Source organism: Stenella coeruleoalba, assembly GCF_951394435.1.
Source record: "Stenella coeruleoalba genome assembly, chromosome: 11".
NCBI classification, from domain to species: Eukaryota; Metazoa; Chordata; class Mammalia; order Artiodactyla; family Delphinidae; genus Stenella; species Stenella coeruleoalba.
This window is the reverse complement of record NC_137157.1, coordinates 56,198,480-56,486,837: the sequence shown is the minus strand read 5'-3', so window position 1 is coordinate 56,486,837 and position 288,358 is coordinate 56,198,480. Positions and strand designations below refer to the sequence as shown.

The 288,358-nt window shown below is 38.9% G+C and overlaps 2 protein-coding genes and 1 long non-coding RNA gene across 8 annotated transcripts; 1 reads left to right on the top strand and 2 right to left on the bottom strand.

The window, feature by feature from the left end:
- Positions 1 to 63,994: 63,994 nt before the first annotated feature.
- On the bottom strand, positions 63,995 to 110,798 carry LRIG3 (leucine rich repeats and immunoglobulin like domains 3). Of its 4 annotated transcripts, none has more exons than XM_079936342.1 (19): positions 110,318 to 110,798; positions 104,533 to 104,604; positions 104,247 to 104,321; positions 83,207 to 83,338; positions 82,524 to 82,667; positions 81,131 to 81,274; positions 80,677 to 80,820; positions 80,123 to 80,266; positions 79,091 to 79,171; positions 77,996 to 78,067; positions 75,750 to 75,821; positions 75,070 to 75,233; positions 72,617 to 72,937; positions 70,525 to 70,806; positions 69,088 to 69,540; positions 68,160 to 68,318; positions 66,163 to 66,306; positions 65,797 to 66,072; positions 63,995 to 64,531 (listed from the first exon to the last, which is right to left on the bottom strand). In XM_079936342.1, the coding sequence occupies exons 1-19, from the start codon at positions 110,551 to 110,553 to the stop codon at positions 64,287 to 64,289; spliced, it is 3,360 nt and encodes a 1,119-aa protein (XP_079792468.1). In that variant the 5' UTR covers positions 110,554 to 110,798; the 3' UTR covers positions 63,995 to 64,286. The 4 variants fall into 4 exon arrangements, with proteins under 4 accessions (XP_079792468.1, XP_079792469.1, XP_079792470.1 ...); XM_079936343.1 differs by having other exon boundaries at positions 72,752 to 72,937; XM_079936344.1 differs by lacking the exon at positions 66,163 to 66,306.
- Positions 110,511 to 233,540, top strand: LOC307193811. Of its 3 annotated transcripts, none has more exons than XR_013830432.1 (6): positions 110,511 to 110,644; positions 111,686 to 111,750; positions 130,650 to 130,743; positions 210,639 to 210,748; positions 231,214 to 231,299; positions 233,186 to 233,540. It is a non-coding gene; the product is annotated as an uncharacterized lncRNA (long non-coding RNA). The 3 variants fall into 3 exon arrangements; XR_013830433.1 differs by lacking the exon at positions 110,511 to 110,644 and adding an exon at positions 110,969 to 111,078; XR_013830434.1 differs by lacking the exon at positions 110,511 to 110,644 and adding an exon at positions 110,987 to 111,113.
- LOC307194854 (germ cell-less protein-like 1) lies at positions 226,088 to 227,886 on the bottom strand (the record flags this gene model as incomplete). Its single annotated transcript, XM_079938224.1, is given in 5 exon segments — positions 226,088 to 226,321; positions 226,325 to 226,765; positions 226,769 to 226,806; positions 227,013 to 227,844; positions 227,848 to 227,886. Coding segments are annotated over 5 exon segments (1,584 nt in total).
- Positions 233,541 to 288,358: the final 54,818 nt, after the last annotated feature.

The window sequence follows — 288,358 nt, the reverse complement described above, 5'->3', positions numbered from 1 at the left end:
TGATTGTTCATTCATTCATTCACTCATTCATTCGTACATCAAATATTTGAGTGCCTGCTACATGCCAAGTGCTATTCTAGGCTCTTGCAATAGGGTAGTGAGTGAAACAGATAAACTATCTCTATCCACTTGCATTTTATGTTCTTGTAGAAGATAGTAAAGATAAATAAATAAAAATAAGCGAAACAGAGACTGTCAGAACATGACATATGCCATAGAGAAAAATTTATCAGGAAAGGAAAGATAGGGATTGGGGAATTGTGGGAAAAGGGAAGATACTATGATTTTTAATGGGCAGGTTTGGAAGGGCTTCCCTGAGAAGATTTATTTAAGCAAAATCTGAATCAGGTGAGAGTGAGAGTTAAGGCTGTCTGGGGAAGAAATGCTGGCAGAGGAAGAAGCTCTTTTTTATGCAATAAGATTTGACTTCAGTATTTTATTTAACATATTGAAGAAAAGCCAATGTTCCTTAGAAATATACATGGTGAGGATTCTCAAGGGTAAACTTTGAGCAGTAACAGAAATTTTGAACAGTTGGTATGAAACATCTTACAATGAGGAAATAACTGGTTGTCAAAGACTAGTGTGAACTCAAAAGAACATAGGTTATGCAGGCAGGTTCTTAGAAAATAAGTTGTGGAATGAATTCCTTTAGTTGCATCTGGCTCAGAACTTCATCAAGCTCTGCATAGGTTAATACCAAAACCACATGGTGGAGAATTAGTAGTTTATTGTGATTAACATGTATTGAAATCTCGTTATGTGTCACCCCATGTACCAAGTGCTTTCCAAGCACCATCTCATATAATCCTCACAATAATCTTAAAAGATAGTAGGACTATTGTCTTCATTTTATAAAGAATAAAATTAAGGCATGGGGAGGTTAGGTTATTTGCCCAGGAAACTAGTAAGTTGTGGACTTGAACAGGCCAGGACTTGAACTTAGGCAGTTTAGTTTCTAAGTTACAGGTTAAGAAAGAATATATTCATGTTCAACTGTATAGAAAGGTAACATAACATTCTCATTCCTTCTGTTGTTTTTAATTAAATATGTTGAAAAGAAACACAACAAGAATAAGAATATAGGTAACTTCAGACTTCATTATACACATATAAATAAGGTGGAAGCCCCAACTGTCAATTGCTATCAAGATAAACATCCTCCCCTGTAAGAAGCTGCCCTTCAGCACAGTGTATTCCTGATGGGCTGTTATTCTGCACGCTTGACTGTGGACGTTTAACACTGGCTGTGGAAACTAAATCGGGAAGAGGAAACCAAGGGAAACCCCTTCCTTATTCCTGTATGCAGGAGGCCAGCATACAGGGCAATTAGGTATAAAACACAAATAAGAACGGTGGTCTCTGAGGAGGGGGGCAGTAGGTTTTTGTCTACTAATCACCGTGAGCTTGCAGACAGTAAATTGCAAACACCTGGTATTTATTAGTGCCACACCCCTTGAGCAAGCTTCATCTAATTTTTCTTCCCACCATGATTCCCTTTTATGTACTGTTATTTCCTGAAAATCATTTGAATAAAATCTGGGAACAATGCAAAGACTTTGGAAATAAAAACACCATTTTCTCATATCAGGTGTTTCAAACCTGATAAAAGCTCTCTCTTTTTAAAAGAGAAATGTTAACAATCAAAGGTAATTTTTTTCCCAAGAACTATTTTCAAGTATTAATAAAAGAGCATTAGAATATTTTCTAGGAAAATATTCACATAAGGATCCCTTTGTCATTGACAAAACAAATAACAAAATTAATGTCATTCTGCGTCTACTTGGATTTCTTCCGAAGCCATTGTACCGAACTGCTTAAGTAATCCACCTTAGGTGTATCTTCTGAATTATCTAGCCAATTGCCTCTATTTTCTACCTTACTCTGTAAGATAAAGGCTTGGTACTTTAGTTACTTCAAAATGTACACATTTTGAAAGCTATGAGTTGCAAGATTTTGTCTGTTGTTTCCCTACTTTTCTTAACGAGTGAATCTTAGTGATTTTAGGTCAACAAACTGGGTAGATCCGCATAGACATAATAACCCTGTTTATGTCTGTATATATGAATAATACCTGCCAGTTATCTCAGTGAAAATCAGTTTCAAAATGGTGTTAACACACACAGCATCCCTTACCATTTCCAGGAAATCTAGGCCTCTGAGTAATGGGAATATCACAAAGAAAATGATCCATCATTTTTAGGCTAAAGCTACCTCTTTCTGGTGACAGAATGAAATCACTAAATTATAGGACCTTAACTTACCCAAACCGACCCTTTCTAATGACTTAATTGACTGTCTCAGTCTCAGGTTCTTCAGAGCCATCACTGACTTTGTGGAAAATCGCATGCAATGAGGCATGATGGGGCTTAAAAAGTTGTCACCTCATAGAGCGATTTCTCAGTCTTCCTTCCACCTGAGAAACCACGCCTACTTGCTGTTCTTTACACACTACACTTCTGGGCTTTGTTTTGTGTGCCATCATTCTTTATGTAATCTAGGCTGGAGTCTCACCAGACTACAGATTATCCCTGTGATGGCCTCATTTTAAAGGTCTAAGTTTTGATGCTCCTGTTGCATCAATATTGCTACTTAGGCTGTGATATTTGAGCTTCTCTCTGTTTTCACGCCCAAGACACAGAGACGCTTCAAGAATATTTGTCTTTGTATCTACTGGAATATTGAATGGTGGCCTAGAGTTCAATTTATTTCTCAGTATATCCACTTGTATAGAGATTTCCCCCTATAATATTCAGCAACTCAAATTTTCTAAATTTGCTATTGCAATTACATTGTTAATGCTCTTTTCTCTTAGGATGAAAAAAGCACTCGACTGATTGACAATGGAACTTCGTTTTTCTCACGAGTGAGCTTTGCATTCCTATTAGAAGGCTTAAAATCCTGGCTCTTTCAAATTGCTTGCCAGTCATCATCGTATTTAGGCTTATTTTGGGCATTGGATATGGTATGCTTCATTACAAACTGCAGCCCCAATGTCTAGCGCTTAACTTTAAGAGAATTTCAACAATATTTCCAACATTTAAGCCCAAATTTATCATTTTGCTTTCTTTTTGTTTTAACCTTATTGTCCAGGTCAATATTTGCTTAAGTTGGTAGAAATTCCCTTCAACTCATTTTCCTTGGCCAAACATGTCAGCAGGTCTTCATCTTGTTCTGCAATTGCTCCGCATCCTTGAAAGTCTTGTAGATAATGCCAGCTGCCAGCGCCGTCTAGTTATTGTTCCCCCAGAGGCTCAGGAGTCTCTCAAACAAATGGAAGCCCAGACATTTAGCCACTCTTTACAGCTCATTCATGGATCAATATGGAAACTCTGTGTTTTACATCAAACTCCCAGAGAGCAGCTACTAGAGCTATATTTACAAATACAACACTCACGCAGCAAGTTGATTTTTGAAGATTTGATCAACTAACCAGTTGTTTTATTCATAGCCTTCAAACAATCGTTGCAAATATTTACTCCAAATTGATGACATAGACAGTTTTTTTCATAATGTATAACCAGAATTTTAAATTAAACTGACTATAAAATCCTATGATAGTGCATTGGTAAAGATAGGTTAACTGATGTAACAATCCCCAAATCTCGGTAACTTAGCACAATGAAAAGGAGAGAACCCAGGCTCCTGTCCTTTTGAGCTTTCCCTTTTTCTAGGTCCCTGCACTCCTCTCTATTTACCTGGAAGATAGGGAAAGAGTACAAGAGTCATGCATGGGAGCATTTTAAAGTCCAGTCCTGGGAATATATTACATCACTTCTGCACACATGCTCTTGTCCAGAATTTTGCCACATGAATCTCCTAATTGCAGGGCAGCTGAGAAATGTGGTCCCAAGAGGAAAGGAAACTATTCTGTTAAATGCTTATCACTGTCTGTCACAAATGGCACCTTGTAACTGTGGGCCTTTCTTATGTATTCTTTGTTCACACAGTTGGGATGATAGTGGAAATAATGAGAGTGGAAATGACTATTGTCAAAGAAATCTACGAAAATCTCAGGTTGGAATATGAAGAAATTGGTGCCCACACTACAGATTCACTTCCAATATATTTAGAGAGATGTACTAAACAAGTTTGTTTCCTTGTTTCTTATTCTCAGCCTTTAACAAAATTTAAAATTTTGTTCATTTCTCTCCTTTAAAATACAAATATCTCCAATAATATTTCATGTGTGTGTAGCACTTTGATCTTCAGATTTTCCAATATATCTCTGAAATTTGAGGGATAATTTTTATTATCCTTATTTAAAGGAACTATTCATCATTTAGATCATAGAATCTATTAAAATAGAAATACAAGTCTGTAACTTCAGCTTTCTGACATTCAGTTTAGGTCTTTTTTTCTTAAATATTACTCCTCTGTTCAGCATTTATGCCATAAGAACAAGAGGTGTAAAAGGAAGTAAACATCAAGTTCACTAGTTCATTTTGCCTCTATTTTCTAGATCTTACAGGTAAACATGAGGAATTTTTATTGGCTACATTAAGATCGGAAACATTTGTAATTTTGTTCCTCTCTAAACAGCTTAATCATGGTGACTATAGGACTATAGGACTGTTCTGTTTCCCTCAAAACTTTCTTACTTACAACAAGGATAAATTCCAGTATCAACAACAACGAAAAAACATTTTTAATGTTTTGTTCTATTCAGTCTTAAGGACCCAAAGAATCTAAATAGGTTGGACCAGCCGTCAGATGTAACATTTCACCTTACTCCTTTGAGGATTGCCCATTTATGATTTGGAAGAGAACACACAAGTAGTATTCAAACCTAATACTGCCTAAAATGTTTTTGAAAGAATTAAAGTTAAGTCTATCCACTAGATCTCTCACTGAAATGTAAAATTTTTCTCTAGATATAAAAGTATTTATTTAAAAAATATTTTGTGGGCCAAATAATCATCTTGCAATAAAAGTCAGAAAGCAAACAGATTTTTAGTTGGGTGAAAATAAAGATGCTTACCACAAATGGGGGAATAGGATTAAAAAGGATATGAGGAGAAAATATTTCCAGGCCCACCCACTGTGAGAAGAGGTTCAGCTGGATCCAATAGCAGTAGTCTAAAGCCAACATGACAAGAAACAGAAAAAGGAATGAAAACTTGGACTTCATTCCTGCCCACACACATGCAACTGCAGTGGAAAGAATCAACAAACTAATTGGCATCTGATAGTTTGCATATTAAGGGAATCAGCAAATGCTTTCTTGCTTATGTTTGGTTTGAAAACTGTTTTCTAAGCCCACAATATAAAATTATGAACATATTAGCCAAAAGAATTTGTGTTATTTGTATTCATGAAGAAATGCAAGAAAGTACAGAAATAAATAAAAACAGTAAATAAACATCAATGGAAAGGTTACATTTCTTCTGCCATTGTTGTAAAAATTATGTATACTATATTAGAAAATGAAAGCTATAATGCAGAAAATCTTAACCATGAAGACTTGTCATATATATTTTTTATGACTTTAAGCAAAAAAAGGCACCAGATATATTGACTTATCTGTAGTAATAAATCTCTCCTGTTTAAACACTGGTAACCGATGACCATAATGATTAATAATGTAATGAAGTTTGTTGTATTAAATCATAAATATAGTCTTATTTGCTTTGTAATTCTCCCCAAATGGGCATTTCATATAGCAAAACTCAATATATAGTTGCTATAATCAATAGTAATAATCATAAGAATAATAATGGTTACTGTGGCTCAGATCATCATTTTCTTTTTGACCTAATGGTTTTCAAGCCAATCTATCATTTGGAGACCTCTGTGTACCAAGGTGTTGTATCTAAAACTTACTAAACTCATTTGAATTCCATTAACATATCAAAAGTTTTGTTTTTGAAAAAGTTTCCAATTTCGGGACTTCTCTGGTGGTGCAGTGGATAAAACTCCGCGCTCCCAATGCAGGTGGCCTGGGTTTGATCTCTGGTCAGGGAACTAGATCCCACATGCATGCCGCAACTAAGGAGCCCGCCTGCCGCAACTAAGACCTGGTGCAACCAAATAAATGAATAAATATGAAAAAAAAAGTTTCCAATTTCAACAAATATTTCTTAGGAACAAAGAAGCAGATACATATACAAGTTTGCTATAAAAATATTTGGTATGTTAATATATCCACTGACTATAACTTGCTTCAGTAAAAATCCTCTGGAAAAGAAAAAGAATAATGTCATCTTAAGAACTGATGCTGAGTGGCAATGAGAATAGCTAAGTAAAAACCACCAAAAACCCTCTCTTTCATAAAAGCAATAAGTTCACTGGCAAAAAGATACCCAAATCAACTTTTTTAAAACTCTGGGGACTTCCCTGGTGGTCCAGTGGGTGAGACTTCACCTTCCAATGCAGGGGGGGCAGGTTCGATCCCTGGTCAGGAGTTAAGATCCCACTTGCCTCGTGGCCAAAAAACCAAAACATAAAACAGAAGCAATATTGTAACAAATTCAATAAAGACTTCAAATAGTCCACATCAAAAAAAAAATCTTAAAAAAAACTTTGGAAATTAACCAAAGGCTTGCAACAGTCTGGGGGTCATTTATTTAGGAAAAATGACTAAATCTCAGTAAGAACAGCAAGCTTTGTGGCATTTACCTTGTCCCAGTCCCACTCAACTTCCCCTGTTCTGTGAGTCTTAAAAACCAACAGCCTTGCAATCATGGTGAAAGCCAGCAGCCTAGCAGACTCTGGAGGCCAAAGAAGGGGTTTGAGTTCCTCCAAGGCCTCCTTCCCAGATAACTGTTATTATCTGGCCTCTCTGGCATTTCCCTAGAAAAACCCTTTCGTGAAGCTTGTCTTTATTTGACCTGAATGAGAGCTCTGTCAGTGTAAACAGCCTTTTCTCTGTGGTGTTTGTCAGAAACAATCAATGGCAGCTGTTTAGCATGACAGCTGCTTGAAGCAGTGATAAAGGTTGGGGTAAACCACAAGTGGAACAAACACGTAAATAAATACCTGGAGGATGAAATGTCCAGGGGAGGTTTTAAAAAGTTCTGACAGGGCTTCCTTGGTGGTGCAGTGGTTGAGAGTCCGCCTGCTGATGCAGGGGACATGGGTTCGTGCCCCGGTCCGGGAGGATCCCACGTGCCACGGAGCGGCTAGGCCCGTGAGCCATGGCCGCTGAGCCTGCGTGTCCGGAGCCTGTGCTCCGCAACGGGAGAGGCCACAACAGTGAGAGGCCCGTGTACCACAAAAAAAAAAAAAAAAAAAAAAAGTTCTGACATATTCCTGAGAAGCTAAAAAACAACTTACATGAGTTGGGCTCTGTACATGCCCAGGAAAAACCTGAGAGGGCCCTACCATCTCACCTCTGGCTGACTTTGAGGCTCTGTGTAATCAGGAAGTGAAGAATAAGACAAAGTTGTAAACTGCCTGCCTGAGCATTTAAGGCATATCCCAAAACATACATGGAGCCTTAAAGCAAAGGCTGGGAGACTCACTGGTTTCAGGTATTTAAAAATATCTCTGTCCAGTCATTATCTGACCACTTATCTAATTGAGCAAAGATTTCAGTGACCACACACCACAAAGAATACAGATTTTACAGAATTAGTTCTGGAAACAATTTTTTTTAAAGCCATATTAAAACAAAATAGCAACAACAATGAACACTGGGGAGGAGGAGGAATTTGATTTCCAGTGTTGCCACATTATATCACTAAAATGTCCAGTTTTCAAAAATAATTATAGGACATGCAAGGTAATAAGAAAGTATGGCCTATACACAGGGAGGAGAAAAGTACCCAAAGAAATTGCACTTGGAAAAACCCAGATATTGGACTTACTAGACAAAGACCCTTTGTCTAGTCTAAAATCTGCTAGTTTAAATATATTCAAAGAATTATATAAAAGAAAAATATCTCATCAAATAGAGAATATCCATATAGAGATGGGAATGATGAAAAAGAACAAAAGAGAAATTCGGAGCTGTAAAGGACAATAACCTAACTGAAAAATTCTGTAGAGAAGCTCAGTAGAAGATTCAACTGGCAGAAGAATCAGTAGACTTGAAAATAGGTTAGTTGAGATTATCTAATCTGAAAAACAGAAAGACAAAGGAATAAAGAAAAACGAATAGAACCTCAGAGTTCTGTGAGATACCATCAAATGTATCAACATACATAAAATGAGAATCCCAGAAAGAAAGGGGCAGAAATAATATTCAAAAAATTAATGGATAAGAGATATGAGAACATATGTATATGTATAACTGATTCACTTTGTTATAAAGCAGAAACTAACACACCATTGTAAAGCAATTATACTCCAATAAAGATGTAAAAAAAAAAAATTAATGGATGAACTTTCCAAATTTGATGCTAAACATTAGTCTACACATCCAACAAGCTCAATGAAATCCAAGTAGGAGAAATTCAAAGATATCCACATCTAGACACATCATAATCAAACTGTCAAAAGCCAAAGCCAGAGAGAGAACCATGAGAGCAACAAGAGAGAAATGACTATCACATACAAAAGATCCTCAAAAAGATGAATAGCTAATTCTCATCAGAAAATGTGGAGGCTTAAAGGGAATTACATTTTAAAATGCATAAAGGAAAAAACTCTGCCAACAAAGAATTCTATATCTAGCATACTATTCTTCAAAAAAGAAAAATAAATTAAGACATTCCCATGTAATCAAACACTGAGAGAATTTATCATTAAAAGACCTGCCCTATAAGAAATACTAAAGGGTGTTCTTCGGGCTAAAATGAAATGGCTCTAGATAGTAACTCAAATCCATCTAAAGATATAAAGAGAAGCAGTAAAAATATTTACATAGGTAAATATAAAAGACAGTATAAATTGTTTTTGTTGTTTCTAACACTTTTCCCTCTCTGACTTAAAAGACAGCTGTATAAAGCAATAATGTTAAATTTGTACTGATGGGTATACAGTGTATAAATATGTAATTTATACAACAATAAAAGGACAAAAGAGAGAGAAGAGAATGGGATCATATAGGATGTTCAATAATAAAAGGGTCAATCCATCAAGAAGATAAGACTAATATTAATATATTAATTGTTATATTAATTAATATATTGTTAGTATATTAATATATTAATTATATATATAAACCATAATCAGAGTCTCAAAATCGAGAACTAAACTGACAAAACGGAGAGGAGAAATATACAATTCAACAGTAAGTGGAGACTTCAAAACCCTACGTTCAATAATGAATAGAACAACTAGACAAATGACTATCAAGGAAGTAGAAGACTTGAACAACATTATAAATCAACTGGACCTAACAGACATTTTAAAAACACTCCACAGAACAACAGCAGAATATACAGTCTTCTCAAGTACACAAGGAACATTCTCCAAGATAGACCATATGTTAGCCTATAAAACAAATCTCAGTAAATGTAAAAGGATTGAAATCATACAAAGTACGCTTTCAGCATTACTAGTCCAGATGCCTTCATTCAAAGACCTCTTCATCTGGAGCCTTCATTAGAGGCCTTCCTCAGTTACCTCAGCAGAGTCCACCTTACCAGGGAAAGGATTCACGGAACCCTGATGACAGTTTTCTTCACTGTGAGTCAGTACTTTCCCACACTCTGCCTTTGCCCTTGTCCGGGTAGATAAAACTTTAGGAGACTTTTGTTGAGGGCTCCCTCTACAGTGAGATGATTCCCACATCTGTGCTAATTAACCTGGCCCTTGACCAGTGTCATTCCATAGGAAAAACGGAACAGAGGAGAATCAGCATTTTCTCCAGTTTAGCTTCTTACTATCTCAGTAAGTGATTAAAGGCTCGACTGTTACTTTGGCTTGTCATTTTAATTGGCTACTCCAACAGAAGAGCAAATTATAGACTAATATCTTTTATAAATATAAATGCAAAAATCCTCAACAAAATACTAGAAAGGTAATCCACAGTGCATGAAAAGCATTATAAAAAATGACCAAGTGGGATTTTTCCCAGAAAAGCAAGTTTGGCTCCAAAGTCAATCAATGTAATACACCAATGAATATAATGAAGGTCAAAACCCACATGATCACCTCAACATATGCTTTAAAAGCATTTGACGAAACATTCAATACACTAAGAGAGAAAGGAATTTCCTCAGACTGTTAAAGGACTTGCATAAAAACCCCAAAGCTAACATCATACTTAATGGTGAAAGACTGAATGTTTTCCCCTAAGATTAGGAACAAGGCAAGGAAGTCCATTCTATTCAACATTTTACTAGACGTCCTAGTCAGGAAAATTAGGCAAGAACAGGAAATGAACATCTTCTATATTTGAAAGGAAGAAGTAAAAGTCTCTCTATTTACAGATGCCATGATCTTACATATAGAAAATCCTAAGAATTCCTCTGCCCCCAAAACCAAAACTATTACAGTTTATAAGTGAGTTTAACAGGGTTACAGGGTAAAATAATAAAAATTTAAAAGTGGGCAAAGAATTTGAAAAAACATTCTGCACAGAAGATTATCAAATGCCCAATAAGTACATGAAAAGTTGCTCCACATCACTGGTCCTTAGGGAAATGCAAATCAAAACCACAGTGGGACCACTCATTACTGGCTAGGATAGCTATTTAAAGACAACAACAAACAGAAAATAACAGATATTAGGGGAGGATGTGGAGAAATTGGAACACTCATATATTGCTGGTGGGAATGTAAAATGCTACAGCCACTGTGGAAAACAGTTTGGTGGTTCCTCAATATGATAAACATAGAATTAACATACAACCCAGAAGTTCCACTCCTAGGTATATACCCAAAAGAACTGAAAACATATGTTCCCACAAAAACTTGTACATGAATGTTCACAGCAACATTCTTCATCATAGCCAAAATGTGGAAATGGCCCAAATGTTTGTCAAATGATAAATGGATGAAAAAAACGTACATTCACGCAACAGAATATTATTCAGCCATAAAAAGGAACGATGTTCTGAAATATGCTACAACATGTATGAGCCTCAAAACATTACACTAAGTGAAAGAAGCTGGTCACAAAGGTTAAATACTGTATGATTCCATTTATCTGAAATGTCCAGAATAGGCAAATAGAGACAAATAGTAGATACCAGAGGCTGGAGGAAGGAAGGAATGGGAATGATGGCTAATAGACATAGGGCTTTTTCGTGGGTGATGAAAATGTTCTGGAATTACCAAATGGTGATGGCTGCAAAAGTTTGTGAGTATACTAAAATCCACTGAGTTGTATACTTCAAAAGGGTGAATTTTATTGTGTTAAATTATATCTTAATAAAAGAGAATTATTACTGGTTTTCATCAAACTTTATGTCACCATGATATAGTTGAGATATAGCTAATGAAATTTTATTTTATATGATTAGCATAGTAGGCATCTTTCTGGTGCTTGATCTTTTGCTTTTTATTTAAAAAAATATTCAATGTAATTATTGGCATTATTACTGTATGGTTTTCCACATAGAGGAGGTATAAGAAAACCTTTATAGATGAAGACATAATTGACAAAGCAAAACAATGTAGCTAACTGGAAATTATGGAAGATTTAAGGCAAAAATATTTGTAGATGTTAGTGACGTTTTGGGGTAGGACTGTGTGTGTTTGTGTGTGTGTGTAGAAATGGCACTGAATAAAATGTGGCTTTCTCATTAATTTGAAGGATGTATGCAAACTGAGATCTATCAGCAGCGTGGTAACTGGTGGATTAATTCCAAAGCACAAGAATCTTTGGTGCCATTTAAAAAAAACATCTACTGTGATCAGTTTCCCATCATGTGCCACATTTATAGGGGTCCATGAGCTCACGAAAAAATGTATGGTGAAGAGTAGCAACTGCTAAAATTTTACATTGAATGACCTAGTTGTATTAGAAAAGGTTTTTTTTCGTTTTGCTTTAATGATTTTTCCTAAAATAATACTTTCTCCAGCAATGCTTGATTAATATATTCATAGCAGTTATTTCTATACCTTTTCCAGTCACACAATGCCAATGAAAACAATTAGATAAGTTAACAGAAGATTCTTTTAAAATAATTAGTCTTTTATTTTCAGCATTAAATTTAAATAAATAAATATGACATTCTTATAGCCATTTCAGTTCTAAAAAAAGATGCTAACTAATTTAATGCAAAATTTAAATGTTATTTCTCAATAATTTACTATATAGTAAATTTACTATATAGTAAATTACTATTTACTATAATTTACTATTGAATATTTAAAAAACATTTTTCTTATTAGATACAATTATATATCATGCTCCATTCTTAATTAAATTATTCTTATTCATGTTAAAATTTTGGTACTATATTGTTTGGGTTTCTAATACTTATTGTGAAGAAATTTTTTATTCTTATATCAAGTTTAACCATGTGTTTATTACTAACTGTTGTCTGTTTTGAAAGATATGTTATTCTATGTCAATGCTCTGGGGTGCCTGCATTTGTTCTTCTTAGAAAGTTGTCTGGTTATTATAAAGGGCTAAAACTATTATAGTGTGTTATTCTTCTCAGAGAAGAAATGAACTAAAACTTGCATCTTTATTTTTACTTAGGCTATAACGTTTGACTTTAGTCATTGCCCATGTTACTACTTTTTATTATATGTACTTGCCTTTGGTTCCTGCATCCTTTGTGATTGTGTATAAAATTAATGAGAAATAAATGACCGTTATCTTTGGGCAGAAAAGTAGAAAAAAAGAAACAGCAGATAAGAAGTGAATTAAGGAGGGAGAAAGGGGAAGAGGGAGATTGAGAGTCAAACAAGGATTGGTTTACAGTCAGTTAAAAGGTAAAATTGAAAATACTTAACAATTTTAGCTTTGAATTAAAAATAAAAAACTGTACACAGGAAATGGGACATATTAACGTGTGTTGAACTTGTAAGGTGATTCTCACAAGTCTTTGGACAGCTAATAGAAATTTTGCCACTCAATATTTCAGCAGAATGTGTGAAGGTGAGAATAGATCAATAATGGGTTGCCTAAGCTTTGTCAGTTTACTTGTTGATGCCTAGAGGTCATAAATCATAGATATTTAGCATCATTTTTTTAATATTTGTGTAGCAGTTGAAGTTTTTCAGAAGTAAGAGACAGTCTAGGAAGTGAGGAGAGGAGCGATGAATAGACAAACCACAGAAGAGTTTTAGGACAGTAAAACTATTCTATGATACCATAATGATGACTATATGTCAGTATACTTTTGTTCAAACCCATAGAATATACAACATCAAGAGTAAGCACTAATATAAACTATGGACTTTGGGTGATTGTGATGTGTCAACGTAGGTTCATCAATTGTAATAAATATACCACTTTGGCGGGGGATATTGGTAATGGGGGAAACTGCATGTGTGGGGCTAGCGGGTATGTGGAAAATCTCTATACCTTTTTTTCAGTTATATGGTGAACTTAAAACTGCTCTAAAAATATAAAGTTTTTAAAAAAGACAACTCACACTAAAAACAAACTTTTGCTGTTATTTTTATGGGAAAACATGTAAATTAATTGTGCTGTTAATTGGATGAGTATCTATGCAATATTCTATATGTCTGTTTTGCAATCTCTACAAAATAATAAAGTTATAAAGAGCCATCTGGTTTCTCTAAGTACACAAGAGTATGTCTTCAAATGCTTATTGGTTATCTTCTGCTGTATTAAAAATTACCCCAAACTTAGCAATTAAAAAAAATTTTATTGGAGTATAGTTGATTTACAATGTTGTGTTAATTTCTGTTGTACAGCAAAGTGAATCAGTTATATGTACACATATATCCACTCTTATTTTAGATTCTTTTCCCATATAGGTCATTACAGAGTATTGAGTAGAGTCCCCTGTTCTATACAATAGGTTCTTATTAGTTATCTATTTATAAAATATAGTAGTGTGTATATGTCAATCCCAATCTCCCAATTTATCCCTCCCACTGCTTTCCTCCCTGGTAACCACAAGTTTGATTTTTACATCTGTGATTCTATTTCTGTTTTGTAAATAAGTTCATTTGTACCATTTGTTTGATTACACATATAAGTGATATCATATGATATTTGTCTTTCTCTGATTTACTTCACTCAGTATGGCAATCTCTAGGTCTACCATGTTGCTGCAAATGGCATTATTTTCTTCTTTTTTATGGCTAATAGTCCATTGTATATATGTACCACATCTTCTTTATCCATTCCTCTGTCGATGGACATTTAGGTTGTTTTCATGTCCTGGCTATTGTAAGAAGTGCTGCTGTAAACATTGGGGTGCATGCATCTTTTTGAATTACGGTTTTCTCCAAATATGTGCCCAGAAGTGGGATCGCTGGATCATATGGTAGCTCTCCAAACTTAGCAATTTAAAACAGCAAATGGTTTAGCTGGTTCAGAGCCCCTCATGTGGTTGTAGTCAAGCCACCAGCTAAGGCTGAAGACATCTCAATGCTTAATTAGGGCTGAAAAATTGACTTCCAACCTTACCATTATGGTTATTGGCAGGGCTCTGAGAAAGGGCAATGTTTTTGTGAAAGATCTGTCAAGAGAATGAAAAGACAAGAAACAGATTGGGAGAATATATTTGCAAAAGATATATCTGATAAAGGACTGATGTCCAAAATATAAAAAGAACTCTTAAAACTCAACAATAAGAAAACAAAAAACCTGGTGAAAAAAGTGGACCAAACACCTTAACAGACACCTCACCAAAGGAGATACACAGGTGGATAATAAGCGTATGAAAAGATGCTCCACGTCACGTCATGAGGGAAATGCAAAATAAAACAATAATGAGATGTTTTTCACTCCTCAAATGGCATTTGCAACCTTTAGTTCCTTGATGTGTGAGCCTTTTCATAGTGTTACTGAGAGACCTCATGATATGGGAGCTAGTTTTATCCAGTACAAGTAGAAAGAGAGGGAGAGAGAGAGAGGCAAGATATAAGCCAGTCCTTTTGTAATTTAATCTTGGAAGTACCATCCCATTACTTCTGCCATATTCCTTCTATTAGAAGTGAATCATCAAGTCCAACCACGCTCAAGGGGAGCGTATTCATAAGAATGAATACCAGGGTGCAGGATCACTGATGGTCATCTTAGAGACTGCCTACAACAATACGCCAAAGTCACCTGAGATTGATAGGAAATCAGGCCACACAGAACTATCTCTCAGGTTTCTGCTGGGAGCAACTAGATAGATAGAAATGTCCGTTATTAAGCAATAGAACACTGGTGGAAGGCTGAGTTTGAGGAAGGAGACCATGAGCTTGGTTACAGATATGGTTAAGCTGGTGGTGAATTTGAGACTTCCAATTGGAGACGCTGAGTCAGCAATTTGCTAGATGTGTCTGTAGCTCAGAGGGAAAGTTTGGAATGAAGATAATTACTTGAAAGTATTCATCATATAGATGATGATTAACAATATGGGCATGGAATAAATTATGAGAGAGAGAATATAAAGTAAGAAGAAGAAGAGACCAAGTTCAAAGCCTTGAATAACTTAAGATTAAAAGTCGATAAAGGATAGTGATCTAGCCAAGGACGCTGAGATGAATTAATCCCGGAGCTAAAAGAAAACAGGGAAAGTTAGATCATGCTGAAGCCCAGACTGGAGTGTTTCAAGAAAGACAGAGTAGTCTACAATCTCAAATGTGCTGAGGGGTCCAATAACAGGAAGACAGAAAAATGCCCATTGGCTTAGCTAATAGAGAACTCACTGGTGACCATTGCAGGAGGCCATGTGGATGAAGGAGAGGGAGAGGAGCCCTGGAGAGAGCTGAGGCATAAATGGCAGAGAAGTGAATCAGTGAGTACAGGCAACGTTTTCAAGGCTTTGTACAGGAGAGGAGAAAACACCGGAACAATCAAAAGGCAAGTAGAGGCCCAAAATGGTGTTTCTTTCTAATATGAAAGTGAATGTTTCTTCACTTTGTAAATATGTGCATATATTTAAATAATAATGAGAAGGGTGCCATAGAAAGAAGTGAAAGAAACAAGAACAAAAAAAGACTGGTGTGAGGTTCTGGGGAAAGCGTGGGGATGTGGGATCTCTATCACAGATGGAGGGTTATCTCCTGCACCCTCATAAGAGGGAATGAAAGCAGATGAGATGAGAGATAGGGATGCAGGAAGGTTTATGCATCTGATGGCAGAAAAGTGAAGGCTTTTTCAGTCTGCTGGTTTTATTTTCTCTGTGAAGTCGAAGAGGTCTCATGTGTATGTGCTTGCGTGCGTGTGCATGGAATGACACTGAAGAGATACACAAGTAAAGCACTTGTTGGGAAATCTTCAAGTAAGCTGGGACAGGAGGAAATACAATGTTTCACCGATACGGCCTAATCGTTTGGAGAAAGCCAATGCTCGGCTAGACTGTGGTGGTGAATCTGGGCCAGTCTCCCCTCATTTCTAACCTTGTCTCCTCCTTCAGGGCTTTTGTGCATCTCCTGCTGCTTCTGTCTTAACGTCAGGGATCTAATGAAGGAAGCCCTAAGTGTGAGGGACCTGAGGGACAGTGCCTCTCAGAGAGTTTGCATTTAAAACAAAAACATCTGAAGAGGGTAGTGATCTCCGCTTAATCCAAGAGAGTGAAGTGCTAATTAAGAAATTCGATTCACAGCAGAGTTTGGGGTCAACAGCTCCACCACCTGCAGGCTATGCAATCTATCTGGGCCTCAACTGTCTCAGCTGTAAAGTACGGATAATAACACTTAATTTTAAAGGTTTTAAAGAGATCTGACACGTTATATATATCAAGTTGCTGACACTCAGACACTCTTATTATACTCAAGAAAAATAGTAGTAGCTGCCACAGCCACCAGCGCCGCTATTATCCACATGGTTATTATGATTCATGTTGTATTTCCATTAATTACAGGAACTTTCTCTGACATAGCGGCCCTGTGTATCAATATCTATTTGGAAGAGGAGTCAACTTGTTCATTCATTAAACAAATATTTCTGAAAGCCTGTGTGCTTCCGTAAATTCACCGTCAACTTGAGAGAGCAGGAAGGCCAGTAGTCACAATCCAACGTGCCAGGTGTGACACCAGAGACAGAACCAATGTACTGTGGGAGCCAAGAGGGAGGCAGAGTCAAAGGTGCCTAGGAGAACTGGAGGAGCTTCACTAAGATGAAAAGTTTAAGATGGATTTTGAAGAGCAAGAGTTTGCTAGATAGAGAAAAGGTACTTACAGCAATGGGAACAGTGTGGACAGAGGGCCACTGATCAAGAAAAAAGGCAGTTTTAAGTCCTCCTGAGTTTCTTGGACTTGAATTTACAACACCTCACAAATACTGCTTCTGCTATAGAAATTGGACTTTTAGGCTGAGAAATAGTTCCACAAAGAGAGAAGTTCATTTTGGTCAGAAATAACTATTTCCTTAACACAAAGTTCAAGGATAGGGAGAAACACATGAAAGTCTGATTTTAACTTAATGAGTTACTAACAGGCAAACACATTCCCTTCCTACAAATGCTTTCATCACAGCAATTATGAGACTAACCCCAGTCCACGGGGAGCACATGCAAACCAGCTCTGGCAAAGGCGGTTAGTAGCCCGCAATATCTCCTCTTCTTCTACAGTAATAAAATCCCTGATTTGAGGTTGAGTATATCATCACCTGAACACCGATTTTATCTCTCAGTCTTTTCTGCTACTAGTTGTGGTAAAATGACTAAGTTCTGGCCTATAACAAGTGTAGGGAAGTGATTTGGAGATTTTTGAGACGTATTCTTAAATAAAAGTGCATTCTTTTCTTCCTCCTTTTTTTTTTGCGGCAGGCGGGCCTCTCACTGCTGTGGCCTCTCCCGTTGCGGAGCACAGGCTCCGGACGCGCAGGCTCAGCGGCCATGGCTCACGGGCCCAGTCGCTCCGTGGCATGTGGGATCTTCCCAGACCGGGGCACGAACCCGTGTCCCCTGCATCGGCAGGCGGACTCTCAACCACTGCGCCACCAGGGAAACCCTCTTCCTCCTTTTTGATCCTTAGAATGCACATGTGATGACTGGAGTTCTTAGGACCATGATCTTGAAGTCAAAGGACCATGATAGCTCACTTTTGGGATGGCGGGACAGAAAACTGGAAGTCCAGAGCCTGCGCAACAATGGGGCCAATCCTTTATGGCCTATGCATAAAATTAAATTATATTTCATATTGCTATATTATTTAAGCAACTGCTTAAAAAGCTGTAACCAAACCGTTATTTGAACTAACACATCGATTAGCAATTAAAATTCTACTTCTTTTGTAAAGTTTTAGCTAGGTTATATATTTATATGTTCTTATTTCTGCTCAAAGGGATATCTCTTTTAGTTGGTATATATTTTCTTCTAAAGGACATTGTGATAATTATTTAATAGAAGCAAATAAATAGAAAGAGAACAACTTTTAGTTCGACGTGAGAAATTAAATATGTGGGTTTTACCCTGAATTTCTCTAAAAGTATAATTAACTGCCTGGCTACTTGCTCTGAATCTTATAGTCTCTGGGATAAGTTCTTCCAGTGGATTAACTCATTCAATCTTCCCAACACTTCTATGAAGTCAGTGCTATTTTCAGCCCCATTTTACAGCTCACAGAGCTTAAGTAATTGACTAATGCCTCACAGCTGGAAAGCAATGGATTGAGGCTTTTAGTCCAGGCAGTCTGACTCCACATTTTATCTATTACACACTGGTTTCACTGCTCCACAGGTATGGATAGTCCTTTAAATTCTAGGACCAGGGCTTGTCCTTGGCAGAAAAAATATAAGTAGAAACACACACGTAAATGACTTGGCCTGAGGCACTCTTGTTGATCTATTTCTTAGTTCTTCTTAGATTTTCTTCCTTGTTCCTGAGACATTTACAGAGTGGATTCCTATTTTGCCCTCGGTGACTGAATTTTCTGTTGCTGAACCCAAACTAAGTTTCCTGTAACCCTGGTTCTGTGTAGTCAGACATCTGGGACGGTAACATGATTTTGACCATTTGAAGTCCACAGCTGTCTTCTTCCTGTTCTCCTTGGGCCACTCTATGGTTTTCAGTCCTAACTTCAGATTTGTGACCCTGTCTCTTTTTCGCTTTCTTTACGGAAAAGTCAGTCACTGACTCGGAACCTTTGTTCCAATTCCATATGTAGCCTGGCTTTTGGATCTGTCTAAATTTCATTGTCTCTTGACCTTATTTCCAAACCCAAATTTTAGACACCGAGGACTGACAGCACCGATTTTGGTTTATAGTTAGATTCTACAATAAAAGTACGATTATCTATAGCATTGTTTGGCCACAATCTAGACATCCATTGGCTGGACCCGTTCACTCATTTACTCATCAAATATTCATTAAGCACTAGGCATGTGCCAGGTATTGTGCTCTGTGCTGAGATAAGACCATGCTTGGGTTGATTCCTACCCCTACAGAATAGTTACAAAGTAGTAAACAATTGTTTCAACATAAGCAGTAGTTACAATGGTAGTTACAATAGTAAACAGAAGTCACAATAATAAACAATGGTTACAAAATGGTAAACAAAAAGTTACAAAAACTGTGTGATGACGATGGAACCTAGGAAGTAATCAACCATAAGTGGAGCTTGAGCTGGGTTTTTTTTTTTTTAATTAATTAATTTGTCTGTTTCTGGTTATGTTGGGTATTTATTGCTGGGTGCGGGCTTCTCACTGTGGTGGCTTCTCTTGCCGTGGAGCACGGGCTCTAGGCACAGGCTCAGTAGTTGTGGCTCACGGGCTTAGTTGCTCCGAGGCATGCGGGATCTTCCCGGACCAGGGCTCAAACCCGTGCCCCCTGCATTGACAGGCAGATTCTTAACCACTGTACCACCAGGGAAGTCCCTTGATCTGGGTTTTGAAAGCTGTATGGTTCACCAGGTTGACAAGGGGAGGAAGGGGATTACAACCAAGGGAGAAGAATTTACAAAGGCATGGAAGCAAAACTGAAAGCTTAGGACAGGACAGAGGGAATAGACAGAGATGATATGGAAGAGGAGTGTAGGGTTACATCAGGAAATGCCTCACATGCCATGCAAAGGAGTTTGGGTTTTGAAGGGATTTCGGCAAGCCAATAAAATGATGAGATTTGCCAGGTTTACCCACTCCTTAAAGGCTTCTACACATCAACCTGCCACCAGGCTAGTGAACACAGAGCAGTGATTAATGAGCTCTGTGACCACCCAGAAAACATTCCTGGCAGCTGCAGGCCCCAAGATACATCTAGGAATCTGCTTCTCTGGCAACATTTAGGTCAGAAATAATCTGTGTTTGAGAGTTTGGCTGTTGCCTTAGTCACATCTCTGTCTGTCTGCCCTTTTGCTGTTACCAGAGCTGACTGCTTCTTCCCACTATGGGTTATTTTCAGGGGTGGATGCATAGATTAACTGATACAAAGAAGGTTTTCATCTCCTTCGTTTTGAGGTGAGGTGAGATGGATTGTGGAAATGTAAAAATAATTTGATAGTACACACAAATTCCTATTAGTAAGAAGTAAGAAATTCCTATTAGTAAGAATTGCACTTGTTATTCCCCTGTGAAATAATAGTTTATTGAAATGGAAAGTGGTAATACCTTCGTGAGAACGGCATGCTGACAGGCTTTCTGATCCCTTTAGCCTACTCCTCACTTTCCCATGATGCCAGAAAGGGACATTTGTAGAGAGGTCCTGGAGTTACTCTTCCTGACTCCAAAATTTAAGGTTGATGGATAAAGATAGTCACACTTGATAGACCCATCATCTCTAGCTCCATTACAATTTAACTTCATGTGTCATTTTGCATCTTCTGACAGCATTGAAATATGTAGTGGATTAGTACCAGGGACTTATCAAGACAGTGTTGTTTATTGATATAAGAACCTTTGGAGAAAATAAGAAGTACCCAAGTCTAATTTTTGGAAGATGGAGAAATTGTGTGGTCCTGAAATCATCAGATAACTGTACAGTATTCTGCTCATTTGGGGCTTTCCAAACTAGCCTAGGGGAGCTGCTTCATGTTTCCATCTTTTAAAACATGAGAAAGTGTTTCCCTCAAGTTTTACAGTGATTAGAATTCCCAATATCTCAACTCAGTCCAAAGAAAAAGAGTACAAGCGAGAGGGGAATGTTCCAGGGACAGGATACACATCTTTGCTCAATGCAGCAATACCAAGAACAGAGTATCAAGATAAGGATTATCTCCCTGGATTAAAAATAAATAAATGCAGGGGTGGTTACAAGAAGAAATGAAATGTTGGCTAGCAGAAGCAGCAGGGAAGACTTCATATTGGATAGTAACTATTTCTGAGGCATTTTGGATGTCTTCCTGCAGACAAGTAATTGGAAATTAAATATCCCCCATATAAAGGAGAGGTTCCTGCTTGCAGCTGGCTCTTCTTCCTGCCTTCCCTCTTTGATGCCTGATTTCCATGTGCTTGGAATAATTCATGAGAATTACTTTAAAATTTCAGGAAAAAAGCAATGGGTGAAAGCTTGCTATCTAGAAAAATATTACACAGCTGATTTCTGAGATTAAAAAGGAATGTGGCAATCTTTTCCCCTGCACTCTCTTCAGGGGGAAAGATCAACCTGGCATCATGAAAAGGAATGATTTTAAGAGTCAGGAGTCCTGGGTACAAGACCTCACTTCAGTGCTAAGTAACTGCATATCCTTGGACAAATTCATTCACCTCTCTGAAACTCAGTCATGTGGTCTGTAAAATGATGAGGGCTGTCTGATAATCAGTAAGGGCCCTGTTAGCTTTAATGTTCTATGATCATTTATGATATTTTAGAATAAACCTAAATGAACTGAGAAATGATGGGCACTGCCATTAATGCACTTAGAGGGATGGGAATCACACATGAAAAAAATGGAGTTGCTCTTTCCCCACACCCAAAGCTGGAATTAGCAACCACGTATTTCAAAAGGAAACTTTAGAATACAGTGAAACTAATATGTAGGACTAGAGAAGAAACCAAGCCACAGCTCTGGGGGCGGTGGAGGTCCCAATACAAACTATACCCTGTGGTTCTCGTGTATCTGGCACTTGGAGAGTGAGATTATAATTCACAAGGGGGAGCCTTTCCCCTCTCCTGCAGACTTCAGTTCCCACTAATATTCCACATCAGTGGGAGTCCACTGTGTCTGCCTTGGAGAGAGCCAAGTCATTTCCGGGCTGGGAAGGAATAGGTATCAACACCGAATGTTGGAGTAATGAAAGAAAAATACATCCTCTAAGATCCTGGAACACGGGCCTCCAAGGCGGTCCAAGGATAGGATTCAGGGTTGTTCAAATCCTGAATTTGTTTCTTTCGTTTTTGTTCTATTGCATTGAAAATTATACTTTGGACAAACTGTTGTCAAATTAATAAGGTTGAATTATTAAAGTATTCCTTAAGGCAACTGTACAGTGGCTTGAGGCACTATTGTAGACAGCAAAATGGCACGTGCTTGTTGTGTTGCCATGTTATGATGTCTAGAATAATTTTTCTCTGATAAACATTAGGAAAAAAATGTATCCTTGCTCTTATTAGGTAGTTCTGAAATCCGTTTCTTAAATGTATTCTTTTCTTAAATTCTTTCATTTTAGATCCAAATTCCTCAGATAAAAGATGTATTTGTCCAGTCTGGGTTAGGTGTCCATCTCTTAGTTCAATGGCTGTGGCCACTGAATTGGGTCATGTTAGAGAATCATGGTAGCTCCTGTGAGCTACCACGTTTAGAGGAAAGAAGAATTTTTAGAAAGGTATGATAGACAATCCTGTAAATACTCGAAGTCCCAATGCAAAAGCCAAAGTTCTCTGTGAGTTTTTTATTGTACTGCCAAGTAGAGATGTCACATAAATTGGAGAGCCTTCAAGGAATCTATGCTTTGGAAACAGGAGAAGTGGGTTCTGCCTTGGTTTGTGGTTTGTGCCTGTCTATATCATCCACTTCAGAAATGTGAATATTTCACTTAATATTTTGAGGGAGGTTTTAGAGAATCTGGCAGATGTGCCATTTTTCTTCAGCATAAGCTAGATGGAATTACTGTCTCCAAGTGCAGATAGTTTCTAGTTTTCTTCCCTCGCAGATCACTAGAGGGCATGGGACCAGGTCTAGATTGTTTACTGCTGCATCCACAGTGAATGGCATACAGTAGGTACTCAGTATGTTTGTTGAATATGTAAATTATGATGCCATCAAAAATATTTTTTATTTTGTGTCTGTTCTGGAAACTTCAAGGAAACGGATGTCTCTGGATTGTAAAAAAGAAAAATACAGTGTCTTTGACTGCAAGAAAATGTTGGGGCATCATGGTTAGGTGGAGCATTTGAAAGGTTTGGCAGTACATCTGCCTCTTTTTTGTTGGCTAAATATAGAAGTGCTACACATCATTAGGGCTCATTGCAGTAATTATCTTTCCTATTTCTTGTTATATCCTTATAGCCTAAGAGAAGTCTTGATACATAATTGGTACCTAATAAATATTTGCTAAATTAATTATTACAAATACATCAGAATGTAATGACATCAAAGATTTTTGCCAATTATCTTGAAATAAGCCATGTCTATTGCTATGAGGTCATCACCTCCATGAAAAATAAAATTTCTTCAAGAAGTGTATAAGAAATGGAAACAGAGCATACATTTATTTTTCACTATGTACAAAAATCTATGATTTTCCAGAAGACAAGTCTCAAAAAACTTGATTGAACCTGAGGAAGAAGTTTCACTTTTACTGAGGATTAAAGAAAGCCTGTTCTAAGCAATTTGACAAGGAGAGGCTCATTACTGACCTGGTTGGTTTGGTGGATAATTTTAGCCAGGCTAATCGGGTAGCTTTCTGTTTCAATGCCCTGCAATAACTAACATGCTTTTACTGAAGGCCTATAATCTCTTTTGACCAAAGTGATTCAACAGAAAAGAAAATGGAGGCTGAGTGAGATATCTAATACCAAAATAAATGCTTCCATAAAGTGCAGTTTCTAAAGCAACAAAATAAACTGCAGCAAAATTTTCTGTATATAAGTCTTATACATTTCAGGGGAGGCTATCGATAGCTTTCAAAGGATTCTCAATGAGCCTTTGACTCACTGAGAATGTTAAGAACCACTGTTATCCCAATATTCAATTCACAGATGAAACTATTACATACAAAGGTTAAAAAGTACTCTGTTACAGCTTCTATGGATAATGTTCATTTTCCTCTCTTATGAGAGCCTTTAAATGAGGGTGAAGGACCCAGAAAACTGGGCTTTGACCTTCACATACATTATCTCATTTATTTACTCATCTAGATATATTTCCATACTGTCAGGACCCAGTTTTGAGGCCCTGGCTAGAAGCTGGTCCATTTCCTCTCTTGAACAGCTGATCAAGTCCGCATCCCACACACTTCCCTCAAGTTCCCACACCCCAGACCACGATACATCAGCCCTAACTGCCCCTGGGGGCAGATACCAGACAACAAGGGACAGACCCTATACTCTGGAGCCTGAAAATCATTCAAATTGGGCAATCCACTGAAAGACTGTGAAAGCGACCCCTCTCACCTGGCTCCTCATGCCAAAGGTGCCCGGCACCCTCACTGCCACCCCACCCCTTCACCCAGCCCAGCTTGCTGTCACCTTGTCTTGGAACAACTCCTGTGCTATCTTATGGAGTTGTAAGTAACTTAGAGTTTCCCCTGTCCCAGTGTCGTCATGTTGTGTCCTACCACTAAGAGCCTTTAAATCTTATAGAACGCTCTCACAATAATCCTGTGAAATGAACATCTTGGTTTCTGTATTGCCGATGAAGAAACAGCCTCAGAGAGGTTAGTACATAGCCCGAATTTAACAGTCTGTTAGTTGGTAGAACTGATATCACAATTCACATCTGTCTATGATACTACTGCATCTGGTCCTGAGAATAAGTTTTAAATTTGCAAATTCAAGTAATCTCAAAATATTGTATATTTCAATGATCATCCTAGATTTAAACACAAATGAGAAACAGAGACAGAGGGACAAAAACTACCAATATGTGGATAAGAAAAAGTGACTGAAAAAAATATGTAAGAATCAATAATCATCACAAGTGATAATGAATCTTTAACAATGAAATGTTTACATACATCACTCTACTACTTATCATTAAATAATTTTACGTATTCTTTCTTTGTGAAATCAAAACTAAAAGATATGAGAAAGGTTCGGCTACAAGGGTATGCATCCTGGCTATGCAGAGGTGTGCAACCTATTTTTAGGAAATTTTCAAGCCAATTGTTACACAGTTGGAAACAAAATCAGTCATGGTGAAAGTACTTACACCATGGAATTTCGCAAACATTACAGATAAGGGCTTTTTTTCCCCAGGAAACATATCAACGTATCACTGTCACCATATACATATTATGAAAAAAATGATACCTGACAACTGAAGATCAGTTAAATAAATTAATAAATTAAGGTGCATTCTTACAAAAGAAATATTACAGCCTCAAAATCTGCAATAGGGCTTCCCTGGTGGCACAGTGGTTGAGAGTCCGCCTGCAGATGCAGGGGACACGGGTTCGTGCCCCGGTCTGGGAAGATCCCACATGACGCGGAGCGGCTGGGCCCGTGAGCCATGGCCGCTGAGCCTGTGCGTCCAGAGCCTGTGCTCCGCAACGGGAGAGGCCACAGCAGTGAGAGGCCCGCGTACCGCAAAAAAAAAAAAGAAAAAATAAAAAGAATAGTACCCTTTAGAGAGTGCTAAAGGAAACTAGGAGAAGGGTAGGAAAAAGGAGCAGCTATTAAAAAAGGTAAAATGCTGCCAATGAATCTAACTGATGAAAGCAATTAATTAAGCATTAAATGTAGAGTAGGGAATATATGGCATGGCATAAATTATAGCCACAGTTCATGGTTTTTTGTTTCTTTTTTTTTTTTTTTGGTCCCTAGAAGTTAACACACAAAACCCTGTGGCCTTCCAAAACAATAAATTCAGCTGTTTAAGATGCTTGTTTCCTTGTGAATTTAGCAGATGTCTCTCCAAGTGACTCAATTGCTTGGATATTATTAAAGTTATGTCACAGACAGCTGAGGCAAACTGAAGCTGTAAGTGGAAGGAATGAGGGGCAAGGGTGTGGAGGAATAGGATTTGGGCAATTAGGAGGAAAGAAAAGGAGGTTATAGAGTTAAAGCTACTCTGACTTTCTTTTCTAAAGCACCTTAACTTTTATCAGCAAAAACGATCTCTCTGCCAGCTCTTTCACATAGCAATTATAGCAACTTCTTAATCTCCGGAGAATGCTAGTATCTTCTAAGGCAATAAAACCTGTTCTAGAATGATGTTATGGGCTTGCAAAATACTTTTTCTAAGCCTTCCTAACAATGCCATCTCAAGAAATTTCCACTTTAGAGATGACATCATACCCAACATATTTGACATATCTAAGAAGAACGGGGATTTAAAGTACAATTTATTTCTGGTGAAGACAAAACAGAAAGTGTGTTCTATATTGATTGAAAGGCAACCACGAAAATAGGTTTGTTTCAGTACTTTCTGTTGTTATTATTAGAAGCCATCAAGCTCTGATAAAAGATATATGATCTTAAATCTGAGTAGGGCCAAATAAATCTGATGGCTTTCTCTAAGCAAAAGGTGAGGACATGGCCTAGAAGCCTGTTTTGTGTGACGGTGGTGAGGTTGATCATACCAATTTAATTGGTATAAAGATTGAAACGGGTTTGCAAAGTTATTCCTCTGGGGCTATTTTATTGCCAAGATACTGTAGATTTACACCTATCTAGGTAAAACTTCTTGAAAAGGGTAATTTCCATCCTGAACCCAAAGTCTAAAAAGAGTTAAGAACAAATGCATGCAAACTTACAGTTGACAGCTGAAAAAACTGCATCTACAGAGTAGAAAGTGGCCCTTCCTAACTGGATATAAATTCTGAATACCTCTCATGCATGTATCCCATCTCAGTCAGCTACTAAAATGCATGAGTATATAAAAATAAAACAGAAAAGGGATCTTAAAGGAATTGCATTCCCTCGGGTAGTTTGATAAGTCTCTGAGAGTAATCCAGGTCCATTCGCTTTGCATAAGATCAGCTGAATCTACAGAAGGAATGTGAAAGATTAATGACATTATAATTCAACATTACAGGGTTTGCTAACAATATTTCATTCATTATCCACTAAATTAATGATGCAAGGCACTGCCAACAAGCAGCAAGACAATGCAAAGGGAGAGAAAATCTGAGACATGTTAGGTGCTCGCTAATCACTCTAAAAAGAAACCTGTTACTGCACAGTTCCATACAAACAACATCGGAGCGAGACACTTTGCCAAAGAACCCTAAAATGAATGAAGACAAAATACATTTTTACAAAGTACTATTTCCCAGAGAAATGGCAGAGATTCTTTCTTTGATCGCGCATAGAACAATGATGGCTATCTGGTCCATCTGGAATTGTTTCCTCTATATAGGGAACCAATCAATTTCCAGCCAGTTATTTCATTTCACCTCCACAGCAGCTCTCTGAGGTATGAATGATCGCCCTTATGTGAAAGATGAAGACATTAAGTCTTAGAGAAGTTCAAGGGCTTCCCCCAGGTCTTTGGCCGGCAGGTTGGGAGCTAGAACCCAAGTCTTCTCAAGACCAGATCTCTCTGTACCTAGTGGGTGCTCTAAAGCGGTGCTTCTCAAATTATGCACGATAAAAGAATTTTTTAAATTCCAATTTGTCACTTTTGTGATGATGCATGGGTTAAAAGAAAAGATTTTCCTAAACTAGTTTTCTAAAAGTACTCCAAAAACACTTGTGAAGAGTTTATAACTAAAAGATGCTATTCTAAGCCCTTTGTACATGTTGACTTATTTAGTCTTTGTAATGACCTTATGAACTAGCAGGTAATTAGTATGATATTATGATCATTTTAGGGTGGAAGAAATTGAAGCTTCTATTGAAACCTTTTTCCTTTTTTCTTGCTCCTGTCTAGACTGAGATTATCTAGACCTGCCAAACAGCTTTCATCTTTGGCGTTCCCTTTACTGCTCTCTGGTGTGGGATCTACTTGAAACTGGTGTTATCCCCTTTCTTGATTTTCTATCTCCTTTAACTCTTAAGAAAGGGTACATGGGAAATAAAAATTTATGACTCATTGCATATTTGAAAATATCTTTATTCTGCCTATATAGTTAAGGGATAATTTGGCTAGAAATATAATTTTGTCTTGAAAAAATACTCCCTTAGAAGTTTGAAAGAATTGTTTTATTACCTTTAAAAGCTGTTATTTATTTTTGTTTTTATTTTCATTACTCTAGGAAGTGGGTCAAAAAAGGATTTCCTGCGGTTTATGTCAAAGAGTGCTCTGCTTCTGTTTTCCTCTAAGAGTTTTATAGTGTCTGGCCTTACATAGGCCTTTCATCCATTTTGAGTTTATTTTGGTGTATGGTGTTAGGGAGTGTTCTAATTTCATTCTTTTACATGTAGCTGTCCAGTTTTCCCAGCACCACTTATTGAAGAGGCTGTCTTTTCTCCACTGTATGTTCTTACCTCTTTTGTCATAGATTAGGTGATCGTAGGTGCATGGATTTATCTCTGGGCTTTCTATCCTGTTCCATTGATCTATATTTCTGTCTTTGTGCCAGTACCATACTGTCTTGATTACTGTAGCTTTGTAGTATAGTCTGAAGTCCGCAAGCCTGATTCCTCCAGCTCCGTTTTTCTTTCTCAAGATTGCTTTGGCTATTTGGGGTCTTTTGTGTTTCATACAAATTGTAAAAATTTTTTGTTCTTGTTCTGTGAAAAATGCCATTGGTAATTTGATAGGGGTTGCACTGAATCTGTAGATTGCTTTGGGTAGTGTAGTCATTTTCACAATATTGATCTTTCCAGTCCAGGAACATGGTATATCTCTCCATCTGTTTGTGTCGTCTTTGATTTCTTTCATCAGTGTCTTATAGCTTTCTGTATACAGGTCTTTTGCCTCCTTTGGTAGATTTATTCCTAGGTATTTTATTCTTTTTGTTACAATGGTGAGTGAGATTGTTTCCTTAATTTCTCTTTCTGAGCTTTCATTGTTAATTAAACTTAAAAGCTTTTGTACAGCAAAGGAAACCATAAACAAGATGAAAAGACAACCCTCAGAATGGGAGAAAATATTTGCAAACAAAGCAACTGACAAAGGATTAATCTCTAAAATATACAAACAGCCCATGCAGCTCAATATCAAAAAACTGAACAACCCAATCAAAAAATGGGCAGAAGACCTAAATAGACCTTTCTCCAGAGAAGACATACAGGTGGCCAGGAGGCACAGGGAAAGCTGCTCAACATCACTAATTATTAGAGAAATGCAAATCAAAACTACAATGAGGTATCACCTCACACCAGTCAGAATGGCCATCATCAAAAAATCTACAAACAATAAATGCTGGAGAGGGTGTCGAGAAAAGGGAACCCTCTTGCACTGTTGGTGGGAATGTAAATTGATACAAACACTATGGAGAACAGTATGGAGGTGCCTTAAAAAACTAAAAGTAGAACTACCATATGACCCAGCAATCCCACTACTGGACATATACCTAGAGAAAACTATAATTAAAAAAGACACATGCACCCCAGTGTTCATTGCAACACAATAGCCAGGACATGGAAGCAACCTAAATGTCCATCAACAGAGGAACGGATAAAGAAGATGTGGTACATATATACAATGGAACATTACGCAGCCTTAAAAAGGAATGAAATTGGGTCATTTGTAGAGACATGAATGGACCTAGAGACTGTCATACAGAGTGAAATAAGTCAGAAAGAGAAAAACAAATATTGTATATTAATGCATATATGTGGAATCTAAAAAAAATGGTATAGATGATCTTATTTGCAAAGCAGAAAAAGAGATACAGATGTGTAGAACAAATGTATGGATACCAAGGGGGAAGGAGGATGGGATGAAATGGGAGATGGTTATTGACATATATACACTATTGATACTATGTATAAAATAGATGACTAATGGGAACCTACTGTAAAGCACAGGGAACTCTACTCAGTGCTCTGCAGTAACCTAAAAGAGGAGAAAATCCAAAAAAGAGGGGATATATGTATACGTATAGCTGATTCACTCTGCTGTACAGCAGAAACTAACACAACATTGTAAAGAAACTATACTCCAATAAATTTTTTTTTAAAAAAGCTGTTATTGCTGAGAAGTGTGATAATGGTCTGTTTCTTATTCCATGGTATGTGATATACTTTTTCTACTCTAGAATCTTTTAATCACTTTGGGGTTTTAAAATTTTGTATAATAGGTCTAGTGTAGGGCTGTGCTACGAAGAATTCTAAGATTCTCTCAAGGTTTTCCACCAACCTGATCTACATGCCCTACACAATCCCAGGGTCTGTGAATGACACAGGCTTTACTTCCATTGAGTAGCTTATGTTTATGACACAGTTGAACGTAAGATAAGGAGATTACTGGGGGCTTGAATTAATTACATGAGCCCCTTAAAAACAGAGAGTTTGGGGCTTTTGTTTTTTTTCTTTTTTTGCTGGACACAGAAAAGAAAGCCAGAGATTGGAAGCACAAAAATGATTCAATGCACCATTGCTAGCCTGAAGATGGAGGGGGTCACTTGGTAAAGAATACAGGTGGCCTCTAGATTCTGGGAACTGTACTACCATGATCTCAGTCCTACAAGGAACTGAATTCTGCCAACAAGAATAAGACTGGAAGCAGATTTTTCTCAAGAGCTTCCAGACAAGGACTCAACCTGGCCAACACCTTGTTTCCAAGTCTTGGGATACCCTGGTCAGAGTGCATTTTACTTTAGATTATTAAAAAATTTTGGTTTTACTTTTTCATGTTACAATTTTTCTCATAGTCTGATAATCCTTTTAGTATTGTAAATTGCATGATAACAGAGTTTGTTTTTTCCCACTGCCTATTAAACCCTCAGCAAATATTTGTTGAATTGAGTGAATGAATGAATGAGGTTATAGAACTTTGTACACAGGAGCAAGAGCTCTGGTGAAAACGCTCGACTTTATGGTGAACAGTCTAGGGGAAGTCTTCTCTTTTAGAGATTGAATCCTCCAATATTTTCTTGGGATACATGTTTAGTCATGATGAACATAGAGATGATTAAAGGGAATCAGGAAGAGTCAAGTTTCTGCCTACATCTTTATTTTGTCTCCTGTTCTCAACCCCTCTTATTGCTTCTAGTCTTCATTGTAACCACCACCCCACCATACCTAACTACAAAACTTCTCCAAGGTTGTGCTGGCCACATAGGCACCCTCCTTGCCTACATTCCCTTTTCTTCACATGTTGAGCTAATTCTAGCTTTCTCTTCTGTGCTTCCTCAGTAAATGCTTTTCAAATCTACTTTCCAGAAATTTATTCACTTCCTTATCTGCCAGAGTCTCTCCATTCTCTTCATTATTGAGGATTTGTGACATTTTATGCCATTGTTTTCATTTTAATATAGCATCCAGATGGGGAGAGGAAGTGAGGACATAAACACATGCTCAGTTCATAATCTTGAATCAGAAATCTACTCTCTATTTTTCACTACTTGCCTTTATTTCTATGACACAACATATGTCTTATCAGAATTTGAAGAAAAGAACAACAAAATTAAATTGAAATATATTAAGCTGTGAGTAAATGATATTACTCAATTCAAAAAATGGTGTTTGATTGTTCACCCAGATGGCTCTAATTGGTGGACTTATAGATTATTTTGAGGAAAAGCTTTTCCTTAAAAGAACTCTCAAATATACATTCTTACAAAAGTCTTGGGAAAGAAAAATGGGCCAACGAGTATTAGGATTCTACAGTGCCTGTTTCTAGTGGAAAAAGGCAGGAGAAAAATAAAAGGTTAAGAAAGAAGCTCAGAACTCACAGAAGATCTCTAAATTCTTGGTCATGACTCTGGAGCAAAAGAACAAAAGAGAACTATTTGTACAATAGAAGTCCACAAATGGACTTCTCTGTTTCAGACACTGTCAGAAGTGCCAATTGCTCTAAGGCAGGGGTCAGCAAACTATGGCCTATGGGCCAAATCTGTACTGCCACCTGTTTTTATACATAAAGTATTGTTGGAACACAGCTATGCCCACTTGTTTATGTATCATATATGCCTACTTTTGCACTATAGCAGTAAAGGTGAATAGTGCAACAGATATTGTATGGCCCACAGAGCCTAAAATATTTACCATCTAGCCCCTTCCAGAGGAAGATTATTTACCTTGGTTTAAGGCCAAGAGAATATTCCCATTCCCCTTTCTAGTAATTGGTTTAGGAAAGGGCATATGACCAAAAATTGCCAGTGAGATGTGAAGGAAAGACAGCTTTGGGACTTTGGGGAAAGGTTTCCACCCTTTTAAAGGGACATTCTTTTTTCTCCTGCTAGGTGTTGTGTCTGGAAATGTGGAAAGGGCTTGGTTCCTGGATGATGTATTTGAATCATTAAATTAATTAATTTAGGAGCTGTTCTCCCTCAGGACTTCTTGTTTTGTGAGATAATAAATGTTCCTTGTTTAAATCATTGTGAGTTGCCGTTACGTGCAGCTTTTACACGCAGCTGAAAGTCTCCTGACTGTAACACCACCCTGCTTCCTGTACCAAGGCTGGCAGAAGGAGAGGTAAGAAAAACTAAGCCTCTGTTTACATTTTCTCTCCCATACTGTTTTGAGGACGGTGCTGCCCTGGCTACATCTCTACTTTTTAAGGAAGGGAGACCATTTCTGTGAATCAAGCCTCCTCAGAACTGCAGCATTGTGTCTGCCCCAGCTCCTATTTGGATCCTTTGTCTGTTGGAAGCTTCTAGAACATTAGTTCCACTCAGGGAAACTCTTGTTTTAGAAGTAAGGAATTATGTCTATCTGGATTCTTTAAGATGTCTCTAAGTTACTTTCTTTACTTGAGATTTAAAAAAAGAAAAGATGGCATTTAATGCAAACATCAAATGTATCAGGTTTTCTAGTTTCTATAAATTTTTAACACAGTTGCAGATTTCAATTCATTTTACGTGTATATATATGTTTTAAATATTTCATTTTTTCCTCCAGGTAATGGTATAAAATCATGATAGTTTCTAGAAGCATAAAGTGATTATTTCATTTTGTCTTACTAATGAATACTTAGTGAGTGAAGTGTTTTATGTGTTATCCCAAAGTAGTACCTTAAATTGAATTTAGTAAATCCAGTAACTTAAATTCCTTTGATTCATCAGCTGATCTACATAACTCAAAGTTCCTCAGAGAACTAATTGAAGCTATTTTCCCATTTGTAGCTGAAACAAGTATTTTTTCAGTGCAACCCCGTTTCATAATAAAATTCTTTCTGGCAAATTCTCTTCTAGTATGTAACTGTGATAGTCCTGAAGGCACTTATAATTTTGTTAGGGGCAAACTGTTCATGCTACTAGGTGCAAAAATCATAAAATAACGGTGAAATTCCCAAGCAATAGAGAACAATTTGGATCCCTTTATTTATATTGCTGTATTTTGTCTATTTAATCTTTTATAAAGTTTCTCTTTGCTTCAAGGGGAAAAATAGACACTGACACTGAGGGGATTTTGAAGCACAAAGCAAATGCAAGTTAAAGAAATATGGTATATTCTTATATAAAAATATTCCTTTCTTTTCTTTTTTTTTTTTGCATCATTCCCTGTAAGTACAAATTTTATCTATTCCTCACTCTGATTTGGGCAGAAAAAGTTGTAATATTACATTCTTTTTTATTTTTATAAATTTATTTATTTATTTTATTTTTGGCTGCTTTGGGTCTTCGGTGCTGTGTGCGGGCTTTACTCTGGTTGCGGCGAGCGGGGGCTACCCTTTGTTGGGGTGCGCGGGCTTCTCATTGTGGTGGCTTCTCTTGTTGCGGAGCATGGGCTCTAGATGTGTGGGCTTCAGTAGCTGTGGTGCGTGGGCTCAGTAGTTGTGGCTCACGGGCTCTAGAGCGCAGGCTCAGTAGTTGTGACACACAGGCTTAGTTGCTCCACAGCATGTGGGATCTTCCTGGACCAGGGCTCGAACCTGTGTCTCCTACACTGTCAGGCAGATTCTTAACCACTGCGCTATCAGGGAAGCCCCTGCAATATTACATTCTTAACCTCTACTTAAAATTAAACACATAAATTCATTTAAACTTGATAATAATCCTACTACTGTTATTATCATATTATTTTGCAGAAAAAGAAACAAACAGGTTTTTTTAGGCTAAGTAAGGTAGCCAAGGCCACACAACTCGTAAGTGATAGTCACCTACAAAGCGGGTTCTGTCTTGGCAGAGAGCCACTCTGCAATATTCATAAGACATTCAAGATCAGCAAAAAGAAATGAGTCATTGATAAGAATTAAGTTAATAAGAATTTATTATGATAAGCAATAATTTTATCATGAACATATCATAATATGTTTGGATGAGTCAGCATTGGAAGGGGAAAGTTAATTATCAGTTAACAGATTTTCCATTCAATCCTCTTGTTTTTCTAATGAAAAATAATAACAATGGTGAAATAACACCTATTTATTCAGAAAAATCAAAGTATATAAAGCTTTTTCACCTCCATGGAACTCAACTTCTCTAAGACTCATAGAAACTCATACAACTCAATAGCAAAAAAAAAAAAACACACCAAAACCAAATATTCTGATTAAAAAGTGGGCAAAGGACCTGAATAGACATTTTTCCAAAGAAGACATTGATCATACACATGATCAATAGGTACATGAAAAGGTGCTCAACCTCACTAATCATCAGGGAAATGTAAAGTAAAACCACAACGAGATATCACCTCATGCCTGTTAGAATGGCTATCATCAAAAAGAAAAAAATAAAAGGCAAAAGATAGTAAGTGTTGGGGCTTCCCTGATGGCGCAGTGGTTGAGAGTCCGCCTGCTGATGCAGGGGACACGGGTTCGTGCCCCGGTCCGGGAAGATCCCACATGCCGCAGAGCGGCTGGGCCCGTGAGCCATGGCCGCTGAGCCTGCGCGCCCGGAGCCTGTGCTCCGCGACGGGAGAGGCCACAATAGTGAGAGGCCCACAAACCGAAAAAAAAAAAAAAAAAAAGATAGTAAGTGTTGGTGAGGGTGCAGAAAAGAGAATCCTTGTGCACTACCTGTGGGAATGTAAACTGGTGCAGCCACTATGGAAAACAGTATAGACGATCCTCAAAAAATTAAAAATAGAATTACCACGTGATCCAGCAATCCCACTTTTGGGTATATATGCAAAGAAATTCCAATCGCTATCTCAAAGCAATATCTGCATCCCCTTGTTCAGTGCAGCATTATTTACAATAGCCAAGACATGGAAACAACCTAAATGGCTATCACCAGATGAGTGGATAAAGAAAATGTGGTGTATATATACAATATATAAAAAGAAGGAAATCAGTCATAAAAAGAAAGAAATCCAGCCATTTGCGAAAAGGTGGATGGGCATTGAGGGCATTATGCTAAATGAAATGTCAGACACAGAAAGACAGATACTGTATGATCTCACTTATATGTGGAATCTAAAAAAAAATTGAACTCCTAGAAGCAGAGAGTGTATTGGAGGTTGGTAGTTGAGGTTGGGGGGGCGGGGTCAGGAATGGAGGAAATGGGTAAAGGTGGTTAAAGGGTACCAACTACCAGTTATAAGATGAATAAGTTCAGGGAATGTAATGTACAGCATGATAACTATAGTTAACAATACTGAATGATGTACTGTATACTTGAAAGTTGCTAAATGGTAGATCTTAAAAATTCTTACCCCCCCCCCCACACAAACGGTAACTGTGTGAAGTGATGAATGTGTTAGCGAACCATTATGGTAATCATTTTACAATAGATATGTATATCAAGTCATCACGTTGTACACCTTAAACTTACATAATGTTGTATGTCAATTATATCTCAATAAAGCTGGAAAAAAAATAAAATTAGACATTGCACAAGAAACCTGAAATGTTGTGATTCTTATAGCTCACAGATGAAGGAAACTAGATAGAGCTTACCATAAATCTGACAAAACTCTAAATATTTTACGTGACATTATAATGAGTTGGAAGTAAAAAAAAAATTTCTAAATCACCAATAATAAAAAAGCCCCACAAATTTCTAGCAGACTGAATTATCTTTCTCATTGCACTATAGACAGATTATAGAAAAAGATTTTATCATATAAAGAGATAGCTAAAAATTTTGAATTTATAGAGGTGTGGTAGGCAGTTCACTAGTAAACATGTTCTGTCAAATTTTTTTCTGGATTTTGTTATGTTTGTGGTATTTTTCAGCTTTTAGAATTTAGTATTTTATTATGATTTGTTACTTCATTTAAAATAAGTATTCAATTCATACTAAAAATAATAAAGCACAGGTTGTAGGTAAATATAAAGTTACATGAAAAATTTAAAAAAGGACCCATTTTATTCACCCCAGGCTATCAGTACATATTTCCCATTGCCTCTTCAGATGTCTGTCATATGCGAAGAATGAGTCAAAGTGAGCCAGCTAGGGTTATGTTTTGTTTTTTTTTTTTTGCGGTACGCGGGCCTCTCACTGCCGTGGCCTCTCCCGTTGCGGAGCACAGGCTCCGGACGTGCAGGCCCAGCGGCCATGGCTCACGGGCCCAGCTGCTCTGCGGCATGTGGGATCTTCCCGGACCGGGGCACGAACCCACGTCCCCTGCATCGGCAGGCGGACTCTCAACCACTGCGCCACCAGGGAAGCCCTATGTATATTTTTTAAAACAGTTTTAAAAGGCTGGAATTAAACTGAGTCAAGTACAAAAGAGAAATAAATCAGGTATAAGATATTAAATAAAGTTATTATACACTATAGATATCTTTTATCACTTAGTTTAACTTCACTGGGATTTAAAGATGACACAGTCCTTAATCTTGTCCTATGAATGTAGTATATGCAGTTTAAGTAGATATGCTTTACTTACCTCTCATCCTTTTATATTTCCTGGGGGAAAAATAAGTGAGGGTATTATTTGGTTACCTCCTCCTTGCTAAACTACTATGATTAAAACAAAACAAAACAAAACCCAAAACTGTGTCAGCATTCTTGATCAGTAATCCAGAAATAAAGGATGCTTCTGATGGGCAAATTTTAGGAAAATATCTTAGCTCTTCAAACCTTTTTTTTGTTGTTGTTGAAGTGTTACCTAAAGGCATATATATGCTAAATGCAGAGCTCAATGAAATTTCACAGGCTGAATGCCTCTGTAATCAGTACCTTCTATGCTATTCAATATAGCCACGTGTGATCATCTAACTTTAAGTTAATTAAAATTAAGTACAATTTAAAATTAGTTTCCTTTTAATTTCCCGACAAAATAGAGTAACAGGGGCCAGATTCACTTTGTTAACTGCCAACTGAAAGCCTGAGAAGTGTATGAAATAGTTTTCATGATATTGAACTTCAGGCAACAAAAGGAAATTATCCCCGAGAGATGAAAACTATCAAGGTAAGCCCTGCCATTGCCTCTGCTTACTGCCTGAAGGTTTCCAGGAAGCAGCACAGTGCAGGGAAACCCAGCAGAAGCTGATGAGGAGGTACACCTGGGACTCCTCAGGGTCCAGGATGACTACAGTTCATAGGACAGGGTACCACGGAGAAGAAAGCTGCCCAGAGAGAGAATCCTGGGAATTTGCAGACATTCCTTTTTGAATGTTTAGTTGAGGACTTATCAGTACGTGTATGTGAGGAAATCACCTAAGGCTGGAAAAAAAACAGCTGGAAGAATTAGAGGAAACAGTGCTCTCAACACTGTTTCAGGAATAGTGTTTGTCTCCCACAGTCAGGGCAGAAACTTCATAACTAACAGGGCATGGGTTAGAGTACTAGAAGGTTATTGGATAAGTAGTGGAAAAAAGTTAACCTTAGACTGAAAGAGATCATCACCAACAGACCTCCACAACCAGAAATGTTACAGGAAATCCTTCAAGCAGAAGGAGAATGATACCAGATGGAAACACAGACCAACACAAAGGAATAAATAGCACCATAAATGGTAACTGCATAGATAAAGTTTTTTTCTTATTATTTACATCTCTATAAACACGGTCAACTATTTAAAACAAAAATAATAACAATGTATTGTGGGGTTATAACATATGTATTGATAGTAATAAAGCAAATTAATAACACAATGACTGGGAAGGGAGAAATGGAAACACTGTTGTATACTACATATGGAGTGATGTACTGTTATCTGAAGGGAGAATGTGATAAGTGAAAAATATATATTATAGACTCCAAAGCAACCACTGAAATGATATAACAAAGAGTTATAGCTAGTAAACCAATGGCAAAGATAAAATGGAATCATAAAAAAAGAATAAATAGGAAACAGATGTGACAACTAGAAAACAAATACAAAGATGGCAGATTTAAACCTAATCATATCAATATTCACATTAAATGTTAATGGTTTAAATGTCTAAAAGGCAGATGTAGGATTTAATTAGAAAGGAAGACCCAACTATAAGCCACTTACGAGAAACTCACTTAAAGTGTAAAGACAAAATTGGTTAAAAGTAAAAGTAAATGGATGAGAAAAAAATATACTGTTAACACTAAACAAATAAAAGCTGGAATGGGCTTATTGATATTAGACAAAGTAAATAGCAGACAAGTAAATCATCCAAGAAAAAGAGGGCAATTTCCTAATGATAAAGGGGTAATTCATCAAGAGGAGATAAGATTCTTAAATGTTTATGCACCTAATAACCGAGCTCAAAATAAATGCAGCAAACCAATAGAACTACAAAGAGAAATAGACAATCAAAAATGTATTTGAGAGTTCAACACTGTCTCTCCATTACTAGTAGAACAGATAGACCCCAAAACAAACAAACAAACAAAGGTAAGAGTTCGGAAGCTCTGAACAATACTAGTAACCATCTTGGCTTAATTGACGATTATAAAACATTCCTTATTCTCTGTGCCTTGACACATGCTCTTTCCTTGCCTAGAATTCCTTTCTTTGTCCCTTCACCTTGCCCCTTCCATTTTCACATTATTGACACATAAACATCCTATGTTCTCAGTACCTCTGAGAATCTTACCATTATATCTTTCGCAAATTTGGGCCTAAAAACTCCTTTTTTAACTTTCCAAGTTGCTTGTCCCATATTGCTTTAAAATCAGCTCATTTTGAGACTCTCTGGAGGGTATGGACTTTGTGCCACTACTCATACTACACTGAGAATGTAGCAAATATTTTGTGTTAAATGTGAATGACATAGCCTTGTAATTTATAAAACATATATAAATGAGAGTCTTTGTTTAGAATGCTGATTGCGAGCCATTTATAGAACTTTAGATAATCTTTGGGGCAAACTGTTCTGAACAACTCCAAAAATGCAGCTATATTCTATAGAAATACCAATCTCCAGCAGAGTTTGCAATATATATTGTGTAGTATTTAAAGGCATAATAACATTTTAGGGACTTCCCTAGTGGCGCAGTGGTTAAGAATCCGTCTGCCAATGCTTGGGACATGGGTTCGAGCTCTGGTCCGGGAAGATTCCACATGCCGCGGAGCAACTAAGCCCATGCACCACAACTACTGAGCCTGCGCTCTAGGGCCCACGAGCCACAACTAGTGAAGCCCCCGTGCCTAGAGCCCGTGCTCTGCAATGAAGAGTAGCCCCCGGTCACCGCAACTAGAGAAAGCCCGCGCGCTGCAACGAAGACCCAAAGTAGCCAAAAATAAATAAATAAAATTTTAAAAAGGGATAATAACATTTTAAAAGTTATGTTATGCAGATTAACTAATACCTTTAAAATTCTGGATAGACGTGGCTTTCATTATATTCATTAGGCCTTGTAGGAGTACTACAAACATTTCAAAATACATTTACCATTTCATATACATTTTACCATTGGATCTGCTCAACAGCACTATGACAAGGCTAAGGCAGGTATTGCCATGTCATATTGTTGTATCTGCCTCAAGGAATAGTGAAATTCCTGCCACTACAGATGTTGAAGTTGAGGCTGGATGTCAGACTATCCCCAGTAGGCCTTTCTCCAGCTTCAAAAACAAAAAAACAATAAAACAAAAAAACTCCAAATTGACCACATAAAAGTCAGTGTCCTCTTGGCTGTTGACAATGAACTTTTAGGAGAAGTTTTTTTTTATATAGGTCACATGTAACATAAAACTTAAAGGCTTTCATTTTTGTCTTTAAAATTACAGAGCTATAATTTTATCCAACGAAGTCATATTTCACCAGGCACCCTTAGTGGAATCATTCATGGTTTTCTTTAGTAATTTAAAAAAGTGCCTTCTTTGTATTTTTCACAAAGCTCTTCTCCCATCTTTAATGACTTGCTGTTTAAATGGGCACGGATTAAAATATGTCTACTGCCAAATGTGTGAACCATCAATAAACATGACAAACCAAATGCTTCTGGTATCAGATGTCCAGTGCCACAAAGGGCTGGCAATACCACTTTACATTAGACATGGTATTATTTATAGCTCCTATTGTTGACACAGGCAAGGATCAATACAGGAGGTAACAATGGGAAGCACCAATGATCATCTCCTAAACCATAGGTGTCACTCTTCCTCCTGAATCTGGACCCTATTTGCTTAGGAAGAGCTAAGGAGTTTAGCCATTCACTGTTTATAGATACTGTCTTCATAAGTCAAGACTTTTATTAGCGTGAATAGAAAATAGTGTCTCCCTTGTTGCTTATAGACAATAATCACCCACTTTACAAATTGCTGATTGAAAAGATCATGGACATTAACATTTGTTGAGCCGCCCCTGGGTACAGTGGGGCTATAACAGGAAGAAGAGAGAGGAGAAATGAATGTAAAGTGAAGGGCAGGTTCCAGAGAGTTTTTAAGCTGCCTGTCAAGACTCTTAGACATACTATGTGTGCTAAGAAATCAATTTAATTAAGTAAATATTTATTTAGTATTAACTGAAGCACTGGTATAGTATTTTTTTTTGTATAGTTTTAAAAGGTGATTTAAAAAGGCTCAGACATAGTACGCTCCCTCAAAGAATTAATGGTCCAGCTATACAGATAGGACATAAACATGTAAAAGGTAACTGATAATACCATTCAGTAAATTAGGTTCAAATGAATGATGAAGACCTATGGATGTGGACAGCTGTATAAGGAAGAATATTTGACTTCTCAAAAGAAGTTGACTTTGAGATGCATCTTTAAAACTGGGCAATATTTGCTACATGGAGGAGAAAGAGAGTCAGTGATAGGCTTGCACAACTGCTGTTCATGAGGGCTATGCTGAAGAGGGTGTAGAAGTTGTTGCAGAACAAATCAAAACTACCATGAGGTATCACCTCCCTTCAGTCAGAATGGCCATCGTTAAAAAGTCTACAAGTAATAAGTGCTGGAGAGGGTGTGGAGAAAAAGAACCCTCCTAAACTATAGGTGGGAATGTAAATTGGTGCAGCCACTATGGAGAACAGTATGGATGTTCCTTAAAAAACTAAAAAGAGAATTACCATAGGATCAGGCGAGCCTACTGGGCATATATCTGGTGAAGACCATAATTCAAAAAGATACATCCACCCCCAATGTTCATAGCAGCAATATTTATAATAGCCAAGACATGGAAACAACCTAAATGTCCATCAACAGATGCATGGATAAAGAAGATGTTGTATATATACAATGGGATATTACTCAGCCATAAAAAAGAATGAAATAATGCCATTTGCAGTAACATGGGCGGACCTAGAGATTATCATATTAAGTGAAGTAAGTCAGAGAAAGACAAATAGCATATGATATCACTTATATGTGGAATCTAAAAAAGTGATACAAATGAACTTATTTAAAAAACAGAGATAGACTCACAGACATAGAAAACAAACTTATGGTTACCAAAGGGGAAAGGGGATGGGGCAGGGATAAATTAGGAGTTTAGGATTAACATATACACACTACTATATATGAAATAGATAACCAAAAAGGCCATACTGTATAGCACAGGGAACTAAACTTAATATCTTATAATAACCTATAATGGAAAGAATCTATAAAAGAATATATATATATATATGTATATCTGAATCACTTTGCTGTACACATAAAACTAGGACAACATTGTAAATTAACTATACTTCAGTTACAAAAAAAGAAAATGTTGCAGAATAATGGGAGGCAACCACAGGAAGAGGGTTTGGGGTACGACTGTGGCAAACTTGGAGTAATAATAAATATATTTTTCTTTAATGGATGCTGCATGCCAAAACCATGAGGGAGATAAAATCTTTTTAAATGTTCCTTTTTGTGCTTGGAAAATTTGTTTTCCTATAGTTTTAAATAACTTCCCCCCCACACTGACTTTTATTTCAACCAACTCACATATATTGGGTAACTGCTCTGGGAATGGCTCTGGGCTAAGGTAACAAAACTATGTTCAAGAGCTTATTTTGGGAAAACAGAGACCTGGAACACAAATGACTCTAATATAGCGCAGCATGTACTTATCTGTTTAAGGGAGGTTTCAGGTGAGACAGAGTTCAGATAAGGAAGAATTTGCATCCAGCTGAAGGCATCAGCACAAAAATATCCTAAATTTTTTGGTCATAGAGCCTGAGATGGCATTTGGGCTTGAGGGCTTTTCCAAAGTTTCTTTGCACAACCAGGAAAGAGCTGTGAAAACCCAAGAAGTGGTGCGGTTTCAGGGTCTATGACCCAAAATTGGGATATTTAAGTGAGGGCCAGCGCCAGGATATTTGACATCTTTCTCATCAGGTGATTGCCTCTCTGTCTGACGAGACTCACTGGAGCACAAGGAATCCTTAACTCTATGCACTGTAAAGAGTGGATTGCAGATAAGTAAGCAAACCTGTGGGCCTCTGAGCCACGCATGTGGGTAAGACCATGGGGTCTCCAGCTCAAGAGGAGGGAGAGTCTGCACAGGCACCTCTCAGAGCTGGTTGTGATCTTCTGGCATTAATATATAACCACTTGGAGAAAATGTCTACATCTGCTTTCATATTCAGAGGAAAAGTACACGCCTGACTTTTCAAAGAAAACTATTATGAAAGAGAGGAAATGGGGAAAACTGGCTGTCAAATGGACACGAGGGAAGACTTGCCCCTGTGTGTTAAAAGGGTCTTCCTTTCTTACAAAGAATGAAATTATTGACCTGGTTGAGAAATAACACTACAAACTAAATGTGAATTGACAAAATAATTTCTTTTATTCAAGTTAATTTTAGTAAGGAGTTGTTTTCTACCTTTAACTTTTTTAAAATGATGATTCAATGACTATCACATACTATGGCAACTAAAAAATATCTGTGTAGTGGTTTTTGGTTAACTAAATATGTTTTCCTTAAAAATTTGTTTCTGCTGCACAGTAAACTTAGCTGTAGGTTGAGCAGATATTATGCTTCCTCCTTATTTTACATTAAAAAAAAAGAGGACCAAAGAAATTCCTCATCTGGAATATCTAGGAAGTCCAAATTCCATGTTCTTTCCAAATTGCAACACTAAAAACCCCATAAGAGGGCACTTTGAAATATACCTTTCTAAAATTAAGGGAGGTTAAAAATCTAGAAATGGATCTGAGTAGACATAAGAATTTAGTATACAAAATGGAATACATGAAGAGAGAATATTCTCTATTCAAGTAGAGAATACATGAAGATGATATACACACAGATTTATCACCAGAGGAATGACAGATCATTTGAATTTTATTTTCTTCTTAACTAATATCTCTAAAGCTTTACAGGGAATACTTTTGTAATAAGAACAACAATAATAAAAGTATATTTTTGTTGTTTTCTTTAAAAAAAATGGCAAAGAAGGAGCGGGGCATGGGGAAACACTGCAACAGGCATTTAGGGAAAGTTGGTTTTAGATACTCATATGGTTGAATTCTAACATGGTAAGAGTAATTCAGATCTTATATGGCCTTGCAGACAAATATAAAGGTCTTTGTCTTTTACTCTGAAGTCAGTGCATGTTTTCAGCATAGGAGGCGCATGACCTATATGCTATAATAGGATCACCCTGGTAGTTTTCCTAATAATAGATTGAAGGATAGCAAATACTAAAGCAAGTATACCCATTATGAATATAGAGCACTAATTCAGGTGAGGATGGAGGTAGCTTGGAACAGGTTGGTGGCAAGGGATTAGGTGAGAAGTTGCTGGATTCTGAATATATTTTGAAAGCAGAGTCAACAGAATTTGCTCATGGACTGGAAATAGGGTAGCATAGGAAGAGAGAAGTTAAAAGTGACTATTGTTTTAGCATGAGCAAGGGAAGAATGGAGTTGCCATTGAATACAATGAGAAAGACTAGAGGAGGAAAAGCTTTTCAGAGGGAAGGATAAAGAGTCCATGGCTTGACATGTGAAGCTTGAGATGTCTAATAGACGTCTACATGAAGATGTCAAGGAGACAGAGGCATAGAAGGAGTTTAGGGAAGAGATTGAGGCTGGAGATAGAGACATGAACATCATCAGCATTTAGATGGTGTTTAAAGTCATGGGATAAGACAATGCTCATAGAGACTGAGTATAGATAGAGAAGAGAAGACGTTTGGGGACTCCAATGTTAAGAGACTGGGAGAATGAGGTGGAACCACCCATGGAAGAAGGAACAGTCTCTGGAGTAAAAGGAAGATTAGAAAAATATCCTGGAAGCCAAGAGGAGGAGATGTTATAAGGCGGCAGGATTGATGAACTGTCAAATGCTGTTGGTAGGTCAGGCAGAAGTAGGACTGAGAAGTGACCGCTAGATTTGGAAACATGAAAATCAGAGATGTCCATAGCAAAAGAAATTTTAGAAAAGAGGTGGGATCAGAAGCCTGAAGGGAATGGGTTCATGAAAGGATAGGAGGTGAGGAATTAGATACAACTGTTCCAAGAGTGTTGTGGTTTGAAAAATAGAAAAAAGGAAAATAAAAAAGAGGAAGAAAGTGGAGCAGATGGAGAAAGACGTGGCATCCAGATTTTTATTTTTAATATGAGAGAAATAACACTGGTCTGTATCCTTATTTTAAAAATCCAGAATAGAGAGAAAAATTGATGATGACAAAGGGGAAATTACTGGGTCAGTGGCCTTGAGAAGGCAAGGGAGTATCTAGTGCACAACAAAAATTGTCTTCGTGAAGTTCCCTAGAAAAGCAAAGCTTCACATGGTATCATTTCATTGGGAGGGCGAAGTCTCAAGGAAGCAGAAATGTGGATAAAGAGAGTGTGGTGGGAAAGGAGGAAAAACAAGAGAATCTTACAGATCTGACTACACCTTTGTGACAAACTGATCACTCTGTCTTGAGGGACATCTTCAGAGATGCCATATCAGAGACATTAAGTCCTTAAAGAGTCCAGAATTTATTCAACAGTTCATGCCTCCCATCTGTCAAAGTTGTCTTGCTTAGGGGGAGAGCCGGGGTAGCAGGCGAGAGGTGTGCATGCATAGCAAAGGAGTAAAAGAAGTTGCCATTGGGTTGTGCTCACGGCAACTCTGGAGACTGACAGCAGAGCCCAGAATGGGCCCCTTGTCCTGTAACAGCAGTGGTGGCAGCAGCATACACCTGGCTCTTTGATGGTGGAAACTGGTGTTAGGGTGCTCCAGGCAGAGGACAGGACAGTGCACCGGTCTGGGTGAGGCATAAAGTAGAAATAGTACAGAAGGATCAAGCCTTTGGTTGAAGAATTGATAGTTCATCTAAAATAAGAGAGATGGCAACTTATTTGGACATTGATGCAGATAGGTGGGTAGTGGTGGAGTTTGTGAAAATTCTATTCTGTTTGCTTCTATTTTCTGAGTAAAGTTTGCTGAGTGAGGACAGGAGATGAGGAGGTATGGGAGGCTCATGGAGAGAGGAGGCTAAAATGATCATCTAGGAGAATGGGAAGACTTGCCTTATCTAGGGAGTCTGTAAACTCTTCCTGGGGAAGGGGATCTTGAAGCTGAGACATTAAGAATGAGCTGGAGTCAACAGAATGGACAGGGGACTTAACCTTCTGAAAAAGGGAATATAGTATATGTGCTAAGACCTGGAGACCAGGAAAAGCATAACACAATTGAATATAAATATTGCTGAGTATAGTACACAATGAGCGGAAAGCAGGAATTGAGTTTGTAGAAATAGATAGGTGGAAGGTTTACTCTTCCTGCCTTATATTTCATGGGACTATATAGATAATATCTGTAATAAGAAAGAAAGATTAAAATATATTAACAAAGAGATAATTATTCTTAACTACTTAATTACTTTTGACTAGGTAGGGATTTGGTCTTCTCTGACATTGATAATAAAAATACTTGGTGAATTAGGATTCTTCAAGTGCAAGTCAAGAGTTAAGGAATTTATAAATACTTAGGAAATTCAGATACACTGGGACTTATTGATATCCACAATTAAAGTCACACTTAGTCCCATGAATGGAAAAGTAAGCATAACTGTGAAATTCAAATATGAAAAGTATTAATCATTTCACAGACAATAGACTATATTATCTTTAGCTCTGTAATATCTTTATAGCTATTATATCAGATAGGAATTTAATGACATATAATCCTTCATATCTTTAGTAGTATCCTAAGAGCATACTCAGAATTACACAAACACACATCTATGCACATACATAGATATTCATAACTTTGGCAGGGAAGCTAGATAAACTGTGAAATGGAAGAGCGTAAAAATAAAACCAATTACTATCTTGGCAATAAGAGTTCTTTCGCTCTACTTAGGCATCTCCCTGAAAATAAGAGTATGCATTAACATCAATTCAGATAGTAATAGGTTTTGATACTTATATCTCTAAAAGGTTTTTATTCCTCTCATAAATAATGGAAATATACTTGGACATAATGACATCTAAAACTTTAAAGAATTAAAAGCAAATTTGACAGAGTAATGAGACTCCAGTTTAAGAACAAGTCATGCTTGCAGTATATTCAAATTTTAGGTGTTCAGCTAAACTTGCTAATACTGCCCTACTTATCTTGTGTCCTGATATAATGCATATTTGAGGACACCCCTTTGATTTTATTCATTCTTCACTGCAGTATTTTCGTGTCTACTACGTACTCAGAGTTATGCTAAAAGCAGTGGAGAATACTAAGAGAAGTACCTACTCTGGGGAAGGTTCACAGAGAAAATTTGTGAGAACTACCATTCTCCCTCCATCCTCCACTCAGATAAGATGATTGGCTTAAATCCATTAGGCTTCTCAAAGTGGAAGAGGGGTCAGGTAGAATCACATGAATCATGTATGTGTCCATCATTAGTCATTAAAACACAGTGGAAAATTCAAGTCTCCGAATGCATGGCATGCTGTGGTCCACAGAAGGGGAGAAGTAGTGTGCCTCCTTTAATTACTCCCATGGAACAGAGCATACGTCTAGCCATGGTCTTTTCTTTTACTGTTTTCCAAATAATGAGTCCTCTCATTATTGTTTCGGCCGGTGCAGCCTCCCTCATTTTAGTACTTGGCGGGCAGTGTTCTCTTCCTTTCTTCCTCCCCTCTATTCTCTACACCACATTCTCCTCCCCGCCTCCCTTTCCGCCCCACCCTGCCTTTTTTGGTCTGAATTTGATGAAGTTTAAGTGGTTGAATTAAATCACAACTTGCTTTGGTTAATCATCTAGGGAGCTCTTTAGGAATTGGGGAAACATTTTATTTACGACTCAGCTTTCCACCTGTGCTGACATGGCATGGAATTTACAGCTATATTGAAAGTGTTATAACCAGCACATCAGAAATTCCACATTCTCTTGAGCTGTATTATTATGGAACATTTGTCAGGCAGCCAATTGCTGTGTCAGCCCCTAATTGATTTATATTAGCATCTGTAGGAATGAGGTGGAGTGAGGGTTGGGGGGAGGCTGGGTCCACTTCAGACTACCCAGTTCCCAAGTCTCCCGTGGACAGGAGAGGTTTGCGCACAAAACTGAACATAGACACCATGTTTTTCTGACTGTTTTATTTTTACGCGAAATGTTTAAAATTACAGATGTTAACAAAACCAGTATAAACTTTTATGACGTTGTGAACAGTTGATTGAGCTTAGCCTCTCCCTGCCATGCTATCACTTAACTGAAAGGAACACCTGGCCCTAAAAGGTGGGCTTCATTTTTCCCTGAGGGGTGAGGATAAAGAAACCAAGAAATTCCTTCAGAACATTTTCCTCTGACAGCCTTCATTTACAAAAAAAAAAAAAGAGTAGTTAGCTTTAATAGCTCTTTTTTTATACTTAGATTCCACTCTTCCTGGATTAGAAACATAAATCTACATTACTCATTTAGAAACACCTGGTCTGAGGTTAGGTCCAAGTTAAGAGAAACTGGAGAAATCAGCCAAAGGGGATGGCAGTGAGAATGCCAACGGCATTCCGTTCACTGCAGCATTTGGTCCTTGGGCACAAATGGTTTATACAAGAGCTCCCAAACAGTGGAGCCCGCAGAGTGTCTTGGGCAACATGATTTTAGCTGTTGGCACCCTTAATGGATGCCACAGTCCCTGCCACTCCCTAATGTATCCTATCTGGCTCCATCACACATTTAGGTTATGTGCCTAGACTCTGTTGGTATGTGAGTTTGCAACGATTTACACAGTGCCATCCTGAAGCTTCTGCAAGATGTGTGTGGCAGGGGTGGGGGATGAGAGGAGATAGGCATGGTGTGAGCGTGGAGACTATGAGCTCTATGATGAAGGAAAGGAGTTACTTAGGTTTACCTGCGCCTCTGGCTGTGGGGTGGCCACAGCTGACAGTAACTCTAGGGAAGGGGTGTCTTTCTGCTGCTCCCAGAGAACTACTGGCTGGTCAACAGGGTCCTGGTGTCAGGCCAGGGGCACAGTGTGCCTGGGTCTTAGAACTCCTGGGCCACAGCAGACCTGGGTTACAGTGTTCCTTGGTCCCCGTGTGCCTGGGTTACACTGGGGACACTTTGTTCATAGCATGCCTCAGTCACAGGGCTCCTTGGGTACCATTTACTTTGATCACAACTTGCTTCAGTTACAAACTCCTTAGACCTGGCACATCTTGGTCAGAATGTACCTGGGTCACTCCATGATTGCGTCACAGTGCTCCTTGGTCCCCATACGACTTGGTCTCAGCATGTTGGCACAGAGCTCCTCTGACATTGTATATCTTTTTTTTTTTTTTTTGCGGTACGTGGGCCTCTCACTGTTGTGGCCTCTTCCGTTGCGGAGCACAGGCTCCGGACGCGCAGGCTCAGCGGCCATGGCTCACGGGCCCAGCCGCTCCGCGGCATGTGGGATCTTCCCGGACCGGGGCACGAACCCGTGTCTCCTGCATCGGCAGGCGGACTCTCAACCACTGCGCCACCAGGGAAGCCTGACATGGTATATCTTTGTAATGGCACCAATGTGCTTTGGTCGTACGATATCTTGGCCACAGCTTGCTTTCTCATGCAGGTATCTATGTGGGTGGGGCTCAGCAGCCCTTGGTTATCGTGAGCCTCTGTCTCCATGTACTTGAGTCAGAGTATCTAGCATGCCTCGGTCAGTAGTTACACGATGGTTACTGTGTACCTGGGTCACTGTGTGCCGGAATCATAGCTCATCTGGGTCACAGCACGATGTGGCTACAAGATGACTTCTGTTTGCAAAGTAATGGTAATTAGAAATAATCTCTTAGAGTATGGTGGTGGAGGGCAAGGGTGGGATTCCAGAAGCGAAGCAACAGAGACATAAATATAGCCGGGAAGATAGGTACTCAAAATCAGATTGATACACACAGTAAAAGATACACAGTATTTAAGTTGATACATAGTAATTTGTGCCCCATAATGTTGAAGTGGGCATTCTGGAAATATGTATGCATACACGCAGAAGACAGCTACAGGATTTACACCCAAATGATAACAAGTAGTTCTCTGGGGAGTGTATTACAGTCCACTTTTATTCTTTGTAAACTTCTATATTGTTTTTCAAAGTTCTAATTCATTTACTTTAGGGAAAATAAAGCGCTTTATTCTTCAAGACGCACCTCTGATGTGACCACCACTGGGAAATCTTGCCAGATGGTTGCCAGTGAGAATCAGTCACTTCTCCCTTTGGCTTACGGTCACTGTCTCTGCCATTGTCAGGGACCACACTGAGGTAGTGGTGGCGACGGACAGGAATCTGTCCCTTCATCTTATTCATCACTGTCTCTTTAAAAACATGCCTTTCCTTCACCAACAGAATATAACAGCGCATTTCTATTCACAAACTACTCAGTGAGGCTTTGTTGAATTAGCTGCAGCGCACTCCACTCTCCCCATCACTGTATAAATTCTGTAGAGCTTAAGGAAAAATGTATAGAGATCATTTTCTCATATTTCTTCCTTCATGTTGAAACGGGGCTGAAACCTTCTAGAGAGCAGGTCACTTTGCTATTCTGAAGAACAGAAGACAGGTGATTCTGCAACATCCTTTAGACCACTGCAGCTGAAGAAAGCTTTCATAGTCAAATCTGCGTCCTCTTCTTCAGTGGAGGCTTACGGCTGATCCCAAGAGCAATGAAAAGACCTGCCTCAACATCCTTCAAAAACTATCAGCTCAAACGCAGTAAGAACATGGAATCCATTTTCAACTGTGGGGTCCTGGGCCGTTTACACTCAGCTGTGTCTAGGACACCGTAGTCTGAGTGCTTTCAGCTATGTCATTTTCCTGATCTCCACAACATTCCTGTGACAAATACTATACTCATTTTATGAACCATATTTTAAAAGTGAGGAAATAAAAAATAGTTCCCAGAAACACTCAAAGTATAGTTTCAGGTCAAATGGAGAACCCAAATCTCTGTCCTCAAAGATATAGCTTTTCATTTACATCTACAATTTCAGAGTGAGATAAGTATATGAGAAGGTGTTTTTTTTCCCCCATTACAAAGAAGTTGTCCAAGATTTTCCCTGGCAGAAATGAAACCAGGTCTCCTATTCGCTCTATGTTATTCAATAACAAAGTAAGAGTAAAATAAATAATAATAGTAGCTATCTTTATTTAACCCAGGTGCTTGGAACCATATTCTTTTGTATAACATAATCTTCATAGAAACTCTAGAAAGTAGGTGTTATCGCCCAATGGCATATAGGGAAACTGAGGTTTGGAGATATTAAATAATTCACATCTTAGGTAATTGGAGTTAGAGCAGGGATGTCTGACTCCTGAATCTGGGACTTCACCACTAAACTGATGTGTCTCATTCAATTATAAACACTTGTTTTATTTGTAATATAATAGTCTCAATGCTTGTTCCAAAAATAAATACGAAGCACTGATGAGGTTTGATCTAATTTGTTTGTATAGGAAGTTTCTTTCTTATTTTCACCTCCTTCACACACTTATCTCTCATTCAATAGTGAATGCTCCCCCAAAATTCCAAAAATATGGCCTCCCTGAAAATAAATTGAATTGTGCATCCTAAAAAGTTAGGTAGGTTTCATTCATACATTTCTTTCCAACTTGCCCCTCAGAAAGTTGTTGAGACTTCTTGATTACGGAAAGGTAGACACATAATTTGACCATGGTTACCAATATGTATTAAACTGGTCAGAAATTAGTAATTTAATCATACAACAATTACATCATTAAAGAGTTAGCTTATCCTGTCATTCATGGAGCTTTAAAATGTGGCCAAGAGGAATCCAGAGTTTATGAGCCATCTCTTCAGGTTCTTAGAAAGCGTTGTGTTGGTGGAAGTGCATTGTCTGAGTTACATCACTCTCTTACTCTGCTGAGATCAAATCAATCTCTAACATTCCTCCTTTATTTCAATCTCAGCCAACTCCTTGTTCACTGAGAAGTTAGAAGATAGTATTGACAGAAGAGAACTCCCACTATCTCCCATCACCACATGTACCCACCCTCCAGTATCAGTGTCCATATGGTCCACTTTCTCTCCTGACACCAGGGTGGATGTCACCCATGCTCATGGTTTCATGATTAAGGTGGCCCACTGGTACACTAAACTCTGGTCCTAAAATTCTGTCTCTCTCTCTCTCCCTCTCTTTCTCATGCATTAGCAATTTTTAATTCTCCACTAGATTTTTCTCATTAGCCTAAAAACATACTGGGATTTTATTGACCGTCTTATAAAACAAAATCAAACAAACAAACAAAAAAACCTCTCTTTGCCTGGCTTTTCTCTTGCAGTGGCTGCCCTATTTCTCTTTTCTGTTACAGTAGAACACCTTGAAATAATCATTTATGCTTTCTGTACCTAAATTCTTTCTTTCCACTCTCCCTTGAACACACTCTAATCAAGTTTTCACACCCATGACTCCACCAAAACAGGTTACTGTCAAGGTCACAAACGATCTCCACATTGCTAAATCCAATGATAAATTCTCGGTCCTGCTCTTTCTTGATCTGAATTAGCAGATTTGACATGGTCAACTATTCCCTTCTCCTTGACACATTTTTTTTTTTCTGCTTGGCTTCCAAAGACACTGTCTTTGCTTGTTTCTCTCCTACTTAACTACTGGCTTCTCAGTCAGTGTAGATGGATTTTCCTCATCTCCCAGTCCACATTGTTGGAAAAACCCAGAGCTCAGCCTTGGACTCCTTCTCTGGCTATGCTCATTCCCTAGGTGAGCTGACTTGGTCCAAAGACTTTAAATACCATCTTTATGCTAATGATTCCTGAATTTGTAAAGCCATCCAAGACTCATTTTCAACTACCAACTTGACATTTCCACTTGGATGTCACTAAGAATTCATGGATCTGTCCAAACCCAAGCTGATATTCTCTAACCTGATCTTCCCACAGTCTTCCGCATCTGAGATAAGACAACTCCATCCCTCAGTTGCTCAGACTAGAGCCCTTCTGGTGATCCTTGATTTCACTTTTTCTTTCACACCTCACATCCAACCCATCGGTAATCCTGTTAACTGTATATTCAAAATATATAAACAATATAATCCTCACTACCTTCACAACTATAACTTTAGCCCAAAGGACTATCACATCTTGCCTGGATTAATAAAATGGTCACATCATTAGTCTCTTTACTTCCAATGTGCCCTCTTTAGTTTACTGTCAACACAGCCATGAGATGAACCTGTTAACATAGAAGTCTTTCCTCAGATCAAAGCCCTTCAAGGTCTATGCCTGCTGCACTGAGAAAAGGCCAAAATCCTTGCAATGGCCCCTACGGCCACATGATCTGACCCCTGTGTTACCTCTCCAGCAGCATCACCTACTCTTCTCACTTGTCCCCTCCACCCCTACCCCAGTTGAATGCTCCTGCTTCAACACCCTTGCACTTGTTTTTCCACTCTGTGTGGACTGCTCTGCCCCCAGATATCAACGTGGCTGGATCCCTCACTTTTTTTTAAATTGGAGTATAGTTGCTTTACAATGTTGTGTTAGTTTCTACTGTACAGCAAAGTGAATCAGTTATGTATAAAATAGATAACTAGTGAGAACATACTATAGAGCACAGGGAACTCTACTCAGTGCTCTGCGGTGACCTAAATGGATGGATCCCTCACTTTTTTAAGACCACTCAAATGATAGTGAATTTTCTTTGGCCACCCCGTATAAAATTTTTAGACCCATCCCTGATACCTCTAAACCCATTTCTTTGTTTCATTTTTCTTTTTAGCATTTGTCACTAGGTAACATACTATGTATTTAACTCATTTTGCTTATTGTCTATCCTCCACATTAAGTTCAGTGAAGACAGCAACTCCAGTTATTTTGTTTGTCCTTGTATTTCCTGCAAGTGGAATAATGCTTGACATATAAAAAGTGCTCAATACATGTTTGTTAAATAAATGAATGAATACTAGGCAATTAATACATTTTAAGTCTCCTTTTTATTCTTTATTTTTCTTTTACCTTTCTGAAAACTCTTTCCAGGCTGCATGGCTAATTCCACTTCATTGATTTGTCCCCTATACTTTTGGCTCTTATCTACTCACCCTACAAAATTTCTTGGTCTCATAACTTCTCAGGGCTTAGACTAACTTACGTGATAATGATTCACATCTCTCCATCAGGAGCATTTTTCACTCTCCTGAGCTGTATGCTCTCTTCCTAACAGCCTCCTGAAGTTTTCACTTGCTTTGCTAATAAGTTCTTCAAATTGTGTAAAATAAAATTCATTCCCCCCTCTCTCCAACCTTACCATGTTCTGTATCTTGGTTAACAGTGCTACCATCCATCTAATCACAGAAGGTAGAACTTTGGTATCTTCTTCAGTTAAATATTCATATATATATATTTGTGTGTGTGTGCATGCACACATATATGACATAGTGACTCTCAAAAATGACATGAAAATAGCTATGGACCAACTCAAGTAACAAAAAAAAAGCAACACGCAGCAGTTACCAGAGGCTAAAGTCATGGTTCTATTAAGCTTTAAGTCAGAAAACTAGCAGATAAAACCAGAAGTTTGACCAAGAGTCAAAAGTTTCCCAGGTGTCAAAGGGAATGAAGCCAGGCTCACTGCATGAAACTGGACACAGGGACAGGGTTTCTACCTGTGAAATGTTGTAGGAAAATCAGTGACCATTGACCAGGTCTAAGGCATTTGTCAATCTGTTCACTTGCAGTGTTTGAAGGAGACAGGCTGGACTTACCCCAAGCTGCCAGACAGCTCTTGTGACTGAATCTGAAAAGTGCCCCAGATCATGTTTAGCTGCCAATATAAAACTTCCTTCTGGACTAGGGGTCCAGCAGTGCCCCAAGGCAATTGTAAGATGACTACAGAGGGAAAGCGGTCCTTAAATAAGCAAAGAAGAATTATAAACCTGCAAACAAAAAAATCCCAAAGCACATAATTAAAACTAACACTAACAGAGATAGCCAACAAGATCTACAAGTGGAAGACTGTGTCAGTCTTGAAAAAATAAAAATAATGGAACAATCTATACATGATTCCGAAATCATTTTAAGATTCTCAGAAACACAAAAATGTAAGACCCAGAAAAAAAATTGTGAAACACAAACTAGCAGATATAACTCAAGAAGGAATGACTAAAAACAGAAACAACCAGCAATCAAGTATAGAGTCCTTGACTTTAAAAAAGAGAACCTTCTAGAATGTCATTAAAGAATTAGAGGATTCAGATACTACTGAGCTTGTTCCTAGAAAGAACACAGAGGAGAGTAAATGAAAAATGCGAAAGATTGCTTGAGGCTTCAAAACACATCTTAAAGAAATTTGAGAATTCAAAAAAAAAACAGAAAGATAAGCAGTTTTCTTGAAATTAATTTTTCAGAATTGAGGACATGCATTTTCAGATTAAAAGTACATCCTTAGTGTCAGCCATGTTAAATAAAAATAAACCCACATTTAGACCCATGCCTGTGAAATTGAAAAGCATGAAAGATAAAGTGAAAAGTATTAAAAGCTACAAGAGAGAAAAGATGAATTAGCAGTAAAAAGAAAGACAATTACACTTAGAACTGATTTCAACAAATGATACTGGAAGACAATGGAGTAATATTTTTGAAATATTAAGGGACAACGACCATCAATTTAACAATTTACACTAAGCTAAACCATAATTCAAGAGTGAGGACAATATGAAGATATCTTTAGACCCACAAAGGCCATGAAAATGTAGCTTTCAGCAGGCTAAAAGAATTCCCAAATAATATAGTTCATCATAAAAAAAGTGAACCAAACTTAATGAAATTAAATATGAAAACAAAAATGATTAAAGGGGTGGTAAAATGTGTTGGGCAACCTATACTTTATGCAAAAAAATTCCAGAAACGTCAGTAGTGATGGTGGGGGTAGTAGGACGTGGTGGGAACTCAGTGTGTAGAAAAATGTGTTTAAGTTATTACCTGGTTTGAGAGAAGGACAGAAAAGTTTCACCTTTTGTTAGGAAAAAAGAAGGAAGAGACAGAAAAACACAGAGAGAGAGAGAGAGAAATACATGTCAAAATTTTAGTGGTAACTTCCTAAAGAATAAAAAGAAAAAATAGAGGAAATAAAAGTATACAAGGAAAATTTCAGTAATGTAATAGAAGTCAGGAAGGGGAGAAATGAAGAAAGCAAAGAAAAAGGATGGGAAACAGAACAAAATAAAATGGCAGAAATAATTCCAAATAAAGTAGTGATCCGAAATGATAACAGCTTGAACGCCTCTATTAAAAACTAAAGAACACCACAGTGACTGGAGTCTGTCATACAGAGTGAAGTAAGCCAGAAAGAGAAAAACAAATATCATATATTAACGCATATGCGTGGAATCTAGAAAAATGGTACAGATGAACCTATTTGCAGGGCAGGAAAAGAGACACAGACGTAGAGAATGGACATGTGGACACAGGGGTGGAAGGGGAGGGTGGGACGAATTGGGAGATCAGGATTGACATATATACACTACCATGTATAAAATAGATAGCTAGTGGGAACCTGCTGTATTGCACAGGAAGCTCAGCTTGGTGCTCTGTGATGACCTAGATGGCTGGGGTAGGGGGTGGGTGGGAGGGAGGTCCAAGAGGGAGGGGATATAGGTATACATAGAGCTGATTCACTTCATTGTACAGCAGAAACTGACACAACATTGTAAAGCAATTATACTCCAATAAAAAAACAAAAACAACAACAACAACAACAACAAAAAACTAAAGAACACCATGTAGGGAAAAATTTCAGGTACATGTTCAGTAGTGTTAAGTGTATTCACATTGTTGTGAAACGGATCTCCAGAATTTTTCCATTTTGTAAATCTGAAACTCTATACCTATTAAACAACGACTCCCATTTTCCCCCTCCCCCCGCCCATGGTAATCACTATTCTACTTACTCCTTCTATGAACTTGATTACTTTAGGTACCTCAAATAAGTAAAATTGTACTTTAAAAATTGCACAGAAAGATTGAAAATGACAGTATTGGAGAAGATTACACCAAGCAAATAAAAATTAAGTGGGTATAGAATAAATAGATGGACGTTAGGCACTCCAATCAGGTTAAGCCCTGAGCAGCATTGCTTTTGAAGGAGTGGCTCATGGAAGAAGCTTCAGTAAAGGAGAACAAGAAAAAAATGATCGGCAAAACACCAGCAGAACTAGAAGAATGTAGAGATTCAGAAAGGAAGGAGCCTGCAGCAATGTATTAGTCCAGTCAATAAGGAATATTGATGAGCTCTTTTGGTGATCTTGGCAAAAGCAAATTCAGTTAAATTCGAGCAAATTCCTAACTCCCAAGTTGAAGAGGAATTATGCTTTTGAGAAGTTTGAGGAAAAATAAGAGAGAGGATTACCTAGAGGTGAGGTTAAGGAAAGATGAATATTGCTTTATAGGACTCATATAACCATAGGTTGAGGACAAAGAGATTAAGATGGAGGGGTGGCAACTTCTCTTTTCAGTTACATCTCATTAGTCCCCCCCCCCCCCGCACCCGACATAAATCACATTCTCTTTAACCCAAGGCCACTCACTGGTCCCTGAATAGCCTTATACCTTCACCTCTCTTTGATACTGATTACAGTTTCCAGAGCTTGGAATTCCATTCCCTTTTTTGCCACTTCTTTGGACTCAGCTCAAATATGCCCTCCTCTGGAAAATCTCTGACCTCTCCTAGGAGAAACAAACCCTCCTTCTATTGTATCCACTGAGTAAAAAGTCTTCTCTTCTATAACAAGGTTAAATATGTTATTTATATGTGGAATATAGTTACAATGAGTTTTTAAACATCCTATCTACTAATTTTATTATCTGTGTCATTTCTAGATGTGTTTCTAGCCATGGATTTTCCCCCTTTATTACGAGTCAGGTTTTCCTGCTTCTTTCCATGCCTGGTGATGTTTTATTGTATATCAAATAGTGTGAATCTGACCACGTTGAGGGCTGGATATTTCTGAATTCCTATAAATATTCTTGAGCTTTGTTCTGAAAGACAGCTAAGTTACTTGAAAACAGGTTGATCCTTTCAAGGCTTGTTTTTGAAGCTTTTCTAGGTCGAACAAGAGCAGTCTTCAGACCAGGCTTAATTTTGCCCCACTGCTGAGGCAATGTCTTTAGTACTCTCCCTGTTGCCAGTTTGAACCATGAGGTTTTCCACTCTGGTTGGTGGGCCCCTCTGGGAGCGTCGAGAATTGTTCGTTCTAATCCTTTTACAGGTTCCTCTTTCCCTGGTCTTTGATAGTTGCCTTACACGCAGATTCTGATTGGTACTCAGCCAAAGACTCGAGGGGGACCCTCTGCAGATCTCTGGGATTCTCTATCTGTGCAGTTCTCTTTTGTAGTGCCCTAGTGGCCTTGGCCTTCCCAGACTCCCAGCTCCGCCCCCAGATAGATGGCTGGCTCCATTTTCTTCCTGTGCTAACGCCTAGTACATGGGTCTCACCTGGTATCGTAGGGCTCACCTCATTTGTTTCCCTTTTCTTAGGTATCACACTGCCCTGTGATGCCTAATGCATAATGCCTGAAAACTATTGCTTCAATTATAATTATGGTTCAATGAGGAAAATAAGGGGAGGTCTAGGGGCTAGTCATTTTCAGATTAAAAAAAATAAATGTCAATAATAAAGTTTTTATGTTATAAATGTATAACTATACATTTTAAATATTATGCAGAAAATTCTAACTTTTGATCACAAGGAGTTTTTGCACAGATTTAATGGCTTTTCTTTTCCTACACTGCTGTTATTATTATTAGCGTAGTTTCTTAGATATTAGCATCCATGTAACATATGTGAATTATAAGGCCACTCAAAAGAACTATGCTGCGTGGGCAACAGCACTTTTTATTTTTATTGTTTTTTTGAGCAGTGATCAGCTGTGTCATAAGAAAGGCAAATCACATCCACTAATTAACTGATCATATTAATATCTTTTATTATGACACACCTAGCCACCTGTTTACCTTTAGTAGACCTTTAATAGACTGAATGTGAGTTGATTTTCCTGATGAGTGATAGACCAAAACATCTGGTGATTTTTAAAAAAAAATCCACTGATCTTTTAACTTACTTTATTTCTTCCTAGAAAATGTCCTATTGACATACAAGTTAACTGTTCTTAGTATTTCTTGTACAATGACATCACAGCTGGCTCTGTAATTAACAGCTTCCCTGTGGTTTTTCTCACCATGGTTCATAGAAAGTCCTAAGGGAAGAAGTTTCTGTGCTCGGGGTAAAAGGAAAGGCTTGGTTTTGAAAAAGGAGCTGGATTCTGCCAGATAAGAGAAAAAACATTTCAGGGTAGTATTTCTGTCATCTGTCCAGGAGCTTTTGGGGGGAAGAATATTTGTTTTAATGGTATTACAGCTCAAGCATCTAAGACAGCGCCTAGTGTAGTAGTCCCTCAAAAACTGTTGAACCAAAGATAAAATATGCACAGGGACAACTGACAGTGTTGTTACCAAATTCCAACTCTGAGCTGTATATATGTCAAAATAAAGCCACAGAGGGGCATAGGGGCTGGTCACAGGTACTGTGTGTACAAATGTTGGGAGTTGGGGGGTGGGGAGGGGACATGGCTTGAAGGGTGGGCTGGGATCAGTGTGTAAAAGGTCTTATACACTGTAACTAGGATTGAAAGTTTAGCCATCGGAGGTTTTAAACAGAAAAGTGACCCATTTAGATCTATTTTAGAAACATAATTCTGGTAACAGTGAAACAGAGAGAGAGACAAGGGACAAGAAGACACCATGGCAAGAGACAGATAAGGGTCTGAAGTTGGCTATGGCAATGGGATAAGGGGGAAGATATAAACAGCTTTGAGAAAATTCAGGTGGAAAACAACAGGAATGGTGATGACTGATGATTAAACAAAAAAGGGAGTGCCCCATCTGGAATCGTTTTGGGATGCAGGTGGAAAAACCAGGTAATCAGCTTGTTCTAGGACATGCTGAGTGAGCGCATGTAACACATCGAGGTAGTTCAGTTAGAATTAGACGAAATCGGTGCCAGTGACAGGCTCCCTACTAACCCATAGCATTTAACACATTGCATGATAAGAATTTATTTATGAACCCGTTTCCTGTCCCACTGGTAATTGGGACAAGTATCATTTTAATCACTTCACATCACCTATGCAAAATAAATACATAAAAAAGTTTGACAACTGACGGTGTGTTGTTACCAAATTCCAACTCTGAGCTGTAGATAGGTCAAAATAAAGCCATATGCGGGGGGCTGGGGGGGAGAAATTAGGCATTTAGGATTAACGTATACACAACTATTATATATAAAATAGATAACAAAGACCTACTGTATAGCACAGGGAACTATACTCAACATTTTGTAATAATCTATATGGGAAAAGAATCTGAAAAAGAATATATATATGTGTACATAAATACATATATGTGTAACCGAATCACTTTGCTGTACACCTGAAACTAACACAACATTGTGAATCAACTATACTTCAATTAAAAAAAATTTTTTTTAAAGAGATAGCTCTAGGGCTTCCCTGGTGGCGCAGTGGTTGAGAGTCCGCCTGCCAATGCAGGGGACGCGGGTTCGTGCCCCGGTCCAGGAAGATCCCACATGCCGCGGAGCGGCTGGGCCCGTGAGCCATGGCCGCTGAGCCTGCGCGTCTGGAGCCTGTGCTCCACAAAGGGAGAGGCCACGACAGTGAGAGGCCCGCATACTGCCAAAAAAAAAAAAAAAAAAAAGATAGCTCTAGATGATACGTTAAAAAGTGTGGATGTATATCTGTTATATGTAGTTTTACTCTGTACTATTATTTTTCTCCCACTCTGTAATGAGTGGGGGAAAAGAGCCATATGCAGAGATACCACAATAACCACCAAAACAGTGACAGTACTCTCAATGTATTGCCAAACAATGAAGGCACTAGGTGTTATATTCAAACGTGATTTAAGAAAAAAGTTAAACTTGTTCTTTAAAGGCCAAATCAACCATGAAACCCAATAAAGACAGGAGAAAAAAGTAGTTTTAGAAGAAATCCAAGAATGAAATTGTAACAGTCGTGAATTGCTTTGCCTTATGCTTTAAAATGTACTCTTAAAAATTCTTTAACTAAAAAAATAATTCTAATAAAAAGCTACAGGTGAATAGTAGATATAATTTCTGTGTTCATAGGTATCAATCATTGTATGGTAGGATATGGAATTCAGGATATAGAATTCAGATCCTTGATACTAAATAGAATACAAATGGGAAAAGAACTTGAAATTTTTGCAATGGTAAGAATGTATTCAATAAACTGTATACCTTTCAATCTATAATAGACTGTTATGTATGTTTTATTTTGATTGTATGCCTCAGGTAAAATCGAACATCTTTATTAAAAGACACCCTACCGGGCTTCCCTGGTGGCGCAGTGGTTGAGAGTCCGCCTGCCGATGCAGGGGACACGGGTTCGTGTCCTGGTCCGGGAAGATCCCACATGCCGTGGAGCGGCTGGGCCCGTGAGCCATGGCCGCTGAGCCTGCGCGTCCGGAGCCTGTGCTCCGCACCAGGAGAGGCCACAACAGTGAGAGGCCCGCGTACAGCAAAAAAAAAAAGAAAAAAAAAAGAAAAAAAAAAGACACCCTACCAGTATCACATTTCTCAAAACAAAACAAAAACCAAATGGCCCCAAATATTGTGATAATTCAGTATAAATATTGTGGGCAAATCCTCTTCTCTTTTAAAAGAAAATACCTACTAAAGTACCTCTGAGCCATTTTAGGTCAAATCTGAAACCTCTCGAGACTGTTCAGTACTCTCTATACGTTAGTTTAAGAAATGCCCCACAGAAATGATAAGTTCCAGAAATGGGATATTTCTGGAATATTGAAGCTATTCAATTCATGAAGAAACCGTACCCCTCTCTGAAGACTTTAATAGCTTCTTTGGCAGGACATTGTGTTATTCAATGTGTTAAAAGAATGCTGTCTTTAAAAATAGTGAGTTCTAAATTATCCCATTACACAGTTCCAATCACTGCAGATTCCAAGAGCAGGAGAGACAGAGCAGGCATTTTGCAATGACATTTGGTTCTCACTCTCTTTGAAAAATACCAGGGTAGCACATCTATTGTAATATTGGTTGTAAAGTACTCCTTATCACATTAAATCAAGAGGACTAAAACTCCTCAAGTGTGTACAAATACCAAATCAGCCCTTCTTTTTTCTATCAAGTTTTTAAAATGGTAACTACCATTGGCTTTACTCTGAGAAATAACTTTTGGTTTCTTTCTTTTTTTGGTTTTCTTTCTTTCTTGGTTATTTTCTAACTGAAAATAAATGGTGATGTTTCATAGAAATTGAATTTTTATAAAACGTTGCCTACCACAATTAAGGAATATTTATTCCCCAATATCTTAAAAAAAACAGGTAAGATTATACACAATAACTATCCCATCATTTAGTGTCAATAGTGGAATTGAGAGAAAATATATAAAAGTTGTGTGAACATCTATTAAGATACACTGTAAAAGAAGTCTTGTACCACAAAGCACAGAAAGATCAAACTGAAAATTGTAAGCATTCTTTCTCATAAATAAGTCAAGTGATTTGATATTTATCTACATTTTTAATTAAGTCTATGTTATTTTAGGATATCTTATACTAGATTCACTTTGTTAATTCAATATGGAGTCTCAAAATTATAGATATTCTTTTCCTGCAAATTCTTTTCCTGCAAAGCTCCCACTGTTTCTCCAGACAGCTAAGATTATATGTCATCCATAAGTTTCAGCACACAAGAAAAGTAAAAGAAAAATCACGTTAATGTAGAGTGAATCTAACATTTGAATTTCAGGTGTTAATGATTTAAACCTTTGCGCTTAAGTCCGGAAAAATTAAATCCTTTAAAAGAAGTTCCTAATCCTTGCGTAGACCCCTTATCGATGCCTGGATCACATCTGGCAATAATGAAGACAAATTAACACGATTTGGAAGATCTAGCAATATGATAAAGTCAAACCATACAAAATCACTTCTCTGCTCTTAGTCACTGGTGGTCCCAGGAAGGATCAACTTCCTGTCTTGGACTCTGGTGTCTAAATTAAAGGAGGAAAATCTTACTGCAATCTGGGTTCCAGGCTTCTGGCTCACAAACAACAAAGCTCTAAACTCACTAAATAGGAAAACTTTACCCCCAACAAACCCTCCGAGAAGAATCTGCTTTTCTAATACATGCTTGTAATTTAGTTCAAAGAACTGACAATGACATAAATTCACACCTTCAACAGGTTAGTAGATTTTAAAGTTTAATGTACTATATGAACTTCTTCAGTGCTAATAAGGGAAAAAAAAGTTTCACCGTCTGAATTAGTAAACTTAATGTTTGTTTCATTCAATTACTTCAAACTATGTCACTTAATTTTGGAAATGACTATATTCTTTTTTGTATGTGTATATAGGCCAGTCATGTAATGATATTTTCACCTAAATACTGCTTAAAACAAGTATTTTAAATAACTGTATACGTTTAAGTAACAGATTGGATACTCAGTTTTTAACAAGTAGAATTGTGGTGACCAAATTAGGAAAATATTTTAATTCTTCAAGAATGTTGCAGAATAGCTTAAGCGTACCTTTTCTGTAAGAACTGCTCATTCAGGAGAAAGCCAAGCACAGCAAAGAATTCCACCAGCATCCCATTATAACCTGGAACAGAGGATGAACACCACATCTGCTCTAGACATTTTAACTATAGAAATGCGAAATAAACCACTCTTGTTATAATCAAAGTGATGGTGGATGTGAAACTATTTGGAAAAGCACAAAGCATTAGACGACATAAAGCATTATTATAATTAAGGAAACGTGGCGTGAGCAGTGATTTCAGCAATGGTGGTTGTACGACAGTACACTGGACGACAACACATCTTTTCATGTGTAGAGTTAGAAATAAATTAGTGTACCTCAGATCTCTGGAGCTCCCTGGTTTGAGTCTATATTACAACCACCCTGGGAGGTACGAAGAACAATCATGTGTTCATATTTTAACGTGCTGAATGCAATTTTCACCAACGTGAGACGTCATAATATGAAATCACTAAGCCTACAATGTGTTGAAAATAATGAAGATTGTTCTCGTATAGATGGGGCTTGGGGTCAAAATGACACATTTATTAAATGTAATGTGCAAACTAAAATGAAGTGACCTCTATTCAAAAAACGTACAAGACAGTTATTGTTTAAAATGCTTTAGTACTCATTTTCAATAAAAAGGAATCTGGCATTATAAAAATACATAAAATAGTCATGGATTTATACCATTAATTTACATAAGATATTTTCTGCATAAAGCAAAGTTATAAAATAGTAAAATAGTTTTAAAAGGTATTCTTATATGAAAGTTACTCCCAGTATAAAATTTTTATAACTTTTTGTAATTTTGGTCCATTGGTATAAATAAGACATTTTATCCTTTTAAAATTCATAGCTCCACTTAAAAACATAGGATTCTCTCTCTTTTAAATAAAAGTCCACTTGAGGTAGTATGTTAGAACTCTTCCTTGGTCCCGTTCAGTCTATGTGTCCAAGTCATAAGACTGAAAATTTGAAGTCCTGTGGTTTTCTAAGGTCTGTTTATAGGTACATGCGTGATTTTCTTGCTGAAAATCTGTCCTTTCTTTCCCATCTTCCTCTGACTCACAGTCCAAGTTCGGGGAAGAACGAGCTTTCAAGTGAAAGGTTCTTGGCTGACAATCTGATGACTGTCCAGAGCTTGAAAAGGCATCCAGGTGAGGTCTTCTCAGAGGCTTTCCAAACGTTCCTGAAAGAAAGAATCCCCTTGAGCACATGGGGCCTTTCGGAGCAATCAACAAAATGCATTTCAAATGAAGGAGCATCTTCCCCCATGAATGTGAATACCCCACGGACGTTCTACAAGTCCACATTATGGGACTCAGGTGTATGGTTGTATATCTGTGCTATGGAGAAAGACCTTACAGAATGGAGCTGAGGGCATGTGTGCTCCTCTTATACACACATCCACTGAATACAAGCAGCCCTTCTTTACCACGTCTCAGGACTTACAGTAACATTCATCACTGAGCAATGAAGTTCCCCAACAGAAGTTCTCCCGAGTCCTAGCTGTATTAATTGAGAGCCCCCAATTCTCCACAAAGCGCATTTGGATAGTAACGTACAAGTCAACTGTTCCTGAGTATAGCACATTTCTCTCAAAACAACCCGTATGTCTTGCCCTTTCTTCCTTAGTAGCAAATTATTATTCCATTGACTCAAATTATTGCCTCAGTCATGTAAAAGATATTATTTTCATTTTTTCAAAAAGGAATATGAATAATGATACCATGACAAAACATGAAATTTCTTAAAAGCTGGGTAAAGTATTTTAAAATTCTATTAAAAAAAAAAAAGTTGTGGTTAATGTTTCCGTATTTCCATGCAGTGAAAAGATGATCTCAGTTCTTCCATCTCATCGTCCCCCTGCACTAGACTAAAAAATCCACAGATGAACCTCAGCGCCTGCCAGTGTCCACCAGCACCACCGAGGGCTTTAGGGCTCTGACAGTCTCCTTCGCGGGAAGTAGTCCAGCTTGGTTAATGAGCAGCTGCTGCCAGGTAGGACGCCGTCTGCCCTTTGACTGTGAGTTCAGTTATAAGCCACCAGACATCCCAAACCACAGTCATGCTGTGCACACAACTCCACCCCAAAGGCTGTTGTAGCCCAAAACCACTTTTTCCACATGACTGACAAACTGCACTCCTAAGTCACTTCCAAAACTCTTGTCTTCTAGATGATGCCACACACAGAGTTGCCCAGAAAGTTCCTAAGGCCTAGCGCTGGATTAAATACATAATCAAGTAAAATCCGCACATCTGCCTTTGCTTTTAGAAACAAAGATACTCACTAACACAATGTCACGACAGCATCGTTAAAAAGGAAAACAAACAAAAAAACGACACCAAAAACTACTTTTCACCAGTCTGGCATTCAAAGCTCTCATAGCTCTCCTGCATGCAACTTGGAATGTGGGTCCTGAGTCAAGGTGTCTAATAATTTAATAAACTTACCCATGAAAGATTTACTCAAAGTAACCGATGCTGGCTCTGGACTTGGACTAAAATCTGCCGAAGACTTGTTCAGACATAAGTTGTTCATTCCAGGTCCTTCGTGTTGAGAGTAAGAAGAGCTGAGTAACTTCCTCACATGGGAAGGCCATCCTGTATCACTGACACTCTGCTCGCAGGATTCTTCTGAAGGATGAGGACACGGGTAGCCCTCCTTCTTCTTTATGTAACTGGACTCAAAGTGTTCCATTAAAGCTGTTCTTGGGTCAGGACCACAACCTTTTAAATTTGGGGACAATATCCGGAGACAGAGTTAATGCTTTTGGAGGTCTCTCCAGGAAACGGAACTCAGATAAGAAAACCACATACCTGTATGATAGGCTTCAAAAGGGTCTGAGCCATACACACTCCCCTTCAAATACACAGGGCCTGAGGGTCCCAAAAAGGGACAAAGGAACGGGTCTGTGGCAGCTTCCACGTCGGCTTCACTGCTGTTGTCAATGTGGCATGTCCCTTTAAAAACCACATCTTAGTCACTGAATCAATTTTGTTCAAGTACCATTCAACAGTCTCTCTCCACTTCTGACAGTTTCCATATTTATAGATGAAAAGTTTAGATAGACTATTATACAAAGGAAACACTGTAGAAATTTATGGTAGAGTTTTTCAAAATTTATTGATGCCTACGGATTAGTAACTGCGTAAATGTGTGGTATCTTACTAAAGGAGGACTTGATTAACCATTGAACTGGAGCTAACCTCGTTGCTGGCCCCACCTAGTTTCCAAGAGACACTGATCTGTGTAAGGACACTGCAGCTGAAGCAGCCATGGTCTGAACCACATGATGCCGCCAGCACTGCCTGCTTCCTCCAGAAAGTCACTGATGACCAGTATAAGGCATTGGCATTTAACCAATGACCTCTTAATGGCCAGCTCAAAGATGAGCCCGGCCAAACAAACAAAAACATATCCATGAGTATCTCAGCTAAATGACCCAGAAATGATATGCTGGTTAGTAGCGGACACAGCAGCTGAAGGACAAGAGACATCATGAGGGTGAGAGATGCCACGATGGACCATGTACCTGGGCAGCAAGAACTGGGCACTCAGAGGGTGGGTGGTGGTCTCAGCGAGAAGCAAGTGTGCAGAATGTGACTCAGTAATGCCAGTGGCCTCTAGGGCTGCTCTGAGGGGGGGCCAATCTCCAGCCCCAGCATCCAGGCAACATGGCACTACTATGCTCCAGTTCTGTCCCTTTAGACTTTTGTAAGCATCTTTTCAGTAAACCCTGCTCCAGCTGAATAAGCTTGGGCCTCTGCTCTTTGCAGCCAAATGAGTCTAACAGGGACTACAGCTTTTTTTTTTTTTTTTTTTTGCGGTACGCGAGCCTCTCACTGTTGTGGCCTCTCCCGTTGCGGAGCACAGGCTCCGGACGCGCAGGCTCAGCGGCCATGGCTCACGGGCCCAGCCGCTCCGCGGCATGTGGGATCTTCCCGGACCGGGGCACAAACCCGTGTCCCCTGCATCAGCAGGCAGACTCTCAACCACTGCGCCACCAGGGAAGCCCGGGACTACAGTTTTTTTGCTCAAATCTTCTATCTCTATACCCTCTATCACTGCCTTGCCAAACACTTTGCAATTATTTGTGGAATTTTTTGTCTCACCACTGACTAAACTGTGAAACTGAAAACAAATATTCTTCCCTCCCAACTACAGAGTCCATCACAGAGCAGATATTCAATCAACACTTGTGGGAAAAGATAGTAAGATGTTTGAGAATAATGTCACTAGCTGCTAGTTACTGAGCCCTTAATATGTGTCATTTTCTGTTATCATTGTATTTAATGTTCACAACAACTTAATAGGGAAGGATCATAGCTGCCCAAGGTTACGCAGGGAATGTCAGAAGTGGGTCTTGAACCAAGCTGATGCCCTTGTATTATGCTGACTCCTTATTATTCTTTAAACAATACAGTTCTTAAAGTGAGAGTCAGTATTAGATGTCTCTAACAGAACGATTTTAAATCCTTTGACTTTTTAAGACCACACATGAAACCAGTTAATGTCATTTAAGTAAGAAGAACACCCAGGGCCAAAGAACATTTACAACGTAAAGGAAGTATTACATCGCCTGGTGGAATTAAATTTTATTTAACCTACTTGTCTTCTGTTATTGCTAGAAACAAAGGTTTGTCTAGTATTTAAGAGAAGGGCATAACTATTTAATTTCAGCTTTGCTAGTGATTTTGGGCCAGGGCCCTCCATATATGCGGGTATCAATTTCTTGTGAAAATTAATATTATATCTGAATTTCCACTGGGTTATTTCAAAACAACTACAGCCCACGTTCATTTTAAGCACGTACCATTACTGCCGTGTTGTGGTAAGAAAAATCCGCCTCCTGAAGAAGTGACGAACTGGTGGTGGCTTCCACTTTCTGAGGAGACGTACCCATCCTGTCTGTCAGCTAATGTTCCCTGAGATGACAAATAACTCGGGGTGTCAGCCGGCAAGTTGGTCTCATCTGGAATCAAACAACAGCATTCCATTAACCAAGAATGATCGTAAATGCCACAGGGGCTTCCCTGATGAACGGTACGTTCTGCTTGGTTTTCGGTTCAAATCACATCAGTCGACTCTTGCAAAACCTTGATGTAAGGCAAACCAGGGCTCTGCTGCTCTGGGGCACCTGAGCTGACTTTCTACTTTATGGCCTGTGGGATATTCCTCCCAAATTTCAAAAACAACAAATGCTGACAAAGGTAAAGGTAATTTTCATGGGAGCGTATCTAAGGTTTTGAATTAAGCTTGAATTCTGCCATATTCCCAACTTAGTATTATTCACTGATGTAGAAGTTTTGCACATATAAGTCAAAGCCCCTCTCCCACCAATAACTAGAATCTTCCCTAGATGCCTGTACACACACATGCACACATGACAAAACGAAAAACGACGGCACGGTGTGAGCCTCATGACTGAAGGGCTCTTCCTGGTCCTCCATCACCAGCTTGTGACAGGGTCAGACTGGTTTACACTGTGATTTGGATCGTCTCTCATAGCCAACAGGATATTCTGATGAGGTTTTGACAGAAAGCACTCATCTTTAACCATCAGCTTTATTCTGGGCCAGGGTGTTATTTTTAGCTAACCGTAGTTCTGCAGCTTTGAAACAAATGAGTCACCCTTGTGACACGGCCTGAGACTGTGAGACACACACTCAGAAGGAAATCACGGTGGGACCATAAGCACAGACACGACTCCTGCACCCTGTGCCAGGCTTCTGCTGACACACCTGTGTTGGTGATGCTGCAATCTTCGTTCCTCCGCCGTGTGTGGTATATGATGACCACCCACACGAGTGACGTGCCCACCACGCAGCAAACCACCGCGATGATCACGATGCCCACGGTGGCCCATCCATCATCGTCCAGTGACGAGGCGGTCATCTGAGGGGAGTCGCAGGTGGGGGTAGGGATCACGCTGAGGCGCACGTGGCCTCTCTCGGTGCCCAGAGTATTAGACATTTCACATGTGTACTTCCCGGCGTCCCTGACATCAGAGTCCACAATGATTAGCAGCTGGTTGCCTGCTGCAAAAAAGTGCCTTTCAGTGACCACCAAAGGGCTGTCATCCTTGGTCCAGTTCAATCTGGGAGGAGGGCTCCCTCCCGCGATGCACTGCAGGACGGCCGTTTCCCCCTTGGTTACAGTTCGATCTAACAGGGGCCGCAAAAATGATGGCGTCTCTGAAATGACAAGTTATGTTTTTAATCTCCGACATGAAATTAGGGTTCGCACAGCATAAGACCTCGTGCTTAAATTTATTCAAGTGGGAGCTGAAAACTGTATTCTCCCACAACCTCACGCCCATGCTTCTTTAAGACCCTACACACGTATACAGCATCTGGGATTTCATTTTATCATTTGGCTGTCATTTACTTATAACATCAGTTAAGGATAATATTTACTATTTCCTTTCTCTCAGTCTGTCTCACTCTTGGCAAGGCTGGGGAATGGTGGAAGTGGGGCAAAGCAAAACATTTTAGACATTTTTTAGAATTAGAAAATGTATAAAAATAAATTCAAGCACAACTGTGTGTTGATGGATGAAAAAAATCAGAATGTTTACATTTTTAAAGGGAAACTTCCTAGTGCTAGATGTCCCAGCCTATATTAAAATTCTGAAAATAATTTACTTTTATTATTTGGTGTTCATAGGTTACTCTGATTTACTCTTTCAAAGATACACAAATGATTAACATGCTCACATTTTTAAAAAGCATCTGTTTAGGTAAATGATAAAAGATGAACTCAGATTTCCACAGTGGTTATGGGAGGCTGAGAAAAAAGTTAGGGCCCTTTCTATCTATTTATACACTTATTTTCTTATATTCTTTACATTGTTAAGACTTCTGGTAGAGACTGCATGACGGAAAGAGCAGAGAAAGGTGACTCCTGCAAAAGGGAAAGCATCAAAGCATTTACTTTTCCCCCTCCTCACATGGGAGGGAGCAGATTCATTTCACTGGCCACAGGCCTGAAGATGTAACACACTCGCGACTTCAAAGCTTCTGAGAAGCCATTGTCCCCTCCAGGAAAGGGCAGTGTCCTATGATCGTCTCTCACCCTCTCAACTTCGGACACAACTTCTCACAGCTTCTTAGGGCCTTTGGGTGAGCTGGTATATTTAAGACTAACGTATATCACAAAATCTGAAAATATCCACTTACCGAGGACAGTCAGAGTTGCATTTGCAGAAATGCTTCCTGCACTGTTTTGAGCGGTGCAGCTATACACCCCGATGTCCTCTATCTTCACGTCCACGATAAAGAACACGTCATCCTCGGGCATCACATGCATGCGTCTCTCCCTCGCGGCCGGGAAGTCTGTGCCCCCGTCCTTCTGCCAGGCTATCTGTGGGGCCGGGTGTCCCAGGGCAGCGCACTCCAAGCGTGCCATGGCCCCAGCGCGGATGGTGAGGTCCATGGGGGTCTTGGTGAACGAAGGAAGCACTGAAATCAGAGACACAACATGGGCAATTAGCATTCTGGAGTTTGAGAGGTTCATTTTCATTCCCTTTTTTTTTTTTTTTTTGATACTTATGAATGTCCCTGACATAGTAAGGCAGGGGTTATTTCCAACTGCAAGATGAGATGGAGTGATTAAGGTACTCCCTCAAGGTTACACAGGTACAGAAATGATGGAGTCAGGATGAAACAGGTCACCTGAGCTTCAGACTGATGGTCTTTCTGCTATTTTCCAGTTGCTTTTTAGTTTCCTCAATAATTACCTGTGAGACTTTAGGCGAATGAGTTTATCTCTTTGTTACCCTGACCACACCATCTTTTCTTTTTTTTTTAAGTCCCTCCTGGCTCTAACATTCTATGACTTTAGACATGTGTTTTGTCTCACAATTTTTTGTTCGATGTGTCAGGCCTCAGCAACCATTTATTGAATGAATGCATTAATGAATCATATTTTCTACCATGAAAGATACAAACAATTAAATGCTAAACTGTACAACTGTCTACCTGCCACACAAAGCACAGGATGAGACACTTTTATGAACAGCAGCTAAAGCTTACTGCATTTACTGAGCACTTACTCTATTCCAGGCATTCTGCTAAGTTCTTTACACAAATTATTTTATTTAACAATTATCATACCTCTATAAGGTAGGTACTATTACTCCTAACTGAAAGATGTGGAAAAGGAGGCACAGAGAGGTTAGGTAACTTGCTGAGAGTTCCACAGCTGTAAGTAGGAGTGGTAGGGTTCAAACCCAGATCTCTGAGCTAAGGGTGGTGTGCTCTCTATTGGTAGGAATGTAAATTGGTGCAGTCACTATAGAAAACAGTATGGAGGTTTCCTAAAAAACTAAAAATAGAGCTACCATATGACCCAGCAATTCCACTCCTGGGCATATATCTGGAAAAGATGAAAACTCTAATTCAAAAAGATATATGCACCCCCATGTTCATAGCAGCACTATTTACAATAGCCAGGACATGGAAGCAACCTAAGTGCCCATCAACAGATAACTGGTTTAAGAAGATGTGGTACATATACACAATGGAATATTTACTCTGCCATAGAAAAGAATGAAATATTACCATTTGCAGCAACATGGGTGGACCTAGAGAATTTCATACTAAGTGAAGTCAGACAGAGAAAGACAAATATTATCACTTATATCTGGAATCTAAAAAATAAACTAATATGTATATAAAAAACAAACAGACTCAGACACAGAAAACAAACTTACGGTTACCAAAGGGGAAAGGGAGAGATAAACTAGGAGTATGGGATTAACAGATACAAACTACTTTACATAAAATAGATAAGCAACAAGAATTCACTGTATAACACAGGGAACTATATTCAATATCTTATAATAACCTATAATGGAAAATTATCTGAAAAAAATACATATAACTGAATCATTTTGCTGTACAACTGAAACTAACACAGTATTGTAAGTCAACTATACTTCATTTTTTTTTTTCTATACTTCATTTAAAAAAAAAAGGTGATATCCTTTAACTCTACACTTCATGGCCTCCCACATCAGACCAGTACATTGTGAACTCTCACAGAGCAAAAAGTGTCTGGTTCATCTTGGTTACCCACCATGCTAAGTATGGGGTCTTCAACACAAAAACTGCTTGCTTAACCAAGACTATTAATCTTGTGGAGTGAGAAGGGTTAGGTGGAGAACTGTAAGAGCAGAGGATAGGGTTAGCAGTAAGAAAAAGAGAGGAAATGAGAAATATGTTTCTAAAACATATCTTTAAACGCAAAAGGAAAAGTCAGATCACATACTATTTACTGTGAGCTTGGCTTTGACAGAGTAGGATGAACCAAAGTGATTGGAGATGACACACTGATATCTCCCTTCACTGGTAAATTCCACACTGCGGAGCCGAAGAATGGTGGTGTACTCCATCACCTCCCCACCTTGGGCCCGGAGGTGTGCATAATTTTCCATTTCAGCATCATGCAGTAGTTCATTGTCTTTTTTCCAAGCAAAAGTCATTGGGGAATCACTGCTGCTGGCAGCTGAGCAGATAAAACTCAAATTGGAACCTTTTATTGCCGACTGTGTTTCTGGCTGAACTGTGATCTGGGGTTTAGGAAAATCATCTGTTCAAAATGGAGAGGAGGAAACAAAACAGTTTTAAGCTTGAGTCCAAATGCTACTCAGATCTGAACACCAAGAAACTCAAAACAAACAGTGGCTTAGGTTTTTACCCTCTGTGTATGTTTCACAGATGGACCAGCAGTCCCAGTGTTGAAAATAACAGACTGGGAGAGAGTTTATAAAGTAATTCATTCATTTCAACTAGAGACTGAGCCCTATTTATCCATCATTAACTGGGAGGAGACTGATATATTGGAATACAGTTTATTGCAGACCTCTTGGCTTTTTTTTTTTTTTTTTTTAACATAAATACAAGAAGAAATCGGTTAAGACACTTCCAGGCTCATGGATCATCTTGAAATGCTATTAGGAACTGCATTTTTTCCCCATGTTCTTCATAAATAAGCAGAAAAATTAAGAAATCGAACATCAATAATGATAATCAATACCACTAAAGGCAGCAAATTAACACCACTTACCAAAAATAGAACTCATTAAAAAGACCAGTCATTTTTAGGTAGAGCAGGAAAAAACAATCCTGTAGTGAAAGGAAAAGCATTTCTCAAGCTCCCTGTGAGCCCCTGGCTCCAGCCTGGAGTTTAGAGTGGACAGTCCATCAGGTCGCGGTGCCACATTGTCAGAGCTACATTATAATTACAGCTAAGCAACTCTTTCATTTCAAACAGTTATTTTTAGTTCTCTGTTACTTTTTGGAAAAGTTACCTTTTTGAACTTCAGTTTCTCAGAGATGGTCTAAACCTAGAAGGAAGCATCTTAAAGCAACCAAAATGTATTACTTGGGTGCTCTGAAAAAAATTACGTGTGTGTGTGTGTGTGTGTGTGTGTGTGTGTGTGTGTGTGTGTGTGTGTTTATGAATGGGGTATGGGGGACCCTCTGACAACTGCAATGCAGGTAATTTCCAATGCCACGCCTGCATGCTGTAATCAAGATAGTTTCTTCTTCTGTGTGATAATTCTAAAATTCTCATCTGGTAAAAAATCTATGGGTACTATATAGATATGGGAAAGTGTGTGTGTGTGTGTGTGTGCATGCGTGCGTGCGTGCGTGTGTGTGTGTGTGTGTGTCTCAAAGTAATAGAGAGTTCATATCTCGAAGACTACAGAACTGAGAAATCAAGACCATGGAAAAGGAATAGCTCAGGCCCTTACAGATGAATGCCAAATGCTTACTTAGATCCAAAAGCTACATCAGATGTTTTATTTCCAGAAACTGTTGGGACCACTTAATGCTGCAACCTAAAAAAAATATGGTTTTCTTGCACTTAGCTAAACAATCCTAGGCAAAGCAGTTTTAAATAAAATTTTAAAGGCCAACGTAGAATTAGGTTCTGCAGTATCTTAACACACATACTAAAATTCAAACAAGTTTTGATTTCACGTTCTGTACGCACATTCAGTTTTCCAAAGGTCTCCATGGCAGCAAATAGTAAACGGCAGTGCAGTGCAGCAGACGGAAGACGGCACCAGAGAGAGGAAAACTTGGGTTTTTGATCCAGATCTGCTATCTGAAGTTGGGTAAGCAAATTTCTAACGCTGAGATGCTTAGATGCTAAGACAATGGACCTTACATTTATTTACAATAAACTCAAACTTTCTGTTACTTGTAATGTTTTACCCACTAATAGTAAAATTTCTGGCAGACTATAAATCACTAGCTAATAATTTTCTCTTTCTACTCACCATAAACAGCATCTGCACAGGATTTAAGTCAGTCTCTTCACTGAGCTCACAAGAGCCTCTCAACAACCCCCGGAACTGGGGAGAGCAGAGAGCAGAGAGCAGCGCTCCCATTTCATAGATGTGAAGACTGAGATTCAGGGAATCACAGTTAAGTAGCAGGGCTGTGACTATCCTTCAGTTCTCCCAAGATCCAACATCATTCTCTTTCTACCCAACCACTCTGATGCCAATTTTATAAATTACAGAAAAAATTTTTCTTTCCATCAGTAAAACTGTGGTCCTCAGCAAGCTACAGATCCATTCTCATCTACCTCAGCAGAAATAAGAGCTTTATTAAGGGAACATACATTTATTGAAGTCCATTATTTGGACAACTGGGAGAAAAAAAAAAAGAAGAATGAATAAAAAAGTCAAAGGCCATAGTTCCACTCACCACACACAAAGCCATCTGGGCTAACAGCAAAAATACTTCTTCCCTTCAGCAGCTGAGGATGGGCACAACTGGCATTTACAAAGCTCTGAAAGTTGTTTTCCGCCACCCACTGTGGGAGCCATTTTAGTTGGCAATCGCACAAAAGGCTTGATGTATTTAAGTGCCTGAGGAGAGTAATTACATTCAATTTGTTTTGTACGAAATGCAGATTTCTACAAGTATAAACTAAACTCAAGTAAATATTAACAAAGCAATGAATGGGGAAACCAAATACACACATCCCATGGACTAAATATTCTATAGTCCATCTTAAAATGCAAGACATGGAACTCGCACTGTTTTTTTGTTGGTGGTGGTGTTCTTACTGACCAGCAGAGACAGAAGTGCTGATACACCAAAAATACCTTACTACTGAAAACTGGTTACTGTGATGAGGCACTGTACTGTACTAGGTCCCACAAATTTCAACCGCCAATTTGTAACAGAAAGAAAAAGAAATTCCTCTTTTCAACAAAGGGAACAAAAAACCAACTCCTCTTGCTTTCTGGTAACAAAAGTTAAGTGATGTGATGAATGTGCCAAACACTTTCTATAGATACATAATCCAGGATAATCCACCCCACGTCAGTTTCCCCCTCCATGCTTTATGTGAAACTCTTGGAAGGAAAAGAAAAGCTTACAGTTGCTGAAGTTTCTTCATTTGTGAGAATGCATTGCCTTGTAATGACATGATTGCGTTGTCGCTCAGGTCTCTGAAAAAGCAAGCAAATCACATACATTCGAGGGAATTATGGTCACTATGTGCCTTCAGGCAAAGGGTGGGCCCACGCTGCCCACGCCATTCGCCACAAAAATACTCTCTGTGCTGAGATGCACAGATGGGGGTGACTAGAACTCATTAGGAAGCCTGGATTCAAGAACAAGGATATCTGCATCAGAGGCAGGTTCTGTTACGGTGAGAGAGATTTCATATCACCACATACAGGTTTTTTGACTCTTAAGGGCCTAAGCTGTTCTGCCATGTGATTTTATTACACTTCTTATTATTCAAATTAGTAACCATTAGTAACTTTTAAATGCACAAATAAAATTCCTCGTAATTATGCTTTTAAAAAACCATCCTGTATAGAATACCTTCTGTGATACGCAACCATGTTAAGTGATTTACGTTTACATATTATTACATTTAATTCTCACATCGACCCAAAAGCAGATGGTATAACTACCTTGGCTTGGCGTGAAAGGGGCAGATAAGATTTGCACTCAATTATTTTCAATTTCCAAACCTATGCTCTCAGTCACTAGCCTATTCTGTCACACACAACTCACTCATGGGGAGACAGGTAGGTGTTCAGACAAGAGGTTCTCACTAAAACAAACAAACCAACAAACACTTCAGGCAGGACATTTATAAAATGAGACAATATTCTGGGCTGGCTTTATTTTTAACTGGTGCTTATGAGCGCTCTGGATTAAAGTCCTCTCCACAGTGATTACTACTCTGTCTTCCTTTAAAAGGGTGGAGAAAAGGGATTTTGAATGAGACAAGTGGCAACAGAAGACAGAATCGAGGTCCCAAACGTGGGCAGAGAAAGAGGCTGAGAGAGTCACGAAGGTTTAGGAAACTGAAGCAGAGGCTCATGGTCCACGGATCCACTAACTCCACTTTCCCAGAAATGAAATGGGTCAGATGACAAACCCTTTTGGCTAGTTTCCCTTTGAAAATAATTTGTTTCAGTGAGCCCAGCAATACTGGCCCGCCTTTCCAGATGACGCTTTGCAGAGTTATCCCCTACAACCTGCCCTGCTACACCGTCGGCGTGGCTGGCGATCCAGAGCTCCCTGCAACCAATGAGTCATTGCGAAGACGGCAAGATGGTGGTGCACAGATTAACAGCTAAACACACGGCACCAGTGACGGTACCAAGCAAATGTGTATCTTACATGATAACTTCTTTTGTCCAGGTTAACAGATAATACAACTTTTGGCTATAAGCATTCCTTAATAGTCAGGGTGGACACACTCTGCTGCTTCAGACTCCCACTGAACACATACACGTGCACCCACGGTTATCAGAAGCTGGTTGGCTCTGTGCTCCTGCAGGCTTTGACTCCTATCAAGGCTGTGCTCCTAGTGCCTGAAAATATTCGAGTGCCTAAGTGTCATTTCAGACATGTGTGCCAGGAGTTACTGGGGGCAGAAGAGGTGAAGGCAAGAGCTGCTATGAGAGCAGGGGCTGCCCTCGTTTGAGCCCTGCTTCTGTCAGCTGCTAACTTACAGGTTAGTTGCAAAAGACAGTGAGAAAAAGAATAAAGGAGGAAAAACGGGTTGTATGCTTTATAATTAAACAACAGTAACAATAAACAAAATTCTCAAAGTAGTGTTCAGACTCTCCTGTCACTCTCCAGGACTGGAGGGATTGTCTTTTTTGAGCGTTAAGATGTGCGTTGCCTCCTTAACTGTCCGATGGAATCAATGAACCCTCAGAGCCACTGCATCTTAACTTAAAAATTAAGATAACAGTAGCTATTAAATAGTTTTCTCGTGAGGATTAAATGAGAAAATATAAATAAGTACCTAGCATAATGCCTGATGTGCAGTAGGTGTGTGATAAATGGTAGTTTTTTAAAAAAATTAAATATACCACTGCTTGAGAGAAATAACTAAGAGAAAACCCCGAAGTGATGTATAGCAATGCCCTTAAAGGCAAAAGAAATATGCACCTGTACACTTATACTTTCATATAGATACACAGACAGACAAGTAGGTAGGTAGGTAGACAAAGGACAAAGGATAGATGTGTATATTTTATTGTACTGAGAGGATACCAACAAAATTATGTACTAGTTTGTGTTACCTTTCATGACATATAAGTAGATAACCATTTCAGACTGCCTTTAGGGTAACTAAATTCCTGCTACTCACAGATGTTCTAATGCATCCAAACCAGTGAAGGCTTTTTTGGTAATGGATCGAATCCGGTTTCCCTGGAGTATCCTTAAAAAAAAAAAATTATAATGGAACAGTTAGTAAAAGCCATTGTGGAGTGCAACTCTCCTGAAAAGAATTGCTTTTTAAATCATTTGTGAATATTCTATTTTCTTCAATTAAACAAGATATCCTTAAATAAATGTATCCGTGCCATCTATTTCAGTAATATGGTTCAGCATGGTTGCAAAGCATTCGTCAGAGAACCCAGCAAAAATAGGTATTCGAGAAGTTACTCTGATGGTTAAATCAAAGCAGTGATTTTTCAAAGAGGTAGAAACTCTATTCCAAGTAAAATGTCTCAGAACACTAATAAATAAAGCAGGTAATACTGGAGACTTTCTCCTTACCCACCCACCCCATGGATATCTTCATCACCCACAGAAGTTTAGGACTAAATGGAAGTCAATTTGAAGACTGCTTGCTTAAAACACAGAACTTTGCCATCTTCAAGGCCATTTTGTGGCTAAATAGAAACATGTTTTTATCCTGAATTGCTTGGAACCCACTGCAGTGTTATCATTGGTCACTGGATCGCTTCATTTAAACATTCCTGTGAGGGAAGGGCAACACTGCACGTTTCAAAATGCTGAACTTAGTGCACTAACCTTTACACAGTAGTAATCCCAAGGGTCTAAGCACTCAAAACAACTGAAAATTCTTATCTGGATACTAAAGTCAGCGGCACTAACCCAAGTGTTGAGTAAAACCACTATACCCAAGGAAGAAGATCTAATCAATACACATCTCGTATAACAGGAGTCATTTGGGGAGATGACAAAGGGTAGCAACCAGATTGAGCACCTGTTTTAAAACTTTTTAAAGATGTCAACTTGTGTGTGGAACTGAGCTCAATTAAGACAAAGTGTTTAGGGAGTTCCCTGGCGGTCCAGTGGTCAGGACTCGGCGTGGCCCTGGGGTTCAATCACTGGTTGGGGAACTAAGATCCCGAAAGCTGCGCGGTGTAGCCAAAAAAATCCCAAAATGTTTAGGTCAGAAAGCAACGCCAATTATGAGGCAAATCATACTCACAGCCGCCTCAGTTTGTCAAGCCCAGAGAAGGCACCATTCATGTCCTCAATGGTCCAAGAAATTTCATTATTCTTCAGATCCCTGGTTCAAAAAAAGGGAGAGTTACAGAAAGTGGTACCAGGTACTTAATAAAAGATACAGGCATTCTTGTTAGACATATGCTTAGAAAGCGAAGATTCCCCCCCCAGGTGGCATGTGATTTGGAATAATTCCTCATAACTGCCTATATCATCTCTCTCTGCCCCTTTCAAAACAATAGAAAACTGTTTCTCTCCCTAACATAGATCTTACCTCCTGCCCTCCTCCCTCAGCAGCATTTTATACTTTTGTCCGAGATGAGGAGAGCTGATTCCGGCCCTATTAACTCCTCTATCAAGATGACTAAATTCTGAAAGACTTGAATAGTCTGAAAAATACATTAAACTTTAAAACCTCTGCTCCAACCACACAAGGAGCAGCTCGCCAAAGCACAGGGCATGTCTTTCAGTCATGTAATGCTTCAAACAGTGAACACAGCAAAACTTTCTGACAGTGCAAAAATCGAAAGCCCGTTGCACAACGTTAAAATTCACATTTGAAAGATTTTTCAAAGGCCATTTAATCCAACTCCCTCTTCTTCCTCTTGGGACAGCGATCAAGTCTGGATGTAACTGGTCTGATAAACAGGCGTCTTCCTTTGCTGCACTTTGTATATCTTTTTTGCTCTGGGTAATTTTTAATCTGCATTTTTAGGAAGAAAAATTAGTGGATTTGAAATTGTTTTCCTCTTGAGCGGTTACCAACTTCCTGGAGATCCTGAGAAGGCTGACTGTAATCACCAAACCAATCTGATCACTGTCCTTTTTAATCCCTTTAAGAAGCACACATGGATGAAATGGACCGATCTTAATCAAACTGATCTGGGAAAGATTAAGACACTACTTCTGAGGCTGTACACATTTCCTTCATAACAAAGGAAATCTGCTTGGAGAAAAGTGGGCACATTTAGGAACCAATTAGGTTCATGGACAAACAGCAAAATGTGTAACTTACAAAGTCTTTAAACTGGAAAGCCCCCGGAAGGCACAATCAGCAATGTAGCTGACTTTGTTATTCCCAATGTGCAGTGTATTTAGCAAGCTTAGGCCCAGGAAGCTTGAATCATCCAACCTTGATAAGTGATTGAAAGTTAAGTCCCTGTAAAGGAAAAAGGAACCAAAAAACAAACGATAGCTTTTATTTTCCAGTTCAATGCAATGATTTGTTTAAAAAAAAGAACAGAAACAGGTAATATATATTGCCACAGTTACCCTTATTTTAAAACTCTGCCTTCTTAATAATACTCAGGTAAACATTATTTCTAATCCCAGTAATTAAAAAAAAATTCTCTTTATTTGAGAATCACCACCATGGCTTTAGCCCATGCGCCACAGAACTGAAACGGCAGAGCTGGCTTCAACTTATCACAAAACTATGACTAGGTTGCCTGTGCAAAAGGCTGTCACCTTGGAAACTTTGTTATGAAAATTTCACAGATCAGTGGTAAGAAGCTCATGCTCTGGCATGATTCCTGCTCTCAAACCTGAGGAGAATAAAAGGCAACTCACAGCTCACTGAGTTTCTGGCAGAACTCCCAGGCATCAGGGCTGATCCTGGTGATGGCATTTTGGCTGAGATGAAGTTCCTGCAGCATCAGCAGGCCGTAAAGCCAGCCTTTGGTAATCTCTGTTAGGTTGTTATGGTCCAGCTGCCTACATTTACAATAAGAGTGAAAAGCAGGATCCCAAGTTCATTATCTAGACTCTTCAAAGGGGACATATTACAACCTATTACATATTCCTATTGTTATGAGATGTGTAGCTTTTGTTACACAAAGACATCAGCAGAAAAGACTATGCTTATTAAATTCTCAGTCACATTACGTGAAACAAAACTTAATATTAAATTATAAGATTGTAAACGATGAGATTTTAACATAGGATTTCAAATAAGAGCTGCTGAATGCTCACTGAGCATTCCAAGATCATACCGCCTGAGTAGGAATTGATCACCCGCACTTACAAGATTTCCATGTTGCTCAGCCCCCAGAAAGCCCCATCCATAAGTTTTGTCACTCCATTTCTTTGCATTTTCAGAGACTTCAGAGCACCAAGCCCTTGGAACGTGAGCCCATCGACGTTTTTGATCTTGTTTCGGTTCAGTTCACTACATTGGATGTTACAGTTAGACAGTTAGCTTATATGACAAACTCTGGAAGCAGTAATAAAATGTGACATTACTGCAATATAGTTAAACCAGCCTGTGTTAAATTACATAGAATGCTTTAAATTTCTAAGCATTTTTATTGAGAAGAATTTTGATTTACTAGCAGTGAGTAAATTTCCTTCCGAAACATGTGATGTATTTTTGCGATCATCAAATTCTGACACCAGATTGCACTTCAATTTCTAAGCTGTTGTCCATTCAGGATGGAAGTAAACACATTAATATTGGTCTTTAAAGTATCCAGAATGGGAGTACTGAATATTACATTAGAACACAAGGTCTATTCAGGAGCAGGGCCGTCAAGTTTATCCTGTTCAACTGCTTACAAAAGTTGACTCCTCTGTGTCACAATTTGTACTGTGTTGAATGCTTCCTCTTTCAGGCAGTCATTCTCAACCTTGGTTGCACCCTGGAATCACCTGGGGAGTTTTAAAAAATTACTGAAGCCTGGATCTTACCCCAGAGGTTCTAATGTAATTGGTCTAGGGTGTGGCCTGGGCACTGGGATTTTGAAAAGCTCCCCAAGTATCTGTAATGTGCAGCCAAGGCTGAAAACCACTATACTGCAGGAGCCTGTTCACAGATTATTCCACCGTTATTAAGGAGACAGCGCTTTACAGCTCCTTAATGAGGGGCCCTGCAGTCATTGGTACGGTTCTCACGATCCACAGCTGTGGAGAGTCACCATGATGTCTTCAGTGCCATCATGATGGCTTTGTATGGAGGTTGTTCAATGATTACACTGCTCACTCTTTCAGGAACAATCCAACTTGCCTTGTCAGGCAGAAGCCTGTACCGGGTGACTTTTTTTTTTTTTCTTTTCGGTACGTGGGCCTCTCACTGTTGTGGCCTCTCCCATTGCGGAGCACAGGCTCCGGACGCGCAGGCCCAGTGGCCATGGCTCACGGGCCCAGCTGCTCCGCGGCATGTGGGATCTTCCCGGACTGGGGCACGAACCCGCGTCCCCTGCATCGGCAGGCAGACTCTCAACCACTGCGCCACCAGGGAAGCCCCCGGGTGACTTTTAAGGCTCTTTCTGATTCAGTGGTTCTACAACTCCAGCTCTCAGAGGAAAGGTGGCTACATCCTTGCTTCTAAACTCCTTCTGCCACATTGTGGATTTTAGGGGGGAGGTGCCAAGGGTTTAGAGGAGGTGAGGAAACAGAATCTAAGAGGACATTTTACTTACAGGTGTTGCAGTTGAGGCAGTCTAAACATCTTGGGTGGGAGAGCTGAGATTCGGTTCCTGTTCAGCTTCAGCACCAGGAGTGTGTTGGCCAGACTGTCAAAATACCCAGGTTCCATGGATGTCACTCGGTTGCTGTTGATATACCTGTTGAAAGTCTGAAGATGAGCTTCTCTTTCTGGTTCTTTGGGAAGTTAAAGTGCATGTATTCTCTGTATATGAAAGACTCTCCAGAGAACCTACCCATCACTTGTAACAATGGACACTTAAAATAATTAACTCTTTACGCCCTTGCAGGCCAATATCGACTATGATTCACACATATCTCTGGGGGAAAAAGTGACTAAAATATTTGAAGATAACAAACATTACCCAATTTTTGTGAAATTCATTTATTAATGAAATACACTGGGGGTTTAATTTTGATTATTTTTTTACAGAATCACTTGGCTTTTCTATAACAGTCAAAGGATGTCTCAATTTTTGTAATCCAGTAGTGTAAGAAGAAAATGAAGACTGGTTATTCGGGCTTACAGAAAATTACCAGTCAGTAAGAAGTGACATTTTTGATCCATCAGCAGTAAGAAATGGTCAGCGTTCTGGTTCCTATCTTAAAGTTGTTTCCTTTTTTAATATAGCACAATATTTTCATCACGGTGAAAACTGTTAAAAACAACTTGACTTACAGATATTTGAGTTGTAGGGGTGGAAGTGCAGTTTTAAACTCTGAAATATTATTGCCACTCAGGTCCAAAGTTTCGAGGGACTGAAACCGTCTCAGATGTTCAGGTAATATTTCCACAATCTTGTTTCCAGCTCTGGATTTAAAGAATAGCACAGATAACAGGGTTAATGGTACAACAATCTGAAAGGTGAAAAATATGTTCTATTTCTAACTCGTTCTTTAGAAATTTGGAAAACTGATTGTTCTACACAGCACGTTAAAAAGTTAAACAGCAACTCTTCAGTCACTTTAATGTTGCATTAGATAGTAAATCATAATTTTAGAATTTTGAAAAGCTTTCCGATATAAATCTGGGTGCGTTTAACAGCTGTGGTCATCTAAATGCGATGCACTTAAACTGATTTTTCTTTCTCTTATTTTGTTAACAGTCTTTCTTCCTCATCATTTCATGAAATGGGATATGAAATGACTAGCACCAAGTTGGCATATTCCAGGCACTGGTGTGTTAGTTCCCTATTCTTTCTTCTTGAGTCCTAATGCATTTCTAATTTTTCCCTTGGAAAGCACACACACTACGGGTGCCAATGAACTTAAGATACCCATCAGATTGGGCTTTTTAAAAGCCATCCTAGAGAAATCTCTTTTTCTTTGGAAATAGCAAGTTTCAATGCATTGCCATCGTCTTCAAAACCAGTGGATATGCTCCAAGGCTTTGACTATTATAAAAATAAGAGCACACCAGTCTAAATAACCTCTGGGAGCAATTAGATTTTTTAAAAGTTTGACATTAACTATCTTAAACCCCAGACCATGATGTCCAACATTGTAGTCACATGTGGCTCTTTACATTTAAATTAAAATTAAATGTTAAAGTTCCGTTCCTTAGTCATAGTAGCCACATGTCAGATCCTGAATAGGTGCCTGGTATCTGTCAAATGGGCCAGTACACATACAGAACATCCGCACTATCGTGGAAAGCTCTACTGGTGAGCACTAGACCACAAAGGAGAAAAGATAAACAAAATAAAACAAAAAGAGGCCAAGGCAAAGCTTTTAGAAGGTCATCAATACAACAGTTTCCAAGGGGGAGATTCAGCATTCAACAACAATCTTGCTAGAAAACAGGAACCAAAATGATGCGCAAGCCATCTTAACTGTCATATTAGACCAGGTAGCTTGGACTTTTTAGACATTAGGCAGGGGAAAAATGACATGTCAAGGGAGAAGGGCTGGGATGATGGCAGAGTCCAGGGCCTTCGCTTTACAGCTCAAGGAACAATGAAACAACGGAGGGCTCTAAGTAGAACTCTGTATGTCATATAAGTCACGTGCTGCCATTTTTAGGTAAACCCTCACTTAAGGGGAAAACTTAGAAAGAGATTTCATATGTGTATCTTTCTTACCAATAACTGCATTAGTATAGCGTTTTGAGTTCATTAAGTTCTTCTGCATTATTGTAACTCTCAGGCCTCTCACCGTCACAGAAGGTTCCTGAGTTAGGAGCACCTCTTACGTGTTTTCACAAGATCCTCTGCTGTGTGTGACACAGCACTTTTTACGCTGTTGGTCTTTTCTGCCATACTGTGAGCTCCTTTAAAGCAGGGCTATAGATCTATCCCCGTCTTGGAATGTATATGGAATCTAATAACGCTGACGGCATTGGATGCCAAGCCCTATGCTACGCATTCTTCATATATCATGCCATTTAATCATAATAACATTTCTCTGCTGTTGAAATTAGGAAACTAGAGCTTTTAACCTAACAAGTCCAAGTACTCCCCCCAGGCCACCTCACAGAGTAAGTCCCTATTGGTCCCAAAGCAATCCCTGAAGGCTGTTTCATAGAACACAGTTTCCAACATTCAAACAACTTAATTTTGGCAATTAAGTTCTTACTTTCTGGAGGTGAAGATGCACCTCCAGAAAGTCTCGCCACTTCCCACTCTTGCAAAAATGCTGAGCTACTGGTTCCAAACTGCTGTGGGAATCCACACCAGCTCACTGAGCCCTCATCGTGCCAACACTAAGGATGCCCTGGAAACTGGGGTCCCCCCAGTCTGTGCTTGCACCTCAGGAGGAAAAGAGGGTCACCAAGAGTTTGCATATGTTTGGCAGCCAACAGAGTAGAAGACCAGCTTCCTGAACGTGTGCAAATGCCAGGTGCTGCTCTCCCCAGTAAGTGGAGAAACCAGGTTGTACATTTTAAATCTATTTAAATAACAATGAATTAACAAAACTTCTCAAAATATTGTGAAAAATCTTCCCTGTGTTACTTCTAAGGACTGTCGGGGAGTCGTCTTTTTTGACCCAAGTCATCCAAAAATCTAACCCCATTTTTAAAGTAATCCTATACAAGGTAACAGGCAGGGGTGATGTATACCCTAACAGCTGAACTCTGTGATAATAGTAAGGTTAAAAAAAGCAGGGGGGGGGGGGCGCGGTTAGCAGTCCCATGTACAAGTCACAACTATCAAGCCCCTCAGATTCCCATGAAGTCTTACAGATTCTGTTTAGAGTCAAGTCAGCCATGACCTCTGATTCTGACCATTTCCCACATCTGGATTCCTCAGTGTGTAAACCCCTTGATCTAGCTGTGAGGTACAGGGTAATGCAAGTGAGACAATTAGTCAATTTCTACATCCTGGAGATGGATTCAGTCCAAGAGACAAGCCACAGGGCCTCAGGGTCAGGGTGTGTGGGTTAAAGGAAACCACACTTTAGGGGACAAAAATGTTCTCTTAAAAACACAACCCAAATGTTTGCATTACCAGGAAGCCCCCCCCCCCCCACAAACAGCAGAGTAACCCTGAAACACCCCCCTCTCATCTCCTTCCCTCTCCCTCCCGTCCGCAGCCACTGCCGCCCATCAAATTCTGCATCTGGTTTTGGTCCCCAGGTTGTCTGGGGCTAGCTAGTACAGCTACGCTTACATTTAACAACAAGAAGAAACAGCCATAGGTTTTCGCAATAAATGGAGCAAACTGGTTTCTGGTGGGAGGGAGAGGGAGACCCACAGGTGTCTATCACGTTGCTCAAATAAGGCTACAAGTTAGATAACAGGCCATACAATCTTTGGTTTGTGTATTCGTTTGTTTATAAGGTAATTATGAACAAGGTATTAAAACTGCCAATTACTTGAGTGACGAATAAAATTTTCCTTGCAGTTCAAGTATGTTCCAGCCAAAGCCAGCCATTTCCTGAGCTGCACACCTCCTAAATTGCAGTGTGAAAGTGCTCAGTTATAAACGGAGCCTGTACAGTGCGTCTTTGTCAGCACTGCTTCCTAGCACAAAAATCCCTTACAACTGCCAGGATAATGGTCCCTGTATCACAAAATTTTAACTCTGTTCTAATGGAACTGAATTAAATCCAAATACCAGTTTCATATTAGCTCTCAGACTAACTGGCAAATAACCACCTAATAGGTACGAGTTTAAAATAAAAGAAAAAAAAACTTCCTTTATGTCAAACAAGAAGGGTTTAAAAAAAAGACAACTACCTTAAAAAACCAGATTAAAAAATCTTTTTAATCACCTAAAACCCTCAAAATAAACATACTTCATAATAGAGTGGGTCACAAGTAACCACTTCTAGGAGCCAAAGATTCAATTCAACTCCAGCTTCAATTTTTCTCCAAATATGGATAAATGCCAACATTGATGAACATATTAAAGCACTGCAGTTGATTAATAGTTTTGGCAGGAAATGTGCAATGCTTCAACAAAAAACAAAACAAAACAAACTATCTTTTTCCATTACTTAAGTTAATGTGGAAATGTCATCTTTCCATTGTTCAAAAATCTGTACTCTGAGCATAGGAAGGCGTTTCAGCCTTGTGCAAATCCATCTTAACAACCACGAATATTTTGGTCATCTATGTTTGTTGATAGTACAAGGCGTTCCATGGTCAAATCACTGCTGAGGTCAAGTATAACCAGTCCCTTATAGACAAACACAGACTTGGGGGCCTGGTCAGCTGGAATGCAGATGGTTCCCTCAGGGTTCTCAGAGGCCATGGAAATAACGGGAGGCCCAGGTATGTCAGCCTCGGCTTCTCAGGCCCAACAATCATGGTTTCACTTCGTTGCTAATTTCACCTTTCAGCCTTTGCCAAATACCTTTAAGCAGAAGCAAACCCAACTTATGATATTTACATGATGATATTTGCTCTGAGAGTCCTGAAGATCTGACAACGAACAAGACGGATATGGTCCCTGACCTCACAGCACTGAAATTCTAGTGGGGGAGAACAGGCAGGCAAAAGGGAGTGGACACCAGAGGGATAAGTGGAAGAAGAAAGGACAGTCTCCTAAAAAGTGATGGGAGGGGTGTGGGCATCAGCAAAACTTCCCGTGGCAAGGAGGAGTCTAGAGTTCCAGGCAGAAGCAAGTGAGACCAGGACAAGGCTTCTTTCCCTTGAGGAAATGAGTGGAAACGGGAGAAAGAGGAAGTTGACGAGTGAGGTGCTGGGAGAAGAGAGTAGGTCAAGTGGGACCCTGTAAACCATGTTAGGCATTTGGCCTTTGTCTCAAGATCAAGTAGAGGGAGGAGGACAGAGGATTTCGAACGGCGGGGTGACAATATTCGATGTGCATTTTGAAAAGACTTCTCTGGCAGCAGTGGGTTGAAAGACTGGGTGGGGGACAGGCAAGAGGAAGTACAGAGGACAGAGGAGGGATGGAGGGGCAATGGCGACCGTCTGCCTGGACACCCGTTTTGGGGGCGAAGCACCGTTCTTCCTCTGGTTTCCAGGGCACAGGCCGTGCTTTCCCCCTCCCCTGACATACAGGCTCAGGTTTCCAGCTCTGCAGCCTCTGGACACTGGGACCCAGTTCAGCACTACTGGAGTTCCCATCCACACTCCTCACTACCCCTGTGTTCTGTCTGCTTGTACGAGAGGCCCCCTAAAGCAGGGGGTCCCCTTTTGCTCAGGTGTGAGATGCGACTGACCAGAATAGCCCAGTTCTGGCATTCTCATGTCTGTAATCACTAGGAACATGGACAAATGTGTTATTCTTATATATAAGAAATGTGTGCATTTGTTCTGATAGTCGGAACACCTGCAATTAATGTAAACCCGGACTAGATTAGTAACAGTAAAATACAATCTATGAGGTTATTGACCACTTGGTACGATGACGATTGGTTCTTTTTGACTCACGGTGATCTCCAGAAAGCATGAGCGTCTCAAAAGAACTTTATGCACACCTAAGTGGATATAAATGGTATGAGCTTATTTCTGGAGTCAGAGAAGAGAGTCCCAGAGTGGAATATTCTTTGTGAGGAACCAGAATATCAGGTTTTTTCACACTGGAATTCCTGAAACCAATTAAAGTGTAGCTTCTTGGTGCATAAGAAATATCTGTCAATAGTTTCAGGTGTCTCCTACATACTGCACAACATAAAGGCAGCTGAAGGCTTTGCAGCTTGATGTGTAAAGACGTGCAAACTTGGCTATTTAGAGAAGGTATGCACGTGTGGCATTTTCCTTTTAGAGAGGGTATGTGCAGTGAAATTTAATCTGAAACCATTTTTTTTAACATGTTGCAATGCCCCCCTTTCTTAGAATGCATTACCCTGACCACATCCCTGAAATCCAATTCAGTTACTGCAGCCAAAAAATTGCTGAATCCGTGGTCACTGCACACAACCATAGAGCAAGCACGTTAACCATACTGACTGGGACAGTTGGCCTGGCCCCAAGGAAATACTGATTGCTATATGTAACTTGTAAGCAACTGGTTTAACACCATTTATAAAGGTATTACAAGCTGTTAAAGAAAACACGAAATTTGCAAACATATTAAAGATCACTTATATTTCCAACAATAACTCCTCTCCCCTCCCAACACCCCCTCCCCACCAAAAAAAAGCCTCCTTGAAAATTACCTTGGCTGGAATAACTAACACCCTATAATATTAGGCTTCTTTTAGCAGAGAGACTTAGCAAGCAAAGAACCTCTTCCATGCAGATAAAAATAAACTGTCTCTGCTCATCTTTTTTTTTTTTTCTAAAAAGATAATTAAGAAGTTTCATTAAAAGAACACATGTTTAGACTGGTCCACTGGTCCTGTGGCATCTAAGGATAAAGCCAACTGAGGAAGCTTTTGCAAGGAGAAAGATTCTTGATGAAGAAGCAGAGATATTGGGCAGCAAAGGAGCCACCGTAGGAGCAAAGAATCCGTTCTTTCTGCTAAAAGTCAGGTCAACATAAAATATAATTATCTTTTGGATTGTGAACATGATAAAGTTGCCCACAATGTTTTAAAATACAGAGATCCTTCAATAATCAGGGCCCTAGTTATGTGCCAATTATAATACATGTAAGCTTGAAAGAAGAACTATAAGTTGGAAACTCATTTACGCCACATAAAAAACCTTTTTTGATCCCCAAATATAAATTCTATTTAGTCCTTTTATGTAAACAGAAATTTAAGGGCAGGTCCTAGAAGACAACAGGATCCTAAACAAGATACTTACTCAATCATTATTTTAATCTGAAATAATTGAAGTATATACAGTAAAAATTAACTCTACTTTTATTTAGTAAAATTAAAAAAATTTTCCCTACCTCTCTTTTGAGGCAGGGTCTTCCACAGCCATTTTCACAGGTCAAACCACTGCTATGGTTAACCTGTGAGTTTGAGTCTCCCCATAAGTTTGTGATTTACTTGTGATTGAAGAAAATCTCTGATTCATATTTGGTTCCAAAAACTCAGGATTAAGTGAATGGATTCAAGATGCTGAAGTGACCAAATAGTCTTAATTAGTCTTGAAACTCTAGATCAAGCTTTAGATTGGCCCATAAGGATGTACCTCAACGGTGGTTCAAGATGCATACATCCATCAGAAAGTGGTATGACCACCACAGCTGCCAGCCAGAAAAAGTAAACATAAAACTGGGATTCCATTCATCAATCAATCTGTCACAAGTAGGATCTCTTTGAAGCAGCAGTTCATACCACAGCTCCCCAGCAAGTAGATTTTGAGTCTGTTCCCAGTTGTATGTCTTGATCTACCATACTTTGTAAACCTTGATTTTCTCACTGTCAATGGGAGGAAATGGAAGGAAATGTCCTCTTCCAGCTCTAAGGAGTTGTGGATTTGGATGACAATTCGGCAAATGACCAGATTTGCTGCAGAGGCTTCACAAAATCATCATATAAAACTGTAGCCTCTTACAGATCCTGGCCTCACTTTTGGGGGATTTCTTTCCTAGGGGAGTCCCAATTCCTGGCTGCCCAGTCTTCCTTGGTTTACTACCTCATTTTCCTGGGGCATATCCTCCATGAGCTTTCTAAGAAACCATCTGTAGAGGTACGTTGTTTTTTTTTTTCATACTTGGAAATGTCTTTATGGGATTGACAGTTGGGCGTGTACCGAGCTGAGATTAGAAACCATGTTCCTTTGGGTTTTGAAGACTGTTTTACCCTATCACAACACTCAAGGATGTAAGTTTGAGGAGCCAGAGGCCATTCTGCTTCTCAACTCCAGTGTTTCTTAAATTGCAACAGGCACCAGAACTGGGAGTGGGGGGCTTCTTGGAGCACAGATTGTTGAGCCCCACACTCGGGGTTTCCGTTTCGGTAGGCCTGGGTGTAACCTGAGAATCTGCATTTCTACCAAGTTCCCAGCTGCTGCTGATGCTGTGAGGCTCACACTGGGGAGGGGAGAACCACTATTTATCCTTACAGGTGACCTGCTTTGTATTTGATCTTTCCTCCTCTCAGAGCTTCTCTTTAACCCTGATGTTCTAAAGAGCACAGTAATGTCCCTCACTGTAGGTTTTTTTTTTTTTTTTTTCCATTTGCTGGCACTCAGTAGGGTCTTTCAACCTAGAGATGTGTGTTCCGTGGCTCTGGGAAATTATTTTGCCTCTTTGATAATTTCCTCTTTTCTAGTTCCACAGATGTCTCTTCATGGAATTCCAATTAGATTTCCAAGTTGATCCTCTCATTTTCTTATTTTTTCCTCTCCAGTTTTCCATCTTTTTATCTTTTGGTTCTTCTTTCTGAGAGCTTTTCAACTGTCTTCAAACACTTCTATTACCTTTTTAAAGTGTCTGTTATATAAATATATATATATATATATTTTGTTATGGTTGTTTTGGCTGTGTTGGGTCTTTGTTGCTGCGCGCGGGTTATTCTCTAGTTGCAGCGAGCGGGGGCTGGGCTACTCTTCATTGTGGTGCGCAGGCTTCTCATTGCAGTCGCTTCTCTTGTTGTGAAGCACGGGCTCTAGGCGTGCGGGCTCAGTAGTTGTGGTGCACGGGCTTAGTTGTTCCGCGGCACGTGTTCTTCCCAGAGCAAGATATTGAGATGGGGTCTAATGCAGAACATGGTGGACTGTGTCTCTTGACCAGAATATGGGATGTTAATGAAGCATAACATGATGTTAGCTTTTTAAGGACCGTGTTGTGTTATTGGCACATACCAAGTTGTGGTCAGCTGAGATCCCCAAGTCTATTGTCATTCTCGCACGAATTGCTTCCAAATGGTCCTTTTTAAATGATTGATTAAAAATTCAAAACACTGCCTTTCCCCAGCTTAATTTCTCTAGTTGCTTCTAGACCATCATTTCAGTATATTGAGAGGTTTGATCTTCCGCGGCACAGGGCTCAAACCCGTCCCTTGCACCATCAGGCGGATTCTTAACCACTGCGCCACCAGGGAAGTCCCTGTTATTATATTTTTAACTTTTAAGGGTCCCTTTCTTATTTCCTGAAATATTCCTTTTATTATTATTATTTACTACTCTTTTCTTATTTTGTGGATATAACATCTCTCTTCTCTCTGGAGATATTAAGTTGTTTTGAAGTTCCCTTCTCCTTCCATTGTCTCTGGTTCCCTCTTCCTATGTATTTCAGACTCTGACTTTATTCTTACAAGCCCTTTCAAGAGACAGTGACCACTGGCTATCCACTCATATTTAGTAAAAAGCGGCCCCGGAAAGCTTGCTGAGGGCTGTGAGGTAAGGACTTGCTGACTGGTGAGTCTCACCACAGGTGGTCTGTTTCATGATGGACCCACATGCATCTGTCTAATCGCTCAGATCCTCCAACCTCCAGGCTGGTGGGGATAAGCTTGACTGCTCGTGTCTGGGAAGGTGAACAGGAACATAAGCTGAGGGGAGGACTGTCATCCTCATATTCAGATCAGACTTAATTTCCCTGACTGCAGAAGATGCTGCCCTCAATCCCCACCCCTTGCCCAGCTGGGCCTGTGCCCCAAATTCCAGAGACTTCGTTTCAACTCTCTAGAGAGTAAACTTCTAGTTTTCTGCCTCCATCGAGGGAGGGTTGGTCACTGGGCCTTAAGTTTTGGAGGGGGAACCTGGAGGTCTGCTTCTTATAAAAGAGTTTTCACCAATGCCCCATTTTCAGTCCTACTCTGCATCCCTATCTTTACCGACTTTGAATTCCTGAAGCATCCTGAGCTTCTGCAGCAAAAAAGTGTTTGCTTCTTTTGGGATTCACTCCACTCTCTCTAAATCATTTACAACTTGTGTGCAGGACTGAAAGATTTTAATGAAATCTTTCATTTGAACTGTCTCCTCTCCTGTTTGCTCTTTGCTCCTGTCTGTGTGCACTTTAGTCCTTTATTTTCATTTTAAGGAGGTTCCAGGATGGAGCAGAGTGAAACAAATGTGCTCAGTCCACCATGCCTTATAGGACGTCTTTAATGGGAATTTGATCAGTGAATAAGACCAGTTTTTCTCTAAAAACCTTCCCTCACAAGTTATTGTAATTTTTTAAATTGAAACATCATTCAACTTAGTCTAACAAAAAATTAGCCTATGTAAATATTACCTTAAGATGACACTATGAACCAGAAAACATGGCATCATTATTCTGAACCTCAAATTAATAAACAGTTCTCATACAGGGGATTAATCCTGTATGAACACATCAGGCTAAATTAATGTCACGTTATTTTTCTGATATGGTCCACAGACCAATGGGCTAGGAACATCACAAACACAGAATGTCTTGATCTCACCAAGTACTTAACTTGTCCTTGTGAATAAGACACAGAATATGCGGTGGTGATGATCACACAGACAAGTGAGTTTGCATCCCTAGTCTTTATTCAGAGACTGGCATGGACCTTTAGGGAAGATGCTAAGTGGTCTGCTACTGAGGCTGCCTGTGGCCTTGTGCTGTCAACGTTTGTATGAATATGAACAGAGATGTGAATAATCAAGTGCAACTCATCCATTAGCTATGATCCCAAACCTCTCAATATACTAAAATGATGGTCTAGAAGCAACTAGAGAAATTAAGCTGGGGAAAGGCAGTGTTTTGAATTTTTAATCAATCATTTAAAAAGGCCTATTTGGAAGCAATTCGTGCGAGAATGACAATAGACTTGGGGACCTCGGCTGACCGCAACTTGGTTATGTGCCAATAACACAACACGGTCCTTAAAAAGCTAACATCATGTTATGCTTCATTAACATCCCATATTCTGGTCAAGAGACACAGTCCACCATGTTCTGCATTAGACCCCATCTCAATATCTTGCTCTGGGCACTGGAGGTTAGTGTCATGCTAAAGGACGAGTGTGACAGGAGGACTTTCAGAGTCTAGACCTGCACTGCCCAGCATAACAGCCACCGGCCACATGTGGCTCTTTAAATTTAAATGAAATTTAAAATTTAATTCCTCCATCACACCAGCCACATTTCACGTGTTCAATCCCCATGTGTCCAGCGGCTACCTCAGCGGACTGCACACATTTCCATTATCGCAGAAAGCTCTACTGGACCGCACTGGTCTAGACCCCACATCGTATAGAAAATGGGAACTGGAACTTGAGCCAGGAGAAGAGAAAGCTTTAAGAAGACCTTACAGGTTAAGACTTGTCAGTATTATGTTACGATGCGGAAAATAGACTGAAGTTGTTCTCCCCGGTGCACAGACCTAGGACAATAGGCAGAAACTACAGAAAGGCAGAGCCCAGCTTAACAAATAAAGAGTCCCAGCAATTCGAACTATTCCAAATGGAACAGCTCCTCACCCAGGAGTGAGCTTTTGTCCCCGGAAGGGCTCAAGGGGAGGTTGCATAACCTCTCTTCCAGAGAGCTCTGTTCAGTGAGAAATGTCTCTTCCAACTCAAAGTTACAAGGATTGCATGCAGACAATCAAAACCAACATGACATGGGTTCTGACCAGTTATATAATACAGTAAACCATTTCTAATTCCCTTCACCCTTTTCTTGATACTTGTATGAGGACAGAGGTGAGGAAGTGAAAGCAAGACTGACAGGAGGAGAAGAATAAGAGGAAAGAGGGATTTATACGATGAACTGATGAGTGTCCTGACTCTGTAAACATGCATTCATCTTTAAAGAGTACTGCCCTCTGTTCCCAGGCCATCCTTATGCAGGATGACATGGCCATTGGTGATGAAGTACAAAAGCATCTTATTTTCTTCAAAAAAAATTATGCTCGTTTTGATTCTAACTCCGTATGTTCGTTTTGTTATAAAAAATTTAAAATGGTTTGTGCATTGTAAAACTGACAGTCCCAGAATGTATACCATGTTTATCCTGTGCTGAACGGTACTTGCAGTGAATATTACCTTAATATTTCATGCTGCCTTCAGCCTCAATCTAGAGACTGCTCTATCTACCAGCTAAGGCTTTCTGGAGAGGAAGGGAGACAGCCAGGCCGGTGACTTTAAGTGCTAGAAAGGACGTGCTAATATTTATAACTGTCTTTTCTTTCATGTTTTGAATTTAGTACTTAAGCAACTTGCAGCCAGACAGAGAAGGGGAGATGCTGGTTAGAGCCCTGTTTCATTGTTCTGGTCTCTCTAACCAACAACTAGATCCCATACCTCTAGGCTACGGAGGACAGCACAGACAGTAAAAGAAGGGAGAGAAGGAGGAAAAGTAACTAGGCCAGGACAGAGACACATGTTGAATCTTGCCTCCCAGTCATGAAAAGCAACTGCTAGAACGTTATTGTTTTGTCTGGTCTTGGAAGCACAAGCCTCACAAGCAGAGAGAAGTCTCTGGCAGGAGCTGTATTTGATACTTCAAAGTAGCCAACAAAAGGCTAACGTGAAGTTGAGGGAAAGGATGAGAAAATGCTGTAGGTTCAGGATAAACACTGGTAAAACAGGAGTGGCAAGTTATACTGGAAGGTCAAGTTCGAGGGACTGTGGGTCAATTTTATGGGCTCTAAGAGCCATCATTGAAGAAAGGTGCCCAATTGGGTCACCAAGTCAAATCTAAGAATGTTGCCACCTTGGAACAAAGTTTTATTAATGAAAATAATTTTAAGTGTGTACAGAGAGGCAGGAACAAAAAGGTTAACTGACTAGTCTCCTCTGCAATTAACTACGTATTAATTTGGACTGGGAAACTGACTCAGTCATTCATTTAGCAAACATGGACTGAGTGGCCACCATACGCCAGGCGCTGAGTTACATGACAGAGTTACAACGGGGACAAAAACAGACATGATCTCAGCTTTTATAACGTTTCATTCTGGTGGTGGGAGTGGACATTAAAGAATCACAAATATACAACTGAAAATGGGATTGCATTTATGGTAACAACATAGACACTGTAAATAAATGAGATATGAAAATGTGTAAGTCTAACTTAGCAAAAGCTGGGGGAGGGTGAGTATTTCTAGGCAAAGGGACTTGAGGCAGGAACAAGCTGGCACATTCCTAGGAATGAGGAATGATTCTAGAGAAGGCTAACAGGAAAAGAGGACTCAGGTCACGCAGAGAATTGTCTATCTTGAGAAGGATTTTTGCTCCTGATCTAAGAGCAATGGGAAATTCTTGAAGGGTTTAAAGAGCCATGACACGATCACAAATTTATGTTTCAAATACAGCCACTGTAACTTGAGAATACAAAAACCTAGCAAATGTGTATTTTGGGGACCAGTTTATGATTAAATGTGAAGGTAAACTTAGAGAGTATTACACATACGGCTCTGTGTACAGTGAGCTCTCTTATGTGCAAATCACATACACACATTTTAAAATCCAATAAAAGATTACAACTTATCATATTAAGGTGTTTATGTGTTTGTTCTGTAAGACATGGGCTTCATGAGCTTACTGCTATTAAACACAGTAATGTCTGGCTTGCTTGTACTGGTGAAGGTGGTGGCCCTCGAATGCAATGTCCTTCACAAATGAAGACACTAGTCCATTTATCCTCATCTGTAGAGCACACAGTTGGGGATGAATTTTTCAGTTAAGGTGGTCAAATTCCTTGGGCTCGTCTACACCCACATGTGGGTAAAGATGGGATACAGTTTGTGTCCACTTCATCAGAACCCTGATTCCCCAGAAACTGAAGTTCTCATTTTGAGTGAAGTGTCTCCCTAATTTCCTTAATTGACATGATACACGGGTGACTGCTTTTCAAATACTGATTTATATAGGCTTTGGTTTAAAAAAAAATAACCTTTGTTTTTACCTTTGAGCTTTACCTCCCAGTTATAAAATTACTTAGCTATACCATCACTTGAGAACATATAAAAATGCTTGCCTTTCCCACATGCAGCTTTATTTCTGAGCTGTGAGCTATTAAAATAACAATGTATTTTCAAAGTTATAAGCAGAATTTGGTGAATCATTTAAATAAATTCTGTGCCAAGCAACCAGGCAATAGCCTCTTCAGTCTCCCAAACTGATTTTTCATTAGTCTGATTTGGGGACTGTAATGAGAATGCATGCTTCTGGATGGAATTCCCACTTGACATGGTGCCGGGTTCAGTACACAGTTAACAGAACACTGCAGATCTGACTTCTAGTCATTAGTCCAACTCTACTCCTTTCAGCATACAGAAGCCCACACTCACGTGACTCCCACGCAATGGTCAATTTCCTTCTGTGGGAAAAGGAGGTGTGGCCCTAACATACAGCAAGGCTCAGAGCAGAGAACAGTTCTAAAGGTGGATGGATAACAGGTATTCGGCAAGGCATAACTGTTAATTATCAAAGTCACATTACTGAGTGGTCTATGGTACTTGACTTTGAATATGAGCACTGTTTAATGACTACTTGAGAAAAAGGAGAGAAGCAGATTTGGTGCTTAATTGAAATGTAGTTATTTCATTCCTCTGCTTAAAAAAAAAGTCAATTACTCCCCCAAAACCTGTAAAACACCGAAGCTGATCCCTGTCAGTGTAACCAAGTCTCCTTCCCAGTCCAGGCCTCACTCACCCTCTCACTCTACATACATTGAAAGGACAGCCCTCCTCTGCTTCTCTCTATTAACCAGGGCATCTCCTCCTTGGAGTATCTCTTTTTTCTTTATTGTCTGTCTGCCCATTACATTCATTCAAAGCCCCTGGGAGGCAGAAGCCGGGTGCTATTTTTCTTTGTTCTCCAGCACTCAGCACATAGTAGGTGGTGTTCTGGGGGCACTTTAAACAGCTCCAGATCCACCTTATAGTTATATAAACCCTCAGGTTAGAAACGGTGTTCATTTAGTAATTATAATTGGGTGCTCACTGATTTTTTTGGAACTATTTGAAGAGAGCAAAAGTTTTCCTGATAACTCACCCCAAATGCCAAGTTCTTCCTCCCTCCCTCATCTATTGCTACCAGGATAATGTTTCTAAATCCTGCCCTCCTCCGGTGACCCTCCTGTTCGAGAATCCACTGTGCGCCCCCCCCACCCCGCCCCAGTCTCTGTGCCTTCCCCCAGCCCACTGCAACTGTATCAGCAGCAGCTGTGGTCGCTCACGCCATCCGGAGCCCTTTCATGTACAATATGCCATTTGATCCTTCACCGGAACCATATGAGATAGACGGGCAGACATCTTACACTGTTCCTACAGATAAACAAAGCAGAGTTCATTAGCTCTGCCTGAGGTCAGACAGGTCATTAGCGTGAAACAAGACAAAAACCTGGGGGGCCCCATTTCCAGCTCAGGTCTCTCTACTTCCGCACAAGGGCCCGAGATCTCTCATCTGCTCAGATATTTAATGAGAACCTCTTATGTGCCAGAGACTGGACTGGGCTCCTGAGGCGACAGAGAGCTCAGTAAGACACGAGTCCAACCCTGGAGTGAGAGGTATGACACATGCCATGGGAGAACCACAGGTACTGCGCTTGTAGGAGTTCCAAAACTGAAGAAAGAAAGGTCACCACCCTTCTCCAAATTCTACAATGACTACTGTTCATGCTACAGGAATTGCTAAGACTCCCTACTACCCAGGATTGTTCTCCATAGCATATAAATCAGATCAGACCTCTGATGGAAGGCAGGACTCTCATCCCCAAAGCCTCTCCCATGCAGGAGGACACATGATGTGATGGGGCCACGTCTCAGGCAGACTCAGGTTCTAAAGCCCGTGGAGGGGGGAAGATCATCTATCATTGACACACCCCTGAAAAACCCTTAAAACACCAGCAAAGGTTTTTTATGCACACATATGTTCTCTCTCTCTCTCTCAATGATTCCTGTAGGGCCAGTTTTTCCTTTGGTGTTAGGACAGATCAATTTCCTGTTTTGTTGTTGTCGTTGTTTTGTATTTTGAATTTTTAGTTCAGGACCTGATGAAGTAGTTCCCATGCACATTGGGCACAGGGGCTAGGAAATATATCTATCTCTGAAGACCAGTCATCCTCAGTCGTCTGAGATATACACACTTCAAAAGGCAAATGGGAAAGGGGGCTTTTCTTTCCTGCATACTTTCACTTCACACACACTCCAGGGCATGCGCTCGCTGCGCAGAATGCTGAGCTAAATCCTTCTGCTACTTAAATTACTTCTCTTGTGTTCTTCCTTTCTTTCTTTTAATTATTAGCATTGCTGTTGCTATAGTTTTTTATTTTGTTTCTTGCCAAGCATGCACAGCTGAACACAGGTTAAGACACAGGTAGGCATTTTCTCCACTGTACATTTTTAGCCTCTTCTATAGACTAAGTCTCTAGGAGGAGATCTGTCTGAATCATGTTAAATGCATGTGGTTGTTCCATAAGTATTCCTTAATTCAATGCATATACGAATTAAGCCCCGATTGTATGCCATATAACCTGCATTAAGTACTAGGGAAAACAAGAGTCAGCCCCAGAGGCCTCATAGTCAGGGGAGAAAAATATGAACAGGGTCATCTCATGGCCATGTAGCAGTTGGATATACAAGGCAAGATGGGCCTGGACAGGGCAGGGGAGGCTTACGGAGATGACCCCCACCCCCAGGATGCTCCTCATGACTCCCTCCCTCACCTGCAGACCTTAACTCAAGTGTCACAGTCCCAGTGGGCCCCTCCCCTCAGCCCCATTTAAAACTGTAAACTGCTCCCCCTCTTCCACCACACATACTCCTATAACTCCTCTCTCCCTAGCACTTAGTTCCTTCTGATCACATCTCTCTCTTTTTTTGGGGGGGGGTGCTGTGTCAGGTCTTTAGTTGCGGCATGCGGGATTTTTTTTTTTTTTGCGGTATGCAGGCCTCTCACTGTTGTGGCCTCTCCCATTGAGGAGCACAGGCTCCGGACGCGCAGGCTCAGCGGCCACAGCTCACAGGCCCAGCGGCTCCACGGCATGTGGGATCTTCCCGGACCGGGGCACGAACCCGTGTCCCCTGCATCGGCAGGCGGACTCTCAACCACTGCACCACCAGGGAAGCCCAGTTGCGGCACGCGGGATCTTCACTACAGTGCACAGGCTTCTCTCTAGTTGTGGCGCACGGGCTCCAGAGTGCGTGGGCTCTGTAGTTTGCAGCGCGTGGGCTCTGTCGTTTGCGGCACGCGGGCTCCTACAGTTGAGGCACACGGGCTTAGCTGCCCCGCGGCATGTGGGATCTTAGTTCCCTGACCAGGGATCAAACCTGTGTCCCCTGCATTGGAAGGCGGATTCTTAACCACTAGACCACCGGAGAAGTCCCATCTCTTATTTATTTTACTCTCTGTCTTTTTCCTTCCATGAGAAGGTCAGCCCCACGAAGGCAGGGATTTCTGTCTGTTTTGTTCACTGTTGAACTTTGGCCTTAGAATAGCACCGAACACATAGCAGGATTTGGTAAGTCTTCAAAAAGCAGCCTTCCTGACCATCCTAAAGGGCAGCCGACCGAGCTCTCCATCCCTTCGCCCTCCTTTCTTTTCCTTCACAGCCATTATCAAGAACTGAAGTTACCTTTTCTTTTAAAGTTTGTTTACTTATTTTTCTCTCACCCCTCACATGGACAGAAGCTTCACAGTAAGAGGGAGTTTTTTGTCTGCTTTGTTCATTGTGGTGTCCCCAGCACTCTAAACAGAACCTGGCACTGTTTGTTTCTTTGATAAATTTTCGTTGAATGAATGACCGTCATCCCCATGCCTGTGGCTCGTGTCCACTGACCACTCAGCTTATGCCAGGCAGGTTTCACTACATTCTCTCTCCCAATCCTCACCACAACCTGATGAGGTGTATGCTTTTATTATTCTCGTTTTATAGAGTAGGAAGCACAGACAGACTGTACCTTGCCCAAGGGCACAAACTACCAAAGAGAAGAGCCAGCTATTAATGGCAAGCCATCCAACCTGAGCTTTGCTCTTAATCACTCTTCTACTGACTCGACGGAAGCGGCACTATGGGACAACAGGGCCACCATCGCATCAGGTCTACTGTGGTGGCTTCCTCATTATCTGGCCCCTCTAAGCCCCCTCCTGCCACTGCCAGGCCATTCTCCACACTAAAGCCAGAATGACGTTTTCCAATAGCAAAACTAATCACCTCACTCTGCTTTAAGTCACTTCAATGGCGGTGGCGCACACCTGTTGGGGTCCCACCGGCAAAAGTGATCAGTATTTGTAATAACCTCTCTAGAAGGATGACACTGTCATCTCTGAAAAAATGACAGGTTATGAAGAAAAGGATGGACTTGGGAGAAATGCTCTACCTTCGAGATAATAATGAAAAAAGGCTTATCTGGTTATGACAACTTGGCCTCTTCAGTAATTCAGAAATATGTATGTAATATCTGATCAGAATCTCAAGTAGATGTGTTAAAATGGATTTACTTGGGCCCCACCCAAACACATTAATTCAGAATCTCTAGGGATGGGGTCAGGAAATCTACATTTTCACCAGTAATCTAGGTCTCCCTTTGACATTCCTTCATGTAAACCTTTTCAAGTCTAAGATACCAGGCAAAGCACCTGCATGTTGGACGATACCATATAAACGATCAGTGTCAAGACAAGACCCAACTAGCTCTATTTTATGACCAATAAGGCCTCTTGTTCAACAGTAATGTTACATAACTTATGGATTCAAACCTGCCCTAACTCAGGTTACAGGTTTCAAAAATGTCCAAAGTTGGGCAGCTCGTGCAACATACAAGAAGCCAGAACTATCACATCTGGTAAAATCAACTCGCTTATGCCAGGTCAACGGTTTTAGTATAAGATATGCTCATTCCAAAAATTATTCCACTTCTTCCCTTAAAATATACCATCCTGCCATGTGTGGCTAGGAAATTAAGAAAAATAAACACAAAACACAAACCATGTTTTGCCCACAGCGTGCCAGCTGACTTCTGAGCTACTGCTGTGTGGGATTCAAAGGAAAGCAAGTCTATTCAGGTCTTTTACCTCCTGAAAATTCCCATGGTCAGAGATGAGCTTTGTTAATGGGGAAGTTGAATGCTAATCCAACCTTCATTCCAAGATGCTGGCATTCTACCAGGCTTCCCTGACATTATCAGAACTGGTCCCTAAGTGAATTCATCTCTGGCCATGGGTGACAACTGACCCAATATTAGTTGTTGGCTCCTGCAGCTGAGAGAAGAGGAAGGTCTTACCAGGTACAGTCTTCCCTGCATCCAGGCCGTCCAGCTGGCAGAGGCCCTCACCGCACAGAGCAGCAATGGTATAAGAAAGAAATCTTGACAGAAGTCAGATAGTCTTGGGAACTACTTGGAAAGATATGGGATTTAATTGTGGTGCTATAGCAAATTTCTAATCTGAGCCATGTTATGTGGTTTAACTTTTTTTTTTTTTGAAATTTCAGAAATGTATTTAAGTACTGACTTTTGGCTCTGGTTATTTTCAAGTGCTTCTATATAAACAAAAACAGTCTACCCTACGCAAGATGGAAATTAACAGTGCTTTAGAAACAACGACTATGTATTACGAAATCCAAAGAAGCCTACAGAAGAAACAAAACATTTACAGAAGAGAACAGCCAGAGAAGTAAATTTTTCAATATATTTCACAGATATAAAAACAATGTTTACTATGCACATGGAATTAGCAGGCCCGTGACATAAATTACTCTTTGGAGAGTCTATGTGATCTAGGCAATAAATAGGATCTATCATTATATAAGAGGAACAAAGCAATCCCTGGTTAGATGTACTACGACAAATTAAGGGGAAGAAAGTGAGATTATTCGAGTTCAGTAAAGTTTATTCAGCACTCACTAAAGTGAAACACAAACAAAAATATGGAGAAGAGTTCAGATGTTGAAGGTTTCTAGTTTTCTAATTACAAACTACAGCTTTAAAGTGTAAAAATCACTAGGTTATTTACTTCTCATCAAACTTTCTAATTTCCTTACAAGTTCTTACACTTTCACCTCTATACCATGCCAAAGAGAAGATTGTTTTCCTCATCCCACCCAGATTCCCAAACTCTACTGCAGACCCTCTCAGCCATGAATCATGCAGTGACCCTCAAGACCCCTTGAACATGCTGACAGTATCTGCCAATACACAGGGCAAGGACAGCAGGGCAAGGAAGTGGCATTCCCTGGGATTTAAATAGGCCCCAGTGGTCAAATGAGAATAGCTAAAGATGTTAAGGATACCAAAAGCAGTATTCCATTCAGACTCCAAAATTTTAAGCAATTGGGAAAGCCAAAACAGGTATTAATGCTAGCATAAAAACCTTTTTTAAATTCAGTGTTTATTTGTCAAATACCAACTGCTTTTTCTTTTATTCCTTTCTGTTTCTGATCTTTGGAAAAACCCCATCAGTATCAAATGTCACTTAGTTCTCATTCAGACAGAGGAAAGCAGACACAGGGGCTGTACCCGTGACTTAGCTGACCTGGGCCCTCAGTAAAAACAAACCTCTATAAACCACCAGATGTAAGCAATCGGGTAGTGATCACTGTAATTAATTGAACAGATTTCCTGAAATTTACTGTACAATTTCAACCCTCCTAACACCTTTCCCAGATACAACTAACAATGGTGCTTTTTTTCTTAAGTTGTTTGAAGGAGGAAAACATTTTAAACTTCAGTGGCTTAAATATATTTTTAAATTACTCAAGATTAAGGTGGTAGACTATTTAATTTTAGAAATCAAACCATGCTCATTCTAAATGCTGTCTTTAAAGGCCAAAAGTTAACATTATTCCAAAACATCTCCACTGCATGAATATAAACACGTGATCTGCCCTAATAATACACAAAACTTAACACAATTTTACTCTTATCTGAAAACTCAGAACTGCAAAATAACATGCAATGATATTTCTAACTTCAATGACCTATTGAATTTTAACTGTATCAAGTCGATATTTTGATTTGATGTTTCTGGACCTTGATTTCCACTGCAGGCGCCACACTTAAAAGAGGATAAAAGAGGATACCTCAGTGCTTCGTTACCGACTCCATTTCTCCTCCCCAAATAACTCCGATCGTTCTCCACTAGGAATTATGTAATACCGGATCCACAGATCCCATGTAGACCATTGAGTGATAACCAGAATTTAAGTCCTAGTCACCATAATTAAATACATGTCCCTATGGGGTGAAGGTGGCTTCTCTGAGTCTTGAAGGCCACAGCAGCAATAACAGCATAGTGTTAAGTGTTCTTGTTACAATGGTACTTAAAATTTAGGAGCGCGAGGGGGAGGGGGAGAGAGAGAGAGAGAGAGAGAGAGAGAGAGAGAGAGAGAGAGAGAGAGAGAGAGAGAGAGAGAGACAGGCTAGGAAACAAGTCAACCAGTTTAAAGGAAGCTTATTTTGCTTGTAAGATCTGTACTCTAGCCCATATGGAACTGCCCCCTCCTGCCCCCCCCCCGCCCCCGCAAACATACATTCAAAACCCTCCTAACGTTCACTTACAAGGAGAGAAGTGTAATATTTGCTGAGACTGGCCCTAGATTTGGAATGGTCTCCAATTCATTGTTGTTCAGTTTCCTATAAATGCCAAAAGAGAGAGAGAGAGAGAGAGAAGCAGATTATGCAATCTGTAATCCACAGAGGTGAAAACTTTATAACATTATTTAAAGATCCCTTCCAAGTTAAAAGTTTTAAATAATTCCCTGTAACCCAAATGTTCTTTACAATTAAATACTGTGATAGGTGGTACATTTGATTCCAACCGCAAGCAGAAAGTAGCTGAACTCACACTTCTCGAAGGCTGTGAAGGTGGCTCGTGGAACTTGCCTTGATGAAAGACAATCTGTTGTGACTTAAGTCCCTATGAAAAAACAAAAATAAAATTATAAGTAGTTTGCAAAAATCACTAATAATGCTTAATGATGGGCAAGACAGAGTGGATTTATGAACTCCTCTCAACACTAGCGACAGCATAAGAAATAATTGGTCCATCCTGCCCATAAACGAGAGGGCAAACTCCAAAATACAAACTCTGAGGACAAAGTTAGTTCAGGAGGCTGGCAGATTCAAATGCTCCAAGCCCGCAAATGTTTTAGGAGATGGGTTTTGGTCCAGGGTGAACAGATCCTTTGTGAACTGGTTGTTTTGCTTCACCCTCCCCATCCACTACCAACTCCTCACTTCCACCTTGATATGATGAAGTCATAGCTTATGAAAAGTGGCTAATTAGTCAGGTTGCTGAAACTAAAACCTCTAAAGAAACCTTATTATCACAAAACTAAGCATCAGAGTCCTTATTACAGTCAAAGTAGAAATTCCTTTTCACACATATTTGTTTCCCTGGGTTAAGGCAACAAATTGTTTAAAGTACTGCTCTGTGTGTGTGTGTGTGTGTGTGTGTGTGTGTGTGTTGAGCAGGTAGGAAACAACCCAAACGCTCTGCTTTCCTGAATTCTCCAAATCGCAGTATCTCAATATAATGTATAACTTAAACCACATCAACCACCTAACAAAGTTTAGTAGACTGTTCAGAGATCCGTGATCAGATTTCTTTTCAATTATTAAAATAAACCTGCCTCCAACTCAGAGACTCAATATAACTTAGTAACCATTTCCATAGAACGTCAACCAAACGCCTACGTATGCAGTATTCTAGGCTAGGACGTCAGCTCAGCATTGAGGATGAAAATGTGAAACAAAATCCGGCAAATACTTGGTTATATTGGTCAATACACTAAGTGCCTTCAAACTGGTCTAAGGAAAATGAAATGGCTGAACAGCTACTGAAAACCAGGCTGCCACACAGGACGGCTGAAAGCTCTCCCACTGAAAGAGGCATACCCACCCTTCCTAGATTAACTCCTTCAGTGCTTAAAAGTGAAGAGTTTTTAATAACCGAAGTTAGAGATAACCAGACTTGATTGGAGAAAAGCAGGAACCATTTGCTATACATCAATACCTAAGTATGCCTCCCGCAACAAAAAAAAAGGCAGAGAAATCACATCCAGAGAAGCGCAGTGTTACTTTGTGCGCATCCATTAGGGTAACAATTAGAAATCAGAGATCCTTTCAGTCTTTGAATTTTTGTTTTGACAATAAACCTGGATTTCTCTATTTCACCTAAAAGGAAAAAAAAAAAATTTTGCAAAAGGTTTTATTTGAAACATGTTTGCCTAAAGACCTACCAGACAGTAACAGACATGAGCAGATTTGTTCCGGTAGAGTTATAACATGAAAAAAAATCTGGCACAGTCTTTAAGCTATAAAAATCCTGCAATTACAACCACTGCTGTGCATGCTCCCCACGCTGGAACCAGACACTTTCCCTCACGGCCCAGCTCGCATCCATCTGGAGTTCATCAAGGAAACCATGGGCCCCACGGCTCACGTTAGGATTCAGACAAAACCTGTGTGCTTTTAGCACCCCAGACAGTCACAGATTTCCCACAGGCTTTAAAAAACAACCGTGGAAAAGAGGTCTTCACCTGGGAGGTAGCCTGAATCAACAGAAAGGCTCATTTGGACCCACTCAACTAAAGAACGTTGCACTAAGCCTACAACTGCATCCCCTATTGTTTCAAGTGTTCACTGGAAAGGGGGCACCCATCTGGCATTCCCAGCTCACACAGGTGATTTTCTTTTTGATTAGAAAAAACAAAAATTCCACCTTTCATTTCATTTTAAGGATTATTTCTCAGGGCAATCCCGTGAGGAAAAAAATAAAAAGATTGCGTGCTTTAACTTTTTTTTTTTTTTTCCTGACCAGTAACAGGATGAAATCTCCAACAAAAGACCTGTAAAATGAGAAACTGTGCCTTCAGAGAACAGGGCACATGCTGGGGACCCCTCACTTCTGATCCAGAAGCAGGAGCTGGCAACCTTAAATATTTCAGTTATTGTGACCCACTTCCATTCCAGTGCTGTGTGTACTATTAAAACCACATTATATGGGGAAGAAAAAAAAAAAATCATCCCTGAAGTGACTTCTACTGCTAAATACTTAAAGCCATGAAACTTTTAATGCACCTAAATTTAGATTTAATACAGTTTATGTTTCAGAAACGATTAAAGGATGCCATATTTTCCTAAATCTCCTTGTATTGCTTTTTATGGCTAGACCATTAAAAACAAATTCAACTTGTACAATGTCGATGTTTTCTTAAACCCCATTACATTCAATAAGGAAGGCAGATGCTTTGTTTGTTTAGATTTCCAGTAATGACCACCTTCCCCAGAAACCTTTCCTAAAAAACTTTTTGTAGTGAGGTTAATAAATGGGAAAGGTGGCGAGGTAGGGAGGTGTGAACTATTTACCCAAAACTCAGCCGGCCAAACGCTTGCAAACCAAACTCTACACAATAGAGAGAAGTCTCTTTTCCTGCATATTAGCAAGCGAATAAATATATATGGAAAATAATTAATATACAACATTTGGTTCCAGCTCTCATTTTCCTCCTTTTAGCATTTGGAAATCTGACTTCCAAGTCAAATTTTAAAATGCAAATCCAGCACAAGCTTCTTAATCAATCCCACTGGGGCCTGCAGAGCTGCTAATTCAGCAGAAATCTGGAAGGCTGAAAAACAAAAAGCCAAGCTGTAGCTGTTTTAAGACACTGATCCAAAGTGACTCATAAATCAGCCTGCTATGTTCAAGTTTTAGTCTGGAAAATATAGAAAAACAGCTGTGAAAATCATAAGGACTAATACCCCTAACCCGAGCCCCAATTTTGGTACGAACCAGAGGATTTATAACAGGCAGACACTAAAGAAGCCACACCAGCAGAAAGTACCTTTCAGACTTTTTTTTGCCTGAGCCCAGCTAACTCAAAGCTTTCTATGTGAGAAGACAAATAGTTCTGAAATTCCATTGAGATTTTAATAATACTTGAAACCCTTCTTGATAATTGGGCAACTTTTCCCTCTTTTGGCTAAGTAAACATATTCTAACTAGCACTCCTCTTTGGGCTCCCAACTCATTGTAAGCACACACTCTAGATGTAAACCCAAGTCTGCTTTTAAAGGCAGTTGTAAGGAACGCTGAAAATACTGACTGTTTTAAGAGCCACTTTCATTAAAGGATTAAAAGTTCCTTTTTGAAAAGAGAACTAACTACAATATGACGATTTTACAGCTCAAACAATTCAACTTTTCACACATGGGATTCCTGTGGCCACAAATTACAACTGAATAAACTGGAAAAAAATACACACACACGTACATTAAATAGATTAAGTTTTTAACTTACCAATTCAACAAATGAAACAAAAGCTAGACACCAAACTTTTTCTGAAGAGTGCTCTCAAGAAGTATTCCTAAGGAGAACTTTTACTTTCTTAATTACCTGAGGAAAAGGAAGTTAAGATATGGGGAAGAACAATATGCATTTTTCTACTTATTTCTGAACTCTGGGAACAGTCTCCTTAAAAGCTTTTCAAATTATGTAAAATTTAAGAAGCAGCTATCTTATGCCTCCTGCTCCAAATACCGAGTTAAACAGAAGTTAAGGCTCAATTCCATGTATTTTTTCTGCTCCTTTCAAAGGTGGAGAAAGGAGACCTCTAGAGCTTCAGGCACAAACAAAAGAAACATTTACAATCAAGAATTTGGACCACATGGTTTGGTGACAACTACAAAGTCACACAAGTACAAGAATGACAGAGCTGTCCAATGAGTGATCACAGCAGGGTTTCTGACAACAGGCGTAGTGCTTATTTGTACAAGTGGAACTTATTTTCGCATACATTTAAGGAATGTGGACTTGTATTAAGACAATTTACTGCTGGCGGAAATGTAATTAAAGATTGTGCTAACCAAATAAACTGTAATTTGTTTTTAGTGTGCCACCAAATTATCTGCAAAACAAAATCCTAATTAGGTCAGCTACTTTTAAGACCAGGTTTGAATAGGTATCAAACCCCTTTTGGTTTAACTCAACTTCTAATCAAGAGCAATACAGTTTGTTTTTTTTTAAGACATCCAATTTTTAAAAGAGATATTCACACACAAAAATATACTGCACCCTGGCATGATCCGATAGGCCACTTAAAATTGAGAAACTACTGAATATAAGTTAGATCTGGTGAATGATTTGAGCATTTCTAAACACACCCCAGGAAGCACTGTATTCTTTCTCTTTCTCATCCCTCTATTATTCATACGTGTTCACCTCCAGTCATTCAAATGTTCAGTTCCATATGATGTCAATAGAGCCATTCACATCTCATGAATAAGGCAACATGACCTCCACAAGAGGCAATTGAACAGAATTAGCCACAACTAATTGAAAGTCTTCCTGCTTTAGGTTAAAGCCCTTATCTCCTTCTTCAATTGTAATAAAAACTACTAAACAAGACATCCCATGATAAGAGATTACATATCAACCTAAAACTCTCTACTTCTACTTTTTTTTATTAAACTGAGGCATATTGACACAAAGAATATGCTTTTGATGGTCCACAGTTCTACAAATAAAGACTTTGATGAGCACAATGATTTAAAAACACAATTTCTTAAACTACCTGATCAAACTTCCTACCACTATTATTTGGATGTTAGGACAGTCGACTAGAGTTGTTTCCAGAGTTTCAAATTTCCACTGCAATTCTGCTACAGCCAAATCTCAGGATTAAGGATGGACTGCACTTTTGTTATTTTAACAGGATAGCTACTTTGAAAAAAAAGAAACACAAGTTTTGACTGTTTACATTTTGCACCAATCTTCCAACTTTAACAAAACGAGAGTGGGAGAGAACAAGATGACATTTGGAACTAAACTACATTTTCTTCCTCGTTCTGGCAGTTGGCAGTGATTTCAGGTTTTCGGACTTCACATCTAGCATCCCCAAACTTGCATAACAGCACCCAGCGCTCTCTCCTAAACCTTCTGGACCTGCTGAGAAGCTACATAAATCACGCTCTCGGTTCTGAAACAACTCTAGTTCCTTCCCTTCCTTATCCATTGATCACTCTTGCCAACTTCTTACAGTTTGGTCGAAGAGGGGAATTTACTAATGCGAAATTAAGCCCAGGGTAAAGAACAACAAAAGGATGTCCACCACAGCTTGGACAGTGACCTAACTCTGTAGAGGGGGCTTCCCAAACGAAAGGAGCGCGTTCGATTACTAGTTGGGAACGCGAAAAGTGGCATGAACCTGTTAGAAACTATTGAGCCGCGGGATCATCCTCTCAAAGTGAGAACTGCGAACTCAGGGCGGCAGCAGGTTGCCAACTCTCCCGCCCCGGCCTGGCAGGGCGCGCATCTGAGCCCCCTAGGCGAGCTCCAGGCGCAGGACGTCGATTCTGCCCCTGGGAGTTGTCAGCGGCTGCATCCCCTCGCCCACCTGCGGCCGGGTGGGGCGCTCTCAGGGCCCACCTGCGCGGCCCGCCAGGCGCTGGGGGATGGAGGGAGACTGAGGCCCGGTCGGCTCCTTTTCCATCTCCGCGGAGGGCCGCTGGAGGCCTGGGCCAAGAGGAGGTGCCCTGGAAAAAGCTGCTGCGCGCCGAGCATCCTGGCCCCTCGCCCGCAGTCCCGAATCTCGAGTGGCTCCCCCTCCGCCCTCAGGAAGAATACTTACAGCCGAGCGACCCAGGGCGGGAGCGGCTCGGGCAGACGCGACAGCCGCTGGCGACTGCAGTCCAGAAGGTCCCCGAGGCAGCGGCACGGAACGGGGCACCGGTGCTCTGCGCCGACCCCAGAAGGCGGCCCCAGGGCCCCGCGGCCGCCGCCCTCGGCAGGGCCCGCGCATCCCAGCACCGCGCACAGCAGCAATCCCAGAGCCGCCGCGGGCGCGCGGAACGTCGGCGCGCCCATCGCGGTCCTGCAGTCCCTCGCTCTGACCCGGGATCCGCGCCGGCGCGCGCTCGGGGCCCTGCACCAACTTCCAGTCCTCTAACGCTCCCAGGTAAACCCCTTTCTTTTAGTCCTGGCAGTAAAGTTCTTTCATGCCCCGGGGAAGCGAGAGGGAAACCGAAAAGAACGGCCAGCTGCGTCAGAGTTGCAGTGGGAGCAGCGTCCGCGCGCCAAGGCCTCTCCTCGCCCGCAAAAGAAACTTTTTCGCCTCCTCCCCTCAGCGGAGCGCCAAGTCCCCGCGCGGCGGAGCCGAGGGGCGGGGCTGCGAAGGCCCGCGCGAGCCCATTGGCCTGCTGGGCGCTTCGCCCCCGTGGCCACGTGACAATAACAAGGCTCCCGCCCCGGGTCGGAACGCTGAGAAAGCGGGGCTGAGATTGTAGGAAATTCCGAGTTACATTTTCCAGCCTCTCGGGCCAGAAGTCTCCACTACGTCCTGGGAAACATATATCAAATGGAGTTGAAGAGAAAAAGGGAGTGAGCAACCAAGTGAGCAAATATTAGGCCAGCTCTCGGAGTTGGAGGTATTTGGGGGCACTTAAGGGGAGTAAAGTTAGTTCTGTTATTAGGAAACCTTGCATTCCAAATTTTAAAATAAGTATAAATTATCCTACTATTCACAGAGGAAACAATGGTTTCAATAAAAATACAGTTGTTGGTTTTTTTTAACATTAACACTGGTCGCGTTTTTTCCGTATGTCAGTTCCAAAAGTAAAAAGAGTAATAAAATGAAAAAGTCATGGTATTGGAAATGGTATATTGAGTTACAAATAGACAGCGTTAGTGCATTGGATAGAGCTGGGGGGAAATTATGGGAAATGACCTTCTAATATACCGCGATGGCAATCACAGATCGCACGCCATAGGTAAAAATAATAAAAGTAGTCACCATGATATTTCAAAGCCAAATGAAAACAAGGACCTTGCAGGAAAAATTAATATATGCACCATGGTCCACCTGTGCCTTGAGTGATGACAAATCCTGATTGAGAGTGCTACCAGGATAGAAGTAGTACTTGCTGGATCCCTCCGCCAGGGGAGGATTCAGGCCTACAGGACTTGCCAGTGAAGTCTGTGCCTTGTCTTACTCTTGCAGGTGATTGAGGCCACAGGAAATGATGGAGACCTCAGAGATCCTCTGGGAACACCCTCCTCCTCTGGGTGAGGAGCTACACTTGTTTGTGGCAAAAACTGAAAACTTACTTTTATACTTTCACCTCTGCACCTTGTTTCTTGCATGTTGTCTGCCAAAGCATGCTTTGGGCTGCTTAAACTGCTCATTATTGAGGAGTGGAGATCGCTTGGAGAGTTGAGACTTGAACTCCAACTCATGCCCATTGATTTCCACTGTGGCAAATTACCTGTATGAACACACCATTCACGAGGGCGGGAAAAGACTCAACTGTGAAGTTGAGGCACACCACTTTAGATATGATACCCCATCCTCTTCTTTCCAGCTACTGTTAACATCCACCCCACCGCCTTTTTTTTTTTTTGATGATGTACAATTAGAAAATATTTATAATGAGGGTACTTCAGTTTTGAGTTATTATTTTGCCTGCTTGGGAGTGTCAAGGCACACCCCAGTCATGGTATGGATTTTCCAGCCCAGTCTCTCTCATCTATTTCATATAAGGAAAATCAGGCTTAGTGCATTGGAGTTTTTAAAAAGAAGAAAGATGCCATTATACACGTGCCATTAGATGTAGGCATGGTGCCACGAGTATGGTGGCCTGCTCATTGATGTGTCACGCATGTGACAGATGATCAGAAATTGGGTACCATTTGGGGGGGGGTTGGCTCATTTTCTTTCCCCATTCTATACGCTCCTTATATTACTTCATCTTCTTTTGTGAATTGCATTTACATCCATATTCTGATATTTACCACACCTATATTTCTAGCCCAGATCTTTCTCCTAAACTCTAGACCCATGTATTTCAACCACCTGTAGGTTGTCTCAAATTGAATGTTCAAATGTAGCAACATATCTAGAATTAAATTTCACCACCCCTGAAACTTACTCCTTTTCCTCCTGAGTTCACTATCTCAAGGAATGATACCTGCCTCCATTTAGATGACTACTGCCCCAGAAGCCTAATTCACATTTCCTCATTCTCACCACCACCCCTACAATCAATCAATTAGCAAGTCCTAATGAAGGTAGCAACTAAATATATCTCCTATCTCTATAGACATTATGCAAACTCAGCCCCCTATCAGCTTCTTGCTTGGATTACTGACACAGCCTCTTTCCTGTCTGGCATTCCAGTCCTTTCTCCACAGTGCAGTCAAGTGATATCCCAGAAGCTCAAATCTGCTTCTGTGACTCAACTGCCTAATTCCTTTCTCTTGCTCCCATTGTCCTCAAAGTAAAGCTTAAATTCTTTAGAGTGACTTACGCAGCGTTTTTGTGTGCTTGGCCTCTACTTACCTCTTTAACTCATTTTATTTGCTCATCTCTCTTTTACTCCAGGACCTATCTGCAGTTTTCTTCCCATGCTGTGCTCTTTCCCTTTGGCCTTCCTTCACATGCTGGTCCCTCTGTCCAGATCATTCTCTGCCCCTCTTTTGTCTGATTGGTTGGCCCCTCGGCTTAAGCATCCCTCTTTTGGAGAAGGTTTTCCTGAGTCCTGTTTTAGCTATCCCTCGAATGCACTCCCAGCACATCCGGTATTCACTGGAATGTAATTGGTCATTTTCACTTTAGTACTTACTAAATAATGCTTAATGTGTGATAATGACTTTCCATATAGCCATGTATCCTATATATCCTTTACAGGTTTTACCAGTTACGTGATGTTGATTAAGTTACTTAAATTTTCAGTACCTCAGTTTCTTCATCTGTAAGTTGGGGATACAATAAACACTCTCTTATCTGATTTTCATTTATCAGTTTACTGGATTAGCTGTTATTCTCTGTTCCCTCTCTAAGACTTATGGACTAATGCCTAAGACTAGCTGAAATCTAGTGGCTACCGGCCCCTCCCCAGTCCTCTCTTTGCAAGTTTGCTCCTACCCACTGGAGTTCCAGTCTTGTTTATATCTATAATTACACAATTAAATATTGCATCTACCAGAAGTAACTTCATTTCTATGATAATGAATTTGAAGCTTTGGAAAGATTCTTTACAGGTAATCACTAACATGCAATGCTGTCAGATTAGATTTGGGTGAGGCAGTTGTAAAAACTGGGGAGAAATTAGAAATCTAGATTTCTTCACACACCTTGCTTTGCAAGCATCTTTAAGTTCTTGTTCCACTTTAAAGTCATCATAATTGGGAATCAATTAGCAGAGGATGTTTTATGGATGTGTCTTGTGCTTACTCAGAAGTTCACATAGTTTTTGAGAGAGCAAACTATGATGATACAGAAAGTCATTGTTGCACATTAAATATAGCTATTCTCCATCTCAGTATATCCTGAACCATTCAGTCAATAGAAAGACGAACTAGTGCAACATGGAAACTTTAAATCAATGTAATATTTTCACAAACTAAGATTTCCCAAACCCTTCACAAACTACAGGGCAGAACCTCCATGGCGTGTCTCCCTGAGCAGGTGAGGACTGAATGTCTTTGAGGTCTCTCACAGCCCTGTGCAGTTTCTTTTAGTACCTAAACAATAGGGATGAAGACACAGTGCCAGGAAAGATGGTCTGTATTAGAGGGAAAAAAGGAACATACAATTTTGTTTAATCTCCCCAAATTTATCAGTGAATAACTGTGACCCCCAAAACAGCCTTAACGTATCACTGAATTCTCTGATCCTCTCATGGTGTAGTTATTCTGTAGTTATTCACAATAACTACATACACGCGCGTGCGCGCGCGCGCGCGCGCGCACACACACACACACACACACACACAGGGTGCAGTAGTATCAAATGGCAATTTTCAGCTCTTGTGGCTAGTCTTTCATAAACAAGGATTTAGTGTGAGGTGATCAGATTCATTTTGAATGTAGGTCTTTTAACGTTTGGATTAAAATGCGATCACGTGTTGAATTTCTCTACTCCTTAGAGGTTTATACAGGTTAACTGGGTAGTTGAAAATTGACTCTCCATTGGAAATGATCTAAATCACACTGGACAGTTTCTCATTTATAACTTTGTCTTGGAGAATGGCAAGGTCCATCTATTTTCAAAACAGCCTCCCACCCTCCATTCTGTGGTTAGTACAACTCAGCCCCAGTGCTCTTTTCAGTTTTCCTGTTTTTTTTTTTTTTCTCCCTCTGGCAAGTGTGAGACTTTCTTATCTTGAGTGCTGGCAAGGGCAATGACTCACCGATAAAAAGTAATAGAGGTGCTAAGCTGTCAGTTTTAACATCCAAGGACAAGAATGAAAGCTAAACACTCAGTACTTGCTTTATCATTACAATGAATGACACAGTTTGTGTAAGTGTGAACTGTGAAAAGGGAAAAGAGATAAGGCAAAGGAGGAAGAAAAGCACAAAAATCCCCAGATACTGATGCCAAAAGCAAATGTTGCTGTACTCTGTAACCTAACCATATCTTTCCCATTCATTAAGGCATTTTAGAAGAAATAGAGAGCCTCCTTTTCTCACAAAAAAGTTACCATGCTTCACTTAAAGAGCAGGAGAAGAGAATCTTACTTTGCAAAAACGCTGCAATGAACATGTCTGAACTCTAGAAAATATTTAGAAAAATGAAGATAGCCACGCATCTGTTTCTCTCAAGTTGGCCAATTGTGGGAAATTGCTTGAATTGAGAACAATGTTATCTGCGTGTTCACTTAACTATAAATTAAACATATGATAGCTTTTATTTTACTCATTTCTCAAGTCACCCGCTAGGAATAATGCGTGCCCTGAGGAAAACTCATATGGTGGACAAAACTGGGTTCCCTGGAAATCACCTCAGTGGAGGCTAGAGCTGCTGGGAGCTGGGAGCCCTGTGGTGGAGGTGGGAAATGGGTGAAGGCTCACAGCGGCTGTGACCCTCAGATTTTTCTCAATGGTGAGTGTCCTTCCCCAGGCACAGAGCGTTTCTGTGTGTGGTCTTCAAATTTCTCCACTCCTTTAAGGACCTCAGGAGATTTTCACTTCTTCCTACCCTGTTCCATGTCTTCCTCTAGCCAGCAGCAATACTAAGACTCCCCTGGGAATCTCAACACATAGATAATAGCCCACCCTGTCAGAAATGCAGAAATCCAAATGCTTGAGAATTTGTTACAGGGGCTGCAAGGTGGTCCCAAGTCTGACACTGAGGTCAGAAGCCCTGTAACTTTGGCTGACCGAACAACTCTATGCTTCATTTTCTTTACCTGTAAAACAGGGTGACGAATGTTACATCAGTACACTATAAAGCTCCTGATAGATTCTAGTGACTATTACTTAACTCTCAAATTGCTGCTTTCTTTTCATTATTCGGGGAGATAAAGTGAGTTAACTACAGAAACATTCTCCTGCTGGGATTATTGACCAAAAGAATGTTGGAATTAAATAAACCCTCAACTATTTGTCCTAAGTAACAGGAGGGAAAGAATTAATGCTAAGATGGAAAACAAACCAAAAACATTTTTTAACTTTCATATAAAACCCTTAATTTGTGTGTTAGGACAGCATACTGTACAGATCCTGAGATATTTTAATAGGAATTTTGTCATGCCGTATCAGAAAGTTACTGTATAACTCAATTTGTTATGATTTGTGCCATGAGGTCAAAAAGAATGATTAGGCATATTTACTAAAAATATTCCCATATCCCTCCTGGGAACTTTTCTGAAGAATATTTTTCTCCCACTTCTTAGATGAACAATTGGCCTATATACTAAGAATTCATTTGCATTTCCAAACCAGAAGAGGGCTTATACATGAGTTACTTACTGCTTTTATTTATAGTTTCATTCTCTTACACATTGGATATTCACCCAGGCCTGACTCTCAAATTATTAAGGTGACTTTGTCATGAATATTCTCAAAATCAGGTTCCCTGAATTCAAAACTCTGTATCTGTCCCTAAATCTGAGGGTCACTATCAAGCTACAGAATTCCCAATATTGTTCTGTGCAAGTATTTTCAAATAGAGAATGAAGAAGGATTTTCAGCTTTCTGGGGTCCCTTTCAACATGACATTGTGCTCCTATTACACTGAGGCAGAACAAATACTTTCCTGGTAAAATCGTAAGTTTTTAGCCCAGAGATTTACACACTTCTATTGTGTTTAAACATACATACAAAAAGATTTCCAGGGAAATACTGACACAGAGCATGAAGAAGCTTTCAAGGGGACCTTGCTCATCTCCTTGCCCCCAGCACAACCAAGTCTGCAGCAGGCAGCCTCCTCCACTCCCATGGCAGTGATTTCAGACTTGAACAACCTTTTCAGTCTGAGCATTTATCTTTAGAACCCACATAAATGAATTCCTTCTGCTCTCTTGCTGCCATTTGAGCTTTTCTGCTTCTTCTGGGCAAAACAGAAGCTATTACCAGAAATAGTCCTTAGCTTTCCTCTTTGCAGATTAAATAATTGCAGTTCTTTTTTTAAATTTTATTTTTTTTTTAATTTTATATTGGAATATAGTTGATTAACAATGTTGTGTTAGTTTCAGATGTACAGCAAAGTGATTCAGTTATACATATACATGTATCTATTCTTTTTCAAATTCTTTTACCATGTAGGTTATTACATAATATTGAGCAGAGTGCCCTGTGCTATACAGTAGGGTCTTGTAGGTTATTTTAAATATAGCAGTGTGTGTATGTCAATCCCAAACTCCCAATCTATCCCTCCCCCCTACCCACCCCCCCACCCGCCCCCAGTATCCATAAGTTCGTTCTCTAAGTCTTTGAGCCTGTTTCTCTTTTGTAAATAAGTTCATTTGCATCATTTTTTTTTAGATTCCCCATGTAAGTGATATCATATGAGTGTGGCTTTGTCTGACTTACTTCACTTAGTATGATAATCTCTAGGTCCATACATGGTGCTGCAAATGGCATTATTTCATTCTTTTTAATGACTGAGTAATATTCCACTGTATATGTGTACCACATCTTCTTTATCCATTCATTTGTCAATGGACATTTAGGTTGCTTCCATGTCGTGGCTACTGTAAACAGCACTACAGTGAACACTGGGATGCACGTATCCTTTAGAACTGTGTTTTTTTCTCAATATATGCCCAGGAGTGGGATTGCTGGATCAGATGATAGCTCTATTTTTAGTTTTTTAAGGAACCTCCATATGGTTCTCCATAGTGGTTGCACCAGTTTACATTCCTACCAGCAGTCCATGAGGGTTCCCTTTTCTCTACACCCTCTCCAGGATTTATTGTTTGTAGACTTTTTGATGATGGCCATTCTGACTGGTGTGAGGTGATACCTTATTGTAGTTTTGATTTGCATTTCTCAAATAATTAGCGATGTTGAGCATCTTTTCATGTGCCTCTTGGCCATCTGTATGTCTTCTTTGCAGAAATGTCTATTTAGGTCTTCTAATTGCAGTTTTTTAAAAATTTTAGAATTTTATTTATTTACTTATACAGCAGGTTCTTATTAGTTATCCATTTTATACATATTACTGTATATATGTCAAACCCAATCTCCCAGTTCATCCCACCATCCCACCCCTGCCACTTTCCCCGCTTGGTGTCCATGTTTCTTCTCTACATCTGGTCTCAACTTCTGCCCTGCACCGGTTCATTGGTACCATTTTTCTAGGTTCCACATATATGCTTTAATATACGATATTTGTTTTTCTCTTTCTGACTTACTTCACTCTGTATGACAGTCTCTAGATCCATCCACTTCTCAACAAATGACCCAATTTCATTCATTTTTATGGCTGAGTAATATTCCATTGTATATATGTACCACAACTTCTTTATCCATTCGTCTGTTGATGGGCATTTAGGTTGCTTCCATGACCTGGCTATTGTAAATAGTGCTGCAATGAACACTGGCTGCATGTGTCTTTTTGAATTACGGTTTTCTCTGGGTATATGCCCAGTAGTGGGATTGCTGGGTCATATGGTAATTCTATTTTTAGTTTTTTAAGGAACCTCCATATTGTTCTCCATAGTGGCTGTATCAATTGACATTCCCACCAACAGTGCAAGAGGGTTCCCTTTTCTCCACACCCTCTCCAGCATTTGTTGTTTGTAGATTTTCTGATGATGCCCATTCTAACCGGTGTGAGGTGATACCTCATTGTAGTTTTGATTTGCATTTCTCTAATAATTAGTGATGTTGAGCAGCTTTTCATGTGCATCTTGGCCATCTGTATGTCTTCTTTGGAGAAATGTCTATTTAGGTCTTCTGCCCATTTTTGGATTGGGTTGTTTGTTTCTTTAATATTGAGCTTAATGAGCTGTTTATATATTTTGGACATTAATCCTTTGTTCATTGATTCGTTTGCAAATATTTTCTCCCATTCTGAGGGTTGCCTTTTCGTCTTATTTATGGTTTCCTTTGCTGTGCAAAAGCGTTGAAGTTTCATTAGGTCCCATTTATTTATTTTTGTTTTTATTTCCATTACTCTAGGAGGTGGATCAAAAAAGGTCTTGCTGTGATTTATGTCAAAGAGTGTTCTTCCTATGTTTTCCTCTGAGAGTTTTATAGTGTCCAGTCTTACATTTAGGTCTCGAATCCATTTTGAGTTTATTTTTGTGTATGGTGTTAGGGAGTGTTCTAATTTCATTCTTTTATATGTAGCTGTCCAGTTTTCCCAGCACCACTTATTGAAGAGACTGTCTTTTATCCATTGTATATCCTTGCCTCCTTTGTCATAAATTAGTTGACCATAGGTGCCTGGGTTTATCTCTGGCTTTGCTATCTTGTTCCATTGATCTATGTTTCTGTTTTTGTGCCAGTACTGTATTGTCTTGATTACTGTAGCTTTGTAGTATAGTCTGAAGTCAGGGAGTCTGATTCCTCCAGCTCTGTTTTTTTCCCTCAAGACTGCTTTGGCTATTTAAATTTGTGTCCCCATACAAATTTTAAGATTTTTTGTTCCAGTTCCATAAAAAATGCCATTGGTAATTTGATAGGGAGTGCATTGAATCTGTAGATTGCGTTGGGTAGTATAGTCATTTTCACAATATTGATTCTTCCAATCCAAGAACATGGTATGTCTCTCCATCTGTTGGTATCATCTTTAATTTCTTTCATCAGTGTCTTATAGTTTTCTGCATACAGGTCTTTTGTCTCCCTAGGTAGGTTTATTCCTAGGTATTTTATTCTTTTTGTTGCAATGGTAAATGGAAGTGTTTCCTTAATTTCTCTTTCAGATTTTTCATCATTAGTATAGGAATGCAAGAGATTTCTGTGCATTAATTTTGTATCCTGCAACTTTACCAGATTCATTGATTAGCTCTAGCAGTTTTCTGGTGGCATTTTTAGGATTCTCTATGTATAGTCTCATGTCATCTGCAAACAGTGACAGTTTTACTTCTTCTTTTCCAATTTGTATTCCTTTTATTTCTTTTTCTTCTCTGATTGCCGTGGCTAGGACTTCCAAAACTATGTTGAATGATAGTGGTGAGAGTGGACATCCCTGTCTTGTTCCTGATCTTAGAGTAAATGCTTTCAGTTTTTCACCATTGAGAATGATGTTTGCTGTGGGTTTGTCATATATGGCCTTTATTATGTTGAGGTAGGTTCCCTGTATGCCCACTTCCTGGAGAGTTTTTATCATAAATGGGTGTTGAATTTTGTCAAAAGCTTTTTCTGCATCTATTGAGATGATCATATGGTTTTTATCCTTCAATTTGTTAACATGGTGTATCACATTGATTGATTTGCGTATATTGAAGAATCCTTGCATCCCTGGGATAAATCCTACTTGATCATGGTGTATGATCCTTTTAATATGTTGTTGGATTCTGTTTGCTAGTATTTTGTTGAGGATTTTTGCATCTATATTCATGAGTGATATTGGTATATAATTTTCTTTTTTTGTAGTATCTTTGTCTGGTTTTGGTATCAGGGTGATGGTCGCCTCATAGAATGAGTTTGGGGGTGTTCCTCCCTCTGAAATTTTTTGAAAGAGTTTGAAGAGGATGGGTGTTAGCTCTTCTCTAAATGTTTGATAGAATTCACCTCTGAAGCGACCTGGTCCTGGACTTTTGTTTGTTGGAAGATTTTTAATCATAGCTTCAATTTCATTATTTGTGATTGGTCTGTTCATATTTTCTGTTTCTTCCTGGTTCAGTCTTGGAAGGTTATACCTTTCTAAGAATTTATCCATTTCTTCCAGGTTGTCCATTTTTTTTGGCATACAGTTGCTTGTAATAGTCTCTTAAGATGCTTTTTATTTCTGCAGTGTCTGTTATAACTTCTCCTTTTTCATTTCTAATTTTATTGATTTGAGTCCTCTCTTTTTCTTGATGAGTTTGGCTAATGGTTTATCAATTTTGTTTATCTTCTCAAAGAACCAGTTTTTAGTTTTATTGATCTTTGCTATTGTTTTCTTTGTTTCTGTTTCATTTATTTCTGGTCTGATCTTTATGATTTCTTTCCTTGTTCTAACTTTGGGTTTTGTTTGTTCTTCTTTCTCTAGTTCCTTTAGGGGTAAGGTTAGATTGTCTATTTGAGATTTTTCTTGTTTCTTGAGGTAGCCTTGTATAGCTATAAACTTCCCTCTTAGAACTGCGTTTGCTGCATCCCATAGGTTTTGGATTGTCGTGTTTTCATTGTCATTTGTCTCTAGGTATTTTTTAATTTTCTCTTTGATTTCTTCAGTGATCTCTTGGTTATTTAGTAACATATTGTTTAGCCTCCATGTGTTTGTATTTTTTACATTTTTTCCCCTGTAATTCATTTCTAATCTCATAGCTTTGTGGTCAGAAAAAATGCTTGATATGATTTCAATTTTCTTAAGTTTACTGAGGCTCGATTTGTGACCCAAGATGTGATCTCTCCTGGAGAATGTTCCGTGTGCACTTGAGGAGAAAGTGTAATCTGCTGTTTTTGATTGGAATGTCCTGTAAATATCAATTAAATCTATCTGGTCTGTTGTGTCAATTAAAGCTTCTGTTTCCTTATTAATTTTCTGTCTGGATGATCTGTCCATTGGTGTAAGTGAGGTGTTAAATCCCCCACTATTATTGTGTGACTGTTGATTTCCTGTTTTATAGCTGTTAGCAGTTGCCTTATGTATTGAGGTGCTCCTATGTTGGGTGTATATATGTTTATAATTGTTATATCTTCTTCTTGGATTGATCCCTTGATCATTATATAGTGTCCTTCCTTGTCTCTTGTAACATTATTTATTTATTTATTTATTTATTTATTTATTTGTGGTATTTGGGCCTCTCATTGTTGTGGCCTCTCCCGTTGCGGAGCACAGGCTCCAGACGCGCAGGCTCAGCAGCCATGGCTTACGGGCCTAGCCACTCTGCAGCATGTGGGATCTACCCGGACCGGGGCACAAACCCACGTCCCCTGCATCGGCAGGCGGACTCTCAACCACTGCACCACCAGGGAAGCCCCATTCTTTATTTTAAAGTCTATTTTATCTGATATGAGTATTGCTACTCCAGCTTTCTTTTGATTTCCATTTGCATGGAATATCTTTTTCCATCCCCTCACTTTCAGTCTGTATGTGTCCCTAGGTCTGAAGTGGGTCTCTTGTAGACAGCATTTATATGGGTCTTGTTTTTGTATCCATTCAGCAAGCCTGTGTCTTTTGGTTGGAGCATTTAAGCCATTCATGTTTAAGGTAATTATCAATATGTATGTTTCTATGACCATTTTCTTAATTGTTTTGGGTTTGTTTTTGTAGGTCCTTTTCTTCTCTTGTGTTTCCTACTTAGAGAAGTTCTTTTAGCATTTGTTGTAGAGCTGGTTTGATGGTGCTGAATTCTCTTAGCTTTTGCTTGTCTGTAAAGGTTTTGATTTCTCCATCGAATCTGAATGAGATCCTTGCCGGGTAGAGTAATCTTGGTTGTAGTTTCTTCCCTTTCATCACTTTAAGTATATCATGCCACTGCCTTCTGGCTTGTAGACTTTCTGCTGAGAAATCAGCTGTTAACCTTACGGGAATTCCCTTGTATGTTATTTGTCCTTTTTCCCTTGCTGCTTTCAATAATTTTTCTTTGTCTTTAATTTTTGCCAATTTGATTACTGTGCGTCTCGGCATGTTTCTCCGTGGGTTTATCCTGTATGGGACTTGCTGCGCTTCCTGGACTTGGTTGTCTATTTCCTTTTCTATGTTAGGGAAGTTTTTGTCTATAATTTCTTCAAATATTCCCTCGGGTCCTTTCTCTCTCTCCTCTCTTTCTGGGACCCCTATAATGCGAATGTTGTTGCATTTAATGTTGTCCCAGAGGTCTCTTAGGCTGTCTTCATTTCTTTTCATTCTTTTTTCTTTATTCTGTTCTGCAGCAGTGAATTCCACCATTCTGTCTTCCAGGTCACTTATCCGTTCTTCTGCCTCAGTTATTCTGCTATTGATTACTTCTAATGTAGTTTTCATTTCAGTTATTGTATTGTTCATCTCTGTTTGTTTGTTCTTTAATTCTTCTAGGTCTTTGTTAAACATTTCTTGCATCTTCTCGATCTTTGCCTCCATTCATTTTCCGAGGTCCTGGATCACGTTCACTATCATTATTCTGAATTGTTTTTCTGGAAGGTTGCCTATCTCCACTTCATTTAGTTGTTTTTCTGGGGTTTTATCTTGTTCCTTCATCTGGTACATAGCCCTCTGCCTTTTCATGTTGTCTATCTTTCTGTGAATGTGGTTTTTGTTCCACAGGCTGCAGGGTTTTTGTTCCACAGGCTACAGGATTGTAGTTCTTCTTGCTTCTGCTGTCTGCCCTCTGATGGATGAGGCTAACTAAGGGGCTTGTGCAAGTTTCCTGATGGGAGGGACTGGTGGTGGGTAGAGCTGGCTGTTGCTCTGGTGGGCAGAGCTCAGTAAAACTTTAATCCGCTTTTCTGCTGATGGGTAGGGCTGGGTTCTATCCCTGTTGATTGTTTGGCCTTAGGCGACCCAACACTGCAGCCTACTTGGGCTCTTTGGTGGGGCTAATGGCAGACTCTGGGAGGGCTCACACCAAGGAGTACTTCCCAGAACTTGTGCTGCCAGTGTCCTTGTCCTCCCGGTGAGACACAGCCACCCCTCGCCTCTGCAGGAGACCCTCCAACACTAGCAGGTAGGTCTGGTTCAGTCTTCTGTGAGGTCACCACTCCTTCCCCTCCGTCCCGATGCGCACACTAGTTTGTGTGTGCCCTGCAAGAGTGGAGTCTCTGTTTCCCCCCATCCTGTCGAAGTCCTGTAGCGAAATCCCGTTAGCCTTCAAAGTCTGATTCTCTAGGAATTCCTCCTCCTGTTGCTGGAACTCCAGGGTCAGAAGCCTGGCGTGGGGCTCATAACCTGCACTCCAGTGGGTGGACTTCTGTGGTATGTGTTCTCCAGTTTGTGAGTCACCCACCTAGCAGTTATGGGATTTGTTTTTATTGTGATTGCGCCCCTCCTGCCATCTCATTGTGGCTTCTCCTTTGTGTTTGGATGTGGGGTATCTTTTTTGGTGAGTTCCAGTGTCTTCCTCTTGATGATTGTTCAGCAGTTAGTTGTGATTCCGGTGCTCTCGCAAGAGGGAGTGAGAGCATGTCCTTTCACTCTGCCATCTTGAACCAATCTCTTCTGCAGTTCTTCTTAATTCTTTCTCCCACGTACTACTGTTCCTCTAGCACTCTTGTGAGGAACAGAAATGTCTTCCTTCTGTTTATTTGCCTTGTAAGGTGGAGTGGAAGTAACAGAAGCTTGCACCTCCACAAATGAGGATATTCAATATTTGTCAAGCTCTTGCCATTCTTACTATTCTCTAAATATTCAGTATGTATTAACTCAGTTATTTCTTGCATCCACCATGTAAGGTATCATCCCTGTGTTAGCAGATAAGGAAATTGAGGTATGGAGATGATAAGGAATTTGTCTGTGGTAGAGCTGGGATTCGAACCCAGGCAGTTTGACTCCACAGTGTACTCTCTTAACCACTGTGCTCACTGCTTTCCACTAGTGTCAGAAGAAGCAAGGGTTTCCAGGGTCTTCCTTAGTGCTCAAGAGAAGGGGGATCCAGTCAGCAGACTCGGATCAGTAAGGGAAGCAAGGAAACCTGCCTGGTAATTCTTGAAGATGATCGATTGCAGTCACTCCCTCTCCTTTCCTTCCGTCCTTCTTCCCTCCTGTCTTCATTGATCCACGTTTGGGAAAACATACTTGTCTTATGCAGATGTATGAATTAGTCACCTTAGGTTCTGCTTTATAAAAGTTGGTGTCTCTGCCTGGGTATCAGAGTGGTGCTTGAAATCTCACCATTAGAGATTAACTATCTATGCTCAGGTGTGACTGTCTCCCTAAAGTTCTCTTCTGTAATGTCAGTACACCCCTACTTCCAGGAATGTTGTATAAGGTGGTGTTGGCATTTAGGGTCGGTGTTCTGTGAAACTAAATATGGCTTGCAGAAGAACGTTGGTGGTTGATAGTCAGAAGAAACAAAAAGATGTAGAAAGGGAAACAGGCTTTGCTTTCTTTACAGTTTTGTCTAGGGCTGTACCTAACTAGGGGAACCATGAATGGGATATGTGTGATCCAAGAAGGCCAGAGAAATGAAATATTAATACTAGAGATTATATTTCAATTGTTGAGACACTTTGCATGTGATAGCAGAGTTCTCTTTTAGTTTTTGGTTTATTAGCTAATGCTAATTTTTATGCTTTTTTAACTCTTGTATAGGATATGGAGAAATTTTTTTTAAAGTGTCCAAGATTGGCTAGTTTTGAATTCTAGTTTCCCAAACAGCTTTTTGAAAAAGGCTACCCTTCAAATCCATTGCTCCAGGAGCAACTCAAAGGCTTCCCTTCTTTAGGGGACTTTGCCCAGGTCCCTTCAGTGATGTTTGAATTAGAGTCTTTCTCTCATTCAAAGACCCAACTCAAGTTATAAGATAGTAGCTTTCATTATCTTCACTTATACTTATTAAGCCATCCGTCACCATGACAAATAATTTTATTATGAATAATGTAATAGACATCATGAAAATGAACTTGCTGTAATTCCGATAAAAATCTATATTTTCTAATATTATAAGAGAAAATGCTAGAGATACAAGCTACCCTGTATTAAAAGTTGGGAATTAATTTTTAATGGATTAGGAGCTGTCATCTATGATTTTATGAGACTCTACACAAAAATAATTAATTTAGAAGTGTATTGATTTTTTCATATATTTCTTAAATATGTTATTAAAAATAAAGTTTAGCTGAACAGTTTGTCCTAGAACATTAAATTATTTAATGTAGTGGTAAAATTTTTAAAAGCCAAGGAATATCTTAAAAACAGAAATTTGTACAAAACCTTTATTTCACCTAATGAAAGTACACCTAGGAAGTTACTGGAAACATGGATAATTATAATTACATTAAATGCTGGCGGATCTGTTCCAAAAGGATTCTATAGCATTAGAAGTTGATAATTATTTTCCTGAAGTTTGTGATTACTCACTGAAATTCATATGCTTGGGAAGAGAACAATAAAATGTACCGTATTTTTTCCTTGTAACTTTGAATCTTTTCCTATAGTGTTAGTGAGAGTAGATGTTAATGTCTCAAGGTGCGGGTAGAATTCTCCATCTTGTTAGTAATTATACTTGACTTCTTGTGATCCAAGATGAGAATGTTAGAAACAAAATTATGCATAATGTGAACATACTGACTGCAGTCACAAAAGCTCTTCCTAAAAGTTTTGCCCTAGGCAAAAACATAATTTTTTTAAAAAATCAGCTTTTATAAAATCACTCAAATGTAGCCTGCTTGACTCCATTAGAAATAACTGGAATAGCCTAAGACAGTCCATATTTGGGAACTCAGATGTGTTTTATATGTGACTAGATCTGAAATTAAGAGCAATCATCTTCTTGAAACTCTGATATTTAAAAGAATAGAAGGAGGTTTAGTTCATAGAATCTTTAAACTATCTATCATCTTTTATTATCCTTAGCTCTAAAACTTTATATTGAATATGATTCCTCTGTCTACCCTTTAGAAGGCATAGGATACAATGAAACAATTAATAGATACTAGTATTTCTCCAAGGGTGGTCAGTATAACTCTAGCATCAGTTACAGGGGAGGCTTACCCACATAAAGACTATTTGGCCCTTTTCCCAACGTACTGAATCAGAAATTCTACAGATAGGTTCTGAGGATCTGCATTTTAACACACCCTCCACAGTTTGAGAATCTGCAACGTGCTCCTCTGGAATTGTTGGGGACTAATTTTCCTGTATTACCACGTAGCATTTCTTGTGGTTTCTTTCCATGGGTGATGAAACCCTTACCATGAGTGCCTGAAACTCCTCTCTCTTCCCACCCTGCTCTGTCAAATGTAGACGAATCATAAAGAGCAAAGAAAAAGACACTATGATTCTATCGTGAGTGATTGAGGTTGCCTGGGACCAGTATGGAAATTTGGAAAAAAAGAGGGATACTTGCCCATATGTTTACACGGATGAGGAGAATACATTTTGTGGTGCCAAGCAATAGATACTTAGATGATAGAGAACAATATATGCTGCTGTACGAAGAAATGTGTACAGTTAGCCAGGACTGAAATATCAGATATCCCAACAGGCCACACTATTCAGTTGTCTAAGACAAAAGAAGTGCTTAAATAAAAGTTGTGGAAGATCCAGAGATCAGGAAATTCCTGAGTATATTTCTATTACAACACTCATCAGAGGATGTGTGACTGTGTGTGTGTGTGTGTGTGTGTGTGTGTGTGTGTGTGTACTGGCTTCTTCCCCATGATGGGAGCTTGTTGAACCTTTGAGGCTCTAGACAGGCAGACAGTGATCCGTGAACAGCCATCTCAGCTGGTAGCACTGCCTGTCCCGCAGCCACGGACTCCTCAACTCTTCTCTTTCTCTGACAGCTTACAACCTACCTCCCTCATCAGCAAGTCCTGTCAGCTGTGTTTTCAGAATGTGTGCTGATTCTCACTAGTCTCAGCACCTCCACTCCCACTCGCCTGTTCCAGCCATAATCCTCTCTGCCCTGGATTCATGGAAGAGCCTATTACCCAGTCTCTGATGCCTCTCTTGCGTCCCCATAATCAGTTCTTCACCAAGCAGCCCAAATCTTCTTTTTAAAGATAAACCAGGGGCTTCCCTGGTGGCACAGTGGTTGAGAGTCCGCCTGCCGATGCAGGGGACACGGGTTCGTGCCCCGGTCCGGGAAGATCCCACATGCCGCGGAGCGGCTGGGCCCGTGAGCCATGGCCGCTGGGCCTGCGTGTCCGGAGCCTGTGCTCCGCAACGGGAGAGGCCACAACAGTGAGAGGCCCGCGTACCGAAAAAAAAAAAAAAAAAAGATAAACCAGATCCCTCTCCTCTCTTGCTCAAAATCTTCCCGTGGTTTTTCTCACACTTGGAATAAAATCCAAAGTTTTCCCCGTGGTCCACGAGGCCCCACAGGATCTGCTTCTTCCCCAACATCATCTCCCACCACTCCGCTGATATTGAACCACTCTCCCTCTGGCAACACCGCCCTTGCTCCCCTTCCTTTTATTTCTGGAACATACCAAGGTTTTTCTCACTTGAGGACGGTGTCTGCTGCTGTTCACTGGACCTAGAATGTGCTTCCCTGTAGCTCGTTCACCCTCTAGCTTGTTCTTGCCTCACTAAGGTCTCCGCTCAAATTTCACCTGCCAGAGAAACTTTTCTTACTACACCTTCAAAATAGCTTCCTTCCCCTCCCTGCTCCCGGGCAATCTCTAGTCCCTACCAGACCTATTTTTCGTGTTTGTAGTATCACTTTCTGAAATTACATTGTACATATATTCTATATGTATATATATATTACTGCTTACATCCTCCACCAGAAGGCAAGCCCTCTGGCTCTCAGCTTGGTTCTGTTGACCACTGAAACTCCATGTTAGAGCAGAGTCTGGCGTGGCTTAATAATCAGTCAGACTTCATTGAAGGTCTGCATCCCCAAAGCTGTCACATAATCCGAGGTGTGTGTACCTGGCTGAATGTCTAAATGAGTGACTGTTAGAAGCTTTGCATTTCTGGTTGCAAATATTTCCCTGGAGCAGAATGTGCTCCTTGCAGATGAGTGCCCTTATGTGGTCCTCCCCTCTGCCTCCTTGATCATATTCTCCCATTGGAACACATTTATTTTCTCCTATTTGGAAGAAGGAAGTCAAGGAGAAGGCTAGTTTTCATTAACTGAAAAGGAATTTGGGGCTTATTTCATCCTGTAGGATAATCTGATGCCGCCCAACAGAGGGATATAGGGTGACATTCAAGTTATCATGAAACAAGTCAATATCAGAGATAAGACAACAGAGACTTTATAATGGGCCTTTTCCATTTGTTTCTCTCTTTCTTATTCTATACCAATGAGAACCCAAATAGCCTATAAAAATCCACCTGTTATTGGTATTCTTCCAGGTACAATTTCAGATTCCTCATCAAGATTCTCAGAGGATACCAGTTTAGGTTTTAGACACTAACAGCCTCACTGTCACATTTCTAAGCAGAAAGTCTTTATGGGACAAAAAACCTTTAGAACATGGGTAATTAAAAGGCTGAGGAATCTTGGGCAGTACAGTGGTCTTATGGAAAACTGTATTGCTATTAATACTTTAAGAAGTGTCTTGAGATTATCATCTGCTGTCATAGGGGGAGAAGTATGGCCTTTGAGAATCTTATCCAAAATATTTGGAAAATGACATTAACGGTGAATGCAAATAGAATCATAAGATTGCTTTATGTTGCAATTCTCCCTCATCCTTAGAATCAGTTTGAGGATAATTTCGCATTGGTAGACAACTGCTTCCCACATGTGAATTAAGGTTAAATTATACCAATGATGTCATTGATGTGGAATAAAAAGTGTTGTGATTTTTAGTGATGGATATTTCACCACAGCTGTGAACAATGTGTTCCATAAAGACTGGTATAAGTCTCCCAGGAGCCCTGTTAAAACCTTACCCATGCAACTCTTTTAGCAACATAATAATGATTAAAAATGGATGCAAGTCATTTACCCACAAGGTCAGCATTTTATGTATTTCCTAGTTAATAAGTAAGAAAAAAGGTTCCAATATTATTATACACATGATATATTAGGCTAAAGTCCAGCGCATACTTTATTATTAAGCAAGTGTGCAAATTAAAATAAGAGGGTGATCAAATACAGTAAGAGTGACTTTCTGGTTCGAAATAAAAGTATAAGCACACAGTGACTTTCAACTTTAAATATTTGAAGAAAAATAGCCTGGGTCAAAGGTAGAACTAGATTTTTTTTTTCTTTAAAAGCTCTAAGACTGCCTGCTCTTATTTTGGTTGGATTAAAGCAGATCTTTAGCATTACCGTAACCTGGGTCAGAGCCAGCCTGGGGGGGATGGCTATGTGCCCAGCAGACCCACTCTGCGGGAACTGCCACGGTGGCCCTCTCCACAGGTGTCCTCCACGGAGCACAGTTCTCTCCTTGTGGGGTCTCAATGATTCACCACCGAATTTTCATTGAAGAAAGAGAGTTTCTCAAAATGGGAAAAGGAAAACAACACCCAGCAACCAAAAACAGGCAACTGTATTTAGCATAGAGAAAGTGAATTATTCCTTTTATGTGCTGTCCTTCACCTGTATGTCCAGATCGGATGTGACGTGACTCAGAGCAGATTGCAGCCTTTGCCCAAGACGTCTCTCTGTCTGGGTCCTACTTGGCCACATTTTCAGAAGGACTATTTATTTGAGTCATTTCAAAAATAAAGACTCCTGGGTTGGGGTTGTCTGGGGGTGATGGTTATCCAGGATGGTTGAAGGCTCAAGAGTGACTGTGAATAATGCGTTTGCCATCTGTGTTCCGAGCTCATGTATTCACGAGTTCGGAGAATGCACGAATTATTTCTAGATGATTTATCGCAGTATCTCCTGATCTAGCCAAGTGCCTAGCACCTAGCACATTTTATGTACTCAGAAGAATGTGTGTGTGTGTTGAAATGAATAAAAGGAAAACGAAGAAACTTAAAGTGGGAAAATGAAAATGATGCTAAGTATCAGGTCTAAAAGGTAGTATGTGGCCATTTTCAGGGAACTACCCAGAACTCTGACCCGGAAGAACGAGGCTGTTGAACACAGGACAGATCAGTGTGGGTGTTCAGGACGAAGACATGAACTTTGCAGGGTAAGGATATTGGTTGCCTTTCTCAAATGTCCTCATAGTGTGGGAACAAGGCTGGCCTGGCAGTTTCCGGAAACCTTTCATGACAGCACACACACCCCAGCGGACACATCTCCTCCTCTGGTAGGTCCCATCCAGGAATACTTGCCTCCCTGAACAGTGCCTTCTGTCCTTGTGACATCCCCTCCTCCTGCTTTCCCGGCCAGAGAGTACATAAATCTTGAGAGCACCATGGATTGGCCTCTAGGCCTGAAAGACATAGAATGGTTTCCAAAGACGCTTAATTTGCAATCAGGAAGTAGCTCAGACATCCAACTATTTTGGCTTAATTAAGAAAAAAGATCTTTGACAGCTACAAGTGGAAAGTTCTTGGGACGGGACAACCTTTAATAGCCCCAGACTTGGCAACTTTCAAAAGAAATGCTGCCAGTTCTGATTTTAAAACGAACGCTATATTTCTGCAACATTTAAACAATTGGTTGATTGAGTGAAACTGTCTCCCCAATGTAATTTGACGACATGTAGATGAACAGACGTTTGATTAATTCATCTTCCAATCACTTGTCAAGATGTTGCAAAAGTGGGCTGATTTCTGTTTCACACAGCTGAGATTTATGATATCATTAAAGAACTAAGGTTCAGTGACTTTAAATTATGCTTGAATTATGACTTAATGTCTTACATTAATAACGGTGGGATATGAAGATTTTCTTTAAAACTTAGTGTGACTTTTTTGGCTTTTAGTGACATTTATCAAGGATAAGTAGGTGCTGAGTGCTCAAATGCACTTTAACCATGCTTTTATCTTATGCTTAGAAAACTACAATAGCCTCTTTGTTTTGCATTTTATGATGCTAATCTCTTTCCTCCAGTCTATCCTATACTGTTAAGGAGATGTCCTTAAATATTATTTAATAGTATAATTTTCCTCCTCAAAAACTTCAACACTATATATGTGTACAAATCTCATTATAACCAATCTAAGTGAACATATGGAAAATAATAAAAGTATCGACAGATATACATGAAGGTGATGAATATGGAATGTTTGGTTGCATTTTAGAAATTCTTGTTCCTTATCTGTGTTTTCTTATTTTCTGCAATGAGTACATCTTGCCTATGTCAAACTTTTTAAAATTCCCTTTCATATTTTTAAAGTTTCAATAATTCCCATTTCCTTGATTAAAAAAAGAAACAGGAAAGGGACAAAAAGTGAAAAGCATATAGGAAGAATATAGAAATAATCCAGATGTATTAGTAATCACTATCAATATAAGTAAACTAAACTCTCCAGTTAAAAAACAAATGTCATTCTCCAAAGAAGACATACAGATGGCCAAGAAGCACATGAAAAGCTGCTCAACATCATTAATCATTAGAGAAATGCAAATCAAAACTACAATGAGGTATCACCTCACACCGGTCAGAATGGCCATCATCAAAAAATCTACAAACAATAAATGCTGGAGAGGGTGTGGAGAAAAGGGACTCCTCCCACACTGTTGGTGGGAATGTAAACTGGTATAACCATTATGGAGAACAGTATGGAGGTTCCTTAGAAAACTAAATATAAAACTACCATATGATCCAGCAATTCCACTACTGGGCATATATCTGGAGAAAAGCAATTTGAAAAGATACATGCATCCCAATGTTCATAGCAGCACTATTTACAATAGCCAAGACATGGAAGCAACCTAAATGTCCATCAACAGAGGAGTAGAAAAAGATGTGGTACATATATACAATGGAATATTACTCAGCCATAAAATAGAACAAAATAATGCCATCTGCAGCAACATGGATGAACCTACAGATTGTCATAGTGAGTGAAGTAAGTCAGGCAGAGAAAGACAAATATCATAAGCTATCGCTTTTATGTAGAATCTAAAAAAAATGGTACAAATGAACTTATTTACAAAGCAGAAATAGAGTCACAGATGTAGAAAACAAACTTACAGTTACTGGGGGGAAAAAGGGGGAGAGGGATAAATAGGGAGATTTGACTTGACATATACACACTTCTATATATGAAATAGATAACTAACAAGGACCGACTGTGTAGCACAGGCAACTCTACTCAATACTCTGTAATAACCTATATGGGGAAAGAATCTAAAAAAGAGTGGATATATGTATATGTATAACTGATTCACTTTGCTGTACACCTGAAACTAACACAACATTGTAAATCAACTATACTCCAAGAAAAATTTTTTTAAAAAATCAAAAAAAAAGTCAGATTGAATTTTTTTTTAATAAATTTATTTATTTTTGGCTGCGTTGGGTATCTGTTGCTGTGCGCAGGCTTCCTGTAGTTGCTGAGAGCGGGGGCTACTGTTTGTTGCGGTGTGTGGCTTCTTATTGCGGTGGCTTCTCTTGTTGCAGAGCACAGGCTCTATGGGCTCTAGGCATGCAGGCTTCAGTAGTTGTGGCACATGGGCTCAGTAGTTGTGGCTCACGGGCTCTAGAGCGCAGGCTCAGTAGTTGTGGTGTACAGGCTTAGTTGCTCTGTGGCATGTGGGATCTTCCTGGACCAGGGCTTGAACCCACATCTCCCACACTGGCAGGTAGATTCCCAACCACTGCGCCACCAGGGAAGCCCCAGGTTGAATTTTAAAACAAAAAAATTCCAGCTATATTCTTCTCATAGGATATATACTTAAAACTTTTGGATAAAATTTTAAAATCAAAGGACAGAAAAAGTTTATCATTCAGTGGTAAACAAAACAAAGTTGGTATGGTTATTTTATTATCATAAAAAGTAAACTTTAAGTCAAGAGGCATTCCTAGGGATGAAGACTTTAAGTCAATCCTAAGATATAATAGTTCTCTTTTATATGCACCTAATAATATAGTCTCAGATTGTACTAGGGGATCTTATAATACATCTCTCAGTAACTTATAGATCAAGCAAACAAAAACATCAGCAAGGAAATAGAAGATTTGAAAAGTATGATTAACAAGTTTGATCTATTTAACATTATCAGAGAACATTGTACTCTATAACTGAAAAAAAAATTTTTTTTCAAGCATACCAGGAACCTTATAAAAACTGACTACATTCTAAAGCATAAAAGTACTCTCAACAAACGTCAAAAGATCGGTATCATATAGCTTATATTTCTTAAACACAATCCAGTGAACTTAGAAATTGATAACAAGTTTGAATCTAAGTTTCAAACTCTTAAAACACATAAAACACTTAAAAACACAATTTCAAAGAACTCATAGATTTAAAAAAACCTAATTAAAATTATAGGTAGAAGTAAATGGTAACAAAAATATTATATAGTAAAACTTTTGGTAGAAACTAAAGTAAACTTTGGAATGAGTTTTATCTCCTTAAATACTTTCATCAGAAGTAGGCTCAAAATTAATGAGCTAGATTGTTTATCCAATAATACAATGTTGGTTTAATAGTAGAAATTATTTAATATAATTTGCTATATTAACAGATTAAAGGAGAAAAAATAATTATATTAATAAAACCAGTTAAAAACAAGTTTGACAGGATTCAGCATTCATTCATGATAAAATGCCTTAGCGAGCTCGGAATAAAATTGAAATTTCTTAACCTGAAAAAGGTCTTATACAAAAGTGTACAGTAAGTGTCATACTCAACGTGAAGTGTAAGAAGCATTCTTTTTATAACCCAGAACAAGCCAAAGATGCCTACTGTCATTGCTTCTAACCAATATGAAATCAATGAGAGAGTTTTGCAAGTTTATTTGATACTGAAATAAAAACACAAACTCAATTCTATATCCATGTACCTACAACAATCATGAAATGTAATTAAAATAAAACAGAAAAATACATTTTTTCTGGTATCCCCCAAATCAACAACAATTGCTAATCACCACCACCAAAAAAACCTGTCAAAATATGCATGCCTTTTGTGGAGAAAATTATAACATTGTGTTGTATGATATTAATAAGACCTAAACAGATACATATATACTATGTTCTCAGGCCTTACATTATGAAAAAGTGAATTCTCTCAAATTTTACCTAAAAATTTAAAGTAATTCTAACTTGGTTTTCATGGACTTGAATAAAGTAATTCTGAAATGTATATGGAAGAGCAGAGATGATCAATGTGGTGTTACTTGCTCAACCAGATGTTGGGACAGTGTGTGTTGTCATAGAAAAAGACAATTAGACCAATAGGAACAAATAAAGAAACTGGACAGATCCCTTTCTATTTGGAATTTGAATTTTAGAAGAACAGGCATTGTAAATCAATAGGAAAAGGAAGAACAATGTAATAAATGATGCTGGGAACAGTGATAATCCCTGTGGAAAAAATAAAATTGGAGTGCTATCTCATCTCACACACAAAAATTTTAATTCCAGGTGGATTAAATGAAATGCAATATTTAAAACAAATACTTTGAGAAGACAATATAACAGAGTATCTTTATATTCTGGTGTTTGGGTATGGAAGTGTCTCTTAAGATATTTAACGTTACTTTAAATTAAGTACTTCTTTCTAGCAAAAGATAACCATAAATTAAAGAGAGTAAAAGATAAGCCAAGGGCTGGGACAAAATATTTCCAATATATGTCACTAAAAAATTATTACTAACTAGTATGTATAAAGAACTCCTATGGCTCAAAAAGGCAAAAGGAAAACTCAACAAAAACTAATAGAAAAGTTGGCAAAAGAGATGAATAAACATTTCACAGATGAGGAAACAGGAAAAGCTCATAAGCATATGAAAAGATGATAAACATCATTAGTAATTAGATCAAATTCAATTTGGTATATTTACATGTTAAACCATAATGAGGTATTTCTTTTTTTTTTTTCAGTTTGCTAGTATTTTGTTGGTAATTTTTTTAAATTTTAAAAATTTAATTTAATTTATTTTTTTTATACAGCAGGTTCTTATTAGTCATCAGTTTTATACACATCAGTGTATACATGTCAATCCCAATCACCCAATTCAGCACACCACCATCCCCACTGCCCCGCGGCTTTTCCTGCTTGGCGTCCATACGTTTGTTCTCTATATCTGTGTCTCAATTTCTGCCCTGCAAACCAGTTCATCTGTACCACTTTTCTGGTTTCCACAAAAATGCGTTAATATACGATATTTGCTTTTCTCTTTCTGACTTATTTCACTCTGTATGACAGTCTCTAGATCCATCCACTTCTCAACAAATGACCCAATTTCGTTCCTTTTTATGGCTGAGTAATATTCCATTGTATATATGTACCACATCTTCTTTATCCATTCGTCTGTCGATGGGCATTTAGGTTGCTTCCATGACCTTGCTATTGTAAATAGTGCTGCAATGAACACTGAGTGCATGTGTCTTTTTGAATTATGGTTTTCTCTGGGTATATGCCCAGTAGTGGGATTGCTGGGTCATATGGTAATTCTATTTTACCATACTGTTCTCCATAGTGGCTGTATCAATTTACATTCCCACCAACAGTGCAAGAGGGTTCCCTTTTCTCCACACCCCCTCCAGCATTTGTTGTTTGTAGATTTTCTGATGATGCCCATTCTAACCAGTGTGAGGTGATACCTCATCACAATGAGGTATTTCATATGCACCAAATTGGCAAAGATTTTAAAAGTCAGAAAATACCAAGTATTTACAAGGATATAGAATACGAGTTGGCAAACTTTTTCTGCAAAGGGTGGAAGGTAAATATTTCAGACTTTGCAGGCGAGGAGTTCTCTTGTAAGGACTCAACTTTGCCATTGTATCACAAAAGCAATTGTAGACAATATGTAACCAATTGGTGGCTGTTTCCAATAAACTTTATTTACAAATAAAAAAAACCCCCAAAACCCAGCAGGCTTGCTTTGCCTTATGGGCTGTAGATTGCTGATCCTTGATGTAAAGGAAAGAGAAATCACATGGGAGTGTAAATTTGTATAAACCTTTTGTAATTATCTACCAGAAGAATCATGCACAGTCCACTCCTACATACATTACTGTAGAGGAACTCCAGCACGTGTACACCAGTGGCCTGTGCAAAAATGTTCATAACAGGATGTTCATGACAGCAAAATGCTAGAATCATCTCAAATGTGTATCACCAATAACACGGAGATGAAGTTTTAAATATTCATAGAAAGAAATACTATATAACAGAGAATATGGATGAACCATGGCTAAAGGCGGTAACAGGGATGCATGTCAAAAACATAGTGCTGAGAAAAAAGGTCACTGAGGAGTAAAAGAGGCAACACTAAAAATATACATATTTTTAGAATGTCATGCTAGGTGGCAAAACTAAATTGAGAAGCCATAGAATGATTAATATAGAATGCAGGACTATGTTCCCTTCTTGCAGGCGGGACAGAATGTAATCTGGGAAGGTCACACAAGGGTTTCTAAGGTACTGGTGCTGTTCTCCTCAATGCAGTTGGTAGATCCTTGGGGGTATCTTTCATTTTATTCTTTAAATACTAAATATATATTTTATGTTCCTTTATCTATGTGATATTTTCTGATAATATATCAATTCAATGACAGTGTGTGATCAAGGCAATTAGATTTTTTAATTTATTTTTTATTGAGGTAACATTGCTTTATAATGTTATATAAGTTTCATGTATACAACATTGTATTTCTACTTCTATATACTCTACAGTGTGCTTATCCCCCCAAATTTAGTTTCCATACATTATCATAAAGTTGATCCTTTTTGACCCATTTCACCTTCCCCTCCGCCTCTTCCCCACTGGTAACCACTACTCTGTTCTTTGTATCTACATGTTTGTTTTTGTTTGGTTTGTTCATTTACTTTGTTTTTTTTTTTATATTCCACATATGAGTGAAATCATACAATATTTGTCTTTCTCCATCTGACTTATTTCACTTAGCATGATAACCTCAAGGTCCATCCATGTTGTCAAAAGTGTCAGAATTCCATCTTTTTCATGGCTGAGTAGTATTCCATTGTGTTTATATTCCACCTCTTCTTTATCCATTCATCCATGAACTGGCACTTAGGTTGTTTCCATATCTTGCTGTTGTGAATAAATGCCTCAATGAACAGAGGAATGAATATATCTTTTGGTATTAGTGTTTTTGTATTCTTTGGATAAATACCCAGAAGTGGGATAGCTGGATAATATGGTAGTTCTATTCTTAATTTTTTGAGCAATCTCTGTACTATTTTCCATAGTGGCTGCACTAATTTATATTCCCACATCCTGGCCAACACATTATTTCTTGCCTTTTTGATAATAGCCATTCTAACAGGTGTAGGTGGTATCTTATTGTGGTTTTGATTTGCATTTCCCTACTAATTAGTGATGTTGGACATCTTTTCATGTGCCTGTTGGTCTCTGTGTTTTCTTTGGAAAAATATCTATTCAGCTCCACTGCCCATTTTTTAACCAGGTTGTTTGTTTTTCTGTTGTTGAGTTGTATCAAGTTAACTAATGTTTTAGAACAATTACTCTGGTACAGGTATTCAGTACTAACCAGAGGGATGTAAAGAAGTATTAGGCAGACGAGTTAAGAGATTGTTAGAGTACTCCATGCATAAGGAGCCTTGGTCATGTAATTTGAGAGAAAGAAGTAAATTCAAGAAACTTTTAAGATACAGATGTAAAGATCTTGGGTAGAGGTGGGAAGCTTGGGAAGCATAGGTAAGGCTAGCAAACTTTTTTTGTTGTTGATGTTGTTTACATCATTTATATTTTCTGAGCGCTTGTTGAAGATGTTAAGAAAATGAGGAAAAAAATTAATGAAGAACTTTTGAGTGATCTAACCAAGTAATTTTGCCCCAGAAGAGCCTACATGAAATGTTTACTGGAACAAACACAAAACAGGAAAAACAAAACAAATATTTATTGTAAAAATTCCCAAGAAAAGTTGAACAGCATTTATTTTGACGTAGTGATGAAAGAATAACTCATAGTAATATTATTTAATGAATAATGACCAAACAGTTGGCACCATATAAATAGTAGCTACTTTGAACAGGAAAAGGTAGGAAGAAATGTGATCAACTTACCCGTGGTGGTGAAGAGTGTGAGTTCAAACCCTGAGTGATCTTTGGCAACGTTTTTAATGTTTTTACAACTCAGTTTCCAATCTGTAAAATGGGTGTAATGATATCTATTTCAGATAATTTTTGTGGGACTTGACGTAGTGTTTTCATGTGCTTACTACATTGCATAGCACATGAGAAAAACTTGGTAAATGACAGACAACAGAAATATAATGATATAAAACATAGGAGACATTGTGTCTTTTAAAGAAGTATCCGGTAAGTTTTTTTTCCTAACATTATCTTGACCTGTTTATATCAATAATAATGTTTTTACAAGTGGAACCATCAGCTGCCTGGCTTTGCTGCTTTGCTGGTGTTGCTCTTTTCCTCCAACACTTTGAAAAAACGTGGGATGATACAACTGGATTTATTTTAACTCATACTTTGATACAGTTACTTTTCTCTCAATGACTTTGGAAAGGGCAAATTCACAGAATAAGTGTAGCTGTGATTTCACAAAAGTATCTCACACTTCTGTGCTTTGGAGTGTATCCTTAGAGAAAAAAGTTGAACATACCCGTCTCACTCCTAGCCATCTGCAAGAGAGAAATGGGTAAAAGCTGGGCTTACGTGCATTGAAATTCTGAGTTCTGAGCTTCTCATTTCTGTGGGAAACTCAGTTATAATAAAAAAAAGTAGAGTGGGTAAAAGGAAGGAAGGTGAGAGCCCTTGCAGGAAGGACAACGGTCACTGTTTGGAGTGAATGATTTACATTAACTGCCTATACAACTCAAATTCCACTGATAATGGTTGAATTTCCTGCTGTTTTTTTTATTGGGTACATTCAACCTTTAATGGCTCAAAACTTTTTTTTTCTCATTTAATAGTAAGAGCAATAAAGTCATATCTTAACTACATGAAAGCGGATTACTTTAGGATTTTAAAAATATGCATTGCCTTGGGAGAAAAACACACAACCTTCAAGGTGAAATGTGAAATATCGCCTTTCAATTATTAATTATATTTTATGGAGATACTATTTCAATCTTACTTGACTTTTGAATTAGACTGTTTAACGCTTGGGGCCATATACAGCTACTATAAGAAATTAACTTCAGAGATACTTTAAAGAAAATAAAGAGAAAGAAAATGGAAACTTGGCTTCTTTATGAAAACCTGAAAACTCTTTCTAGTAATTTTCTCAGGTTGACCAAGCAGGTAGTCTGTTAATTGTCATATTTGTGATATTTTAATAGTGAGTTACTAATCACCGAAACAGTGCCTTATTTGGAAGTGGTTTGGTATATTTTACATAAGAGTAAAAGTTAGATTTTCCTAAAGATGTAGCTGGTCTTTGCAACTGGGGAGGTGGGTCGGGGGGAGAAGTAGGTTTGTCACTTCTAACTATAATTTGTTTTCATTCACTTATTCTTCTTACGTAGGTTTTAATATGTCAATTTAAGTAAATAATGAAAAAAGAAAAGATCAAATAAATACACAGGGAATATCAGAGATATTCTTGACCAGGAACTCATTCATTAGAAAAATTTAGTAATAGTATTTCACAACTTCCTTTACAACTAACTAGGACAAATAAGTAGTGACCAAAGCACCGTTTACATAGATTAAAAGCATGGATACATTCAATCATAGCAATTAAAAACATTTTTCAGTTTGTTAAAATCCAAAGTAAATTCTTGTAACTTGTTAAAAAAATAAATGATCTGAACGAATGTTTTGCTTCTGGAGAGTTGTGTAGACAGGAGCCAATCTCGATGTCAGTTTGGTAGTGTATGCATCATCATCAAAGTGAAGCCACTGGTTACAGTGCCCACAGCGCTCTCTGATGGGTGACACAAGATACGATAAGCCACGGACTGAATTGGAATCTCTGTTTGCTCAGGCCGTTGGCTGTCTCTCAATGATGAAGGACGGAGGTATATGACTGGCAGGAAAACCCAAGAGTGTGTTAGTAAATAAAGTGAAAAACGAGGGCTAGGCTCAGTCTTATTAACTCCACAGCAATAAGAACACATGGCAGAGTGTAAACTTTATTCCACAAGATTGAGAAATGATTATAATGGCCAGTACCCTTCAGTGCTTGTGATACACTAGACACTTGACTAAGAACTTCACATACCTTATGCCATCTCTTGATTCTCGATCCTGCTGACAACACTGCGTAGTAATTACTGTTGTTATCACCATGTTAGAAGGAGGAAGCTGAGGCCAAGGAAAGCTAAATAAATTGGATCAAAGTCACAAGCTAAATAAATAAATGAACTAGGTTTTGAACTTAGGTCTCTGATTCCAGAGCCCATATTTTAAACCCCTTACTGTGGTTCTGGAGTAAGGTAAGACTAAGTGACTCCCACTGTAGGAGATTCTACTGTGAGACCAGGATTAAGTGTTTGATTTGAGGATCTAGTAATAATACCTATGCCTTCTGCGTGACCAATGATAAATATGAAAGATCTGATAAGATATATTGGTTGTTATCTATCATAAAAAGTCTACAAATAATAAATGCTAGAGAGGGTGTGGAGAAAAGGGAACCTTTGTACACTGTTGGTAAGAATGTAAATTGATACAGTCACTATGGCAAACAGTATGGAGTTTCTTAAAAAACTAAAAATAGAACTACCGTATGATCCAGCAATCCCATTTCTGGGTATACATCTGGAAAAGAAGAAAGCTCTAATTCGAAAAGATATGTGCACTCCAATGTTCATAGCAGCACTATTTACAATAGTCAAGACATAGAAATAACCCAAATGCCCATCAACAGATGACTGGTTTGAGATGTATACACACACACACACACACACACACACAGAGGAATGTTACTGAGGAATATTACTCAGCTATAAAAACAATGAAACATTGCCATTTGCAGCAACATGGATGGACCTAGAGATTATCATACCAAGTGAAGTAAGTCAGAGAAAGACAAATATGTTATCACTTATATGTGGAATCTAAAAAATAATACAAATGAATCTGTATGTGCAAAACAGAAACAGACTCATAGACATGGAAAACAAACTTATGGCTACCAAAGGGGAAAGAGAGGGATGGATAAGTTAGGAATCTGAGGTTAGCAGATACAAACTACTATACATAAAATACATAAGCAACAAGGATTTACTGTATAACACAGGAAACTATATTCAGTATCTTGTAATAACCTATAATGGAAAATAATCTGAAAAAGATATATATAACTGAATCACTTTGCTGTACACCTGAAACTAACACAATATTGTAAATCAATTATGTTTCAATAAAAAAGCAATAGATCATTGAAACAAATGCAAAAAAGAAAACCCCGCGAATAAGTATTGCCTGTTATAATTTAGGTAAGCTGAAGAAAGCATTCTTTGAAAGTTCCATCTGTTTACTAGACACTTGCTTATGAACATCTGTCAAATTTCCAAGTGCCTATGGAGGGTCAGCAAGGATATAAGAATAAAGATGTCCCCAAAGAGTTCGTTTGGGGGAGGCTCTGAAATCAATGTGGCAAAGTGCACTAGGTTAATTATTGCAGCCATTTAAGATAACTTAAAGTCTATATAGTATCACAAAGAAAAATGATGAGAATATTAATGGCATAGGCAGAATATAAGTTGCACATACATTATTATTATGGCTGTATTTTAAAAGACACTCTTAAAAAACCCAGAAATATACTAAATGCTAATTACTATTTTTTTCTCTAATTATGAGTCTTAAATAATGTAAATTATTATCATAATAGAAAAGAGTGAATAAATAGGAAACCAAAACAGGAAAGTAAGAATGTATTTGAAAGAGACATTCAGGGCTTGGGATCCATGGGGTTTCTTGACCTGTGGCTGTGGCCGATGATGAAGCAGAAGGAGCTGAGGATGATGATTCCTAGCTTTTCTGAAGAGTGGAATGCACTCTTCAAGATAAGAGGAGCAGGTTGAGAGGAAGATAATTGAGTTCCGTTTAGACATTGTAGAGTGTTGCAATTAACCCGAATACCGAATGCAGAAGAAAGAGGAGGAGATGTGGGGGGAACAAAATTTGTTAAGTTTTTGTTAAGTTTATTATATGCTGACTATCCACCAGACAACTGGTAATTTTATACCAGTGTTTGGAACAGAGGTTAGGAGTAGCGATTATCATAGGGGAGCTGGGGCTTCCCTGGTGGTGCAGTGGTTGAGAGTCTGCCTGCCGATGCAGGGGACACGGGTTCGTGCCCCGGTCCGGGAAGATCCCACATGCCGCGGAGTGGCTGGGCCTGTGAGCCATGGCTGCTGAGCCTGCGTGTCCGGAGCCTGTGCTCCGCAACGGGAGAGGCCACAACAGTGAGAGGGCCGCGTACCGCAAAAAAACAAAACAAACAAAAAAAACAACATCATAGGGGAGCTACCGATGCATAATGACTGCAATTCTGAGAGTGTATGAAATTGTCCAGGAAAAGATCCCAGAGAGAGAACAGAGCCAAAGAAAGAACCTTGAGAAACTCAGATGGGAGTAACGGAGCAGCTGAGACTGTGGGCGTGGAGTCTGTTTCAGAGGCTGGTACTACGTGTCTTCTGTGAGTTACTGAGGGCATTAGGAATGGACTCAGGCACTGAAAGTAAAAAGTATTTAGGTGTAAATCTGAGTTAAAGAGGTGATTAAGAAAGGAAATGAGGGTAACTTCCAGGTAACTCCAGGTTTGAATGACTGAATGAATGGTGGTGTCACCAACTGATTAATGGAATGAAGAGGATTAGCAGATTTAGTGAAAATTCATGGATCTAGATTTTGAGTCTCAAATGTCTATGGTATATCTGAGAAGAAACAGCCAGTCAGCAGGGAGATCTGATTGGAGCTCATGAGTAAGGTCAGGGCCAGTGTGGAGATGGTGGTTGAAAACCCTGGCAGTGGGTGTTGTATCCCAGAAAGAATAGGTCAGACAGCATCCAATGCTGCAGAGACGATCAGGACAAAATATGAGAGGGAGCCACTGACTTGGCTGTGGGAGGGTCATTGGTACTTTGGTCAGGGTATAGGATCCAAAGTGCTGTTGCACTGGGTTGAGTAGTGAATGTGGAGGACGGAATGACAACAGCGAAGACAGCCCACCCTCTCAAGAATGTTGGTACATATAAGGTGCCGAGTCTTTTAGACTCAGGAGAAGATGCACCGCATGTTTTTAGAATGTAGAAAATGAACCAGAGAGGAAAGAATGGTTGAAAATACTTCAATATGGAGATGATGGATAAAGTAAGTCCTAGAGAAGGTCTCAGGGGGTCAACTGGAAGTAGAGTTGCCATGGAAAGAATAGGGATACCTACTGCTCTGAGAAGCCCACCATGAAGTGCTTTGCAAACACACATTAAAGCAATAATTCTTTTTTGTTGTTGTTGTTTTTTGTGGGTTTTTTTTGCGGTACGCAGGCCTCTCACTGTTGTGGCCTCTCCTGTTGCGGAGCACAGGCTCCGGATGCGCAGGCTTAGTGGCCATGGCTCACGGGCCCAGCCACTCCGCGGCGTGTGGGATCCTCCTGGACTGGGGTACGAACCCGCGTCCCCTGCATCGGCAGGCGGACTCTCAACCACTGCGCCACCCAGGAAGCCATAAAGCAATAATTCTTGCCCTCTCTCTCCATGCCAACCTAAATCTATGTTACAACTAGACTGTCATTGTTCCAGAAAAATAATTAGCAATCTTCAAATTAATAAGTCCCAACCACTCTTCAGCCTTGAGCTAGCTATTGGAGTTACCCAAGTAAGAGCAGCTCCTTATTAATCAACTCCTGAAATGTGGATCATCTGCCCCTTTGACTTTGAAATCACAATTTATTTCCTCTCCATCCTTTGGCAGTGGAGACTCTTACTTTTGAGATGCCATTAGACCCCCAACATAAATAGTCCATGGAGCTTATATGTTAAGTCAGAGCACTCCAAATTTGGTAAAAATTCATCGAGCTGCTTTTTTGTTTTAATTCATGAGGCAGAAAATGAGAAAAAATTAAGCATACATTACGTATTTTGCATATATTGCGTCAAACCATCATTTCCAGAATGAAGGAAAAAACTAAGATCTGAAGGGATGAAGTAACTTAGTAACTTGTGGTGACAGAACAGGAGCTGCAGGTGAGGCTTCCTGCCTTGAATTCTGGTGCTTCATCCTGTGGCATACAGTTAGAACTTTCCATTATTAAACACGGGGATGCTTTTTCCCACTTTCACTTCTTTTTCTTTAAAAGTACATTCATACTTTATTGTATTTGCCCTCAAAGAGTAGGCTCATCCTCTTATTCCTGCAGATGATCTAATCTGGGTCTGTTTGAGAGTTCTGCTACTTACATACGTGACAGGATTGGGCTGTCACATAAATAAAACGGTGTTTCCTTTGGCCTCAACTGCTGTAATTGGCTTATTTTGTAATTATCCCCTTTGCCAAGAGAATTGGTTTGAAGGACTTCTTCAGCTTTCACATTTGCATGGTATGATGTACCATGTCCTGAGTAGTACATGAGTAATAAAAAATAAAAACGGAAACAAGCAAACCTGTCTTAGAACTGGTATGTTATTGGCCCCTGAATTTGGTTGTTTCTGGTTTTATAGATTTAAATGTAAAACATATGAAAAGATTCTTTTGAAATTCAACCTTTAAGCTTTTCTGAGAAGAGGAGGTTCTGCATGTGTCAATTGAATTAAACATGACGTGGGATTCCCAGAGTGGAAATCTGAGCTCTTCAGACAGTGTTAGGTGGTTGGACTGAAGGGACAAATAAATCAGAGATTTGGAAAGCTTATAGGTCTTATCAAATCTTATTTACACTCTGGAGGGTGACAGCATGTAAAACAAATTAAGATGTGTCATTATTGGTATCTAAATCCCATGGTAGTTTTTCAGCTCTTCTGTGGCAATAATCCTACTTACTTAGTTTGGGTTGATGCCATCTTATTTCAGAATTGGAAGTTCTTTTGTCTTCCATGGATTTCTGTCTTTCATTTGAATGATATTTTTGATGGTAGAGCCGGAGCACAGCTAAACAAAACAAAGCAATCCCCACTGGTGACTATGTTACATTTAAGGGTATTCCTTCAAAGACAAGACATAAATAAAGTGCATCAATTAGGAGTAGGTTGGTCTAACTTTAACAATTTTGTGGGCAGGAACAGGCTTAAATTATAGCTCAGCAGTTGGGGAAACCCTTCTTAGTCTAAGAAGCTGAAGTCAGTAACTTGGAAGTGACACTAGTGTGTTAGAAGCACAGTGTGTGACATGTGTTCCTTATTTGAAGCGGTAATCACTATAGTGCATACGCTTCAGCATTTCAAGGTTTGAAAATTGTCATAGCAATATTTTGTTCATGTCTACACTAGGTGATTTCATTTTTCTTGGATTTTAAAAGCCTTGCATTAATCTCTTCCTAAATTTATAAAAAGCAGAAAAATATAAATAGAAACTAACAGTCCCATATTAAACCTACAGTGTAGAGATAACCACTATAACAATTTGGGTCCTCTTTTCTCCTTGATTAAAGAAAGTTATTAATAATAATAAAATAATAATAATATTAAAAGCAACAATAATTATAACAACAGGTAACATTTACTGAGGATTATGAACCGATAACTTCATAGTTTATTTTGCGTTTATTAAATGAGGAAATTTATATAAAGTACACAGAGTAGCGCTTTATAAACATTCTATGTGCTTTATATAATTTTCTTCATTTGATCCTCACAAAGATATTATGGGATAGGTAGGTTAGTGTCCAGCATACAGGGGACTGAAATACAGAGAGGTTAAGTAACTTGCCTAAGAGCACACAGAGTAAAGTGGTGGGGCGTTTGAATACAGATTCAAACAGTCTAACCCCGGAGTCTGAACATTTAACTATCACCCTCTGCTGCTTCATAAACATGCTCATTTATATTTAATTTAAATCATTCTTTAGAAATAATGTAACATTTTGCTTTTTCTACAGACTTATAATCATAAGGATTTCCTATGTTAATAATTCTTCATAAACATAATTTAGTCACCTAAGACATCATTATATGACTATCTTATTATATGTAATTGTTCCCTTTAAGTGAGGCATTTGGATTGTTTGTAGATTTTTCATATTATAAACAATGCAATGATGAAGTTATTTTTCCATAGATCTTAGCATTTCTGATCCTTTTCTTGGGATAGATTTCTAGAAGTAGAACTATTGCTCTGAAGACATTTTAAGGTCACACTTTTCCAAATTATGATGAGTACAAGTCAATTTTGAAAAAAACCCCACATCTACAAGTAAACTCCAAATCTTCTTTAAGAGTTAATTAATGGGAGTGCCTACATTTTAGAAGCTTTTATGACGTGATGAGAGAAGGCAGGGGGCTAAGCAATGGGGAAGCCATTCTCTTAACTCAAGCCTGACCTTTGCTCATTAATAAGCCATGGCCTTATCTCTGTATGTGACCCCTGGAGCTAATCCACCTGCGGATTGCCCATTGATTTTGAATAAGCTGTGTTTTCAGAACAGCTTTTTAAGGGGGATAGAGCAAGAAGAGAAATTAGGCCAAAGATTGCAAAGCATGTACAAATGCTTAGTTGTTTTTAATCACAATTCTTTGTAAGACAAATATAAAAATCAAATTCTGTTCTAAAATAATATTCAGCATGAATATGAGAATTTCAAGATCATTATGAAATAAAAGCAGGATGAGTCTTCTGCAAACATCTTTATTCCCAGAGCAGAAGCCAGAACCAGTGAAGTGAGTTGATCTCAAGCGGTGGTCGTGTGATTCAGTAGCTGAAATGCGGTAGCTTCCTTTGGTAACCCGCCTGCTCTTCACTATTTTCTTGTTCAGTGCTTCACTTCTGTCTTTAATCCTGGCCTAATCAATCCTATCTCCAAATCTCAATCTTATTTACTCACCACGCTGTTCTCTTCTTGCCCCTGGTAGTTTCTCTTAAATTTTTTTTTTTTTAATCATGCTATCTATCTATCCTACCCTGGACTCCAAAAGAAAACCATGTACTTGGCTTTATGTTTTTATATACATGTATACATTTGCATATACACACGTACACGTGTGTGTATGTGTGTATATATAGATACACACACATGAACATGTACACACACACACTTATATTTGGGGATATTTTAATTATATATTGTCTTCATTAACCAATAAGCTTGACCCCTAGGTGAAAATGTAAATCATTATTCAATGTCCCCTCTTTATTCTTTGTCTTTGTTCAGTGTTTTCTTACTGTCCTCTGTCCCAGGGTAGGTTTACCCACCTGGCCCAAACTTGTCATGACTATTTTCTGAAAAATGACAGCTGAGTAATTGAATGAGCAAACGCAAGCTAAACGAAAGGGCATGTTCCTGGCTCTAGTAAACTGACAAATGAAAGCAAGAGGATTAAATACAATATGATTACAACGAGAACACGTAAATATGTAATTGCATTTAGGGCTGGCTAGGAGATTAAGTTCTTGCAGTTATACCTCGCCTTAAATAACGTACAAATGCCCCTTTTCCAATGCTCCCACAGGGAAGGTAGAACTGTGTATAATGTTACCTATTATGAAGGATCTATTGGTGCTTCATTCAGAGGCGAAGCTTTAAATTCTTGACTTTCAAGGAACACTGCATAAAGAGCTCCCCCTCGGTGAGCCTCTAGGCACTAAAGAGCAGTGGCTCCCATTTGGCTGCACATTTGAACCACCTGAGGAGATTTATAAACATGCCTTGGGGCCTGGGAATTTATATTTTCCAAAAGTTCTCCAACTGATTTTGTTGCTCAGCTAGGTTTGAGGACTCCTGTTGAAGTGGTTGCTTGGAGATGAGCTGAGTTGGTTTCTGTGCCTTCAGTGGGTATTCAGTAGGAGGCTAACAGTTACTGAGCGTGAAAGCTGTGCCCATAACCCTGACCTTTTATAGCTGAGGACGTTTGTCTAGGTTTGTGAGTGGCAGAGGCTGAGTTCAAAATAAGACTGAGCACTCATTCTTATGGACCCTCTCAACGAAAGGTTGATTAAGGCACACAGAAAGGTAATGAACAGGCTCAAGTTAAAGATTTGCTCTTTAACTCTCACATCTTAATCAAACTCTTTCTTCACCGTTAAATAGAAATAATATCTTTGTAGGCTATTTTTTACTTAACTTTGTTCTAAAATAATTTTATCCTTAGAGAAGATTTGCAAAGCGAGTACAGAGACTCCCTATACACCCTTCACCCAGCTTCCTCTAATGTCAGCAGCTTATGTAATGTAATACCCAACATAAACATTTTATGGAACCGTGGTATAGTTATCAAAACTAGGAAATTGACGTTTTGGTTTCCCCAGTTTTTCCACTAATGTCTTATTTTGTTCCACGGTCCAGTCCACGATACCACATTGCCTTTAGTCATCATTGCTCCTCCACTGTGTGACAGATTCTCGGGCTTTCCTTGTCTTTTGTGACTTTGACACTTTTAAAAACTAGGGGTCAACTCTTTTTAAATTATAAACTGTTTCGTTTTCCCTTCTCTGCTTTACTTTTCTCCATGTGTAAAACTTTCGAATGAACTATACAACTTACTTACTTGTTTGGTTTATTATCTCCCTCCCTCTACTAGAATGCAAGTTTCATAAAAGCAGGGATTTCTCTCATTGTTATATCCAAACACCCAAAAGAGTGACCGGCTCATGGTCGGAACTCAATAAACTTTCACTGAATGGAAGAATAAAAAAAAAAAAAAAACCCAAACAAACAAAAAACAGAGAAAGAAAAACTGGTGGTCAGGTGTTTTTTAGAATGTCCCTTCATTTTGGGTTTATCTGATTTTTTTTTTTATGATTAGACCGATGTTACGAATTTGGGGGAAGTATACCACAGATGTGATACAGCCCTTCTTGTTGCATTGCAATAGGGCTTTTATAAGATTTCTGACAGTGGAATCCATGTGTTCCCTCCCAGTGGAGACATTTAAGCAAAAGCTAGATGATTGTTTGCAATGCTGAAGGAATCCCTGTATTATACAAGATCTTCAAGACCTCTTTCAACTCTAAAAGTTGAAAACTAATAAGTGAACAAATAAAAAGTCACACGTACAAGACGAATATGAGATTTGGGTAGAGCTCAAAGAATAGAAACAATCAACTTTCCAAATAGCAACCTCCGCTGTAGAGAGTACTAGGGTTCTCCTACATGGGGGCTGAATTTAGAATATCTCCATTACACTGAGGACTTTTCCCAACATTACAGCCCAGAAGAGGCATCTGTAAGTGAGTGTTTGCTCTGGGTAATTGAAGCCACTGGGTTGCTCTTGTGGTTTTCCTCTGTGTTACAAAAAATTAAATTGATGTGTAGTTAATTAGAAAGCAATCTAATTTGAAAGAAAGCAGTGACCTGACTCTAACTGTGACTCTGTGGTTTGGATATGTTAAGTAACCTATTTTGCCTTAATTTCTCTAACTGTGAATTATAATCATTCCTGACATGGATTGACTTATACTGGACTTAGAACATATGTCCAGAAATACAATGCCTACGCTTGGCAAAATGGGATGTAACATGGTTAACTCAGAAGAGTTAATACTTTATTTCAACATATGCCTAGTAAAGGTGCTTCATTACAGTATGTAGTTTAAAAATGAAGACGTCAAAAAAACTAGAGAAGTGGAGGCACAACTGTCACATTGCAAATGTTCTGTTGGAACGCTGACTGCAAATTTTGGAAAGACTGTGGTACCACGGAGGATGCTCTTGGAAATCAGAATGCCTGGTTTAGTGCCAAGGCTGCAGCTACCTTACCACATGTATGACCCCCAACACATCATTTAATCTCACCATTTGGCTGCTTCTTCTGTTCTATTAGAGAATCAGACGTGATTTTTAAGACTCTAGTTTCTAATTTCTGTAGCTCTTTGATTTTGGGGGGGGGACTTCATCCTTCATAGCTATAAAGCCATTGATTCTGTATTGCTAATACACTGTAAGTATATTGTGCTGATATTCCTTTGAAAATTCAGGAAATGCTTGGGTATACATTTTTGCAGCTTGGAAAAAAACTTGTCAGTGTCTCACAGTGCTTAATCATTTCTTTGAAAAATGGATACATTTTTGTTTTTGTATTTCTTAACCAGATAAAACCACTGCTTCAATCCCCAAGGAGAGAATAGCTTTGTTATGAGATCTGAATATTTGAAATAGAAAATTACATCATAAATGAATACATATACAATTTAATGAATAAACTGTCTATCTACTCAAGATGTTCCAAGTTATTTTACTGGCGTGAAAACTGTAAAGTGTTTGGAAAAACAGTTTCATTGTGATAAGTATAATCAACACATTTCCTGTACTCTAGTTGCAGACCTGTTCATAAACAACATTAAAAGAAAAATAGAGTGACATAATGTCTGGGAAAGAATTCTCTAATAGAAACAGACTCAAGTTCAGGGGTTGTGGTTTTGCAAGTACACAATTCCTTCTGGGAGGCCCTCTTGACAGATTGGCCCGGATCAGAAAAGGAGTGTCATTTAGCTTCGCACAAAGGTGGTTCACATCAGTGTGGTCTGGCTCATTCTGTCATCCTTGCTGACCAAAGAGGGAGGAGCAAATTACCCAGACTCCGAACTATACTGCAAATGTCCTAGCTCCTTCCTGGAATTTTTGCCAGCTCTGACTAACCCTTTAACGTCCAAGATGAGATTACTTTCGAGGGACCTTCATGACACCTTCAGTGAATTATACTGAGAGGCAAATGGAGCTTTGGGATGGGCCTGATGTGTCATGAATAAGCACCTGTCACTTCAATTAACTTCTAGCCTGGGATCAATCCCGACCTGAAAGTTCATTGTTTTTCCAAGTAACAGGGAATCAAGCTCTTTATTAATGATTTTCTATAATGGTTTATAACGAACCCTGTTCAAATAAACATGTAGACTGCTTTGGTAAACAGAGTCAGAATATTTACAATCTACATAGAAAAATCAAACACTTTTGAACAATGTCCCTAAAGCCTGTCAGCACACTGACAATATGGATACTGTACTTTATACTTTGTTTTGCGGTAAATGTTTAACAGCTGGCTCTCTGGAGAAAAGCTGTGATTTTTGTAATGTTCTACCATGTCCATGGTGTCAGGATTCCCACCGTGGCCAATCGCAGACTCTCAGGGTTCCTGTACGTGGAACTGAGGAGAGAGGTGCGCAGTCAGCTCTCAGGAGCTGAGATGAGCAAGCTCTGGCAACAGCACTGATTATACCCAGGATGTGAATGAAGAAAGAGGAAGACCAGGTGGCAAACTCAGGACCACAGAGTCATAAACACACAGAGAAATGCCTGCTTCCTAGGTTCAGTCAGGCAAACCCAGCAATTTCACAGACACGCCTGTCTACTTTGGAACATTAAGAACAACCTTCTGCACAAAAGTAGATTAGGACTGAGATGTCATCCCTTTTTGCTAAGGTTTTTTACTACTGTTTTCAAAATTGGATCCCTAAGAATTGTGGAATTTTGATGCAAAAATGTGTGTGTAAGTAAAGAGCCCCGAAAACTACTCTTCTGACATTTGACGGGAAAAGACTCTGCAGATAAACTTGATGGATGGTGACTTAATAGTCTTATTTATGAGCGTATTCATTTAAGTGTTTTATGATGTTTGCTATAATCAAAACACATATAAGCCTCACACCTCTTTTGAATGCTGGGATTCCTTAAATGTCTGCTTAAAATCTCTCTTTCTCAGGCTAAGGACTTTTTTTTCCTCCTGTGTGGGAGGGAATGATCATTTAAATGTCAGCTTCACAAATCTTTTGAACACTTTCTCTTTTTCTCCCGTCTCCTTCCCTCTTTTCCTCTCTCTCTCTCCTTTCTGTTCTCCCTCTCTCCTCCCCGACAACCCTCTCCCTAACCTCTTTTCAGGAAGAATGAGGAGAATCAATCCAGAAAATGAATTATAATTGAAATACAAATACAGGAAATTCCAGGCTTAAGCTTCACGTGGCAGAGTTAACTTGGCCATCAGTGGGTTGCATTTTATATTTTTCGGATGCACGGACTACCTTAGGATAAGGTAACCAGATGTCCTGCATTAGGGAAGACAGTGTCTTAGGTTTCAGCTTTTTTTTTTTTTTCTCTTGACAATGTTTCTGCTCAGAAATTTCTAACAGGCCCATTCTGCTGAGTGGCTCATTTTGATTCCAGAAATGCTAAAAGCCTCCCTGACCAAAATTGTCTTTTGGAGTCCTTGAAAGTGGGCATTTGATCTGGGAGAGCTCCAGTAGAGCTCCAGAGCAGCAGAGAACTGAATTGTTCTATAGTAGGATCTCTTCCTCTCATGAATAGAGGACCACTTCTTACCTTCCAGCAGAGGATACAGCCCCGTAATAACGGGCCAGGAATGTTTTCTTAGAGGAGGGAAGTAAATAAAGATTCTTTGCTTGAACAGTGACAGGGCAAATAGCGACGGGAGGCCAGAGAAGAGGAAGGCTAGACACAGGAGGAAGAAATTACCTAAAGGAGGGGTAAAGGAAAGAGGAAGAGCAAGGGGCTACCTGGGAACATTTAGCATTTCTGACTCACCCTTCGTTCTCAGAAACCTCTGCCCTGTTCCCCAGTCTTCCTATTCTTCACCCTCCCCCATTTAAAAAACTGATTTGCTTTTGCTGCTCTGTTTAAATTTGCTAATGTATAGGGCATTTATTTCTCTAATTTCCACAAAGAAGGGAAAAGTCTATCCACCTGACTCGACTCACTCTTTATTCTCTGATGGTGCTTATTGGCTGATTTTACACACCCTTCCTAAGATAGATTTCTTCACCTAGAACATGACTTGCCTGGCCACGAGCATGCATCCCACAGCTGTGCTAGGAGTCTCTATATCTGAAATCACAACTAAAATATATGGTGATTTGACAAAATTGTAATGAGGTTCCACCTCACACCGGTCAGAATGACCATCACTAAAAAGTCTACAAATAACAAATGCTGGAGAGGGTGCGGAGAAAGGGAACCCTCCTACACTGTTGGTGGGAATGTAAATTGGTGCAGCCACTCTGGAAAACAGTATGAAGGCTCCTCAGAAAACTAAAAATAGAGCTGCCATATGATCCAGCACTCCTGGGCGTATACCTGGACAAAGCTATAATTCAAAAAGATGCATGCACCCCTGTGTTCATAGCAGCACTATTCACAAGTAGCCAAGACATGGAAACCACCTAAATGTCCATCGACAGAGGAATGGATAAAGAAGATGTGGTACATATATACAATGGAATACTACTCAGCCATAAAAAGGAACAAAATAATGCCATTTGCAGCAACATGGATGCAACTAGAGATTATCATACTAAGTGAAGTCAGAAAAAGACAAATACCATATGATATCACTTATATGTAGACTCTAAAATATGATACAAATGAACCTGTCTGCAAAACAGAAATAGACTCACAGACATAGAGTTGTGGTTGCCAAGGGGAAGGGGCAGGGAGAGGGATGGACTGCGAATTTGGAGTTGGTGGATACAAACTATTACATTTTATTTATTTATTTATTTATTTATTTATTTATTTTTAAAGGCATAAAACCAAGTTTTTATTAAGTGTCTTTATGATCTCATGGATTCACATATATTTGATATTGTTTCAAGTCCACTGAGTTGTGCTAATTGGTGCTCAGGTCACCCCATCTCTGGCCAGTGGAACTGCCTCAAGTTGGCCCCTGGGTCCCTTTGACACGACACTGGTAGTCACAGGTAAATAGTTGCTTCTAGGCCTTTCTTATAAGACAAACCTAGGTTCCAAGCCCAGCTTCACCACTTGCCAGCACTTGACCTTGTAAAGTTACCTAAATTCTGAGCTTCTGTTTGCTCAAGGCCCTACAGTATAGCACAGGAATCCAATCTCCTGGGATAAACCATAATGGAAAAGAATATTACAAAAAAGAATGTCTAGGGTTTCCTTGGTGGCGCAGTGGTTGAGAGTCCGCCTGCCGATGCAGGGGACACGGGTTCGTGCCCCGGTCTGGGAAGATCCCACATGCCGCGGAGCGGCTGGGCCCGTGAGCCATGGCCACTGAGCCTGCGCGTCCGGAGCCTATGCTCCGCAACAGGAGAGGCCACAACAGTGAGAGGACCGTGTACCACAAAAAAAAAAAAAAAAAAAAAAGAATGTCTATATGTGTAAAACTGAGTCACTTTGCTGTACAGCAGAGATTGGCACAGCACTGTAAAATCAACTATACTTCTATTATGTATATATATATATAGAGTAATTAGTAATTAGATGCTAGTGATGGAACTCTAGGTTTAAATTTGTGCATCACACAGTTAGGTAAATACGGTAGAGTCAAATCCTGTACCATAATCCTGGAACACATGAGCTCTCCATGAGCTGATCCCCTCTTCCATTTCTCAATTTACCTCCTGTCACTACCTGCCACCCCTCAACATGTGCTCCTAACATCACAGTTTAATCATCAAACATACCGTGTGACTTCCTATTTTTCTGTTTCTGCAGAAGCTTTTCCTTTTTGCTGGAATGTACTCCCCTCAATGTGTCCCTTTTTTTCACCTCTGCTTGAAATAGATGTGCCTTTTCATAATGAGGAAGACAAAGTATGGTTTTTACTTTAGAACTAGGTAAGAGTATGCTAAATGTTATTTAATAAAATAAGCAAAAGGAGGTAGAAAATTTTTGAAAAGGAGTAGTAATGGGGTAGTAGTAGTAAATAGCCTACTAGGTATTAATGGTACTATCAGGTATTAAAATGGAAAATAAATGAATACAATTAAATCAGTTAATTAAAGTAAATTTTACCAAGGCTTAGGGAAGTAGAGCTAAATAAACATAGAGACATAAAGATCACGGATAAGAAGACTAAATCATGAAAAAATTGTGAATTCTCCCCAAATTAGTAACTAAATACTATTTATATTATAATTTCAAAATTATTTTTCATGCAAATTAACAAACTAAATCTGATATGAAAGAGAAAATATCCAAGAATAGGCATTTTTTAAAGAAGAAAACAAAAGAGACACTTGCCCTATCTATAGGCAAGATAACATATAAAAAGAGTTAATGGTAATTTAAACAGTGTGGGGTTAGACAAATGAATTAGTGGGATACAATAGAATCCCAGAAATGGACTATGGGTAAGTCATAATTTGAAATGATAAATGTGGCCTTTCAAATTAATGGGAAAAAGTTGTGGGACAACTGTATATTTTGAAAAAATATGTGTTTCTACTTCCCACAGTTAAAGAATAAAAGTCAAGTGTATTAAAAACTTGCAAGAAAACAATATGGAGTAATTTTCCCTACCTTGAAGTAGGGAAAGCTTGCATTAGCAAACTGAAAATCAACTTGAAAAATAGACCCTAAACAAAGTTTAAAAAACAAATGAAACACTGAAAAATTACCACATATAACAAAAGATTGGTATCTATATTTCACATTTTTAAAACTTCCAAATTTCAATAAGAAAAAGACCAACTAACAGAAAAATGGGCAAGTATTTAACAGTCAATGTATAAAAAAGAAAGTACAGATAGATAATAAATGTGAAGAGAAATGTTTTACTTCATTAATAATCAAGAAAAATACAAAACAAAAATTAGGTGCTACTTCGTAACCACCAGATGGGCAAGCTTTCAAAAGCACGCTTGGACCAGTGTATGGGGAAAAAGGCACTAACACACAGCACAGCTGAGAGAGCAATGTGGCTCCCCTCCTGGCCTCCTTATAGAAGTTCTCTCAGGGTTACTTGAGGTGCTGCCTCCCGGGCTTGAAGTCCTAAAAATTCCCCCGCGAATAAAACATAACTCTCAAGAAAAAATAAATAAATAAAATGCACATAACCTTTTGAGCCACCAATATGCTTCTCAGTAGACATCAGAGAAATGAGCACAAAGAAGCCTCTGTAAAGATATTCTCTGAACCATTGTTTGAAAGACTGAGAAACTCCTTTGGTTTTATCAGCAGAGGAGTGTCTAAACATAAAGGAATTGTAGAGTAGTGTAGACATGCAATTACATGTATGATATAGCAGATGAGAGGAGTACATTTAAGAATAAATAACATGTAATATTTGTTTAAAATGTATATATATTCTCCGTGATTTCATGTTTGTATGCAAATGTAGAGAAAAAAAAAGTTTGGAAGGATTTACATCAAACTGGTAACAGTGGCTGTTTTAGGGGATGTGCCTTGGATTGGGAAGGTATGTGGCCAAGGGGATTTCAGCTTCATCAGACTAGAACCTCCCTGCCTCTCTTCCTTTCCTTCTTGCCTTCTCTCTCCCCCCACCTCCTTCTTCTCAAGGAGAATCATTTCATGTATTACTCATTTATTAAAAAGTTTAAAATTTAATCTTTATGCATTTTGTTCCAGTAAATTCAGTTTGTATTAATGTATTTTATGGAACCAGAGATATACACGTCTATCTGAAAGAATGTTCGTTACAGCATGATTGATTAAAACACACTGCCATATTTAAAATAAAATGCCTTTCCATGAAAAAATAAATTTAAAAAAACCCCACCAAAACCCCCCACAAAGTTGGAATCAAACTAACTGTATAACAATAGAGACACACCAGCTTGTGTGGCTTCTCCTGTTCTCTTATCAAATATCAAACAGTTTCCTATTCAAACAGAGTTCTGTGTTTTCCCTTTCAAGGGGATGCTTTGCTATGTGATAAAGGAATCCAAGCAAAGGAACTACTGAATAATGATGGAAAGTGTGTTTTGATTCCATTGAGTATTTTTATTTTAACAGATATCCAGGGAGTAGTTCCCCTAGAGAAGGAATGTCTAATGGTCAGAATTTCAGACGTGAGGAGATGTTCTGGGGCAAGCCAGACTTCAGGAACTTCTTCATCTACTACTTGATAATGTGTCTTACTTTTCAGATCTGTCTGGAGATCTTAAGTCCTGAGAAATTCCATTCTCAACTTACAGGAACCTGTGTCATAAGGGAATAGCTGAAGGTATAGGGTATGTCTAGCCCAGAAAAGAGAAATTTGGGGTAGACTGGATAGCTGTCTTGAAACGTGTGACAGGTTGTCATGCAGAAATGGTTGTGTTCTGTGTTGCTTTATATAGTCAATACTGGGAGTAGTGAGTGAAAATTGGAGGAGGCATTTTATAACTTTGATGGATGAAATTTCCCCCATCATGATAAAAATACAGTGAATTACTTGGACAAGAAATGATAGCCCTGTTCCTTGAAGTATTAATAGATGGTGGATGAAAACTCACCAGGGATGGTGTACACTGGATTCCCGAATTGTGTGAACAGTGGGAATGCACATCTCTCAAGTTGTTTTCAAATCTTAGACTCAATTATGTTCTGCAAACATGTATTAAGCACTTACTCTATTCTCAGCACTGTGCTTAGTAATAAGAAAATACACAGATAAAACAAGTGTGGCTAGAGAGATCCATGCTAGTATTTTCAACTCCAATCTCAGCAGTTTGAGCAGAAGACACACTGTTGGAAGCACCCATTGAAATAAGAGCTAGATGGAACCTGACTGCCCCCTCAGGACCTCTGTGGAGAAGCTGAACCGTCACCTTGATTTGATCAAGGGAATTGGTGTTGGAGGAGGCCATCGAGAGGACATGACCACTGGTTGACCCAAGAGCTGGACCTGGGCAATCAGAGACTCCTCAACTTACTCCCCTGTCCTTGGAAGGTATGTTCCACCTACCATTCCCACACCAGGAGGTGGTTTCAAGGATACAGTCGTGTGAAAGTAAGGTGTTGTTGAGACCATCTGGACTGAATATGTGACTGAATCCTGGTCAGGCCTCCATGTGAACTTTAAGATTCTGGTGGACAGATGCAGAGATCTACTCATTTTGTGGCGTTCTAAGACAGGTCTCCTATGTAAGTTCCCTTGCTCATTAAAACTGCCACCTACCGATCTAGAGTGGTCTGCCTTGCCCTCCCTGGGTCTCTCCTTGCCCTCCCTTTGTAGCAGCCAGTTTCAGATTTTGCCTGAGAAGTTCCCGAGGTTTTGAACCAACAGTGGGTTTTGCTCATAAGCCTCAGGTTTGTTGAGTTTGCGTCTTGATCATGAGCTTCAGTGGGGCTGATGTCTTGTTCTGTTCTCACTTTGTTTTCCTGATTCTCATTTTCTGAAACAGTGGCTCTGGAACTAGGCAATGATGCATTCATGAAGGTTTGTCTTTACATTTTTATTTTCACAAAATCGTTCCTTTTGGCAAAGCTCTACATTAGATCTTCCTTGATGTCAGTAGATACATATACTGGCAAGTCAACTTCATAGGGGACCCAGAGAGCGACGAAGAAGAAAGTCCTTTCAGGATGTGTCCTGCCCTGGAGCCCTTGCTGGCAGGAGATGCCAGGAAACAAACATATGCTTTCTCCACTAGGGGGTCTTCCCACGGGACTATGATGGGTGCGTATTCCACGTCCTCTCAGGAGGCTTTTCATTTAAGGAGAACCAGTGCTAACATAAAACTAAGTATTTGGGGGAAGCTTGAACATAAGATAATGCCACATGATTAAGTCCATAACATGTATTTGCTGTTAAGTTCTGAGGGGAATCCTTGCTTTCAAAAACGAATTTTTGGAAATGCGAAGTTGGAGAATCTCTTCTTTTCCTCCCTTCGCTAGTGGTTGTTTGTGGCCAAACGGGTGATTTGGGAACAATCAGTGTGACTCCTAGAGTTCTGAGCCATCGCAGGCCATATATTTCTACTCCACGGATCTCAGGGGGTCAGTATTCAGAGCTTTAGTCTTGGGGGATTCACATAGCCATGGTCTCTAGTCTTAGATGATTCTTCTCTGACTTCTTAAGTGTCCTGGCTTTTTTTTCTGTGCCTAAGTTAATCAGGTGGTTGTAATTACTTGGAAAGAGTATGTGTAGATAGTTGTTCATTTTGAGTAATTGATGGTGACTGGGAAAGTGGCCACATGGAGATTTCTCTGTTGAGAATCCATGTGAACCCTGAAGGTCTGGAGCATCTGACCTATTACACAGTGGTTGAGATGGGTTTGAACCTAGTCTCTATGATGTATTTTGCCTCAGGCTCTCAATTCCTGTCATAGTTGAATTTGGAACTCGAATTTTCCAGATAAGTGTTTCAGTTCATAACTTTTCTGTGTTAGCAGAGACCTGATTTTTGTGGTTGGAAATGTTATGCCCTCTCTTATTTATTGGAGGACCCACTGTTTAATTTGGGGAGTCCTCAATGCACCTGCGAGAGAGATGCACAACATTGTATTCATTGGAATATTTAGTATTTGATACACAAAATAATATGACATATATGTTCATTATAATTTATATCAGGCCCAGGTTATATACGATGTTGGAGATGCTTAATATTGGTAAAATCTCAAGTAATTTAAGTTCTAAGAATGGGCAATCACAGACAACACAGTTATGAAGGGCCAGTTGATGTCCAGGGTAAGTTGATATATGTGAGATGAGAATAGTCCCTTTCTTATTTCTTTCTTTGAGGTTTTTTTTTTTTTTTTTTTTTTGCTGTATGCGGGCCTCTCACTGTTGTGGCCTCTCCCGTTGCGGACCACAAGCACCGGACGCGCAGGCTCAGTGGCCATGGCTCACGGGCCCAGCCGCTCCGCGGCATGTGGGATCTTCCCGGACCGGGGCACGAACCCGTGTCCCCTGCATCGGCAGGCGGACTCTCAATCACTGCGCCACCAGGGAAGCCCTTCTTTGAGTTTTATAACTGACTTGCTGAAGGTTAAAAACTTGGAAATGAAAAGATTTTTTTGTGCCTTGATTTATCATAAACATCAATGACTTCCTCATCTTTATGTTGACAGTAGCTTGTTTCTGTTTTATTTGTCTTTCTTTCTCCTATAATATCATCTCACTTTGCTTGGGCTTTTTTTTTGCGGTATGCGGGCCTCTCACTGTTGTGGCCTCTCCCGTTGCGGAGCACAGGCTCCGGACGCGCAGGCTCAGCGGCCATGGCTCACGGGCCCAGCTGCTCTGCGGCATGTGGGATCTTCCCGGACCGGGGCACGAACCCGTGTCCCCTGCATCGGCAGTCGGACTCTCAACCACTGTGCCACCGGGGAAGCCGTGCTTGGGCTTTTATAATATATAGTACTTATGAGTGGATGGTGTGTGGAAAGAACATGAACTTTGGTATTAGGGAGACCAAACTTCAAAGTTTAGCTCTGACAATTGCTGGTTTACTTGTGTGACCTTGGGAAAATTTCTTAAGCCCTTCATTTAATAATAACATGTGTATTATAAGGACCTTATGATAATTAGAGAAAATTCTATGCATGCACTTACGCATACACATATACATATATGTGTGTGTGTGTGTGTGTGTGTGTGTGTATGTGTAAGTGTGCATATACACATATATATCTAGGTGTTTTGAGACCTGGAATCTAAAGTCTATACATGAAGGTGCTTGCGAATTAATTTTCAGAAATAAAACACTTTGATGTAATAGCAATTTTTTCCTTTTCTAAAAACAAAAAATTCCATTTTTAACCTTAAGTTCCCTGGCTTCCTTTTGTAATTTTCAGGCCAGATCAAGGGCTTGGAAATCAAATCAATGACAAGAAAACACAATGCACAGAGCTACTCTGGAGGGAGCCTCAATCACCTTCGCACCCAAATGTTTGCAATTTTTCAGCCTTGCTTCATCTGCAAGTGATTCCATTTCGGAGACCAGGAAGGGGGAAGTTAAAGGTCAAGGGAATCCAGTTCTCTAGGGTAGTTTGTAACAATCAAGAGAACACAGAAAGCCGAGGGAAGCCGATGGTCTTCCTGTCCTGGCTACAGGCACCATATGGAAATAGATTTGTTCGACAAAAAAGGGTCCGGGAGGGTGTAGGGAAGAAGCCAAAGAAAAATAAATTTAGTTCAAAATTGTAATGAGGAAAAGGGAAGCTGAAATGCAAAGCTGACAAATGCCAATAATAATTTGCATCTGCCCCCAACTCGATGTTTTGAACCTTTCAACTATTTAAGCAAGGGTGTTTTTATGCCATTCTTCTAAGGCTCTTTATTTCTTACTAGTGCAAAGACCTCAAAAATGTGAACATTCACCCAGCAGGGGTAATTTGTGGCAATCCTAGCAGCTTCATTTGCCTGAGTAACCCCACATCAAGGTTACGTTACTGTACTGAGTTCATAGACCACACTGGCAAGAAGGGGAAGGCTCTGGTGTGCTGGGTGTGTACAGATGGCAAAGTCCCAGCAGTCCTGAGTCTGAGTATGACACACACACACACACACACACACACACACACACACACACACACACACACACACACACACACACTGCTTACATGCAATATAGCATATTATCTATATTAGATGTAAACCTGAAATAAAAGTCTTCAAAGTATTGTTCTTTAGTTTTCCAGGGCAAATATTCCTCTTCCAAAATATAGCTTCTATAAACAGAAATGAGCCATAATAACCAAGAGCAATACATTTCATTCATTCACTCAACGATTTTTGAATGCCTACCATATGCCAGACACTGTACTAGGGAAGTAACACTGAAAAAGCAGTGACTTCACAGAGCTGATACTTTAGCAGAGGAAGGTGGAAATGATAAGAATGATAATAATATGAATAACAGTATTAACAAAAATAATAAGAAATTATAAGCAATATTTTAGGGTTATACCCAGGACACCTAAGTCAATGTAACAGGGCAAAGATGGAAGGCTGTGCTGAGAAAAATTTGTTTTTAAAAAATTTTTTGTTTTGAAAACTGGCAAATAGCAGGAGAATGTGATCAAATTTGTACTTTGTAAAATCATCCCATGGAGAATGAATTGGGTTTGGGGGTGGGGCCACACAGGGTGAAGGTAGACCTTTTCCGAGGTCTTTGGGGGGAGTCTTCTAGAAGCTCAGATCCTTTCAAGCAGGTGAAAACACATAAAGGCACTGGGAAATACAGGACTGAATGCACACGTCAGTCCATATGTGGGCATGTAGGAAGCAGGACGGTTGTGAGGCCTTGCTCAGCCTGGGTCCGGGGGAGACGCTCGTTCATTGTCAGGCAGGTTGGTGGAGGAGGCCCTCCTCGCTGGCTGCAGAGTGGACAGGTGTTCAAGTTCCTGAGTGTTCTCTTCCCTGTGGGCAGGGTGCCTCTCCTGACTTGCCCATGTTTTTTTTTTTTTTTTTTTTTTTGCGGTACACGGGTCTCTCACTGTTGTGGCCTCTCCTGTTGCGGAGCACAGGCTCCGGACGCGCAGGCTCAGCGGCCATGGCTCATGGTCCTAGCCGCTCCGCGGCATGTGGGATCTTCCCGGACCGGGGCACGACCCCGTGTCCCCTGCATCGGCAGGCGGACTCTCAACCACTGCGCCACCAGGGAAGCCCTTGCCCATGTTTTGACTTGTGATCAGTTTAGACCTTCACTCAGCAAACAGAACTCATCTTCCATAGGAGATTTTGCCTCCTGTTTTTCTGTCTTGTCTCATGACCCCCCAATTCTCTGAGCAGGTCTGCAACACATTTGCACAGTTGTAGAAATTTTCCTTTCTGAACTCAGCTTTCTAAATGAAGCTTCAAGATTTATAAGATATTGACAAATTGCAATATAGCTCAAAAAATCTTGAGAGTTATTTAAACTCAAAATCAAAACAAAAAAACCCTTTTTTTAAATTGAGTTAGAGGTCTAGAAGTTAATGAGTAAAATAATCTCTATCCTTTAAGCTCTTCATTTGGTTGTCTTGAACCTGATTACAACATGTGTCCACTGCAGATTAACCGCTGCAATGCAAGTGGGTGATGAATTTCCTTGGGACCAAAGCACATGCACGACCAGACAGCTGTTGCATGACTTCATGCCTAATCCTCTACATGTGTATAGTGAAAAAATAACAAAGGGAGCAGAAGGCCGCTTCGTTCCAGGAATATCCTAATCCTTCAAGTTGAAAGCGATCGTTGAATGAAATAAGTTGCTTCTAGTCTTAAAATGGAACAGAATTTAGATATTCTGAAATTCAACTCTCAATGTTAAGCCAGACTTAGGACTCATCACTGAGAATGTACCAAGTGCTTGAAAGGTTCTTGCTTTGTTGTAGAGCTTTTGATGATCTTTGATACTCAGAATCACAAAGAATTATGCTCTAAGTAATCACAGATGTACTGGGAACGGATGGTTTCTCATGCATACTCATACAGTTATGTTTGGCTGTTTCATTTTTCTTTTGGCTCAATATATACCATAGTAATCAAATTCCAAGCTCTAATTTTACTTGCTGTGCTTCCACATTTATTTTATTGATGACTGATACATGATTTATGAACATGTGCACTTTTGTCTGCACATATGTGTTCATATTTCCCTTCTTTAAAGTTTTAGTGTTAGTTTCTTTAGTAAAAGAGCTATTTTTAGTGACTTACATTCCACATATTTAGGGTAAAGTTTATTTTCTTTGATAATCATTTATAATTCAAGAGGCGAGTTATAAAGTTTTTATGGAATAACATCTGAAATTATGAGAGTTTTGAAAATTCAATTCCTGGTGAGAATTTTTATCTGATATAGACTGAATGATTTCATTAAAAGCAAAGCTCTACCTGAATCTGTCTTGTTGTCTTCGTATCTTAATTACTTATTATTCCATGAAAAAATCATCAAACTTTATTGTAATATTTGGCCTTCAGTAGTCATCGTTTGGTTTTGTATGGTAAATGCAGTATATAGGTTTTAGGCATAATCTTCACACAGTATATTTAGATTATGCAATAGATGCCTCTGGAAACATAAGGGCATATTGGTTTTTTAAAAAATATATAAAACCATTTGTAAAATGTACTAGGGACACATTAAAAGCAATGCTGCCGCCAAACATTTTGCCATGTAAAGAATATTCATACTATGAATACAGACCACCTATTATATTTGTTTTGTCTTTCTGGATTCTTCTTTAGAATTTCCATAAAACAGGGCTGTTTTCCTCTATGAAAGGATTAGAGATGAAAGGTTGCTCTCTCCCTGATCTAACTTCTTCAGTAGCATCCTTCCCCGTTGCAACATCTGGTAAAGCAGCCTGCAGACAAGAAAGTATCTCCTGCAGGGAATGCAATTTTTGGCCCCCTTTGTAAGGAGGATTTTAAATAAAGCCAGGCCTGGTTATAAGCTACCCATCCATTTTAATATAGCCTTTGCTGATTTCACTTGGGGTAATCTTTACAATCATTTGCAAAGGAATTGTAATCTGCTGTGCTTTCTTTGTGGTTTCTGAGAGTCATTCCTGTGTCTTCTACACTCGTCTCTTAAGATTATTTTCTCTGAGCCAGCCTGTCTAGCCCAGTCCTGAGTATAAATAGCTCCAAGTTTGGATTTCTTGAGCACTAATGCCCTGCTATTGCTGGGTTATGTGAAACCCTTTCTTATGTTGAACACAAGAAGCCCATGATTATTGGTACCACAGATTCTCACATTCTTAATCAGTTCCACCTGGCCAATAAACAGTAAAGCCAGGACAGCTTCTCTTCTGTGTGGGTTTTCTACTTTATGGGTAATAAAACTGTCCTCAGTGTGATTTAGGAATCCCTTTGATGCCTGCTAGTTTACTGTATTGGTATTTCAGGGGTGTTGGCAGTCACTGGTGATACTTCACTACTGGCATCCCAGAACTGTGGCAGTGAGGTAGTTCTGCTAAATAGTGGGGAAACACAGCTGGTAATGCATTTTCTTTTACTTAGATCCATCAAAGGAAAATTTAGAAATGGTCTTGTTGAAACAAGCAAGGTCAAGGGTGGTTAGATTTCTTTCAAACATAGAGAAAGGAAATGAAGAAGGGGCAGGGCGATAGAGGGGAAGAAGAGGAGAAAAGGGACAAAGAAGATGGAATGGAATGTTATGATCCCCACGAAAATTCCAAATTGCTTTCTTGCAATGGTTCTTTCTTAAAATAAAATCATTGCTAGAAATCAAGCTCCTTGTCTGCAAGTTAAAGAAATGAAGCTGGGCTAATTCTTAGCTTTTCTGTATTGAATTAGCTGGGAAGTAAAAGTGCTGTCTGCAGATTTCAGGAAAGAGAGGAGTATTAAGAACATTCTCTCTCAGCCCCTTTCCAGCTCCAAGTTTGAGGGCTTTTTATTTTCAGTGCATGGTTTTGGTACTATGTTAATGTTTCATGGGGGGTCGGTTGTGTTTTTGTTTTTATTTTTACTTTTTCTGACCAATTCGCTAGGATGTTGGAAGTGGGAAAAACTAAATGGTGTAGGAGGTTAACTCCTATCAGATCAAAAGAGACAAGAAACTGGGGCGTCTGGAAACAGTGAATGCTTTGCAAACTTGGGGAGCTCTCATTGGTTGGCACTATTTATTTTGAACTATTTCTTTTAACCACACTAACCATTAACTGTTAAAAATTGGAACTCCTTTGGACTTTGAAGTAGTTTTGTTACAAAGTGCCCTTCTTTGTATTAGCATTACCTACTCTTGTCTGTAATTATTTGGGTCACTTCTTGAATGAAATAAATGCCATCAGCCTTAACATTACTATCATCATCACTTTTTTTTTTTTTTTTTTTTTTTTTTGTGGTACGCGGGCCTCTCACTGTTGTGGCCTCTCCCGTTGCGGAGCACAGGCTCTGGACGCGCAGGCTCAGCGGCCATGGCTCACGGGCCCAGGCGCTCCGCGGCATGTGGGATCCTTCCGGACCGGGGCACGAACCCGTGTCCCCTGCATTGGCAGGCGGACTCTCAACCGCTGCGCCACCAGGGAAGCCCCATCATAACATTTTAAAGATAAGTAATATTAATTAGCTACAATTTAAAGAGCTTAGGGAAAGTTTTATAATGTACAAGAGAGAACTCTCCTGTGAGTGCCTAGTGCCCAAGAGTTATAGTTATCAAATACATAATTGTTGGCATCATCTATGTATATTTTTAAAGATCCAAAGTTTCTCCTAAAGTACTTTCCCCCCCAGATCAGTTAATGTACATTAATGAATATTTTTAAATATTGGTACAATTTTCTAAAAATCTCACTGTAAAAATTTATTAATCCATATTGCAGGTGGTGAAATAAGTGGAGACAGTGCAGTGTGTTAACAATGAGCAGAATCTGTGTGTGTGTGTGTGTGTGTGTGTGTGTGTGTAATAAGACTTTAATAAACATGTACTGAACGCCTATTATGCATGTGCTAGGTACTGTAATAAATGCCGTAACTATAAAAATGAATGAGGCATAGTCTCTATCCTTGAGAATTATGTGTGTGATGGGGTGATAGATTTTCAAGTAAATAATTATAATAAAAAGAGTTAGTACTAAAATACAGACTAATTTTGCCTCAGGGAGTTGAGAAAGGCTCCCCGAAGAGGTACCTTTTGAACTGAGTTTTGCATAATGAACTCAGGTTTGGTAAGAGCGGGGCAGAGAAGAATATTTTGAAAGGAGAAGTCTGAAAAGGCGTCAAGGAGTGAAGTACACCATCTGTCTGGGAAGAGCTGGAGTATGGAAAAGAAAGACAAGAATTAAGCAATGAAAGTTCTTTTCTCTGCCTGATTTTTACTTATGATTGCTCTGAGAAAAAGTTTATGAGGGAGCAGGTTGACACTTGTGATTAATGTTCCACAAATGTAGTTAATTGAAAGTATTATAGAAGAGTGAAAAATATAGCAACGTGAAACCAAAATGATGGAGTCTCTAGCCAGTACTTCCTGACTACGTATTGAATTCTTCTAGGATTATTATATCTGCTTATATTAATTCTTTATGCATTTATTAATAATGTATACCTAGTCTTTTAAAAAGTATTTGAAATAATAAAGATTGTGACAGCTTTACATATTTGATCAAAATTAACATAGCAATTTCTTACTTTTATATAAAGTCAACACTTCTAGCTGGCTTTAAAGGAGAAAACAATTTAGGCATTGAAAAAATTAGATTTCAGTAAATCCTAAGTGTGAAAGGAAACAACTTTGTTTTATCTTAGTTTTTGTCTACATGGGTTAATATTTATAATACTTTGTGTCATGTGTTTCCCATGGAAAGAGATTTACTCAAATACTAATAAATTAGTGTCATCCTAATTGAAACTTAATAAGCAAGAGAAGCTCAGTTACCCTGCTCCCATGCTGCATGCCTACCTCTTTCACACTCGGACAGCCAAAGAGTGACATGTCAAAATATCACTTGAAATGCTTATATTTTTAAACTTAAAATAACACAGAGTAAGACTTTTGGTTTAGGAAGTGATATGGGAAGCCACTGAAGAATACCTTCCTGGACTATTAGAAGTCTTTTTTTTCCTGCATAATTATAATTTCCTATGGAAAGTTTAAATATTTTAGCCTGTATCCTATTATAGAAAACTTACTTATTTAAAAAAGTAGAATATTATTTAGCCTTTAAAAAGAAGAAGATCTTCTTATATGCTATAACATGGATGAACCTTGAGGACATTATGCTAAGTGAAATAAGACCCTCATGAAAAACCAATACTGCATGATTCCACTTATATGAGGGATCTAAAGTAGTCAAACTCATGGAAACAGAAAGTAGAACGGTGGTTGCTAGGCATTGGGCGGAGGGTGAAAAGAGTTGTTCAATAGTTCAGAGTTTCCGTTTTGCGAGATGAAAAAGTTCGAGAGATCCTGTGCATGTAGTTAACACTACTGTATACTTGAAAATGGTTAAGATGGTAAATTTTATGTCAATGTGTTGTTTTACTATGATTTAAAAAAAGCAACAAAACAACAAGAGATATTCATTCTACCACGCAGATTCACATTAAAAAGAATAAATTTCAAGATACAGCTATTTAAATCCTTGTAACGTAGTATGGACATATCTTTGAGACTGTCTGGGCACATACATTTAAATTTAAGTCAGGTAAAATAATTGAAGATACAATTTGTAGGATTGTATATGATATGAACCTTTTTCTGCTTTAATTGATGTTTTCATTTTACAGTTGAGTATTTTACTACTCGTAGATATTGTTCCTCCATAGATGTGTTGTTTCATGTAGGCAGGAAACCATTTCCTTCCCCTGAAGTCACACTTCATTGTTGCTCTGTTTACTTCATACACAAGAAAGGCTCATCCTGTCTGCTTTGCATTGCTGCTGAATGGGTGGGAAAAACCTGGAGCGAGGAACTATGATGACCCTGGGAGTCTGAGAAGCTCTGGGTCTATTCCTGAGCAATGGTTCTTACTGCGTGATTTTGGTCAGAGCAAGGAGAAACTTGGGTGGATAGATGGTGACGAGACCATCCCAACACAGATGCCATATTTTTGTTTGTTTGTTTCAATTAGGGCACTGGGCTAGTTACAATCAGAGTTGTAGTTGTGATTGTATTTGCCTGGGTTGTGGGATTTCCTAGCTTCTGGTAGCATCCCTGGGGTACATAGGGGCAATGGCCTGCTTCCAGAGTTATTAGTCAGCCATTTACAAAACTTTAATTTTTACCCAGACTCTCTGGATCACCTCAGATGTATTAATAGTACTAAAGCTGATAGGAAACTCACTTTCCATTTATTGATGTGTCCACTAAGCAGATCATAGGAATTTTCACAGGAGTCTTAGTAAGGGCTGGTGTTCTCTCTGCTTCTCTTCTTCCTCGGGTAGTCACCTTAGCACCATTTCACTTATCACCTTTTAACATACTATATAATTTACTTATTTATTATGTTTTTATCTGTGTTCCCTCCACCCCCCATAAGAATGTAAACTCCAGGAAGGCAGAGATCTTTTTGTCTCCTTTGTTCACTGATGTATCACGAGCATCTAGAACAGTGCCTGGTCTGAATAGATATTCCCTAAATATTTTTGGAATGAGATGGTCTCAAATTTAAACCTCAAAAGACTGAAACAATGTATCCTCTCCTTTGATTACCATCCACACACCAATGACTTTCAGATCTCTACCTCTTGTCAGAACTCCAGCTCCATCTTTAGGCTCTTGTAACCAATTACAGGGATGTTTTTAGAAATGCCCAACAACTGGCTAATACCCTGTGATTCAAATGTAGAGTTGTATACTTCTTAACAGCAAGGCCATGCTATCACATAGATGTGGGTTTGAAGCCTAGTGGTTCTGTAACTGTGGATAAGCTGTTTAAATTCTCTGAAACTCAGTTTCTTCATCTGTAAAAGTGATATTTACTTATTGTAATATTTACTTATTGGGGTGTCATGAAGTTTAAATGATTTTGTTTTGTACATAGTAAGCTCTCAATTAGTAGTAGCTGCAATGAAAAGGAATAATTATTCTGGTAGTTAGAATTCCTTTATCACAACACTACTGAAAGTAGTGCTTCACTTTCCAACATTTTAGTATGACCAGTGTTACCCTCTGGAAAATCAGTATAGCATTCACTTTTCTCATGATATTTCCCACTAGCAGTAACAGGTAGGAATTGTCCGGAATAAAAGTTATTCTTTATATGAATCAAGTTTCAGTTGGTCATTTCTTGCAAGCCATTAAGTGAATCACTTGTGAAAAATCCCACTAACTATAACGATTTCCACTGGAAGAGATGGTAAAAGTAGAGTGTTTTTTGTTTTTGTTTCTTCTACCGTTGTACATTTCAGGCAAATTCGTAAATGCATTCAAGTTCCTTAAGTAGAATTCGTAGTAAATAACCAATTTCCTGCCGGATTGTTTCGATCATTTTAAATCTCCCTAATTTGTTCTCAGTGAGTTCTAAAGGTTTTTACCTTTACTTATGGGACCAGAGTATGAACACTCTGAGTGCTTTGTGAGCTGATACGGAGATTCTAGGCTACAAGTCGCTGACCAGCATTCATCTGTCTCTTAAGGAACTAGTAAGAACTCAAGTAAGAACTCTGGTAAGAACTAGTCAGTGTTTGCAGAGTGACTGACTTCCCTGGTCATGTCAGTAGCTGCTACATGATTTTGGGCAAGTCATTTCTCCTTTTTGGATTATATGATATTTAATGTCCTTTTAAGGTCAAAAATGCTATCCTGCAGAGGTAGTGTTTGCTGCCTTTTGAAAACCTCATACTTTCACAAGGATAATCATTAATATGCAGTGACTTTGATCCTAAACAGTCTGATGAAAGGCATAATTTGATAAGCTCTTATTTACACATAAGATAAAAGGGTAAATGGTATGTATTAAACTACAATGACATTTAGTAAACTCCCCAAGTTAAGGAGGCGATAGCCTGGCAACCATTTAATAAAAGTTGAGAAAAATTAGATCATGTGATATCATTTTCTCCAACTTGTCCCCTTTAGCAGAATCTGATGTATTTTGATCCTGCCTTCACTTTGTGCTTTCTCAGTTGTCCACTGGTTCGGGTCCATTCTGTTAATTAGGTATAACAGGCATGGGACTTAGGGCCTGAGAGCTTTTTTAAGGCCCTTTGAAAATATTTGAGTCCTAAAAACAAATGATATGCTCCAAAATCTGAAAAAGGAAACCATAAAACTAACAACTGATACATGTTTAAATGTCTTCAGAACATAATATTAAGTCAACTTCATTAATTGTTGAAATTAGTATTCACAAAAGTTTCATATTTGGAAATGATCTGTAGCTTAGATTTCCCTTTTTGTAAGAATTCCTGAATATGCAAGTTGCTTATAAGAAAAATATAACAAATCGTAAATTCACTGAGATGCCGTAGGCAAAGAATTTCAGAAGCAAAACTATAAAAATCCTTTCATGATTTTGTACTAACAAAAATCATATTTATGTGTGCTTTAGTGTATTTTAACATATTGTATATTAAGTACAGTAATAATAATAACATTTATTGAATGTTCATTATGTGCCAGATGCTATTCTAAGCTCTTGCAGTTATGTTTACGACATGGATTTTTTTCTTTCTCTCCCTCTACTGCATATCTAAACAGTCTCCAGTTCACCACTTGACCTGCATTTTTCCTTAAATTCATCCAATGATTTTTCTCTCCACTGACACCTGCCCTGTCCCCCCAATCCAGAATCCCACTGTCTCTTTACTGAACTACTGCGAAAGTCTCCTTGCATCCCCACCTGTCCCCAAAGTTCAGTCTCCAGTGAAAGCCTATTTAAAACTGTTGTGTCTCCTATTACTACAATGAAAGAGTATAAAATCCTGAACATAACCTACAAATCTCAACAACTGTGTAACCAGCCTTGTCTCAGGGGCCCCGTCTCTATGCTCAGTCCAGAGGTATTGAACGTGTCATGTGGTCCTCTGCCTCGGGGACCAGGAGAGCTGGCATGAGTCTTACTCAGGAGGTGTTGGGGGTAGGGTAGGACCTACATAAAACCAAGGTTACTATCAAGGAGGGATTGAGAATTGGAGAGGGAAAGGAAGAAAGACACATTTATTGAGACATGCTGCTGCATGCAAGTCCTGGCTAGGTGCTTTACACGCACAGTCTCACTTGATAATACTCAGAATAGCCTGTGAGGTTGACGTGATGACGAGCGCACGGATGAAGACATTGACGCTAGGAGAGGCCGAGTTGCCAGGACAGCAGAGCTTGTGGACCGCACAAGTTGGGATTTGGAACTTGACTCCAAAGCTAATGTTTTTTCCACCCACTACGCCACCTGCCTTGCTGTTGGATCAGCTTTATAACCCCAGTTGCTTCAAGACACTGAATATCCATCCAATAAATGTTGGGTGAATCGAATGCCAGGGTAAATCATCTCTAGCCTAAGGATTTCTTTGAAGCACACTGCCCCGCTTTGTCCTGGAAGCTGAGATGGTTCTGTGTAGGCTAAATGACCTTTCCCACATAGCTCTACATTCACAACTGCACTCTAGACATCTGAGACCATGTCAGTAGTTTACCACTGCAGATCAATCTGACTTTCATATTTCTACATACACAAATTCTTTCAGCATGACTCCTGTGAAGCACTGTGTTCTCAAAAGTAAAATTCAGCAATTCCCTGAGCACAGTGGCACAGTATTTTCGTGACTTTTTAAAGTACCTGCGGGCTTCCCTGGTGGCGCAGTGATTCAGAGTCCGCCTACCGATGCAGGGGACACGGGGGGTTCGTGCCCCGGTCCGGGAAGATCCCACATGCCGCGGAGCGGCTGGGCCCGTGAGCCGTGGCCGCTGAGCCTGCGCGTTCGGAGCCTGTGCTCCGCAGCGGGAGAGGCCACAACAGTGAGAGGCCCGCGTACCGCAAAAAAAAAAAAAAAAAAAAAAAAGGTACCTGGGTACATTGTTTGGTTTTTATTAGCACGTACATATAAATATTTTAAAAGGTTCACTCAAGCGAGGCAGGCAGCCACTTGGAGGCTTGTCGGGCAGCTGCTTACCACCAGCCGGCAGATATCTCCTACCAGAAGCTCCTTCTGGCGAAGGGGCACGTGAACCCCCAGATGATCACCACATGTGCGAGGTGGAATGTCAGCCTCCCTTGGCGCTCCTCAGAAGCTCATCCATAATTCTAGTTTTCTTTGTTGCTTTCCCTACGCTGGGTTTAAAAAAATCTGTTTAAAGATGTCACAAATACTTATGATATTTTTAGATCAACTCTGAGTAAAATAGAAACCAGCGATGGCTTCAAACTGTCTTGAAATTGTTTCCTGAATCCTTTTTCTAAAAAAAAATTCTGGGCCACACAGAGAGGCATGTGGGATCTTAGTTCCCCAACCAGGGATTGAACCTGTGCCCTCGGCAGTGAAAGCACGGAGTCCTAACCACTGGACTGCCAGGGAATTCCCTGTTTCCTGAATCCTTTAAGCCGACAACTAAGAATATTTATTTGGGAAGCTACTACTTTTTAATCTCCCTGTCGAAAGTTTTCAGTACCTTTGATTATATTTCCTTTTCAATAAGTCAAACTTCAGCAAATATCTTATATCTGATTAAATGTAGGAAGACAGGGGTGTGGGGCTGCTCAGGATAAGCACACAGGTGCTGTGGAGGAAGGCCCCAACTGATCTGCACTTTGCTTTTATTCCTGAACCCTACCTCTCCCCCCCCAGGTCAGGTACTGAAAGAACTTCTAGCTCCCTACAGATGATGGCCAAAAACTGGGCGCCTCTGGGATGGGCAAGAATAATTAAGTGGAGGTGGAAGCTCTGTTGCGTAAGTCAGATGACCTTCATGCCCCCAGTACTAATGTGTGTGACATTCCCTGGGTGAGTGCCTGTTGTAGAGGGGAGCAGGGAGCCGGGGATAGGAGTCAGGAATTCAGACCTGGATGGAGTCTGTTCCTGCAGTTTTCTAGTGTGTGACCCTGACCAAGTTTTCTAACCTCCTCAGTCTTAGGATTTCCATCCGTCATTAGAGAGCCTAATTCCTTCCGTACTGTTGCTGTAGAGAATAAAGCGTGCGTATCAGTATTTTAGGGCTGCCGTAAAAAGTCCCACAAACTACGGGGTTTAAAACAGCAGAAATGTATTCTCTCAAGTTCCGGAGACTAGAAATCCAAAATCAAGGTGCTGGCAGGGCCATACTCCCTCTGAACACTTTAGGAAAGAATCTTTCCTTGCCTCTTCTAGCTTCTGGTGGTTACCAGTAATCCTCGGCATTCCTTTGATTACGTAACATAAATCTCTGCCTCTGTCTTCACATGGACTTCTTCCCTTTGCATCTACGTGTCTCAAATCTTTCTCTCCTTATAAGGACACTGGTCATTGGATTTTGAGCCCAGTAATCCAGTATGACCTCATATTAACTTGACTATATCTGTAAAGGCCCTATTTCCAATTAAAGTCATGATCACACGTTCTGGGGGCAGTGGAGGGACTTCAACATAGCTTTTTGGGGGACACAGTCTAACCCACAGCAGTATGTAAAATATTTAGTACTCTGACTATGTATATGCACATTTAATGGCGCATTACATTTTCAATTTCAAATGTGTGAAAAACACAGTTTGCTATTGGAAGGTTTTGGTCCTGTAGAAACCATTTTTGTGAGCTTTCGTTTATTCACATTTTTCTTACTTATATTCCCTGGTTTTGCAGAGCCGTAGATGCCTACTCTTGAGACTCTAAAGATCATTTAGCACGGTTACTCCATTCAGCTGGTTTTGAAACGTTTTCTAGAGCATCTCTGTCATGTTATTGTCTAGCCCCTGCTGATACGGCTCTAGGACAGGAATCTCAGGACCATGCAAGGATTCTGATTATCAGTAAGTTCTTCCACATCTGAAGTCCACATCTATATCCTTTAAATTTAGTCACCAGTCCTCTACGAGCAAGTCGAATTCCTCTTCCCTGTCTTAGCCTTTCACCTAGTCCAAGTCAGCGATCAGATACACCTGATCCCTTATTGTTTTCTACTAATCAACCCAGTGAGTGTCTTTGTCTGGGCTTCTCTGATATGATTACCAGCTTCCTCAACGTTTTGGTTACGTTCTTACTAATACCCTTCAATTTGTTTATGACAAAGAGAATTATTTTCCTTGTGAGGACAAATAGTGGAGTGGAATCCCTTGCAGGTTTTAGCTCTGAAGCACGGTGATGAAATGGGTGCTGGGTCTAAAACCAAAGGGGAGTAGATCCAAAGCTGAGCCCCTGGGCTGACCAGTGGGCTAGGGAAGGAGACCAGGGGCTTCCCAGTGATTCTAGCAGTGTTTGTGGTTTGACTTGATTCTCAAATAACACAAACAAATGATACGTACATACTTTATATAAGTAAATACTCATGGTTGTGAGCATTTTAACTCCTTGGTTAAAGCAAAATGCATTTAGACACGTAGGAACTACATTTCCTCAAATGTTAAATAATAGTACAGCAGAACCTGTGTTTTCTCTCTGAATTTCTTATCTGTGCTTTTTTTTTTGTTTGCTAATATTGCCTCATAAGAAATAATATTTCTGATTGTTGTTATTTATTTATTTATTTTTGCGGTACGCGGGCCTCTCACAGCCGCAGCCTCTCCCGTCGCGGAGCACAGGCTCCGAACGCGCAGGCTCAGCGGCCATGGCTCACGGGCCCAGCCGCTCCGCGGCATGTGGGATCTTCCCGGACCAGGGCACGAACGCGTGTCCCCTGCATCGGCAGGCGGACTCCCAACCACTGCGCCACCGGGGAAGCCCTGTTGTTATTTTTTATCCACTTATTTGCAAGTTTCTATCAATGTCCAACAAATGGATGCACGAAATCGTAAGTATCTTTTTCATTTGTTTTGTTATCATAGCATACTTAATGAATGCTTACGGTGTGCAGAGCACTGTGAAATTCATAATCAGGATACAGGGCATGTGTGTAATCAGGATTTTAACACAAACACATACAAACATAAAATACAGTCTACAAGGATATAGTGCATAAAAAAAAACTAGGACTGCTTATATCTGTCCTACTTAAATATCTTGGCTAATTTGAACATCAAATGATATAATGTGTGAAAACAAAATTAGGGAGTGATAGTAGACACGTACTGAGAATCACTGTGCCAACCTCTGTTCCACAAACTCCACATGTGTTCACTCGTTTAATCTTCACAACCACTTTATGTGGTTCATACTTACATTTTCACCAGTTTGCAGAAGAGAAAACTGAAGTACAGGATGGCTAAGTGACTAACTCAGAGTCACATGACTATGGAGGAGCTAGGATTCAAATGCTGGCAGTCGACCTCAGGAATCTATTCTCGTGACCACTATGCTAAACTGCTATTTTAACACATGCATGAACATGTAAAGTGGCCTACAAAATGTGTTACAAAATGATGTGTCTTGGATGGAAATGGAATGATTGGAAACAGGCAAGGTTTAGCTACTTTTTGGAGTTTACATTTACTTGATTATTTTACTCTAAAATCAGTGAATTAGATATTGGACAGCTATATTAGGATAGGTATAAAAATTAGTTTAGTTACTAGGAAATCTTTATTATATCCCAGGAGTTTTGTGCAATATTAAGGAAGTCTTTGTACTTGGCTAGAGCTGTAAAAAATATTATCCTTTTATTGTGCCCTCTTGGAAGAAAGATAAAGAAGCACGATGTTTTTATAACAGAAATTATATTTTACTAGTCTGAAAGATTGGTTTTATTCCTTGATTGTTAGAGGGTTTACTTCCCCAATAAAACAAAATATCCATAGTTTGCCTTAAATCCCCTTCTCATTTCTGACAATCCAATATGGACGGTCAGGTGTCACGTCTACTGTGAATGACTATGAATTTCTAACTTCTGCTTTGTACCAATTTGAAAAGGAAAACTATTGATAAAACTGGGCATCTCCCAAATTCTTCCAGTGTTTACTTACCTGACCTTGCTCTTTCAGGTCACCAATACTTTGGTGACATTGATAGATGAAGTAGCAGGTGATTCCCAGGGATGGATATCTTGTTCCAAATCTAATTGATTGTGGCACAAAAGCCTTTTATGTTTCTGTCCCATGACCAAGGAAGAGGTAAGGAGATTATACCCTCCGCTCTCACAACATGTGGGAAATCAGTGTTTGAGGAACCGTCCACAGGGGAGGTGGCTAGAGAGATAGGGTTTGAAAGTAGGATTGTTTATTTCTCCCTTTTAACTTCTGTTTTGTTTTGGGTTTTTTTTTTTTGACAGCTTTATTGTAATTCACATAACATGCAATTCACCCATTTAAATGTACGATTTAAAGTCTATGTAAATGATATATATGTGCAACCACCACTGCAGTCAACTTTAGAACAGTTTTTATCACCTCAGAAAGAAATCTGATACTTTTGAGCTATCAACCTTCATCTCCCCCAGCCCTAAGCAACCACTAAGCTACTTTCTGTCTCAATATATTTGACTACTCTGCACATTTCATATTAATGGTCTTTTGTGACTGTCTTCTTTTATGTAGCATAATGTTTCCAAGGCTCATCCACGTTGTAGCATATGTCAGTGCTTTATTTCTTTTTGTGGCCGAATAATGTTCCATTGTATGGGTAGACACAGTGTTTATTCATTCATCAGCTGATAGACATTTGGGTTGTTTCCACCTGTTGAATACTTATGACTAATGCTGGTAACATTGCTGTACAAGTTTTTGTGTGGACATATGGTTTGCATTTGGGTATACACTTAGGATTGGAATTGCTGGATCATATAATAACTCTATGTTTTTAATTGTTTGAGGAATTATCAGACTGTTTTCCAAAATGGCTACACTGTTTTACATTCCCACTAGCATTGTATGAGGGTTCCAGTTTCTCCACATCCTCCCAACACTTGTTATTTTTCGAATTTTTGATTATAGCCATCCTAGAGGATGTGAAGTGGTATCTCACTGTGGTTTTTTTTTTTTTCGGTACGCGGGCCTCTCATTGTTGTGGCCTCTCCCGTTGCGGAGCACAGGCTCTGGACGTGCGGGCTCAGCGGCCATGGATCACGGGCCCAGGCGCTCCGTGGCATGTGGGATCTTCCCGGACCGGGGCACTAACCTGTGTCCCCTGCATCGGCAGGCGGGCTCTCAACCACTGCGCCACCAGGGAAGCCCCTCTCACTGTGGTTTTGATTTGCATTTCCCTCATGACTAATTAGGATGAACGTCTTTTCAGTTGCTTACCTGGTCATTTGCATATTTCTTTGGAAAAATGTTTATTCAGATCTTTTGCCCATTCTTAAATTGGGTAAAAATCCAATGTTATTATTTTATTATTAGTCTTTTATTACTGAGTTGAAGAGTTTTTTGTATATTCTAGGTACAAACCCTTTATCAGATATATACTTGCAGATACTTTCTCCTTTTCTGTGGGTGTCTTTTCACTTTCTCTAGAATGTCTCTTGAAGCACAGCAGTTCTCAATTTTGATGAAGTTCCACTATGTGTTTCTGTTGCTCATGCTTTTGGAGTCATACCTAGAAGATCCTTGTCAAATCCGAGGTCATGAAGAATTACCCCTAGATTTTTTTCTAAGAGATTTATCATTTTAGCTCTTAGATTTAGGTTTTTGATCAATTTTGAATTAATTCTTGTATATGGTGTAAGGTAAGGTTTCAACTTCATTCTTTTGTATGTGGATATCAGTTGTCCAAGAACCATTTTTTTGGGAAACGACTCTTCTTTCCCAGTTGAATGATTTGGCACACTTGTGAAAAATTAGTTGACCCATACATACATGGGTTTATTTCTGGACTCTCAATATTATGTGTTTATCTTTATGCCAGTCCCACACTGTTTTGACTAATGTTGCTTTGTAGTAAGTTTGGAAGCCAGAAAGTTCGTCTTCCAAATTTGTTCTTTTGAAAGATTGTTTTGGTTATTTGGAGTCCTTTACAATTCCATACACAATTCTGTATTTCAGAATACAGCTTGTGAATTTTTTTTTTCACACACACACACTGTATTTTATTTTTACAAGAGATAAATAGACTGGCACCAACCATTGTAAATGGATGACCACAACGAAAGCAACAATGATTGCAATTACCAAACACGAAGCACACTCATACTATGTCATAATATTGACATTCAGTCCAGTAATCCTCCACTGTAACAGCTCCTTTACTTTGCAGTGAAAATTGATTTGTATATTTTTTGCCTCTGAGTCCTTGTGGGATTTTTTTTTAATGGAAACAGAAAGTCACAAAAATTATAATCATCCTCATCAGTTCACTCAGTCCCATGTAATTTTTTTTTCATCTTGATCTTTTGTTAGCACTTTTATGAGTTCATCAGTTTTCCATTAGAGTTCTGAAAATGCTTATTCATTCAGTTCAGCAGTATAGTCAGTTATCAGAAAGCTGTACTTGTCAGAGTCTTTTCCATGAATTCCTTGAAGATGAAACCCTTTTATAGGAGCACATTTGCAAAAGCATCAGAATACACCCAGAACTGTCTGTAAATGACAAAAGACTTAAAAATGACCACAGTTAAAGATTTGATGAAAGTTCATAATAATGCAGTTGACAAGGAAATTTAGTTATTTCTGAGATATACATTTTAAAGTAATAACTAGAATTATGACTTATAACATTATACCAGACATGTAAGATTTTTAGAAATTTAATGTCTGAAACATTTATATTAACATATTTCCATACAAATAACCCAAAGAAAGTTTAGTATTAGTTGTTTTGTTTGTTTGTTTATACTGCAGGTTCTTATTAATCAATTTTATACACATCAGTGTATACATGATGTGTATACACATCTTTTTGCTAAAGAATATTAATTAGATAGGAAATTAGTGCAATGCAATATATGCTATAGAGAAAGAGCACATGATTATGAGCATGGGGTCTAGAATTGGATTCCTCAGATTCAAATACATCCTTTATTCCTTCAGAGCTAGGTGTCCATAGGCAAGTTATTTAATAAGTCTGGGATTTAGTTTCCTCATCTATAAAACAGGAATAACACTAGTAGCCATTTCATGGTTTATTATGAGGATTGTCAGTTTATCCTTATAAAACACTCAGAATAGTAACCGACACATAGTAAGTGCTCAATGAATGTTAGTGATAACCATTATTATCAATAAATAATGCTATTATTTCTTCTTCCACTTATGACTGGTAAACCCCTACTAATTCTTGGATATCCCATTATCCCCTCCATGAAGTCTTCTCTGATGGCCATTTGCTCTTCTTTGGAACTTTCGTATTAAAATTCCACCACTTTCCAAGAATATGCTTATGTATTTTTCTTCCCTACTCACTTTTGAACTCTCAGATATCAGAACTTATTTAATTTGGGAAGAATGCACAGCATACTACCCAGTATATTAGACACCTGTGATTAGTTAGTAAATAAAAATTGAGAGCATGCCATGATATAACATGGTTTTTGCTGTATTTATTATCTACTCTTGGTTCTAAGTGTGCTACCAAGATGCAGTTCATTGCCAGAATCTATTATTGGCAAGATTGAGGCAACTGAATTGCCCTAAGGAAGATGATCAGAATCCCAGTAAAACTGAAGATGTAGTTTCGAGTTATACTTACTTTAGGCAGAATGGTAGGAGGCCATACAAATTATAAAAATCATAACTGGTTTCTCTGCCTCTGATTTCAATCCTTTCTAATATTTCTATTTCTTGTAAATAGACTTTTCTTTCTAAAACACTACTTTTAACTTTTTTTCCTGCTCCCAAACCTACAGTGTTACCTAATGCCTAATAAAAATGATAATAGCTAAATTTCTGAGTGGTTATTTGGTGCCAGGTACTGTGCCAAGCACTTCCACGCATTATCTTACATAATAAACACATGCGATATTTATTATAATATTAGCCTATTAGAAAGGAAGTTCAATGAGAATAGAACGCTTGTCTTTTTTTATTTTATTTTATTTTTGGCTGCATTGGGTCTTCGTTGCTGCACGTGGGCTTTTCTCTAGTTGCAGCGAGCAGGGGCTACTGTTTGTTGCGGTACGTGGGCTTCTCATTGCAGTGGCTTCTCTTGTGGAGCACGGGCTCTAGGCATGTGGGCTTTAGTAGTTGTGGTACATGGGCTCAGTAGTTGTGGCTCGTGGGCTCTAGACGGCAGGCTCAGTAGTTGTGGCGCAGGGGCTTGGTTGCTCTGCAGGCATGTGGGATCTTCCCAGACCAGGGATTAAACCTGTGTCCCCTGCACTGGCAGGTGGATTCTTAACCACTGCACCACCAGGGAAGCCCCAAGAACCTTTGTCTTTTGAAGTGAAAAACTAAACTATTTCTAGATTAATGAATGGGTGAACATGTTGAACGAATGAGTTTGTTATCATTATTCCTGTTTTATAAACACGGAAAATAAGAAACAGAGACATGCACCCAGAAAGTAAAAGGCAGAACCAGGATTTTGACACATGTAGTCTGTCTACCTCTGACACAGGATAGATAGCTTAAAGATTAATCTCCATGCTTTTCAGCCTAGCATTCAAGGAGCAGCAAATTCTGGGCCACCGTAAGTTTGAGACAGGCTGCTTTTCTCCACTGTGCACTGAACTTGCCATGCTCATTTACAATAGCACAGTGTTGGCCCTCCCTAGATTGTCCTTGTATTTCTATTTGTGTTGTATGTATTGAGCTTGTCCCTCCAAAGAGATCTTAGCTCTTAGAAGTCAGTGTGTCTTACTATTCTCTATCATTTCTCATTGGCCTAATTCAAGTAGTTGAGCTTTATATTTAAGAAACATTAAATATTCATTAGCTCAATGAATATTTATTGAGCACCTAGTATATGTGTTTTTAGACATGGAGATGAAACAATACTCATGAAAGACAATGCCCGTATTTTCAAGAAACTTATATTGGAAGGCATAAATAAGTAATGCCAAATATAACAAGATAAATAAGTAATGAAGAAATATAATAAGACATAGATGGAGATAAGTACAATGGAAAAAAGTAAAACTGAGGAAAGAGGTGATAAGTGATGGGAGATAGCAATGTGAGCTTGATAATGTTGCCGGGGGGAGGGGGAAGAGTGGTGTGGTGAGGGAAAGCATCTCTTAGAAGATAGAACTTGAGGTAGGTTGCGGGACCTGAAAGACGGAGGCAGCTGCGAGACATTCTGTGGCATAGTGATCTGGCCAGAAGCAACGGCAGGCGGAAACACGAGAGTAAGCATGGCATGTCTGAGGAAGAAGAAGGATGGCCCACATGCTTGGAGACCACTGTGATTGGAAGGACAGACATAGGCCGTGGCCAGATTATGTGGTACCTTGTTGGCCAGAGAAAGAAGTTTTGAATTTATTTAAAGTGCGATAGAACCCCTCAGAAGGATGTTCTCAGAGAGAAGTATCTGCTTTATATTTTAAAAGATCACTCTATTAAAAGAGTAATTAGGTGTGGAGCAGCAGGAACTCTCATTCATTGCTGGTGGGAATGCAAAAGAGCACAGCCACTTCGGAAGACAGTTTGACAGTTTCTCACAAAACTAAACATACTCTTACCATACTATCTAGCCATCCCATTCCTTGGTAATTTTACCCAAAGGAGTTGGAAACTTATGTCCATACAAAAACCTGCACACAGATGTTTATAGCAGCTTTATTCATAATTGCCAGAACTTGGAAGCAACCAAGATGTCCTTCAGTAGGTAGGATGGATAAATAAACTGTGGTGACGGTGGTTTATAATTCAGCGCCAAAAAGAAATGAGCTATCAAACCATGAAAAGACATGGAGGCGACTTAAATACGTATCGCCAAGTGAAAGAAGTTAATCTGAAAAGGATGCATACTGTATGCTTTCAGCCATATGACAATCTGGGATAGGCAAAACTGTGGAGAAGTAAAAAGATCAGTGGTTGCCAGGAGTTAGGAGTGGAGCAAGGGATGACTAGGTGGAGAGGAGAGGATTTGGGGGGCAGTGAGAATACTCTGTGTGATACTAATGGTGGATGTGTCATTATACATGTGTCCAAACTCAATGAATCTGCAACACCAAAAGTGACCCCTAATGTAAACTATGGCCTTTGGGTGATGATGATATGTTAATGTAGGTTCATCATGTACCACTCTAGTGGGGGCGTCGGTAATGGGGGAGGCTATGCAGTTGGAGGTAGGAGGTATATGGGGACCTCTGTACCTTCCTCTAAATTTTGCCATGAACCTAAAACTGCTCTAAAACTATCCAGTCTTAAAATTGGAATTGTAGTGGAATAAGAGGGGAATAATAGAGAATCGTTAGTGATTTCTTTTTGCACTCCAGAAGAGAGCTGGTATTCCAGGGCAGAAGTGATAGAGATGGAGGGGGGAAAAATCCAAAAAAATCAAACAGGATATAATTAAGAGGAAGAGCCAGTAGAATTTACTGATGAATTGTATGTGAAGGATGGTGAAAAGAGAATTATGGATAATTCTTAGGTTTTTGGCACGAGATCTGGGTAGACAGTGGAGCCATTTACTGAGGAGAGGATGCCTTGGGACAGAGGATAAAGAATTAATAGGTGGATCAAGGTATTAAGGAGACAGATCATAAATATTCATTTAGTTCCTTACATATTCACCACCTTGATACACAAAGGATTTGAATCCTTACAGTGGGAATACATATTTATAATAATAATAAAGTAGACATAGAAAATAAGGAGGAAGGGAAACATAAGCAGAAGTAGGAAGTCAGGTGCAGGGTAGGAAAGAGATATGCAGTTGCTTAGATTCTAAATTCTATTATTCAGTCTCAGATTTGGCTCTGAGGGAAAAGGGAGTCTTGATCAGTTAATTTTCATTATCAGATCAGAGGCAGCATCACCATGCCTCAGGAGAGGTAAACTTTTTCAGGCTTTAAGTTTTAAAAGTCTTCACTGTGAAGGTTAGAGAAGGGTGAACTGAAGAATGCAGTGTGAGAATTTTGATTCAGTTTCAGTCAAGAGCCTTCTTTGGAAAGGACTGAACAGACATAAACTGCCTAAGAGTAATGCAAAGAAGTCAAAATTTTGAATAGCACCTACACCTGAGGATTGCCTGGTTTTATGGTTTCTAAGCTCAAATTCTCCAAAGGGCTCTCCTGAATGATACTAACAGTCTTCAGTAGAGAGACCCAGCTTCCCATCTCCCTGTTGGATTTAGCCATTATTTCCCACTGAGGGCGCTGAGTCATCTACACTAACCGGTAGTCCATATAACTTCCTACTTACTGTGTCGTGGTAAAGGTCTTGTTTGTTCTATTCAAGTCCAGAATGACTTGGAATCTAAATTTCAAACTACTTCTACTGCTGTTTTTTTCTTCTTTTGTATTTTATTTCCCAAAAAATAATTCTTCCCATGTATTCTCAGAGACAAGTTCTAAGCAGGTCCATATGCAGTGTCATTTGTTGATAAGAGCATACACTCCTACAGTTCTACACAGAGCAGGTTATCTTGACCCTTGGGCAATGTCTCAAGACACACATGTTTATTTAAACATCTGGCTGAACTGGTAATTAACAAAATTGGGTGGGGGCAGGTCTCTGTTTCTCTGAGATGAATCTGTACAACCATTTCATCTGTAATCTGTAGTTAAGGATGGAGTTAATAATAATTTGAACATGACAGTATCTCCTTAAAATGTACCAAAGATGTAGAAAGCTAACTTTACAGCAAATAAATCTGCTCAAAGTTCTAATGAAATTGCTTCTTTACAACAAAATATTCAATCAAATAGCATAAAGGTTTCAAAGTGTTACCTTTGTTTGCATACGTGCTGAAAATGCTTATACTATAAAGAAATCATGATGGGAGAACTTTATAATATTCATGGAAATATAAAGTAAGGTTTCGTATCACTTAAAATTCCAGATATTAAGTATTTAGAATGGGTGATACAAACATTTTGTATACTTGTCTTGGTCTAACAGAATACTGGGTGGCTTAGCACAAAACATTTATGTTTCGATTAGGAGGCTGAAAAGTCAAAGCTCAAGATGCTGGCAGATTTGGTGTCTGGTAAGGGCCTACTTCCTGCTTCATAGATGGCCATCTTCTGACTGTGGCCTTACATGGCAGAAGGGGTGAGGGAGTATTTTGGGTCTCTTTTAGAGGACACTAATCCCATTCATAAGGACTCTGCCCTCACGACCTAGTCATCTCCCAAAGATCCCACCTCCAAACACCATCACATTGGGGATTAGATTTCAACATATGAATTTTAGGGGGACACAAGCATTCAGTTTATAGCAATATTATAATATGCAGGATTGTAAAACGAGTACCAAAAAGCATAAAGACATTAGTTTGCTAAAAAGAGTTAAGTACTTTCAAAGCAAGGTAATTCCATAGAAGCTAGAAGCAGTTTTGTTTTGTTGATTAAGATAATGGGAATAATAAAAATCACAACATACTAATATTATATATTAGTAATTAGTATTAGTAATTATATATTAGTAATTATATATATTAGTAATTATAATTATATATATATCTTTGATCTCAAAATATATTGGCATATATTGTCTTAATCATCTTTTTTTCCCTGTGATGGCAGTCACATAATCAATGTTTTAAAATCATAAAATACATAAAGATACTTCTGTGCGCTAATGTATTCAATTACACAAATGTTTATTGGGCACCAATGTGCAAGGCCCTGTTAGAAATGGTAAAGATGATTTACAGTTCAGTTGGGAGATCAAACACAACTAACTCTAATAAATAGCACACTTTAATAAATGCTTTAATGACGGACAATGAAATAGAAAGGAATTAGTTTCTATTATGAAAAAGGTCTTGTCAAGCTGAGAGCATTTTGAGGAAGGCAATGAGGTTAACTTTTCATAAATGGAGATGAGGAAGTTAGAAATTTACTGGAAATATATTTTAACATATTTCCACTTCTGTTCTTTACCTACTGTTCTTCCTAATAATTTTCAAATAGTATAAGGCAACATTATTGAACACCACAAAGAAAGGTTTTCTGGTTTGACTTTATATATATATATATATATCTCCAGATTTGTTTATCATTACTGTTACTCTCAGTCTAGGCAGTAGGATGAAAAGTCCTCATTCATAAATACACCTGTATTTATCTTCTGGCCTCCTCTCTTCCTCTGTTAAGAAGTATTAGAAAGCTAGCCTTCAGTGTCGGGTGTCAGAGTGCCTTTTCAATGATTACGCTGGGCACATTAGTTAACTGAATTGAAAAAAATGAGATAGAGAAAGATTTTCCAGGCAAATATGAACCATGTGCTTAAGATAAAACAAAACAACAAAGCTTCATAAGGGACAGAGAGGAACAATAGATCAGGAATCTGTAGAGACCATGAATATAATTATTTGGAAGATAGGTTGGAAGCAAAGACAAAGAGAAAACATAAAGAGAACGTTGCTCATGCAGGAGAGAAAGGAAGGGGATTGGGGATAGTATTGGATGGAAGAAATAATACGAATCAGAAGAATGTGCCTGAACTAATGGTGATATATGCCATGTTTAATTCTATCCACCTGAGATTCAAAAGAAGAGAAATAAAAGGAACGAGATGCTGACGGATGCCATGAAAAGCATCCACTTGGAAGGCTATGGGGGTGATTAGGGAGCTCTTGAATAGTCATGAAATTTGTGTATTTTTTGGTCTAATGTTTTGATGGAAAGATATCCTAATAATTATTTAAGGGAATTATCAAAACTAGCAAATAAGAGCAAGGACTTTGTCGCCAAACAGACTTGGGTTGAAATCTTGACTCCATCTGGTATTAGGTATGTGATCTTGGGGGGAGTTACTTAATCTAGGCTTTAGTTTCTTCTTTTTTAAGTGGAACCAAAGACCTATATTGTAGTGATGATAGGAAGATGAAATGAAATAATATGTGCAAACTATTTAACATAATGTTACCATAGTACCTTCAAGAAGGGAGTATGTTTGGGACATTTTCAGGTCTCTTTCATTTCTCTGACAATATCTATTGTCTTTATATTCATTTCACTGCATATAGAATTTGGAATCAGTCTTGCCATTTTCCCACTGTTTTAGGAATTCACAATTGCAGAGAAGGATGAGAGACACCATATTTATTTCCATTGTAGGACACCTGTTTAATCAGTTTGGATTACTTTTGTAATATTTTCTATGTCTCTGCATTCCAAAACTTTGCTGATATGTATGTAAGTATGGGTACTTTTATCGGTGGTCTAATCTAGAACATGTGTGACCTTTCAATCTACGCATGGAGTTCTTTCTTCAACTCAGAAAATAGTTTATTATATTTTTGATTATTGCTTTGGTTTGAATTTTATTGTGATTTTATGTTCCAACGTACTTTTACTCCTTACAGATATTCTGTGAGCAATGAAGTACACAGTCTGATGTGTGTGTATATGTGTGTGCATGCATGCGTGTGTGTATGTGCATGAAATCAGCCCTGTTAATTATATTATCCTCTATGTTCATGTTTATTTCTGACTATTTGAGGCTTGCCTTTTGAAATTTTAATTAGCTGTTTCTAAATTCAATAATTACTTTCTTCTCTAAAAAACAGTTTTCCTACTTTAAGACTTGAATTTCTAAGACAAATGTTGATTTCACTATGGTGTATTGAAAGATAAACTTAATGCTTCTGAATTTTGATCTGTTCAAGAACAACTGTCAATACTAACTATAGTGATTTTGCCCATTTCTCCCTGTATTTAACAATATTTAATGAAACATAATTTAGGGCATACAAATGTATCTCACTTTTCCATGTACATTGTAAATTTACCCTTTATCACGTTAAAATTTCACTCTTCTAACTTACTTATTTGATTTTTATCTTTTTTTTTCTGTTGTTAATTTATTCTGCATTTGCATAATTTGTATTTGTTCATACTTGTCAGATTTTTATGATACTTTTTTTTAGGTGTGTTTCTTATAAAGAGCTAGTTGGATTTTTGATTCAATTCACAGGTCTTTTTTTTTTTTTTTTTTTTTTTTGCGGTACGCGGGCCTCTCACTGTTGTGGCCTCTCCCGTTGCGGAGCACAGGCTCTGAATGCACAGGCCCAGCGGCCATGGCTCACGGGCCCAGCTGCTCCGCGGCACGTGGGATCTTCCCGGACCGGGGCACGAACCCGTGTCCCCTGCATTGGCCGGCGGACTCTCAACCACTGCGCCACCAGGGAAGCCCCACAAGTCTTTTAACATAGACTGATTATCCATTTTATGCTTGCAAATTTTTAATTAATACTCTCGTCATGCTTCCCTTTGCTCTGTTTTTCTATATTTCCCTCCCTGATATTCCTTTAAACTTTTTGTCGTAAAAAATAAATTAAAAAAATAAAATTTTTGTCTTTTTTCTGTATGGTCTACTTTCTTTGCTTATACATCCTCCACTTTTTTGGAAAGTAAAATTTTGCAAAGCAGTTTCCTTTAAATTATCCAAAGTTATATTTAATTTCTGTTCAGCTCATTTTCAACATTGAGTAAAATACTAAAATACTATATTTGAGTGTTCCTGTTTGAGGCATGATATTTAAATTTAATTAACTCTCTTTGATCTTTTCCCTCTACCTCCTTTTTAAGATAAGATAGGATTTTACATGCAAATAATTTTTATAATATTGCAGACTTTTTACATTATACAGTTTTTTCATGAACAGAATTATATTGTTTTTAAAGTCTCAGCTCAGGTATCTCCTCCTCCCACTTCCACCCCTACTTAATAAAGTCTCTGATTTCCCTATCTGGACTCAATCACTCCTTCTTCTTTGAATCTACTACATGTGTTCTTTCTGGTCTGCTCCCCATAGGTATCATAATTATTAGTTTAGATGTGTGTCTCCTCAATCAATGGTGAACTTTTTGCTGATCAGAACCATCTCCTTTGTTCTGTATTCACAGGACATAGTATAATGTGTAATGTTTCATAGAAGCTCGGTAATATTTGGTAAACAGATGAAGGTGTAAATGAATATGGAATGTCTACATGAAATATGTAGCTTTATTTTTGGAACTCTATATGGATTTTGTTATTTTAAAAATAATAAGAAGGGGTTATGAAATAAAGTTTTTAGGTGACCTTTTCTTAGCTTCTAGAAAATCTTCAGTGACTTAGATCCTATATAACAATGAAATGACTGTCATCTTACTAGCAACAGTAAAGAGCTACAGCCTGAAAGGTACAGTCCTTGCTCTTAAAGGGTATTCATTCACTAAATATTCAGTAAGTTCAACATGTAGTAAGTGCCTACACCATGCCAGACACTGATATATAATCTACCCTCTCATAAAGGATTCTGAGATGATATTATAAACCTTGAAGATTGCTGTAAGATTGACCAGTTTTAACATGTTGATCAGTTCATTAAGGTCCATAGGGTAAACTGGACCTTAATGAACTGATCAATATGTTAAAACTGGTAAAAATATTTAAGTAACTCACACGAATTCTTTAATTCCCTAATCCCCAGCCTTGGGATTTGTCCAGTAAAAAAGGATCGTCCACCATTTGGTTGTGAATACATGTTATCTAAAATCATTTGGTCGTGCATCCTAGGTATAAAACTTATTGGTGGGCACCATGGAGGAGTCCTGTAAATTTAAACCACTTTCAGAAGTTTTATATTGTTGGATACAGATCACATAGCTTACTGTCTAGTTAATACTGATTTTACCTAGTAATTTACATGGATTTTTAGTATATATTTATTCTGATTGAAATTGTCCTTTTTCTCCTAGATGGGAGATGAGGTGTGGATGGAAGGAATTTCAGATGATTCCGATTTGGCTTGAATGTGTTAAGTTCATTTTCTAACTGAGCTCCTAAACAAGTGAGATGATTTCTAAGTAAATCAAGCGTGACACTGTGTCCTTCACTAACCAGTGCTCCGGTTTCAAACACAGTGCAGCTGCTGCTGCCGCCCCCATCCCTGGGTGCAAGCCTCTGTCCCTAAAGTTGTTAGGGTTACTGATACCATCTATAATTCCAGACACACCACTCATTGATAATGTCCTATTTTACTCTTAAAAAAACTAAGCTCATTGATTTCTAGGATGTATCTGAGTGAGGTCACAAAGTTTCAAACTTACATTTGTCAAAATTAATAGGAAATTTTTATAAGAACAATCTCATTTCAAGTGTGAAACATGTATCTGATCATTGTAATTCCAAGTATTAAATTGAAATATCAGCAATAATTTATACATGTGTATACACATACACGTGTGTGTATTATATATATATATAAAAAGATAAAAGTAGACTCATTAGCTCACATCTACTTATTACATAACTTATTTGTAATACCTTAGAACACAAAAATGAAACTTTATGATAAAAAAGAAAGAAAAGAAGAAATACAGGGTAAAAGCAGTGGACAACGAGTTTTCTCATCCACACCTTCCCAAATCTCCAATTAACTTTAATGGTATCAGTTGACTCCTCTCCCTTCCCCACTCCCCCCCTACCAAATTATAAGGCTTTGAAATTCTACTCTCTTGAAAGAAAGAGGTGATGCCCTTTGCTTACATGCTTCCTTAGCTAGGTGAGATGGGTTTCTCTTTCTCTCTTTTGTTCACATACTGAGTCTTGAAAATACAGGGAGACACTAGAGTTTTCACTGTCATTTGCTTGCTTTAAAAATGTTCTAACTTATACTTTCTCATGTCAAGTTTAAACTTTTCTTTTTTATGCTAAAAATATGTGAGAAAGTTTCAAATGACATGACTGACGGTATATTAAATGTGGAAAGCTCCGTTACTTTTCTTCTTCCTAAGAGACTACTGTAGGGGCTATAAGGAAATATCTTGTCGATAGGAAATAGTTAAAACTGTGCTTTAATATGTTCTTAGCAAGAGCAATTCTTTTGTTCTGAACTCAAAGGATAGGGCCCCAGAGGGAGGGGCCAGCTGGTCTGGTTTTGTTCTCTTGAATCTCTAGTGAAGAGTTTAGCTTAAGAAGACTGCGTACATGTTGAATGAACAGTTTTTTCACAGCTTCATTAAGGAATGATGTGGTTGGATGTAGAAAATAAATAAGCAACAAGGATCTATTTGTACAACACAGGGAAATATAGCCATTGTTTTGTAATAACTTTTAATGAAGTATAATCTATAAAAATATTGAATCACTATGCTGTACACATGAAACTAATATAATATTGTAAATCAATTATACTTCAATAAAAAAAGAATGAAGTGGTTCGGCAGGAATGTTAAATAATTTTATAGTGGGTTCCTTACACATTAATGAATTAAGTATGTTTTCCTATAAGAAACTTTTCATACCTAGAGATCATATACCGCCCTCTGCATAAAAAGATACCTAAGTTCATAAACTCATATATATAACTTAAGAAACAAGTTTGAAAACTTTAACAAATTACATATACTTTTGCAACTTCTGCTTCCAAACAAAAAGGAGTAACAGGGGCTGGATTTACCCTCCCGTGTGAAACAACTAGAAAACAAGATGAAATATGTGAGAAACACCAAGCATCAGACAGTGTTGGATGATGATCCTTGAGAGATGGGAAACTAATGGTGTGAGTGTGATAAGTGCCTCACTCACCACCTTGAGAGAGTTTTCAGACCATAGTATAGGCAGAGGGACCCCAGGCAGAGCTTGGTGGACTCTCTGAGTAGGAGAGATGGAGCCAGGGTATGAGGGGATCAAAAAAAGCAGGAGTTCAGGGTACAGAGTGCCAGAGGAGAGAGGGCTGCATGGAGAAGAGTTTAGAGATCTGCGTTCCATTCGAATATTCAGTGGAGTACTGTTAGGCACATGTGTGTGAGGGAAATACTTGAGGCTGAGGAAGAGCCACTTGAGAGTATCAGAGAAAAGTGACTGGCACTCACACAGGGATATGGATGGTACCTACCAGTCAGGCTGGACAACTTCATAATTCATAGGGCATTGGATAGAGAACTCAGAAGGGGTTTTGCCTCATGACTGAGGAATAATTAACCTTAGACTTAATGCTGTTCTGATACCACCTAGCATACCTTAAAAGTAAAACTTGAATGGATCAAACTGTTTCCAAGTAACTTAACCACATCCCAGAATAAATTTTAATGCTTAGAGGAAAACAAAAAGATCTAGTGTCTGACATGGTAAAATACATAATGTCTGACATCAATCAAAGATTACCAGCCATGCAAAGAAGCAGAAAAATGCTACCAATAATGAGGAGAAAAATTAACTGCTTAAAAAATGATGTAGAATTAGCAGGTAATGACATTAATATAGCTATTATCATTGTATTCCATAGGTTTCAAAAGTTTAGTAGAGACCAGTAAGATATAAAATTACTCAAATCGAACTCCTAAAGAAGATAGTAAAAGTTTCTAAGAGGAAAAAATATTCTGGATAGAATTAACTTGAAGATTAGATATTACAGAGGAAAGGTTAGTGAACTTGAAGGTACAGCAATAGAAACTATCCAAAATGAAACACAGGGATAAGCAAGTACAAAATAATTGAATAGAGCATCATTGAGCTATGGGACAGCTTCAAACAGCTTAATATATGTGTAATGAGAGCCTCTGAAGAGGAAAAGGCAAACAAATATCTGAAGAAATAATGGCTGAAAAGTTTCCAAATTTGATGAAAGCTATAAGTGTACAGATCCATAAAACACAACAAATCCTAAGCACAGAAATATGAAGAAAACTATACTGACACATCAAAATGAAACTGCTCAACACTAATGATAAAGAGAAAATCCTAAAAGCAGGCAAAGGGGAATAAAAAGACATGTTATGTAGAAAGATAAAATGAGAAGGATGGCAGGGGAAAAAACATGTTGCGCTGAAAGGAAAGATGATAAGGATAACAGCAGATTTCTCTGATAACAAAGCAAATCAGTGGAGCAACTGAAAGAAAGGTGAAATAGACAAATCCACAATTATAAATGAAGGTTTCAGTGTCTTCACTCAACATTTGGTATAGAAAGTCAGCAAGAATATGGAAGACTTGAAAAATACTATCAACCAGTTTGACCTAGTTGACAATTGTAGAACACTCCACCAAAAAACAACAGAGTAAGCATTCTTTTTAAGTGCACAGAGAACTTTTACCAAAATGGACCATATTTGGGGCCACAAAACAAGTCTCAATACATTTAGAAAATTATCTGGAAAATCCCCAAATGTATGGAAATGAAATAACAGACTTCTAAATAATTCATGGGTCAAAGAAAATAAAAAGTGAAATTAGAAATTATTTTGAATGGAATAAAAATGAAAGTAGAACATATCAAAATTAAATGCTACCACTTAAGAAACTAGAAAAAAAGAAGAGCAAATTTAAGGCCGAAGTAAGCAGAAGAAAGAAAATAATGAAGGTCAGAGTGGGATTCCATTGAAACAGGAAACAGAAAAACAGTAGAGAAAAATACATGAAAACAAAACTGGTTCTTTGAGAAAACCAATAAAATTGATAAATCTCTAGTCCAAGTGATTAAGGAAAAAAGGCAGAAGACACAAATGACCTATATAAAGAGTAAGAGAGATAAGATGACTACAGAGTCTACAAATATCAGAAGGATAACTTTATAGGAATAAATTCAGATGAAATAGACAAATTCCTTGTAAGACACAAACTGCCAAAGCTCACTCAAGAAGAAATAAATAACTTGAATAGCCCTATACCCATTAAAGAAATTGAATTTGTAGTTAGAAACTTCTCCACAAAGACAACTCCAGGCCTAGATGCCCTAACTAGTGAATTCTACCAAACATTTAAGGATGAAATAATACAGTTTTAAACGAACTTTTCCAGAAAATTTAAGAGAAGAGAGTACTTCCCTTTTCATTCGATGAGGGTATTGTTATGCTGATTCCAAAACCAGACAGAGACATTACAAGGAAAGAAAATTACACATCATTACCCCTCATGAGAATGGAGGCAAAAATTCTAAGAAATTTTTTTAATCAAATAAAATCTAACAATTTATAAAAAGTATAATGCATTGTCACTAAATAGAGTTTATCCAGGAAATGTAGTGTTGGTTTAACATCTGAAAATCAATCAATGTAATTTATTAACTAAAAACCATATAATTATCTCAATAGATGCAGAAAAAGCATTTGAAAAAATCCAACATCCATTTCTTATAAAAATTCACTAAACTAGGCATAGAAGGGAGTGTCCTCAACTTGCTAAAGGGCATCTAAGAAAAATCTTCAGTTGATATCATAATGGCGAAAGACTGAATGCTTGCCCCCTAAGATCAGGAACGATACAAACATTTTCACACCTATTTCTTCTATTCAGTTCTGATCTATATGTTCTAGCCAATGCAAAAGGCAAGAAAAGGAAATAAAAGAAAGATAAAGAAGGAGGTAAAAATGTCTTTATTCACAGATGACATGATTTTCGATGTAGAGTTTGATGGAATCTGCCAAAAGCTTTCAGAATTAATAAATAAGTTCAGTAAGATTGTAGGATACAAAATCAATACACAAAAATCACTTGTATTTTGATAGAGTTGTAACTAAAAATAAAAACCGGAATTAAGTAAACATGCAATTATTATAAGTATAAGCTATGAAATACTTAGGCATAAATCTAACAATAATGTGCAAGATCTGTACACTGAAAACTACATACTAATGATGAAAGACAGGAAAAAAGACACAAATGGAGAGATATGCCATGTTAATGGGCCAGAAGACTCACTATTCTTAAGATGTTAGTTCTCCTCAATTTGATCTAGAGATACAATGCAAGCCGATCAAAACTCCAACAGACTATTTATTTTTAAAGAAATTGATAAACTGATTCTAAAATTTATATGAAAATGGAAAGGATCTAGATTTGCTCAAACAGCTTTGAAAAAGAAGAACACAATTGGCGGACTTACGCTACCTGATTTCAAAACTTATAAAGCTACAGTAATCAAGACGGTGTGATACTGGTATCAAGGTAGACACAGATCAGTTGAACAGAATAGAGAGTCCAGAAATATAGCCACACATACACGGTCAGTTAATTTTCAGTAAAGGTCCAAAGCAAGCTGGTGGAGAAGGGAGAATCTTTTTTAACAAATGGACTTGGAGCCATTGGATATGCATATGCCAAAAAATAGACTTTAACACACACTTGGTACCGAATTAAAGACTCAAAATGGATTATAGTTCTAAACATAAAATGTCAAACTATAAAACCTTTAAAAGAAAACATAGAAAATTTTGTGACTTTGGATTAGGCAAAGGTTTCTTAGATATGACACTTAAAGCAAAAACTATAAAAGAAAACATTGAGAAATTGGACTTCATCAAAATTAAAAACTCCTGGTCTTTGAAAGGCAGTTAAGAGGATGAATGAAAATATAATCCATGGACTGGGATAACATATTTACTAAGCATATTTCTGATAAAGGACTTTGATTCAGAATATGTAAAAGAACCCTCAATATTCAATAGTAAAAAGCCAAACACTCTGATACAAATGGGCAAATGATGTGAACAGATACTTCACCAAAGAAGATAATACAGATGGCAAATAGGGACATGATAAGATGCTTGATATTGTTAGTCATTAGAGAAATGCAAGTTAAAATCACAAGATTACAGTATAGGCTTATTGGAATGGCTAATATTAAAAAGATTGATCATACCAAGTATTGGTCTGGATGTGGTAATAATGTTCTCTGGAAACCAGTTGGGCAGTTTCTTTAAAAGGGAATATATAACTCCCATAGGAGTTGCCATTCTACTCCTTAGAAATTTTTATCATAGAAAATAAAGCATATGTCCAAAGATCTACATGAGTATTTTTTTAACAAACTTTATCTGTAATAGGTAAAGACTAGAAACAACCTAAATGTCCGTCACTAGATAAATGGATGAACAAATTGTACTGTATTCATATAATAGAACACTTCTCAGCAATAAAATTGTATGAACAATTGATAAACACAAGAACAGGAAAGAATCATGAAATAATTGTGCTGAGTCAATGAAGCCAGGTAAGAAAGAGTAGATGCTGCGTTTACTGTACACACTGTGCCATATGGTTCCACTTATATAAAACTCTAGAATTAAAGTTAGTAAGTTAAATACTATTTTTTAACCCACTGTTTAATTTATAATTTTTACTCTAGCTACTGGGAATTTCTATAACTCCTTAGGAAAAAAATTCATAATACTGATCTTGAATCTTAATATTATAAGAGAAAATTATTAGGGATTCAGGATCATTCTTAAACTGACTTGAAAGAGTATTAAATCTTTTGGGAATCTTTGACTGAAATTAAGGAATGTGAAGTTTGAAATAGATTTCTCTTTTTAACTCACAAAGATTGGTTATACCTCTGGCTTGAATTGTATATATGGCCCAGACTTCTGGTTGCTTCTCAAATCTTTGTGTTTATCCAAGCCATTGTCTTTGTATTTTGTGACTCTCTGTAGTATAAAGTGTGCCAAGACCCATCAGTGTTTCAAAAGGGACGATCATAGTCAACACCTAGCTGCGGGTGGATTAGAAGCTTGACCCGCAGGCAGCAGCTAGGAAAGTGTGCAGTCAGACCCCCTCTGGGGAGAAACTGGGACGTGGGCATTTTTGCCTGTTTCTTCTGTGTTGAGCACAGGTGTACAGCTGCAGGAGATGCTCCTGCACCTTTGTAAAAACTGCTGCTTTTTCTGCTGTAATCCTGTGGGACGTGTGAATGTCAGCCCTGTTGGCTCTCAGACCTAGGTGATTAGGAAGCACGCCTCTTAGGTGGCAGCCTGAAAAGTTGGGATGCTAGATATGTGGTCCAAACCTTCACTCCTCAGGGAGAAGCTGGGAGTTAAGGGTTCCCTCCTGATTGTATGGTGCTGTGCTGGGGTGGGGGGAGGTTATGGTGATTCTGTGTCTCAGGCTTCCCTACCCATTTTCATGCAGCTGTTTTCTCAGTTGCTGAATGTGTAGGAGTCACTCAACTGGTTTTTGGATTTTCCTCAAAGGAAACTACTCTGTGTGTAGTTGTCTCTTTGGCATGTCCAGGGGAGGAGGAAAATTCCTATGTCGCCGTCTTGGTCCAGAATCTATCTTTTTTTTCTGATCTGTTTTTATGAAGGAAACACAATGGATAAAGTGCAACTTCCATAGTTCCACCATCTGTGAGCAAACTCAAGTTGAAAATGTGCTGTGGATGAAATGCATCAGTCCTTCAGAAGCTATAGAGACTTGTTTAGGTTGGGAGCATGTTCTGACAATGCAAAGTTCTTCTAGGGATGTTTGCAAAGTGAAACTTGATTTTTGCATCAGCCTCTGCACAGTTTCTAAACTATTTTAAGCCAGATTTTATGGTATTTTGAACTTTAAATGAAGAGTAACTTCATATATATATATATGTATACATACATGTGTATATGTATATATATATCAGGGTCAATCCATTCATAAGTCCTGCAACAGATCCCAATATGAGATTTGTTAGAGATCACTGAGGTACCTGGTACCTGAAACCTCAAAGAGGATGTCTTGGCATGCGTTCTACAATGGCATCTGTGTTTTCTAGTGAAATCATTGCTCATATAGATTCTTCTTGAAATGTGAGATCATTAGGAGGAACTCACGGTGGTGTATATCCTCTTCAGAAACTCTTCGTTGTCCCATTGTGAAATTTTTCAAATTTTAAATTTGTCAATAAATTTGCTATTGGCATACCTTGACTTTATGTATTTATTATTTATTTTAGACTAATAGATGGTACCAAAAAGGGAAGGAGTAAGCTTGAAGGAAGACGTGTAAGCATTGGCAGTTAAGTTAAATACAATGCAAAGTGTTCTTTAAAATAATCTGTAATGTTGGACTGAATTTAGAAAAAATTTAGACAGTTAATGCAGCCAGGCTAGTTTTACAAATATACATATACACGTGCTCTGTCCTCTATTGGATTTGCCGATGCAACAGCCAATGCAAAAGGATATTCAGTTACAGTATTTAATTCCAAAACCAGTCAAACTAAAAATAGAAGGACAAGTTTGGGAATAATTAAGCTGGTGCTGGCCAAAAAATTTTTAAAGGCTTTCAGTCCGGCTTTGTGGGTCATGTTTTTACAGCAAATATTTCCTGAGTTTATAGTTAAGGAACAAATTATCAGCTGCTCTTTTTGATATGTTGGAAAAATGGGTGATCTAAATTGAATGTGATAATACCATGTTTAATCGGATAGATTTGGTTAAACAATCCTTGTTAAACAAACCAGGCCTTCTTGAGCCAGCCATATCAGTGAGTCAGTCTCACTCACCAATTATTGTTACTATCTATGAGATCCTTTCCTTTAAACCTATTAAAAAAAAAGAAAAAAGATGGCTGATAGTCACATAAAGAGTGTTTTCCTCTTTTTTTTTTACAAGTTTCAATTTTGTTGAATTAGAATAGAATGTGTAATTGTGTTTTTAGCCATTCATCTGAGTAAACTTCCACAGTTGTACAGCATGGAGGTCATAAAACACCTCTTCAAAGCTAATTAAATCAACATGATGGTTTCCTACAGCTGCTCGCTTTTTGTCTACGGCTTTCCAGTGTGTAAACCAAATGTGTTTTGGTGGGATAATAAGCCTCTTGCTTTTTCCACCACCCTCTCTCCCCTCTACAGATTTTTTTTTTTTTTTTTTTTTTTTTTTTTTTGTGGTATGCGGCCACTGTTGTGGGCCTCTAGCGTTACGGAGCACAGGCTCCGGACGCGCAGGCTCAGCGGCCATGGCTCACGGGCCCAGCCGCTCCGCGGCATGTGGGATCTTCCCAGACCGGGGCACGAACCCGTGTCCCCTGCATCGGCAGGCGGACTCTCAACCACTGCGCCACCAGGGAAGCCCCCCTCTACAGATCTTTATGTATTTACCATCAAGCGCAATTTCATATATTCTATATTATCATCCACATTTAACACATTTTGAAGAATGTGGTTTAGTAAGACAACCATTATTTTTCCTGAACACTTTTTTTAAATCGATTTTGCTACAACAATGGCTGAATTCTTATATAGAAAATGGAATAAGCCTTTTCTGCTGAAACTATAAGCCTGAAGAAAGAATATAATTCCTACATTGCTAATATTTTAAAGTGTTTTATATCAGTTATCATAGGCAAGCTGCAAATATTTAATATTGTTATTTTATTTCCATAATAATCCTATGAGGTATTATTATCTTCAATTATCAGAAGAGAAGACTATGGTAAAAAAAAAAAAGGTAGAGTGATTTTGGGGCAGAGAGAGCTGAGATTAACATTCGGTTCTTTTGATTTCCACCTTAGCTTTCTTTGCATTCAAGCAGAATATTAACTTTGGAAATTAATTGGGGTCTTTCCATTGAGGGAATAGACTATATTCTACTGGCTTTAGATAGTTTCTTTCTATATTTAGTGGCTAACTATTCTGTGAGCAGCTCATGGTCAAGTTCTTTTTTCTTTTTTGGTAACAAAGAAGTTGCTTTCCCTAAAACAGCAGCAAAAATAATGAAGTTTGGCTCATGTTGACTCATTTCTTTCAGAAGTAAAAATATTCTTCAGTTATGCACATGTTAACACTTGATTTCTTCACTCTTGTCCTTGAAAGTAGGGCAGTCAGGACACCCCATGTAATTAAAGGCAGAGCAATTTACATGTGATAAATAGAAGATACGTTCTGACACGTTTTTATTCTTTTAAAGAGGTATTACACTGCAGCCATGCATATATAACACATTGCATACACATGTGCATACATAGAAATTTGCAAAGATGTATTTGGGGTGGAAGCCCATGCCTCAAGTTTCATGGAGGTGTTTTCCATTTCAGAGCAGAGAAGTCTCACTCTTCTAAACCATCTGGCTCCAATTACTGCAGGTTCTGCTGTCAGCATTTACTTAAATAGGGAGAGGCTACGCCTTTGTCACCCTAGGGAGGGTCATTATTTAGTGACTGGAATGGTTTAAGGTTTTTTTTATCTACTACAACAAAATGGTAACACAAATGCTTCTGAGTTAGAGATGATTCATTTTCAGAGTTTAATCACATTCACTTAAATATAACTTCATTGTTCATTCCCATCACAGTCTTTATGAATGGAAACTATCTTACTAGACTGTCAGATCAGCATACGATAGGCATTTTGCTATAGACATGAATACTGGATGATATAACTCTTTAAAAGTTTTGTCCAGATTCTCTGTTTTGTCAGAGTTGGTACATTTGGTAATCCCATTTCCATCGTTACAAGAAATAGTATGGTCTGGTAATTGAAACCTGGACTCTGGAAACAGACCACCTGGGTTTGAATCCTAGCTCTGCCCCCTCCCACTTATCCACTGCGTGATCTTGAACAAGCACTTTACCTATCTGTGCCTGAGAATCCTCATCTATAAAATGGAGATTTTAGAAATACCTTGTGTATGCTTGTGAGGATTAAATAAGTTAATATATGTTTAGTGCTTATATAGCATCCAGTGCATAGCATTAGTTGCTATTTTATTATGAGTATATAAAAATGACTTAAATGTTCTCTTTGAAATATACAGTATTTAATAATATTTCACCAAAGGAAATTTTGACTTATCAATAATCATTGTTAGAGTTACAAAGTATTTTCCGTCTATGTATTACAAAAAAGGCATGCGAATTCATCTTAAGGCAATTCTAGTAACTGGATATATTGAGACCAAGAAGGAAGTAAAGTTGCTTTATAACAAAACCCATTGGGGTTAGATGTAAATTCATTTCAAATTCTTTCAGAAAATTCTATTTCCTCTCTTTTGTTATTCTTCTTACTGTGAAGAGGATATTCCCTCGGGGGGTAGAGAGAAGAACTTTAATCGCCAGCTTCTCCATTTCCTTGCCCCAATTTTATTTGGTCAGATAAAATCCCCTGGGAATCTGTCCATTTCTTTCTCCCTCCCTCTCTCCCCTTCCTGCCCTGCCTCTCCCATCCTCTTTTCTCCCAACCTCAGCTGCCTATATAAGCTCCCTTTCTTCATTTTCCTTAGTAACTCTTGCTCATTTACTCATTCTTTAAGACTCAGCCCAGTTTTCACCTCCCCCATAAAATCTTTCACTAATCTTCCAGAAGTGTTGATTTTTCCCTTCTCTGGGTCGTCACTGGACTTTGATCATTGGGACTTATTATGTTGTAATTATTATTTAATATGTTTGTTTACCATGCTTGATGGCGACTTGAGAACACCAACCACGTCTTACTGGCCTTTGTATGTCAGTATCTAGCATAGTGTCCACTATACGTTAGGTAGTCAGTTCATATTTATTGTCTAGATGAACTGTGTAGAGCATACGCATCAGGATTTGGGCAGAGTTCCTCCTAGATGTACCTGGTGAAGGTGTCTGCCCAGTAAGTATTATTTGTAGGATACCAACGAACCCAGTCTACTCAATTTGTCTTTACAAATGGCTTGTTGCTGATCTCTGTAATTCCCTGTTAGTGATCACCTAAAGGTCTTGGTACATGTTAACCCGGTTAAGACATTATCTTGTCTAGGATTAGTAAAAAGTAACAAAGCAACAAGCCTATTAGCAAGGATTAGCTTATCTGAAAGTGAAGAGATTGGTGGACAGAAATGGTAAATTGTGATGTCGGTAGGGTGTAGTGTGTGGGTTATTAGAGGGGGCGTTGTTCAGTGAGAGTGACCTGGGGCACTGCAAACTTTGTGAGTAGGAGCCGGCATGGAAAGGAGTCCAAATGTTGATAGGAATATCCTGAAAGTCAGCTTGTGTTACTCTTCAGCTGAGATCTTGCCTGACTGAGTCATAACATTCGGAAAAGGGGAAGTTCCAGGTGAATTGTTTGCTTGAGCCTAAGTGCAGCTCTCCTCGGCTACAAAGGTGGGAAACCAATCTCCTTGCGCCAGAGATCCCTGGGTTCCTTGTGGTTTTGCAGGACAGGGCACTGCCTACCCTCAGCAAAATAAATAAGGTTCAATTAAAAACGATTCCATAATTCAATCTACAGCAGATCTTTGCCATGTCGTTTCTTGAATCCTTGTTCAGTAGAGTTGCTCAGATAGTTCATCAGTCCACACGCAATTCATCACGTGTGTTTATATTTCAAAAAGTTGCAGAGACGGAAATTATTGGCCTTACAAACCGTGTCTGTCTCACTATTAAATCATTCACAGACTGTCAAGCAGTGCTCATTCTGGAGGGGTTGCAAGGTCCCCGAACTGCATTGCCCCCATTTCCTCCACTGGAAAAAATCTGTTGACATATGAAAAGTAGGTATTTAAATAAGCTATGTGAATGTTCAGAAATGACTCCAGGCATTTTCAACAATATGAGCAGTTGGGTAGGGTACCTCACACAAAACTTTGGAGCCAGATTTACACAGTGTTTAAAATAGCTCTTGCTAGAGTTTAGCCACATTTGGAAATTCCATGAACAGTTTTAAATGAGTACTCTGTTATTCCTGGGCCAGTTTTAATAGCATAACTGCAGCATCTTCTGATTTACTCTTTTCCACAGATACAAACAACAGCGCCAGAACTGCCTGTACCTCTCCAGGATTTGATATATTACAGCAAGAGTTAATTTTCTTCCAGTGCCATTTTGATTATTCCATTTCTTTTATTTTTATATACGTGCAATGGCTCCTCCTTTATATTAAGTCCCATTTTAATTTAGTGGTTCAAGAATGGGTCTCAATACTGTAGACTACCCTCTGAGCCACATCCTGTCTCATCCTCTCCATCCTACCCAAACGGCAACTACCTCATGCTCCCCTTACCTCACTACCCCTAGATTTAGCTTATTGTGAGCCTTTGTGTCCTATTCTCATATCTAGAAAATCTTCCCTCTTCATCAGCCAGCGTTTCCTTCTTTCCATAAGACTTTTCTCTGGTTCAAGGATCAGAATAACCTGTGGCTCTTCAGTATTTAATTTGTTTATAAAGAATGAAATCAATGAATTGATTGTTTCTTTATCATGATGTTTATGCACTATGGTAAGCATTGTAAATATCATAAAATAATTATAAAAGATAGTTCTTTGCCTTCAATTTTGATAGAATTACAACTTAAAGCACACTATTAACAGGAAAGACTAAATACTGTGATATAAACACAGGTAAAATATGATACAACTGAATGGTTGAAGAACAAGACTCTAAATCCTAAGGACATTCAATCTCTCAAGCATTTCTTTCCCTCAGACAATTGATATTCTTCCTTTAGAGAGCGTGTCCAGGGCCAACCCTAACCAGTTCTAGTTTTCTAAGCTGTTCAGTATGGTAGCCATTAGCTGCACGTGGCTATGAAGCACTTGACATGTCACAATGTGACTGAGGAATACAAATTTAATTTCATTTAATTCTACTTAATTATAAATTTAGGTTTAAAAACTAATATTCAATTCAACTGTTGGAAAACTTGTATATACATTGGGAACAACTTGGGTTTGTAAGTTTAGTTTTCCAGCTGTACACTTTTAAAATCTAAATATGGATCAAATATTACCAGTGAAAATTTAACATCTGGATTAAGATGTGCTATAAGTGTAAAATATACCATGGATTGCGAAGAAAAGAATATAAAATATCTCATTAATTTTTTACATTGATTTCATGCTGAAATAATATTTTGGACGTGTTGGGTTAAATAAAATACATCCTTAACATTTCTTTCTTTTTTTCACTTTTAAAAAGATGAGTACTAGAAAATCTTAAATTACACATGTGAGTTGCAGTATATCTCTTCTGGATGGCACTACTCTAGATAAATAAGATCTAAACTAAACTCCTACATGTACCTGGACCTCAGGGCCAGCTACTCCAGTGATGTTTATTGGTCATCTAGAACTCTAGTGCATTTTGGCCTTCTGCTGATCCTACCATTATCAATTTGAGGTTGCGTTTAAAAACATAGTCCTGGACTATCAGGTGCCATTGGAGTAAAATGTAGACGGCTGTTCGTTTGGCGCATTACAAATGGATATACCTTAAACTTTTACTTTTTTTTTTTGCGGTATGCGGGCCTCTCACTGTTGTGGCCTCTCCCATTGTGAGCACGGGCTCCGGATGCACAGGCCCAGCAGCCATGGCTCACGGGCCCAGCCGCTCTGCGGCATGTGGGATATTCCCGGACGGGGGAACGAACCCGTGTCCCCTGCATCGGCAGGTGGACTCCCAACCACTGCGCCACCAGGGAAGCCCTAGACTTTCACTTTGATGTTTGTCTCTTTATGTGAATAACCCTACTCCTTCTTGTCCATTCCCTTGTGTATTTGCTACAGTGGCTTTAGTGTCTATACTAGACTTTCTTCTTTTTCCTCCATCTTGTGTGAGAAAATTAGGTCATTTTTGGCTTTAGCTTCTTGTTGCAGTCCTTACATTCTAGGAAAAAGCTGATTTTAGTTTTTGGCTTTGAGCCCTTCTTCCCTGCCCCCTCTCCACTCTATTCCAGGTAAACTGGAGGACAATAGGAGCTCTGGGGAAAACCATTCAGGTTCCATGTGCATAAATTCATGCAAAACAGTCAGTATTGTACTCATGATACTTGGAGTGCATGAGACTCTGGGGCCCTCTTTTTTTTAATTCTTATTTGCTGAAATCTTTTGTACATGGTTTTTATTTTTTATTTATTTATTTATTTATTTTTTTATTGCAAGATGCCCTGAGACTTTCTTTTTTTTTTTTTTAATTCTTTTTTAACATCTTTATTTGTACATGGTTTTTAAAAGTCTTGTCAGCTTCACCAACAGACTATTCATCATTCATCAGATTCAGATCCAGAGTAGCAATTTCCCTAGGCAACTCCTCTCTTCTTTGGGAGATGAAGTCCAAAATATTTGCCTTATTTAACATTCTGCATAATTTAACCCCAACTAACTCCAGCAACTAACCACCTAGAGCAACTAACTAGCCCATCCTGGTCTCTGTCTTCCCTGACTCTCCTAGAATTAATTCTTTAATATAACATTCTAATGCTGCTCTTCCTGATTTTTAGTTAAATGGAGAAAACAGTATTTAGTGTGCCTGAGAGTTGTGAACCTGTACTAATAATAATAATAGTTGACATTCATATAATCCTTAGCATGTGCTAGGCACTGTTCTAAACAAATTATATCCATCTTCTTTCACTTTCTCTCAATAACCTATGAAATAAGTAGTTATTATCTCATTTCATATTATCTCATTTCATAAAGGATTGAGGTATAGAGAAGTTAAGCACCTTGTCCAAGGCCACACAGTAATAAGTAGCAGAACTAGAATTCATTCGAACTTTCAGGTCTACATGTATTGAGCTAAATTGTTTTGGATACTTTGTCCCAGATGTTTAACATGGATTATCTCATTTAATCTTCACAATGTGTAAGGAAAGTGACCTCAGAGCGTAAAGTAACAAAAAAGATTTTGGAAGTGAAAGATATTCCAGTGGACTGAACATATGGCAATGACTCAAGAAACATTAGTTTTGCTAATTCCCTAGCCCGGAAGTCAAGCCTGCAGGTGAATTCTGGCCCACTAGTGTTGTATAAATAAAGTTTCATTGTATCACGACCACACTCCTTCATTTATGTATTCTCTGTGGCTGCTTTTTATTGCAGTGGCAGGATTGAGTACTTGTGGCAGAGACTTTATGGCCCCTAGAGCCTAACATATTTTCCATCTGGCTCTTTTTAGAAAAGTTTTCCAACCCCTGTATGCACCACACCTGAAGAGTACATAGACTTTGCAATTAATGTTAAGATTACACAGTAAGAGAAGTGATTGTTTAGTACTGCTTGCCCAAACCATTCTTTCTTTAAAGACTCCCTTTGTGTTCTCTGAGAGGAGATTGGGAGATATAAGGACTAATAGTTTTTTCACTTCCTGTGGCTCAAATCATCACAACAGCCCTTCATCTTCCACAACGTATTGACTCCTTAAATAGCAGGTGTCATGCTGCTTGATCCAATTGATATGTCCTTGAAAAGCTGATGTACATCAGAGTTTGGTACATTGAAACACATTTTCTGTTCATTTATATTATAATTTGTGTGATGCTCTATCCGCTTGAAAGGATCTATACCTCTTTAAAAAACGTTGTGTGCCTGCTCGTTCACGATGCTATCTCCCCACTGCCCCAGTACTCAACACTGATGTTTCTGTCCAGTTGTCACCATTCTACAAAAGGAATTGTATCCAATTGTGGAAGGTATAATTAAAAAAAAAATCAAAAGAAAACAAAAACTATGTATAATGTTCACAGGATGAGTAATCTTTCTCTGATTAAAATAATTGTACTATTAACATTTAATATTATACATTTTCTTAAATTGAGGTATGCCTCTTGCAGAAAACAATGAATAGTTATGGGCTACCTATTTTATGCCAAACAGTGTTGGGTAGCATTGGTGATTTTTTTACCATTATTAAAACATGCCAAGCAATGACAATGCTAAGGTCATGAAAACCTATCTTCATCATCATTTAAAAAATAACAGTAAATTACGCAAGTGCTACTATGTGCTGGCCCTCATTCTAAGTGCTTACCATGCATGATCTAATCATCCTAACTATCCTATGAATTCGGTTCTGTTATTGTCCTCATTTTACAATGTACTCTTTGTAGCGTGTCATTTGTAATACATATTTTACATTAATGGAGTAAAAAAGAGTTAATCCACTTTTACATAATAATATATAAAATGGAGGGTTAATTTAGGGGTTTATTTTTAAAGTGAGTTATAATGCTATATACTTAAGTATTGTGATTTTTTTAAAGCTATAGTGGTATATCAAAAAAACAAAGAGTTCCATAAACAAAGTATTACATTTGGACACTAGAAGTCATATTTTTAAGACCAGAATATTGAGACATGTGAGATGAAATCGAAATATTTGTGGGTCATTGATGCATTTATTTATTGAATATTTACTACAGTCCATTTCCTCATGATCTATAAACAGGGAAGTATTCGACAAGCAAGTAAATATATGATTAATGTGAAGATTCTGACAAGGGCTTCCAGCAGCATGAAGAGGGTGGGGATATGAAGAGTAATAGAGAGATCATATAGGTTGGTCAGAGGACATTCTTCTGAGAGAATTTCAGCTTAGAGCTTAAGAATGAAAAAGAGCCAGCCACGTGCAAGAATGTGGGAAGGAGTAGCACAGGCAAGTAGGAGGAATGGCATCTCCAAGAATATGAGGAGAGAACTTGACTTTAAACTCATTGCTTAGTGAGTTTATTTTCCCTCCAGGAAAGTTCTGTGGCCTATCTACCTGCTTACATCTGCCAGCCCCTATTGGCAAAACCACACATGCATTAAAATATTTTCATTGTCAGATTAGTTAGCAGTTATTGTAGTTGCATTTAAAGTAAACTACAATATTGATATTAACTGGTATAGAAAATGACTTTTAAAAAAAAATCCCTAACCTTTGGAGAAATGTGAGTACATGGCATACTGTCAGCCGACTCCTGGAGGGCTGACCTTTGGGTCTCCAGGGTGCACCTGCCGTTCTCTTTGCTCTTCAAGTCGACCTTCAGTTCAGTCACTTAGCAGCTCTGTGAGTTTAGGCAAGTTAGGTAACCTCTCTGAGTCTTGGTTTATTTATTAGCATAACAGGGGGAAAAACATGTACTTTAATATTACTATGAAATTGATTAAAATATTTGAAAACATCTAGCACTTATAATGTGACAGATCTTTTATATATGTTCATGATAGCAATGATTCATATTTATTGAGAACTATTATGTGTCAGGTGCTCTTCAAGAACTTCCAGTGTTTTTGACTCATTTTATCCTCACAACAATCCTATGGTGTAGGAACAGTTTTACGTATTTCCTTGTGTCACATCTGAGGGACCGAAAGCACAGAGAATTAGGCATCTTGCCCAAGATCTCAGAGCCAGTAAATGGAAGAACTAGGTTTCCAACCAGGCCATCTGGTTTTGGCGCTTGTGCCCTAAAATGTGTTTTCTCGTTTAGAAAGAAATCATTAATAACTGAATCTTGTCAGTTTCTCAGGTAAGCAACTCAATGCAATGATTACTTTGGGGTGAAGTCTGAAGCTAAAACAACTTGCTTGCTTCACACAGAACCTATGCGCTCGATTTATAAGTGACCTCTGTAGCAGATTAAGGCCAGTTTTCAAAAGCAACCCCCCTCTCCACCCCCCCAAAAAAAGAAAAAAGACAGATTAGCCATTAAGATATATAGCTTGTTATTAAAAAGTGCCCTGCATGTGTATCACATAAAGGATTTACACAGCAATGTAAATTTCCAAGAATCAACTTGGTGTCAGTGGAAAATCACACTCTGGAGACACAGACACTAGGCAGTTCCACAGCAGCTGAATCATAAAGACTTTTATAGATCAATAACCCTCAACCTTGCTGCATGAAAAAGCATCTTCATCAACAAAGAGAGTTTCAGGGAGCCGCAAAAGCATAGTAGGATTATTAGAACAGGTGGGCTTTTGCATACGTGTATGTATGCTATTTTCACAAGGTCATTGTCGCATAGCTACATCAGGATTTAGTCTTGATATTCCAATATTATATAGTAAAATAGTGCCATAGCCAAATACATGATAATGTATTCTCCTACTTTTGTGGGGGGGAATAAAATGCTTTTCAAACTATCCTCAATTAAGTAGAGGAGAGATGAGTTACTGGAATGTGTTTAGTTTTGGGCAACAGTCTAAGTTTCTATTCTGACCCTTATTGTGTCCTTGCGTCTTGGTTTCTTCATTTGTGAATTTAAAGATTAATAATAACCACTTCAAAAAGTTCTTGATCCCCAAAGGACACATCTCATTGAAGTACTTTACCTGAGAAAAATACGAATGAGGAGTTGTATTTCATACCAACTAATTCCAAGTAAAGTTGAGATTGCTAATTATCTTTCTTTACTGTATTATCCAACATGAGAGAAACAAATTCATACATCTATCTAGTGAAAACATTTTAAAAATTATTATGTATTTTTGAATGAGTGCCATCTATTAATTGTTAGTTATATGGGACAGTTAGTATTTGAAATAATCTACAAGATTTTAAAAGACATATGAACTGAGGATAATTTTTAGGTTGTTTCCATCTCATTGTTGACTATTGACTGGGAAGCTATTAAGGAAGGAATTTTATTTATCATATAGCAGATGCTTTACATACATTGAATTCAAACAAGTTTTATGATAGTTACAATGGCATTTTTATCCCCATAATACAGATGAGGTTATTGAGACTCAGAATACTAACTAGCTGAAGTTAACAAAGGCATTAATTAAGTAGCAGAGTAGAGATTGGAACCTAGGCTTGTGTGGATTCCAAAGTTCTCTTTCCACTCTTACTGCCTCTGTGTTTTATTGGTTTGAAGTGATCTTGACATAATCTAATTGCTTAAATAGTAATCAGCTATTCTAAGGATTTCATAATCTGGCATCTATATAAGTTGACTATGATGTGGTTGATTTGGTCCAGTATATACACATTCAGATGCTTATTTTTCAGATGGTAAAAGCACAAGTGGTTTTTACTGGTTTGACTATTTAATATTGCAAAAAAAGCAAAACAAAAAAAGCCCTTTAGTGCAGTTCATAACTGAATTTGCCAAATTCAATTAAAATATTAGACTTGGATGGTATAAGTATGGCCAGACTAAATATTTACACTGAAATAATAGTATTGAGATACTAAATCGTATACACTCTATTCAGTAAAATTCAACTGACAAATTTACTAGGAGACATAATAAAGTAAGACATTAAAGGACTGCATTATAATGGCAACGGAGATTATATAGAATCAATTAGATATACACATTGAAGTATTTATGGGTAATACAGCATGATGTCTGGGATTTGCTGTAAAATACTCCAACAACAACAACAAACCGTAAAAACAAAACAAAACAGCGGGTTGGATGGAAGAAACAAGATTGGTGAAAAATTGTTAAAGTTGACAGTACATGGGAATTTATCTGTTGTATATATGTGAAAACTTATACAATAAAGAGTTTGAAAAAGCAATCAACTACTCATAGCTATTAGGTTGAGGCTGAGAAACCAGAAAACTTTGATTGCTCCAATTGAATATATGTTCAGATTTTCAGCTCTACTTTGTATGGTTAAAAATCTGTGTTTCAAATCGTTAGCATAATCAGGCAGCATCCAGAGTGTATATTCTCAGCAAGCACTGATCTCATTAAATGGTTTTTGATAAGATATAACTTAATGATATAAAGGTATGAATCTCAGAGATATATGATAGTGTATATTCTCAACCAAAAGAGACCTGACTTTCGGATAATATTTAAACTCAAATTTTTATCCCCTGAAGATAGCACTATAATATCACTTTAATACAAATCTTATATGTTTTCACTGAATTTTAATTAAAAATAATACTTCCATTCAAATAATATTTAGATCCTAAAGGATGATGGCATATAGCTTCCTTTATGCTACTAGCATGTCATAATTTTTCTTTTGTTAATAAACTATGTCATCAAAACAATTATACCTACATTCTGCTAAATCTCATGTAATTAAAGACATCTTATTAAAATGAGATTTGCTATGTAACTTTATTTTACTATATAACAAGAGACTAAAAACTTTAGTTTTACGTTTTTAAAGTGTGCAAATGAATGAGAAATTACCTCTTCTTTTTATGCTACAAGAACAGTTTAATTCCTTGTCTTTTTCCATTCATTTTCTAATAGCATGTTCTTCTAAATCAAGTCATTGTAATTATTAAGCATCATTCTTTGACCCTAGGCAAATCGTGAAGTAAGTTTGACTTTGTTTCCCTTTAAGCTTTCCTTCTAGCCACTTGTTTCTTTCTTATGGCATCATTTTCCTCCTAGACCTATAGTCGCATTGGAGCAGCAACTCCTCGCCAGAGTTGAGGCACTTCATCTCTCATTGCTGATCCCGTCTTCACAGCATCATGCTGATGACCATTCATGGCTTAAAGGTAAGCATGCCTCAGTAGATCCAGATAAGTACTTTAATCTTCATATTAAATCAAACAGATACCTTAGGCAGCGGTAGGCACAATTTGCATGCATTTTAAAACTATATCACAAGATTTCAAAGAAATTTCAAGTTTGGAAGTGGGTTTCTTTGGGAGCTGCCCTCCAGAGCCAGGCTGTATGTATTCACTCTTCAGTCTCCTCCTCAACAGCGATGCCTCGCAGAAAAATTTGAGAAGTGCCAGAACATGACCTCTCTTAAGCACATTTATGTTTCAACTTGATTTGAATAACATGGCAAATGGCATTCTATGAAACCGTGAAAATAGAGATACTTTTGAAAGGGGTGGGGATCTTGTTTTCACATTGCCCCTCTGTAGATAATTACCTTCATTCATAGAGATTCTGGGGCATTGACGGTATATACATTTTGTTTAATACAGAGACTTGGCCATTGCCTTTAAGACGTACAAATATTAAAGGAAATTATGAAACGAAAGCAAAAATTTATTGGTGAAACAGTGTCTAGGATCAAGGGATAGTTGGTATAATTTTCCAATTTCCTATGACAATTACGGGAAAGATGTGCTTCAGAACTAGAATTTAAATAACATCTTCCCCCTTTACCATTTCCTATATCAAGTACATTAAAAAATGCACCTGGTTCTAAAGTTCACTTTTCTTTTAATTATGTTTAAAGACTAATATCTGAAATGTTAAACATTGTATCAGAAATAGAACAATAATTTGTAAACTTAAATTTTATTGCCCTCTAAGTTGTTTCCTTGTTAATACTAAGAGCTTTTTTGTCCCAAAACTTGGACTTGGAAATTAACACAAAAATGTATGGAAATGTAGGATAAAATATGCTCGGAGCTTTTCAAAATGTCTGCCAGTGGTTAACAATGAGAATCTCTGAGTTTGGGTTTTACTTTAGTCCTTTGTATTACAGTTAATATGAAAAGAAAAATAGAGGGCGGCAGGAAAGGTTCCTTGCTGGCAAATTGAGTTCCTTGGGGGAAAAAGCAAAAGAGAGAGACCAATTTAGTCAGGGGAAATTATAATACACCAATCACGGAGATTGATCCTGCGTGAGCAGAGGGCGCATGGAAATAATTTAAATGTTGTCCATAAAACTGCTGCTTTCAGGCTTAATGGCATTTTGCTTATCGGGATCGCTGCTTTCAGGGGCACTGTAGAGATTCTGTTGTTCCAGGAAAGAATAAGAAGTTTGGCATTCTTCCTTGGGATTAAAGTTGGAAAATGTAGAGGAAGCGGGAGGCCATTGGTACCACTTCTTGCTTCCTTGTCTACTGCTTCTCTAATAGTGAGAATTTCCCTCAGAAGCTCCTGTATTCAATGCTTAATTCAAATATTCCATATGGGTGAATTCTGGAGAATTTGGAAAAGGTATTTTATTTAGCGCCCCATCTCCACCTTTTATTCTTTTTGTTTAGCTGATTCAGTTTCCATCTGGGATGTAGGAATTCACTGAGGTGGGCTGGCTTTATAAAACTAAAGAAAAGATCATAATTACCATTATGTGGGTTTTACATAGAAATACTCCCTCTATTTTGAAGTATGACTCTTTCTTGGAGTCACTTGAGACATGGTAAGACAGCACACGTGTAATCCTGCATATTTTCCTTCTTACATGTATGGAAGAAAAGTAAAACCATTGCAAAGTAGTGACATTTTCAAGAAAATTCTTCTTATGATCAGTGTCTTGCTTTCATTTAAGGTAGATTTTCTCCCAGTGTTGGTAGTTTGTTTTTGAGGGAAAAAGGTAATGATTTTTTGATGATGGCATTTAGTAGAGGGATTATCTGATCTTCCAAGGTCATTTGGGACCTTTGGGCTATGGCAGGAATTTTTCAGTATTATGCTGCACTGATCCTGATGGTGAGGACTGTCAGAAAGCTGTGATTGATTGAAAGGATGGGAAACGTTCTTCTGAGCTGCTAGCAGAATAAGATGTTTATTTTCAGTTGATTTACTTTTTTTTTTTTACAAAAATGGTAAACTTTGTTATTTGTATAACTTGACTTACTTGCAAGCGCTTATAGAGATCATATATCTAGAGCACATGAACAAATCCCTTTCTTGAGTTTTGCATTTAGTGTTTGAATTCTGGTTTCCCCGCTTGTTATCTTTGTGACCTTGGAAAGCTGACATCACTAAACTTTAGTTTTCTCATCTGTAAAATATGAATAATAATACCACTTGCCTCATAGTGTTGTGTTATTTAAATTAGATTATCTATTATTGCAATGCCTAGCACAATAAACATGAGCTATTATTATTCAGGTTCATAATAATATCCTGGGTTTCTTTTCACCTTTTAGGAACAGAGTGAAAATTCATAATTGCTTATGGTGAAAAAGAGAGAGGAAGGTATTCTTCTATCATATAGATTGAGAAGCTTGGGCACAGGGGACTCCAGAATACAGATTACCAATTATGTGCCTTCTGTTTTTAATATTTTGTTCCCATCATGTACATTTCTCCAATCCCAACCTTGCCAAGATCTTCTCTCTTCCTATGTCTGTTTTCCAATCCTCCCTGTTACTTGCTGTTCCTTAAAAACCCAAGGATTTTCCTTCTCTGAGCCTTTGAACATGCTATTCTTTCTGGCGGGGATGCTCTTCCTCTCTAATCTCTCTAAAATTCATTGAATTTTAAGCTATTGTTCAAAGCTTCATGCTCTTACTTCCATATATTATTTTCTGATTCACTAATTGGGTATTCTTTACCCTCCTCTGAGCACTGTGGTACTCTGAACTTCTCTTAAACAGTTTTCCTAACTCTGTGATAGTAGTCATTTATGTACTTGGTTTTATATGCCCACCAAATTGCATATTCTGAGTGATGACATATATAGGAAGTGGTGGGCCATAGAAAAGGATCCCTCAGATAACCATTTAACTCCTCAGGGATTAAGCATCTTACAGCACTTGACTTCCTGTGTTCTATCACATCTTCCATAGCCATGAGTTCTGTACCTCCCCAAACCCTGACTTTCATGGCCTCTCTTAACAATAGAACTGACCTGAATTCCTCCTGGGGATAATCACTCACCTGGACAAAGATGGGAATGTACTATATGCAGCCTAGAAATCTATGAATCTCCAGCTGCATCCTGGTACCCACCCTGTCCTCCACCAAATGGCATCAGTGGCTGTGGGACATGTGTCCTCTTCCATGATGCCGACAGTAAATGGATACCACATTTACTTCCTGGGGTCCTGGATAAATAAGAAGAAAGCTAAGAGTGGAACATATTCTCTTGACGCTTAAGTCTTAGTAGACACTTAAGGTAGTCCTTGAGATCATATAATATGGTAGGCTTTATCCTATAGCTTAACTGGTACACAAAAAACTGCCTACCAGCAACCCAAGTGGGAAACCACATCTTTATCCTCACCCTACCTCTCCCCTTCACCAGTGGTGTTCAGTATACCTCCTTCTATCCACCCTATATCCTTGTCCACACCTGTGCCAGCTTTCTCTCTAAACTGAGTCATCTCCACACTCCATCCTTCTGACAAAGATGGAAATTCTCTAAGATCCAAACGTTATATGGAGCTGCCCCTGTGTAAAAACTGCCAACAGCTCCCACTTTATTATAGGATATGTCATATAACCTCCTGGCTAGATTGTGTTTTCCTATCATTGTCCTCCTAAGATCCTGTCTAAGATCTGGACATCCTAAGATTCCCTTTGTTTTACCACATAGACATACTCATGGCCCCGCCAACACAGTCTCTCTTTTCATGTATCTTAGCATTTTCATAGCTTGTTACCTGCCAAGAATGCCTTGTCCTGAATGTCACTCCCTTTTACTTAGTTGTTATTTATTCTTTTAGGCTGGGTTCAAATGAAACCTTCACCCTCATATTTCTGTGTAGCCACAGCATTTGGTATTTATCCATTATGGTGTTTCTCACATTAAATTCTAGCTATTTGCATAATTAACTCTCTCTCACTTGACTGTGAGCTCTTCATTTTTATAATCCCACCTTCCCACATATTTCAACTACCCTTTCTCTGACACCTAGCAGTACCTGTTTTATAATAGGTACTCAGTTTAATAAGAAATAAATGAATAAATGAGAATGACCACAAGTTAAATAAAGTATTGAAATATTTCCAATGATCAGATTAGTTTTAGCATAGAAATACTCCAAATTCTGTTCATGTGAGCCCAGTTTGACTGGTTCATCTAATAACATTTGTTATAATAATCAGAATTCCTTGATGAGTAGGTGGACTCTCAGTGTAATAGGGAAGAACCTTTTGTATTCTGTAACAAGTTAATCACTAAAGGGATGTTGCCTATAGGCTTAACTTAGACATAATGGCCCATCTCTGGGAACCCTGCTTCCCAGGTAATGAGCATTAAGCTAAAATACCTTTGGCTCACAGGAAACATCCTGACCAGGCCCACCCGTGAATGACTGCAGGGAGGAAGAAATTAACACATACTCTCTGGAGGCTGATGGGAACCAGGAAGTGTTTGACTTTACTCCCTCCCCTTTTAGTATAAAAGGAGCCTGAATCCTAACTCAGGTAAGATGGTTCTTTGGGGCACGAGTCCACCAGCTTCTTGGTTTGCTGGCTTTCCGAATAAAGTCATTGTTCCCTTCCCCAACAGCTCGTCTCTCGATTATTGGCCTGTTGTGCGGCAAGCAGTACGAGCTTAGGCTCGGTAACATTAGTGTATTTTGGCGGGGGATGGAGGCAGAAACAACCAAAAGATCCCTGTTGTTTTACTGAAATAAACTGTCTAAATAAGAGCAGATGATTTCTTTCCTCTTTAAACTATGGGACCTGAAGTCCTCAAATTGAAAAACTTAGGTTATATCAACGATCATGTATAAAGCAAACATTTAAAAGTACAAAGTTCATAGATTAACAAAGCTGGTCCATTGACACTTACTTATGTTCTAGCTAGTGAACTAGACTTTGGAGTTGAATTATAATGCCCTCCTTTTTTTACCCAACCCCTTCAGTGTCTCTGCAGTGCTCAGTGATAATGTATGAGTTGTTAAGAAAATCCCCTGGGCCTCAGATGTTAGCCAGCTGCACAGCAGGAGGTGAGCCACAGGTGAATGAGCTAAGCATCATCTGCCGCTCCCCATCGCTCCCCATCTCTCACATTACTGCCTGAACTATCCCCCCTCCCCCCTCCCCCCCCCCACCCCCAGAAAAATTGTCTTCCACGAGACCGGTCCCTGATGTCAAAAAGGTTGGGAACCACTGATACAGACGGTAGTGTCCTGCTTCTATTTTCAAGTGTTAATGGAAAAAACTTCAAAGACCTGGATCCTTTAGTTATAACAAAAAAACAATTAGAAAGTTCTTAGAGTTATTTGTGGTTTATCTGGTTTAACTGAAATTGAGTTGTATTCTTATCTTGATTTTTTTCTCTTTTTTGGTCAAGATTACCCATTCCAGACTAGAACTCCTTGATATCCAATTTTAGTGCCTCATGTTTCTTCTAACTGCAAAAAGGATTAAAAAAGATGCTGGTTGAGCGTTTTAAGATTTTTCTGAAGATAGTTTTCTGAATATCCAGTATTAGTTTTTCACTGTTCTGTCTTTGGGCAGAAATGAAGAGATATGAAGAAAACTGCTGAAGAAGAGTTAAATAATCAACTTTTTCCGAGCCAAACCGAGGGCCTCCCGGTTTGGGGGAGATCAAGTATCAGCAAAACATTTTCTAATTGTGTCCTTTTAAAAGGGTTCTTTTCAGGACTCTATGAGGAATGTGAGGTTTGGCCTCCTTTTTCACATAGGAATTGCTGAAAGGAGCACTTTATGTCTTTTATGACTATATGTTTCAAGAAGAATTTTTAACTTTGTCACAGTGTACGACTAAAGTGGTATTTATTAGCATTTAGCCATGCGTAGGTGTGCACCTCCACAGCCAGACCCACTACTTCTCCTCTGTCCAGGTGCTCGTACAGTCTGTCTGCTTTATGCCTTGCATCTGACCAGCTGCCCGTTCTATGGATTTGCCATTTGAAATGCTTCTAAAACACACCCCTTCATCTTCCTACCTTTTATTCCTCATCCCATAAACTCACTGCTTCACTCCATTCTTCATGGAGCCCTCACTCATCTTGGCTCCCCTTCTCCAAAGCTCCCCTCTTTATTATATCAAATGTGCATTGTTTTACCTGGTTTCCAAAATGCTCTTCAATCTGCTCTTATCTTCTACACCCAATCTTATGTTTTTACTGCTCTTTCAACATACTCACAAGTTTCCTATTTCTCAGAGCAGGGAATTAGAGCATATGCTTCGGAATCAGACCTATTTATTAACCAATGTAGACTGCTGTTTTCAGACTTTCTGTTCCCAGCCTGGGAATCTGCATTTAAGTGGGTTCCTCAGGGGTGATTCTTATGTGTCTTAAACTGGAGAGTCTGCACACTTATCTCTTCTGTCCTCCCTGACCCAGTGTCTCTGTAACTTGTAGAAAACATGCCCCTTCTGCACAGGAGGCAGCCTCTGATACATGTTAACATGTGTTGCTTTCTGACTGTGTTTCTCCACCTAGAGTATGAGTTCCCCAGGACAGAGGTCACATTTATACTTCCTGGTGAGCTAGAAAGATCACCGGGTTAGGAGTTGGGCAAGCTGACTACTGTCACAAGTTCTAACTGCGAGGAAAAACATGGGCTCCTACGGCCTCAGTTTGCTCATAGGCAAGGGTGAGAACCAGTGGAGATGATGTCTAAATTCACCTATGTTTTAAAAGCCTACAGTGTCATTGTCATAGAAAGGTCAAGAGCTTCACTCTCACATCTGGGTTTAAATCTTAGCTTTGCCATTAGCCTTGTAATTTTAAGTGAAGGATAATTTCTCTGCGTCTGTTTCAGTGGGAGTAATAACATATACCTTTTGAGGTAGCTATGAAGATAACATAGGTAAAGTGCTTAACACGGTAGATCTTATATGAAGGTCTTGGCATGTTTCTATTAATCTGTGTTCTCCCTCACTTCTCATAATGCTGGATAAAGACACATTCTTTCTTGAACACTGTGCTCCAGCATAGCTTTCTATCAGGAGACAGTTTAGTTTAATGATAAAACATGAAATTGGTTGGGTTCAAACTTGGCTCCAGTACTTAATAGCTCAATTACCCTGTGCATGTTACTTTAACTTTTTTGAAATGGAGACGCTAATATTTTCTTTACTATAAAGTTGTTATGAGGCTTAAGTAAGATAACACATGTAAAGGCCCAACCAATGCCTAACCCAAAGTGAATGGTAGCTATTATTAATCCTTCTGCCTAGGGTTAGCCTGATCCAACTGAAAATGTATTGTCTGGGAGTCAAAGAGACCTAACTTAAGAGCTCTGGAAGAGATCCTGGGTGCATTACGTCATCTGCCTGTACTTCAGTTTCCTGTTCTACAAAATGGTACTAATAATAACCCACTCCATGGGGCGCCAAAAGGATTAGATAAGGTAACACATGGGAAAATACGCTCAAAAGGCAAGGAGCTATATCAGGAATTACTTATATTTGTTGTTATTATTTTCTTTGTACCCATCAAATGAAGGAATTAACCCAAATAATAGGCAATGTTTATTTAAAATTTACCAAGTTACAGGCATTTGATTCTCTAACTTAATCCTCTCAAAATCCACTGGAATAGATATTATTATTCCTCTTTTATAGCATGTGAAAATTGAGGTTCAGAGAAGCCAAGTAACGTGCTCAAGCACTCACACCCAGTAAGTTGCAGAACTGGAACTGGATACCAGGAAGGATGACACCAAAGAGCAAACATTTAACTGCTATCAAAAGACCTCGGGCTTCCCTGGTTGCGCAGTGGTTGAGAGTCCGCCTGCTGATGCAGGGGACGAGGGTTCGTGCCCCGGTCTGGGAGGATCCCATATGCCGCGGAGCGGCTGGGCCCGTGGGCCATGGCCGCTGAACCTGTGCGTCCAGAGTCTGTGCTCCGCAACGGGAGAGGCCACAACAGTGAGAGGCCTGCGTACCGTAAAAAAAAAAAAAAAAAAGGACCTCTAAGAACCCTTCTGGCCAAGTGATCCTGTTCTCTTGGTTACGGCTTTTCCATGAAGAGACTGGATGTGATGTTGGAACAAGGTGGAGGCTCTCAAAGTGAGTGGGAAAACCCCTAGAGTTTAAAATCAGAAGTAGATAGCTGTTACATGCCTGAACGCTGCCTTCATAGGAGGCTCTGGATTCTTCATGGTGGGAGATGGAACCCACCTTGGTCCTGCAGCCTTTCCCTTCATCTTCATGGAATGAAGAGGCTGAACTATGTAGTTTCCTCACAGAAAAGACTAGCTCCTGTCTCTCCTTAATTTTCTCTATATCTTAGATCACAACCACACTGTGAGGTATTATTACCTCCATTTTGTAGATGAGGAAACTGAGGTTCAGAATGGCCAAGGGCTCTGGTCTACAAAGGTAAAACTGTTGGGACTTGAATATACGTCTCTTGATACCAAGTCCAGTATTCTTTTCATTTACCCACTTTTCTAGACATGTTTTCATCTCTAAATCTAGATATGTTTTTCTCTCTAAATGATCTAACTTGAAAAAATGTGGTTTACATAAATATTGCAGAAATGTCTTCCATTGATATCGTGTCTTATATTACGTTCATACCTTATTTGTCCTCACAACAGCTCTTGAGTGAAACTTTCACAGTGAGGAAACTAAGGTCCAAATAGGCTAAATGACTTGCCAGAATTCACACAGCTAATCAGAAATATAACATATTATATTTCTTCATGTTTCGTATACTTTACTACACCACTCATAGTGACTTGGATGATAAGATACTTTAATCACCATTCATTTTATAGAAAAAGTAAGCAAATCAAAGAATATCAAGAACCCAAGTCACCAGAAAATCACACTTGAAGTTGTGTTTTTTTTCTTTTAAAGTAATTGGAGGAATTCTTTTAAAGCTCTGTTTTAAAATTTAAGAATAATGATGGGGGTTTCAGTTGATTCAAAAGACGTCAGTCCTTTTTCTTTTGAGAAATGAGAGAATTGTTCTCTTATAATACTCACAGGATAATCCAAAAGAGGCTTTCGGTTTTGATTGGGATCTTAGTTAAGCAAATGAGTAAAGACATCTGAAATTTATATTCTTTCACTAATTAACTAATTCTTTCATTCATTATTCAGTAACTGCATTGTGCCAAGTGCTATGCAACATTTGCTGTACTAATGATTACAAAAGAAAATGTGAGATACATTTATAAACAAACCAGAATCAAAAGTTGAGCTAAGTAGTTTGGCCTCCACGCATAGCGGATTAAACTTTATGTCATTCCTTTACTCTTCCCATGGAAATGACAATGTAGCTTAACATCACTCCAGCTTCATTCCATCTGAGCCAAGAGGGAAAAAAAGGGAGTTCAGTTTGTAGTTGAACTGTCTTTATATCTTCTATTTGGCAGGTTTTCTTTTCTTCCCTCCCAAAGTTGTTCTGTGTGTGTGTGTGTGTGTGTGTGTGTGTGTGTGTGTGTGTGTGTGACTAATTTCGGGTTTATTTTCATTAAAAAAAATCTGAATTTACCTATAAAGATTTAAATGAAATTGATGTTGTTGCTTTAGATATTTAGAATTTATTTTTTAAGAGCATTAGAATTTGATTTATTGAGGGAATGGAAATGGGTATTTGACCCATACGTCATATGCCAATCCATACATCTGGAAAAAACATACCAGTACTAGTGAACACCAAGAGACCCTGACAGTGTATGTGATGGTGTTAAGATTGGCCCTATCAGAAGCCAGGATGGTGCCACCAGTCAGGTTCTGCTGGCTTCTGAAGCTCTGCTAGCCTCCTACTATCTCATCAACTCCTCTCCTGATCCTGCCTTTAGAAGCAGGCCACCATCCAGTGCCAGAACTAAGCAGGCCACCGTCCAATGCCAGAACTAAGTCCATCATTGCACAATTTAAATGAGAAACAAACAAAAAACCCTGAACAAGTCCTCACTTGTCTGATTTAGGGAAATCAGAGGTTCCCTATGCACAGGATTGGCTGGAGAGGCTATTCTCCATTTCCACTTCATGTCAGTCATTTTTGCTGCATGTTTGAATGTGGAATGTAGTAGAATTTTGGTTGGCCTGATGTGTTAACAATTTCTTCATACCTACATTGGGGTTTTCTGTAGGAAATTTCACCTGTGGAAATGGAATACTTCTTAGTTCTCGTGCAACATCGTCAATTCATGAGCCTTTGACTGCACGGTAATCGTGAAGACTCCTAATAACCCAAAGATGTTTCTTCACAGAGAATCAAGAGAAAAAACGTCCATGACTCCAGAATAACTTTCTTTTTTATGAGAGAATATTTCTTTTTTGACTATAACCTTACTTAAACTCTATTAACTCTAATTTAATTTAAGCTATTTAAATACATCAAATGCTATTAAACTCAAAGAGCACATTTTTTTTAAATGTATTTAGTTCCTGGGCATTTTTCCTCCATATCACACAGCCTTAATTACTATCCACTTATTGTTAAGTATATCATAAAATGAAATATACTGTATAAATTGCATTAATCTCTATAAAAGTAAACTTGAAGCAGAGCCATAAACTAACCAAAATCAGAGGTACAATAAAAAGGCAAAGTACATAAAACATCTTCTAACACTGGGACCTCCATAGATGGTGAACAGATTTTACTGCATTCTTCTATTATTTCTGTGCAAAAGAGAACGGGCATTTTCATCTATGGAGTATTATGTAATATTTCCATCTATTATGTGATTATTTTTTCTTTTCTCCATGCCCTATTTTAATGTCTTTTCCCCAGAGTAGAGCTTCTCTACATCTATAATAATTTTCATAGATTTGCCAAGGCATTTTTACTGAGAGGAATGAAATAAATTTCATTGTGAGGGAGTACATTTTCCTTTCATAATTACTCTTAAAATTATGGCACCCTGGCATATACTAGTAAGTAGGGAAAGAGGACCACTCAGTTATATCCTAATGAACATTTGCAATTATACAATTTTTAAGATCCGTAAGAACTTTAAAAAAATGCTTTCTATCAGGCATAATATTGCTTGAATTTTATTTTCAAGAGTGCTGTCCATTAAATCATTGAGTCAAAATTTGCATTATCATAGAACTATAGACGTCAACTTCAGAATATAGAATCACTGATGCTTGGCATTAGAAGCAGTTTTGGATGTCTTCATGTCCAATTCTTCTATGGCCGCACTAACATATGTTTTACTAAACTTTTTCTAATTTTCAGTACACAATTTTTTTTAAACATCATTATTGGAGTATAATTTCTTTACAGTAGTGTGTTACACCAGTCAGAATGGCCATCATCAAAAAATCTACAAACAGTAAGTGCTGGAGAGGGTGTGGAGAAAAGGGAACTCTCTTGCACTGTTCATGGGAATGTAAATTGATACAGCCACTATGGAGAACAGTATGGAGGTTCCTTAAAAAACTAAAAATAGAACTACCATATGACCCAGGAATCCCACTGGGCATATACCCTGAGAAAACCATAATTCAAGAAGAGTCATGTACCAAAATGTTCATTGCAGCTCTATTTACAAGCCAGGACATGGAAGCAACCTAAGTGTCCATCGACAGATGAATGGATAAGGAAGATGTGGTACATATATACAATGGAATATTACTCAGCCATAAAAAGAAACGAAATTGAGTTATTTGTAGTGAGGTGGATGGACCTAGAGACTGTCATACAGAGTGAAATAAGTCAGAAAGAGAAAAATAAATACCATATGCTAACACATCTATATGGAATCTAAAAAAAAAAAAAAGGTTCTGAAGAACCTACGGGTAGGACAGGAATAAAGATGCAGATGTAGAAAATAGACTTGAGGACATGGGGAGGGGGAAGGGTAAGCTGGGACAAAGTGAGAGAGTGGCATGGACATATATACACTACCAAATGTAAAATAGATAGCTAGTAGGAGGCAGCTGCATAGCACAGGGAAATCAGCTTCATGCTTTGTGACCACCTAGAGGGGTGGGATAGGGAGGGTGGGAGGGAGATGCAAGAGGGAGGAGATATGCGGGGGTATATGTATACATATAGCTGATTCACTCTGTAATACAGCAGAAACTAACACACCATTGTAAAGCAATTGTACTCCAATAAAGTTGTTAAAAAAAAAGAAAAAAAAAAAACAATGGCAACAACTAGAGTTTGGTTTATTCAACTTTATATCAAAACACATGAACAGCATAGAAGCCTGAGTCATGTACAGAACATTGAAAACAGTTCAGTGCCCCTGCATGCTTGCTCTTTTGTTAAGGCAGAGAGTTTAAACAGAGAGAAGTATGAAGGGCTCTAATCAAGCTGTTGGCTCCCAAGCTCCACCGATGCGCCTCCACAAGGTCGTGGCTCCCTGTGATCCTATCTGTGTATCCTTTCTGTTTTTTGCATCTTTTTATTGTTGTTGTTTGTTTTTTAACATCTTTATTAGAGTATAATTGCTTTACAATGGTGTGTTAGTTTCTGCTTTATAACAAAGTGAATCAGCTATACATAAACATATATCCCCATATCTCCTCCCTCCTGCAACTCCCTCTCACCCTCCCTATCCCACCCCTCTAGGTGGTCACAAAGCACCGAGGTGATCTCCCTGTGCCATGTGGCTGCTTCCCACTAGCTATCTATTTTACATTTGGTAGTGTATATATGTCAATGCCACTCTCTCACTTCTTCCCAGCTTACCCTTCCCCCTCCCTGTGTCCTCAAGTCCATTCTCTACATCTGCGTCTTTATTCCTGTCCTGCCCCTGGGTTCTTCATGACTTTTTATTTTATTTTTTTTAGATTCCATATATATGTTAGCATATGGTATTTGTTTTTCTCTTTCTGACTTACTTCACTCTGTATGACAGTCTCTAGGTCCATCCACCTCACAAATAACTCAATTTTGTTTCTTTTTATGACTGAGTAATATTCCATTGTATATATGTGCCACATCTTCTTTATCCATTCATCTGTCTATGGGCACTTAGGTTGTTCCCATGTCCTGGCTATTGTAAATAGAGCTGCAATGAACATTGTGGTACATGACTCTTTTTGAATTATGGTTTTCTCTGGGTTTATGCCCAGTAGTGGGATTGCTGGATCATATGGTAGTTCTATTTTTAGTTTTTTAAGGAACCTCCATACTGTTCTCCACAGTGGCTGTATCAATTTATATTCCCACCAACAGTGCAAGAGGGTTCCCTTTTCTCCACACCCTTTCCAGCATTTATTGTTTGTAGATTTTTTGATGATGGCCATTCTGACTGGTGTGAGGTGATACCTCATTGTAGTTTTGTTTTGCATTTCTCTAATAATTAGTGATGTCGAGCGTTCTTTCATGTGTTTGTTGGCAATCTGTATATCTTCTTTGGAGAAATGTCTATTTAGGTCTTCTGCCCATTTTTGGATTGGGTTGTTTGTTTTTTTGATACTGAGCTGCATGAGCTGCTTGTAAATTTTGGAGATTAATCATTTGTCAGTTGCTTCATTTGCAAATATTTTCTCCTATCCTGAGGGTTGTCTTTTCATCTTGTTTATGGTTTCCTTTGCTGTGCAAAAGCTTCTAAGTTTCATTAGGTCCCATTTGTTTATTTTTGTTTTTATTTCCATTTCTCTAGGAGGTGGGTCAAAAAGGATCTTGCTGTGATTTATGTCATAGAGTGTTCTGCCTGTGTTTTCCTCTAAGAATTTGATAGTGTCTGGCCTTACATTTAGGTCTTTAATCCATTTTGAGTTTATTTTTGTGTATGGTGTTAGGGAGTGTTCTAATTTCATTCTTTTACATGAAAGCATCTTTAGCATTTGCCTTATGTATTGAGGTACTCCTATGTTGGGTGTGTAAATACTTACAATTGTTATATTTCCATTTGGATTGATCCCTTGATGATTATGTAGTGTCCTTCTTTGTCTCTTGTAATAGTCTTTATTTTAAAGTTTATTTTGTCCGATATGAGAATTGCTACTCCAGCTTTCTTTTGATTTCCATTTGCATGGAATATCTTTTTCCTTCCCCTCACTTTCAGTCTTATGTGTCCCTAGATCTGAAGTGGGTCTCTTGTAGACAACATATATACAGATCTTGTTTTTGTATCCATTCTGCCAGTCTATGTCTTTTGGTTGGAGCACTTAATCCATTTACATTTAAGGTAATTATCGATATGTATGTTCCTATTACCATTTTCTAAATTGTTTTGGGTTTGTTATTGTAGGTCCTTTCCTTTTCTTGTGTTTCCTGCCTAGAGAAGTTCCTTTAGCATGTGTTGTAATGCTAGTTTGGTGGTGCTGAATTCTCTTATTGAGAGAATTGCTGAATTGCTTCTTTGTAAAGGTTTTAATTTCTCTGTTGAATCGGAATAATATCTTTCCTGGGTAGAGCAATCTTTGTTGTAGGTTTTTCCCTTTCATCACTCTAAATATGTCCTGCCACTCCCTTCTGGCTTGCAGAGTTTCTGCTGAAAGATCAGCTGTTAACCTTATGGGGATTCCCTCTATGTTATTTGTTTCTTTTCCCTTGCTGCTTTTAATATTTTTTCTTTAATTTTTGATAGTTTGATTAATTTGTGTCTTGGCATGTCTCTCCCTGGATTTATCCTGTATGGGGCTCTCTGAGCTTCCTGGACTTGATTGTTTCCTTTCCCATATTAGGGAAGTTTTCAACTATAATGTCTTCAAATATTTTCTCAGCCCCTTTCTTTTTCTCTTCTTCTTCTGGGACCCCTATAATTCGAATGTTGGTTTTTTGTTTTTTTTTACCATGAAAAAATATTTAATGATTAAAAACATATATAGATTGGAAGAATATTCGGCTAGGAGGAGGAATCATAAAGAGAAGTTGAAAAAATTAAAGGACAGCTTTAAACACACCAACTGAAACAGCATTTATAATTGGCCAAATTATTCCTTTGGCATTCTTTTAGCCAAATAAAAATAAAACTTACAGATGGATAATTGAGGTTCACTAACATTAGGTAGGATCAAAGTTCAAGCTAAAAATTAACTCTATATTTGGTTGCAGAGAAATGTGAAATTTACCTACGGCAATTTTCTACTGATGCCAAATTAAAAAGCATGGGTCGACATCTTTATAACAAACGGTTTGACAGATATTTTCTTGGCTTTAAAATGTTTTTTTATATATGCATAGAAATGTAATGAGGATAAGAATAGTCTTCTGTATTATCTGAACAGTTCATAAGGCCTTTGTCACTGTTAGTCACCTCAGATGTGAATATCTGCAGGGCCGTTAAATTAAAGCTGGCCAGAAAAGTTTACAAACTGCTACTGTTTCCAACTGATGAGATCCTCAGTTTTCTGGATTTTCTGGATGAGGATTATTTTCAGTTCTTTTTTCTGGCGATATATACAGGAAGTTACAGCAGATATATAAAGGGAAGATCAGAAGCCTGCTGTCCAAGTTCATCACTACTTGTTCTTGGTCCTTTTCAAGTGTAAGTATTTGATAGCCAGTTGTTCTACTCCGTATTAGTTTTCCACTACTATCAAAAGAAGCCAAACGTAATCTAAATGTTATGCTCCTTCAACGTTGTAAACTGACAGATCCACTACATGGCTGATTCAGTGTCTTGCGTTTGAAAATGATGTATCGATTGGTGTAAGTTACAAGCAGGTCAAAGCCGAAGTTAAAACATGTCCACCGCCAGCAGTATTCACCATCTTTGGCAAGCTTTCTACCACACCTCATGCTATTTCCCTCTAGCTCTTCTTTATTGATTTCTTGAGGCCCCACCTCACTGTCTTGTTCTGCCCAGAGCATAGCAAGCCACTGCTGTTTATACACAGAAGATAGCCATTCTGAAGGTACTGGAGAATCTTGTTCGATAATTCTCGTGGAGGCCAAATCACTGATAATATACTGTAACCTTAAATGTCTGAATACTGACACAAATGGTTTTCCTTGCTCAGTTTCAAGGAAGGTCATACCTTCAAAATCTTTTCTCCTCTTAGAAAACCAGACATCTGTTTAAGTCAAAAGCTGTTTTAAAGATCCATTCCAGGGCTTCCCTGGTGGCGCAGTGGTTGGGAGTCTGCCTGCAGATGCAGAGGACGCAGGTTCGTGCCCCGGTCCGGGAGGATCCCACATGCCGCGGAGCGGCTGGGCCTGTGAGCCATGGCCGCTGAGCCTGCGCGTCTGGAGCCTGTGCTTCGTAGCGGGAGGGGCCACAGCGGTGAGAGGCCCGCGTACCGCAAAAAAAAAAAAAAAGATCCATTCCAAGAAGGCACAAGTTGAAGGAACATCCACTTTTTAAGGGCTGTGTATACATCCATCTCCACTTGCATCACAAATAAGTTAGATGAACCAATGAGTTGTTTCATGACATTTATACTGAGTTCTTTAAAAAGTTCAACATTCTGGTGAGTCATCAGATTGTTTAGAAGCCATTCAAGGCACTTTTTCTTTACAGAGTCCAGTCCATAGGTCCCTGCTGATGTGTAATAGCCACATACGGTTTTCACATTAACTGTTTCCTTCATCGTCTCACCACACTGCTGTATTAAACCATCCAACTGTAGCATACAAGCTGCTGCCAAAATGGCAATAACTGGACTGGGCTTTATTAAGACATCATCTGGATACAATGACCCAAATGCCACCTGCAGTGCTTCTATATCAATATTCTGGTCTGGAATCTCCAGTTCAATAATATTCATGCTGGACTCCTTCCATGAACCACCGAACATACTAGAAAAGTAGCCAGATTGACATAAATATATTTTGTGTAAGCTCCATTCCTCTCCTAGAGCACAAATCTTAATGCCACTGTTTTCACCATTTAAAAATAATGTTTGATAAATATATTTGGACGTACTCTTCAATTTTTTCCTTCGAGGGGTGTTGAGGAGTCGCTGCTGCCCGTCCCCTTCCTGCTCATCCTTGTCTGTCTCAGAATCGGGGTGACAGTAGCAGAAGGCCCCTCTGCTCCGCTTGCGCTTACGGCTGCCCGGACGGTAACAGAAGCCGTGGGCGGCTGTGTCGCCACCACTCTCCGGCCTCCAGGCCGAGCCCCCAGCCCCAGAACCGGGCTCCTGCTGGGCTCGGGCTCACCCCGGGTGGCACAGCACTCGGCTGCTCAACGAGCCCATGGGTCACGGCTCGCCGAGACTTCAGGGAGCGCACCTCAGGGAGCCGAGCGAAAACGGTCTCCCGCCATGGCCCGGCCACCACTGCCGGCCTCCACGTAGCCTGTGTGCCTACACCGCCACCTTCTCACGGGCAACCCCGACTGTTGCGTTGGACACTACCGCCTCCATCCTCCGCCATGCCTGCTGCCTCTGGCCGTGCAGCGCGCGCGGACCTCAGGACCTTGCCCCCTCGGTTGGTGTGTTCAATGTTGTCCCAGAGGTCTCTGAGACTGTCCTCAATTCTTTCCATTCTTTTTTCTTTATTCTGCTCTGCAGTAGTTATTTCCACTATTTTATCTTCCAGGTCACTTATCCGTTCTTCTGCCTCAGTTATTCTGCTATTCATTCCTTCTAGAGAATTTTTAATTTCATTTATCGTGTTCATCATTGTTTGCTTGCTCTTTAGTTCTTCTAGGCCCTTGTTAAACGTTTCATGTATTTTCTCCGTTCTGTTTCCAAGATTTTGGATCATCTTTCCTATCATTACTCTGAATTCTTTTTCAGGTAGACTGCCTATTTCCTCTTCATTTGTTTGGTCTGGTACGTTTTTACCTTGCTCCTTCATCTGCTGTGCATTTCTCTATCTTCTCATTTTGCTTAACTTATTGTGTTTGGGGTCTCCTTTTTGCAGGCTGCAGGGGTAGTTCCCATTGTTTTTGGCATCTGCCCCAGTGGCTAAGGTTGGTTCAGTGGGTTGTGTAGGCTTCCTGGTGGAGGGGACTGGTGCCTGTGTTCTGGTGGATGAGGCTGGATCTTGTCTTTCTGGTGGGTAGGACTGTGTCCGGTGGTGTGTTTTGGGGTGTCTGTGACCTTATTATGATTTTAGGCAGCTTCTCAGCTAAGGGTGGGGTAGTGTTCCTGTCTTGCTAGTTGTTTGGCATAGGGTGTCCAGCACTGTAGCTTGCTGGTTGTTGAGTGGAGCTGGGTCTTAGCATTGAGATGGAGGTCTCTGGGCGCACTTTCACCATTTGATATTACGTGGAGCTCGGAGGTCTCTGGTGGACCAATGTCCCGAAGGCGGCTCCCCCTCCTCAGAGACACAGGGCTGACACGCGGCTGGACCACCAAGCCCCTGTCAGCCACATTGCTCAAAAGAAAAAGGAGAAAAAAAGAAAGAAAGGAAGGAAAAAAACAATAAAGTTATTAAAATAAAAACTAGAGGGCTTCCCTCGTGGTGCAGTGGTTGAGAGTCTGCCTGCCGATGCAGGGGACACAGGTTCATGCCCCGGTCCAGGAAGATCCCACATGCCACGGAACAGCTAGGCCCATGAACCATGGCCGCTGAGCCTGTGCGTCTGGAGCCTGTGCTCTGCAACAGGAGAGGCCACAACAGTGAGAGGCCCGCGTACCGCAAAAAAAAAAAAAAACTAGAAAAAATTATTAAAATTAAAAAAAATTAAAAAGTAATATAAAAAGAAAATAAAAAAGAAAGAAGAGAGCAGCCAAACCAAAAAACAAATCCACCAATGATAGTAAGCACTAAAAACTATACAAACAACAGACAGACAGAACCCTAGGACAAATGGTAAAAGCAAAGCTATACAGACAAAATCACACAAAGAAACATACACATACACACTCACAAAAAGAGAAAAAGGAAAAAAAAAATCTTTTGGGAAGTCTGAGGTCTTTTGCCAGTGTTTAGTAGGTGTTCTGTAGGAGTTGTTCCACATGTAGATGTATTTCTGATGTATTTGTGGGGAGGAAGTTGATCTCCACATCTTTCTTCTCCACCATCTTGAAGATCTCCCCAGTACACAATTGTTTATGAGACATTGCTTAAATACCACGAAGGATGTAATGTGTATCATCAGAGAGGGAAGCCTCTTCCAAGGCTGAATGATGCTAATAGGAGACAGCTCTTGAACACCTAATATGTGCAAGACACTCTTCTAGATATTACACGAGGTATAAATTTGAGTCAGACTTTACGTTTGTACATAAAGTACTGACCCTCAAGTTGAGGGTATAATATGTTTTCGTGAAAAAATGACACTGTAATAGCTGAACTGTGTTCACTTGCCCATGTAGATTTTAGATGCTCTTACCTCCAATAGAGAGTTGAGGCAGATATCTGCTTACCAGGGCCTCTGCTTTGAACATTGTCTCTCCAGGGTCCCCTAAGTTGCATCTCCTTAAGTTTGTACCTGAACTTTCCCTTCCTGCCCAACAACTTTTAATTGATAACACATTTGCATAAACATCTGGGAATTTGATTGGCACTTCCTAGAGGCTCTTTGCCTGATTACATTTTCAGTTCCTGTCTCTCAAGTCATGGGCAAGTAATCCCCACCCTCACATCCACTGTAAGATTCCAGAACACTTGGCTACACACAGGTGCTGGCCCAGGCTCAGTGCCCCAGCCCTGCAGAAGCCAGTGGAGCCAGCTATGTATGTCATGGAAAATAGCTGCTCACAAAGACCTGGAGAAGTGGAAAATTCTCCTTTGAAAGGGTCTATCAGGAATTGGAAAGTGAATGCAGGAGCTACCACCCTTTTCAAATATGGAGTCACTTTTAACATCTAAAACTCTCATGGCCAGTCATCTGATCCAGTTAACACTGTTAGTCTCTACTGATAAAGTAAATAATAATAATTGCTGCATTCAGAATACTTTAAGTTTATTTCTTATTGTATTAATTCTAATATTTCAAAAAATAATGGCACTTATGCATGTGAGACATATCATTTACTCAACTGTCAGCAGTGCTTGGTGTATATGTAACTTTATGATATCCTGGCAATAATTCCATGGGTGCTCAGGGATACATGTTTCATAGACTTTGAACCATATAATGATAAAAATATAATTAGAGAATCATACTGTGCAAAGCAGATTACACCCATTATCTCTTTTAGTCCTCAAAACTTCTCTATGGGATCTGCACTGTCAAACTCTATTTTATGGATGGGGAAACCAAGGCTTCCAAGAGAATGAGTAACTGGCCCCGGACATAGAGCTAGAAGTGACAAAGCTGAGGTTTGACCCAGGCCTGTCTGCCCTGAGAGCCTGACTCTATGACTTTACCATCAGACACCAGGAAAGGGGTAAGAGAGTCTGAGGTGGTTGAGTGCAAGAACTGTACCCAGAATTGCCACCATGCCCAGCCCTGCCACCTCTGTTGTTGATATATCAGCCTTTCTCTGGAGCTAACTGGAGCCTGACAGTGAAGTTAAGACACACACAACAAAGGGATTTTGTTTCAGTTTCCTAGAGCAGCCACTGAGTTAATGTTAAAATTTGATTTTGAGTTGATTTCACTCATCCATGTGATTTTGTTTTCTTAGTGCTTTCCAGGTGCATTTCTGCAGCATGATAAACCACCTTGGTCGGCTGAACACATTTCTTGGTTTTACATCCTAACAAAAGCAAGGTAATTGTATAATTTTTCATCTGGGTCCTCCAAATGAGCACAAGGGCAATCAGAAATTTCAATTATGATAAAATATAGGAAGTGTCAAGGATAATAAAGAGAAGAAGCAAATAAAATACTAAAGGAGTTAAGAGGAAAGAGGCATTATTTTGACCTTCTTAGGTTGGAGAAGGCTTTGTGTAAAAATAAGTTGGCATTTTTCCTGGATGTTGAGGAATAGTGAAGCTTTGGCAACTTGAAGTTGATGAGGGGATGGGCCTCTAGGTAGGAGGATCATTCCTCTATCATCTAAATCAGGGCGTATTAGAGACTAAAAATGGGGCACTTTTAATAATTTTGTACCTAAGCAACAGAACAAACTGGGACTGTCCCGGGCAAACCGCATGTGTGGTCACCCAAAGTACAGGGGAAAGGGTAGAAGACCTCTCTGTCTTTGATTGGAGCAAGAGAGGGGAGTAGTAAAAAATCAAATTAGAAAAGTGCATTGGGACTACATTGCAAAGAACCTTGAGTGCCAGGTGATATTTTATAGACAGTCTAGTCATGGAAAGTTTGTGAATAGGTGAATACATGATATAAATGAAACTGTCTTTCAGAAAGATTAATTTGACAGTAGAGAGGAAGATGAATGACAGAGGGCAGACATGGGAATATTTACTTGATATGTCCATGATTTCTTCTCTATCTCCAAGTCTTCTTAGAGAATTTGCCTTGTCACAGTTTAAGTAAGGATAGGCCCATGTCCCATGGATCCTTGTTTTTCTTGATTACATTTGATAGAACCAGGGGTAAACATATGACTTTTGCTGGTTCAGTGAGATATTGTCCTCTTAGAAATTTGAAATCAAGACCAGAAACCAACTTTTTAAACTATAGGAATTCATCCTTTTGGGATACCTGAGGTGGGCCCTGAGTAAGAAATGAGTTTAGCAGAGAACTGGTGTGCTGTGTGCAGAGAGAGAGCAATACTGCAACAGTGCAAAGTGGAGCAGATATGAAAGGCCATGTGCACGTGTGAGAGAGAGGCAGAGAGACAGAGAGAAATGGAGACAGACAGACAGAGAGGAAGACTGAGAGAAGGAGAGGAGAGGGGAGGAGAAGGGAAGGAAGGGGAGACAGAGATAATGACTGATGGCTTTGAGGTCCTGTGATACCTGCTGTACCTCATGCTCCATGATATTCCTCTGTGTTATTGTCATTAACTAAGTTGATCCTAGAACAATGTGGGAGTTAGGGGCACCGACCCTCCAAGGAGTTGAAAATCCACATAATCCACTTGTAATTTATAGTCAGCCCTTCGTATATACTGTTCCTCCATAGAAGCAGTTCCTCCTTATCTGTGGTTCTGCATCCTCAGATTCAACCAAGCTTGGATCGTGTAGCACTGTAATATGTACTACTGAAAAACAATGCGCTAATCTGTAAAAATACTGAATCACTGTGTGGTACACTTTAAACTAATATAACATTATTATAAATCAGCTATACTTCAACAACAAAAATCCACGTATAAGTGGACTTATGCAGTTCAAACACATGTTGTTCAAGGGTCAATTGTACTTTCACCTTAATCTAATTTGATTAGGTTTATTTTCTTGAAAACAAATGTGTTCTGACTAAGGTAAAGAAGGAAATGTTCTCCAGTAAGACCCACCTATTGATTCTGGATCTGCTTTTTTGAACAACACAAACAAGTCTCCTTCTCATAATAGCCCTTCAAATATTTCAAGACAGGCATTGTTTTTTTATACAGTTTCCTATTCTTGAGGCTAAATATTTCTCTCTTCAGCAAGAGCTGTTCTGTCATCTATTTCTTGTTAAAGATGGTACTCAAAATTGAGTGCCTTCTTTTCACAATCTTCTTTTCTCCTGTGTTTTTTTTCAAGGCAGGAAAATTAAAGCACTCACTGTCCCTGACTCTCTTCCAGTTATGAGGAGATGGAGAGGACCTGAAGAATATTCTTAGCTAATGATATGTAAGTAGAAGTCTTATTACCAAACCAAAGTTGGGTCCACTCACCTGGGTGCAGTAAAGCCAATCTACTGACATTGGCTAGTGTTGAAGGAAAGTGCAGCATTTATTGCAGGGCACCAAGCAAGGAGTCCAGGCAGCTAATGCTCAAAAGGCCTGAATTCCTCAATGGCTTTCAGGGAAAGGATTTTGATACAGGGTGAGGGAGGGGGTTTGTAGGGTGTGTGATCAGCTCCTAGGCATTCTTCTGCTTGGTTGGTGGTGAGGTAACAGGGAACAGGGTGGTGTTTCAGAAGTCAACATCATCGACCTTCTAGCTCCAACTGGTTTGGTGTCTACTTGCTTTTGGTCAGCATGCAGTTAACTTCCACCTTGTGAGGCTTTCAGTATCTGAAGAACAGCTCAAGGATATGGCTCAGAATATTATCTATAGCCCTTGAGGAGGAACTAAAGTTCCTTGACTTTGTTTAATGGCTAAGCTATTATTATTTTGTCTTGCTTGACTGTTTTCCTTTGTTTTTGCATTTTCTCACTTCTCTGATTAAATTTGTTCTTTGTAACTCGGGGAAGCCCTAGGAGGCTAGAATTTTTCTACAAAAAAGAGGGAAAAGGAGGTCATGGGTGGGGGGGTGGTCCTTTCCTGGGAAGGCCCCATAGAGTCCTGCTCAGTTACAGTCTCTAGGAAGAACATTTTTTCCTGAACGAAAAGGCGAATGTCTTCTAGGGAGAGAACGCTTTATCCTTTTCTTGTCTAGGATGAGGAGAAGATACCTGGAAGTGTAGCATCCCTCATATGACTTTGAGGAGGTAGCAAGGATGCTGATGTTGGAGAATAAAAAAGACCTGGTTCCTAGTTACTATCTCTGAGCTGGCATATCCTCCATGGGCTGCCATTACAATACTGCTTGTTGCATGAGACAATAAGAGCCGTTTTGTATAAAGCCATGTAGCACATTTTTCTGTAACTAGCATACAAATAATAACTAATAAACTTTCTTAGGCTTGGACATGATACTTCTGTAAATATGATATAAGATTATACTGGCTTTTAAATCCTCCATATCATATAAACACTGTAATTCATTCACTTTAGTGAAATTTCTTCTAATTGTCAAATTTGTCTTCTGTGATAAATATTCATAATTCCTAGCTATAAAGCACAGAAAGAATTTAAATCCATTTTCTTAATCCCGTCTGTTCTGTATACCTGCTTTCCTTTTCTCTTCTATAAGAAAAAAGAGAAATCAACATCTAATAAATTGATAGAAAAATATGGCAGAAGACTTGCAAATTTCTGGGGTTAGTTTATGGAGAAGGATACAGAGAAGAGTAAACCACAATTTGAAGACAGGTTTCTTCTAGTAGGAAGAATAAAGCATAGTCTCAAATTAGTAAACATAAAGCAGAATGAGTGAAGTAATTGGATAATTTTAATGTCTATAACTTTTTGCTGCTCTGCAACTCTTGTCCCACAATAACATGGAGCAACTCCAGTAGAGCAGAAATGATTGTGTGTGTTCAGTCTGTAGAGCACTTGAGATGGAGCCCCTCCCACCCCTGGTCCCCTGCAGCCTGCAGCCCATGTGTGTCATGGGGAGATGCAGAAATGCCCAGGCCCAGAAGGGGAAGCAAGGAGACCTAATGGCAGGGCAGGACAAGGTCAAATGAGCAGTGTTGGGTCGGGAGCCATGGTGGGCCCTCTGGGCATCAGTAGCAGATGCATACGGGCCAGGGGAGTACCAGGAGATGCAGCAGGCAAAGAGGAATTCATCCAATGGTCAAGTGAGGTGACATGGCTCAGTGAGACCAGTGAGGAGCTGAGGACTGCGCAGGTGACAGGGACCTCTCACCCCTGCCACCATGATGTTTTCTAGGAATCTCTTGTTGCTCAGAAGCTACTGGGAGAGAAAGACTAAGATATAGAGGTGTGAGATAACTGTGAAAACACGTACCCCAAATACACCTAGCTAAACTGCAAGAGAATAAGCTTTAAACAAAAATTGACTCTGTTACCCAGATAAGGTATTTTTTTCCATCGCTATTCAAAGACAATAGAGGCTTGTGATTGAATAACATTTCTTTACATCTGACGTATAGTGTGTGAACTTTAAAGTCACTTCAATTACAGCATACTTGATTTAAGAAAGTGGTATGTACAAAGTCATAGGAGAGTTCAAATGAGGATCTCACTCGTAGCCCACGGATTAAAGGGTGACATTCGAACAAAACCATGTGGAATGTGCATGGTTTTTAATGGGAGAGAAGAAGAAGAGTAAAGATGGGTATTTTAGAGTCAGGACACTGGGGCAGAGGAACACGACCTGCATGGGAAAAACATGTTTTCTACTAGCTGGAGCACATTCATCGACTGAAGCATAACATTTCAGAAGTGGAAAGGATTTTAGACATGAATACGTTTTTAATCTGATCTTCTCATTTACAAGTGAGGCGACTGAGGCACGGGGTGGTAAAGGGCTCTGTCACTCTCGCATCAGCGTTGGGGGCCAGTCTTGAAACCTGGTCCCCCAGGCGCAGGTGAGGGCTCTGTTCTCTACGACACCCTGCCCAGGTTGCCAAGGACCCTAATGTGGGCTATTTCATTGGCTATAGAAATTCACAGACTGTTTTTGAGGAGAGAATTTTTAAAAAAAGTAATGCAGCTATAGGGTATTAAGATAGATTAAATGGATGGAATAGGATGGATAGATCTGGGGAAGAAGAAAACGGACCTGGAAAGGATTATTGCATTTGTTCGGGGATGAGGTAACAGAGCCAGGGTGTAACGCTGTAATAATTATAATCTGGGGATTGTAACTATCATTGCTCATTAGGTAATTTCCTAAGGGTCTCTGGTTTCCTAGTGCCTAGAATAGTGCCTAGGGACTCCTGAATGAACTATTGAATGAATAAGTCAACAAACGAAAGTTAGTGACTATAGAAATGCAGAAGGAGATTTCCATGAAAGAAATATTTTTTTGAGTCTCAAGACATAAACTGGAGGATTTTGGAGGAGAAATGTTGAGTTGATTTGGACCTATGGAATTTGATGTGGAGAAGTGACCTGCACAGGGATTTTGCAATGAGGCAATTAGAAAGTGAGCCTGGAGCTCTGAGAAGGGTTAGGGCTGCAGATGTACAGTTCTGGGGAAACAATCAGAAATATGGTGCCAGTGATTTCAAGGCTGTACTCAGGGCTCTTTACAGAATAAGCAGAATGAAAACTGGTCCCGTTCTCCTCTCACCAAAGTAGACTGTGCCCTCCAGTGAAAAGTGAAAAATTAGAACTTTCCCTCATATATGCTAATCAATCTCTGGTGTGTGTGTGTTTAGTACTATTGTAGCATACATATGAAAGCTGACTGGTCTTTGAATTCAGCAGTCACAGTCAGCTAAATTCTGAGCCTGAATAATGCACGGGCGGGGTGCTGTTTACAGGGAGCAAGTGATTTATTTTATTGCTTACATTTCAAATCCTTTCCCAAGAAGTCGTTATTTGAAAAATTATTGCAAAAATACGACCGGAGAAAAAAATGAAACCCATGTCGGTCAGCTGATGTGAATTATTAAGTGTATCTGTTTTTCTAGAATACTTTTACTATTAGAAAATTGGTGTCTCCCATTCCATACTAAATAAGTGTTGAACAAAGATTTTAAATTATTAGTTTGAAGTTGTGCCAGGATTGCAGCCTGTGTGTCTCAGTCCTGTTCTTGATGGGGGAGAAAAGGAAGGAAGGAAGGAAGGAGAAAAGGAGTGAAATTGAATAGTAGAGTAGTAGCGCAAGAAGAAGGGCTCAGGGAGAGGGTTGTTTTATATGTTTTTTTAAAGACAGGAGTCCTCACACCAGCAACCATATTACAGCCATTGTCACATCCCGGACATTCATTGTATAGAATTAATAGTAACAGTGAATGGACATGTTTTTGACTTCATAGCCCCCAGCCTGTGGATAAGCTGAGAGCCTTCACAGATCCTCCTTTGAGAATCACCACTCCGATGGCATCCATGCTGACCCTGATGTCAAGGGACTCACATTCTTGTTACGGCTCTGTCTGTGGCTAACCATATGTCCCGGGGAAAGTCATTTAGCGTCTGCTTTGGTTTCCTGTCTGAATACCTGACCCTTCCTGCTTTACGGGGTTGTTGCAAAATGAATTAGAGAAGGTATGAGAGAATGCTTTGTATTCTCATAAGAACGGTCCTCTGTGATTCTAAAGGGTTATTATTAATTCACCCAGAATAAAGACTACAAACTAAGCTGAACGATAAATAGATCTGATGAAAGTGCTCACAGTTTCCTGCTCTGTATAACACAAATCTCGGCTTTGGCTGCTGTTAGCACCAAACGATCCCAGCTACTTGTTCCAAAAGTTTAATCCGTAATTGTATGTGATTGTGCATTTGGTAATATTTAAGAGAACGTGCCTAAAGAAGAAAATAATGTTACCTGGGTACACATGGATCCAAGGATAGGATTTTTATAATTAGGAACAGTATTTGACACATCACCACCACCGCAAGCACCCAAATAATTGTTTAAACAATGGCACAGCAACCAAGTGCCTCTCGAGGCTGAATTGTTGACTTTAAAGATGAATCCCATAAATAGCCGGCCAGAATTTTAGCCTACACGGGGCTGAAGTACCTTGTGGCAAATCTTTAATTTGTGGCTAATGACTGAATCTATCTCATGTCATTTTTAAATCAGGAAATCTGAGAAAATAAGTATATGAGAGGTTGAAGATCCAAAAGTAAAAGCTATGCAACTTTTAAGCCCTCAGCACTGCAGTTTATATTTAACAGTGATTAAGTACTGGGATCATATAAGGGGCTGTCATTTCATCAGGAGACATGTTCATTTTTAACTGAACAAAGCAGATTTAATGCTTTCCTAAGAAAGGACGAAGGTATTGAACTGTTAGAAAGCCACAAATAATCCTAGTTGACTTATGGTGGGCTAAATAGAAACTAATTTTTGTAGGAGTCAATAAAAATAATCTTTACTAAAAAAAAACCAGTAATAATCTTTACTGGATAGTTTCTATAATATCCCTAAGTCTCTAAGTTTGTGATTTATAGATCAGCTATCCAAAGAATGTAAACAAGAACATTTTCTCCCTACGTCTACTCCATCAAGAAGTTAAGATGAAAATAACATTAATCTGACTCCTGTCTTCTGGTTTAACCTCATCTCATGCCGCTGCTCTATAGAAGCCCAGCCATCAGGCCGATGGCAACAAGGTCTCAGAAGCAGCCATGTCTCTGCTTGGGGGGTTGCCTCTCCTTGGAATGTTCTTTTCTTCCTGCATCTGATTAACTCCTGCTCATTCTTAGAAAATCAAATCACTATCCTTCCTTCCGTTAATCCCTCCACAAACCCGTCTCTGCTGCACCACAGTTGAGGCCCCATCCTCACCCTCTCTGTTCTCAGAGCTTTATGCATTTGCCTTTTATATTACCCTGCTTTGACTTTTTTTTTTTTTTTTTTTTGCGGTACGCGGGCCTCTCACTGTTGTGGCCTCTTCCGTTGCGGAGCACAGGCTCCGGACGCGCAGGCTCAGCGACCATGGCTCACGGGCCCAGCCGCTCCGCGGCATGTGGGATCTTCCCGGACCGGGGCACGAACCCGTGTCCCCTGCATCGGCAGGCGGACTCTCAAGCACTGCGCCACCAGGGAAGCTGTGCTTTGACTTTTTGAAACTTGTTTAACCTCCCTTTCCCTCTAAAGCCAGATCAATAAGCCACATTTTCACTTTTTGAGCAGCTTCCTTCTCTGTGTCGTATCACACAGAGTTCTCTCCTTCAGCCCCCACTTCATTCTAGGTCCACCCAGTATTGCAGGCTTTGGACCTGTTGCCTCATCTGAGTGTCCCACTTAGCCTTTGCATACGCATTTTGCCTCTGAAGTGGACCTTTCTGCTTCTTTTCATCTCTATTATAATTTCCTGGCCTAGGCCAAGCTCTCGATGACCCAAATTCCATCTTGGGTCCATTGGACCAGAATCCTAGTGGGATGCAGGTGGAGGGGTAGGAGGCAGTTATGGCATTTCTTACATTGTTTCATGATAGCTTGTTTTCTTGTCTGTCTCCAATTAACTACCAGTTCCTTGAGGGCAGGACTTATCTTCATCTTGGCATGTAAGGACCTGACACAGTACCTAGTACATAGTAGATGATTAATAAATATTTATAAAGTATATGTGAATGGTAAACTTAGAGCATATTATTCTTAAATTTTAAGCCCTACATGAGACAATGTATTCTTCAACCAGGACAATATAGGTTTGTTTACAAGGAGGCCACATGAAAGCACATAGGTTCATTGGTCAGAAGAAAGACCTCCTCCTTCACTTCTTTGCTCTTTACCTGTGAAACCTACTTTGAAAAATATTTGTCTATAGACTCTGATTTTCATGTTTCCTAGTTACTTATTTGTAAGCTGTCACTGTTTAGAATGGGGACCTCTGATCTGAAAGCTGGCCTCTGGTTCTCCTACCAAAGAGAACTAGGTTCTGGCCCATGAATCTAGATCTCTTGCTGACTTACTGCTGCCTGTGAACTAAGTTCCCAGATGACTCTGTCTATCATGCTGAGCACTTATGCCCCCAACATCGAGCACAGCATCTGTAACACAGTAGACGCCCAATATGTGTTTGTTGAAAGACTGAATGATGACCTCCAGGGTTCTCGCCTGCCAGCTATCTCCTGGCCCAGATCCTCTGCCACAGATGATGCCCACCCACTGGGAAACCACTCTCCCACTTGGCAGGTGTGGCCTCCTGCCCATCCCTAAACACCATGTTTGGACCTTGTGTGCTGTGTCTCGTGCATCTGGCTGTGCCTTCTGAGCCCATTTCTTTAGAGAAGTCATTGCTCTCGGCCTTGATTCCCCTCTCATGCTCTGGGTTTCCAGTCAAAGGCCAGCTATGTCTCTTCCCTCCCCCTCCCCAAAGCCCAGAGCGGCCCATTAACCTCTTTTATCTGAGATACTTGTGATGCCCTACAGCTTTTAGCACCCAGTCCCACTTGCCCCCCAAATGTTGGCTGAATTGAGTTTGAATTTCCATAGCTGGGGGCCCCCTTCCTTGTCTTCTCATGTACTGCACGCAGTGAGACTCTAAGGTGGGGCGAGGAGAATCTGGCGAGGGCTAGGGTCCAGGCCCCTGAGAGCTGCTCTGCATAAGCTTTGGCGTAGGCCGCTCCCATAGGAACCCGTGTCCTTAATAAGAGTGTATCCATTTTTACTGAGGTTAAGATTAAAATAATATTCAAGTCAAGCCGGATCCGCTCTTTAATTGTCATTCTGGTGTGAGGCAAGTTCTTAGAAGTGGGGCAAAGTCATCTTAGTGATTTTATTCACACTGTGGAGAGCCAGAATCCCAAGAGACCCAGCTTCCTTCCCTCCTTCCTCCCATCCAAGTCATTCCCTGCTGCAGTGTCACGGTGAGATATATTGTGTTGTCTGTGTTGATATAATTTTTAGATCTCTTTTTTCTAAGTTCATTAAAGCCTTTCTTCCTCCCCTGTAAGTGTAGTTGTTAGCCCTGGGGTTCTGGCCAAATTCCAATTTGAGCAATTAATTACATTTCAAGGCTCATCCCTCCCTGCAGTTTCAGGCAGGGAAGGTGCATTCTTTGTCTTCCTCAGCAAGGAACTGCTGAGGGTGAAGCAGCTGTTGCTGCCTCCCCAGAGGAGAGTCGTCTGAGAAGTGGTGAGAAAGCTTCCTGCTTCTCTGAGGGAGCTGCTTGCAAAGTGAGCCGGGACAAAAGGCCTCCCTGTGAACGTGGAGCGTTTTTACAACAGCGGCCTTCAAGCCATCCATCACTCCTCTTTTGAACCGCTGGCTGAGCCCAGAACAAAATGGGAAGTGATTGTGCTTTTATTTTTGAAGAGCCATTCCTGAATGTGATGGTCTCCTTTGAAGCCCTGTCAAAGGGATGTTTTTATTTTGTTTTTGTTTTTCTGAAATCCCTTCAGGTTTTGTACCTCCTGCAAGACCTCTCACACCACAGCCTGAAATCATGTTCGATACCTAAGTGGCTGCCTTCACAGCTAACAAAAGACAAAGAACGCACAGATGCAGATTGTTCTAATGGAATAAATCAAAGAAATGAAAGGTGTTTTCCTTTTTAACTTCAAATAGCAAAAGCAGTGAATATTCTTTGGAAAACACAGGTGATAACAACACCAAAACTCTCTCGCCGAGGTTCCCTGTGACATGATCTAACAAGTCAGAAATGCAGTAAGTGTAGTTATATCCTGCAGGTTAGTTTGAATGGTATGGAGAATAACCCTTTCTAGATGCGTACTCTGTGTTTTCCTTGGCCCAGGCAACAGGGTTTGATGGAATGATAATTGGATGTTGATGAAAAACATCAATCATCATTGCATTGTGACTTGAGGTGTATTTGTTTAATGTTAAACTTTAAGTTGTGAAATAAACCATTTGAGTTAGGGAATGGTGTTGCATTTCTAAAACTTCATTCTTTCATTTATTAGGCAAGAGTCAGTCATTCCTTATAGTAATATGGCTTATTGAAAATTCCAGGATTACTCACACAGGTTTGAAGCATTTATCCTGTTAAAAGAAATGCTTTTTCAGGCTGTTGTCTCTAAACTATCCTTCCTAAAGCTCTTGGGTCTTGGTGCAGTCCTATGGCTAACATTCTTGTTGCCCAGGCAAGTCGCATTTATTCTACATTTTCCAAAGCAGGTCATCTATGTGGTTCTGGGATCAGCTACCTTTGAATTCCTTTCTCAGTGGCTGATGTCAGTGTCACAGATACATGTTTCTACACGGAAACAGCCAGTTGCACTCAGCCTCCTTACATGTTTAGCCACTTCACAGAGGAAACGGAGTCTCCTCCTCGCTGTTTCATTCTTTTCCTCCCTGGCTCATTCCCTCACGGGAAGCGTGAACAAATCCTCTCACTTTTGTTTTCACCAATCACAGTTCAGTTAACATTTCATCCCATAGGTCGTTCTCATGTATAAACACACTGCCTGTGTAAGTTGGTCCCTGTTTCCCTACCCTGACCTTCCTCCCTTTCCATCATCCGGGGAAATCCTTGTCTCCATCACTCTCACTCATTGCATTTTCAGGGGCCTTATCTCAGCCTCAAATTGTATGTTTGTTCTTAAATATCTCGCTCACTAGTCTGTAAGCAACAAGAAGACAGTTTCCTCATCTTCATTTGCTCACTGTTTTTGTGTGTGTGTGTGTGTGTGGTTGTTTTTGTTTTTTTCCCCCTATTTCCAGTGCCCAGCAAAATGCCTGGAAAATAGACATTTGTTAGATAAACAAACAAAAAATCACTTTCATGACTAAATGAACTTTTTTTACGTGCCAACAATCAAGATGTTTAGATTGCATGTAGGAGCACAAATTTAATTCCTCATTTAAAAAAATTTCCTATGTTGCATTAATTAGGAATGTGGCAACAGTGTGTTTTCTTCTAATTTATTTTTTTATTGAAACAGACACATTTCAGTTATGTAGTGTGGCTATCTAGTTTTTTTGTGAGCGACTTGGAATATAATCACTGTCTCTAACATTTTGATGTTGAAAGGGAATTTATTGAGTCAGGCATCGTAGTAAGTACTTTTGCATATTTGAATCTACTCCGTCTTAACCAGAGCTATGTAAGGTTGTTTTCTTCTCTTTTTAATATATTTATTTATTTATTTATTTATTTATGGCTGTGTTAGGTCTTTGTTGCTGTGCGCAGGCTTTCTCTAGTTGGGGCGAGCAGGGACTACTCTTTGTTGCAGTGCCCGGGCTTCTCATTGTGGTGGCTTCTCTTGTTGCGGAGCACGGGCCCTAGGCACGCAGGCTTCAGTAGTTGTGGCATGCAGGCTCAGTAGTTGTGGCTTGCGGGCTCTAGAGCGCAGGCTCAGTAGTTGTAGCGCATGGGCTTAGTTGCTCTGTGGCATGTGGGATCTTCCCGGACCAGGGATTGAACCCCTGTCACCTGCATTGGCAGGCAGATTCTTAACCACTGCGCCACCAGGGAAGTCCCAAGGTTGGTTTTTGTATTATCATTTTATGGAAAAAGAAATTACGGTCAGGGAGGTTAACTGGCTTGCCAAGGTCACACAGATAATAAAGTTATCAGGAAGATCTGTATAACTATAAAGCCCATGCTTTCCCTGCTATATGAACTGACTTATGAATAAATATTTTGAGACCAAGAGAAGGACTTCCTAATTAAATTCTATTCTGGATTATTTGGAATCAACCTTCTGCTGAAACCAATAATAAAAGCTGGACGGATGAGTCAATAACAGAACTAAAACTTTTGTTCACCAGATTGATCCTCAGTTTGCACTGATAAAATCAAATGTAGTAGTTTTAGCATTGCTGTAGTTGCAGCCTGTGTTTAACCAGATACCAGAAATGCCAATCTGCTCTAAGTTTAATCATCAGTGAAAACCAAAAGTGAAAACCTGATAATGTGGAAGGTCAAAGGCTGGGACCAAAGCTGGTAGGCAGGTATCTGAGCGACTCTCCTACAACCACAGAGAGTGGAGCAGAGCCCCTGTTAAATACCACACACTGATGACCCTGAGTACTGGGGGCTGGGAAACTTGTCAAAAACTATGAAGCCCCTCCAGCTGAATTGCATCATTTCTGCAAAGGGGTGTGTTTGGTAGACCACTAACCACGTGATGGCTCTCATCTCACAATGTTAAAAGTGCTACCTGTCCGTGTTCCCGTGGACAGGGAAATGCCTTTCTATCTGCCTGCAGTCTAAATTTCACGAGTTTAAAAAGCAAAATCATAGATGAAATCAGCAAGAAAAATTCCTTTTTTTTTTGGCTGGGGCTGTGTGATACATGATATTAAATAATCAAATTGATTGGAGTTTCCATTTTTAGTCAATCATTTCTGCATTATGCACTCACAGGTACAGGCAGAATGGATTTGATTAGAGAAAACAGCTTCCAAAGATTCATCTCTTATTTAGGCCTCCCGTATCCAGGAACATTTCTGAATGGCCAAACGAAGACTTCATTTACACACTTATATATAATTTTCTTTCATCTTGGGAATTCAAAGAGCTTTATAATGTTGCTTTTTAGTTGATTAAACCTCACAACTTCACTAAACACTGTGTTATGAAATTATGGATGAATCAGAGGAAGAGGCAAGATTTCAGCTTCTTATGTGCCTATTCTTTTTGTTTGAAATTAGTTAATAAGAAGAGTGTTGCCACAGATGAAAGTTTCATTTTTTAAATAAAGTATTTATTTTGGAATAATTTTAGATTTACAGAAGAGTTGCAGAGCTAATACTGAATTTCCATATCCTTTGTTCAGATTCTCCTGTAGTTAACACCTTACAGAACTGTGGCACACTTGCCAAAAGTAAGAAATTAGCATTGGTATATTACTATTAACTAACCTACAGAATTTATTGGGATTTCACCAGCTTTTCCTTGAATGTCCTTTTTGCGTTCCTGGCTCTAATCCAGGACACCACGTTGCATTTAGTTGTCACATCTTCTCAGTCTCTTCTGGACTGTGTCATTTTCTCCACCTCTCCTTGCTTTCATGACCTTAACAGTTTTGAAGAATACTAGTCCGGCATTTTGAAAAGGATCCCTCACATTTTATTTTCATGGTCAGAATAGCCATGGGGTTATGGACTTTTGGGATGGACACCACAGACGTGATGTGTCCTTCTTATCACATTACGTCAGGGGACCTGTGATATCACTGTGATGACTTATCACTGGTGAGGTTGACCTTGATCACTTGGTTAAGGTAGGATGTCACAGGTTTCACTACTGTAAAATTACCGTTTTACCCCTTTCCCCACTATATTCTCTATGAGGGAGTCGGTAAGTCCTAAATCCAGCCCACACTCAAGACAGGAGGGAAGATCAAACAGTGGGAGGGAGAGTATCTACATATATTCCTTCATAAGGAAGATCTGTCCCTTCTCCCCCATTTATTTATTTATTTATTTATTTATCTACTCAACCATTATTTATATCAGGATAGATTTGTTTATATTTATTTTATTCTTTGGGTTATAATCCAACATCACATTATTTATTGCTCAAATTGTTCTATATTTGACTATTGAGAGCTCTTTCAGATTGGCTCCTATATAAAGGCTTGTCCTTAAATTATTCTTTAAAAATGTATATTTTTAAATCAGTCATACATTCCACCAGTATTTTGGAGGTTTTTACAATGCGAAAGATACTATGCCAAGAAAATGTTAACCTATATTTATTGAGCTCCTATTATTTGCCCGGTGCTTACAGACATTACCATGTTTAATTTTTAAAGCATTTCTAGAAGGTTCGGTTACTCCCCATAAGAGATGAGATAACTGAAGTTCACAGACTCTAACCTAGGTTCCCCAAATTAGTAAGTAGCAGAGAATTGCAGAAGTGTTATATCCTTTGTAGATGATAACTAGCATTTCTGACCAGAGTCAGTATTTTCCCAAAGATTTAAGGATATGATAATTACCAGCAAATATAGTGGGAAAGCAAATCTTGACATCAAACAAATCTAGGTCTTTTTAGTTTCCAGGAATTTCCAATCCTCCACCCACCCCTAACACACACACACACACACACACACACACACACAGATACACTCACAAATGATTCCTGGTATACGTTCCTAGCACCCAGTTATATTAACCACACACACAAAAAAAATAGGTGATGCATATCTGTTTGGTTTATGGTTCAGTAAATTTCTGTTAAACTTGTAGGGATTTTTGTCTTATGCTCTGCTTTTTGTTTGTACCCCTATTTTTAACTGTTTTAGCCGCTGGTTTTCAAATACAGTTTACTGGAAGGCACCATCATTTGTCAGCATCCTCTTCTCTGTTTCTAAGAATAGTCTTTGCTCATGCTAGACATAGAACAGTAATGCATAACTCATGGGTTTCTTGAGTGGAAGTAGGTAGTAATCAATTTGCTGTCTTCATTTAACACAGCCATCCCTACTATACACACACAGACACACACACACACACGATTGCAGTTGAATCTACTTTTTGGTAACAGCAGATGGCAGAGTTATGGAGGGAAGATCAAACTCTAGAAGTAAGAATTGATGGTTAAAAAGCATTATGCATAAATGAGGGATGATACATTAATGTTTTCTTTGTTCAGGAATTTGTGAGAAAACAGTGGTTTATGTTAAAGAACTTTCAGTTAGCTGTAAATAAAGAAGAAGCTCTTACAAAACAAAGAAACTGGAGTGTAAAGCCCTTATGGGAAAAAGATAAAACAGCCTTGATGAGGTGTCATTAAGAACATCATTTTTTTTTAAGGATTGCCAAACTCAAATAGATATATATCACCAGCCATTATGTGCCAGACCTTTTTGGGGACCTTGTAAATAAGATGGGGAATAATCTTTTCTCTTAATAAAGCATGAAAGTATTTAGCGGAATCACAAACATACAGAAAATGGACACACACACACACACACACACACACAATTTTAACCTGATTTTGAATATCTGAATATATGTCTCAATCAGCATGAGCTCATGGTAATATTCAGTAATTATAATGAAAGTAAGTAAAATAAGAGCACTTTTAATATTTTAATTTCAAAGCACACTAGGGATTCAAGTATCCATTGACATTTCATCTCTGGAAACTGGGTGGGTATTGGGGTTTCTCTGTGGGGTGGGGACCACATAATGGAGAATTGATACCTAACTACCAACTCTGCTTTCCAGCTGAAAGAGAAATATGCATTGACACACTTGTGGCTGGAGTGAATGTCACCATGGAGAGAAAGTGTAACATTAGCAACTGGCTTATGTGTTAAAAAAATTTTTTTTTAAGGCTCATGGCCCTTCGCTGGTATGTTTTATGGGTTTGTGGGGGATTTTCATCACTTATATACCTTATGTTACCTGAAACTGGATGTTTCAGGTAACATCCAGTTACCTGAAAATGGAGAATTCTTCAAGTTGACTCCATGGAAACCCTTTTCATTCTCTAATTTTAGAATTTAAAATTCATTTTTATGCTATTCCTATTCCATTTTAAAATTGTGTAACACACTATGGTTTTTTATTTTAAATTAAAAAATTAGAAAAAGGGTTTCTGGACTATACTGGTTTGCAATAAATAGGGAAGGTAGACAAGTACATAATAAAATACAATATAACATGGAAAAATTTTCCAAACTATTTGTTAGAAGTATAAAAGAGAAAGACCCTAGAGGATGCCCTTACAAAAAGAAGAAGTATGTGGGATTCCATCATGTAGACCAAATTTCTATGCTTCCAGAATTCCTATTTAGATCCTAGGTAGAACCCATAAATGGTTCAATCATTTACTGATTACTTGGGATAGAACATTTCTTCAGGAGAGAAAACTGACAGAATTATCTGATTTAGTTCAGACTGTAATCTCCTGGATTTCTTCCAGAAACAGAGTTAGATGGCATATTTGCAGACGTGCTTATTCTTGCTGCCTTGTTTTCTATTTACCTTTCTAAGCTAAAAGTATATCCAATTAAGTTATGTTACACCATCAAATCATTGGCATTTAGGTCTTGGATGGTGTGTAGTTTGTTTTAACAACCAGTGTTAGAGACCAGACCATTACACAGGGCCAGCACAGACATGCTTCTCATTAGCCCATCTATTTTAAAGAGAAACACACTGGATGCTGAGTGAACTGAATTTCCACTCACTGGTTTGCAGCAAAATCAGCCTGAAAATGGCCGCGGGGGGACCTCACTTCAGATTTTATTAAAGTTCATCAACTGCATATTATGCAGATACATAAAAATAGATTAGCAATCATAAAAGAATGACATGTTTATTAGCTTGAAGAATAATTGCATAGGACTCAAAAAAATGAAACATTGCTAAAACTTGATAAAGTTGAGGAGAACTCCTCCTTCTATCAAGCACAGCACAAATAGATTTTGGGGAGAATGCCACATTATATCTATTAGCTGAGCTATTATCATATAAGGTTTTGTCTCATTTAAGGAAATGAGAATCAAAATTAAATCCAGAAAAATGATTATAATTATAGAACCTTTTGTCCTTTGTGGCTAAAAACCACTTGACATGTGTTAATGTCTTGTGGAAAATGTGCAAGTATTTATGGACAACAGTTCAGTCCAATAGGAAGAAACCCCAAAGGGCCAACACCTTCATGTCTGTGTGTAGGCATTATGGGCAGAATCGTTATGGACAGAGTTGTATCCTCCCCCAAAATTCATAGTTTGAACCCCTAGTACCTCAGAATGTGACAGTGTTTGGAGAAAACGTCTTTACAGAGATAATTAAATTTAAATTAAGCCATTAGGGTGGCCCCTGAGCAATAGAACTTGCTCTAATCCAATCAGAACAGGAGATTTGGACACAGACACATACAGGGAAGATGATGTAAAGACGCAGGGAAAAGACCATCTACAAGCCAAGGAAAGAGGCAGGCCCTGGACAGGTCCTTCTCTCACAACCCTTGGAAGAAACCAACCCATTTGACATCTTGATCTTGGACTTCTAGCCTCCAGAACTGAGACAATAAATTTCTGTTGCTTAAGCCCCACAGTCTGTGCTACTTTTTTCTTTGCAGACCTAGCTAATGAAAACAGTAGGAATAACTGAAAATTAGCTATCTACCTGCCAATCAATCACTTGCTCCGTGTGTTTTGAAAGCAAGTTCAGGTCCTGCCCACTGCTAACATTTGCAGGGCCAGAGGACAGAGAACAAATGGAAACCAACAGATCACTTAAGAAAGGGAAAATACTAATTGATTAAATCATTCTCTCATATAGCATGAATGAAATAGATTATTGCAAAATAAAATATTTTTGTCAGTAATATAAATATTTAACATTAATGCATCAATAACTGTTCAATACAGATGTTTTATCCTTTTGCATTGACATAGTTGTACAATAGTAATAATTTTAAAATGTTTCAGCTATGCTTTTTTTTTAGCATCTTCATTGGAGTATAATTGCTTTCAATGGTGTGTTACTTTCTGCTTTATAACAAAATGAATCAGATATATATATATATATATATATATATATATATATATATATATATATCCCCATGTCTCCTCCCTCTTGCATCTCCCTCCCACCCTCCCTATCCCACCCCTCTAGGTGGTCACAAAGCACCGAGCTGATCTCCCTGTGCTATGTGGCTGCTTCCCACTAGCTATCTATTTTACATTTGGTAGTGTATATATGTCCATGCCACTCTCTCACTTTGTCCCAGCTTACCCTTCCCTCTACCCGTGTCCTCAAGTCCATTCTCTATATCTGTGTCTTTATTCCTGTTCTGCCCCTAGGTTCTTCAGAACCACTTTTTTTTTTTTTCTTTTAGATTCCATATAGATGTGTTAGCACACAGTATTTGTTTTTCTCTTTGTGACTTACTTCACTCTGTATGACAGTCTCTAGGTCCATCCACCTCACTACAAATAACTCAATTTTGTTTCTTTTTATGGCTGAGTAATATTCCATTGTGTATATGTGCCACATCTTCTTTATCCATTCATCTATCAATGGACACTTAGGTTGCTTCCATGTCCTGGCTACTGTAAACAGAGCGGCAATGAGCATTGTACATGACTCTTTCTGAATTATAGTTTTCTCAGGGTATATGCCGAATAGTGGGATTGCTGGGTCGTATGGTAGCTCTATTTTTAGTCTTTTAAGGAACCTCCATACTGTTCTCCATAGGGCTGTATCGATTTACATTGCCACCAACAGCACAAGAGGGTTCCCTTTTCTCTACACCCTCTCCAGCCTTTATTGTTAGAGGATTTTTTGATCATGGCCATTCTGACTGGTGTGAGGTGATACCTCATTGTAGTTTTGATTTTCATTTTTCTAATGATTAGTGATGTTGAGCATTCTTTCATGTTTTTGTTGGCAATCTGTATATCTTCTTTGGAGAAATGTCTATTTAGTTCTACTGCCCATTTTTGGATTGGGTTGTTTGTTTTTTTGATATTGAGCTGCATGAGCTGCTTGTAAATTTTGGAGATTAATCCTTTGTCAGTTGCTTCATTTGCAAATATTTTCTTCTATTCTGAGGGTTGTCTTTTGGTCTTGTTTATGGTTTCTTTTGCTTTGAAAAAGCTTTAAAGTTTCATTAGGTCCCATTTGTTTATTTTTGTTTTTATTTCCATTTCTCTAGGAGGTGGGTCAAAAAGGATCTTGCTGTGATTTATGTCATAGAGTGTTCTGCCTATTTTTCCTATATGAGTTTGATAGTGTCTGACCTTACATTTAGATCTTTAATCCATTTTGAGTTTATTTTTGTGTATGGTGTTAGGGAGTGTTCTAATTTCATTCTTTTACATGTAGGTGTCCAGTTTTCCCAGCACCACTTATTAAAGAGGCTGTCTTTTCTCCATTGTATATTCTTGCCTCCTTTATCAGATATAAGGTGACCATATGTGTGTGGGTTTATCTCTGGGCTTTCTCTCATTCCATTGATCTATATTTCTGTTTTTGTGCCAGTACCATACTGTCTTGATTAGTGTAGCTTTGTAGTATAGTCTGAAGTCAGGGAGCCTGATTCCTCCAGCTCCGTTTTTCTTTCTCAAGATTCCTTTGGCCATTCGGGGGTCTTTTGTGTAATATCACTGATGAACATAGATGCAAAAATCTTCAACAAAATACTAGAAAACAGAAACCAACAGCACATTAAAAGGATCATACACCATGATCAAGTGGGGTTTATCCCAGAGATTCAAGGATTCTTCAATATACGCAAACCAATCAATGTGATAAACCATATTAACAAATTGAAAGTGAAAAACCATATGATCATCTCAATAGATGCAGAGAAAGCTTTTGACAAAATTCAACACCCATTTATGATAAAACCCTCCAGAAAGTAGGCATAGAGGGAACTTACCTCAACCTAATAAAGGCCATATATGACAAACCCACAGCCAACATCGTTCTCAGTGGTGAAAAACTGAAACTATTTCCACTAAGATCAGGAATAAGACAAGATTGTCCACTCTCACCACTATTATTCAACATAGTTTTGGAAGTTTTAGCCACAGCAATCAGAGAAGAAAAAGAAATAAAAGGAATCCAAATCAGAAAAAAAAAATAAAGCTGTCACTGTTTGCAGATGACATGATACTATACATAGAGAATCCTAAAGATGCTACCAGAAAACTAGTAGAGCTAATCAATGAATTTGGTAAAGTAGCAGGATACAAAATTAATGCACAGAAATCTCTTGCATTCCTTTACACTAATGATGAAAAATCTGAACGAATGATTAAGGAAACACTCCCATTTACCACTGCAAAAACAAAAAGAATAAAATATCTAGGAATAAACCTACCTATGGAGAGAAAAGACCTGTATGCAGAAAACTATAAGACACTGATGAAAGAAATTAACGATGATACAAACAGATGGAGAGATATGCCATGTATTTGGATTGGAAGAATCAATGTTGTGAAAATGACTCTACTATCCAAAGCAATCTACAGATTCAGTGCAATCCCTATCAACTACAAATGGTGCTTTTCACAGAACTAAATCAGCTATGGTTTTAATATGACTGAAAGTAGCCAAAATGTCAGACAGATACATTTAATTATTATTGTACAGATATGGATGTTCCGTTGATGAGCTGGCAAAGTCTGGGATAATAAAAGATACGTACATAATTTGTAAATTATTAGATATTTATTAGATGAAATTTATTTTTGTCTTTATTTCAGCACAACCACTAATTACTTAACTATAATCAGGATTTTTTTCTGATTTATTTTCTATTGTAATTAATTTCAAAGTGCACATAATTTGAATATATCTTCATCAGAATATAAATTAAACAAATTGTAATTATTTTCAAAGTGTATATAATTTGAATACATTATCTTCAGAAATATAAATTGAATAGGATGTAAAACATTAGCATTATTTTTCATGGAGTTTTTTTCTCTAAAATATGCAATATCATCTAATAAAGTTAAAATGTAGACTTCAAGTTAAAATTATTAGAAATAAAAAATCTGAATCTAAATTATTTAAATAAAGCTAACATTTAAAAATTTAATTATTTAAATATTGTAAAAGATAAGTATTCACCTAGTTGACAACATAAAGAGTATTATACTTCACTGTGTGTCAGATTTTGACATAGATAGGTAGATAGATAATAGTTGTAAATAGGTATACAAGTTTAAGAGTAATATTAATAGTTAAATCTTACAGAATGTTTCTCAGCTGCTAAGTAAACCTGTGGTGAATACTGTACTGATTCATACACCTTTTGGATCACAAATTGGATCCACAAATTAGAGCAGGAAGAGAAGTAAATGGATACTCAGCACTATGGGAAACAATACTTATGCAACAATCTGTTTCATTCATGCTGTTTGAGAGGAAATATTTGTCAAGAGAATTAGTTTTCTTTCTTTCTTAAGTGTTTCTACCACATGTGCTCTTCCTGTACCCAGATGCACTGCTACCAAGGCACATATTCATGGTGTTCACGTATAGATGCCTTTTGTTCTAAGGACATATAGGATAAATGAGGAGAAGCACTTCCTGGGGCCTGATTTGTGTTAAAGGAGATGTTTAGGCTTGCAGGTTGGACTGTGATGGTGCTGACAGCCAGACTTCAAGTTACAGTGGCACTCCTCTATTGTTTAATAAACGTATTTTTGCATGTGTGTGTGGTATGTGTGGCCATATTTTTTAATTTGTTATATGTGAGGCCCTCCGAAGAGTGAGAACCAGGGTAGGGACCTCCCTTTCCTGCCCACATCTGAGAGCCTATTGTGGGTTGAATAGTGACCCCAGCCCCCAATATTCCAGTCCACCCCAAATCTCACTGTGACCTTATTTGGAAATAGAGTATTTGCAAATGTAATTAAAGGATCTTGAGATGAAATCATCCTGGATTTAGGATAGACCCTGAATCCAGTGAGTGGTATGCTTTTAAGGAGGGTAGAGGACACGGACATACCTACACAGGGAGGAAGGCCTTGTGAAGATGGAGACAGGGATTGGAGTTATGTTGCCAAAAGCCAAGGAGTGCCTGGGGCTACCACAGACTGGAAGAGGCAAGAAAGGATTCTTCTCTAGAGCCTTCAGGAGGAGCATGGTCCTGCTGGCACCTTGATTTTGGACTTCTAGCCTCCAGAACTGTGAGAGAATACATTTCTGTAGTTCTTAGGCACCTAGTTGTGGTAGGGTGCTACAGTAGTCCCAGGAAACGAATGTAGGGTGGTCCTGGTTATGATGGATAGACTCTGGACATTGACTCTTGTCTTTCTATAACCAGTAAGAATAACCCAAGAAATGTTTTCTCTCCATGCACTCTAGTAGTTATTATGTCAGCATGATGGAATCCCATTATAGCTTCATTTGACTTAATCAGATTCAACTTTTCAAAAGTGAAGAGGAAAATGATAATTTCAACAATATTGGCAAGTGATATGTTTACCACTCCCTGAGCATATATCCCATTCAGTGTGAGCTTTGGATTTGAAATATGAATCTGTGGCTATCAGTCTAGTTTCCCCATGCTTCTCATAGTATCAGCACCTACCCACCTATCTATCTATGTATCTATGTATTTATCTATCTATCTGTCTATCTTTATTTCTATCTAATAAAGCATGGTTCCTAAACAAAAACACATTCATGCAACTGCTCAACCAAAGAGACATCTGTTCCAATACTGGGGGAAAAACCCAGCTGCACCGTGTTTAGTCACTACTCTGTGATCTCAGAACAGACTATTCTAACTATGTCATCCATGAACTGAATATTATGTTCTGGACCCACTCTGTGAACATTCAAACACTTATTTCCAAGCTGACTAAAGTGATATAATCCAGAGATCCAGGGCATTCTTGACTCTGCCATTGAATCTGGTCATGTTGATTACAAGTTATTTCTGTATTCTCACTATAGTGTGAGAACAAATGAAGTAGGTAGGTGTGGTTCTCAAAAGTTTCTTTAAACTATTCTTAGGCTACAGTGTTTACAGGGAAAAAATTATGAGGAAAAAGAAAATACACTCATAAATGTTTGAAAAAATCTTGCACCGTATAAAACTTTATAAAACTGCCTTGTAACGTGCAACTTGTTTTAACTACATTTCATTTTGGAAGTGGGAGAGGAAATGCTCTTTGAAGAAATGTTTATGATGGACTGATGAAGGGAACTGGCATGATTACAGTTTTTGAGCAGTTCTTTGCATCTTCAGGGCAGTAAACACACTTTGAGGAGTTAGTAAGTGTGGATATGGGGACCACAAGATGGAGGAGAAGGAAACCCTTCTTCATGTTTGTAGGCAGAATCATCAGTATCTTCAATAGGTCCTTTAAAATATTTGATATTAAAATAGTGTATTATTTTCTTAATCTCTGAAATGTAAGTGATATTGGACTTTAAGGTAACAGGATTTGAAATCCAAGAAATCTAAGCTTGAATATGTTCCAAAGCCTATTGGGTGATTGATGTTGGGAAACCTATTTAATATCTTGGGGTCTCAGTTTCATCACATAAAAATGGGCAAAATAACAATTGCTCATGGAATTCTCATAAAGATTAATAAGATAGCTTCTATAAAGTGACTAGTACAGTGCCTGAGGTAGAATAGGCACTGATCAAGTGGAATCTACTATCCTTTATCTTATTTCACAGAAATTTGTATATGTATATTTATATATTTGTATAATATAAATCATTTTAATTAATTTTTTTTTTTTTCGGTACACGGGCCTCTCACTGTTGTGGCCTCTCCCATTGTGGAGCACAGGACGCACAGGCTCAGTGGCCATGGCTCACGGGCCCAGCCGCTCCGCGGCATGTGGGATCTTCCCGGACCGGGGCATGAACCCGCGTCCCCTGCATCAGCAGGCGGACTCTCAACCGCTGCGCCACCAGGGAAGCCCGATTTTAATTAAAATTTTTTAAATGAGCGCTATCCATCAATAACAGGAATGTTTTGGAATGATTCTCTGCCTGGAATGATTTTGGTTGCTGGTGATAGCTGCTTTTACTTTCAGACAATTTTGTTACATTTACAATATTTGGGGGACACAGAGGAAAACCTCTGTCAGAGTCACTCACTCCCTGTCACCAGTACTTTATTCTCTCTCCTGAATGCCTAAGATGTTAAGCCCATGGGAAACATAACCAAAGAGGAGAGGCAACAGTGGGAGCCACTGCTGGCTATGCCACTCCCCGCTCTTCCTCTTTAAAGCAATTGATGTAAGTTCACCATAGCAGAGAGCTTAAATATTATGCTATCTCAAGAGAGGCAAAGTGGAGTGTATGTGCAGTAAGACCAATTATATGGTAGATTCTAATCTGTGTTTTTCATTTTTCATTAACGATCACCACCACTTGCTAATCATCCCTGCCATCTTGGAGAGGACAGGACGAGTTTTACAGGCTGTGCTGGGAGAACGAACAGTCTCACAGTGCTCTCTCTTGCAAGGAAAAGCACAGGAGACAACCACAGTGTTTAGAAGGCTTAGAGCAAATTATTTTCCACTTAGTAGTCCTAATATTTAGGGTTCAGAAAACCAATTAATACAGTTTACTGGTAGAGAAAGGGAATTAGGTTGGATTAGGATACAAATTCAATGCAATTTTCTCTCTTCTGCTGGTGGTGAGAAAAATTTTTTAAAGAAGAAAGATAAAAGCTTACACTGTGGCCACTGATGTACCCACAGACCACCCACATATTACATCAATTTTCTATTTTTCTGAGGTCTTAATTCTAATAAAGATCTGATGAATATTATGAGATGTTTAATATTCTGTTGTTTTTCTTCAGAAGTCAAATTAGGATCTGTTAATATTTTTAGTTTTTTTTTTTTTCTTTTTACTTAAGTAAACCATTTTGGTCTTGGAATGTTTCTGAGAACTATGTCTTTCAAGGACTTTAAATCACCCCTTACATCGATCTCCTTTATATTACTAATATCACATTTCACAAAAAGCAGGAATTGCTAAGAATATGAAAACTAGAAGGCAGATCATTTTATCTTTCTTGATTTTAAAAATCAAGCGACTGAAAAATAGGCATACTTTTTCATGACCCAGTTTGAAGGCTAGGGCCCATTTGTACATGGTGGACCTGAAATTCCAGCAGGTCATTCCTACCTTTTGCTGCCTCTGAAAACACATGCACAAACATGTCACAGAGGCAAAGCAGAGAGCAAAGACGAGAGGACAGCCATCGGACTTGTTGGCTCAGGGCTGTCTCCAACAGTGTACGTGCTCTTGCTCTGTTATAAAATGATATCTTTTTCCCTTCAGTAATGTGACTTAGCGTTTATATAGCATGGACTATGTGATAAAATACTGCCAGTTTCCAGCTCGTTTCTCTTAAGTGATTTAATCATTTCACGCACCCAGAACAGAAAAAACATACACTGCAGGGCAACAGGTGCTTAAAAGTGCCTTGAGGGAAATGCATCCATCATGTCATTCTATGTTTTATATGCATAATTTATTTATTTTTCCTTCCTGGTCCTGAGGTAGGGAAAGCACCTGCAACCCACAGCAATGCTTTTTGTAGGACGCTTCCAGATTCTAGGCAGTTTTCATCAAAGCATCAAATCTTTGGGGCTGTGATCTTCTTTATACACTTCATAGACAGCACACTCTTCAGCTAATATAAAAATAAAGCAATAGAGCTACAGAAATTCATTTTCTTCACCACCTCTCCCACATCTAAACACCCATTTAAAAATAATATCCCTATGTCCTGGAGTGTACCTTTCCTCTTTCCCCCACTTATAACTTTCTGTCTCCCTAGTACCAGGTTGGAACACCACATACTACATAGTTTCTCAATGCATCATAATTACAGAAAGACCTGTGCTATATAGCTTTATACAGGTTTTCCTTATGATGAAAATTCAATGTGCGAACAACCCTTAAAATTTCTCATTTCCTTCACCAAATATAATGTTTTTTTTGATTTTACACAGGGGGCTGCAGCATAAAGAAGGTAAGACCATTCTGAATGGATTATAAAATAATTCTCTATGGCGACGAAACTCCATACGATTCTTCCCTTCCTCATATTAAGATTTCCTGTGTGTGAACACTTAGAAAAAAGATGCTTTAGTGTAAAGATGGTCTTTGGCTTTAGTTTCGGAGCTGATGTGAATATAATTTGTTTTTCAAGAGGCAAATTTGATAAGGGGAATCATGGAACCAAAAATTGTTGAGTGCCGTGATATGGACCACAGCAGTGGGCTGGATGGGTAGATCTCCTTGTCTGTTTCCATTTTCTTTTCCACGTATGTACATCTGCTTATTCTATTTTATTACTAGTTAGGAAATGTCAGTAAGCAAGTGTTTAGCAAAGGTGAGTGCATATCCTTCCCAGCGTAGCTTGGCTCTAAACGATATTCTTATTAGATCTCCAGTGCACTGGGCCATGGAGTAGGCTGCTGAAAGAGCACAGGGGAAGTGGTCAATAGTCTTAAGAAGCAGTCAGTGATTGTATCAATCAGGATTTTGTTTTCAACTGCTGGTGTCAGAAAGCCTAACTCAAGTTAGCATGAGGAAATAAGAGGGGATTATTGGTTCTTATAACCAAATTCAGTTCAGTATACGCATGGAGCTGGCCTTAGGAATGATGGAGACAGTGGAGGCCATCACTTTTGAGAATCCCTGCCTCTCTGTGTGGGTTAGATTTATTTTTTACTGATGCAGATGCATTTTCTCCACGTGTGGTAGGAACTCCAGACTTGCATTCCTTCAGCTCCATAATTTGAGAAGAAAGTAGTTCTTTCTCTCCCACTTCTAGACAATAAATTCTCTGATGCTAGAAGTTTCTTGAACCAATTACTCAGACCTCCTATATTCCTGGGTTCTAGCTGCAAGAGAAAAAATAGGACAATTGGGATCAGTATATAAAGTCAACCACCCCAAAACAATAGATTGATTATAGAATAGGTTTATTCCTTCTTCAACCTTAAGTCTTATCACCACCCATGCTTCCACAGAATCAACTCAGTCCACAAACCTACCCAACTTCACAGAGGACTGGAGGCCAACCTCAGACTTTCCTTGGCTGGCAGAAATGAGATAGTGGGAGACATTTTGGTCAGCCTTGTCTCTAGAAAGTAGATCTTATGGACGCCAACTTTGCAACTTTGCATGGCAGCAAGAAGAAGAAGAAGAGACCATTATGTTTCTTAGAGATTGATAAAACAGGCAACATGATGAGATGGAGGAGTCTATTACTTGTTTTTAAGAGTAGTCATCACACTACATGGCCAATGAATGTCCAGCTCTGACCAATTAGATTAACCATTCGTCCTATCATGTGGAGGCATGGTAACAGTGCTCCCTTCAACACTGCCTTCTTATGGGAAGTAGATGTTCTATCTCCTTTAGAAATCAGAGGAGGGGGAAAAACAGTTCTCCTTTCCCTTCTACAAGGAAGAACCCTGAATTGTGTAGGTCAGGTCACATGCTAATCCCTCAGCCACTCATTGAGACCGGGGAACCAGGTACTATGATGGACCTGACCTGGGACAAATGTCCACACTAGCGGCAGAATGCGAGCCACAGGAATTTTACCAGAAAGAGAAGGGACAGGAGTTTTGTAGTTCAGACATGACCAGCAGTAATCATTTTGAGCCATACAGCCTTGATGGTAAGGATAAAAGTATAGGCTGGAGTGTTCATATGGAAATTTTAACAGAAGAGTCAAGATATCAGATACCAAAGTGAGAGAGAGACAGACCATATATAAAACTGTCAATGAAAACTGCCAAGAACTGGTTCCACAATTTTTAAATCCCCTCAAATGCTTTAAGAGTACAAGTCTAGGGCTTCCCTGGTGGCGCAGTGGTTGAGAGTCCGCCTGCCGATGCAGAGGACACGGGTTCGTGCCTCGGTCCGGGAAGATCCCACGTGCCGCGGAGCGGCTGGGCCCGTGAGCCATGGCCGCTGAGCCTGCGCGTCCGGAGCCTGTGCTCCGCAACGGGAGAGGCCACAACAGTGAGAGGCCTGCGTACCAAAAAAAAAAAAAAACCAAACCAAAACAAAAAGAGTACAAGTCTAGAGAAAGTAGAAAGGAGAGGACGATTTGTAAAAAGATTTCTTTGGGGAGAGCTGTTGCCTCATTGTAAATCTGTTCCTCCCGCTTGAAGGTGGGGATAAGGACCCGAATATGTGACCCCTGAAGTTGTGGGGATATTTGTGCCACCAGCTTCCTGGTGAGCTGTGCTGGTATAAGGACAGGTTTAAAGAGAAAGTGGCTGCTATTTTGGGAATTGATGCTGGTTCTGTAAGATGACTGGTTAAAAGTACATGAAATCCAGGGGACAGATATAGAGTCTATGATAGAAATTTAGGCCTGGAGATGTTTCTGCCACAGAATGAAAGGCCACAAAGGGAGAGTTTGTGTGGGATGAACACTGGGTAACCAGAAGTGTAGTGCGCATCGGGGATGTCTTGTGGAAGACCTGCCCCCGTATCGTGGGAGTTGAAGCCAGACTGGGTGGTGGCCTACAGTCCTCTTCTCCCTTATTCAGTGCCTCCCCTTGCAGGAGGATTATAAATCCCTGCCCTAAAATATTTTCTTTGTAAAATCAACCAGTCCATGCATGCATGCATGCATCCATCCATCCATCCCTGCCCTGATGAACTCAGTGTGACCAATGAGGGTGAGTGGACGTTTGCGCATCTCTCATGGGCAGACGTATAAAGAGGCAGCACTTGCTCCCTGTGCTCTTTCCTCTGCTGCCTTGATCTTAGAAGAATGTGCTGTGATGTGGAGCCTCATTAACTTAAATTTCTGAATGAAATTCAGAATTCTGAATGACTACAGTAAACAGAGCCTGCTTGCCCACCCACCCTTGGTGAGTAAGCTGAAACTAAACTCTGTTGTCTTGGGCCAATGATTTTGGGGGGTTAGCTGTTGCCACAGCATCATCAAGTCTATCCTGACACAAGGGACCTAGTGTGGGAGCCTCTGAAGAGCTCTGAGAACCAACTCTGTCCGTCTCACCAATTCCACAGAGTGAGCCAAGTACCAGCCAAGTAAGAATTTTCTCCTATTGCTTCATCACCCCACCTCTGCCCCCATTCTGGTAGGTCTTGGCTGGAAAGAGGGAGATGATGGGCCTCTAATGATGTCCATATTTTAGGGTATTGTCTAGGACTGAATGACCTAATGACTGAATTGAGGTTGTGTTGGCATTTTAATGTCTTCATAGGGTTATTTATTGCCTGAAAGTGAGCAGAAAAGAAGTAACCCTGGCAGAATGTTGATCTAGAAGCAAGGCAAAAACTTTTCCTTATCTCCACACCCACCAATTAAAAAAAAGAAAACTAAGACAAGCAAATCAAAACGAAACAACCCAAAACTTTCCTCCATAGGGCAGAATTATAGGAGAGTGGGAAACTGTCTTTAAAAATGAGAATCTTAAACACATCTTAAACATTGTACTTGTTAACATACCACCTACATAAATAAATCAAGAAAGCTGATTTTAAAGTTTTAAATTGACTTCAGAACTAAAGTTTATTTTTATTTTTTTTAAATGCATTCTATTTTAATAGTTGCATAATGCCTCATAGTATGAATATACAATAATTTATTCAACTACTCCTATTTTTAAACATTTATTTATTAATTTTTTTGGCCGTGTCCTGTGGCATATGGGATCTTAGTTCCCCGACCAGGGATCGAACCCACTCCCCCTGCATTGGAAGCTGAGTGTCTTAACCACTGGACCACCAGGCAAGTCCCTAAAGTGTATTTTTAAATGCAAATGAATGGATGGCACTTATATCTTGCATTTATATATAAGAACAAAATTAGACATTAAAATTTAAACAGTAATGTGTGGGTTGGTTTGTTTTTGTTACTGTGTGTATCAAGTGGTAGAAAGAAGCTGAAACACAGAAGGAAATTTGTGGTGAGAAGAATTGACCGAGTCATTTTTAAGCACAGCGCTGAGAGTCTGACCCCCCCTTTTGCAGTTTTGCCTTTTACTGATGTGCCTTACAATCTTGGGCAATTCATTTAATTTTCTATATTACAATTTTCTCATCTATACAATGAGGGTAATAACTGATTTCTCAGGTTTATGTGAGGACTATCTTATTAATGCCTATAAGAGTCTTGAAAATACAAAGTGCTCCATAAATATTAAATGGAACTAGGTGCACATCTTCTCAGTGAAAATTATAGGATTGCTAAAATTTGAAAACTTTAGATCTTCATTCCTCCAAAATGGGAATGACCATACTCCAAGGAGAGAATCTCAGAATATTTTTCAAAAATGTACTTTAAACGCTGAAACTTTTACATTTTTTTTTACATCCACATAGAATGTTTTACATCCACATAGACGATTTCTTGGACATTTAATAAAAACATGCTATGCATATTTGTAATAATACTGGTATACATTTCAAAGAGCGTACATATTTATTACTTTAATTGAATCACATAATTGTAGGTTAGGAAGAAATCTTAGCCAGCAACTAGTATAGTTCCCTGTTTCTCTTTCCCACATTTGTGAACTGAGGTCATGAGCGACTCAACAACCTTATTAGTTATCACACAGCTAATTTATCAGATACTCCCATAAGTCTGCTGAGATAAGTAGGGAATTTTATTTATCTTCATTTTCTAAATAATTTATCTGATTTAAAATATTTTGGAGGTTTTTAGAGATAAGTTTCAATTTTGGATTAAAGGCAGTGAGGTGAATTGGCTTGAATGTAGGGTTATGGACAGAATTGGCAGAGGAAACTGGGGTTCTCTGATTCTTAATTTTGCTGTTCTTTCCAGTCCACCTAGCTACAATTAATCCTTCCTGTCACGTTAGGCTCCCAAGTTAAGGCCTAAACTGTGTAACCCGCAGTTTAGTTTTATATCAAATATCTCAGGGCTGGTTGAGTTTGACAGGAAAAACAAATGGCTGGCTCTGTCTAGCTTGGCCCTGGGAGAGTAGGGTCCCTCAGCTGTTGAGAAATGACTTTCAGTTTTTAACCATAGAGAGATTTGGAGTGTAGTGGCTTGACTGGAGGAGTAGGGCTATGGAGGTGAAGGACAATTGCATGCCCTGAGGTAGTGCTTACAGTTTCTGGCCCTGTTCTCTTTGTTACGGTGTCTGGGACCTAAAGGGAAGGAGCTGAGAGAAACCAATCACAGCAGCAACAATAGTCACGAGGTCACTATTTCTCTGTGAAGAGGACAGTTGGGTAGAGACTAAATCTGGTGTATCCAGTGTGCTTCTTTCTGCTGTCTTACACGAAGAACATGTTGGAACGAAAAGTGGGTAGGCCAGAATGGAAAAGAGAGAAGCATTTTACCGAGATATGTGGATTATTCAAATGCTGATAGTGACTTGCTTCCATTCCTCACAGTACTGGGTACTAAGAATGGATTGGCAGGCATCACACACTACACATCACAGGTGGAATCCATAGCAACCAGGAAGTGAGGAGATCGTGGGGGAAAACAGGGAATGGAAGTTCGTGTAATACGATCGAGGCCACCTCCCACACACATTGATGCGGATGGTGTGTTGATGCTGATGATGGTGATGAAATGATTTTTATTCTCAGGTATCAGCAGAAATTTAATATAACCTAAAAAATATTTTTAAAAAAGAGAAAACAAAACCCTAGCCATTGTCATATCTCTCTTGGCATATTGTGAGCTTGACTGAAGATGAACACTGGGGAAGTAAAGGTGGTTTAATTTTCTGGGCAGTCTATAGAAACCTTTCCATGCACAGGCAGTCTTACTCTTTGCTGACCTTTCCAACAGTACTTTTTGTTTCTTGAGCCATCCGTACCTTCCCGTGTGAGGCCCCTTGAGATGGACAGTCTATACTTGCAGGTACGACTAGGGTAAGGAATGCATGTTATAGACTGTGGAACGTAGAAAGGTGAACTAGTTAACGTAAGAATGAACTGCTTAGTGATATAGCACAATGGTCCAGCCCTGAAGGAATTTCCTAATTAGTGAGTAATAGGCTCACTAATTTTATTTGTTCAGGGCATTTCCAAATTATTGAGTTTTTGTTTGCTTTCTCCAAATGAAAGTAGAGAACAAAGTAGTCTCACTTGTAAGGTTATAAGTTTGCTTCCTTACTGTTATTCTCCCCACTCCCGGTCACTTCTTTGACCCATCTGTCTTCCAAAAACATATTTAAGGCTATAATTAGGGTAATTAAAGAATAAATATCATTCTATTAAGAAACATCATTTATGATAACTGTCCTTCATGTACCACTGTACTCTGAATATACCATGAGCTTTATTAAGTGACCAGTTAGTGATCAATTACTTTTAAATAAAATGTAATTGCATTTTTATATCATGTAGATATATTTTCACCCGTTCATATTCACATTTATGTATAGAATCATACGACAATTAGTCTAAATCTGGGTAGCAATAACTTTGTGCATACTTTTCAAAATCTCTGTCTTTGTGTGTAGAAGCCATGCTGCTAAAACAAATATATTCTCAACGGTTCTAAAACCCATTAAAGCCCTACACGACCATTAAAAACCAAATGTGTGCTGCTGTCGTCTGGAGGTGCTGTAAAATTGGTTAAGTTAAACTTGTTTCTTAGTACTTGGGGGCAAAAACAACACACATCTAAATCAGATGGGTCCTAGGGGCAGGACAGGAATAAAGACGCAGACGTAGAGAATGGACTTGAGGACACGGGGAGGGGGAAGGGTAAGCTGGGACGAAGTGAGAGAGTGGCATGGACATATATACACTACCAAATATAAAATAGCTAGCTAGTGGGAAGCAGCCGCATAGCACAGGGAGATCAGCTCAGTGCTTTGTGTCCACCTAGAGGGGTGGGATAGGGAGGGTGGGAGGGAGACACAAGAGGGAGGAGATATGGGGATATATGTATATGTAGAGCTGATTCACTTTGTTACAAAGCGGAAACGAATACACCATTGTAAAGCAATTATACTCCAATAAAGATGTTAAAGTAATAATAATAATAATAAATAAAATAAATCAGATGGGTCATTGTGGATTTTAATGAAGAGGTTTTTTTTTAAGTATGAAAATAATTCTAGCAAAATATCCTGGATACTGATATGATAAACAATATACAGGGATCCTCAAAGGATCTAGAGTTCAATGCTGTGCCGCCAGCTGGAGAACAGGAACCTAACATATTAAAGACGTGTGGGTTATACCAGGAGATATGGTTTGACTCATATTTTAGCTGGATCTCTGCCATCGCACAGTGCTTTTAATTGTCTTTTGTCCTACATGCTTCTCAGTTGCAAATAATTCTGCCACACCTGGATTCAAATACTTCCAGACCTGACCCAATCCAACTTCCTCAGAGACCTCCCAGGCTCAAAAATGTCTCTCTCACCGGCTGCCACAGTACCTGAAATTTCCATTATTAAACTCATTCCTTTAGGATAAACTGACTTTTCCTTTTACAATGTGAGTATGCTATCTGGAAAGGCGAACTAATTATCATATTAAATTCATTATCGATATGGGATTGTACTGTGATATGGGCAGCCCCCTCTCAGCCCTCCCCACCCCCAACTCACAAGACCCTACCTAAGAAGCAACCCTGCTTCTGGTCTTGCTGCCTTTGACTGCTCATTGGTGTGATAGTTTCCACCCAAAGTGCAGGGGATGTGCAAACAAAGGGGGAAGCGGCACCCCTTACCCAGTTCCTTTTAGGGAGACCTGACCCCACAAAGCCAGTTAAATAGGGAGAAATGATTAAAAGTGACTTTTGACAGTAGGAAGGAGAGAGCACATAAGGAATTTTTAGACTACTGTAGGGAAGGCAAGCCCAGATTGGATACTATAGAATGAAACCCCAAACAGCTGTGTGGACAGCGTGGCAATGCCAAATGCTGAAAAAGAGCCCCAAGTGGATTGGATAAGGAGAATGGATGCCAAAGACAGACTGGACCCGCTTCCTAGTTTTCAGCTTTCTTCCAGTAGACACCGGAGATAGAACCGAACCAGGTGGAGGAAGGAGACAGGGGAATATCAAATATTTATAGGTGTGATAAGACTTGAAGGGTTTAAAGCAGGCGGGAGAGAAAAGTGAGCGTGGACTGAGGGAGGGGAAGGGTATGTTGCACAAGAGGGGGTCTTTATAACTTTCTTAAGGAAGGAGTGATGTCAATGGCGCAGGTGTGGAGGCAAATAAGACATCTAGTTCTGGTGGGTAAGTGCATATTTTCTTTTTCCACGGCTGGGTTAAATTACTTCCCCTAGGTCATCCAATTAATCACTTGGAGAGCAAGGAAGAGAGTTGAGCTCTCAAGGCTCTCATTTCACATCTGGAGCAGGCAAACCTAGCTTCTCTTTCCCCAAACACCCTCTTCATTTAAAAGAAATCTTTTGCAAATCAATGAGGTTTTGAGCTCTTTGACGGAGAATTTGCGAGACCCTCTTACTGCTTGTGTGATTTAAAACTTGAGGTAGTGTTAGTATGGAGAAACGCTATAGATTGCTTTCCGCTTTATCCTTCATTGAAGAATTTTAGATATCTGCCAGATTACTTTGATTTCCTCCCCCACCCCCCGCTCGGCCTCCAGATTCAAACTATTATTCTGAGGAGCTGAAAAAAATGAGTTACAGATCTGAGAAAGCAGTGTGTGCGGAGCTTAACTGCTGCATGACCGATCGTGTGATATATTGCTCTTTTCACTAATAACCACAAAGCAGGTAGAGGCATGACAGACTAATTTGGTTTATATGTCCAGCTGTAGGGCTAGACACTGCATCATTCTTTGCAGAAACCAGTGACTTTAGGCATGTGGAACTTGTCGTCATGACAACAATAAACCAGCTTTGAGTCTGAGTTTCAGCTCAGAAACTGCCTTGTCTCCATTACTTCCTGCTCATGACCTGACTTTTCTTACTCTCTGGGGCTGGGAGCTGGGGGTTTATGAAAGATCTATTGAACAGAGCTCCAGTATATGTTTAATGCTTGAAATGTCTGGGTTGAAAGTTGTGCTTGCACAGATGGCTAAAGGCTGCAAGGAGGCTAGATCAATCATTATTATAGCTAATGACATGGCTATAAGGGTGTACACAAAGGTGAGCTGATTTGGAAAATGGGAAAAGGCAATGTGAAAAGAGTGACTTGGAAGCATTTCTTTGAATAACGTACACATTGTTATCACAAATAAAATGTTCTTTTAAACACAGGGGAATTATGCTATGTTTCTGAGACGACCTATCCAAAGGTACAATGGAGAGTAATCAAACAAAAATTAGTACACAAAGCTGAGTGTATGCTTCTGTATGTGTTTGTGTATACTTTTTTAAATCTGAAGACACAATTTGCAGATGCTCATGGCAAAATCTCTAAGTGATCATTTTTGTGTCCCATGTATTTAATGGATTTAATAGTGACTACAGTAAGAGACAGCATGGCTCGGTGACAAGAGTATGCCAGCACTGGGTTCAATGGCCTTCATGTAATATCAGCTGCAATATTGGAAAGTTATCTAACTGTACACAGTCTCTGGATATTCAGCTGTAAAGAGAAATTATAGGATTTGCACTTTGGTAGTTGAGAGGTGAAATGAGATAATGGAGGGGAAGAGCTTGGGATAGAGTCAACACTCAACGACGGTTAGCTGTCAGTGTTGATGCTATTGGTGTCATTCTAGCAGGGTTTGTGCAGTAATTGAAATCTGTTCTTCATGTGATTAAAATGGTTCAACTGTTCACTGTTACAGAGACATGATCATGGAAACTGGATGACTTTTTTCATTCTGTAGTGCTGTTTTCTGGCTTCACTATGTTCTCCATATAAACTAGACTTTAAGGAAGGTAGAGAATTAATGGCTGGAGAAGGCAGAAAGGGCAGGGTGTGAATTGCCAACATAAAAGGTGATATGTCTGGAGAACTTTGTGCCTTTTTACTGCACAGGATTTTTTTCACAGGAAGTGAGGGATTCTAGTATCATTTTTGTTTCCTATTCCTTTAGCGCATTGACCTAGTTCTATATGATTACCTTTTTTTAAGCTTCTATTTTCTAGCAACTTGGTACCACAAGCCAATAGGCAGAGAAATAAGACACAGATCAAATAAATCCTAGAGGGCAGCCAAATGCTTCCTTTCTTTTCTATGCACTGAGAAATTGAATGATTTGCTTTCCTCAGAGATCGGCTTCATGATTTCACGATCATGTGGTTAAACTTCTTAATAGATGAGATGCTGCTCAGAGACCATGTTATTCTCCATGACCTTGTAGAGTGTGGATCACCATGTAGAAATCTGATAAAGTACGTTCGGTTATTAAGTTATAATTTGAGAAATCATGGACCACAAACTGATTATGTGTTTCTTATTATAAGAGTTTAATGTGGTTGCAAATAATTGAATTTCTGTTGCATTGTCCCCGGACTGGCAGTTACAATTTATAGCAATGTAAGTTTATTTTCTGAGACACACAATTAGGTCCCATTTTTATCTTACAAAGTTTATGTGAGAAATACAGTTTTGTATGTTCCTCATTAGTGTGAGAGGGTTAATACACCTCCAGAAAAAGAGAAATATGTTACTTTTCTCTAGCAACATTAATTTTTATATATTTTAGATTGATTAAAACAATGGGCTGATTAATATGAGAGAAATTTAAACATTAGCAAATAAGACATTTGGAAGTATAAAATAAATGTATATTATATAATTACTGTGTTGCAGAAAAGATATGATTGAGTGAATAACTTCTGGACATCATAAGCATTATTGAAAAATATAATTGCATACCATTACAATAACATGACTATAAAAACATTATTTTTTCATCCCAAATGGACTTGTGTTGATAGTTTTTCACCATCTTTTAATTAGATTCAGATAAAAATGTAGCCAAAGTCTGGAAGATTTTCTCATTCTTTCCAAGATCTCATAATTTCATAAATATTGGTCCTAATGTTTCTAAGCTTTGAAGGAGATTCTGAAAAGCACAGGCCTTTTTTTTTTTTTTAACCAAGTTAGAATGTCTAGTGTATGCAAAAGATAAATCTTTTGAAGATTCAAAGTCTATAATATGCCCAGAGGAAACAATTGTCTTTTTAGGAGTTTCTTCCTGGAATATTTCTGTCTCTTCAGTATTGGTATATTTTTGTTATTGCTCACAAATGTTGCTGATAAAGGCGTTTTAAGTAAGGGAATCAAAATAACGGAAAAATAAATCTATTCTTTAATATGTAACAGAAGGCCAGTTCATCAAATATGGATTGATGTGTATGATGTGTTTAACAGCCAAGAGCTTTAGTTTTCCTATTGGACTTGTAGGGATATTAATGACAAAAGGCCAGATTCTTCCCCTTTGAATTCCCTGTGGATCTCTCTCAAGCACCAGGGCAGAAGTGGAATCCAGGGGTACAAATACAGACTTAGTCAAAGCAAACCTCTACTCCAGAGGAGCTTGGTGTATATATACATACATACATACATACATATATAAAAGACCCAAGTTTTTTACTAATAAGTACAAAAAGTGAGTTGAATCGTGGACGCTTAATCCAAGTTATTCCATTCAGCAGCCAATCTTCTTAACTTGGGCTGGAACTAAAAACACATTATCTAGTTTGCAACAAACTTTCTGCAAAAGTAAAGATGCTCATTGCAAAGATTCATCATCATTCATTGCCAAGAATTGATATACAATAGCTGGGCTGATTTATCTGTAGTTTAAAATGCACAAATAGTGAGTCTTTGCTAAAAGGTAAATGAACATTAAATGATAGCGTAAGATGGTGATGATGATGATGCTTTGAAAACTTTCACGTGATTTTGTTTGTTTTTGTTGTTTGACTCGTGTTATCACTGTTCAATGTGAAATAGTTTTTTTTTTCCTTTCCTTTCCTTCTCACTGACCTTATCTTTTACATATTCTGATTATTCTTGAACCAGTAGCTTAAGGATAGATGCAAAAGTGATGAGAGTTTGATTTAGCTTTGGCTTTTATTGTCGGATACCCAGAAGGAAATAAAGCTTTGATCTACTTCCTTCGAAAGTTAATCCCAGTGATTATGTGGAGATGTGTGCAGTGGTAGCTACAGGGATATACATCTTTAATCTCTTGGTGTTGAATACTTAATCCAGTTTGGGTTCTTGGCAAGGAGATTTAAAGAAAGAACAAAATAATTACACTCTTCATGGAGTTTGTTTTCTGGAATGAATATTTGGTAGCTCTGCTTGCTCTTTTACAGTTTAATAAGCATGCTTAGGAAAACAGATTTAGGTTTACTTAGAGTGATATAGAAATTGATGATTTTGGGCTTCCCTGGTGGCGCAGTGGTTGAGAGTCCGCTTGCTGATGCAGGGGACGCGGGTTTGTGCCCCGGTCCGGGAAGGTCCCACATGCTCTGGAGTGGCTGGGCCCGTGAGCCGTGGCCGCTGAGCCTGCGCGTCCGGAGCCTGTGCTCCGCAACGGGAGAGGCCACAGCAGTGAGAGGCACGCGTACCGCAAAAAAAAAAAAAAAAAAAAAAAAAATTGATGATTTTTGTGGTCCTCAATAGGTAAATTTAAAGTACATCTGTTAATGATGGGGCAGTTTGTGTGGAGTTTTTGTTATTCAAGCTTGTTTATCTGGGTAGAGTGAAGGCTGAATAGAGAATACTCTACCTCCAGTGGAATACTTTAAAAATTATTCTAGAACTATATCACTCTTATTAAAAAGTGCTCATCTTTTCTAATAAATAAAAACTTCATTTGCTGTTGTAGGCCATAAAATGGCCACTAAATTTAAATATAATGCATCTTCATTAGAAAATGTTTTTAAGCCAAACACATTTATTCCAAAATTGCTACGCCATTTTATTGAGAAAACATAAATTGGGTTAAAATATGTTCAAGCCCACTTTATTAGTTAATCCATTTGTAAAGATAATATATATTATCTTTCAATTTACATCATAGTTATAATTTAAAATTATGTGTCAAAAAGGAAAACAGAAAATAATCAAATCTCAACCCTACATAAACATTTAGCATTCATGATATCTTAATGTAATAAACATACAAGTCTTTTTTCCAATCAACATTATTTACGAAGTTTTTTCCCATTGTTCCTTTTTATGCGTAAGTATGATCTTATACCTGTATAAAATGCCGTCAAGGGAATTACCGTAATTTACTCAGCTACTCCTTCAGTTTTCTTTCTCTATCATGATAATACTGGAACTTATTTGTATTGAAATCTGAAATGCTGGCAAAAGGAATAACATTATTTTGTTACTTATCCTAAATCCTCCGTCTTGATTAAAAGAAGTTGCAAATAGACCTCTACAAATTAATTCTGATATCAGAAAAAGTATAAGTAAAATTTTGTACATTTCTCATTCATTTCCAGTCTAATGATTCATAGTTTTAAATACATTCGTATGTAAAACAAATGTTTAAATAACGAGATTTTCCTTTAGAAGTTAATTTTTGGCTACTGTTATATTATATTAGCAGTTTTGATAGTAATTCAAATTCAGCCATCTGTGTTAATTCATTACAGACAGAGGTGGCCTCTCCCCTTCCTCCCTTCCCTAAGTAGTATAGCTCTTGTTTCTTCTGTAATTGAGGCCCCCAAATTTTGTGACCATTTTAATTATCTGGTAAAAGTACATATTCCAAATGAGGTAAAATTTAATCTTCAGAAGTTGTCTTGGAAATATACAGAAGAACAACTGGGCAATACTTGAATGAAAGTTTTTGTGTCATTTGGAGGAAGACATATTTGATTTTACATTCTATCCAATGTACTTTTTAGGAATTCCTGAAACACTCCCTAAAAAATATGCCATAGTTTAAATGGATCCAAACACAGTTTTCATAGAATTCCCAAAGATTTTTAGCGCAGGCATGTATGACTGAAGAATATATATAAAGCTGTGTTCTTATAGACCCCCTCCAAGGGAAGAATTCAACCAGGTGTCTAAATTGTACAAACTTTGTTTTGTTTTTGAAATGAATTGATAGAAAGTTCTGGCATAGGTAGACAAGGATAAAATCTGTTTGTAATCAGCTCTAAGTATTCCTTTTCTTATATATCTTTGCCTCCTGTGCTTTACCTACTCTGCTCAATGGCAGTTTATAAAGGTGAGTGACCTTGGTACTTTATTTATTTTTCAGGAATTTTCCTCCAAGACTAGAGAGAATAAAATCTTCAAGCAGAATCTTTCATTTGGCATAAAACCTTCTCTTCGACTTCCTTTTTGAAGCTAACCTTAAAATTGTAGGTGACACCTGGCTGTGTCATTCCCTTTCTCCTGATGGCATGCGCCTGGCCATGGGCACACAACCTTGTGAAAAGTGTGTAGCAGTGGCAAGGGCTGAGGGAGCTGGTGGGGAGTGGAGTCTTCACGTGTGAAGAGAAACAAGTTGCCAGGTAGAGGCAGCTTTAACCTCATTCCTGGAATATGTGTGTTTCCTCAACCCTAAAGGAAAAATCAGGTGAATGTCACTTCTTGCCACTACACCTTCTGGAGTCACAATTTATAGTGATTATTGGGGTATTTTTCTCCTTGTCATCTAGATACTGCAAAATCTTTAGTGTACTCAGATTTCCAGGTCAACTTTATAAGAATTTACATCAGTGTCACTCAACATGGGGACCAAGGACTCATGTGGGTCCTAGAACTGTTTGTTACTGACTTGGGATGAGGTAAGGAGTTGGGGCCAGAATGTCTATCAACCAAGTTGCTAAGCACACTGTTTAGTTCACCTGATTTTTATTTTTTTATTTTTTATTATTTTTTTTTTGTGGTACGCGGGCCTCTCACTGTGTGGCCTCTCCCGTTGCGGAGCACAGGCTCTGGACGCACAGGCTCAGCGGCCATGGCTCACGGGCCCGCCGCTCTGCGGCATGTGGGATCTTCCCGGACCGGGGCACGAACCTGTGTCCCCTGCATCGGCAGGCGGACTCTCAACCGCTGTGCCACCAGGGAAACCCTGTTTTTTTTTTTTTAAATGTAACAAGACTTTCTTGATTATTCCTGGAGTGCTGGTAATAAACAGCTCAAAGACAGGCAACTTTGAGGAGCAGTTATTTAGATTTTTCTTTCAGACTTTGTATTAATGTTAAATATGGGAAACATATAAGTAGTTGATGTAAAAACTGAATGTTTACTGATAAAATTGGACAGCAGCTTGAGGTTGGGGGGGGTCAGAGAACCTGGATCTTTGTTTAGACTCTGCCACTTACCTGTTGTGTGATCTGAAGTGAATCATGTAATCTCTGTGAGTTTCAGTTTTTCTCATTTGCAAAATGACCTGGAATTGTTCTGGATTAAATATTTAATGAAATGTAACAAATTGAAAGGAACTGAGTGCATCGATGCATCACATTTTCATATCTCTACCTATGTCGTTAGCCTATGAAAACAGGTGCTAAATGCATTAATTTTAAAATTTACGTTGGATACCCCTGCAAGTCTCGTCCTTTGATTATTTCCCACCTCTAAACACGCACTTTGGTGTTTGAAAAATTCTCCTTCTGTGGCCACAGTGTGTCTTCATTGCTTATAATAGTGTTCTGGAATTCAACCTGTTGGTTAAAATATATCCTTTAGCCAAAAACCTCATTTATTTCCATGTCACCCTTATGAAGAACCATGACAACATCCATTTTCTCTTTTGTACAAAGTCACAAGACCTAGCAACCTGACCCTCTGGGAGAATACATTGAAAGCTGTCAACTTTTTCTGTACTTCAACATATGGTAAAACCTTACTCCTTCTTACTCATGATAAAAACATGAATAGGTGTTGCAGATACTTTTAATGATGGTCCAGACTCTTCCATGGGAAGAGCAAAACCAAATGCAAAGTATGAAAAAAATAAGGAAAGATATTTTCCTAGAGATAGAAATGACATTAAAAGTGAATCGTTTGGGGAAAAGCTTGCAACATGACCCAAAAAGTAACATATGTTAATTTTCTCCTTCTTACTCTACAAGGTTTATCATTCAGTAAGCTAATCAACTCACATCCTTCCAATTTGCAGGGTGGGGGGAGAGTTTTCCAGGATGCGTGTGTGTGTGTGTGTGTGTGTGTGTGTGTGTGTGTGTGTGTGTGTAAACTGCATGGAACCAGGAGAAAGTGAGCCCTTTTTAATTTCCAAAATATATAAACTGAAATAATCATGAAGGCATAGAGCTGCCAGGGACCATCCCTCCCACCAGGAAGGGAGAATCTAATTAAGACTGAATGCAACACAAAGAAAGAAGAGCTGTGAATTTGGGGGTTGGCTAGAGAGAGAGAGAGACAGAGACAGAGACAGAGAGAAAAAATGGTAAGAATGAGCATTATGATAATTATTTTGGTACCTGGATTCAGCTGTATCTGAAGTCAGTCCACTTCTATACTTTTCAGTTCTGTGATTCAATAAAATACGTTTTTTCCCCTTATATTAGTTTGAGTTGACTCTCTGACACTTACCAGAAAGATAGTTTCTATTCAAGATTTAAAGAGATTTAAGATTAAATTTAAGATTTAAATTTAAGATTTAAAGGGATTCAAGATTTAAAGTCATAACATTCTATAACCATAAATTTCATTATATCCCTGCAGTCCTAAAGGAGTATGTTTTCTGAACAAAGCAGATACTAAATAAATATTTTTTTAAATAAATGGAATTGTTCAACCTGCAATCCAGGGATAAAAATAGGTATACCTGGGTTCAAGAGCATGTGTTTCAAATGAATTTTATAGGTTCCTGGCAATTGACTACTTTGATAACAACCTAAAATAATTAAAACCAGTCTTCCATTGGCTTATGGATTTTTCCTGAACCAGCTGACTTCTCCTGGATCTTGTTTGGAAAGCCAGCTGCTCTAACTAGTAGATGGATGCAAACAAAGGGGTGGTTTGTGAGCCCGAAGATGAATCCTTCCTGAAATTAACAAGCAGAACAAAGGATGGAATTGTTGAGGGATAAGTAGGATGTAAAGGGAATTACCAACTATTGTGTCTGTACGAAAATATAAGGACAGAAAATTCAAAGGGGCTCTTGGAAGGAAAGAACCGAATGGCTCTCTCATTTGGGATTACATCCATTTTATATTAGATCCAATTATCCTCACACACCCACACCCACGACACAATCTCATATTCACAAAGATGAAGAGATATTCAGATGTAATGTGTGAGCAACTCACAAAGATGTTAAACAACTGCTTTCAGTTTGATAAATATGTATGCGTATATACCTACTGCTTCTTATGTCCAAATGTATTCATATACTTAGAACCATATGGAGAAACCCCCTCTGCAGTCATCCACAGTTGAATCCTTTAAAAAGAAAACAAACTCTCTTAAATCAGTCCCGTGTGCCAGGAAGTATGCTAAATACTTTGTGCATTACCTCATACTCTTCTCAACAGAGATATGAGACAAAAAAATACCATCATCCCCATTTTATAGATGAAGCAAATGAGATCTAGAGAGTTTAATTATCTTGCCCAAAGTCTCACACCTAGTAAGTAGTGCAAATCTTTCCTGCTTTAAATGCTCACCTTTAATCACCATGCTATGCTACTCCTTCCAGATCTAATTAGTTTTATTGATAAAAATACAGAGATATTGCCTGCCCAACAAAAGGAGTGAAGAATTCAGCTGAGATAGTGTAGAACTGGGGAAATGAGAGAGAGGGAGTAGGTGTATGGTACATGGGAAAAGAATCAAGTTATAAACATTTTAGGGAGCTAATATTGGAAAAAAATAAGACTAAGATGTACAGTTCCTTCCCAAGTGATAAATCCTTTCCATTTACTGTGACTCGGTTCATTTCATGTAAATTCTATGTTTAACATGAACTCATAGTTTCATAGCTCAAACCTGCTTGCCTGCTAGCATCCTCCTTAGGGCTCTGCCAGCCAGAAAGTGAGCGATGCTGCCAGCAACAGCGAGGCAGTGCGTGCTGCAGCCTGCCAGATGTAGCTGCTGAAACCTAGCAGCAGATTTAGTGTTTCCTGTAGAGCCTTTCTGAGAAGGAAAAGTTCCCAGCTTGTTTGTATATGACAAGCTTATGTTTTCATGATGCCTTGAACCATGGCTTTTTGGGGGTTATTTCATATCATAAACATTGTTCTGACTCTATAGGGAATCAGTTACATTCATACAGCCGTGCTTATGAAAACAATGACATTTGATTTTTAAGTGGAAAATATATTGTTTATTATTAACTTACCAAAAGGACTTTTCAGAGTCATGCAAAAGATTAGGGCAGTGTTTGGTGCAACGGTCATCCATTTATGGAAGTGATGGAGACAAGGTAACACTCGCTGATGAGACAAAGCTTTAAAAGCCTTAGAAATGTGAGAGGTCTGTGGGTAAGGAACTCCACTGAGCACAACACACACAGTATTAGCTGCTCACATCTGTCTGTAGCTCAAGCAGAAATAGTGATGGAGTCTCTTAGAGCAAGGGATTGCTTCCCAATGGCCTCACTCCAAAGAGTTGTATAAGCTTTGGGGAATAGCTTCAGTGCAACTGCACATGTGGTTCCTTTTTGTGACGTCAGTTGAAGAGCTGATTCCACATTACTGAACTTCAGATTTGGGGCTCAATGATTTCTCTAAAAGTTCAGAAGAGGCAACATTCCTTTATCCCTAGCTTAATTTGTTTGTTACTCAAGCTTCTATAATGTATGGGGTTCTGTGAAAAATACTTCACGTATTTACCTAACAAGTGTGTTGATATAATGAGATATTATATCTATTTTTTATCAATAACAGTTGCTGAAAGTTTTCTATATATTAGACACAGGATATATTTTACTCTATACTTAACATTCAGTACCTTTTTTAATTTAATTTTAATTTTATATTGGAGTATAGCTGATTTACAATGTTGTGTTAGTTTCAGGTGTACAGCAAAGTGATTCAGTTATACATATACATATATCCATTCTTTTTCAGATTCTTTTCCCATATAGGTTATTACAGAATATTGAGTAGAGTTCCCTGTGCTATACAGTAGGTCCTTGTTGCTTATCTATTTTATATATAATAGTTGTGTATATGTTAATCCCAAACTGCTAATTTATCCCTTCCCCCAACCTTTCCCCTTTGGTAACCAAAAATTTTCGAAGTCTGTGAGTCTGTTAACATTCAGTACCTTGTATCTCTTTGTTTTGTTTATTGCTGTCTCCCTTTACTAGAGTGTAAGCATCAGAGGGGAAGGGACTTTTGTCTGTCTCACCCACTGCTGGGTCCGAAGCACTTACAGTCATGCCTGGCTTAGTTAGGCTTTCAATAAATGTATTTCATACAAACGAACAGGGAATATGCTAAGGGTTTTATAGGCATATCTTTTTGAATCTTCATATCAGCCCATTCAAGCATTAAATCATTAATGTGTGTTATGCTTCCATTTCTGTTTTACTGATGAGGAAAATGAGGCTTTGAGAATTTAAATACATTTCTCAAGGCCATATAGCAGATAAATTATAAACCTGGGTCCCAGTATAGGACTCTATCTCCAAACTTCATGTTCTGGTTCATGCTCTTCTCCTGGGCATTTCCACATAAAGTCTGAGTCCACCTGAATAAAATATTGGGCCCTCTTCTGGGTAAAGGAAGTTCCCAGTGAGGAGAGATGGGATTGGTCATGGTCCCTAGAATTCCAGTTGTATCTGTCATGAGACAAAGTCGTACTTTCATACTTTCATGGAGTTCCTGTGATGCCTCACTTTCTTGACCACCTGTCTGCCTGTCAGAAGTCTGTGAGAGAGGTCATCACTCCGGAGTTTCCCCTCAAACACCTGAAGGGCGGGGAAGCACGTATGTAGAAGAAAGAACCAGACTCATTGTGAAGCATTGAGAAACCTCTCGTAGCTCTGTCTCTCAATTTCAACTGCCTGGGCGTGTCTTGTATGTTAGAAATGCACAGGTTTGAACAGCGTGTGTTTGTGGTCTGGGTTTAAAGGGGACTGAGAAAAGATTAGAGGGCTGAAAAAAAAAACAAGGTAAGTAAAGACTATGAGTGCCTGCAACACTAGGGAAGAATAGCTTTATTTAATTTGCCTTTATAAAAAACAAACACTAAAACGGACTTATCCATAATGGTTACTCTCTGTCTAGAACAGGAGAAAAGTGCACCACAAGGCTGGCAACGAGAAGTACGGTCAGGTCTTCCTAGAACCTCGGGTCCTGGCCTTGTCCCAGCTACTTGTCACCCCACACCCCATTGCTGTGTCCTTGACTCCTCAGCCTTTGGTTCATGGTTTTGCGTCTCTTGTAGGGTAAGCCTGAGAGGTGGTTCAGACATACATAAGGCACATTTTCTGGGGTAAGATTTTTAAAAAATGGTATGTAGCTGCTAACCGCTTTTCCTACACAGAAGAAAGTTTGCCTAGGAATCTGTGTTGAAAAATACTGAAGAAGCTTCATCAGTGAAGTATTGATTCCTAGTACTCTGGTCCTCTCTTTGGAGACCAAGACTTAGCTTGAATATTATCTGTGACCTTTCGGTCTACGCCATCTAAACCTAATAGTTAAAACTTTTCTGTTGAGAACAGCGATCTGAAAATGACGTGTGTGGTTGGGGGGTGGGGGTGGATGAAAGGAGTGAGCATAAGGTTATATTGTTTCTTCAGATTCTGTTCCCAGAGATTCATAATGCTTTGGGTGGTAGTACACAGTTACACTACAGTTACTATCACGTGGACTGCCCATTATAATTACCCAGGGAAATTAAAAAAAACAACCAAAAAACACTTAGACTTGGTCCCACCCCAAACCAATTAAATCAGAATCTCTAGGAGGGAGCCTTGGGCACTGAAATTTTTGTAAAACCTCCCCAGATGTTTCTAACATGGAGCTAGGACGGAGGGTTCCTAGATTCGAACAAGGACTGTAGGTTTTAGAGTCTGCTAGGTCTGTGTTGGAACTCCTGATATGCCACTCTTTGTGCTGTGTGACATTGGGAAGGTTTTTGAAGCTTCATAAACTCATGTGCTTATCTTGTAAAATGGAAACAGTGTGCCTTCATTAGAGGATTGTTTTAAAGATAAAGTGAGAAAATGTATGTACTGTAGCTAGTACAGTGCCTAGCATATAATTGGTGTTTAATAAATTAGAGTTATGATCACTATTACCATCATTATTAGGCTTGGAAAAGGCCGTCATGTCTGTATGCAAACTTTGCTTAGTCATAGAGAAGAGCAGGCACCCACCGGAGACCGCTGCGGCCATCTGCTCCTTGTCAGATAGAATATTGTACTACGATTATTTTTCCTCCTTTATCCAATCTAATTTTGAATCCCAGTGCTGCAATGGTTAAAACTATCCTTTTAACCATTGGATATTTCTAGACATATTTATATGTCTAGAATATAAATGTATCCATCTTTATATTCCAGACATATAAATATGTCTAGAAATATCCAGACATATTTCTGCTAAAGGGTAAAACATTCTCAATGTTCAGATGCTTCCTTCAACATTTAGATTTAGTTTATTCATTTTAATGTTGGTTCTACTATTCTTTTAGTTGTATCCTTCCAATATGCTGAAAATCTTAAAGTATTTGTATTATTCTATTGTGGACTTCTCTTCATCTCTCTTTGGCAAGATCAAAAATCAATTTTTCTCAGTACTCCCTTCAAAATACGTAAGAAGCTGTACCATGTTTTTGGTCTTTGAATAATAACTGCCTCTTGAATTCTTTGCCACGGATTCTACCCTCCTTTATGAAAACCAGGCAGTTCATTAGCTATAGAGTTGCAGCCTGGATTAACTCATCATTAAAATGTAAAAGTACAAGGATACAAAGTTCGGATGAGACTCACCTGATTTATGAACAGTCTTATACACTATAAATGTTCATGTCACTGTTAAATTGAAAGGCAATGCTCTACCGTTAAACAGAAGCAAAATGATTTTCCTAACAATGATTTGTATACTTAAAAAATCTACAGATGTTTCAAGGAGAATGGTTAAGACCATTTTTTCCATATTCTAGCAAGTCAGGTACACTATGTCTGTGACAGATGACACCAATGTTCTCACAGGCTGCTTTTTGGAATCATTCATGACTTGTGCCCAGTAAACCCAGTGGTTTAGCTATGTAGGCTCTACCCCTGAACCAACTCTCCAGTGTTTTACACTTTTCAGTTACTAGCGTTGTTCTAATCTTTATTACCTTTACCTTTGGTCTCTGCACTTGCCCATGCATCCCATACAGTGAATCCAGATAACTCTCTTGCTCCTTTTACAAACCTTTAATAACTCCCTGCATCTCTAATAAAGTCCCAGTCATGTGGGGGCAGATGCAAAGAGCTCAGTTTGCTTGAATTTGGAGGCAGACAGATCTGGGGTTTGACCTGGCTTTGTGGCTTTTTGGCTTTTAGCTGTGTGAATGTGCATCTATTATTTTCTTCTCTAAGCCTGTTTTATCATCTGTAAAATGAGGATAAAAATAACTACCTTAGGGTCTAATAAGCATTAAATGAAATAACTTCTGCACATTACCTAGTATAATATCTGGCTCCCAGTGGAAGCTCAGCTAAGATTAGTCACCTTCTCTGATGCTCTGATCCTAGACCTGACCTACGTTTCCAATTCCATCTCTCACAGCACCATCCCTCTGTCTTCCACATGCCCTGGTCTCTTTTCCTTCTGTACTATCACTGTATGCATATGTCTTCCACTCCCTAGCTTCTATGGTTTTATTCATCTATATATTTATGTGGCCATAAATACCTTTTTCTTAGTGTCTAACCAGCTCTTCGTTTATTTTTCCCCAAGATTGCCCATCAAAATTAACCTCCAACCTCCCACTCATTGCCCTTGTCCTGCCTTCTCAGTGATCTTTCCAGCCTGCCTTGGGTTCCATCCCACGTCGGTGTTTGCATCCACCTCCTCCAACTGATTACGAGGCCCTCAAGGGCAGGGGAAGGGTCTTTCTTATCTTCGTCTACACTTGCCCACCTCCACCACTCTTTTCTGAGAGCCTAGCTGGCTTTCTTGAAAAGGAAACATTCAAAACATTTAATGGATATATTATTTTAAAAATTCATTGTATTGCTAAAACTATAAAACACTGATGTATATAAGATGGTTATCCTATTATTATTGATCACATAACTAGAAAAATTAATCAAGTCCACCAAGTGTAAGTAACTTCCCAGAGTAATACCATGAATTTTTATTCATATCTTGGGAGCTTTCATAAAAGCTCTGAACAGACCCTGGGCACTAAAGTATACCCAGCAAGCTCACAGCAGCAGTACAACACTCTTAGAAACACTAAGATTAAGGCAGCAGAAGAAAAGACAAAAGGCACGTGGTGAGATGCAGGCTGAAGTGCCCAGGACTCAAGAGTACGGCTGACTTTCGGCTAGTTGCTGAAACTTCAGGTGTGTTTATTCTGGCCTACGGAAGCCTGCAGGACAATATTCCCTTCCTTCCCACCATTCCTACTGGCAACTAGAGAAATAGAATAAATAGAGAAGAGGACTGAATTCTGAGCTTCACATAAACCAATATTCCATCTGCCTCTAGAGCTTGTATTAATCAACTCTCTTTCTTTTTCTTGTTTATATATGTTTCATGTGTAATAGATCTATGCAAATGATGTGTCCTGACTAGTATGCTTCTCTGCCATATTTTAATTCATTTGATGACCACCTTTGGTTTCTCCATTTAATGAAAACTATAATTATTCAGTGTTTCTACAATCAATCACAGATTTTCTCTGTATTATCTGATAGGGTGACCAGCCAGCCCAGTTTGCCAGGGGAATGAGAGGTTTCCTGGAACACGGGACTTTCAATGTTGAAACTGGGATCGTTTTGGGAAACTGGAAAATTCAGCACCGTGCTAAAGGCTTTTTCAGAGAAAAACGTAAGCTACTGTTCTTTTCCATAAGGTGTTTGCAATCTCTGGAGGAAATAGGATGCAGGAAACCAAATACAGGACAATTCAAGAGAGAAAGAAATCAAGCCTAAGTGTGTGTGGTGCGGAATATAAGGGATGCTGCGATGTTTCAGAGCTGGTAGTGGGAGAATGATGATGAAGAGACACCTTCTTGGCAAAAGTGAGCCTAGAGAGGGAAGCCTCAGACAGGACAGAAGCTTAGAAGCTCAGGAGGAGGGGGTGAGAGGTACACGGAGAAAAGACAAAGTGTGAAAATGAAACAGAAATGCAGCAGCCTGGCCTGGGCCTGGAGGGGGTGAGCTGGGGTGGTGCAGAAATGCAGGTCGTGAATACAAGCTGAAATGAAGTCTGACAAGTATGTGCAGTTTGGAGTAACTTTCGTCTGGCCTTCCAGCATTTGCTTGAATCATTGAGACTTGGCTGCAATTAAGATTTACATTTGGTGGCTTCACTTCCTCAAAAGGAGAATTTATGGGTCTCGCGGAATAAACCAACATATGTGTTACTGAGGCCCATCCGTGTTTCAATGGAATGATCGCTGGACAGTAAGTCGGAGAGAGACAACATCTACCATGAAATGTTCTGTGTGGTGAAATACTCTTATCGCGAGACCAAAATGCTAGATTAAAGAAGGTTCTGCAAAGAAAACAAATAACTGCTCTTTTCACATAGAATTTGCCCTTTATCTGATATTGGCAGCCCTGAATGTTTGGTTTACAGGAAACACCCTTGCCATTTGTTTTATTGCTTCTCTGCAAGTTATTTGCCTCCAATTTTAGCTGCTGAATTATTTTTCTAATCCTTCTCAATTAACATGCCTTCTGCATCATCGAGGAACTGAAATGAATAGAGGAAGTTACATGGGAATGACATTCCATCTTTCCTAAAGAACAATTTTCCTGTCAAAAATCCAAGAGGAAGAATGTGAGATTTTTTTTTTTATTTATCTCTAGCCAGTGTCTACTTAAACTCAGATGAACTGAATTTTCTCTGACTGGTTTTGCTTCCATATAAACTCTGTAAAATATTCCATTTTCTTCTCACCACCCCTCCCCTCTCCTTGAAAGCAAGCACTTACAGAGGGGGAGAGACTCTGTTTCTCAGAGTAAACAGCCCCTGCTGAGCAGAGCCCTGGGCCCCTAGAAAGCCCACCCCTTCAGAAGGAAATCAGATCCTAGGGCAAAATAGGTGAAGAAAAAAAGGGCAGCTGTTAAAACATTTAGTCTGTTTTTCTCCTCAACCCCTGCCGGTCCCCTTGCTTCCCAGCATCCACCTCCACGTGATCCTTTCCATCCTCTGGCTTCTGTGCTGGGAAAGCAGGACCTTAGCATGGAGCGTGTATAAGAAGAACGTTCCCCGGCCTCCGCATCCTCGCAGCCGTCTTTCGCCTCTCCACCCTCCGTGCCACATTCCTGGAGGATAGTCGAAAGATTGATTGGATGATTTTCTGGCAGCTCTTTGCAAAGCCTGCAGCCACAGCTTGGTTTAATTAAGGAATCAGCCTTTCTTTTATGTAGGTCACATCAGGTTTTGATTCCAAATCTCATATAGCTCTAACCTTTCTAAAAATTCAGAAATGCATGTGCAATTGGAAGATTTTTTTTAAAAAAAGATTTTTCATAATTCTCATCAGAGTCATTTATGCTAGTATAGCTGTGGTCTCTCTCTTTGCCTAATTATCAGAATCAGGGCAGCATTCTATCTATGAAGCCTTTTCTTCCACGAGGCTCCTGTCGTCTGAAGCACATATGCCCTTATTATAAAATTATTAGCAGGGATCTGGGGCCGGGGGAAAGTTTGATGGTCTTTTGCTTGTTTCTTTGTGCATTTGTGTCCCAAAGGTTTAATGGGTTCCCTGCCTGTGAAATCTAATACTAAAGAATCTATTTGGGGGGGTGGTGAGTGTAAAAACATTTAACCAGTTAATCTTTGAGATGGAATTAGAAATAAATATAAGGTAGTAAGAGAAACTGGGCATTATAATGACACTTCATGAACTGAAACCCCATAATAACCCCATAATAATTCTCAGATCGTAGGCAGCCCTTAGGAAACCTTGTCTAAAGAACTGATAATGAACAAAGAATATCCCTTGGCAGGTAGCCATGCCAGAGCCACTGATGATTTCAGAAGTCTGAATGATGAACATGGATCCTGAAACTGCCTTTGAAAAATTCGAACCTAATAATACCCTTTGCCTTTCAGAAATTTGTGACAATTAGCACATGACTCTGATTTAAATTGTTCTTCAGGTACCACATTTTATGTTTACTTTTGCTATTAGAAAGTTTGAAATTTTATCAGTCAAATAAAACATAAATACAAAACATCCAAATGTTGAAGGGCAAGACAGCCACCTTAACCTTCACCTCCAAAAAATCACATTTTCAGAGTACATGTCAACACAGGCAATGCGTACTTAATGACTAACGTGACCGCGTGTAATCTGCCACCCACAGGTAATTAATTAGGCTATTCAGCGAGTGTCATGCAAATAGGTGAACATTACCAGCTCTCAGGAGTGTGAAGCAGTGTCCTGTTTACACTTCCTGGATGGGTAGATGAAGAGCAAAACACTGACATGAAATACCATGAGCTTGCAAGTTGTGCATCTCTCATAATGTTCAGCCTCAAAGGCTGCAGGTCCAATCAATTTCAAATTGTTAAAAAGCAGCTGGATGGGCATGTCCGTCAAGGAAGGAGATGTCTGTTGGAGAAACTCACAGACTCTTGGGCTCATTATTTTCAGAATGAAAAGGGAACTGCAGCTGTCTGTTCTGATACGTTTGATTAAACTGCTCAACCGAAGGTCAGAGAGATGGAGGAAACTTCGGTTGAGTTCCCCAGCCAATAGTTTCGGTGCGTATATTGACTTTGCAGACTTTGTATTGAGCAGGAAGTATCCCAATAATAGGACTTGCTGTGAGATCTCTGGAATGTTCGTTGTTGGAACCACATCATTGAAACCGCCTGTCTCAGGATATTTTACTCTTGTTCTCCTCGCCTGCGACTCTCACCCCAATGAATACTATCCAAGAAGAATAAAATGAAATCATTATGGTTTCAAAGTGCCCGAGGCAGAAACTGTGCCTTCACCTTTCACAGGAGGAGTGAACACTGGTACCAAATATGCAGAAAGGATGGAGTTTGTATACCTCCGAATCAAATTTAAGTCACCAAAGCTCTGTTGGTTGTGGTCTTAAACCCTTAAAGAAAAGGTGTCTTGGCTATAGCTCTTGAATCACTTCTGCTTTCACTAAATTCATTCTGTAGCATATGGAGTTTCATATTTTTGTTAGGGCTGGAGTTAAACCACAGCCCCTCTCAAATTTGCAATTGGTGATAGCTCAGTGCATCTAAATTAAAAAAAAAAAAACCAAAAATCCATGGTGTATTCTACAGGGCTGCAATGCCCCCTCCTGTCTGCTCTGCCTGGGGTGGAGAAACTCACCTGGGTTTAAGGGAGTCAACTTGACAAGTGAAAACTGTGTCTGTCTTTTCTCTATCACCATTCTCCTATACCCATGAAGGGCTGTAAAAGCCAGATCTCCTAGTAGCGAAACTGATCATGCAAATTCTATTCCGTTTTCTCACTTGGCCTTCTATAATCTCTAGGAAATAAACACACAACACTAAAGGTTGCTGCCATTTTTATAAAAGTACTCAATTATCCCCAATTATTTTTGTGATGAGGAAGATGGGTTAGTAACATCTTGTTTATTCTGATATATAAGTAATCTTAACATACTATATACCCTGATAGCAACATATCTTTTTCAACCACTAGAATCTTGATGGAAATGATTGATTGGAGTTGCCTGACCTCTGTATCTATTTTCAATAGGACTTTATTTATTCTTTATCTTATAAAACCCATGCAATAACTTATAAAATATATTCAGTGTAGATCATGTTGTAACTCCTAATAACTTCTCAAAAAGGAATTGGTGAGACCATTAAGCAGGACTAAACAAAGGAAAAAAATATCCCTGCTTTGGTCTGTATTCTCTTTTTTCACCATCAGTGTGGCTGGTGTTTCCTTGTCTGCTTTTCTGTCTTCCCTATCATTCATGCTCCCACAAGGTCTGCATGCAGCAGTTGTTTCCCTGGGCAAGGTTTTAATAAATATTGTAGAAGATTCTCAGGACCTCTCACTGCATTTGTTCAAAGTTCAGATTTTCCATGGAGTCTTCATTAAGTTTATTTTTAAAGCATGTTTTCATGTTTCTAATATATTCTGGAAACTAGCTCAAGTTTTTATGCAGAAATGAGGTATGATAAATCTTGTGAACTGCAGGGGTGCGTGTGTGTGTGTGCATATACATGGGTATGTGTTTGGATGTGGTGTGCCTGTGTCTAGATGTCAATTGTGTCTCAATGACAGAAAGAGTTTACAAATGTGGGCTTTGTGTTGGGAAGAGAAAAGCTTTTTCTGTGAGGCATAACCTAAAAAAATTCTTCCCCATGACCTAAGAATAATGAATGCTGAAACTTCCTACACATCAATACTAATTTCTCCTTACATTTTTATTTGTCTTTAATTGTGTTCATAACAATACTTATAAGATTGACCCACTTTTAACCTAAAAAATGAACTAATAGATTCTTTTATAGATTGTTTTCAAATGAAGTTAGGCTTAGAGTCTCCAAATCCTAGATTTAGTTGCTGGGGGGAGGCCTTAAAGCTCTGCTCTGGGTACAGAAGAACGTGCCGTGTGTGGAGGTCAGTGCCCAGGAGGTCAGGTATGCTTTGTAGTTCGTTTCCTTCTCACATGTTTTGGGGCGTCTATAATATTAGTAAATCTTCATGTCACCTGGCAGGTAGCTGAGACTCAAATTGAAAAGATTGCAAATAGAAAGAGGTGACCTATTGATACCCTGTTTTCTTTAGTTCCCCTCTTTATTGAAGTCTCTGACATGATTATAACCTAGACATGAAGCAGCAAATACTCTTCTTTGGCCCAGTCCATGTCCATAAAAGGCCTTTGGTACACAGGGCTTAGGAGGAGGCCTTTATATCGGGATGCCTGTGTTCTGATACCACTGATGAGTCAGCTATATCTCTAGCTGGCTACAGGATCCTTGGAAAAGACATTCATTCCTGTCAAATTTTCCCTCTGGGCCTTCCAACTAGTGCTCAGTCAGAAAGAGTGACCTGTTTTTTTGTGGTTTTTTTTAGCATCTGGTGGTAGAATTCCTTAAGATACCTCAGTATCTGAACCTTAGCCCAGAAAGTTACAACTTTTCATGACTCGCGATGAGGCTGAACCCAAATTTGAAATTCTAAGTGGGAGAGATTGATAAATATTTAAACCGCAATCTGACTCCACGAGAATGTTGCCTTTAGAAGAAAGAAACCTTTAGCTTGCCCTAGTTTTATAGTGTTCCTAAATGGGAAAAGTCTCTACCCACACTGTTATCTACTATTTGGGGGTAGCTCTCAGGCAATCGAATTTGGAATACTTTAGGTACAAAATGGGAAAAGTGACACTTTGAACTGAATAGAGAGTGTACCAGTGAATGTACCACTCTGTCATATATAAAGATCTTAATCAATGGAGATCCATTAGGAAAGTTCTGCAGAAAGGGAGGGATGAAATATCTCAAGAGGAAAACTAATTAGAAAAGAAGGAGTTCAGATGCAAATTATGCCAGCTGTACTCAAGTCAAAATAAGCTGTTCCCACAGGAGAAACAATAGACTACTTTCTTTTAAGATATTTGTCATTCTTCAAAAGATATTTTCACTTCTAATTAACTGCTTTTCAAAAACGGCATGCAGTTAAGATATTATCCCCTCCTGGACATTTTGAATTTTAATTTTTGTAATAAAAAATCCAAAAATATTGTAATTATGTGCAGAAATGGTGAAAACTGAATGTTTTATAGTAATTACGGGGTCCTGGGAAGTATGCTAAGAGCTTTCCAAGTGTTCACGTATTCAGTCCTCACAGCTTTCCCAGGAGGTAGGTGCTGCTATTTTATTAGAGATGAAATACTGAACCAAAAAGAGGGGGACCTTGGATTTGAATATGTGTGTCCAGTGGCAGAGATCAAAGTCCTAACTCACAGGCTTTGCTGCCCTAGAAATCATTTGGTGATATGAGGCAAAGGATTCAAATACAGTGACTGTTTCTGACTTTGATGAGGTCATCTTTGGGAGACTAAAAAAAAGAAAGAAAAAAATATTCCAGCTCATTATTTGTTCTGAATTCTTTGTTGAACCAACCAGTAACTTCCAGTTATCTCATTTTGGATCCTTGGTCATTTGGTTAGTCAGTCCACAACAGTTATTGATGATCCACTTTTTCCTTTCTTGGTTGTTCACTTTTCTCCCATAGTCTTTTTTTTTTTTTTTTTGGTACGCGGACCTCTCACTGCTATGGCCTCTCCCGTTGCGGAGCACAGGCTCTGGACGCGCAGGCTCAGCGGCCATGGCTCACGGGCCCAGCCACTCCGCGGCACGTGGGATCCTCCCGGACCGGGACACGAACCCGTGCCCCCTGCATCGGCAGGCGGACTCCCAACCACTGCACCATCAGGGAAGCCCCTCTCCCATAGTCTTGATGAAGGGAATGGAACTTTAGTGATTATATTCATCGTATGACATTTTTCACGAGCACAATAAATTCAAGTTTCCCACTTTTGGGGGCAATTCATGGAGGTGGGACATAACCCTACTCAAGTGTGGCTGCATTTAGTGAATTCCTTCCAAAGAGCATAGTATAGAAAGGGAGGGAGAAAGTGTAGCTTTGCAGTGGAGGAAGCTCATAGATACCAGCTCGGACAGATGATCAAGGTCAACAGCCACAGTGATGTCATGTTGATGGTGTGTTCCATTGATATGATATGAGGAAAATGGCATGTTACCTCAGTGTTTCTCTTCTGAAAAGCATGTTACCCCTGTATAATCATGGGAAGTACATCAGAAAAATCCCAGTTGAGGGACATTTTACAAATACCTGACAAGTATTCCTCAAAACTGCCAAGGTCATCAAAAATAAGGAAAGTCTGAAAAACTGTCACAGCCAAGAGGAGCCTAAGGAGACATAAAGACAAAAACATAAGTGTTATCCTAGATGGGATCCTGGGGCAGAAAAGGACATTAGGTAAAAACTAAGGAAATCTGAATAAACTATGGACTTTAATAATAATATATCAATATTGGTTAATTAATTGTGACAAATAGATCACACTAATGTAAAAAGTTAATAATAGGAG

Excerpts from the sequence above, each read along its gene's own strand:
- LRIG3 (XM_079936342.1), bottom strand. The coding sequence starts at position 110,553 with ATGGGCGCGCCGACGTTCCGCGCGCCCGCGGCGGCTCTGGGATTGCTG. Across the intron at positions 72,938-75,069 it reads CCCAGATGGCTTTGTGTGTG|ATGATTTTCCTAAACCCCAG; the intron begins GTGAGTGGAACT and ends CATTTTGAACAG. Across the intron at positions 68,319-69,087 it reads TTGCAGCATCACCAACACAG|ATGAGACCAACTTGCCGGCT; the intron begins GTGTGTCAGCAG and ends GTTTGATTCCAG.